The 272,483-nt window shown below is 43.6% G+C and overlaps 1 protein-coding gene across 1 annotated transcript; it reads left to right on the top strand.

Annotated features, from left to right (window-relative positions):
- Positions 1-70,820: 70,820 nt before the first annotated feature.
- Positions 70,821-235,619, top strand: pdhx (pyruvate dehydrogenase complex component X). The gene is made up of 11 exons (XM_055649760.1): positions 70,821-70,998; positions 77,670-77,753; positions 94,097-94,197; positions 128,281-128,468; positions 128,897-128,995; positions 140,816-140,984; positions 158,273-158,420; positions 175,629-175,687; positions 185,212-185,370; positions 229,081-229,145; positions 235,292-235,619. The coding sequence occupies exons 1-11, from the start codon at positions 70,860-70,862 to the stop codon at positions 235,554-235,556; spliced, it is 1,476 nt and encodes a 491-aa protein (XP_055505735.1). The 5' UTR covers positions 70,821-70,859; the 3' UTR covers positions 235,557-235,619.
- Positions 235,620-272,483: the final 36,864 nt, after the last annotated feature.

The following is a 272,483-nucleotide window of genomic DNA, read 5'->3' as shown; positions in this document are numbered from 1 at the left end:
ATACAAAACCAGATTATAATGTGGACCTTGAGGAGGACTAAATGAAATTAAGGCAAATGGAATTTAATGTGGAAAAAATAAAAACAAATGCAGAATATTTTTAAAAGGCTGAGATTGATAAGTACTGGTGCTCAGAGGGACCTAGGTCATGTATACATAAATCACTCAAACTTAGCTTGCAGGTTTGGCAAGCAATTAGGAAAACAAATGCCTTTATAAAGAGAATTTGAATACAACTGCAGAGATCAATTATGTAGAGCAGTTAGAGTGCATTGGAATACAGTGTACAGATCTTCCTAGCTAATTATATAACGAGTAATCAGACTTCTGAAATAGTGAGGCAAGAAAAACGAGGAACACTAAACATGGTCATTTCAATAAAATGTTAAGATAGGTCTCAGTTAATGTAGTAACTTATTTATGATTCCCTGTTTTGCCAAATATAATTGGATAGCAGTGAAACGCAATCAAGTTTGAAAAAACAGTTCAGAATTTACTGCTTGAGTGCCGATCGATGTCTCATTGTCATAGAGCTGTGCAGCACAGAAACAGGCCCTTCAGCCCACTTTGTCCATGCTGACCAGTTTGACAGTTTGGTCCCATTTTGCCTGCATTTGTGCCATAGCACTCTGATTCCTTTGTATCCATATATCTATCCAAATGCCTTTTAAAAGTTATAATCTGCAGCTTCCTCTGGCAGCTCTTTTCAGATATTGACTACCCACTGAATGGAAAATCAAGACCAAACATGAATTCATACAGCAGCCTTCACAATATTCCAAACTCTCTTCACAGCCATTTAGAGTCATAGAGTTGTACAGCAAAGAATCAGGTCCTTTGGCCCAACTTATCCAGGCCAATCAAAATGTCCCATCTAAGCTAGTCCCATTTGTCCTCATTTGTCCCATACACTTAAACCTTTCCTATCCATGTACCTGTCTAAATGATTTCCAAACATAGTTATTGTACCTGCCTCAATTACTTCCTCCTGCTGTCTGTGCCATCCACGTATCACACTTTATGTAGAAAAGTTGTCCCTAAGGTTCCTACTAAATCCTTCTCCCCTCACCTTAAAACAATGCCTTCTAGTTCTTGATTCCGCTTCCCAGGGATTGTATTCACAGTATCTATGTCCCTCGTGATTTTATATACCACTATAAGATCACCAAGGAATAAAGTCATAGCCTGCTCAAAATCTCCCTACAGTTAGGCCCTCAAGTCTGGACAATATCTTTTTAATCTTCTCTGCACTCTTTTCAGAGTAATAATATATTTCCTGTGGCAGGAGGACCAAAGCTGAACACACTACTCCAAGTACGGCCTCACCATGCCTTGTACAACTGTAACATAACGTCCCAATTTCTATACTCAATGCCCTGACTGATGAAGGCCAGCATACCAAAAGCATTCTTCACAATCTGATCCACCTATCTACTTTGCTCAAACATTATCGGTGCTTCAGTGTGGAAACATGTGGTAGAAATCTGTGCTGGGCATGCTCCTCTCGTGATCGGTGTTTTTGTTTGTGAGGTAAAGATTGTAGAACTGCCCGCTTCCTCTCCAGAGCAGGACTTGTGCAATTTCCAATGGGACGTCACCCAGTTTTGCTTGATTGCCGTCTCTCTGCAGCGAACTTCAGTGTGTCCCTCAGCATGTATACCCCACACCCAAGAATAAGCCAGGTGGAAGCTCCTTGCACCAGTTCGGGGCAGAACAAAGGGTGTCCTTCAGGAAATTGTTGGGCTTCAGCAGTGGTGAAACAGAAGATGGCTCAGGTGACTGCCACAGTGTAGGATTGAGATACTGACCACACCTGCGCCATGTACATCAACACCAAGACCACCTGATGGCCAGGATCGTGCTGCCATTGAGAGGGAGCGCCGCTCCCACAATCCCTCATTCTAGCTCACCTTGATTTATCCACTCAAGACAATCCTTGCCATGCAGACTGCATCCCCAGCACCTTCTGGTAGTCGTACCTGACGTTGAGGGGAACAGAGGATTGCTCAGGCCAGTGGACAAAGAACATGGTCTCATGCTTGCTTTGGGTAAATCAGCTGGCCCAATATAGACTTGATTGAGCTAGCAATGACTTTAAACATAATCTTATTATAAACATAGGTGTGTTGCCCATTGCTGATGTTCTCCCTCTCCCCATTTTGCCTACAGCTGAGACAATGATGGTCTTAGTCATGAATCATGACATGCTACCACATAGAAGCAGAGCAATAGGTCAGGGCCCATCCAGAGACTTCTGGGAGTTTCATTTGACGCAGGGGAATGGATTGACCATGCCAACTTCCCAGGGTTAGTTTTTGTCTAAATGTTCCGATATAGAGCATGGGAGATTCCAGGAGGTGTCACTGTCCGGTCTTTCTGTCGTACAGGCCAGCGCGGAAGGTTTAGAGATCCTCAGCCTGTCTGCTGTGATGACATTGCTGAGCAGACCGCCATCTTAATGCTGTGGGTCACAGGGCTCTCCCAATGCACCTTGTGGAAGAAGTAATGTGAGCACATCCCATCCTGCTCCACACAGCAGGCTCTTGGTTGAAGGATGGTCTTGGAGAATAAGGCAAAGAGTCAGACTTCCATGGAGTTCCCCCTCCACATTCACCACATCGTCTGTAGGTATTTCTGGTTGATATAATTCCTCCGATTCTCCCTTAGATTTTGAACACAATCGCCGATGAAGCTGTCCTCTTTAATTCGTTCCCACCATCCAGCCGACTCTAAAACAAGGAGAGGGCTCATTTCAAGAACAAGCCATCTGCACCATCAGTTAATGTGGGGTTATAGGGGAATTTGGCTGGGAGCAAGGCTAAACAATCACAGTGAATTAGTAGGATAATGGGATTGCTCAGTCCACCAGCATAAACTTGACGGGCTGAATGACATCCTTTCCTGTTGTAAGGAAGAGTGGACATTTGGGAGAGCAGCCAGTGGATCTTGTGGACAAGCTGGGCTCAGAGGCATCATGAGGAAAAAAAGGAGAGACAACCAGATCAAGACGAGGGATCAGTAACACTGTAGGGTCAGTCCTGACCTCGTCTAGAAAAGGCAGCATGCAAATCAGATATTTGCATATTTAAAAATAACATTCAATCATTCTTTGAGGATTCATATTTTGCAATGCAAATCTAGTATCTATAAAATGTGAAGAGGTCACACCAGGTTCTAAAATAATTAGCAATATGACAATATAGGCACAGTTACTTCTCTACAGGATGAATAATACTGTGGTCCATGATAATTAATGCTCAGTAATGTACCAGTTCCACTGCCTCTATGTCTGCAAGTCCATGGATACAGAACGGTTTGTGAGAATTTATTGCATCCTGTTCAGCTACTGAGAGCTGTGATGATGATTAAGTATGTTTGGATATCAGGTTGTTACTATAAATGCTTCTTCACCTTAGGACACTTTATCCGAAATAAAATTTGAGGGGATGCCACATTGTTGTAGGGTTTGACATGCTGGGTGTGCACAGTGTCACTCTTTGCACTCCTCGGTGACATCCATTGACATCCAGTGTCTTGGTCTCAAACAGATCATTGGACACTGCTGGGGTCCTCTTGAGTGGGTGGATATCAGCCAAACATGACTGCACATTTCTCGCAGCCTAACCAATCCTGCTAAAGACTGAAGAGACAGTCAACAGGCAAGTGCGTTCAGATATGGATAACTCAGATATACAGTAAGGTACATCCTAACCCTGCCGACGCCTGCATTGGACAACAATGAATCCTGCTTGCACAACAACCAACTCAATCACGCAACATCTAGTCATAGTAGAAGGACAGGGCATAAGAGATCAACACCGTAACAATGGATGTACAAGGAACTGCAGGTGCTGGTTTATCAAAAACAACAGCAGAAAGGTTCCAACACAAAACTTCACCTATCCATGTTCTCCAGTGATACTGCCTGGCCCATTGAGATACTCCAGCACTTTGGGTCTGGTACTTGTCTAGTGTTTTTATGGAAATCTGATTCTGGACACCCAGAGATCCAATTTCACTATCTATAAGAGATTTGTTTCCAGCCAATCCTGTAGGAATCGAGTTCTCCACAGTCCCAATCATGTGTGATTACCATATTTTCACAGTCTCATTGCAAACTCATTACAGGCAGGTCACATGGATTTATTGGCAAGCAATCTCCCAGGAATCTGTTTCCTCATAGTCTCATAGAGATCCAGTTTCCGTGTCCGTTTCACTGCGATCTCATTCCTGAAAGTCAATTCCATGAAAATCTGATTCCATCGGAATTTCAAGATCTTAAGCAAGATTCTGTGATCTCTTGATTTGTCGTCTTTCCTGCACGATCCTGCAAATGGTCTTGGACGGTTAGCTTAAGCAGCCTCATCATGTTCCTTAAGCAGCAGAGTGGTCACCATCCTCCGAGGCCAACATTGACCTCCTGGAGGGTTCTGGAGGGGGGAGGGGGAGGGGAAGAGGAACAACCAGATCAGCTGAATCAACCCCAGTTACCAATGTGGTGAAAGACGCCAGATAACCCTCACATCCACACCGACCCCAAGCACAACAGGAAGGTGCTGCAATCAGTGAGGTGGGGAGTTAGGACTAACATCTCAGATTCGGTGGGAAAAAAATAACCCAGTTTATCTTCTTACTGATATCTCTGACCCCTGGCAGATAACACATAAGTGCCCAGTAGGTGATTTTGTTTAATACCCAATTCAACCAAATAGCACCCCACAGGTGAAAACTGCTGACTGGTCTTGAGGAAACTACCAGGACCTTGCACTATCAGGATGTGGAAGAAACTCAGATTGCATTAAAAAAAAACAAATTAGCAGATGCTGATCTTGTAAATGTGGTTGTAATTAAATTCACCCTTGATAACGGTTATCAGAAGATTTGTCATGTAAAGCATTTCCAGTGATTAAATAAAGGCTCCAGGATGAAATCGAAATTTGCATGCGATACATTTAACACTCCTCTCATCTCAGCCTCACAGCATCAACTTTGTTTGTGCTACACACCAAGAGTTGCCTTTGAGTCTGGAAAAGTTACTGGCCTTTGGAGATGACTGAGGATTCCAGGATTCTTGAATTCAGGATCAAAAAACCTGTCTTTACTCTACATCAGAATGGTGCAAATCATTTTTGTATTTAATTGCCCGTAAGAGAATATAATTGAAGTACAGGTTTGTATGTTAATTGGCTTCTGTAAATTGTAAATTGTCCCTAGTGTGTAGGATAGTGCTAGTGTACGGGGATTGTGATCAGCGCGGACTCGACGAGCAGAAGGGCCTGTTTCCGTGTTGTATGTCTGGAGATTATATTATTCGGCTTTGGTGGGGACCAATTGGACAGGCTAGAGAGATTTTTTTCTTGTCTGTTAACTCCATATATGTGTACATCTGTCAGCACGTGATAGAAACTATGTTTTCAGTTATTTTAAATTAAAACTACTGCTGACAATGATTATTTTTTGTTTAAGACAAAATAGCATGGAGAAGGAGGAGATTGGGGTTTTTCATGTGAGCACCATTTTCTGAATGTGAGCAAGGAGGAAAATGACTCGGTGTCATTTAAATGCCACAAGGAAGGGAGAAAATTAAATTATGTTGGGCTCAAACCGGAATGACTTGAAAATTCCAGCCTTAAACTGGCCAATAGCTGAAAACTAGTTACGAAACACAGGTGAGTCAAAGTTACATCAAATGAAATGGCAGGTCATTCATCCGAACAAGTCCACGCTAGCTACCAACAGTGTTGCAGCACTCCAGCACCCTTTAGTTTACGTCCTCTGCTCTAACTAATCTAACCATTAGATGGCCACTACATTTATATTGATCGGAAGCCAATTATCCATTGGCTGAGTTTGAATAGTAGACTGAGAGACTTCAGCATATTGCCCAATACATCGTGATCATTAAAAAATGTCGAAAAGCACCCACCGTAAAACTCCAATCATCCGGCAAGCTCGGACTATCCCGGACTATTGGATGCCATTTCAATTTATACCCAAACACACTTTGAATTCACTCTTTTCCCCCCCGATATTACATAGTAATGTAATAAATGTCCCTGTGAACCCGTTCATTTTGAAGGGAGCATAGGGTGCTATGAGTCTAAAGAGAACATACGAAACAGGGCTTTTGTGAATTTATAGAGAGTGTGGGAAATGGGACTGGTGAATTTAAAGAGAGTACAGTAACCAGGACTTTGGAGAGTGTATAGGAGTGTGGGAAACAGGACCTTGGTGACTTTAAAGGGAATCTTGGATACAGTGCCTCGTGAGTTTAAAGGGAGTGTGAGAAACAGTCAAGGTGAGTTAGTTTAGTTTAGAGATATAGCGTGGAAACAGGCCCTTCGGCCCACCAAGTCTGAGCCAACCAGTAATCCCTGTACTATCCTACATAGACTTTTTACAATCTTTGCTGAAGCAAATTAAACTACAGACCCATACATCGTTGGAGTGTGGGAGGAAACCGGAACACTTGGGGAAAACCCTAGCAGTCATGGGAAGAACGTTCAAACTCTGTACAGACAGCACCCATAGTAGCAGGAATGATGATGGATCAGCAATGACAGGAATTTCTGGGCATAATCCGGAAGACGCAGGATCATTTCATTCCAACAAGGCAGAAAGATTCCAAGGGGAGTAGGAGGCAACCGTGGCTGACAAGAGAAGTTAGGGATAGAATAAAACTGAACGAAAAGATGTATAACACAGCAAAGAGTAGCCGGAAGCCAGAGGATTGGGAAACTTTCATAGGACAACAGAAGGAAATAAAACGGGCAATACGGGCTGAAAAGATGAAGTACGAGAGAAAGCTGGCCAGGAATGTAAAGAAGAACAGTAAAAGCTTCTTTAAATATGTTAAGGGAAAAAGAATAGCAAAATCAAATGTGGGTCCCTTGAAGGCAGACACAGGTGAAATTATTATGGGGAACAAGGAAATGGCAGGAGAGTTGAACAGGTACTTTGGATCTGTCTTCACTAGGGAAGATACAAACAATCTCCCAGAAGTACGGGAGGACAGAGGAGCTAAGGAGGTCGAGGAACTGAAATACATTTTCATTTGGTGAGAAATAGTATTGGGTAGGCTAATGGGACTGAAGGATGATAAATCCCCTGGGCCTGATGGTCTGCATTCCAGGGTCCTCAGGGAGGTGGCTCTAGAAATAGTGGATGCATTGGTGATCATTTTCCAATGTTCACTAGATTCATGATCAGTTCCTGTGGATTGGAGGATAGCTAATGCTATCCCACTTTTCAAGAAAGGAGCGAGAGAGAAAACGGGGAATTACAGACCAGTTGCTGGAGTCAATTATTAAAGAGGTAATAATGGGGCATTTGGATAGCAGTAAAAGGATTAGTCCAAGTTAGCATGGATTTATGAAAGGAAAATCATGCTTAATTAATCTTCTGGAATTTTTTGAGGATGTGACAAGTAAAATTGATGAAGGGGAGCCAGTGGATGTAGTGTATCTAGACTTTCAGAAAGTCTTTGATAAGGTCCCGCATGGGAGACTGGTGACTAAAATTAGAGCACATGGTATTGGGGGTAGGGTGTTGACATAGATAGAAAATTGGTTGGCAGACAGGAAGCAAAGAGTAGGAGTGAACGGGTCCTTTTCAGAATGGCAGGCAGTGGCGAGTGGAGTGTCGCAAGGCTCGGTGTTGGGGCCGCAACTGTTTACTATATATATTAATGATTTGGAAGAGGGAATTAGGAGCAACACTAGCAAGTTTGCGGGTGCCACAAAGCTGGGTGGCAGTGTAAACTGTGAAGAGGATGTTAGGAGGTTGCAGTGTGACCTGGACAGATTGAGTGAGTGGGCAGATGCGTGGCAGATGCAGTATAATATAGATAAATGTGAGGCTATCCACTTTGGTGGCAAAAACAAGGGGCAGATTATTATCTCAATGGGGTTAGGTTAGGTAAGCGGGAGGTACAGCGAGACCTGGGTGTCCTTGTACACCGGTCACTGAAAGATGGCATGCAGGTACAGCAGGCAGTGAAGAAAGCTAATGGTAGCTAATGGTCTTCATAACAAGAGGATTTCAGTATAGGAGTAGAGAGGTTCTTCTGCAGTTGTATAGGGCTCTGGTAAGACCACAGCTGGAGTATTACGTACAGTTTTGGTCTCCTAATTTGAGGAAGGACATCCTTGTGACTGTGGCAGTGCAGCATAGGTTCACGAGATTGATCCCTGGGATGGCGGGACTGTCATATGAGGAAAGATTGAAAAGAGTAGGCTTGTATTCACTGGAGTTTAGAGGGAATAGGGGGATCTTATAGAAACATATAAAATTACTAGACTAAGTTTGATCCGTTAGGTCCCAGCATCACACGGGAGGGCTGGTCCCCCAACACAATATTCCACTTCTCCACCAATTCTAATATTGGTGGCCAATGGGGGTGGGCTTTCTGGAGCGCAAGTATGGGTGTTGTGGGCTGAAGGGATTAGTTTCCAAAGAACAAAGGACAAAGGATATTTATTGTCACGTACACCAAATGATGTAGTGAAAATTCAGGGGGCTAGTATGGACATTGTGGGCCGAATGGATTCTTGGGCTGGCGGCTCAGTCACTCCAGCCTGTTGTGCTAGCAGCTTACTCACTCACAGCTGGTGGGCTGGGAGTTGACTCACGGCTATTCCTTGAAATTTCAGCCTCAGGCAACTTTAATTGGGCAACTTTAATTAGACAAGGCAACTTTAATTAGACAAGGCAACTTTAATTAGACAAGGCAACTTTAATTAGGAAAGGCAACTTTAATTAGGAAAGGCAACTTTAATTAGACAAGGCAACTTTAATTAGACAAGGCAACTTTAATTAGGCAAGGCAACTTTAATTGGGCAAGGCAACTTTAATTAGGCAAGGCAACTTTAATTAGGCAAGGCAACTTTAATTAGGCGACACAGTTTTAGCATTTTTTAGCATTTCCAAACCAAAGGCAACACAGCTTTAGCATTTCCAAACTATATTTTCAAACCACATTAAGTGCACTGACAGGTCATTAAAACCACTCACAGTTTAGTAGACATGTTTTTGGTTTTAATTTTATTATTTTTTAGCTGTGTATATGTGGGGGGGTGAGGGGGAAAACTGTTTAATCTCTTCCCTGTACGCGGACCCGACTTTTCCCTGTCGGGTCTCCAGCGTCGTTGGGCCTAACATCATGGAGCCGGCGGCAGCATCCATTTCAGCCTCAGGCAACTTTAATTGGGCAATCTTGAGGAGGAGGAGCCATCTTGGGGTACGGCTGCTAGCCAGCAGCCGTCCGTTTTAATTCGTTTTTGCAAAAGTTTTTAGTGAGTCCTGTTTTTTGTCCGTAGGGGATATGGACTTTTTAATGTGGGGGTAGGGGTTAATTTTACTTCTAGGTCCCTACCAGGTCGGTGAGACAGCTTGTTCTCCAGGCTGCCCGCCGACCCGTCCTCGTGGCCTGCCAGCGGGCTTGGACGCCGTTTCCAGGCGGGGACCGCCCAGCACCTCTGCCTCGGTGGCGGCACAGCGCTGGAGCGCTATCGCGGAGCGGAGCGGGCGATGCCTTGCCTGGGTCGCCGCGCTGGATCAACGCGCTGGAGCTCTGGTGAGCTGAGACCGCTGAGTTGAACACCTCCGGGCTGCGGGTCTGCGGAGCGGAGTGGGCGGCGCCGACTTTAACATCGGGAGCCTGGGAGCTCCAAACCGGCGCGGCCTTGTCGGCTTCGGAAGCCGCGGTCTCCAGCTAGATAGCGGCCGTTCCAGGTGGCCCAGCTGCTGAGAGGACTCTCCCGACGCCGGGGCAACACCACCCGGCCGGAACGGCCAGGAACATCGGGCCTCCGTAGAGGCAATTGCGGTGGCCTCAATAGGCCTGACTTTGGGGTGAACTTGGGATGGGGACTGGACATTGTGCCTTCCCCCACAGTGGTATCCATTGTGGGAGGATGATTCTTTGTGTGTAAGGTAATCCTTTTAGTCTTTGCCCAAGATGGCTGCCGTGAAGGGAGAATGGATGCTGGCGCGCTTTAGCTGCCGCTGCTCTCTCTTCACATTGTGTTTTTGATTTTTGTTTTTGGTCTGAATTCTGTTTTTAATTTGTGTTTCTGTGATGTCTTTATTATTTATTTTATTCTGATTATATGTTTATATTTCCTGTTAATCTATGTGAGGTGTCCAACAAATCAAATTTATTATTATTATTATTATCCAACCGTAATCAACATGAGGGCTCCAGTCACAGAGCCTGCGGTTCGCCATCACGGAGCTGGCCGACTTCGGAGTGGGAAGAGCTATGGTGGCGCACAGCTGCGACCCGACCTCGGAGCTTCGGAGGCTCCGGCCGCAGGCCCGGTGGACAGGAACATCGGGAGCTCGCAGGTCCCTGGTGGGAGACCACTTTTCGGAGCTCCCGCAACAGCAACTTCTACCACCGGAATCGCAGGGTTTAAATGACTCGGAGCGGGCCCTAACATTGCCCGGCTCAGCTTAAACAGCCGCGGGACTTACCATCGCCCGCCGGGGGCTTTAACATCAGGAGCCCCAGTCGCCTTGACGCTGCAGTTGGACTGCTGGACCGCGGGAAAAGAACAAAGGGAAGAGATAAGACATTTGCCTTCCATCACAGTGAGGAGGTGTAGGAGATTCACTGTGATATATGTTTGTGTAAATTGTGTTAAGTGTGTGTCTTGGTGTTTTTTTGTATTGTCATGATTGCAGGAATTAAATTTCATTCAAACCTTGTCATCTGTTTGTATGACAATAAAAGGCATTCAATTCTATTCTATTCTATTCTATTCTATTCTATTCTATTCTATTCTATTCTAATGCTTTAATTGTGGCCGTCAGTGGGGGAGGATTATTTCATTGAATCTTCTTTTACTCTTTGGTATTTTAAATACGTTTATTTTAAGATTAAAATTAAAATAATAAAAGACGAACAAAAAACATTTACATAAAATTAAAATAAAAGGATTTGTTCTACAAAGTTTGGATTCATTCAAAAGGCCGCACTTAATGCCCCAGAAGGCCGCATGTTCCCCACCCCTGGTCTAGAAAATGGATAGTGTTAAGATAAAAGGTGAGCAGCAGTATTAAAGGGGACGACATGTACGAGGTGAGAATTATGTGGATTCATGGAGGAATATGCACGAAAAATAGCCCCACCGGCCCACTGAGTCCACACCGGCCATCAGCCATGAATTTGCACTAATCCTACACTTATCCCATCTTATTCTTCCCACATTCCCATCAATTCCCTCCAGATATCACACTCACCTTCACATCAGGGATAATTTACAGTGGCCAATCCTACCAGCCCACGCTCATAAGGGTGTGAGAAATGAACCTGTGCGACTGGAGTGCCTTTACTTGCTGTATAACTGTACTGAAGCATTTGGCCCATCGAATCCAGACTCCATGTAATCCCAACCCCCTGTGCTCTCCCCGCAACTCCCTGCAACTTTCCTTCCAGGGGAAGTATGGCGAGTTACAGGTACAATAGAAATATTGCTTGCAGCTACCTCGTAAATGCTCCATATATATTATACAACATTTTTCACAATCAAAGAGGTTGATAGCTAATTTTAAATTACAGTTATTGGAAGTGACAAGGAGACGTTTTATTATCTCTGCAGTTCTGAATTGAACAAGTCAATTATTTCAATCAAAGTAAAGCTTTAAACATTTAACTAATGCATTCTATCACTCCTTTTCTATTGTTGCAATTCTCCTTGATCTCACTATCCATATATATTTTTTCTGCTTCACAGACCCTCTATTGTATTATTTGCAATACTTTTGTTAAGTTGCGTTGATCATAGAAGAGATAGAGCACAAGAACAGGTCCAGCCCACAATGTCTATTGTGTTGGGAAGCTAAGGAGAGGCTTAATAGAGGCATTTCAAATGAGGTATGAGTGGAGTAAATAGAACAAACATATTTCCCACAGCAAATGATCAAAAGCCAGTGGTCATTGATTGGAAATAATTGGTAGAAGGATTCGGGGATAGAGGAGATTTCATTTTTAACCAGAGGGCGAGAAGTGTCTGCTCCCCACTGGTGGAATCGGACGCCTTTACTACATGCACATATGAAGAGCCTTGCCCTGCTGGGCTGGGACGTGGCTGGTATTTTGGCCGGTATGGACATAATGGACCAAATGTCCTCCATTTGAAAGGTTAAGAGAATTGCAAATTAAAATATAACAGAATTAGAAAGGTCCATGCCACATATCCATCATACACTGATTTCAAATTGATCCTTAAATATATACATCAGATTGTCTCTCTTCCAGCGGGTTGCCTTGCTAGATTGGTTCACTATCTAATCTTTTGTAATTAACATTTTATTAAATGCGATTAAGAAACTGTCAGTTCGGGAAATGCACTGCAACTTCAGACGCTCCCTTTGATCCCAACCATGAATCACACTCTTGTTTGGGGATCATATCAAATTCAAGCTGCTTTTCTCAAGTTTTTGTTTCCCCTACGGCAACCGTGTCAGAAGCAAATTATTGGGGAATGAAAGACAGTTTCAACTCGCTGTTGATGAAACTTAATCTCTCATTTTTTAGGTCAAAAGGGTTGCGGTTTGGTTCAGTTGACATTTTTGGATTTACTTGTGCATTCATTCCAATCCAGATTGTGTTTATCCTTGAAGGTCAGGCATGACTTTTCCATAGTTACCTGCAGAATCCAGCCAAACACCATCAAGAGCATCAAGCGAATGCTCATCATGTCACCAGGAGTGAAAGTGACCATTTCACACACGGAAAATTACGACCCTTGGACTCAGACCTGAAAACAGATGAATGCCAACAATGCACACAATCCAGTCAACCATTCCCTTCCAGAGCTTGAATTTGGAAATCAACCAACATGTAACAATGGTTTGCAGGACAACGTGATCCAGTTCTAAAAGGGCTGGATTGAGACGTGATGCAGATGAGAAAATGAAATATTGCTCCACTCTCTCTTAGATTTGGATCACGTTCACGTTCTTCTCCATGGTCCCCAGCAACATGTTTAGTTTAGTTTAAAGATACACCGCAGACACAGGCCCCTTGGTCCACCGAGTCCGCACCGACCAGTGATCCCTGCACACGAACTCTATCCTACACACACACTAGGGATCATTTACAATTTTACCGAAGCCAATTAATCTACAAACTGTACGTCTTTGGTGTGTGGGAGGAAACCGGAGCACCTGGAGAAAACCCACGCAGGTCAAAGGGAGAACGTACAAACTCTGTACCAACAAAAACCACAGTCAGGATCGAACCCGGGTCTCTGGCGCTGTAAGGCAGCAACTCTACCGCTGCGCCACCATGCCGCCCATGGCACGTGCTTCCTCTCATCACACCCCATCGAGATCTGGAGCAGGTTATCTTACAGCTTCTTTAAATTCAAGTCACCTGTGAAATTGTAGAAATGCTGGGAGGGGTTAATAGCAACTTGCAGCACTGGACTGTTCTGGAGGAAATCATATGTTAACACAATTCCATAATTAAACACTGACCACCCACACCAACACCACCTACTCTCAAACCACCATGCAGCAATACTCATACAATTCTCACTCCGAGTTGCTTAACTGGTGGTGTTCAGAGAAACTGAGAATAGACAATAGACAATAGGTGCAGGAGTAGGCCATTCAGCCCTTCGAGCCAGCACTGCCGTTCAATGTGATCATGGCTGATCATCCCCAATCAGTACCCCGTTCCTGCCTTCTCCCCCATATCCCTTGACTATATTATTTTTAAGAGCCCTATCTAGCTCTCTCGTGAAAGTATCCAGAGAACCTGCCTCCACCTGAGGCAGAGAATTCCACAGACTCACAACTCAAAAAGTGTTTCCTCGTCTCCGTTCTAAATGGATTTACCCCTTATTATTAAACTGTGGTCCCAGGTTCTGGACTCCCCCAATATCGGGAACATGTTTCCTGCCTCTAGCGTGTCCAAACCCTTAACAATCTTATATGTTTCAATAAGATCCACTCTCACCCTTCTAAACTCCAGAGTATACAAGCCCAGCTGTTCCATTCTCTCAGCATATGACAGTCCCGCCGTCCCAGGAATCAGGGCTGCCAACATTGGGTGAGAGTTGAGAGTGAGAAATTGCGAGGGAGCGTAGCGACAGGGGGGGGGGGGGGGGGGGGGGGGGGGGGGGGGGGGGAGGGGGTTGTGGGAGGGTGTGTTCCCCATCCCATAGTAGGCTCCGGAGGCGGCACCAATGCCCCCACTCACCCAGTCCGCTCCTGGCTCCGGGCCGGGGTTAAAACTCCATGGGCTGTGGACAGAGCGGCCAACGGACATAGAGCCGCCGGAGGTGAGGGTGGGAGGTGTGTGCCGTGCCTCAGGGAGGATGGAGGAGGGGGATTCAGCCCGTGTGCCGTAGGTTGCCGAACCCTGTCCTAGATGTTTGGCCTTATTGTGGTTCCCCCCCACAACCGATTTACAACCGATTCACCTGGTTAGTTCTATCTCCGGCTGCTTCATGTTGTCAGCGTCTACACATCCAACCGAGAAAGAAGAGAAGAGAAGAGATACGACGTCACTCACAGCCGCCAACTGATGCGCTTCCACAGACTGCACAGTTTGTTATGATGTGGCGCAAAGAGACAAACAGTGCAGGGACTGAAGACAGCGCGAGAATTCTGTCATCAGCATGAGAATTGGCTGAAATGCGTGACTCTCACGCTCAAAGCGTGAGAGTTGGCAGCCCTGTCTAAGGCCAGGACGTGACAACAGACGTACAGGGAGACACATTCACAAAGGAAAACACACACACACACACACACACACACACACACACACACACACACACACACACACACACACACACACACACACACACACACACACACACACACACACACACACACACACAGGGAGACCGACACACACACACACACACACACACACACACACACACACACACACACAGGGAGGAGACCGACACACACACACACACACACACACACACACACACACACACACACACACACACACACACACACGGAGACAGACACACACACACACACACACACACACGCACAGGGAGACACAGACACACACACACACACACACACACACACACACACACCGACAGACCGACAGACAGACAGACAGACACACAGACAGACACACAGACAGACAGACAGACAGACACAGACAGACAGACAGACAGACAGACAGACACAGACAGACAGACAGACAGACAGACAGACACACAGACAGACAGACAGACAGACAAACACACACACACACACACACACACACATGGGGAGACACACACAGAGACATGCACACACACAGGGAGACACACACGGGAAGGCACGCACACACGCACACGAGGAGACACACACAGGGAGACAGACACACACACCTTTCCCCCCCCTCCCTCTCTTTCCTCAGCCACCCTCTTTTTCCTCGCGCTACCTCTTTCTCTCCTTTCTCCTTCCCTTCCTTCATCCCCTTTCTACATTCCCTCCCCCTGTCTCTCTTTGCCTCCATCCCTCACTTTTTTTCTTTCCCTCTCTCTCTCTCTTTCTCCCCTCCCTCTCCCCTCCTTCTCTTTCCACGGCCGCCCAATGGGGAGTCTAGCGGGCATGGTGTAGCGTGGATTGGCGGCGTTGGCGCTGCCGTGTGATTTGAAGGGCAGAAGGGAGGGAGGGAGCGAGGTTGCCGTGACAGCCGGCAGCGCAACGCTCGTAGACGGCGCACAAAAGCGCTGACACCCGCTGCCCGGGACCGACGCGCTTCCCCAATCCGTGCAGATCGCTGTCATGTGGCGCAAAGAGACAAACCGTGCAGCAAAGATCCTATAGCTCCACTACAGCTCCGCTATAGGATCTTTGCTGTGCAGGGACTGAAGACAGAGACTGAAGACAGAGTGTGAGAATTCAGTCATCAGCATGACGGCGTGAGAATTGGCTGAAATGCGTGAGTGTCACGCTCAAAGCGTGAGAGTTGGCAGCCCTGCAGGAATTAACCTTGTAAACCTATGCTGAACTCCCCCAATAGCAAGAATGTCCTTCCTCAAGTTAGGGGATAGGACATAGGAAAGTTGGTGGCAACATTCTCAATGCCTACACAACATCTACAGCCCTACCTATGACTTTACATGTAACAGCATCACCCTCCCCCGTTAGAAATGTATCTAATTATTCTGGTTCAAATTACTCTGGTTCAGCCTCAGGGAAATGACAAATCATTTTACATTATCCACTTAGATTAAACATTGACTTACTTCCTCCTCTCCTGCTAAATGTCTCCTGCATTTTGTCACCTCCTTCACTACTTGCTGATTGGAAGGCAGTGTTTGAATCATCTTAAGTTTCTGGGACAACCTTCCACATTAATAGATGGGCCTCATGTTCGAGCCTGCATTGACTCTGGAAGTGCCAGGTCTCCTCCTGCACCTTTCCTGGGACATGTGCTGTGTTCAACTCCTCCCCTGCCCCTGCAGCACAGCAGAAGGATAAAACCATTACTTCCAAAAGGGGATAAGGCCATCAGGCAAGGTGGCTTAACGTCAGTGGTGGGAAACTAAAGAGCAATTATTGAACACAAATAATTTTTAATTTGGAAAAAGATGGGCTAATAAAACTGAAATTCAGCACAAGTGTGTAAAAGATAAACTGCTTTGTTAATTTGATCAAGTTCCTTCATGAAGTAAAGTTGATGAGGGAAGTATAGGTGATCCACTTATGGATTTTAAAAAAATTAAATGGTGCACAATATACATAAGGAGAGTGATTAAGTGGTTAAGTGAGAGAAATGAACAATCGTTTTGAAAACAAGTGGGAAGTGGGTAGCACTGTCCCCACTGGATGGCCCTGGTGTAACTTCCATGTCTGATGTATACAAGGTGTAAAAAGCAACCATTTGCCCTCGGCACAAAACTCAGGAATGGAGAAACAATGAATAAGGGCGGCAGACTTGAGAAGGACAGGGACATGGTATGGACAAAGGTTCTGCTCACTACGTAGCAGCTGAAGCCGAATAGAGAAGACTTACATCACCCTGGCCACAGTTTACTTTAGGTGCCACCAAAAAATAACAGTACAGGAGACTGAGAACGATTACCTCCAGGTCAAGATCTGCTTCCTCTCCTCAAACATTAGGCACTTGATGCACAACCTTTACCACAGCCCCACCTCACCATCAAACCACTGCTGACTTTGCATTCCTCTGGTTGCTCCAGGTATTTTGTTTTTTGCACTATCATGGTCTAGTTCATTTAGAATAACTTATCATTTATTTTTGTTGTTGTTGCATCAAATGTGGCTGCATAGTAGCAAATAGGATTTGTTCCGGTTCACATCTATTGCATATGTCAAATAAGCACTCGAGTCAACAATTCTTAGCTTCATTAGCTCAAAGTCTTTGTGTCGCGCAATCTATCTATTTCATTATGTGTCTGGCTGTGATTTGGTTGCCGCTGCCAACTATGCAGGTGAATTCTGCAGGTTCACCGAATCATGACCACAGAAATGTCTCCTCATCTCATTACTAAATACCTCACCCCATATCCTAATGCCCCTGTCCAACTTAGGAAACCTGAACGGAAACCTCTGGAGACTTTGCGCCCCACCCAAGGTTTCCGTGCGGTTCCCAGAGGTTGCAGGTGGTTGCAGGGAGTGGAAGCAAGTAGGGAGACTGACAAAAACCTCCGGGAACCGCACGGAAACCTTGGGTGGGGCGCAAAGTCTCCAGAGGTTTCCGTTCAGGTTTCCTAAGTGAGACAGGGGTATAAAACTACGAGTCCTGGTATTAGGCTCCCATGCCAGGGGAGAGACCCTCCCCACATGCAGCCCGTCGAGTCCTGTCACAATTCTGTACTTTTCAATAAATCTCCTCTTGTCTTTCTAAACATGACTTATTGAAGACTGCTTGACCAAATCTCACCTCGCACAACAGTACCGTCATCCCTGGAATCAGCCTAGTAAATATTTGTTACACTCTATTTGTAGTAAGTATATTCTTTCTGAAATAAGGAGATCAAAACTGCATACACAATACTCCAGGTGTGGTCTTACCATGATCCTGCATCACCTTGGAAAGATATCCACACTCTTGTACTAAAGCTCCCTTGCAGTGAAGGCCACCATATCATCTGCCATCTTCACTGCTGGTGACGCCCAGCAAGTTTACTTTCAATGTGTCGGAAAGAACTGCAGATGCCGGTTAACACCAAAGATAGACACAAAATGCTGGAGTAACTCAGCTGGTCAGGCAGCATCTCTGGAGAGAAGGAATGAGTGACATTTTGGTTCAAGACCCTTCTTCATGGGTGATCCATCACAAGCTCATCCAGAGATCCGTGCATTGTAGATGCTATTGTCTCAGCTCAACAAACTCAGCATAAGCTAGAAACCTTAAAAATATCTTTGGTTCAGTTCACCGGACAAGGTCAAGTCCCCATGTCCAGTCAAGTTGTTCCAGTACAGCTGCAACAATGGGATCTACCAAACAAAGTGGGTGGGTCCTCCTAGATAATGGAGACCTAACCCACTCTGATCAGCCCACTCTCATTGATCAGGGAAGTGAAAGCATGTGTTGTTGAGAATGCTCTCATATAGCAGTTACTCACCAACAACTGTCTAACCACTGCTCTGCCTGTGGACCACTCAAGATCAGACCACTTTATATTCTTTGGTCTAATATTCATAAAGCAGCCAAACTCCAGAAGTAAGGTGAAGGTGACTGCCATTGACGTTGTTGTGTTAGCAAGCAAGGAGGGATCCTGCCTGCACCAGGTTTTGAGTAAACAGTGAAAGTAGCCCGGTAGGGGTAGAGCAAACCATCTCTACAATCAACAGAGTAGATCCAGTCCCACACAAGACCAACATCAACATGAATGGTGGTGGATGATTAAACAATTCACAGGTGGCATTCTCCATCCTCAATAATCATGAATTCGGATTTGAAGTGTCAGGTGGATAAAAATTCTCACCCATCTTCTACGCTTTACACCATGTGCACTGGATGCAGCATTGAACACAGAAGGTGAAAAAGGCACATGGGATACATTTCTTTATTCACTAAGATGTGGAATATAAAAGTCCAGGGGTTCAGCTCACAGTATGCAACATCAGTGAAGCATCAGCTTGTGTATCGCTTAGAGTTCCAGTCACTACAATGCAAGAGGTATGGCTTGTAGAAGAGAGGGTTTAGAGGTGATTTATGAAGATTGTGTCAGGACTGGAAATTTGCAGCTGTAGCATTTGGATAAACTGTAAGCAAAATAATATGAACAAGCTGGGGATGCTTTAAACATAGAAACATAAAAATAGAACATGCAGCACAGGAACAGGCCCTTCAGCCCACAATGTCTGCACTGAACATGATGCCAAACTGGTCACATTTGCCAGTCACATTTGCTGGCATGTAATCCATACTGCTCCTTTCTCAGCATCCATCTGCCTATCGAAAGGCATCTAAAATGCCTCTACCACCCCAGGCACTCAACATCATCTGTGTAAAACATTTGCCCCACACATTTCCTATAAACTTTGCCCCTTAGCAACATTTTGTTAGCAAGAGGAGACTAAGCGGATATTTAAATGAGATGCATAAAATAATGAGGGGTTTAGTTAAAATAAGAAGGAACTATTTCTGGCAGAACAGGGATAAGAAACAGAGTGTGTGGATTAAGGTAACAAGTCAGAGACTTAGAGGGAAAAGGAAAATAAACTATCCCATCTGATCCCACCAGGGATCTGAAAGCCCCTGAAAATGTGATACCACACTTAAATAGTACTGGGCATGTACTTGGAGAGACTAATTGGTAGGGGTATTGACCAAGATATCAGACACGGTTGTTTCTTCACTGCTGAGACAAGACCTCAAAAGTTTCTGCTGAGCAATGAGAACACTTCTGCCGTGAGTGTCTGGGAAGATAGTTTCCCCACCTTCTATGGTTTCCAAATAAAGTGCGCCATTGCCACCATTGCTTGTACCTGCAGAATGATCACATTCAAAACCATAGCGGGGTTGGGGGGGGGGGGGGGGGGGGGGGGGGGGGGACGGGGGGGGGACGGGGGGGGGGGGGGGGGGGGGGGGGGGGGGGGGGGGGGGGGGGGACCTCTGCTTTGGTCCAACCTGCATGTGTGAAATTATACTGATATATTATTTGTCGGACTTGATGTTGTCGTGTTTTCTGGATTTGCCTCTCAGCTTGCGTCTTGTGAAATATGGATAAGCTGGTGTTGTTATCTTTGAACAGAGAAGGCTGAGGGGTGATGCGTTTGAGGTACATAAACAAAATGAGGGGTTGAGTCAGAGTAAGTAGGATGGAACCACTTTAACATGAGCACAATCAAAAGTCTGCCCCACCTGCAGCAACTCAAATCTCAGTCACTCATCTCTCCCAGGTTCATTGACCTAGGCTGCCCCGTTGTTTGGCAACCTCGTAATTTTGTAACTCTTACCCTCACTGAAAAATCTCTCCGTAGCTTACCCCTCCCTACTGGAACCTGGTAATGTGATCGCTATGTTTTTCCTGAACCTGACAATGTGAACACTGTGCTTTCTCTAACAACCCCTGTACCTTGTCTGAACTCCAGAACCTCCCTGACAATGATGGATGTAATTATATGTTACAAATCAAAAAAAACTGTATTTCTCTATATTAGATAAGATAAAATTACACAATTCTCGGCACACTGTTGGGTGTGTCTTGACCGAGGCACCAAGAGGAATGATGGCTCTATCCATTTATATTACCGAAAGAGAGGGTGCGGAAGAGGTTTACCTGAATGCCTCCTAGATTAGAGAGTATTAAATATTAAATATTAGAGGGTATTAAATATAAGGGGAAGTTTAGCAAACTTTATTTTCTTTGGAGCATTAGAGAATGAGGGAGCCCTGATAAAATGATTTATAAGTGGCATAGATGGGGTAGACAGTCCGAATGTATTTCTAAAGTGGAAATTCCAAAGGTGAGAAGACATACTATAGCTTTAATTTCAGAGGAGGAAAGTTTAAAGGAGATGTGCGGGGCCAGTTTTTTTTCTACGCACTGCCAAGGGTGATGGTGGCGGTGGTAATCTGATAGCGGTGATAGAGACTTTTAGATTAGGCACATGAATAAAGGCATAACAATCACATACATGCAGAAGAAATTGGTTTAACAACATCATGTTGTACTGTTCTGTGTTCTAAATAGAAGCAGCCCAATTTACTCATTTTCTGAAGTGTATTGGTAAGTCACTCAGCTTTATCAAACCAGTACTGAAAGGTGTGCCTACCGTCATCTTTCAACAAATGCAGGTGTTGCCAGTGATCATTATTACTCGGGTAAAAAAATACATCAGAAGTTTGTATATACATTATTCTAGAGTCTAGACCCTTACTTTCCACCATAATTTAACTGGTTACCAATTGCACTAAATGACACCAATTTAATCCTGGCCTCTCCTGTGGAACCCCCATCATTTTTGACTTCCTGTTAAAAGTAACTCTCCAAAATGCTGTCCACTTATAGAGGAGGATCATCTGGCACAAGAAGATGGCAAGCACTCATTTTATTTTTCTGTCTGCTGACCTTATGTTATATCAACCTACAGCTTTGGATGATGTTATCTACTTCATTCGCTTTGAGATTTTTGAGACAAGATCTTTGCTGGAAAGACCTGCATTTATTGAAACTTGCAAACTGCGCTTGAAAAGGCGGTGGTGAGCCACCTTTGGTTATGACCAACTGAATGGCTTGCTCGGCCTTTTCAGGAGGCATTTAAGATTTTACCACTTGTTGTGGCTTTGCAGATCCCGAGGGACATTAGCAATCACATGGCTTTTTATAAATGTCTGGTAATTTCATTGTCAATGTTACTAATCCTAGTTTTTTTTAATATTTCATTGCTGGATCTTAATCTCACCACAGTTGCCATAGTGAGATTTGAATTCATGTCTCAAGATAGTTAGTTCAGGTCTCTGGATTTCTAGTTGGATAATTTAACTACCTACCCAAATTGAAGCATTTGCCTTTCCACAAAGGTATGCTTTCTCCTGGATCTATTGATGCAAAAGAATTGGAAAATACAGTAAAATTATCCGCTTCGACCCCAAACATTGCATTGACAGGAAGCTGCTAAATATGTGTCACCAGGACCACAGCCAAATTCAGCAAAGTCATGTTGCCCAGAAAGATGCCACTCCGCTTTTTTCCTAACAGGAAGGTTCCATGCACAGAGGATGGTAAGCATCTGCAACTCATTACATGAAAGGCTAGCAGGGTCAGAAACCTTAATCACATTAAGGTTAAGGACAAAGAACAGCTCCTTCCCCATGGTTATCAGACTACTGAATGAACCACTGATAAGGATGTGTTCCTGATTTTCTATTTTACTTTGCTACAACTCTCATACTCTTTATCTACACTTTCTCTTTAGCTGTCGCACTACATTCTGCACTCTGTTTCATTGAACGTGGAACATTGAAAAGTATCGCACAAGAGTAGGCATTTTTGCCACAATGTCTGTGCCAAATATGATGCTAAGTTAAACTAATCTCATCTGCCTGCACGTGATCCATTCCTTGCACATCCATGTGCCCACCTAAAAGGTTTTAAATGCCAGTACCACCCATCCCGATCAGCATGCTCTTGGCACCCACCACCCTCTGTGCAAAAACTTGTCCCTCATTTCCCTTTTATCCCCCTCACTCCCGTCCCCTCCAACCTGTTTCACTTGTATCCTTCTCTCATCACCTGCTTCACCCACTGAGTTCTTCCTACATTTGGTGCTTTGAACTTAAATTTTAGGGTTGGATCTTTCTGATTAGGTTTCTGCCCTACCTTTGAACCAAACCTCTAATGACATCTTTAATATTGTGTTAAGGTGATCCACCCCACCTCAGTGTTCACAGGCTGTCTACAGCTTATGAAATGAGATCCCCTTTCAATGTCTCTCCTGTTGTCCACTTTGGTAGGACCACACTCTCCTCATTCCATTACTTCGCCGACAGTCATAGCTACAACTTATTTTCTTCTTCTATCCACAAGTCTTCTTTTATCTTAGACACTTTTATCGCATTAAGATCCAGCACAAAAGCGATTAAACACACTTATGGGGTGGCACGGTGGTGCAGCGGTAGAGTTGCTGCCTTCCAGCGACCGAGACCAGATGTTGTCTATACAGTTTGTACGCTCCCCCTGTGACCTCATGAGTTTCCTCCCACACACTCCTCTCAATTTGTAGGTTGATTGGCTTTGGTAAAATTTACAAATTGTCCCTAGTCTACAGGGTGATCGCTGGTCAGTGCAAACTCGGTGGGCTGAAGGGCCTGTTTCCATGCTGTATTTCTAGTCCAAAGTCTAAACCAGGAACTGCAGGTGCAGGTTTACACAAAAAGGACATAAAAAGCTGGAGTAGCCCAGCAGATCAGGCAGCACCTCTGAAGTACATAGATAGGAGTTATAGAATCAGGGTTTTACATATTTTGTTGTGCTGCTGCAAGTAAGAATTTAATTATTCTATCTGGGGTATATGACAATAAAACACTCTTGATTCTTGACTTATTTTAGCCCATTAATTTATTTGAGGAGTAACATAGAAATCTTCATGAATTACTCACTTGAGCATCCTCATAATTGGCTCCTCAATATTGGATCCTCAATTCAATGAAATTTTGAAATCAAAAAAGCAGTTCCATCCTTCCCATTTATGTGGTTGCATAACATTTTATGATTTTGTTGGTTAACCTTGATTGATAGCTATGTTTTGTTTTGAATTTATTCCATTTGTTTTACTTAAGTTCTTTTATGAGGTAATTAAATCTACAAAACTGACATTTCTTTATTTTTTCCTACGGTCTGCAAAAATGTGACAAATATATAATGTGGCCCTCATGCTGAAAAGTGTGGAGGCCCCTGCTCTAGAGAAAGCAATCCATGTTTGTCCAACCTCTCCTTATAGCTAATGTCCTCTAATCCAGGCAGCATTTTGGTAACTTGCACTCTCTCCAAATCCTCCTCACCCTTCCTGAAATGGGGCAATCAGAACTGTATGCAATACTCCAAATGCAGCCTAACCAAAGTCCTATTAAGCTGCATCATGGCTTCCTGGCTCTTCTACGCAGACTCCTAAAAGCCCTGTCCCACTGTACGAGTTCATTCAAGAGCTCTGCCGAGTTAAAAAAAAAATCAAACTCATAGTAAGCACGCAGAATGAACGTAGCGGGTTCGTCGGAGCTCGGGGACATCTCTTAGCGGCTCGTAATGCAGGTACTCAGGAACAGCGGCAGCATCGGGAAGACTCGTGAAGATTTTTCAACATGTTGAAAAATGTCCACGAGAGCCCCGATTACCTACGAGCGGCCATTACCGTAAATCTCTGAGTTCGAATCAGGGCAAACTCGGGTGAACTTGAATGAACTTGGACAGTGGGACAGGGCTTTTAATGAATGCAAGCATGCCTTCATTATTGCCCTATCTATTTGTGTTACTACTTCAAGGGAGTTATGAACTTGGACCCCAAGATCCTTCTGTTCATTAATGCTGTTAAGGATCTCTCTATTAACTGAATACTTTCCCCTTACATTTGTCCTCACACTTCTTCGGATTAAACTCCATCTGCCATTTCTCCACCCATTTCTACGCTGACCTATACACCGTGTATTCTTTAACAACCTTCTTCACAGGCCCAAATTCCAGCAATCTTAGTGACATCTACAAACTTACTGACCAACCCATCTACATTTTTGACCAAATAATTTATATATATCACAAACAACTGAGATCTAAATGCAGATCCCTGCAGGACTGCACTGGTCACAGACCTCCAGCCTGAATAACACCTTTCCACCACAAGCCTCTGTCTTCTATCAGTAAGTCAGTTCTGAAGCCATACAACCAAGTCACCATGATTCTCATACATCTTAATCTTCCGAATCAGTCTACCATGGGAGACTTTATCAAATGCCCATCTAAAATCCATGTAAACAACCTGCATCGTCATACCCTCAATGATCACCTTTCTCACCTCCTCCAAAAAGTTGATAAAGTTAGTAAGGCATGCTCTGTCATGTGCAAAGCCATGTTGACTATCCCTTTCTCTTCCAACTGGGAAATCTTATTCTGAAAAATCTTCTCCAATAACTTTCCTACCACTGACATGAGACACCGACCTATAATTCCCCTGATTTCTCTTTACTTGCTTTCTTAAACAATGGAACAAAATGACTCTCCAGTCCTCTGGGAAGTTGCCTTTTTGCTAGAGAAGATGCAAATATCTTCATCAAGGCTCCTGCAATCTCCTTTCTTAATAACCTGGGATAGATCCCATCACACCTTGAGGTTGTGTTCATGTTAATGCATCCATGTTGATGCTCCAACAATATCTAATTTGTGATTTTAATATGCACTTGCAAATTAGTATTTGCCACACTGATCTAACAGTCCCCCATATCCTTTACCATGGTGAATACAGATGCAACATACTCATTTAGTACCTCACCTATATCCTCTGACTCCAAGCACAAATTCACTCTATATCCTGAGTGGTCCAATCTTCTACCTGGTTACCATCTTGTTTTTAAAGTTTGTATAAAAAGCCTTGGTATTCTCTTTAATCCAACTCACTATTGCCATTCCAAGACCCCATTTGGCACTTCTAGGTTCATTCTGTTTCAATTGATTATCATTGAGATGTTTCTACAACATTATTGGAGTCCACCAGTGGTAACTTAAATTGATTGGACATGATTTGGAAAGGCACACACCTGTCTATATAAGGTTCCACAGTTGACAGTGCATGTCGGAGCAAAAGCTAAGCCATGAAAAATAATTGTCCATAGACCTCCGAGACAGGATTGTGTCAAGACACAGATCTGGGGATGGGTATAAAACAATTTCTGCAGCATTGCAGGTCCCGAAGAGCACAGTGGCCTCCGTCATTCTTAAATGGATGAACATTGGAACCACCAGGACTCTTCATAGAGCTGGCTGCCCGGCCAAATTGAGCAATCGGGGGAGAAGGGCCTTGGTCAGGGAGGTGACCAAAACCCGATGGTCACTGACAGTGCTGCAGAGTTCCTCTGTGTAGGTGGGAGAACCTTCCAGAAGGGCAACTATACCTGCAGCACTCCACCAATCAGGCCATTATGTTAGTGGCCAGACAGAAGCCACTCCTCGGTAAAAGGCACATGACGGCCTGCTTGGAGTTTGCCAAAAGGCATGAGAAACAAGATTCTCTGGTCTGATGAAACCAAGATGCCAAGCATCACGTCTGGAGGAAACTAGTCACCGCTCATCACCTGGCCAATACCATACCTACAGTGAAGCATGGTGGTAGCAGCATCATGCTGTGGGGATGTTTTTCAGCGGCAGGAGCTGGGAGACTAGTCAAGATTGAGGGAAGGATGAACGGAGCAAAGGACAGAGAGACAGGTCTGAATATTTATGTAAATGTGATGTTTCAGTTATTTCTTTTTAATTCCTTTGCACAAATGTTTCTAAACCACTGCTTGCTTCGCTTTTTTACGGGGTCTGTGGACGGCGGCACCGGGAGCCCACGGCTATGGGGCTTTGTCGGGTGTAGATTGATGGTTTGGAGCGTGGCTTGGAATGGCCGCGGGGAATGCGAAAATAACACCAATTTGTGCGATCGCACCACCCAGCGTGGCTTTAAATGGCCGCGGGAAATCGCCATCGCCAGGCTGTAACGGGGGGGGGAACAAAATGTGGCCTCCATCACAGCTATGTGATGGATGTTTATGTTTATGGGTGAATTATATGTTGTGTCTTTTCTGTAATGCAGAAACATGTATAGTGTTACAGGTACAGAGAAGGTGCACAGCAAAATCAAAGTACAAGGGCCGTAACAAGGTAGATTGGGAATACATCCTTAGTTTAAGAGATGGCAATTCGAGTCTGGCAACAACAGGGAAGAAGTTGTTCTTGAATCTGGTGATACAAACAAGTCATATTATTCCAATTATGTTTAACATTTTCAGACTGTGGAGGATAAGGACTAATTTACAATCAGGTATTATATCCGAAGGAGCTGGAGGTGGAACAAATATGTAAAATCTATCAGGAGCATTTGAAAGTGAGTGAGGGACAGAAGATTGATAAAAGGACGGAGAGAGCAAAGGAGGGGGCAAGAGATCCAAAGGATTTTCACTGATGCACAATACATGTTAGAGCCAATTCGAGCGAGAATCTCATACAAGGTGTAGCTCAGAGTGCAACAGAGCAAGGAAGAGATGCTGCCAAAGGTGCCTCAACAAGAGAATCTGCAAAGGAAGAAGCAGTGCTAGTAATACATTTGTGAAATGACAAGGGCTCAATATAATGGAGGTCACTGTGAAAAATCAAAGAGAGAAGGCGGGAGAGTGGAAGCAAGCTCAACTGGAAGCAATGGGAAGCTGTAGTGAGGTGGACACAACTGAGAGAGCAGAGAGCAGACAGCCACTGCAGGCTTCAAGGAAAAAGCCGTAACTATCATCTTTGCTAAATTTCACTACTTCAAACAGGATGTAGGCTGCTTCATTAATGTGGTATGTGGTTACAACCTGTATGCCACTACCTACAGTGATTTGTTGCAATCACTCACCCTTCAGTGAGGCTAAATTAGGCATCGTAAAAAGTGCAATGTCCTACAAATGATCAAAATGGCGAATCTTACAGAAAGGCGGACTTTCTTTAGGGCAAGCAATTATTAAAAGTACTAGATGGGAAAATTCCACACACAATGAGACAGACATTTCAGCCAAGAGACAACAATTCTGGCAGTAGAGCATTCCTTCAGTGCTAGACAAATATGTAGGACAAGAGCAATAAAGTTTCAACACCCATTGAAAATTAGTGAAAGATCAAGTTGGCCATATTAAAGTTAGGTGCTCACTGGGTGAATCAGTCATTACCTAACCCTGTGGTGGGAGCGCGGCATCATTTTATCTCCCTTGATTAAACTCCTTACAACACAGTCATGACATTCCGACTGCCACATACTGTAGCTTAATGAAAATGGGTGGTGAGTTCTGCTGTTATCAAGGGCAGTCCCTTTGTAGTTTTACACAGTAATTATGTTCATACCAAGATGCATCAAGACTTTTACAATATTTCTTTATGTGGATGGAAACTGACTAGAGTGAAGCTTTAGAGGCAAGACTACCAGCCTTTTTACTTTTCCAAAGGCATTGATGATATTTTCATTCTCTACAAGTCTTGGTGGGATTACAATTTGTTCTTCTGCAAGGTGGGATTACAATTCAGTTTACAATAACACTGGATACGTGTATGAATTGAGATGACTAATAATACATTGAGGGACAATTTGTTGAAACTGGATAGGAGTAGTAAAATGGAACAGTCTAGGACACTGGCCTGAGGAATAGTGCGGTAATGGATACCAGAGGTGGGTAAAAGGGTGGGGGGGTGTGGGGGAGAGAAGGCATTGGTTAAGGAGCACAGTTCAACTTGAGTTGGGGTTAAATGCAAAATTTGCATGCTCCAGAGAAAACTGACAGTTTGTGTCTTGCCATTGAGTTTGTTAAAGTGGAGAACATTCTGAATAACCCCAAATGTCAGGCAATCTTACACAAAAGTGATGGCTATTAAATGGGGTCAGAACAGTCGAGCAATTTGTCATAAACACTTGAGAAAATAATGGGCAGGAAAGACTATTCATGATAACTAGGATTAAATATTGTAACTTTTTAACTTCTAGGAAGCACAGTTGATGGAGCCCGCTGCCTCCCAGCTCCAGTGATCTGCGTTCAATCCAGATCTCCGGTGCTGTCTGTGTGGAGTATGCACATTCTTCCTGTGTCCATGTGGGTTTCCTTTTGATGTTATGGTTTCCTCCCACATTCCCAAAGGCATGCGGGTCGGTAAGTTTACTCACCACAGTAAATCGCCCCTGGTGTGTAGGTGGGTGACAGAACCTGACATGACTGTGGAACGGACAGAGTATGGGATTGATGTAGGATTAGTGTAAATGAGTGGTTGATGGTTAGCATGGTCTTGGTGAACCTGAAGTGTCTGTTTCTGCACTATATGTCTTGGCCAATGACATTTATTATGGCTTGACTGCTGAATCACTTAATATTTTTTTTGAAGATGTAAATAAATAGAAAATCTCAGAGATGGTAAAGCAAAGAGAAATCTGTATAAATCCTTATCAAATTCCCAAAGCAAGGACAAAAAAAAAAACTGTTCAGGGAGTACACGGCCACATGCACACTATCTGTTAACTACCTTTGATATGATGCTATCTATGCACCCGTCTAGAACAAGCCCAAATAGATTTTGAAAACTTATAGCCAACACCCAGTGGCACAGCTGATGGAGCTGTTGCCCCACAGCTCCAGAGACAGAGGTTATTCCTGACTTTAGTTGCTGGTTGTGTGGAGTTTGCATGTTCTCCCTGTGGCTACATGTGTTTCTATCGGGTTCCACCGGTTTGCTCCCACATCCCAGACTAGCCGGTTGGTGAATTAATTGGCCGCTGTGGGTAATTGACCTCCTGGTGTGCAGGTGAATGCTAGCGTAAAAGGGTGATTGATAGATTGCCAGGATTCAATGGGCTGAAAGGGCTGATTTTGTGCTGTAATACTCAATGACATTGCACCAGCCTGTATCACGTTCTGATATCTCACGTCCCTCTGGAAAACAACGTGTGGCTAAAATTGGATCAATGTCTTCCTTCTACCTGTTTCCATGTGCTCTATCCTAATCTGGTAAACCGGAATAGCCTTCAGTGGGTAGAAGATCCAGCCTTGACATTCTTTTCAAAATTTGTAATATCTCCATGTCTGTTGTTCTCTGGAATAATTAATTCTGTGTCAGAAATTGATGAACCTTAAGAATCAACTGCATTCGAATACTTCCCCAAGGCCATTATGTTATCGTAAATATGAGGCATCCAAAATATAGGGCAATATTTAACATGCAGTCTAACCAATGATTTGCACATAAAAAGGATACAACCATTGATTAATACTGAATGGATGAATAGAATGTAAACGCTTTGCTTTAGCTCCCACTCTATTGGTCATTGGCGGCTCTTCAGTATCAGGACATGATTGCACCTAGATCATTTATTAATTTGCACAACATATTCATTCCCAGAAGCTGAAATATATACTCTATTAAATTCTTACCAGCCTTAGTGATGTTAAATTTACCTAGGATATAACATTTCCATTGTGATTTGTGCAAGTGAAACAATCCAAGTTTATCTGACTTCTCCTGATAGCTAATATACTCCAACCTAAGCAATATCTTGCTGGACCTCTTCTGAGCCCACTCCAAAGCCTCCTCATCCTCCCTGTAGTGTGGCGACCAGAACTGCACACAAAGTTCTCAGTCTGAAGAAAGATATCGACCCAAAATGTTACACATTCCTTTTCTCAAGAGATGCAGCCTGACCCGCTGAGTTATTCCAACATTTGTTGTCTATCTTTGAGTGTAAAACAGCATCTGCAATTCCTTTCTACACAAAGCTGAAAGTGTGGCTTATCCATAGTTTTATACAGCTACAACATGACTTCTTGATGTTTTACACTCAATGCTCTGACCAATATGCAAGCATGGCATTCACTTTCTTTACTACCCTGTCAGCAAGAAAGCATGCTGACCAACTCGGGACAAGTAATTGTGGTGCCAAAGGAGATGGTGGGTGAGGGATGGATCAATGGTCATTGAAGTACCGCAGTAAGGTCGAGGATGTCAAGAAGTGAGAAGATACTGTTCTCAATTCCGAATTGGCATTATTTGCAACTTTGATCAATGATATCTATGACAAAACAGCAGAGATTTTAACACAAGTAAATTGTAGGGTGCAGTTCCATTGGCTACAGACAGTAATGTAAATTGACAGTTAGTTTGGTTACTGGAGCTGACCCATTGTCCATGAGTTGTGTAGTGGGATATGGCTCCGTGGGCTGGTTCCTAGCTGTGGTAGTGGGTCAGAGTTTGTGGACCACCCACAGCTCCCTGGCCTCATCACCCCACAAATCCAGAATGGAGGCGAGTTACCCTTGATCCCGAGGGCATTCAGTGAAGAAGAATTCCACTGCTGCAGGTATTGAGCAGGTTTTCTCCAGCAACTGACTCTGCCGTTATGTAGAATCTGAAGGATGCCTATGGCTTGTGGTGAATGCGCAGACACACCTGAGACAATTTTGGACAAAAATACTGGAGAAACTCAGCGGGTGCGGCAGCATCTATGGAGCGAAGGAAATGGGCAACGTTCCGGGAAGGGTTTCAGCCCGAAACGTTGCCTATTTCCTTCGCTCCATAGATGCTGCCGCACCCGCTGAGTTTCTCCAGTATTTTTGTCTACCTTCGATTTTTCAAGCATCTGCAGTTCCTTCTTGAACACTTGAGACAATTGTGGAACTGGCTGGAGATCTGATCGTTCTTCTGCTACCACCACCAGCATCATCCATAGAATTAAATCAGAGCCTTGCTGCCATCAGCTGGCAATGGGTGAACACTGCAATCATTTCATTAAATACCCAACACCTATTTTATTTCAAATGATTAAACATGTTTTATTAATCTCAAGGGTTACAAGAGGGATAAGCTGTGGATCATCACAGTGCAGCAGTGTTCAATAGTTGTATTTTGATGTTGCAGTTGAATTTCCACTCAAGCTGCAGTGTCAGATTCATGAAGCCAACAACAGAGAAAATGCTCATTTTAATTTAGGTTTATTATTGTCACGTGTACCAAGGTACACTGAAAAGTTTATGTTTGCATGCTGTCGCATCGAATCAGGTAATACTATACATTAATAAAATCAAGCCAAACACAAGAACCAAAGGTAGAGCCAAAGGAAAAATACTAAAGTGCAGAACATAGTAAAGGGCCTGTCCCACGAGCATGCGACTCCATGCGGCAAGCGCAACCAAAAGGGCCTGTCCCACGAGCATGCGACTCCATGCGGCACGCGTGACCTAACATGGTCGCTTGAGCCGTACGGCTCGCGGGGCCGGTCCCACTTCGATCGCTGGAGCCATATGGAATTGTGCGGAGCTGGTCCCGACATCGCGCGGGGCTCCGAAAAACTAACCGTGTTCAAAAATTCCGCGCGGCAACGGCCTGCCGGCCCGCAGCCGCCTCGACGCACTGCCTCAACGCCGTACGTCACGCGCGAACTTCCAGCGGACTTCGCTCGAACTTCATGTTACTCACTCGACCTCCGCGCGGCCCCCGCTTCTGGTTTGGTCGCGCTTGCCGCATGCAGTCGCATGGTTGTGGGACAGGCCCTTTTAGGTCGCGCTAGCCGCATGGAGTCGCATGCTCGTGGGACTGGCCCTTTACTCAGTATTGTGGCATAACAGTCCCAGAGAAAAAGTCCAATGTCCGTAATGAGGTTGGATGGAAAATTAGGACTTGTGGAAGGGCCTGGGAAAGAAGAGGGGAATAAGCTGTTCCTGAGTCTGATGGTATGCACATGACCAGGGTGGGAAAGGTTCTTGATTATGTTGGCAGCTTACCCGAGGTACATCTCTCTACAATTTCTTGCGGCCTTGGACAAAGCTTTCTCAAACCAAGCCGTGTGTGCAACCGCATAATATGCTTTCGATTCTGCATCTGTAGAAGTTTGTAAGAGTCGCTGGAGACATATCAAATGTCCTCAGCCTCCTGAAGGAGTGAAGTATTGGTCTGGTTTTTCGGTTGTTGCTTCAGCGTGGTTGGTCCAGGATAAATTGTTGGTAATATTTCTGCCTAAGAACTTTAAGCTCACAACCATTTCCATTTTAGCACCATTGATACTGATTGGGGCATGTACTCTACCACATTTCCTGAAGTCAATAATTAGCTCCCTCATCTTGCCAACATTATGGGAGCGTTTGTTGTCCTGACACCATGTTAGTAAGCTCTCTATCCCCTTCCTATAGTCTGCCAACATTGTTCAAAATCAATATAAAAGTGATTTATTGCAACCTTTGTTACTGATTCCTATCTTTCAAAATTGAACTTGCAATAATTGATAAATACAATAACTGAATGTTATAAGGTTGGGGTGGATGCTTCTTATAAGAGATTTACACCAGAGAACACTTTTGGCACACTCTGTAACTATATCTTCAACTTGCTCATCAGCAGACAACAATCAGTATGAAATGGCAAAATATTTCCTCCTCAATAATCACCCTCACGGGAGCAGTTCAGGGTTGTGTGCTCAGTCCCCTACTCTATCCATTCTATACCTATGACTGTGTAGCCAGACACAGTTCCAAAGCTAGCTTTAAATTCACCTTCATTGTCGGACAAATAACAGGTGAGGCAGAGGTTCACTTGCACCTCCTCCATCTCATCTACTTTATCTGCTGTTCCAGGTGTCAACTCCTGTATATCGGCGAGACCAAGCGCAGGCTCGGAGATCGTTTCACTGAACACCTCACTCAGTCCGCCTTAACCTACCTGATCTTCCGGTTGCTCAGCACGTTAACTTCCCCTCCCATTCTCAATCTGACCTTTCTGTCCTGGGCCTCCTCCATTGTCAGAGTGAGACCCAGCACAAATTGGAGGAACAGCACCTCATATTTCGCTTGGGCAGCTTACACCCTAGCGGTATGAGCATTGACTTCTCTAACTTCAAGTAGCCCTTGCTTTCCCTCTCTCTCCATCCCCTCCCCCCTCCCAGTTCTCCTTCAAGTCTAACTGTCTCTGACTACATTTTATCTCTGTACCGCGCACTCTCCTGACATCAGTATGAAGAAGGGTCTCGACCCGAAACGTCGCCCATTCCTTCTCTCCAGAGATGCCTCCTGTCCCGCTGAGTTACCTCAGCAATTTGTGTCTATTGTCCAGTCCATCATGTGTATTGACCGCCCCACCAATGAATGGACCTTTCGGAGATACTGCCTCAAAAAGGCAGCAAATATCATCAAAGACCCACACTGCCCAGGCCATGGTCTCAATTTGCTCCTACTGTCAGGAAGGGCGTCCAGGAGTTTGAAAACCATGACCTCCAGGTTTAAGAAGACCTTCTCGGCAACTTGAACACAACACAACACTGACCTCAGCAACCAGAGCCTCTATGGACTGTGCCTTTTGTTGCAGTACAGACTTGGTTTTGCATTATTATAGCTACCTAATATTACTGTTATTCATTTATTGAATTACTTAGATTATTACATTTTATTCGTGTGTATTGTGTTCACATGCCTGTTAAGCTGTTGCAAGTAAGAATTTCATAGTTTCATTGTCAGTATATACAACAAACTCTTGACTTGACTCTAATATAGGCTATTCAGAATATTCCGTTTTGACTATAGACTATTCGGAATAAATATGAAACTTACAATTTTTTTTTGTTTCTGATGTTAGTGATTATGAGACCATAGCCCGTGACTGCATAAAATACCCTGCATTTGTACTAGTAGAGTATTCTTACAGGCTATAGTTCGGCCTGGCTTCCACAATTTTTCAGTTTGGGACGGCACGGTGGCGCAGAGGTAGAGTAGCTGTCTTACAGCAGCAGAGACCCGGGTTCGATCCTGACTACAGGTGCTGTCTGTACGGAGTTTGTACGTTCTTCCCGTGACTTTGTGGGTTTTCTCCAGGTGCTCCAGTTTCCTCCCGCACTTCAAAGACGTACAGGTTTGTAGGTTTAAGAAGGAACTGCAGATGCTGGAAAATCGAAGATAGACAAAAATGCTGGAGGAACTCAGCGGGTGAGGCAGCATCTATGGAGCAAAGGAAATAGGCAATGTTTCGGGTCAATACCCTTCTTCAGACTCATGTGAGGGTGGGGGCGGGGGAGGGGGAAGAAGAAAGGAAGAGATGGAGCCAGTGGGCTGTAGGAGAACTGAGAACGGGAGGAGAAAGTAGGAACTACCTGAAATTAGAGAACTCAATGTTCATACCGCTGGGGTGCAAACTGCCCAAGCGAAATATGAGGTGCTGCTCCTCCAATTTACGGTGGTCCTCACTCTGGCCATGGAGGAGGCCCAGGACAGAGGGGTCGGATTCGGAATGGGAGGGGGAGTTGAAGTGCTGAGCCATCGGGAGATCAGGTTGGTTAAGGCGAACCGAACGGAGGTGTTCGGCAAAACGATTGGCAAGCCTACTCTTGGTCTCACCGATGTAGAGCAGCTGACATCTAGAGCAGTGGATAGATGAGGTTGGAGGAGGTGCAGGTGAACCTCTGCCGCACCTGGAAAGACTGCTTGGGTCCTTGAATGGAGTAAAGGGGGGGTGGGGTGGAGGTAAAGCAACAAGTGTATAATTTCTTGCGGTTGCAAGGGAAAGTGACTGGAGAGGGGTTGGTGCGGGTGGGAAGGAGTGAATTGACCAGGGAGTTCCGGAGGGAGCGGTCTCTTCGGAAAGCAGACAAGAGAAGACAGGGGAAGATGTGGCAAGTGGTGGTATCACGTTGGAGGTGGCAAAAATGTCGGAGGATTATTTGTTGTCTGTGATGGCTGGTAGGGTGGAAGGTGAGGACAAGGGGGGACTCTGCCCTTGTTGCGAGTGGGGGGATGGGAAGTGAGAGCAGATTCACGGGGTATAGAAGAGACCCTGGTGAGAGCCTCTTCTATAGTAGAAGAGGGGAACCCTCCCGTTCTCTGAAGAATGAGGACATCTCCGATGACCTGGTGTGGAACACCTCATCGTGGGTGCAGATGCGGCATTGCCGGAGGAATTGGGAGTAGGCGATAGAGTCCTTACAAGTAGGGTGGGAAGAAGTGTAGTCCAGATAGCCATCCCATTCCTTCTATCCAGCGATGCTGCCTGTCCCGCTAAGTTACTCTAGCTTTCTGTGTCTATCTCCATCTTATTATTTGATATCCTGCCCACAATGGTGGTGTCGTCCGTGAATTTGAAAATTGAGTTGGATTTGTACTTAGCTGCACAGTCATTTGTGCATAAGGAGTAAAGCAAGGGGCTGAGACAGGTCATTACAGGGCACTAGTGTTGAGGATTTTCATTTGGATGATTTGTCAGCTATCCTTACTCTTTTTAAGTTGAGAATCCAATTGCAGAGATGAGTGCAAACTCCAAGTTCCACGCGTTTGGAAATGAGCTTGGATGAGATAATGGTTTTGAATTAAAAGGAGTTGATGCTGGGACTGTAACTATTCATGACATGTTTTAGTTCTGCCCTCTTTTGATCTGGTGTACATTTATAATTGTTCGCACTACATTTTGGTTGGGATATGAAGTTGAAAGCACTTCTAAGAAGGTGCGCAATACAATTATTACCAGGGCTCTTCTTAGAATTAAGAAGAGAGACTGTATAATCTAAGTTTGTATTATCTGGAAATTGGAAGATGGTTCATTCAGTCTTTTAGGATTTTTAATGGAATTTATCGGGACGTTAAAAACACTTACTTTGGTGGTTGAAAAATCTGGAACTTTGAAACCAGATACACAGGAGAGAAGTTAGGAAATACTTCATCGAGCAAAGACTAGTAAAAGTCTAGCGATCTCGCCCATAAAAAGAAATGTGTAGAACAAATTACCAGCTCAAGTAATGATCTGTGAAGAATATATATCCATGAATAATTAGGTCCGTATCCACTCTGTCAATTATATTTCATTTGCAAGAAGAAAAAGGTTTATAAAGAGAGTTGTCAATTGGATTGTCTTTCACTCTTTGGGAGTGAAGGACCAGACATGGCAGTTTTTTTAAATGTCACCAATAAACACATCATCAGGCTGAAAGAGTGAAATGCAAAAGTGTGGAATTAGAAACACATTGTAAAGAAACATTAATCCAAACAAAGAGCAGTGAGATTTTAATTCTAACCCACTGGTAGTTGCCAGTCTGGAGGATCTGAATAATTGATGGCAATGTACGGGCTATATGTTATGGTTACCAGGTTTTCCCGTAGAGTTAAATATATATTTTAAACAATATATGCAACAATAGCTATTAACTTCAGACAGTTACAGAGCAGAAAAATATTGAATGGAATATACGCTTATGTATGACATAACAAAATGAGATCAGTATCTTGGGAAAGACACAAAGAGAGAAAACGATTCCGTCAGATTAAGTTTTGACTTTCAAATACCAATGCAGAATAATTTAGCACAAAGTCTTTAGATTTGGACTGACAATCTTTTTATATGATCTGAAGTTGCTCCACACTAATCACCAGCTCAGCACCAGATCAGTGCCCTACACTTGAAGGTGAGATTCATCCAACCCACACAGTGTCAAGAGCCTAAATTTAAAATCCTCGGTTTAGTAAACTAGACAGTATCATAAAACACCACCCTGCCATTAACAGATAATAGGTCTCATTGTGGACAAAGAAAATGATTTTTAAACACATTTCAATGCTTGATTATTATAGATTTGAATGGGCATGCATCAGTTCAGGTTTTTCAGTGGTGATCTTGATGAGTACTCATCAGTACCATTTTTAAATTGGACAAATATTTCCCGTAATCACATGTCTAGTTAATTGCACAAATCAGGGCATTGAAATCCAAGCTGCCCTGGTTTTTCAGATGGTTCACTCTAATAGTATTGCCTTGAGACTTGGCAGTGAATACAGTTTTAATAATCCGTCAAGGTTTAATTACAACTGAACAGATTCCCCTACACTGTAAACTAATCTCTACAGTATCGAGTCTCATTACTAATTTTAATTATTGTTGGTGTTTAAATAAAATTATAGTCAACATTTTTCTGCCTTTTATCTCTCCCATATCTTTCTTTCCTACTTTTTAATGTGCCTTTAATACATGATTTGGTATTCAATTAGCTATTTTGGCACTTTTCTTTTCAGACTTTGTGTTGCTCATTGAACATTCTTTGATCACGTTGGTTGCAGCAATGTTTTCTTTTCGTTCACACCGTCCACAGATCCCGGAACAAAGAGGGATACTTTGAAGTTGCATTCTGATGGCAGCAAGTTCTGCAGAGAAAGGCTGGGCAGAAGAATGGCTGGCAGTGTTTGATCATTAGTGACTCCAAACTACAGCCAAGTAAGGCACTCCTCTTTCAGTAATTCCCTGCAGCATTTTGTCTCAATTTCACAGAATTTAAATAGTCCTACCGAAACATTAACACTAGCCACAAATTATGATATTCCCAAAATATCATGAATCATTAGATTGGATGGAAACAATGTGACGGGTGAGACGATGGTTGATAAAATAAAATAAATGCTAAAATGTCTCTCTCTTTTAAAACGGTATTAAGGGAGCCGATTGTGAGAGGTACCTGACTCTAAAGACATATTTTCTTTCATAAAGGTGCCTAGATTTCAAATGTAATCACTAGAGCCAGGATGTTTAGGCGCTAAAAAACTCTGCAATAGGCAGGCAAAAAGGCATAATAAAATTGCAAAAAAGGCAAGAAAAAGGCACATTGACAAAAAAACGCATAAAACGGCATGTATTTCCACCCCCAAAATATGGTTAAAAATGATAATATACAGTTATTCTACATTAAATGACAAAAGTTGCCTGGTTGCATTCATTACAAGCAATTTTTTCAAATTATCTGGTGTTAATTATGCCACATCTCAAACAGAATATGCTTCAGTTGTGAAAAAATTAATTCTATCTCAGCTGAGGTCACTGGTGCATGAGGAGACAAGCTTGGGTATTTCGCTTGTATATCTTGTGCATTACAACCCTTTGCGATACTTCAGCATTGACTTCTTCTAGATGTTTGTTAGCTAAAATGTCTTCTCTCTCATTCCCCCTTTCCAGCTCTCCTTCATAGTCAGGAATTCTACGCATATCTTCAGTTACTTTTTGAAAACCTGCCCCCACCCACTAATGTTTTCCCACATTTCTCAAGGGAAGTGATAGCTTGTCGAAGTTTGACAAATCGGAAGCAATAAACACTCTCCATAGATGCTGCTTTTTCTGCATGATTTCTCCTGACGATTTTGATGTAGCTATGATTTTTCCAAACAGTTGCAGTTCAAATTCTTTTATGATTTTTGAAAGCAGCATAGAACCAGCGGGCAGCAAAGGCCATGTAATGAATGAGTCAAAACGGGCTGTGGCGTAGCGGAATTTCAGGCCCCATTTCCTTGAAATTTTCTTGAAGATTTTCTTGATGTTGGAAACAGGCGTTAACATTTGGAAATTAATATGTATGTGCTTGACAATGTCTATGACGTCCTTGAGCTAAGCATGTCAAAGCGCAACATTTTGGGGGAAGTAAAACTTTAAGAGCACGAGCAGCTTTTTTCATGTTCGGAGCTGCATCAGTCACAAACAGAAGAACATTCTCGTGTTTTATATCTTCTGGCCAAAGAACAGCAAGTGAAGATGTAAACAACTGAGTAATAGTTGAGCTGTTTGACTTCTCCAATGCTTCCAATCTCAACAAATACTCCTTTGATGGTTGGCCTGCCTCCACTAAAGCACCGATGACCACATTGGCAACAACATCTCCTCACAACATCACCTCAGCGTCTATTGAGAACATAGGATGTTGCATGCAACTTCAACTCTAATTTTTGCCTTCCATCACAATGTTGAAGTTGATGGTCAACATATTTGTGGTGGTGTTAACTATGACTCGCTTGGTATATGTCCTTTGTGTATTTCTCTAAAATATGTATGAGAGATTTGACAACAAATTTCCAAATGTCACATTTCAATGACATCAAATAAAGCCTTCCAAGATCCAAGAAATCACGGTAAAACTAGAGAAATTGCGACTGGAGCCAGTAGCAATGTTAAATGTTTTGAGGAGACAAGCTTGGGTAGTTTGCTTGTGTCCCCTATACCCCAGCGATAACAATGAGTTTGAATTTGATGTTAAATAGCCCTTGTCTTCTCCCTCTCAAGTATTTCCAGCTATATGGCCATAGTCCATACTGGAAATCTGCCTCTTGTTCCTTTATTTTCCCAACTCCCCCACCCCCCAAAAAAGCCCACATCTGGATGATCAAGGCCCATTTCGAACAGACACATCGCCTATTCCTTTTCCATAGATGCTAAGTGTCACCTGCTGATTTTCTCCAATAATTCACAATATACCATGATTTTTTATATCTGCAGTTCATTTAAATAGATCTTGGAGAAGGCTGAATGGAAGGAAGCGGCATGAATGAATGAAATTGCTGGCGCCCCCTGTTTGCCCCGGTGGTTAAATGTTCTTTCTAGTGGGTACTATGTGGAACGCGTTAATTTATTAATGTTAATGTGTTAACGTAGAAAACGTCCCTCAAATGACAGCGGCAGCGAATACGACTTCGGATTTGGCCGTGGGCCCAGTAAACGACATCGTCGCTATAGCTCGCAGGTCACAGATTAGTGACCTGTTTTTCTGGAGCTCCCGCAGCAACAGCTTCTTCAGCGGGACTGGAGGGCGGCAGCTTCGACCACCCCGGGCCACGGAGATTGAACCGGCCTGTTCGCGAAGCACGGTTGAGCCGCGGGACTAAAGCACCATCACCCGGTGGGGGTCACAACATCGGAGGCCTGGATCGCCTCAGCGCAGAGGGTGAACCTTTTGGGACCGAGTCAAAGACTTAAGATTTTTGCGTTTCCATCACTAGCTGAGGTGTCTGGTGAGTACAGCCTAGTAAAAATCGCGTTTAAACCCGCCCCCTGTGTGTTTTGTTACCAAATTCGCCGTATGACTGCTGTGGGCAGAACACAATGGCGATTCAGACCGAAAGGTTTAAGTAACATACCTGACTTTGAGCAAATTGGCAAAAAAAAGGCTGATTTATGCACTCGATCGTGAAAAAGGCATTATCCTGGTGAAATCATCAAAAAAGGCATGAAAAGGCACGTATGGCATTTATGGCAAAGTAATCATGCTTGAATAATGTCATCGTCGATTTATTCTTGTAAATTTTGTGCATTCGAACAGTGGAGGAGACATCCAAGACACCTCACACACCCTACAATTCTTCGATAACTTCCAATTTCTAGGCCTCCATTGCCTCATCTTAACCACAGATGTCCAGTCCTTCGACACTTCCAACCCCCACCAGGAACGTCTCAAGGCCATTAGGTTCCACTGAACAGAGACCCAATCAGTTTCCCTCTACTAATACACAGAACCTGCCTTCATCCTCAACACTTCTCGTTTGACTCCTCTCACTTTCTTTAAGTTAAAGGTGTAGCCAAGGGCATTTGCATAGGTCCCAGCTTTGCATGCCTTTTGATGGTTATGTTGAACAGTCCTTGTTCCAAACATATACTGAGACCATCCCCCCAACTCTTTCTCTGCTACATTGACATTTGCATTAGGACTGCCTCTACCACCCATGCAGAACTTGATGATTTCATTAACATTACCACTTGCTTCCCTCAAGTTTACTTGGACTATCTCTGACATAATGCATTTTGTTGTCTCTGTACTGTACACTGACAATGACAATTAAAATTGAATCTGAATCTGAATCTGACATCTCTCACCCCTATCTTGATCTCTCTGTCTCCATCACAGGGGACAGATTGAAGTCTACTACAAACCCACCAACTCCCACAGTTAGCTGGACTACACCTCTGCCCACCTTACCTCTTGCAAGGACGCTATATCCTACTCTCAATTCCTTCATCCACCAAGTTGAGTCTTTCCATTCAAGAACATATGTCTTAAGGACACTGAGAGTGGTGAATCTCTGGAACTCTCTGCCACAGAGGGTAGTTGAGGCCAGTTCATTGGCTATATTTAAGAGGGAGTTAGATGTGGCCCTTGTGGCTAAGGGGATTAGGGGGTATGGAGAGAAGGCAGGTACGGGATACTGAGTTGGATGATCAGCCATGATCATATTGAATGGCGGTGCAGGCTCGAAGGGCCGAATGGCCTACTCCTGCACCTAATTTCTATGTTTCTATGTTTCTATGGAGCTTAACATCTGTGGTCAGAAAGTTACCAGTGAGTATTCTGAAGGATAGAATATACATGCATTTAGATGTACAGGACTGATTAGGGATAGTCAACATGGTTTTGTACTTGGGAGGTCATGTCTCACGAATCTGATTGAGTTTTTTGAGGATGTGACCAAAAAGGTTGATGACGGCAGAGCTGTAGATGTTGTAAACATGCTTTCAGTAAGGCATTCAACACAGTTCTGCATGGTAAGCTGCTCTGGAAGGTTAGATATCATGGGATTTAAGCAAAGATAGCTGAATCGCAAATTGTTTCATGGAAGGAAGCAGAAGGTGATGGTGGATGATTGTTTTTCGGACTGGAGGCCTGTGACTAGTGGAGAGCCTCAGGATTCGGTGCTGAGCTCTTTCCCCTTCATCGTCTATATCCGTGATTTGGATGAGAACATACATGACCAGAAGTTTCCAGATTATATAAATCGGAGCGGAGGGGAGGGGCGTGTGTGTGGGCGGGGGATATGTGTGGGTGGGGGGGGGGGGGGGGGGGTTGTTGTGGGGGAGGGGGTTTGTGGGGGGGCAGGGGGGGAGAGAACTCAGAGAAAAGATGGGGGAAGAGCCATGGGGGAGAGTGCGGTATTACGGGCAAGGGGGGCAGGAGCCAGCAAGGGGGACCAGAGGAGAAGGGGTTGGGGGTGCGATGGGGACTCACAGTGGGCGCTGGTCGCTTTGCTGGTCGTTCGTCCTCCGCGCTGGCTGGGCTGGGTCAGGCCAGGCCATCCAGAGCCTCCCGCAGCTGCCGTAAAGATGCGGGAGGGAGGAGAGCTTGGGGTGTGTGGGGGGGGGGAGGGTTATGAGGGGTGTGTGGAAGGGAGAGGTGTGTGGGAGGGAGGGTTTGTGTGTGTCTGGGGGGGGGGGGGTGTTGGGGGGTGTGGGGGGGGAGGAGTGTGGGTAAAGGGGGGAGAGAGCTCGGAGAAAAGACGGGGAAGAGCCATGGGGGAGTGTGCGTTATTACGGGGGAGGAGGGCAGGAGCGCAGGAGCCAGCGAGCGGGACCAGAGCGGAAGGACTTGGGGGTACGATGGGGACTCGCAGCTGGCGCTGGTCGCTTCGCTGGTCTCCTCCTCACGGCTCGCGGACTCAATCAGCACGGCTCATGTACTCAATCAGCATGGCTTGCGGACTCAGCCCCCCCCCCCCCCCCCCCCCCCCCCGGGATTTATTCTCCTCGCCCCGTCCGGTAATTAACAGCGGGTGCCAGAAGGGGCGTTACCTTCACGGTGAGAAGACCTATCTGTTGATCTTACAATTTTTAATTCATTTGTACTTTTGTAATTTTCCACCGATCGGAACAAAATGGTGCGCTTGGAGCAGAGGAGAACGGTGAGTAAGGTGGCAAAAAATCCTAGTGATATAGGATACTGTTTTTGCGATGAGAGATTTAGTAATAGTATAGATCATCATACAGATTATGCATGCTGCACATTCCTTATGTAGTCCAGTCCAGATCTTCATCCCTACCCGCCCATAAGCAGCCTGCGTGTCTTGTACTCTCTCTCTCTCTCTTAGATTAGATGTACGCCATGGAGACGAAAGCACAAGGTGTTTCCTCTGTTGGATTACAAATAAAAAACTATGAGCTCTAAACTCTATGTGTGAGTCTGATCATTTCAACATGGTGTTAGATGTGGGAAACGAACCGACGCCTCCAGTTGGAGAACTTACAGCTAGAGTCTTCCCATCCCACACCAGCCTCTCTGACAAACGAGGACATGTTGCCTGCTATCGAGAGACAGAATATAAACATACAATCCTTGTCGGATTCGTCTCGTAAACATCAAGATCCCATGACTACAGATATCAGTATAGAACAGTTGGATCCAGTTCAAATCCATTGGACTGAAGTTGGATTGAAGTGTCATCACCTGCTGTCATTCTACCTGTCCCCAGCTGAGCTCTAAACTCTATGTGAGTCTGATCATTTCAACACTTCTGCTGATTTGTCCGAGCAAAAGAAGGCGACATCATCCATATATAGGGAGGTTTTGAACTGAGTGCCCCAACTGCCTAGCCATGTCACCTGTCCTATACTCTTATCCTTCCTGATGGATTCAGCAAACTGTTCTATACAGCATAAAAATTAGACAGGGGAGAGTGGACAACCCTGAATAACTCCAGACCTGATGGGGAAGCCATCCATTTCTCGTCCATTGATTTGGACTGCACTACAGATATCAGTTTAGAGCAGTTGGATCCAGTTCAAATCCATTCGACTGAAGTGGATTGATGTGTCATCTCGTGCTGTCGTTCTACCTGTTCCCAGAAGAGCCTGACACTGATGCAAAGCATTATGCCTTTCAGTCGGACATTGCTGTACCACCTGTTCTTCGTTGAAAAGTTCTTACAGACCAACACCTTTTGACCACGTGCATCAGGCAGTGGTCAGCATGGAGAATCGTGCAGGCACAGCAAGCCAAGTGTGGCATCTTGTGGCATCGTTCCCTGAGCAGGCTGCCCAGTTTGTCTGGTGAAATGCTACACCTGAACTCACCAACAAGCACCAGGATCTTGCTTGGCTGAAGGTGAGAGGGACCCTCTCAGTCACATTCTTCCTGCACCTTCGGTGCACGCTGCCCTCGGGATGGCTGCTACGGGGAGGAGACGGATGTCCACCTCATTGCAGAGTGTAGATCACACACAGATTGGGTTACTGCATTAAACCACAGAGCTTTGAAGTCTTCACGTAGTCACTCACGTGACTTCAAAATGAAATAGAAAGATTAAACGAGAACTTACCGTTTGAAGTTTAATCTTTATTTTATGAGAAGTTGAAGTGAGGGAATACGTGCCCTCCACTCCCAACTCTACTTCTCATAAAGATCATTCGGTAATTCTAAGGTCATTAATCTTTCTATAGCTTAAGTTCAGCAACTAGTCTGTGGTTTCATACAGCTGCTCTGAAGATTGATGCGCATGCGGGCTGGCAGGCTCTTCACGTATTCCCTCACCAACTTCTCATAAAATAAAGATCAAACTTCAAACGATAAGTTCTCGTTTATTCTTTATATTTATCCACATTAAACTGCATTTGCCATGCATCTGCCCACTCACCCAACCTGTCCAAGTCACCCTTCATCCTCATAGCATCCTCCTCACAGTTCACACTGCCACTCAGCTTTATGGCATCTGTAAATTTGCTAATGTTACTTTTAATCCCTTCTAAATCATTAATGTATATTGTAAATAGCTGCAGTCCCAGCACCGAGCCTTGCGGTACCCCACTAGTCACTGCCTACCATTCTGAAAGGGACCCGTTAATCCCTACTCTTTGTTTCCTGTCTGCCTATTTACTGACTGCCAACCAACGTTCTATTCATTTCAGTACCATACCCCCAATAACATGTGTTGTAATTTTGCCCACTAATCTCCTGTGGGACCTTATCAAAGGCTTTCTGAAAGTCCAGGTACATTACATCCACTGGCTCTCCCTTGTCTATTTTCCTAGTTACATCCTCAAAAAATTCCAGAAAATTAGTCAAGCATGATTTCCCCTTTGTAAATCCATGCTGACTCAGACTGATCCTGTTACTGCTATCCAAATGTGCCGCTATTTCATCTTTTATAATTGACTCCAGCATCTTCCCCACCACCGATGTCAGGTTAACTGGTCGATAACTCTGTGTTTTCTCTCTCCCTCTATTCTTAAAAAGTGGGATAACATTAGCTATCCTCCAATCCACAGGAACTGATCCTGAATCTATAGAACATTGGAAAATGACCATTGTGTTTGGTTGTACACTCTCTGATACCTTACCATAACAAATTGAATCATCTCCTACAGTAAACACCAAGAGAGTGATATAAATGTCATATCTGAGAAGGTAAAGATCAAAATAAATTTAGAGGTAGACACAAAATGCTGGAGTAGCTCAGCAGGTGAGGCAGCATCTATGGAGAGAAGGAATTGGTGACGTTTTGGGTCGAGACTCTTCTTCAGAATGATGTCAGGGGAGGGGGCGGGGCAAGGAAAGAATGTAGGCGGAGGCAGTAAGACTAGTGGGAGAACTGAGAAGGTGGAGGGGATGCAGCGAGAAAGCAAGGGCTACCTGAAGTTTTAGAAGTCAACGTTCTTACTGTTGGGGTGCAAACTACACAAGCGAAGTATGAGGTGCTCTTCCTCCATTTTGTGCTGGGCCTCACTCTGACAATGGACAATGGAAGATCAGATTGGGAAGGGGAGTTGAAGTGCTGGGCCACCGAGAGATCAGCTTGGTTACGACGGACTGAGCGGAGGTGTTCAGCGAAATGTTCGCCGAGCCTGCGCTTGATCTCGCCCATATAGAGAAATTGGCACCTGGAACAGTGGATGCAGTAGATAAGGTTGGAGAATGTGCAAGTTAACCTCTGCCTCACCTGGAAAGACTGTTTGGGTCCTTGGATGGAGTTGAGGGGGGAGGTAAAAGGACAGGTGTTGCATCTCCTGCAGTTGTAGGGGAAAATACCTGGGGAGGGGGTGGTTTGGGTGGGAAGGGACGAGTTGACCAGGGAGTTACGGAGGTAACGGTCTCTGTGGAAAGCAAAAAGGGGTGGAGATGTGAAGATGTGGTTAGTAGTGGGATCCCTTTGGAGGTGGCGAAAATGTTGTATGCGACAGCTGATAGGGTGTAAGGTGAAGACAAGGGGGACTCTGCCCTTGTTATGAGTGGGGGGAGGGGGAGTAAGAGCAGAGCTGCGGGATATCGAGGAGAACCTAGTAAGAGCCTCATCTATAATGGAAGAAGGGAACCCCCGTTCCCTAAAGAATGAGGACATCTCCAATACCCTAGCATGGAAAACCTTATTGTGGGAGCAGATGCGGTGTAGACAGAGGAATTGGGAGTAGGGGAGAAAGTCTTTACAAGAAGCAGGGTGGGAAGAAGTGTAATCAAGATAGCTATGGGAGTCAGTCGGTTTGTAGTAGATACCGGTCAATAGTCTGTTTCCTGTGTTGGAGACGGTGAGATCTAGAAATGATAGGGGGATGTCGGAGATGGTCCAAGTGAATTTTGAGTGCAGGAAGGAAATTTGTGGTGAAGTTGATGAAATCAGTGAGTTCTGCATGGGTGCAGGAGGTAGCACCAATGCAGTCGTCAAGGTAGTAGAGGTAGAATTCGAGGATAGGGCAAGTGTATGCCTGGAATAGGGATTGTTCGACGTACCCTACAAAGACGCAGGCATAGCTCGGGCCCATAGCTACGCCTTGGATCTGGAGGAAGTGGGAGGAGTTGAAGGAGAAGGTGTTGCAGGTAAGGACCAGCTCCGCTAGGTGGAGGGGAGTATTGGGAGACGGAAATTGGCTGGTACTGCGGTCGAGGAAGAAACTGAGGTCTTTAAAACCCTCCTGGTGGGGGATGGAGGTGTAGAGTGACTGGACATCCATAGTAAAGATGAGGGAGTGGGGGCCTGGAAAACGGAAGTCATTGAAGAGACGAAGAGCTTGTGAGGTGTCTTGGACATGGGTAGGGAGGGATTAGACCAGGGGGGATAGGATGGTGTAGAGGTATGTGGAAATTAATTTGGTGGGGCATGAACAAGCAGAAACAATGGGTCTGCCAGGACAGTTCTGTTTGTGAATTTTGGGGAGAAAATAAAATCGGGCTATGCAGGGCTGGGGAACGATAAGGTTGTAGGCTTTAGGGGGCAGAGAGCCAAAAGTGATGAAGTCAGTAATTGTGTTTGAGATTAAGGCCTGGTGCTTGTCTGTGGGGTCACGGTCCAAGGATATGTAGGAGGTGTCTGAGAGTTGTCGCCTGGCCTCAGTCCAGTAGAGGTCAGCTCGTCAGACTACCACGGCACCTTCCTTGTCGGCGGGTTTGATTACCAAGTCGGGGTTGCTGCAGAGTGAGTGGAGGTCTATACGTTCAGGGCGGGAGAGGTTAGAGTAGGTAAGGGGAGTGGAAAATTTGAGGCGGTTGATGTCCCGCTGGCAGTTGGAAATGAAAAGGTCTAAAGAGGGTAGAGGTCCAACTGGGGGAGTCCAAGAGGAGGGGGTACGTTGGAGATGGAAGAAGGGGTCATCACTGGGTGGTGAGGACACCTTCCCATGGAAACAGGCATGGAGACGGAGGCGATGGAAGAAGAGTTCTACATCGTGGCGGACCCGGAACTCGTTGAGGTGGGGGCGGAGGGGAACAAAGGTGAGGCCTTTGCTGAGGACAGACTGTTCCATATCAGAAAGGGGGAGGTCAGGGGCAATGGTGAACACATGGCAAGGATGAGGGTTGGGGTCGAAGGAAGGCAGGTGAGTGGAAGGAGGCCGAGGTGATGTCTGGTGGATGTTCAGAGAGTAGGGGGACATGAGGATTATTGTATGGGTGGGGAGTAGCTGGTGTCAACTGGCGGGAAGGGGAAGGGGAAGACCCAGTGGAACTCCCATCGAGGGGGGGGGGGGGGGGGGGGGGGATCGCAGTAGGACCTAGCACAGTCAAACTACGTGGTGTGGGAGTGCATTGTGGAGACTGTGGGCCCGGTGCTGAGAAATTTAGAAGTTGTCAAATCAAATGCCAATGGAGAATAGTGACATGCAGCGCTAGAATGCAAAATGAATATCATCTTACTCAGAAAGAGTTCAAATGATGATTTTATATGGCTTTGCAGCTGCTTATTTTTTTAGTATGATAAAAATTCACGAAATTGTAACAGCAGTCCTGGGGTTATGTGTAAAAGTTGTCGAGGCACTTGTAATCATGTTACCCACCTCTTCACTCTGAAAACTAAATAAGGTATTTTCGTTGGCATCCTGGAAACATTTTGGTCTAAAAAAAACCTTTCTAATTATTGTTCACATGCAAAAGTCATGTCGCACTGGGTATGGAGTTATTCAGAGGTTCTGACATGGAAATTCCAGATGTGAAAAAGCCTCGATGTGCTTGGTTGGATATCCACAGGATCATGATATGACCCAGATTGTTGTTAAAAAATACATAATGCAATTGAATTTCTAGGCCATAGTCAGTATTGTCATGACCTGTTTGAGGATTGATAAGCATATTAATGATGTAAAATTTACAGAGCTTCTCCAACTGAACTTGTCAGGTTTATGTGGCTTGCCCCTTCACAAACGATTGTGCTGTGAGATCTTTATGATTGCAGCTTACATTTTTAAATTACAAAATGGTAAACTGATAAATTGCAGTGATGTTATATAAAGGCTCCCTGAACACTCTGGCAATATTACGTCCAAATTGCATCTTCAGCAAAGGCTCATTAAGACTTTTTTTAATAATGTTAGATAATATAACACCTGTGACCATACAATCATTCATGGAGAGGTGCATTTCAATGCAACCTTGAACTAATGGTGTTCTGCAAACCCAATTAATCTTTACTACACTGAACTAATAAAAATTGGAAATAGTCATAAAACATACATTTAAAAGGCTGAGTTTTAAATGAATAAGCAGAAACACAATACCGTATGTGTAATTCAAACTGGCCAGATCACATCTAATTTATTGACAATAAAAGAGTTTGGATTAAAAGTAGGATTGCATTGAGTCACACTGCTATGTAATAGTCTCTATTAAGGTTGGCAGTAGATACATTTATAGATCTCCTTTATAGGAGATTAAGGAGATCAGCCCAGTTTATGAATTAAATCCTTCACATGAGCTGCTTCAAGAGCAGGCATTTATGTGGAACTATACTGTAATTATGGTCACAACCTGTATCTATGAATGAGGAATGAGTGTTGGCTACAACCAATGTTCCCTGAATGAAGAGCACCCTGACCCATAAATGTACATGGAAATAAAGAAGAAATGAAGTAGTGGATTTGGAAATTATGTTTATTCCCAACGTCCATCTCCCTCCAGCAACTTCATTTATCACGCAAGCTTCCAGCACCTAGTTTCTTGTGTCAGAAATTACAAAGTTGGACAAGTTTATATTTTAGGCAATAGCATGGTTCATTCTTTATGATCAGCCATGATCATATTGAATGGCGGTGCAGGCTCGAAGGGCCGAATGGCCTACTCCTGCACCTAATTTCTATGTTTTTCTTTCTATTCTAAATGTTGGGTAAGGAATGGCGAGTTGAACAGTCTCATTTTATCCTGCGTGATGCTGCAGTGTGATATGTCATTACAATATGTCAGCTTTGTTGCTTTGGGATTTTTTGATCCACATATCTAATGGTTCCATTCAGTGATCCAATTTAACTGCACCATGATTGAATGGTGGAGTAGATTTGAGGGACCGAATGGCCTAATTCTGTTCCTATAACTTATGAACACTGTAAACATGATAGGGCTGGAAATATTTAGCAGAGAATCATTGGCGAAGCACTCTTTGCAATCAACTTCATAAGCTGTATGAGCAGAATTAGGCCCATCAAGTCTACTCCACCATTTAATCGTGGCTGATCTATCTTTCCCTCTCAACCCCAATCTCCTGCCTATTCCCATTAACCTATGACACGTCCTAATCAAGAATCTATCAATCTCCACCTTAAAAAAAATCCATTGACCTGGCCTTCACACCCGTCTGTGGCAATGGATTCCACAGATTCACCATCCTCTGGCTAAAGAAATTCTTCCTCATCTCCTTTTCCAAAATTGTCCTTTTATTGAAGCAAAAGCCTCTGGTCCTACAGAGCCTTATCTCTGACGTATCAGAGATGAGGTCAGAGAAACAACTGGAGGTGAGATGGTGCACATCTGGCCTCAGCACTAATGCCCTGAGCAACACATTAGCCAAGGATAGCTTTCATAGTTTCATATTTTTTATGATATAGGTGACCACTCAGTCAATTAAGTCTCTACTAGGTTAGTTTAGTTTAGTTTAGAGATACAGTGCGGAAAAAGGGCCTTCAGCCTACCGGGTCCGCACCAACCAACGATCCCTGCACATTAACACTGCACTAGTGTTCACACTAGGGACAATTTACACATACATCAAGCCAATTAAACTACGAACCTGTACGTCTTTGGAATGTGGGAGGAAACCAAAAATCTCAGAGAAAACCCACACAGGTCATGAGGAGAACGTAAAACTCCTTACAGCTAGCACCCATATTCAGGATCGAATCCGGGTCTCGGCTGCTGCAAGGCTGCAACTCTTCTGCTGTGCCACCATGCCACCCTCAAAAGAATACCTTCAGTTCCATTGCCAATGTTATTTCCCAGTGACCTATTCTCTCTCTCACATACTCCACCCTGAATCTTTTACCAGCTAGCCATACTGAGGGCAATTTTTAATGACCAATCAACCTACCAATCTGCACATCCTTGGGATGTGGGAGAAAATTGGGGCACCCGGAGGAAATCTGCATGGTAAATTGGGAGAACATGCAAACTCCACATGAATAGTGTTGTTGGAAAATTTTGAGGCAGATGTGCAGTTTATAATCTGTCTAACCTTAAATGCAATATACTGGGGATGCATGATGGGGAAAAAATGGCCAACATTGGAACCTAAGAATGTTAGTGAGGCAATTAATAGATTTAGCATGGTGCTTACATTCTACAGCACAGCTAGATTAGTTAAAATAAACATTGGGGGTTGTAAACAGCTCAGGGTAATAAAACTAATCAGAGGTCCTGACACCTAAGGTATCTATGTTATACAAATGGGAAGAGTGGTATAATAAGTAACAAGACTGCATGGATGAACTACAACAATTGTTCATCCCAGTTTGGCAACATAATGAATAATAAATGATGAAGCATACAAATTAGCTAGAAAAAGCAACCTACCAGAGGACTGGGAGAAATTCAGCAGAGGAGGACAACGGGCTTAATTAGGAAAGGGAAAATAGATTATGAAAGAAAACTGGCAGGAAACATAAAAACTGACTGCAAGGGTTTTTATAGATATGTGAAGAGAAAAAGATTAGTTAAAACAAATGTAGGTCCCTTGCAGTCAGAAACAGGTGAATTGATCATGGGGAACAAGGACATGGAAAACCAATTGAATAACTACTTTGGTTCTGTCCTCACTAAGGAAGACATAAATAATCTGCCGGAAATAGCAGGGGACCAGGGGTCAAATGAGATGGAGGAACTGAGTGAAATCCAGGTTAATCGGGAAGTGATGTTAGGTAAATTGAATGGATTAAAGGCCGATAAATCCCCAGGGCCAGATAGGCTGCATCCCAGAGTACTTAAGGAAGTAGCCCCAGAAATAGTGGATGCATTAGTGTTAATTTTTCAAAACTCTTTAGATTCTGGAGTAGTTCCTGAGGATTGGAGGGTAGCTAATGTAACCCCACTTTTTAAAAAGGGAGGGAGAGAGAAAACGGGGAATTACGGACCAGTTAGTCTAACATCGGTAGTGGGGAAAATGCTAGAGTCAGTTATTAAAGATGGGATAACAGCACATTTGGATAGTGGTGAAATCATTGGACAAAGTCAGCATGGATTTATGAAAGGTAAATCATGTCTGACAAATCTTATAGAATTTTTCGAGGATGTAACTAGTACAGTGGATAAGGGAGAACCAGAGAACCTTCTGGACTTTCAGAAGGCTTTCGACAAGGTCCCACATAAGAGATTATACAAACTTAAAGCACACGATATTGGGGGTTCAGTATTGATGTGGATAGAGAACTGGCTGGCAGGAAGCAAAGAGTAGGAGTAAACGGGTCCTTTTCACAATGGCAGGCAGTGACTAGTGGGGTACCGCAAGGCTCAGTGCTGGGACCCCAGCTATTTACAATATATATTAATGATCTGGATGAGGAAATTGAATGCAACATCTCCAAGTTTGCGGATGACACGAAGCTGGGGGGCAGTGTTAGCTGTGAGGAGGATGCTAGGAGGCTGCAAGGTTACTTGGATAGGTTGGGTGAGTGGGCAAATGCATGGCAGATGCAGTATAATGTGGATAAATGAGAGGTTATCCACTTTGGTGGCAAAAACTGGAAAGTAGACTATTATATGAATGGTGGTCGATTAGGAAAAGGGGAGATGCAACGAGACCTGGGTGTCATGGTACACCAGTCATTGAAAGTAGGCATGCAGGATCTGCAGGCAGTGAAGAAAGCGAATGGTATGTTTGCATTCATAGCAAAAGGATTTGAGTATAGGAGCAGGGAGGTTCTACTGCAGTTGTACATGGCCTTGGTGAGACCACACCTTGAGTATTGTGTACAGTTTTGGTCTCCAAATCTGAGGAAAGACATTCTTGCCATAGAGGGAGTACAGAGAAGGTTCACCAGACTGATTCCTGGGATGGCAGGACTTTCATATGAAGAAAGACTGGATAGACTTGGCTCGTACTCGCTAGAATTTAGAAGATTGAGGTGGGATCTTATAGAAACTTACAAAATTCTTAAGGGGTTGAAAAGGCTAGTTGCAGGAAGATTGTTCCCGATGTTGGGGAAGTCCAGAACAAGGGGTCACAGTTTAAGGATAAGGGGGAAGTCTTTTAGGACCAAGATGAGAAAAACATTTTTCTGTGGAATTCTCTGGCACAGAAGGTAGTTGAGACCAGTTAATTGGCTATATTTAAGAGGGAGTTAGATTTGGCCCTTGTGGCTAAAGGGATCAGGGGGTATGGAGAGAAGGCAGGTACAGGATACCGAGTTGGATGATCAGCCATGATCATATTGAATGGCAGTGCAGGCTCGAAGGGCCGAATGGCCTACTCCTCCTGCACCTATTTTCTATGTTTCTATGTCTATGTTTCTATAAGGGTACATAAGGTTAATGATAACTCTGGAGAAAGACAAAGATGAAAGGTTACAGAGACATTGATCAATGATGACTTATTTCAAAAATATTGAATTCACAATTGACCATTGTGCCGTGAGAATATAAAAATTCTGTCGGTACTGTGAATCTTTGAAACACTTTGGGTTCTCTCAGAGTGCTTTTCTCAATGCGCACTGTTAAGGCCTTCAATAAACCAAATTGTTCGAGAGACTCACCACTGATCTATGAGATGTTTTATTTTGTGTCTGTGTCTGTCTAAGCTGAGCCTCAAGTAAAGCCAGATTCAGCGTACTGGTATAACACAAAATTCCTCCCTACAGGTAATGCTTGAGGTCAGCATTGTACCCCAATCTCTAGAGTTGTGAGGCAGCAACACCAACTATTGCACCATCAAGTTATTTGAAAAAATGTGAGCTAATATATTTACTTTAAAATGTGGGATTTGATTGATTTAAAGTGGCCTAAGGTGTTAATGAAGTTTAATTTCTTGAACTTTTACATTATTTAAGTTCTTCTAAGCAGTCTTGGTCTCAGATGAGAGCCAATTAAAAGCAATTCATAGGCAGTTATCTGTTAAGAATTTATCAGAGATGTCCAGGGACAGGACTGGAGCCCAATACCAGAAGCCTAGTCACTGTTCAAAGCATGGACACGGCGGTGAGTCTTTCAAGTCGGGTCAAATTGTTTGTGACCATTCCTTTCTCCTGATGGCATCCATTTTGTCAAGTTTCAGAGTACTTTCTGCTGGTGTCTAGCATTAAAATAATTTTTCTATTGTGTACAAAGAAAAGGCAAATGGTGGTTTATACCGAAGATAGACACAAAGTGCTGGAGTAGCTCAGCGGGTCAGGCAGCATCTCTGGAGAAAAGGGATGGATGATGTTCAGTTTGGGACTTTTCTTCAGAAAATGTTTCTATTCTAGTATTTCCATAAATGAATAAATAAATCACATTGATTTTATAGTTATGTACTCAAAAGATTCATAGAGTTACACAGCATAGAAAATGGCCTTTCTTGATGGGTAGAGTGCATGTCTCTATTTTAATACGAAGCTGCTTTTTGACCAGGAAAGTAATAATTGGTTTGATTAGAGCTGCTTTTATGCCCTGAACCAATCATTCAGTTTCAGGAGAACTAGATGGACGTTGAAGTCTTGACTGTCAGCAAGCTTTTTGATCCTGCTAGGTTTTTGAATCAGTTTACTGCCAAGATTGATGTGTTATGCTCTCTTCCATGTGCTGGGGATGCTAAAAACGTCACCGAAATGACAAGCTGAATTGGCATTTCTGTTGAATAAACTTCTGTTTCTCCACTGCCGCTACTGGACATGGAAAATTTCCAGCTGTTCCCATTTTACATCTCATGAGACTAAGAGGGGATAAACATATAGGAAGGAAATTATAGGAAAAAAGAAGAGATCCTGGGTAAGGTAGGAATGTATTCAACCATAAGCGGCACTAATACTTGCAGTTATTTCTAAACCACTGATTAACTTGCATAGATTATTTTTTTATTTAGGGTGATGAGGTATCATCACACCATTCAGTCAAGTCACATGTATGGCAAAGTGATTCTCGCACGGCATAATGTGCTTATTAACCATTTCTATACTGGTGATAGTTATACTGATGCGGCATTTAGTCACGTTGACATATTGGGCAGCAAAGTGATACCGCAGGGTACAATAGTGACTTCTGGTGCTGCCTGTGCGGTGTTTGCATGTTCCCACAGTGCATAGTTTTGTGCACTATGCACAGGATAGTGGATATCCTCAGAGGGATATGTGGATCTCACATATGTGGATGTCCTCTGGATGCTTCAGTTTCCTCATTTATCCTAAAAATGTGTTGGCTATTAGGTTAATTGGCCATTGTAAATTGTCCTTAGTGCATGGATGAGTGGTAGAATCTAGGTGGAAGGGAACTAAATGTTGCCAGGACTCAGGAGCCTGAATTATAGAGATAGGTTAGATAAGGTCTTTATCCCAGGAAAAATGAATCAAAAATTAGAGGGCATAGGTTTAAGGTGAGACGGGAAAGATTTAAACTTCTTCTTCTTCTTGCATATGGCGTGCACAGCCTAATGTTGTAAGACAACTTGTTCTGTTTGATCTTCTGGTTGTGCACGCCAGGTTGATTGCATTCGTCGTAACAGGGTGGACCATGTGAAAGTTGCAATCTCCCACCCCATTTAAACTTCTTCACAGTGGGAGATGCATATATGGAATGTGGTGATTGAGGCAGGTAAAATAAGATCAGGCATTTTTAGAGTACATCAATAGGAAGGACAGTGGGATATCAATCAAATGCAGACAAATTGTACTAGTTTAAATGGGCATTTTGGTTGGAATGGATTAATTGGACTGAGGGACCTGTTTCCTTGCTGTATTACTCTATGACTGTATGATGGGAATGTGTGAAGTATAAAATAGGATTAATGTAGGATTGTGAGAATCACTGTTAGCATAAATATAAATTTGTATAAATCGTGTTGGTCGGCAGGGGCTTGGTGGGCCAAGGGGCCTTTTTTTTTGCTGTGTGATTCTGTGAGTTACTTCTCACACAATAAAATAGTTCCGGTGTGCAAATGACATTTGTAACATAAATCATAACATATGAAATGAAGGAACATCATCAGACTGCACAATTATCTAGTTTACATGTAATAAAGTCTGTGGAGTCCTTTTACTCCATTATCCATATGTAAGAACTATTTGAATGCCCTCGTCTTTTTTTCTAAGAAATCTGAACCAAGGAAAACGCGAACATTGTCTGAGACGTTATTGTCGTTAAGGCCACATTTAGGAAGCCCGCTTTTGTTATCATGTTTAAATGGATGAGATCCTTTACCAGCCATAATATCTGATAATAATTCTGGTGATGGAAAATACATAATCTTCACATACTGAGATTAAAATAATATAGGTGCTAGAAAATGAAGTTAGACACAGAGAATGCTGGAAATGCTCAGCTGGTCAACAAAGAAATCCTCTAACAACCAAGTTAATTTGCATACAATCATGTTAAAGCAGTGGTAACAGACACCCTTCACACGCTAAGCCATCATTCTGATTGTGATATTCTAAAAGGCAGGAGATGCAAAATAAAGAAAATAATTAAATATAAGCATGCAAATGAGCACAAAGTCCTTCTCTCTGCAACCGCTCACCATTATGGAGTGTGCAAATTGGGGGCTAGGAAGCTTGCAGTTAGAGGCTGATGGAGTGATGATATTGGGGGTATGGAGGCTTTGACGTTAACTCTACTTCTCCAACTATTAACACCACCTGATCTTCTGAATACTTCCAGCATTTTGTGTTGTATTTCAGATTTCCGGCATCTGCAAATCTGCTTTTGGATTATAAATGGTTCAGACCCAAGAACAAGTTACTTCATGAAATTTAATCAAGAAAATAGATGTGCAACTGGCAACATTTGTAAACCAGAGTACACAATTCATTTCCAATTTCCCACATTTATAAAGGTGCTTGGTGAAACCACAACTGGGGCATAGTGTTCAGTTTATTTTGCTTAGCTTATAAAAGGATGTACTTGCCAAAGAAAGGGTTAAATGTTAATTCACCTGAAATGGTTAGTGAGGTGTAGGTTGAGATTGTGTTTTCTCCTGTATGTATTGCATGCTCCAATCTAAATTTGTGCATCCATATGGCTTATTTTAGGGCCTGGGGGATGCTTTTCATATAGCGCTTGGAAAGTCAGAAAATGCTGATTTCCCCGAGTGAAGCACTTCACTTGAAACTGGATGAGTACAGGTAATGTAACATTACTTAATGGTAGCTTTCTGCAGGTGCAGAAACAATATATTTGCTGATCCTGATGCTGGGTCGCAACCTGAAATGTCGACTCGCACATTTAGCCTTCACAGATGCTGCTCGACATGCTGCGTTCTTCCAGTGATCTCTTTTCTGTTCGATTCCAGCATCTGCAGTCTCTTTCGCCTTCATATTTACCATAGTGCTCAAATAAGGTGTACATAATAAATGGGAACAAATTAATTAGGACCAGGACTAGGTCTTCTGGCCCTTCAAGCCTGCTCCACCATTCATTGGGTTCATGGTTGATCTTCTACCTCAGTGCCATCTTCCTGCAGGTCTCGTGGTTTCCCTAATGTCAAAAATTCTAATGATTTCTGTTTTGAATAAACTCAATTACTAAGTTCTACAGCACTCTCAGGAACAAGTGTTCAAAGATTCACCTTCCTGTGAGAAATGTCACATCTCAGCATAAAATGGCCTCTCTTATGATCGTGACACTAATCCCTGATTCCAGTCTTCTAAGCCAAGGGAAATTACTTCTCTACATCCACTCTGTCAAACCTGAAAATAATTTTGATAGTTTCAACGAGACTACTGTCAATCTCTTAAACTCTAGAGGACACACACGTTGTCTACTCAATCACGACCATGACCCTTCCTCCCCACTTCCCAGAAACCAGTCTGGTGAATCATGTCACCTCCTTTAATGCAAGATAAAGAGAACAAAACTGTACACAATATACCAGGTGCAGGCTCACCAAGACTCTATATATGTCGCAAAATTTAGTGATGGATTTTATTGACTGTGTCGTATAAATATTGCTTGCTGCTCATAAATTTTGTGTGATCTTTCCAACTGTGGCTTGCAGTAATCTGAAAGCTGTAACTGAATGTGTGCTCTAGGTATTTCCGCCACTTGCCTGAAAGAACCGTGAGCAACTGAGCTGTTCGTAACCACTCCAACACAGAACCAAGAAAAATTAGCCTTGTTGTTATTCCTATCACAGAATCAAGATCAATGAAAACTCAAGTGAATCGGAGACTAATTGAGAACCTGAACTGAGAATGTAAACATGATGCGGCAGTGATTTTTACTGTTATTGTGAGATTCTGAAAGCTGCCATTTGAAATATAATAATTTGTTCACAAATGAATGTTGTGAGAAGCCTGATAATACAATCCATTACATTTTAAGACGCAGAAAAGCAAAATATAAACACTAGATGGTGCTCATAGACTGTGACTGACCTAGCACAGAGTGTAATGATTCCAATCAACTCCATCATGTGCCATTGCTGTCACACAATACATCGAAGATAATTCCTGGTAAAGCAGAAATACACTTATACTATCAGGTAAGTAGTAAAACTTGTGAATTAGGAATAATACATCAAACAGTCAAGTATGTAGGTGCATCAAGAAAGAAAGCAATAATTCCCATTGATGCTGTGCTGGTGAAGCACATTACTTCTAATTAGTCTGAAGAAGGGTCTCGACCCGAAACGTCACCCATTCTTTCTCTCCAGAGATGCTGCCTGTCCCGCAGAGTTACATCAGCTTTTTGCGTCCATCTTCGGTTTAAAACAGCATCTGCAGTTCCTTCCTACACATTACTTAAGCTGGATCCCGGTAAAAATCAGGATTGCTAATGATTGCTTTTAATTGGCCTCCATAATTAAAACATTTATGATATGTTTGCTAAACTTCAAAGTTGAGGTTTGCGAATTAGTCTGTGTAGCTCTGCTTTTGTCCGGATTCCAGCATCTACAATCTCTTTTAGCTGCTTTTGTCCATTTGGAAAGCGTAAAAAATTCTACAGGAAGATATTCCGAAGAGCCAGCTTGTTCGTGTCTGAATACACCACAAATATTGTTACAGAAAGTAATTTCCACTCTAGAATCTGGGGTGCCTTGATGGGCATGTGGGGAGAATAAAATTGGATTATTTTAGAATTAGTGTTCAATGGATGCTTGAACGACAAAGAAGATCAAAAGGGTCTGTTTCTGTACCGAAATTCTGACTAAATGGAATAAAAAAAATTGGCCACTATTAGATATTGCATTAATATTTTTTAAAGAGTTCCGAGGATGACAAGTTTGTTGCATGGGGAGAGAATAAGCAGACTCAGACATAGTCTCTGGAGTTTAGAAGAATAAGAGCTGAAAGTTTAGTTTAGATATACAGTGCAGAAACAGGCCCTTTCGGCCCACCGGGACACGCTGACTAGCGATTCCCGCACATTAACATTATCCTATACCCGCTAGAGACAATTTTTTTACATTTACCAAGCCAATTAACCTAATACCTGTACGCCTTTGGAATGTGGGAGGAAACCGAAGTTCTCGGAGAATACCCACGCAGGTCACGGGGAGAACGTACAAACGCCGTACAGACAGCAACCGTAGTCAGGATCGAACCTGGGTCTCTGGCGCTGCATTCACTTTTTAGCAGCAACTATACCGCTGTGCCACCGTGAAACATATAAAATCCTTGTGCTCCTAAACAAGCATGAATGATGTTTCCCCTCGCTGAGGAGACCAGAACCAGCCTCAAAATTTTCTGAAAGTATTAGAGAAAACATACCATCAATTCTCCGCTCACATTAAAGAAATTAATTCACCACAATTGAGTTAGCTTCACTCAATTTCACCCCATCTGTGATACACAGAGGGATTGCCTCTTTCAGCACTGCTGTTAGTGGGTGCCAAGGAATGATGCTTAATTCATGTTGTGCCTTTGCAGGTTGCTAGACTATTGATACACAAGCAAGCAGTGCAATCCTGTGGTAATCATACATCAACATGCATTTAAGTGCAAGTCAGTGGATTGAGATAGACAATAGACAGGAGTAAGCCTTTCGTCCCAGCACCGCCATTCAATATGATCATGACTGATTATCCACAATCAGTACCCCATTCCTGCCTTCTCCCTCTATCCTGACAGCTATCTTTAAGAGCCCTATCTAGCTCTCTCTAGAAACTATCCAGAGAACCGACCTCCACCGCCCTCTGAGACAGATAATTCCTCAGACTCACAACTCTCTGTGTGAAAAAGTATTTCTTCATCTCCGTTCTAAATGGCTTACCCCTCATTCTAAAACTGTGGCCTCTGGTTCTGGACTCACCCAACATCGGGAACATGTTTCCTGCCTCGTCCAAACCCGTAATAATCTTATATGTTTCAATAAGAAACCCTCTCTTCCTAAATTCCAGAGTATACAAGCCCAACCGCTCCATTCTCTCAGCATATGACAGTCCCGCCATCCCGGGAATTAACCTTGTGAACCTACGCTGCACTCCCTCAATAGCAAGAATGTCCTTCCTCAAATTTGGAGACCAAAACTGCACACAATAATCTAGGTGTGGTCTCACAAGGGCCCTGTACAAACTGCAGAAGGACCTCTTTGCTCCTATACTCAACTGTTATAAGGGCCAACATGCCATTTGCTTTCTTCACTGCATGCTGCACCTGCATACTTACTTTCATTGACTGATGAACTAAAACCCCGAGATCCCATTCTACTTCTGCTTTTCCCAATTTGACACCATTCAGATAATAATCTGCCTTCCTGTTCTTGCCACCAAAGTGGATAAACTCACATCCTTGGCATCAGCTCCACCTACATCAACCGACTCCAACTGGTCCAGAGCGCAGCCGCCCGACTCATCACCCACACCAAATCCTGGCATCACATCACTCCAGTCCTCAAACAACTTCACTGGCTTCCCATCTCCCACCGGATCACCTACAAAATCCTGGTCCTCACCTACAAAGCCCTCCACCATCTGGCCCCCCCATATCTCACTGACCTCATCTCCCCCTACCAACCCTCACGGTCCCTCAGATCCACATCAGCCGTTCTCCTCTCCATCCACAAATCCAACCTCCGCAGTTTTGGGGACAGAGCCTTCTCCAGGGCAGCTTCCAGGCTCTGGAACTCCCTCCCCCAACTGATCCGCAATTCCGTGTCCCTCACCATCTTCCAGTCCCGCCTCAAGACCCATCTCTTCACCTCTGCCTATCCTTAGCCCCACGTCCCCCTCCCTTTTCATCTGTGCTTGAATTGCCTCATTGTGTTTTGAATTGAATTCTGTCTTTAATTTGTGTACTAGTCATGTCTCTACCATTTATTTCATTCCGCTTACATGTTTTTCCTCTACTTGCTAAATTTTTGTAAGGTGTCCTTGAGACTCTTGAAAGGCGCCCATAAATAAAATGTATTATTATTATTTATCCACATTAAACTGCATCTGTCCACTCACCCAACCTGTCCAAGTCACCCTGCATTCTCATAGCATCCTCCTCACAGTTCACACTGCCACCTAGCTTTGTGTCATCTGCAAATTTGCTAATGTTACTTGTAATCCATTTATCTAAATCATTAATATATTGTAAATAGCTGTGGTCCCAGCACTGAGCCTTGCAGTACCCCACTAGTCACTGTCTGCCATTCTGAAAGGGACCCGTTAATCCCTACTCTTTGTTTCCTGTCTGCCAATCAATTTTCTATCCATGTCAACACTTTACCCCCAATACCATGTGTCCTCATTTTGCCCACTAATCTCCTATGTGGGAGGCTTATCGAATGCTTTCTGAAAGTGCAGGTACACTACATCCACTGGCTCTCCCTTGTCCATTTTCCTAGTTACATCCCCAAAAAATTCCAGAAGATTAGTCAAGCATGATTTCCCCTTCATAAATCCATGCTGACTCGGACCGATCCTGTTACTGCTATCCAAATGTGCAGCTATTTAATCTTTTATGATTGACTGCAGCATCTTCCCCACCACCGATGTCAGGCTAACTGGTCTAATAATTCCCTGTTTTCTATCTCCCGCCTTTCTTAAAAAGTGGGATAACATTAGCTACCCTCCAATCCACAGGAACTGATCCTCAATCTATAGAACATTAGACAATGATCACCAATGAGTTCACGATTTCTAGAGCCACTTCCTTAAGTGCCGTGGGATGCAGACCATCAGGCCCTGGGGATTTATCAGATTCGGGGCAATCTTCCTGGTGAGACTCAAGGCCATTAAAAGCTGCTTTAATAACCATGCAAGATCTTTGATAACACCATGGATTCTTTGTTCATTTGTTCAATAGTCTTCTTCAAGCTGCAAGTAAAGATAAATTTGCATGATGTGTAAATTTGATAACTTGAGAAGTTACGATTTCTGGATTATTTTTCCTGTTAGTGGGATATTAGTACAATGTCTTAGGTTACAGATATGGTTCAATAACTAACTGTTAATAATTAATTATAGGAAGGAATAATTTGATATCAGGCCACAAAACAATCTTCAAAAAGGAAATCGAAAGAAAATTCATGCCCTTTTCATCCTTATCACATACATTTTGGTTCTTTGCCTGCTGAGTTACCCCAGTACTGTGTATCTTTTTCTGTTAAATAGGCACCTGCAGTTCCTTGTATCTCCAAAGAACTTTGGAACAGTCGCAAGAAAGTTGCTCATAACAAATAAATAACAAAACAAATAAGCTCTGGAATGTGAAGTTAGGACACGTTGAAGAAGTACTATGGCCAATGTGGCCATCTAGGGCATGGTTAGATATACATTAAGCATCTGGCCTGCAATAATGAAGAAAGATCATAAATTGTTTATCCGCAAAAAAATAGCTTGGACTCATGTGGGGATAAGGGCCAAATTTCCATGAAAAGAATAAGCTATGGAATCAGTATTCTGTCGTTAATAGAAATACATAAATGGGTGAAGAGACAGAAGAGAGTATAGATGTTGTATTTTGGAGCAAAAAAACCCCCAAACTGTTGAATGAACTTAGCAGGTCATTTATGTGGCATCTGGAATGACGGTGGGTTCGGCAGTGACCACACTGCCACACGCAGTACGGTGAACTTGCATATATTTTATTATTAACAGTGGTAAGAAACTCCAGGAAACACATGGAGGCGCTGCCCCTCACCATCAGGGCACAAGCTGGTTGTAGCTGGTGATCCCGGGTATTTACCCGGCAGCTCAGTCCTGGTCGTCAAATGAGGCGGATTGACGATCTCGGGCTTCTCCCTGTTGTTCACCCTCGCTTCAAGAGAAGGTGTTGCCGGTCTCAGGCTTGTTCTGGCAGCTCAGGTTTGGGGCTACTGGCATTCCTTGGATTATTCTGGCCGCTCAGTCCTTGCCAGCGTGTGTGACACTCCATCATTGTTTATGGGCAGTAAGAGGCACTTGTATCTCAGACTTGCACTGACCACTCAGTCTTACCCTCAGCAGATAGGGCTTCTTCTTGGCAGCTCAGTCTTTACCATACACAGTGGTGCTGGTGGTCTCGGGTGTGTTTCAGTGGCTCTGCCTTCCTCAAACCTGCAACAGGGGGGCACAGCTAGTAGGGAGGCACCCCACTTTCTCTCCCTTCCTCCTTCCTTGCTTACTTCCACTTCCTCTTTTTTTCTCACCCTCTGCCTTCTCTCCCGACTAGAAAGCCTGGGTTTTATCGGGACTAAGCTGACACGGTTCAAGTGGCTGACTAATATCAGCTGATTGGACCCGGCTGTAACCAACTGTTGGCATCTCCTGGCCTGTCAGCCACTGATAGGGATTAGAGTGGCATCCGAGGGAAGGGGGCGCTATCAAAATTAACTTTTGTAGAGACAAAGGGATAGTCAACATGTTGACTATCATAACAGCACGTCTGATCCATTTATGTTCGTTCCAGATCATATTATTATCACTTCATAATAAAAGTGTTGAATGGAAATTCTCTCACCAATACAGCTGCTTCTAACATATAATCAGGACCATTTTTGTTTCTGTGATAACTGCATAAAAAGGCAAGACCTTTTGAATTCCAGTGAATTTACCTGATCTCTGTACTTACATAATCATCCAGCTCTTGACTCAAGGAGAGATAAGATCATTCACAACAGGTAAAGAATGTAAGTTGGAATCTCCTATACGCTCGCTGGCCAATGTAATGTATAAGTGATCATTCATGGAACGCTAAACTCATAACTAATCTGCTTTATCTGGTATCATAGACAAGTGCAATTCCCAAGCAGTTAGAAATCTCTATTTGAACAGCACAACTGTAAAAATAAATTCATAGATCATAGAAAACAACACAGGCTCTTCAGCCCAGTGTCCATGCTGAGCATGATGCTGTTAAACGTATCTCCTCTGGCAGCACGCTATCTGTATCACTCAATTCTCTGCATATCTAATTTGCCCCTCTGAAAGCCTCTTAATTGCCATTTTCTAATCTGCCTCCACCACCAGCCCTGGCTGTGCTTTCCAGGCAATCACAACTGTTTGTAGGAAAAACTTGCCCCGCACTTCTCTTTTAAACTTTGCCCCTCTCACCTTAAGGGCTCACCTCTCACCAGAGGGAAAAGGATCTGACTGTCTACCTTAGCATTGCCTCATAATTATACTTCTATCAGGTTTCCCCACAACCTCTGACAATAGAGAAAACAATCCAAGATTGTCCAACCTCTCCTTGTAGGTACTACCATCTAATTCAGGCAACACACAGGTAAACCTCTTCTGCTCTTTCTCCAAAATCTCAAAATTCATCCTGTAATAGGACAAACACAGCTACACACAATACTCCACATGTGGCCTAAACAAAGTCTTACAAAGCTGCAACAGGTTAACTGATACTTAATGCCCCGACCAATGAAAGCAAGTATACTACGTGCTTTCTTTACTACTTGTGTTGACATTTCCAGGGAACTATGGAATCTATACTTGAATCTCTGAATGCAAGTATTCATAATACCTGCCACATTTATGGCATAAACTGTGATGGAGCCATTTTGACATATTTTAAAATAGCTGTGAGATTAACTGAACAAAAACACAGATGTACAATTGCTGATATTATTCTTAGAGCAACTAATTTCCCCTCTCTGTTCAAGAACATGATGTTTGGTTTAATTGTACCCTGCGTCCTGCCCCTGTGTTTCACACTCACTTTAGGAATCTCACAACTGTCATTCATAATGCTAATTTTTTTGAAGGGAACATGTCTTAGCTGTAGGTCAATTACTATGTGTCATTATGTAAAAACACTGCTTTCAATTATCTTCTTTGATTATTACAGCAATTACAGCTCTCTATGTAGAGTGCTGAGATACAAATAAAAATCGATCAAAGAACTAGGAACATCTGTAAGTCAGGCTGTGCAGATGGGGCAACTATTTGTATTCGCAAACAATAGCCATGACTTAAATCAACATAATTCATGCATCAAAAAGCAATAATCATCATCTTAATAACAATGATCCAGAAATTTTTTTTATGAATCTGACAAATGACTGCATTTTGAAAATATCTTTGTTTTGCATTCTGCTTGATAAACTTCTGGATGTTGTTTTGTATCTGGAAAACCGAAGTTGGGAAGCTCAGCCTAGTGCCTTCTTATGGTGACCCTGGATTTGCCACTCGCCTGATGTTTCCTAACTTCCCTCTACAAAGTGCACATCGAGAAAAAAACACATATTCTCCTGAAGTCGTTAGAACATGATGAAACGCCACAAAAGTCGAAGTTTTGTCAACTTGCACTTTTAACTTCTCTCCTGAATGCTTTGACTTCACTGTCAGATTTTTTTCTCTAATTTTCCCTGTTGGAAAAGAGTTTCTCCATTTTCTTCCCATAGACTAAAAATGGCAAATCAAAAATAACATACAATATCTCTTCATAATTTGATCTTGATACACCATCATGCTCGGTGAGCAAAAAGCTGCTCCTCAGTTCCCTTTTCAATCTTTCCCCACCTCAAACCTATGCCCTCTAGTTTCAAACTCTCCTATCCTGAGTAAAAGGCAGTGGCTATTCACGTTATCTATGTATCTCATGATTTTATAAACCTCTGCATGATCACCTCTCAGCATCCAATGATCCAGAAAAAAACTATCCAGACTGTCCACATACTTAAAAACCTCCAGACCCAGTAATATGCTCACAAATTTTCTTTGCACCCTTTCCAACATTATATATATATTTAGCAAAATATTACATGACAAGTCAGTGAATATCTGGAGACATAGAACCAATATGTCAAGTCGACAAAAAATAAAACCCGAATTGTTGAGTATTTCCACCATTTTCCAGTTTACTATAAAGAAGTTGTGTTGTTCTTTTGCCAAGGCCCTAGGCGTGTTTGCACCACATCCTGCCTTTCAGCTCTCGGCATGGCAAAAGCCAACAAAAATTACATTTTTACTTGCTGCGGATTTAGAGGCCCTTTAATACAATAACACACAAGTATACAATAATCCATAATAAATTAATAATCAGGAATATCAGGTAATTGACAATAATGACGTAAATCTAGTATGTAGTGCACGCAAGACATAGTAGGTTATAATTGCTGAGGTAGTGGTTAGCATTGCGCAGTGTTCAAAAGTCTTATAGTTGCTGGGAAGAAGCTGATCTTGAAACTGGAGGTCAAGGTTTTCAGGCTCCTGTACCCTCTTCCCAGTGGTAGTAGTAAGATGAGAGAATGGCCTGGGTGATGCAGGTTTGTGATTATATCAGCTGTCTTTTTCATCAGCACCTCCTGTGGGCCATTTTGATGGTAGGAAGTTTAGTATCTGTGATGGACCGGGCAATGTCCATTTCCCCACCTCTCCCTACCCCCACTCCTGTGGCATAACCTCCTATCTCCCCTACTTCTTGACCTCTGACCCCCATTCCCGGGCACACTTCCACAGCTCCCCTGCCCCTACTCCTGACCTCAAATTCTTTCCCTCTCCTGCAACCCGCTCCTCTACTTCCATCACCCCTAGCCAATCCATCCCCCAGCCTCAACTTCCTCTCCAACTGCAGACTCACCTTTCCCTGCACCCCCCTCACACTTACTCTCCCATCCCAACTTTCACATTCCTACCCCTTACTCTACGTCCACGTTCTCCCAGTTCATCACTCTCATCTGCCCCTATCCAACCACCCCCCCCCCCCGGCATTGTGTGCTCACCTCACCCTAACCCTACCCTTTACTCCTACCCCCCTTCCACTCACCCGACCCCATCCTTCCATTTCCCCACCTTCCCTGAGTCACATATCCTATTCCCCAACCTCTTGTCACCTTCCCCTGAGAATACCAGTGGTCAGACTGCCTCCTCCAACCCGATCTACTGCATCCACTGTTCCAGTGAAATACCAGCGGGTAGACTGCCTCCTCCAACTCCTATATATCGGCGAGACCAAGTGCAGGCTTGGCGATCGTTTCGCTGACCATCTCTGATCAGTCCACCTCGGCCTACCCAATCTCTTCTTCTTCTTCTTTGGAGTTTTACGGCAGCCGGCATCCGCAATGTTGCTTTGCTGCCACCTTCTGGCTTCATTCCACAGTACTCATGTCTTTATATTAGATCCTTTTTATAAGCCCAGAGGCCCTCAAGAAATCAAACAACAACTTTATTCCTTTTCCTTTCCCTCCGCACTCTAGAATGTTCTTTACTGATATTTCTGTCAATCCAATTTTCCTAATTTCAATGATCATAAATCCTCTTTCTGTCATATCTCCTACATGCAACTAGGGCATGCCGAACTGTTTCTGGTTGATGGCATTCCTCACACAGCCCAGTAGGGTGTTTTCCCAATATTTTTAATGTGCTGTTCAGGTGAGTGTGTCCTATCCTCAATCTTGTTAATACTACCTGTTCCCCCCTCTTCTTGCTGTAATGCCCACTCTGTTTTGTAGCGAATAGAGGTGTCTCCCCTTTGTCTCCTGTTCCCAGTATTGTTGCCATTCCTGATTTATTTTCTTCCACACAATGTGTTTTCCGTCAGATTTGGATTGTTGTAAGTTTACCTCTATGTTTCTTTTTTTTATTTACAGCCTCCTTTGCCAATTTATTCACCTTTTCATTCCCTAGAACACCAATGTGTGCTGGGACCCACAACAAAGTCATGTCACTGCCCTTCCTTGTCACTTGGCTTAATAGTAGCAGGATTTCATAAACTAAGTCAGGCCGCCTATGGGGTGCACCAGACCCAATACTCTGGATTGCAGATAATGAGTCGCTACATATTACTACTTTACATGGTTGCACCTGTTCCATCCACCGAACTGTCATCAAAATAGCGTACAGTTCCACTGTATATACTGTCAAATAGTTGTTTGTTCTTTTGTAAAGCTCAACATTCATCCCCTGGACTACCACAGCCGCCCCTGTTGTTTCAGCTACTGGATCCTTTGATCCATCTGTGAAAATTAAGAGGTGTTCCCAGTATCTATTATCTATATGGCTATGATATTCTGTCTTTAGGTCTGAATTTTTGTTCCTCCTTTTTGCCTCCCATATCTCCAGATCAACTTTTGGGATGTTTAGTAACCATATTGGCACAGATGGCCATAATACTGCAGGGCAGAACTCTTTGTCCTCTACTCCCATGTCCCTTGCCACAACTCCTCCAACCCAGCAGAAGCTTCCAGACTGAGCCACCCCTCTCTCCCAGCACTCCTGTACTACCTGTTTTGTTGGGTGGTTCTCTCCATGACCCTTAAGGCTTAGCCAGTAATAGCCATTAGTTGTCTGCGGCGCAGTCTCAACGGCATCTCCCCAGTTTCCACCTGTAGTGCACATACAGGTGACGTCCGCACACCTCCTATACAGACTCTTAGAGCTTCTGCTTGGACTTTGTCCAACTCGGACCTACCCAATCTCTTCTTCTTCTTCTTCTTCTATGTAGTTTTTTTTGGCGGTTGGCAAACAACCTACCCAATCTCACGGTTGCTAAGCACTTTAAGTCCCCCTCCCATTCCCACATTGACCTTTCTGGCCAGAGACTCCCAATGAGTGAAGCTCAAATCAAATTGGAGGAACAGCACTTCATATTTCGCTTTGGCAGCTTACCACCCAGTGGTATAAAATTATCTAACTTACATTAGGTATGTTACAAAACCTACCTGAATCGTGGCTGAGCATCTGCCCCACCCCTTGTGTGTGATTTTGGCGCTGTTTAGAGGGGGCGGGTTTAAAACGCGATTTTTACTAGGCTGTTCCAATCGAAAATGTTCAGCCTAGTAAATCATTAACGGAAAATCGCTGAAAGACCCCGTCGCAAAAGGTATTATTAGTTTTTATGGCCTTGTATAATATTTATAGTACAGGTAGTTTAAAAATCACTCTCTCACTCCGCAACCTCTCGCAGCCCCAGGGTTTTATAAAGCAAACAATTAAAGGTATGTACCTTATTTTTACATTAAATGGGGCATGTATATAACCCTGTTATTAAAGTTTTCTATAGCGAGTAGTTCATTTTGGGCTCTTTATATCCCGCAGTATTTTTCTGGGCACTTGAGGGCACAAATCCAGCGCGATGTGAACGTTCTAAACCAGCGCGTTCACAGGAATCCACTAGAAAGCCGATTTAAATTGACTTTAATTTACAGCAATTGAACACTAAATTCCTTCCATTTGGCCTATAAATTGATGTAAATGAGATTTAAAAATCATGTTTTATTGTGAATTATTTGTGAATATTATTTGGACACTTGGGCTATTTAAAAATGTTAATCATTTATTAAGAAATGGATAGATGTTTAGATCTAGTAAGTGAAGTTTGAAATTAGCTACAATTGGGTAACTAACTAATTATATGCTTTAATTTCAGGTCATCCAAGTAAGATTATTTTATATTTGTTTCAGAATGCTTCAATCTATGATAACTGAAAATTTCATTCAGTTCTCTTAATTTTTAAGAAGGTTATGTGCTTTTGACTGTCCACAATCACAGCTTTTTTGTTATGTCCATAGAAAATCAATAGGGAACAAGATGCTAATTTCCGAGTATGAAAATGGCCATAACTTTTTTATTACTTGAGATATGAAAGTGAATTAGGTGTCAAATTAAACTTATTGTTATGCTTTATCTGATGGGATAAATTGCAGACTTGATTTTTTTAATCTCAAAATTTTGTAACATTGCTACTTACATTCCCCTCTCTTTCTGTCCCTCCCCCTGACATCAGTCTGAAGTATCTTCCTCTCCCCTGACATCAGTCTGAAGAAGGGTCTCGACCCGAAACATCACCAATTCCTTCTCTCCAGAGATGCTGCCGGCCCGCTGAGTTACTCCTGCACTTTGTGTCTTCCTTCGGTTTAAACCAGCATCTGCAGTTCCTTCCTACACACCTCCACCACTCTAGTTCTGAGACGTTTTACTGTATGTCCGTCTGCTTAATTTTACTGATTGTATCGTCCTTGTCACCTTTCCCTGAGCCAACAAATCTACATTTACTTATCAGCGTCTGCTTTGATCTGTTTTCACACCTTACCCATCCATATCTTTAGTTTCCCTCTCCCCTGAATCTCAGTTTAAAGAAGGGTCTCGACCCGAAACATCACCCGTTCATTCTCTCCAGAGATGCTGCCTGCCCCGCTGAGTTACTCCAGCATGTTGTGTCTATCCGCGGAAACTCCTAGGTCAGTAAATCCCTGGGGCTCGGGCCTGGGACGCGGTCATGGCCGACGTCAGTTAAGAGAGAAAGGGCGAGGGAGGGGACTCACGGTACCAGTCACATCCCGGAGCCGGAACACCGGCGACGTTTCTAAGTTACTGTAGAGTGTGAGCAGAGCTCCCTTCACCTGCACTGAGCGACAATCCACCGACACGGAGCGAGGAGAGGAGAGCGTCCGTCCCGCCCCTCCCCTCACGGTGCCTCCCTCCGGGCCCGGCCAGTACGCGTGCGCAGTGGGTGCGGTTGCCATGGCGCTGTCCGGCATGGCGGCCTCCTTCCTCGGGCCGCTGCGTGCCCTTCGCGTCTCCTTGTCGCCCCGGCACCCGGCCATCGCCGCCGCACGTCTGGCCGGCTGCAGGTACTTGGGGATCAGTCACCGGCTGCTGGGTGAGTGACAGCCGTCCGCGTCTCCGGCACAGAGGGTGCCGGGCCCGCCTGAGCGCCAAGGGCGGTGGGGACACAGACAGGCCCCGCCGGGGATAAGGGTCCCGGGCTGGAGGAACAGGGTCCCTAGGGTTTGGGAGGCGGCATGCGATGAAGGCTGGGAACCTGGAGCATCCCTGGAGTCTCCTTGTTGTACCCAATGCCCTCCATAATGGTTGGGACAAAGACCCATCATTTATTTATTTGCCTCTGTACTTCACAATTGAGATGTGTAATAGAAAACAATCACACGTGGTTAAACTGCACATTGTCAGATTTTAATAAAGGCCATTTTTATACATTTTGGTTTCACCATGTAGAAATTACAGCAGTGTTTATGCATAGTCCCCCCCCCCCCCATTTCAGGGCACCTAATGTTTGGGACACAGCAATGTCATGTAAATGAAAGTAGTCATGTTTAGTGTTTTATTGCATATCCTTTGCATGCAATGACTGCTTGAAGTTTGTGATGCATGGACATCACCAGTTGCTGGGTGTCTTCTCTGATGATGCTCTGCCAGGCCTTTATTGCAGCCATCTTTAGCTTATGCTTGTTTTGGGGGCTAGTCCCTTTCAGTTTTTTCTTCAGCATATAAAAGGCATGCTCAATTGGGTTCAGATCCTGTGATTGACTTGGCCACTCAAGAATTGACAATTTTTTAGCTTTGAAAAACTCCTTTGTTGCTTTAGCACAGGGGTCGGCAACCTTATTCTGCATAGGGGCCGGGACTCGTGTCTGTGAGCGGATGGCGAGCCACATCTATCACGTGAACACCATCCCGCCCCGGATGGCAGGCATCAGATCACGTGTTCACAGAAGGTAGACAAAAATGCTGGAGAAACTCAGCGGGTGAGGCAGCCTCATGCAATCCTTGCATGTCTGACCTGCTGAGTTTCTCCAGCATTTTTGTCTACCTTCGATTTTTCCAGCATCTGCAGTTCTTTCTTAAACGTGTTCACAGAAGGTGCGCGGCCGTGCCGGCAGCTTTGCGCAGGATGCTGTACAGCCAGAGCTTGGCCGCGCACGAGGAGGCACTGGGCGGGCCAGGTGATTACCCGGGGGGGGGAAATCCACCTGCGGGTTGGATGATTTGGGGTTACGTGCCGCATTCGGCCCGGGAGCCGTAGGTTGCCGACCCCTGCTTTAGCAGTATGTTTGGCATCAATGTCTTGCCGTAGAATGAACTGCCGGCCAATGAGTTTTGAGGCATTTGTTTGAAATTGAGCAGATAGGATGTGTCTATACACCTGAGAATTCATTATGTTACTACCATCAGCAGTTGTATCATCAATAAAGATAAGTGAGCCAGTACCTTCTGCAGCCATACATGCCCAGGTCATAACATCCCACCACCTTGTTTCACAGATGAGGTGGTATGCTTTGGATCTTGGGCAGTTCCTTCTCTCCTCCATAATTTGCTCTTGCCATCACTCTGATATGTTATTCTTCGTCTCATCTGTCCACAAGTCCTTTTTCCAGAACAGTGGTTGCTCTTTTAAGTACTTCTTGACAAACTGTAACCTGGCTATCCTATTTTTGGAACTAACCTGTGGTTTGCATCTTGCAGTGTAGCCTCTGTATTTCTGTTCATGAAGTCTTCTGTGGACAGTGGTCGTTGACAAATCCACACCTGACTCCTAAAAGCCCTGTCCCACCGTACGAGTTACGCCTAAGGTTCCCCAAGGTTCCCGATGCAAGATATTCCCTCCTGACCCGCTGAGTTCCTTCAGCACTTTGTGTTTGCTCAACATTCTAGCATCAGTAGTTTCTTGTGTGACTAGTTTAGCATCAGATTAGATTGCCCATGTGTTGTTGGAAAATGTTTGCGTGTTGATTGTAACAACCACATATAACATTGTTAAAAATAAAGCTCACATCTTTGTGAAATAGCAATTAGTGATTGCCATCTGTATACAATAGTAAAATTATATGATCCCTGAAAACCATGGGAATTAAATAGGTTAAGGCACAAAAGGAAATGAAATGTAACAGTCTGTTTTGCCCACCGTGGATATGTGAAAGCATTCCATTCATCCTTATTATAACTATAAGTGTGTGTGTGCTCGTGTGTGCGCGTGTATTTATTTGTTTGTGATCACATCTACTTGAAAAAAACAATGCGCGAACGGGGGAACATTTTTACATATTCCTGTAGTTTTATCCCATGGAGTCCAAAATTGTCTTATCTGAAAAATTCATGCTTTATTTCTCGAGTTATTTATGAAAATGTTCACAAATCTGAAATGTCTTTAAAAATAAAACCGAGCGGCTTTGGATGATGACATCACAATGGGTCTGCGTGCTGCGGCCTCTGCGTAATGCGTCTGCGCTGTGAGTGATGTCACCCCCCGCGAGCTGCCGACCCCCCTGCAAGCTGCCACCCTGCTCCACCCTGCCTCTTCCCCCTTCCTCTTTCTTCTCCTTTCTTTAACCCCACTCCTCTCTCCCCCCTATCACACTCTCTCCCCCCTGCTCTCGCCCCCACTCCCCCTGTACCCCCCTCTCTCTCCGGGATGGAGCAGCCAGCCATCTGCCCAGTAGCTACCCGCCAACCACCACTTCCTCCGGTTGCGCCTGTGCCGAAGGACACCGTGACTGACTGGCTGGTGGGCAGACCGGCAGAAAGCGCTGAGGTGGCGGCCGCTCGCATCCACCTGAGCTACTTCCGTCCCCGGCCACAATGCGGTGGCTCCTTGCCCGGAGCGCTGCGGCAGCGGTGAGTGAGTGGCTGGCATGACCCCTGACCCCATCCTTCTCAACGCTCCCGCCCTCCCTGCAACTTTACCACTGGCAGCCCAGCCAATTTGCGCAGCCCTGGCCGTGCTGACCCGAGCCAGACTCCCCACACGCTGAGAAAGGAACTCTTCCCCCACCCGCGCTGTCCTTTTACAACCGCTACCCACTTTACAGCCGATTCCCATCAGCTGCCAGTAATGAGGGATAGACTTGGCTATCCCTCAGTACAGCAACATCGTTCTTGATGTTGCTGTACTGAGGGACAGCCAAGTCTATCTTTCTTAGCTATCAACCTAACCTTCAGCCTCCAAGACGCAGGTAAATTTTCGTGCCTTATATTTGGGTAAAAAATAGCGTCTTCATTGCCGGGAAATACGGTACCTCCTTAATGCAAGTATAGGAGAGCTCTCAGCACCTAGTCTTTCCTCCAGTCACCTTTCCATCACCTATGGAAACTTTTATTACTGTTTATCAATATCAACATGAAGACCAAAGTTGTGTTAATGAAAGTCAAAGAAGCCATTATGAGACTGAGACACAAGAATAAAACCTCCTCTGGTAACTTGTTCCATATACCCACCACCTGTGTGAAAAAGGGTGCCTGTTGGATTTCCGTTAAATCTTTCCCTTCTCATCTTAAGGATATATCCTCTGGTTCTTGAATTGCCCTACCCTGGGTAAAAGACTCATTCACTTTATCTATTCCCCTCATAATTTTATACACTCCATAAGGTCACCTCTCAGCCTCCCACCATGCCAAGAAACCTCTCCCGATAGCTCAGCCCCTCGCTTCCTGGCAACATCCTCGTAAATGTTCTATGTATTATTTCCAGCATAATGACATCCTTCAGCAGGGTGATCAAAATTGAACACAATATTCCAATTGCAATCTCATCAGCAGTTGCACATCTGCAATATAATATCTCAACTTCTATACAATACCCTTACTGATGAATGCCAATGTATCAAAAGCCTGTGCCACCCTATCTACCTATGATGCCACCTTCGGGGAACTATATACCTGCACTCCTACATCCCTCTGCTCTCTTACACTCACCAGGCCCCTACCATTTTCCATGAAGGTCCTGCCCTGGTTTGACTTCCCAAAATGCAACACTTATCTGCATTAAACTCTATTAGTCGTTCCTCAGCCCACTTGCACAGCTGATCAAGATCCTGCTGTAATTTTTAATAACCATCTTCACTACGAAAGCACTCTCTTTAGTGTCATCTATAAACGTCCTAATCATGCCTTGTAAATTATGACCCAAACAATTGATATAAACTGCAAACAGCAATGTGCCCAGGACCAACCCATGAGGCACATGACTAGTCATAGGTCTCCAGCCCGAAAAACAGCCTTCCACTGAGGATATATTATACAATAAAATTGCTCAAATGATAAGTTCTTAAGGAACTTGTGTTAAGTTGCAAGAGAAGAGCTTGGAGTTGGGGCTTTCAGAAATACATGTCTTCACAAAGAAATAACGAACGAAGAGCACACACATGAGAACAGATGGCTTATCATAACATGGAAATGTTGATCTTTAGTTATTGCTGTGAAGCAATAATCATGCTGTCAGAAGTTGTATTTGGTTTAGGTTGGCATTTATAATGGAGGTTGTTAATGGGATCTTTCTCTATGACATGGGCACCATCCTTCTTCTTTTGTGACACATCTTCCGAGCTCGGCTGTGTCATGAAGGCGATTTATGGTAGCGGGTTGTAGGAACCAACGGTAGATACTAGTCTGCGAGATGGTTTGTGCTGTTTAAATGTATTTATGTTGGGATAAGAGATAAGGCATAGGTGATGGTTGTGTGACCTTTGCAAAAGGATTTCTTATGGTTATTGGAAACTGAGAAAGTAACTCTGTTTTGATAATCTTTCATTTGTTGTGTGAATTGATTTTAGTGAAGAGGCCTTACATTCCTTTCCTCCAGATATAGAAGAGGGAGGATGTAATACAAAATGAAATTAGACCCGAGCTTGGGAAGAAGCAATCAAGTGTGACAATTAATGGCCTTTATGTGTCTGTAGTTGGGAATTGTGTGGATTAGAACTTTGTCTTTACCACTTTGTAAGAATGAGGCAAAACATATTTAATCTTTGTAATCCATAAGTAATTGTATTTTAACTATGTGGTTGTAAGGAAATTAATTGTGAAGTGTATTATGTTTAATTACGATTGTAAGTATTAGACTTTGTTTAAATCGGAAGTTTTAGAAATAACTTTCTTTTCCAAAAGTGAAAATATGTTTTGTGAGTATGTGTTGTGTGATTGCTGTATTATGTGCATATTCTGAGAAGTATTCTCTGAGAATTAGTTTTATATCTGTGGTTTTACTTTATTGAAATAAAATGATTTTGAGCAAAGAGGTTGAAGAAACCACAGAGGGGAAGAAGGTTGTAAAGGGGCCGGAAAAGGGAAAATCATGTGACTATACGTGTTGTCAATCAATGGAAAGGATTTAGTTAATTGGTTAATGCAAATAAGTCAAATGTATGGTAAACCATAATGATTGGTTAATAGTTTGCTACTCCTTTTGTACCATCCTTGTCTTTTACCTATATAATGTGTTACATTTATGCCAAAGTCAGTAGTTCATTCGACCTGCTCCAGAGTTTCTAACTCTGTTGGAAGGTTTAAAGAATTATCCAGCGCTGTCAGAATAAAGAATTGATTTTAGCAGCAATGGTTTGACTCAAGTTTTCTTGAATTAGACTGGCAAAATAACTCATTTTAACACCACCATCACTTTCTGCTTTCTCCCTTGAAGCCTATTCTCTATCTGGTTGGCTAGCTCATCCTGGATACCATGTGATCCAACATTCCAGAGCAGCCTACCATGTGGAACCTTATCAAATGCCTTGCTGAACTCCATAAAGACAACGTCTATGTCTTTGCCCTCATCAACCTTTTTGGTTACTTCAAAACACTTGATCAGATGCGTTAGACACTACCTTCCACATACAAAACCATGCTATATCCTTAATCAGCTACTGCTATCCAAATGCATATCTTATCCCTCAGATACCTCTCCAGTAATTTGCCTACCACAGCTGTTAGACACACCAATCTATAGTTCTCAGGCATTTTTGTGCAGCTCTTCTTAAATAGATGCACATTACCTAGTCTTCAGTCTTCCAGTATCTCACCTGTGTCTATTGATTCTTAATTTATCTAAGCCAGGGCTCCTGAAATTTCTTGTGTAAGAAAGAACTGCAAATGCCAGTCTATACCTAAGATAGACAAAAAGAACTGGAGTAACTCAGTGGGTCAGGCAACATCTCTGGAGAAAAGGAATAGGTGATGTTTCAGTCTGAAGAAGGGTCTCACTCAACCCGAAACATCACCTGTTCCTTTTCTCCAGAGATGCTGCCTGGACCACTGAGTTACACCAGCTTTCTGTGTCTATCTTCCTGAAATTCTTCTCTTGCTTTCCACATTATCCTTGGATTTATCTGATCAGGCCCGGGAGATATATCTTACTTTTTTTTACCTAGTTATTCTTCAAATCCATGTGGAGGACTTCAGCTTCAGCAGATGTTAGATAATTGTTGGCAAATAAAGACATGTTTTGAGGTAGGATGGATAAACAATATTTTACTGAAACTCAAGCTTTGAATCCTTTATTTGTCATTCAGACCTTTCGGTCTGAACGAAATGTTGGAAACAAATAAAGGATTCAATACTGAAACTCAAGCTGACAATTATAACACTGTTTAGAGTATCTAAACTGTATGAAAAGGGTACTCCGCGCTGTATTTTTTTTTCAACTCTACTCTGCTTATGTATGTTGACAACTGTTTGAGCTATTCATCAGTTTTTCGGGGCTAAATAAGCCTCTTCATGAAAACAAACCTTGTGGTTAATTTGTCTCTTTGTCTCTCATAGGTGTTGCTGCACTCCAAGTGCTCATGCCTGCACTATCGCCAACAATGGAAAAGGGGAACATTGTAAAATGGATGAAAAAGGAAGGTGAGACATACACTGACATCATAATAATAATAATAATAATAATATCTTCTATTATCATTGCACATCAGTGCAACGGGATTTGGTATGCAGCTTCCAACCGATGTAAAAAATAAATAAATAAATAAATAAACTGTGCGACGTGACCATCTGAGGGAGACAGTCCAGGTGGGATGGGGGGGCACTCAGCAGGGCCAGTACAGAGCCACTATAGCTCTGGGAATGAAGCTGTTTCTGGGTCTGGAGGTTTGGGTGTAGAAGGCCTTGTAACGTCTGCCGGAGGGAAGTAGTTCGAACAGTCCATTACAAGGATGTGAGGAGTCTTTATGGATGCTGACGGCCTTCCTGAGGCACCGTGTGTGGTAGATGCCCTCCAAGACTGGTAGCTGTGTCTCAATAATCCTCTGCGCTCTGTGGACGACGCGCTAAAGAGCTCTCCTCTCCGCCTCCGCGCAGCTGAGATACCATACGTATCTTTTAAATAGAAAAGCAAACTCTTTGAAGATTGACACAGAATTTGTGCATCGGGGCATCCTTCCCAGAATGAAGGAGGCTGAGGTGTGATCTTATAGAGGTTTAAAAAATCATGTGGGGCAGAGATGAGGTGGTTGGTTACAGTCCTTTTCCGTGGGTAGTGAAGTCTACAACTAGAGGGTATAGCTGTTGCAATGGCTGCCTCGCCAATAGTCTGTCTGTCCCTTCCTTCTTTGTTGTTTTTTTTTAGGATGTGTTAAATATATGTTTTTAGTGTTCTTTAGCTTGTTTTATGTGGGGGGTGGTAGAGGGGGTTGGGGGAAACTTTTTTCTAATCTCTTACCTCGACGGAGATGCAATTTTATTTTCTTCCGTATATTGTATCTCCGTCCGCTCTGCGGCCTAACCTCGAGGAGTTGCCGGCCTTTGCTGGAGACTGACATTGGGAGCGCCACAGCGGGAGCCTGCGGGACTTTAACATCGTGGAGCTTGCAATCCCTTTGCCAGAGGTTAACCTCTGAGCTACAACCACGGGAACCTGCAGACTTTAACATCCTGGAGCTTGTGGTCTCTGGTTAGAGACTGACTTCGGGATCTCCAAGCCGCAGGAGCTTCGATCACCCTGACGCGGTAGGTCTGATTGCCCCAACGCGGTAGGTTCGATCGCCCCGGCGACGGCTTCATCCGCCGGTCACGGGTGCTTTGATCGCCCCGACGGAATGACGGAAGAAGATTAGATTTCTAAATACAAGAAAAATGAGGGAAGAAGATTAGACTTTATTGCCTTCCATCACAATGAGGAATATGGGGAATCTGCTGTGGTGGATGTTTATGTTAACTTTTATGTAGTTGTCTTGTTGCTTTTTTAGTATTGCTGTATGGTAATTCGCATATCACTGTACCTTAATTGGGATACGTGACAATGAAAGACCTTTATTTCATGCGGACTGAAGGGGAAAGGTGTAAAGCAGACCTGAGGGGAATGTTTTTCAGAGGGTGCCGGGTGTATGGAACGATCTACCAGAGGAAATGGCAGGAGCAGAAACTATTACAATGTTTAGAAGACGTATGGACATGTAAATGGATAAGATAGGTTTAGAAGGATATTGGCCAAAATCGGTAGGCTCAGTAGGCACCTTGGTCGGTGTAGTTGATTTGGGCTACACAACTAGGTTCCATGTTGCCTAACTCTGACTCTTCTTCCTTGCTTTCACCCCATCATGCATTTGGCAGGTTATTGGTCTACTGGTCTATGGCTATAATGTATGCAAGTCCACATGAAATATCACACCGTAACAATTTACATTTTAAATATTTAAGCACAGATATAGGCTCCTTAATTCTTATCAAGCTGCAGACAAGCTTCATCTTGTTCTGCATCAACTAACTTTTCATCTTCCTTTAACTTCGTGCATCATACAGTGCATTCAGAAAGTATTCAGACCCCTTCACTTTTTCCACATTTTGTTATGTTAGTCTTATTTTAAAATTTGATTTTTTTTACCATCAATCTATACACAATACCCCATAATGAAGAAGTGAAAACGGGTGTTAGAAATTTTTGCAAAGTAATTAAAAAGAAATAACTGAACTATCACATTTTCATAAGTATTCAGACCCTTTGCTATGACACTCAAAATTGAGCTTAGGTTCATCCAGATTCCATTGATTATCCTTGATGTTTCTCCAACTTTATTGGAGTCCACCAGTGGTAAATTAAATTGATTGGACATGATTTGGAAAGGCACACACCTGTCTATACAAGGTCCCACAGATGACAGTGCATGTCAGAGGAAAAACCAAGCCAGGAAGACGAAGGAATTGTCCGTAGACCTCCGAAACAGGATTGTGTCGAGACACAGATCTGGGGAAGGGTATAAAACAATTTCTGCAGCATTGCAGATCCCGAGGAGCACAGTGGCCTCCGTCATTCTTAAATGGAAGAACATTGGAACCACCAGGACTCTTCATAGAGCTGGCTGCCCGGCCAAACTGAGCAATCGGGGGAGAAGGGCTTTGATCAGGGAGGTGACCAAGAACCCGATGGTCACTCAGAAAGAGCTCCAGAGTTCCTCCATGGAGATGGGAGAATCTTCCAGAAGGACAACTATATCTGCAGCACTCCACCATTCAGGCCTTTATTGGAGAATGACCAGACGGAAGCATCTCCTCAGTAAAAGGCACATGACAGCCCACTTGGAGTTTGCCAAAGGGCACCTAAACAAGATTCTCTGGTCTGATGAAACCAAGATTGAACCCTTTGGCCTGAATGCCAAGCATCACGCCTGGAGGAAACCAGGCACCTCTCATCACCTGGCCAATACCATATCAACGGTGAAGCAGTTGGTGGCAGTATCATGCTGTGGGGAAGTTTTTCAGAGCAGGAACTGGGGGACAAGACAGGATTGAGTGAAGGATGAACGGAACAAAGTACAGAGAGATCCTTGATGAAAACCTGCTCCAGAGCATTCTGAACCTCAGACTGGGGCAGAGGTTCACCTTCCAACAGGACAACGACCGTAAGCACATAGCCAAGACAATGCAAGAGTGGCTTTGTGACAAGTCTGTGAATGTACTTTGTGTGGTCCAGCCAGAGCCTGGACATGAACCCGATGGAACATCTCTAGAGGGACCTGAAATAAGCTGTGCATCGATGCTCCCCATCAAACCTGGCAGGGCTTGGGAGGATCTGCAGAGAAGAATGGGAGCAATTACCCAAATACAGGTGCCAAGCATATAGCGTCATACCCAAGAAGACGAGGCTGTAATCGTTGCCAAAGGTGCCTCAACAAAGTACTGAGTAAAGAGTCTGAATACTTATGTAAATGTGCTATTTCAGTTATTTCTTTTTAATTACTTTGCAAAAATTTCTAAACACCTGTTTTCGCTTTTTTATTGTGTATAGATTGATTATTTAAAAAAAAAAAGAATTTAATCCATGTTAGAATAAGGCTGTAATGTAACAAAATGTGGAAAAAGTGAAGGGGTCTGAATAATTTCTGAATGCACTGTATATTTAGCAATGAGTGTTTGTTCATACAATTTTGAGAAAGCCATGATAACATGTTAAAGCATTCCCAACATAAGACATGCACGTTCTTTTCAACTTGGGTCTTATTGATGCAAATTAGCATAATATTAAGCAGAAATGTATTGTCCTCTAAAGGCATACAGAGAAGGTTATCGATGGTGCAGGCTGATGGGTATCTTCCCTGGGTGTTTGTACGTTTCCAATATATGAGTCTGAGCTCCTCAGTGCCATCACATGTGCTGTTGTGTACATGTTGAATTATTATGCACAAAGCTTTGTGCAGAGTTTAGGATGAGCAGAATGTTTGTATTGAAATTGCCCAATCTGAAGGTGGGAAATGTTTAGGAGTTGTAGAGGTCATAGTAGAAGATATAGAGTTAAAATGCCAGGTAGGTTTTATACAAGATGCTGAGAATACCAATAACTACAAACTGTAGCCAGGGAAGGGAGTGGATTGGAAGCGAGGGAATAGGTTCTGTGGTTGAAACATTGACTTTGCCTTTGTCAATAATTCACTTGAAAGTAAAACTTGAAAGCAGTAAGCCGGTGCACATAACTCCAGACAAGCAATGGTAGACTTTCAAAGGTGAATTAAAGATTTATTAATGGTCGTGTCAGGTATTTCTGTGAAGAAATGCTCACATTTTGGATAGATTTACATATGCTAACCTGTTGTGTGATGCATTTAGTATGTCATGCTGCTTGCGTGGCATTCTTTGGAGGCTTCTTAAAAGAGTGAATTCTAACTTTTTTTTTGTATAATGTTCTAAGCTAACTTTGTTCTGGAGTCATGTGATGGGATGTGTTCTTTTTTTGTTGTGGACTTATTACTTTGTTGGCAGATGTCAGGAAACATGAGTTGGGTTTGATTGGTGAGGATGTGATCGTACTCTGAAGGACTGTAACAGAATGAGTTGATGAAGGAGGTGCAATGTTTTGTAAATAATGGTGTTAATTTATCTACAACTACCTGGCAGTTTCATTGTCATATGATGGGTGTTATGGAAAGAAAGACTTGTTAGCAGCACATGCCAAAACATTTTACAGAGAGTAAAATACTCTCAAGAAGCTAACTCCCTCTCAGCTGACATTGGAAAAGTAGCAGCCTTTTTTCAAACAGGAAGGTGTGATTTTGAGCAGACAGTGGTGTTAATTAAGGAATAAATCAGAACTTCCCAGCCTTTTCTCTAAAATATAATAACATCGGACACCTATACAGAGGATTTTGGTTATAGCAGACCGTGATTCCCATTGTACCACCTCCCCACTTCCGCCTGTTACCCAATGAACTCTGCGGCTCACCTGTCTGTGATTACCACTTGTTTAATCCTCCCCCCAACACTGTGTTGCTTCCCTACCGGTGTTGGGTTAAACTTTACCCCCTTCACTCGGTTATAGCGGACAATCAGCAGCAACGGACACAATCTTCCTCCCCCGTGGTCCTTTATTGCGCGGATTTACTGTATTGCATAAAGATGGTTTTGTGGCGGCTCCTAAGGGTCGTGCCATTATACTGCCGAACACCTCGGCACAGGAGTGGTGCAGTCCGGAGGCGGCCCTCAGCCGGAGGGTTTAAAAGGCAGGGTTTTGGTGCCATCTTCCTCTGGTTTCGTCTTCCCTTCAACTGGGAGGAATACAATAAGGGTGCTTCTCAAACACTGGACTTCGTGCCTCCTTTTGAGACCCACGCACCACAGTTTGCATTTGCCCATGTCCAGCCAAGAACTTAACTTGACATATCTGAAAATGGTACATTTGTGAGTGCAGCCGTCTCCAGTTATTACATAGACTTGTAAGGATAATTTTTTTTATTTGTCATGTTTGTGTATCTGAAGTGAGACTTGGCATTACCTCCTGACTTGCAGAGGGTGCCAGCAGCTGTTCATTATTATTGGCATGCTGAGCACTTGTGTTGCCCGACTGGCAGAGGCTCCTCCTGACTAGAGGAGCCTATTCTTATTAATGCCCCAACATAGTTCATTGTTTAAATATGATAAACAGATTCAGATTAATTTGTCATGAATACTAAGGTGCCATGAAATTCCTTGTTCACTGTAGAGTAAACAATGTGTATTCAGTAATGATAAATATAACAATAAATACAATGACAAATGCAAAAGAAAAGAATGATGCAAAGTTTGTAGTGTAATCTGAAGGGGGTGAGTGAGGTGATTGGTTCAGGAGTCTGATAGCAAAGTGAAGAAGCTGTTCTGTTCATAGGGGCAAAATTAGGCAATTCAGCCCAACAAGTCTACTCCATCATTCAATCATGGCTGATCTATCTTTCCCTCTCAACCACATTCTCCTGCCTTCTCCCCCTAATCAAGAACCTGTCAATCTCCACTTTAAAAATAACCAAAGACTTGGCCTCCACAGATGTTTGTGGCAGTGAATTCAAATATAAGATTTGGAATCGGCTAAGTTTAAAGTAATTGTGGCAACTGGGACCCCAATAAATGGAAATGGAGGATGGCACACATCACCTGTTGAACCAGGTGCCTAACCGTTGGGATTCTGAATAGTCGGATAGCAGTTTATCAAAGTTTTACTGTATATGTTTTACATTCACATTTTTCATACATGAAATCATTCATCTCAATTAATATTTACAATATCTGGCAATTATAATTATTATTAAAAGACATGCAGCATTAACTGTTTCCAAGGATTGTCTGTTTTCTCTCCATGTGCAGTTTGGTTTATTAATCCATCAACAATGACAGGAAATTGGTGTGTATGTGAAGATTTATCACACCCCAGAGTTCATAAACTTGATTGATGTGCCTGGAATATTTAAGGATTTAGCTCACGTACACTTCACAATGTTCAACCTGTGGAGAACATTTATTATCATTCAAAGTTGTAAATAACTTTGCAAAGAATCTGAATTGAATTAAAACAATTATCGAAAACTTTTGCACTCAAATTTACTTGGACCATCTTCGACGCTCCATCCCCTTCCTCACAGTCTCTATCACAGGAAATAAATGATTGACTAATGTCTTATTACAAACCCACTGACTCCTACAACAATCTCGACTATACTTCTTCTCACTCTGCTTCCTGCAAAACTCTATCCCCCTACTCCCAATTCCTCTGCACCCAAGATGAGGTTTTCCATACCATGACATCTGAGATGTCCTCATTCTTAAGGGAACAAGGGTCCCCCTCTCCCTCATAGATGAGGCCCTCACTCGTGTCTCCTCGGTACCCCACAGCTCTGCCCTTGCTCCCCCTCCCCTAGTCGCAACAGGGAAAGCGTCCCCCCTAGTCCTTACCTTTCACCCCATCAGCCGTCGCATGTAACACATAATCCTCTGAAATTTCCGCCACTTCCAACGGGATCCCACCACTAGCCACATTTTCCAATCTCCATCCCTTTCCGCCTTCCACAGAGACCGTTTGCTCCGCAACTCCCTGGTTAACTCTGCCCTTCACACCCAAACCACCACATCCCACGTACCTTCCCCTGCAACTGCAGAAGATGCAACACCTGTCGCTATACCTCCTCCCTCGACTCTGTCCAAGGACCCCGACAGTCCTTTCAAGTTAGGCAGAGGATCACCTGCACCTCCTCCAACCTCATCTACAGCATCCGTTGTTCAAGATGTGGACTCTTATACATCGGCGAGACCAAATGTACTCTGGGCGATTGCTTCACGGAACACCTTCGCTCAGCCCACCTGAACCTACCTGATCTCCCGGTTGCCGGACACTTTAATTCTCCTACCCATTCCTACACAGACATTTCTGTCCAAGGTCTCCTCCATTGTCAGTGAGGCTAAATGCGAATTGGAGGAACAGCATCTCATATTTCGTTTGGGCAACTTACAGCCCAATGGTATTGAATATTGCCCCCCCTCATGGCCTTCCGGCTTTAGACCTTTTTATTCAAAACTGCTGGCGGGCCATCAACCGCCTCAACTTCTCCACTCCCCTGTCTCACTCCAATCTCTCCCCCCTGAACGTACAGCCATCGACTCACTCCGCAACCACCCAGACTGGGTTATCAAACCCGCCGACAAGGGAGGTGCCGTGGTAGTCTGGCGCATCGATCTCTACAAAGCTGAGGCCACGCGCCAACTCTCGAACACCTCCTCCTACTTACCCCTGGACCATGACCCCACAGACGAGCACCAGGCCACTATCTATAGCACCATCACTAACTTCATCCACTCCGGCTCACTGCCCTGCCAAGCCTCCAACCTCATCGTTCCCCAGCCTCGCACGGCCCGATTTTACCTTCTCCCCAAAATCCACAAACCTGACTGTCCTGGTAGACCCATTGTTTCTGCCTGTTCGTGTCCTACCAAACTTATTTCCTCATGCCTTGACTCCATCCTACCCCCCCCCCCCTCCCCAGGTCAGCACCCTCCCTACCTATGTTCAAGACACCTCAGACCCACTCCGTCATCTCCGGGCATTCCATTCTCTAGGCCCGCATCCCCTCGTCTTCACCATGGACATCCAGTCACTCTACACCTCCATCCCCCACCAGGAGCGTCTCCAAGCCCTCCGGTTCTTCCTCGACCGGAGAACCAACCAATCCCCGTCTACAGATACTCTCCTCCGCCTAACGGAGCGGGTCCTTACCCTTAATAACTTTTCATTTGACGATTCCCATTTCCTCCAAATACAAGGCATAGCTATGGGCACGCGCATGGGCGCCAGCTATGCCTGCCTCTTTGTAGGGTACGTCAAACAATCCTTGTTCGAGACGTACCAGGACCCAATCCCCGACATGTACCTCAGCTACATCGACGACTACATTGGTGCTACCTCCTGCACCCACACACAACTGGCTGACTTCATCCGCATCACCACTAACTTCCATCCGGCACTCAAATACACCTGGACCATTTCCGACACTTCCCTACCATTTCTTGACCTCACTATCTCCATCGCAGGTGATAGACTTCTGACCGCCATCCATTATAAACCCACTGACTCCCATGGCTATCTAGACTACACTTCTTCCCACCCTGCTTCCTGTAAGGACTACATCCCCTATTCCCAATTCCTCCGTCTACGTCGCATCTGCTCCCAGGATGAGGTGTTCCACACCAGGGCATTGGAAACGTCCTCATTCTTCAGGGAATGGGAGTTCCCCTCTTCTACTATAGATGAGGCTCTCACCAGGGTCTCTTCAATACCTCGTAACACTGCTCTCTCTCCCCATCCACGCCACTCGTAACAAGGGCAGTCCCCCTAGTCCTCACTTTCCACCCCACTTGCTGTCACATACAACAAATAGTCCTCCGTCATTTTCGCCACCTCCAACGTGACCCCACCACTCGCCACATCTTCCCAACTCCCCCCCCCCCCCCCCCCCCCCCCGTCTGCTTTCCGCAAAGACCGCTCCCTCTGTAACTCCGTGGTCAATTCTTCCCTTCCCTCCCGCACCACCCCCTCCCCGGGCACTTTCCCTTGCAACCGCAAGAGATGCTACACTTGCCGCTTTATCTTCCCCCCTCGACTCCATTCAAGGACCCAAGCTGTCGTTCCAGGTGCGGCAGAGGTTCACCTGCATCTCCCCCAGCCTCATCTATTGCATCCGCTGCTCTAGATGTCAGCTGATCTACATCGGTGAGACCAAGCATAGGCTTAGCTATCGTTTCGCCAAACTCCTCCGCTCGGTCCGCATTAACCAACCTGATCTCCCTGTGGCTCAGCACTTCAACTCCCCCTCTCATTCCGAATCCGACCTTTCTGTCCTGGGCCTCCTCCATGGCCAGAGTGAGCACCACCGGAAATTGGAGGAGCAGCACCTCATATTCCGCTTGGGCAGTTTGCACCCTAGCAGCATAAACATTGACCTCCAATTTCCAGTAGCCCTTGCTGTCTCCTCCCCTTCTCAGCTCTTCCTCAGCCCTCGGGCTCCTCCTCTTCCTTTCTCCTTTCTTCTCCCCCCCCCACCCTACATCAGTCTGAAGAAGGGTTTTGGCCCGAAACATTGCCTATTTCCTTCGCTCCATAAATGCTGCTGCACCCGCTGAGTTTCTCCAGCACTTTTGTCTACCTTTGATTTCTCTCACTTCAGGTAGCCCTGGCATTCCCCTCTCTCTCTCTATCCCTTCCCCACCCATCGCACCAGCTTCTCATTTTCACCCTACAAACTGCTAACAATGGCCTGTTTCATTTATCATCTTTACTTTTTTGCATATCTTTTATTCATTGCTCTTAGTCTCTCCACATCATCATCTATATCTCTCGTTTCCCTTATCCTGAACCAGTCTGAAGAAGGGTCTCGAACCGAAACGTCACCTATTCCTTGTCTCCAGAGATGCTGCCTGTCCTGCTGAGTTACTCCAGCTTTTTGTGTCTATCTTCTAATAATTGCTGGAATTGGAATGACTGATTAATAAGTAATAAGTATCTGGTCAGAAGGATTACATTCTGCAGTTTGACCACTGTTGGGTCTTGTTTTACAATGCTGTTTGGGTGTGAATTGATGTCCTGTCGTTCTAACTACATTTGTTCGCCACCACTCAAAATAGATGAGCAATTTGGGAAAAGGGCTAATTTATCCTGACATTTAGCCCGCATAAATTACTGCACTTAGTACTAAAGCATTGAGGAAGCATTGTAAGCTAATTGCCTTACCAAGTAGTAAATTGCTATGCTTGTACCTTTTTATTAGAGTCCTAGAGTCATACAGTGTGGAAACATGCCCTTCGTCCCAACTTGTCTATGCTAACCAAGATGTCCCAATTAAGCTGGTTCTATTTACCTGCATTTGGCTTATAACCCTCTGAACATTTCCTATCCATGTACCTGTCCAAACGTCTTTTAAATATCTTTATTGTACCTGCCTCACTAATCTCTCTGGCAGCTCGTTCCATATGCCCACCACCCTCTGTATAGAAAAAGTTGCCCCTTGGGTTGCTATTAAATCTTTCCCCTTTCATCTTATATCTATGTCTTCTAGTTCTTGATTCCCGTAGCCTGGGAAAAATACACTTGCACATTCACCAAATCTATTCCCCTCGTGATTTTATATGTGTCTATAACATCCCTCAGCCTACTGCACTCCAAGGAATGAGGGATAATATTATAGAGGCAATCTAGTCTGCCCAACCTCTTGTTATAGTTCAGGTCTTTGAGTTCTGGTAACATCCTTTTAAACCCTCACTGCAGTCTTTCTAGTTTCCTGGCATCATGGGTGACCAAAACTGTACACAATACTACAAATGCGGCTACACCAGTGTCTTGCACAAATGTAATGGAACGCCCCAACTTCCAGATTTATTTTCCTAACTGATGAAAGCCAACGAGCTAAGAGTCTTTATCATCACCCCATCTGCTTGCATTGCCACTTTCAGGGATTTATATGTGTGTGCTCCAACACCCACTGCTCGACAACACTGTTGACGGCCCTGCCATTCACTGTGCAAGTCCTGCCCTGGTTTGACTTCCTAAAATGTAACTTCACACTTAACTGAATTAAACTGCATTCACCATTCCGAAGCCCACTTGCCAGCTGATCAACATCACACTGTAATTTTTGATGGACATCTTCACTGTCTATGATATCAGCTATTATTCTTATTGTTATTGTAACTGTTTCTGTAAATCTTTTTATGTTGCAATGTGATACAGGTCATTTCCTGGGCATCATGCAGGTCACATTTTAATCAATTGAAGAGTAATAGGATTTACAAAATGTGCAGAATTGCAGGATTGTAAGGACGGTCATTTCTATTTGTACATATGCTATACTAATTCTGGGCAATCACTCATATGTTAATATTGCAGTTTGATCAGATTATGGGAAATGCAGTTTTGGGACTATATAATTTTAGATTTTTCCTGGTTAGCGCTTGAATCCTTTCGTACGTATACTCTAATGACCTATATTAGATATTTATTTCCTTCAAAAAAAATCATCTATCTTTCAGTCAGTAGAGGGCAATACAAGCACATTTTAAAAGGTCCAGTGGTTAGCAATTATTTCATTGTTTTCGGCATAGCATTTTAAGTCTGGTGTGATAACACACCCTCCTGCAATCACAATCTACTCACTGAATCTACAGTGCTTCAAAGTGACAACTAAGATAAAATCCTTTGTGGAGTTTGGAAAGAGCATGCAATTAACAAAAAGGAATCCAAACTTCATATATAGATATATAAATAGCAAGAGGAGATGTGGGGGGGGGGGCAATTAGTGGGGTAAATAGGTGATCAAAGCATAACTAGAATACTGGATGAGTAATATCAATCTTTACCAACTCGATGCTGCCAAAATATACTGGGATTAATTAATCAAAATTAATGATAAGGTTGTGCTGAGAGAGATTGCGACACCTGAAGTAAACAGGTCACAATAAAATAGGGATAGATCGTAGATTGCTTTGGGAATTGAGGATGGAGATTACAAAATGGCTTGCCATGAATTCTCAATCCTTTCCAGATACCGTGTTATAGAAAAGATGCCTAAGCTGGAAAGACTGCAGAGATGATTTACAAGGATATTGCCTGGACTCAAGGGTCTAGGCTATATGGAGAAGTTGGACAGGCTAGCTCTTTATTCCTTGGAGCACAGGAAACTGAGAGCTACCTCTTGCATCATAGTAATTAGATGATTCCTTCCATAATTCAAATTATAAGAGTAAGTGTTAAGAAACATAAACAATGCCAACTGAGACATGCATAGATAGACACAAAATGCTGGAGTAACGCAGCAGGACAGGCAGCATCTCTGGAGAGAAAGAATGGGTGACATTTCGGGTCAAGACCCTTCTTCAGACTGATGTCAGGGGAGTGGGCGAGACAGAGATAGAAAGTAGTCTGACAGTAAGACTGGTGGGAGAACTGGGAAGGGGGAGGGGATGGAGAGAGAGAGGGGAAGCAAGGGCTATTTGAAGTTAGAGAAGTCAATGATCATACCGCTGGGGTGTCAGCTACCCAAGCGAAATATGCAAAATACCCAAGACATGCATAGTATCTTTTTGCTTATTGATTGTTCTTTTTCAGTGAATTATCATGGAGCTTAAACCATGTTTAAACTCCACAAGGACAACTTCTTCATCAAACTTCACTGAAGTATATTCCATATCAATGTAATATAAATAATGTAGTGTATTCTCACTCCAGTAAAAGTTACGTAGTTCATTCACACTGCAGAATGAGTTACACAGAACAATCACACTCCAGAATTAGATGTGTAGAACTATATTATCACCTCTTTGAATTACACGATTCATTAAGGCACATCCTGATAGAGAACTTGGCAATTCTTTCAGAGTTTTGCATCTGACGTAGCTGTGAGAATGTTTCCCAAGTATTCTTATAGGAATATACTAAAGTTGATGTGGTATTTGTGCTTTGTCCTGGGTTTCTGCCTCCCACCGTGCATTCAAGCTGCATAGTCATTTGTTTGTACTGTATTTCTAGTGCAATCACAACATTTCTCCTTCTGAATTAAGCACTCTGAAGTTATCATTTAAGCTGCTCGGATAATAAAAACTATGTTTTCTATTTTTTTATCAGACCTAGTATGAAGAGTCATAAAACAGAACGGAAACAATCACTTCAGCACAACTCGTACATACCAACCAATCTGCTTAATTGAGCTGGTTCATCTGCCTGCGTGTAGCCCATATCCCTCCAAACCTTTCCTAACCATGTATCTGACCCAAATGTCTTTTAAATATTGTTATTGTACCTGTCTCTGCCACTTTCTCTGACAGTTCAATCCACGTACATGCTACCCAATCTGAGCTGAAGGACACCAGGCAGGTCGGGGCAGTTAATCATTAAATCTCCTGGCTTGTTTTCAGGAACAAGAGGACAAAACAAAGATCTTTATGGAAAAAGTTATCATTTTTAAGACTCTGCCTCGCAGACTACACCACAAAATAATTTTCTTTTGCCTGATGCAATGGCATTAAAATCTGAGCCTCCAATCCCAGTTTGTAACAAAGAATATAGTCTTCAGATTTTCCTAACTTTATTGTATGCAGGAGACTGAATCAAGCCTTTCCTTCGTGGTGAAGCACACCGCTGAGCTCACTGTTAGAGGCACCTTATCTAGAGAGATCATACTTGAGTGATGTTGTACCCCCAGCAGTGGAGCCCAGTGCTGGGGAATTCAAAATGTGGCGAGTCAGTCAGCAGTCTTCCAACGTGACGCACTGCTATCTGCCTTTGGTTACCACCATAACTGCCAGGTGGTGAATCAGCCCATAACTGGTCTCATTATATGACCTCCATGTTGCATCACCATAATTTGTATAAATAATAAATAAGCAGGTGACGACGATGCACTTAATGTTTTTTTCCCCTCGGTTGCCTGCAGCAATGTCGAGATTAATTATTAATTCCTGTAGACTCCATGAGAAAGCCCAAGGGTTGGCAATCTAAATAGGAACATGTTCTGTAACAGCAAGTAACCTCGGAGTGCTTCATTTTTTCTTGCTGTTAATTGGGCTATTTTTACATGGCGCTTAGCCATTCCAAAATGGCTAAAACAGCCATGAGAGCAAATTTATGGTTTTGATATGAAACAAGATTAAAGTGAACCAAGCTGTGCTTCTTAAGTCACTGAAATAACCAATTATAAAGGACACCTCCTATGTATGTATTTCAGGAGTGGGAAGTATTTGTCATGATTAAACATTCCCGCAACTACACCAACATTTTCACTCAAAATAATATGAATTGGGAATGTTCACTGCTTTTGCTGATTTATATCTGGAGACATTCCATGACACAACACTGATGGCATTGCAGGTCTGCAGATACTCTTGAGTATACACATCCAGTAATATGGACTAAAAGATGATCCAAGTGCAAATAATATTATGGCGTCAGTCAGTCATGAGAAAAATGTGCAAACTCCCCTTACCCCAGTCGCAACTGGGACAGAGTCCCCTAGTCTTCACCTTTCACCCATCAGCCTTTGCATCAGCACATAATCCTCTGACATTTTTGCTGCCTCCAATGGGATCCCACCACTAGTCGCATCTTCCCATCTCCACCCCTTTCTGCAGAGACCGTTCCCTCTGCAAATCCTTGATTCACACACCCCTTCCCACTTAAACCATCCTCTACCCAGATACTTCCCCCTGCAACCACAGGAGATGCAACACCTGTCCATTTGCTTCCTCCCTCAACTCCATCCAGGGACCCCGACAGTCCTATGTGATCTCCCGGTTTTTAACATCCCGGCCAAACATTTTACCTCCCCTTCCCATTCCCACACTGATCTTTTTTAAATTGGGCTTCCTTCACTGTCGAAATGAGGCCACATGCAAATTTGAGGAACAGCACTTCATATTTTGCTTAGGCAGCTTACAACCCAGCAGTATGAGTTTTGATTTCTCTAATTTCAAGTAAGCCCATGCATTCCCTCTCTCTCCGTCCCTCCCCCATTCTAGTCGTCTTGCTAGTTTCACTGTTTGTATCCCTTCGTTATCAGCTCCTCCACAGCAAACAATGAACCATTGTGGGCTCCTTGGCAATCGGTGCCGGTGCTGATTTGTTCTTTATCTTTTCATACCTCTAATTTCCCTCTCCCCTGACTCCCAATCTGAAGAAGGGTCTTGACCTGAAATATCACATATTCCTTTTTTGCAGAGATGCTACCTGACTTGCTGAGTTTCTACAGCAATTTGTGGCCATACAGCCAACACCAGGATCACTGGATATGATGCTATTAGCTGTGCCCAAGTGCTGCCCTATTATGAATCAAGAATTTAAACTGTCAATGGCAGAAAATGGTTCAGAATAATATGAACCAGGATATTTTCAATTAAGTACTGTGATTATGTTAAGAATCTGAAGTTTCACTCATATGCACCTTTACAGTCAATGTGCTATACTTATGTACTGGGAAAGATTCAGGAATATACAATGCATGCTGTTACAGATCTCGTTATCCACAAAATTTACTGAAGATGATAATACAGAGCTTCCTGAGGTGAATCTGGAAAGAAGTTTTAATCTTTTTTTGTCCTTCATGAACTGGGGTGATGCTGCTGAAATACTTTTATTTAACCTCCACCTACATTGGAGCCATGACAAAGTGCAAGAATCTATTTAAATGATCATTAGTAGCAAGTCTCCAACATAATATTGTGTTGGCTAATGTTGCACAAAAGTGAAGAGATCCTCTGCAGAGCTATTATTTTTAGTGTCATGCAGGGTGAGAAAGAGGAAGACCTCCACAATCTCATGTCCAGTAACATTCATTGAGAACTTTGTTTCAGTTAGTTTCTTACCCTCAGCCAAGTGCACTTTTATAACTGATTATAATGGTTGAACAAACAAATTGTGTCTTGAACAACGCAAGAGGTATGAATGGTTTAAATGTGACATACACACGGCATGCAGCCATGAGAACAAAATTATGGAACTGGCACCATCTGCAAATTTCCCTCCATTACACAAGCCATCCATACATGGAAATGTGTTGTTGCTCTAAATCCAGAAACCTCTTATCCTGTACCAGTCTGATCTTTCTCATAAAGAAATAAAAGAGAAAGTTGCCATCTACAAAAAGGTGTTAAATCAAAGCTGCTTTTCCCATTTCAACTAAATGGTCCCATGGTACTAGTCTTTAACAAAGATTCTATAGGATCTTTGGTCTTTAATGTGTTGGTCAACATTTGTCCTGAACCAATTAAACCACAGAAAGTTATTGCAACCTGCAGGAACAAATCTTATGCAAATTGTCTCTTTTGTTTCCTTGTGTAATGTGATTATTTCAAAAAAATTGTTCATTTACTGATAAATACTTTGGTTATTTTGAGGATGTGAAAATTAATATGTAAATGGAAGTTTATTCTTTCCATGTTCAACCACAGTTCATGTTTCTGATTTTAATATTTTCTTGTCCCAGGTGAAACAGTTCATGTTGGTGACGTATTGTGTGAAATTGAAACAGACAAAGCCGTTGTCTCCTTTGACTCGAGCGATGATGGTGTTTTAGCAAAAATCCTGGTAAGAAGAATAATTTTAGATCAAGAAAGCCATTATGAAGAAAATTGAATAATACTGTTTAATGTATGCTATGTTGCAGAAGGAAAGAGGAAAGATGGTTGTAAAATCTAACGGGTGGAATTATTTTGTACGGCCAGGGGATCCCTCGGTTACTGGTAAAAGGACTGAAATGAGCAAATCTTAACTTTGTGGAGATGATCACCAGTTGACAGCTACAAATTGATCATGGCCAGTACTAAGCAATGTTAGAAAAAATAATTCTGTTTTCATGAATGTAAAACATTTTTTTTCTCTTGGCTACTGTAGTAGAAATGTTCTGTTGCTGAAAATTTTGACATAGAATGGTGTATAATGAATGTTTCTGTAGTATAGTTTATTTGTTTCCAGTTTCCTATCCAGGTAACATTTTGCCTGCACTTTAAATTGAGCTATAAATAGATCCAAACGCTTGATATTGTATTAGGGTGGTTAGGTGCGCCGCGGTAAAGTTGCTGACTTGCAGCGTTAGGGACCCGGGTTTGCTTCTAACCCCAGGTTGTTGTCTGTACAGAGTTTGTACGTTCTTCCTCTGACCATGTGGTTTTCCTTCGGGTGCTCCGGTTTCCTCCCACATTCCAAAGACGTGCAGGTTTCCAAGTTAATTGGCTTCTGTAAATTGTCCCTTGTGTGTAGGATAGAACTAGTGTATGGGTGATTGTTGATTGACACAGACTTGATGGGCCGAAGGGCCTGTTTTGGTGCTGTATTTCTAAATTCTAAACGTATACCGCTATATGCAAGAACCGTTTCTTCTCTGCTCTCATCAGCCTCTTAAGCAGATCTTTCCTATGATAATAATGTATTTCCATCTCCCAATCTTTTTTTTTAATCTCATTTTGGCTCATGCACTTTTTCTGTAGCTGCAACACAATATTCTACACTCAGTTTCCTTTCTTACAATGCTTGGTTGTAGAAGATAATAGTATCTACCGCTGAACTTCACTTGAGTGGTATAGACTAGTGAGTAATTCTCTCGTGTTCTCAACTAAATTATGCATAAGGACTCGTAAAATATATCTTCCAGGAAGCTAATTCTTAAATCGAGCAAATCTGTCTGAATAGTTGTAACATAATTGCTCTGAGAGTAAAATACATTCTCTGAGCTTCTCCAGTCAGTGCACATACAATTCTAGTTTGACAATCTATTGAAGTATTAAAGAATTGTATGTTGTTGGAAGTGTCATCCTTCAAATGAAACATCAAATCAAATCCTTGTCTGTTGTCTCAGCATGGTGTAAAATATCCCATGCCACTATTTTGAAGAATCGCAATAAAGTTATCCCCAGTGAATTGACCTATTTAAATCCCACAATCATCTCTATCTCTCTATAACTAAAAGTCTTCATCTTGTTTGTGCCCACGATGTGTCTGTGTGTGTGTCAATCTGGTTAATTCCTATCTTCTTCCAAACGCTAGGCCACAGCCTTCCCATTTTCGCACATTCTACTCACATTTTTCCCGTGGTGGCGATAAACATCTTCCCGTCGCATTTCCACCTATATTTCCGAAGTTATTAATTGTTGAAATTTTAAAAACAGCCCGATTTCTTCAAACTCACCCATTTTGTAAAATAAAATCCGGGTGACGTCACAATGCACTCGCAAGGCAGGATGGGCCACTCCGGGAGGGAGGGCCACTCCAGTGCTCCCTCTCCCCCATAAGGAAAGTCCTGTAAGAGGTCGAGGCGTAACCAGACTGCATTTTGTAGATAGTGCACTTTGCATCCATGATGTGCCGGTGGTGAATGGTGTAAGTACCTAGGGTGGTTGTGTGTTGCCAATTATTGTTCCTTTGACTGGATGGGGTGTTGAGCAGCTTGAGTATTATTGGAGCTGTACTACACAGGCAAGCAGGGATTATTCCATCACCCTGACTTGCACCTTGCATATGGATGAGAGGCTTTAAGGGTAAGGAGACACCACTGGATACTTGCTTGTTCAACCCTAAAACATTGTCCATTCTTCTTTTCTGGTATAATTTGTTTTAATCCTCTGACAAGCACAATACTAGCTTACTAATCAACCCATCTATCATTTCACCCAAGTCATTTAAATGACATAAAACAAACAACCGAATTCCAGCATTGATCCCTGCGAAAGCCACTGTTCACAGACCTCCAGCCTGAATAGCAGCATTCCACCACTACCTTCTGTATTCAATAGGTAAGCCAGTTCTGAAATCAAAAACTATCAAGTCACCCTTGGCCCCATGTATCTTTATTTTTTCGATCAGCCTACCTTGTTAATTTGTTTTACAACTATGGCATTCTTCCAATCTGTAAGTTACCTGGATTGTTAAATTGATTAGTTTTGATTGATTTTCTTGCAAAATTGATATATGTAAACACCAAACAAATATTGCATAGAAACGACCACTGAATATTACACCATGTTCTGACTCAAAATCAAATTGTAAAACCATTTAACGCGATTGAGTTTCTTGAGGTGGAGGGAAAATTGAATAATCTTGATGGGTGCTGATGATTTAATAATGTCAGAATTTTGTGCTTTGTAGCATGTTGTTACTTTGAATAATAAAAACGCTTGATTATATATCCGAGGTGGGATTGAGGGTGACCTTGGAACATGATGGACACTTGGCAGATTGTACGACCAAAAGTACATTGCAGTACAAGTGATCAGAATTTAAGTAAATGAATGTGATCCTGGTGTTTGATGGTCAACGTGCCACAATGCCAAACTGCTGAAAAATACCACAAATATTGTAGTGGTTGGGTAAGGTTAAAAGCTGGATCGAGCAACATTCTTAAACTAGGATTAAATGTTAAATTTGCATATGGAATGAAAGACAGACAGTGAAGTGTTTTGGTTGCAGTAACGTAAATAAAATGAATGGTTTGGGTGCAGGGAAGTGGATAAATGTCTGAAATGGCTATGATGCCATGAATCAAGCATTACTTACATTTGATTTTTCAGACGTGATCCCTTTTCGAGCATAATTTTCAACTTCATTTTCATTTACCTGAATGCTTGGCTTGAAACCCTGCAGTTCATGGGATTTGATTTTATCTCTGAGTGACTTTTCCAGAAGTACAATATTCACATAATTACGAGCCAGTTGGGAAATTAGAGTGACCAGCTGCTGTTAAGTGTGATGATTGGATGGCTCTGAGGAAATTGTAAAGCAATAATTTAATCAATTAAGTTATTGAAGCTCTTTTCCCCTTTATTGAATTAATTTATAACTTCTGTCTAGTAGTACCTAAATTGAGCATTATCAGGGAGAATATTAGTACTTTTATAAGACCTTGCTGTTATCTTTTTTTCTGTAAGTTCAATTGCTGCTTAATCAGATTAGGGAAGGGGTGAAATGTTTTGAATTTCCTTTCTTTCCAAGAAGGTGCAGTGTATTTTACCTCATAAATTAGAAGTGAAGGTGTGTGTGGTACGTGTGGTGCAAATTATAACATTGTTTTGCCATCTGTGTGACAACTTATCCGGCTAAGTAGTACAATGCCATGCCGACAAATGATCGCCCAGTCTTTCAGCGTTGCGCTGTGCTGCGCCGCGCCTGCAGCTCTGGCCGGTCTCTGGTAGGAAAGGCCGCGCCAAAAGGCCGTGCCAAACTTTGGCGGCTTTTTAAATATTGACATTAAAACATACATTTAGACACACTAAAAGTGACCATAAGAGGCCATATGGTGGCACCACCCGATGGATTACGTGGATCTGGGTGTTTACAGGGAAGACAAATTTAGATTAAATTTGATGAGGAATTTGAAATCATACATTTGGAAGAAAGAGCATGGGGATGTAAGAAAGGATAAATTACACTTTTAGAGGATCTGCCAATTAATAGGGCCAAATATATTTTGAAAGTAGCAGGGCATATTGAAAGACTAATTAGTCACCTATATGGGATTTTGAATATCATAACTGGTGTGGCATTACCAGGATCTTTATAAGATATATGAGAGGCCAAGTCTGGACAGTTGTGTACAAAACAGTGCACATTACTTTAGGAATTTTTAGTAGGTCATAGTGTCAAAGTTTGTTTCTTAAAAAGCAGATAGTAACAAAATTGTTAAAGGTAAACCATGGCAATCTTTAATTGATTCGTCAGACGGGAGTGGCAAGATCTACAATAAGCACAAACGTTGCTCAATGCTTCTCGGGCTCCACTCACAGAACAAAGGAAAGTTAGCACAATTATACATTTTTCTTATCAGTAAAACACTCCTACCAAGTCTGAATATGGCATGGCTGAAAGATTCTATCGCCTTTCAGAATATAGGAACAGCTGGGTCCAAATCAAGCTCATCCAATAACAAGTTATTACTTATCTCTGGAGCGTCTGCTATTTTTTTCAGTCTTGGCTTCTTTATGGCCTTGAAAGAAACACATGTTATTACTGTAGGATTCCATCTTCATTTCTTTAATAAAAAGACAACCTGTCCTCCATATTGTGTTCAATATAATTAGCAACGTCATTCAGAGTCCAGAACCAGGGGCCACAGTTTAAGAATAAGGAGTAAGCCATTTAGAACGGAGACAAGGAAACACTTTTTCCCCCACAGAGAGTAGTGAGTCTGTGGAATTCTCTGCCTCAGAGGGCGGTGGAGGCAGGTTCTCTGGATGCTTTCAAGAGAGAGCTAGATAGGGGTCTTAAAAATAGTGGTGAGGGGATATTTGGAGAAGGCAGGAACGAGGAACTGATTGGGGATGATCAGCCATAATCATATTGAATGGCGGTGCTGGCTCGAAGGACACACGCACACACACACACACACACACACACACACACACACACACACACACACACACACACACACACACACACACACACACACACACACACACACACACACACACACACACCACACCCCCCCCCCCCCCCCCCCCCTCTCTCTCACACCTCGCCCCCCCATTTACTCCAGCACCTATTGTTTAATGACTTGGCACCGAGCCATTCTTTTGTTCTACGACCATGCTTTTGTAGAAGAACAACTCCATTTTAGATTTGACGTTTCGGGTTGAGATCCTTCTGCAGACTGCATCTGCAGTTCTTTCCTACACATTTTGTACAAATCCATAACAGTTTTCTCTAGCAGATTGTTCAAGAACACAAATTTTCGATGATAGATGGAAAGCAGGGGGCGACGTTTATTTTTGCAGATAGTGGTTATATCCTTGTGCCTATTCAATTCCTCTTTTTAATAACCCTAAAATGCTATTCTTATCATAAGGCTTTTTAAAGAGGAATTGGATAGGCACTTGAGGGAAATTAGTTGAAAAGTACCAGGAAAGGGTGGCGGAATAGGACCATGTCGTTGTTCTGCGAGTTACTGGCATGAATTTAATGGGCTCATTGGGCTTCTGTGCTGTAATGTTTCCACAATAGAAAGCTTGTGAATTTGCTGGATGAGGGACAACAACAATCCTGGTTGTGAATATTTTCCCACGAGATTTCTGCTAGTTAAAACTATGAGCTACTAAATCCAACAATTTAGCTCTCGTACCCAGTATTGGTTTTGAAAAGTTTACAATCTCAAGTTTTCCATTATTGTGTAGAAACCAAGAAATATAGAACTAAATCTAACAATCAAATTATGTAATTTATTATTGCATTCAGATCTTTTCCTTGTAAGTACTGGGGGAGTTCTAATCCCTTTGTTTTTTTGTGTGTTCATGCTGGGTGAACAAGATGTTCAAATTTGGATAAATACAATTTCAAAAGTAAAAGTTGTCAGAGAAATTAAAAAAATAAATTTTGCATAAATTCTTTTTCAGCAAGAAAATCAGTTAGAATTAAAGTCATACACATTTGTTTTGTACAATTTTCCTACGTTATACAATATATTTTTTTGCAACATACGGAGAGATTATTTTCAGTGCTTTTTAAAGTAATTATAACCTGTTTTTGAAAATAATTAATATAATCTCAATAATCCCTGGAGCATGTTTCTAGCTATAAAAGCTAGATATGTGGAACTTGAAGTGCTGTTGACAACATAATTTTCCTTTGTTGACAAAACCCATGATTTACGATCAGCCCTCTTCCACAACATATCATTTTTATTGTTATCATCTTCTTGTCATCATTTTTATTGTTATCATCTTCTTACATTGGTTCAATGACTCTCCTGTTTCTTTTCAATAATTATTTTCTGACACACATTTATTGCCTCGTCTGAAACAGCTCCACTTTCAGAATTCAAGGTCCAAATTTTAAGGCTTTTGCATTTTATTGGCAAATGTAATTTGATGCTTGTAGAGATACACATTCACATATGTCACCTTTGTTATTACTTACTTATATTTATCAGACATCCTGTTATCCAAGTGCCGAACAGGCAATACGGTGCATTGGTCTTTATCCATATTCAGTTTTCCTTTGCGGAATCAATAGGCCAAAATTAGCTGAATGACTACCAGTGAAACTGTAGGATTAGATTAATTATTGTCACATGTGCTGAGATATAGTGAAAAGCTTTGTTTTACATGCTATCTAATCAAATCAGATAATACTATGCATAAATTTAATCGGGCCAAACTCGAGTGCAATAAGCAGAGTAAAGGAAAATATACAGAGTGCAGAATATAGTTATCATTATTGCACATTCCTTTCAGAAACAAAGTGCCTCTGGGAAAAGGCTTTGAGTATCAGCTGCTTACCCGAGTTAGTGTGAAGTGTGGATGCAGCCTGTGATGGGGAGTCTGGTTTGCATGATGGACGGGGCTATAACTCAAACTCTGCAATGTCTTGCAGTCTTAAGCAGAGCTACTCCTAAACCAAGCTGTGATGCAATACAACGGTATGCTTTCTATATTGCATGTGTAGAAATTTGGAAAAGTCATTGGAAATGCATGCCAAATTTCAACAGTCTCAGTACAGATACAATGAAAATCTTGCTTAAAACAGCATCACAGGCACATAGAGTTGGGCAACACACAAAAACATAAAATATACATATATTGCACAAATTATTTTGTAATTATTATTAAAGTTTCTCACCAGTCTCTGCTAATTTACTTTTATCAAATGAAGAAAATTATTTCCAAAAGAAATGTTATAACAATATTAAAGGGAATCTCATGATACCATCAATCCCGGAGCAACAAACTTACGGGGCTGTCCCACTTGGGTGACCTAATCTGTGAGTTAAGAAGAGTGTCTTCGGCCTTCAAGATCGAAGGCACTCGCCTGGAAAACCTCGAGCTGGATCGACCGTCCGCGTTGAAACCGGTCCGTCTTCCTAGGTCCTGAAAACTCCAATGAGCCAATTAAAATGCCCGCTCAGCGAAGGAGATTGCCTACGGCTGCCCTCGACTGCCTGTAACTAAATAGCGACCCCACTCCACTGCACGACGAGTTAAAAAGAACCATTCCGATCAAATTTTACTCGCGGAAAATGTTTCAACATGCTGAAAAATTTTCCACGACCTCGCTGAGGCCACGAGTATTTGGGAACTTCTCTCGAGCACGAAGGACAGTTCCAGCGACCTCATAGGACCTCCTAGGACCACGTGTCGATCATGCTGTGATTTTGAAGTGTGAAGACACTCTTCTAAACTTGCAAATTAGGTCGCAAGAGTGGGACAGCCCCTTAAGATTTGGCGGCTGCGTAGAAAAGAACTGCAGGTGCCAGTATGTACCAAAGATAGACACAAAGTAATTCAGCAGGTCAGGCAAAATCTCTTGAGAAAAAGGATGGATGATGTTTGCGTTCGGATCCTTCTTCAGACTATTAGGCTAGATTTGGAGGCTGGTGTGTTCCATATCTTTTCACATTTTTTAAATATTGAAAGAAGCTATCACAGTTCTGTGCACCTTCGGGGGATGAAGGTTCATTTCTAATGTAATTTGTACTCCGAATTTAAACTTAATATATTATTTAATAGTCTGAGTTTTGACTAGTAGCTAAAGTCAATGAAAGTGTCTTCTCTCAAATTCACTTTCATATACCCTGATCTGAGATACATTGACTAGGACATACAAAATATTAGCTATTAGGGTCTTTAGCTACTAGTCAAAACTCAGACTATTGAATAATAGACACTTTCATTTACTTCGAGACCCTTCTTCAGACTGGTTCAGGATAAGGGAAACGAGAGATATGGATGGTGATGAGGAGAGATAAAGAACAATGAATGAAAGATATGCAAAAAAGTAACGATGATAAAGGAAACAGGCCATTATAAGCTGTTTGAGGGGTGAAAATAAGAAGCTAGTATGATTTGGGTGGGGAGGAATAGAGAGATAGGGAATGCCGGGACTACCTGAAGTGAGAGAAATCAATATTCATACCACTGAGCTACAAGCTGCCCAAGCAAAATATGAGAAGCTGTTCTTCCAATTTGCATTTAGCCTCACTCTGACAATGGAGGAGACCGAGGGCAGAAAGGTCTTTGTAGGAATGGGAAGGCGAATTAAAATGTCTGGCAACCGGGAGATAAGGTTGGTTCAGGCAGGCTGAGCGAAGGTGCGCTGTGAAACGATCGCCGAGGCTGCATTTGGTCTAACCGATGTATAAGACTCTACATCTTGAACAATGGATACATTAGATGAGGTTGGAGGAGGTGCAAGCGAACCTCTGCCTAACCTGAACGGACTGTCGGGTTCCCTAGACAGAGTCGCGGGAGGAGGTATAGCGACAGGTGTTGCGGTTGCAGGGGAAGATGTTTCACCCTACAAACAGCTTACAATGGTCTTTCCTATATAATCCTTACTTTTTTGCATATCTTTCATTCAATATATCTCTCCACATCACCATCTATATCTCTCATTTCCCTTATCCCTAACCAGTCTGAACAAGGGTCTCGACATGAAACGTCACCCATTCCTTCTCTCCAGAAATGCTACCTGTCCCGCTGAGTTACTCCAGCTTTTTGTGTAAATTAATATTAATTATTCTACTCGGTAAATTAATGTACAATTACAACATCACACTCTCTAAAATTCTACCTGGAAGAATATTGACTCAATATTTATTCAATTTCTGCATTTAATCAAATCAAACGTACATTGATTTTGGTTCATAATCATTATCATCATAATAGTACTTTATTACCCAAGTATGTTTTGCAACTTCCAGGCAACTTTTATCTGGCTTTGCTTGGCCATTCATCAAATTTTCCATCCATCCTCCCAAGGGATTTGTTCTGTTTGGTACTACATTGGAGATTCAGGGTTTGATAATTGATTGGATTTTTTCAGTGGATCTCCCAATTCATTTTATTCCCCAAAATAGCTGTGCACAGACCATTGGTAAAGGACATCTCAGCCATCAGAATGTTAGTTAATGATACCCAAGATAAGATAATTATACTTCATTTCCCCTAATCACCAGGATGATGGCTGAAAATTAGCTTTCTCCGTCTCAACAGTTCCAATATGTGGCCATAATATAGATTTTAAACTTTGGTAAACTTTAATTTCAAAAGAATATTTGAGCATATAATTCAAAATCCTGTGCATGAAACAAATGTCTGAAACCCTTCTTTCACATTTCCACATTCTGTATTTGGATTACAGTTATAATAACATGCTGTTCCATTTGCAACATATATATTCAGGTGCATGCATTTTATAATTACATTAAGAAAGTCTATTTTTTTAATTCTTGATTTAAAATCAATCTTGATGCTTAAAATCTTAATGACTTTTAATACAGTGTGTATAAAATCACATGTGCATTTCCCAGATGAACTCGAGCTGTGAAGTACTGCATAGGAGGTGTCAAATGACATTTATTTTTAGACGCAACCGTGATTGGAGAAACATGCATGCTTATTTATGCAACCAGAACACAGTATGTGCACGAGTTTATTTATGGAGATACCTGAGGGAAATAAACATATTCATGTGCACTATTTATTTCAACTGCTCACAGTCATTGGCAGAACCTTCAGCTGTCAAGCATGTACAATCCGGAAGATATCATCTTCTCATTTTTCAACATTTCTTGCCTCCTTAAAAACTTACCTCTTTGCTAATACCTTTGTCATCCTGTCCATAACTCTTCTTGCTCATGGTCTGCAGTTCCACTGTTGAATTCCAGAAAAGCACAATTGTTTTCCGAAGTTAATGATGTCATGCAATGCCAGGTACTGTTGAATTTACAAAGGAAATGCAAGTCGCAGTGAGCTTGGTTATATGCCATGGGAAGGACACATCTGATTCATGTCATTTTAGATAGATTAATTCCTTTTGTTGATGAATTTAGGTTTCTCGTAATTATTCTATGTATAGCCGCCACAGAAATGAGTCAAATAATATTTAATGTTTTGAACTAACGCTTGCATTTACTGCCAGCACTACATTCTTAAATTGTTCTCTCATTATGAATTATCGCCTCTGGCAACTCTGTAGCAGAAGATTATTGCATCTCTGGAGATGCCCATTGATACCATTTCTTCAGGCTTCATGTTGGAGTTATGACAGATGGTTAAGGATACCCTTCCAAAACCCTCCCCATCGTTTAAGCATATTTTGCAATTTTCTCTGACATTTAGCTAGCTGTAAAATGTAAAGTAACGGAGATGCTAGTCGCTGTGTTTTGCTAATATACTGAGGGTTTTTTTTTCATTCTGATATGTTCAAAGTGTGCTATATTGGCACTACATAATCCCTTGATTTATCCACCTTTAATTTGCACATTTTTGGCTTTAATGCCATTGACTCTTTTCTGCATGTCTTTTATTTACAAAACTAATTTCAATGGGTATTTCAACACAACACAACACAACACAACACAACACAACACAACACAACACAACACAACACATGCCCATTTCAGCACAATGGGTATCACACCCCTCTCTATGCATAGGAATATATAGTATCTAGATATCCATGATGCATTTTGTTCAGCCTTTAGCTGAAATGTTCTGCCACTGGGAGAATACCTCACCTTTTCTTCTTCATTACCTATAACATTTTTTAAACCCAAATATTCCGTGAGAAAGTAACTATATGATAAAATGTGATCAACGTAGAATTGGAATGATGTCAATGGCAGATGATTAACAATATAAAAATATTTTAAATCAATTTCAAATACATTGCCTAATAATGTTGTAACTATTAAAAAGTTCTATGAATCCATGTGCCAGAGGCAGGAGGACATGTTGAGGATTCATAAAGTGGTGTAATAATGTAAGTTGCTAACAGCAGATCTCACATGGGAGGTGTTCTTCAACTCTAATCAGTGCTTAAAATATCCATCATTAGAATTCCATGACTGCTAATTGCTGCCTTCGTTTTACATCATTAACATTGCATGAATTATGCTGAGAAATACTGTTCAATTAAATAGCTGTAGTGTGGAGCCTCGTTATTTTGATTACAGCACAATTGGGTTCTGCAGTGCTGTGGTGTGTAAAGCATTATGAGTTCGGCACGGACTAGTAAATGGACCAGGAACGCCCAATTCGCTGGTGGGATTTGGGCCTTACACACCATCATGTTATTGCCATGTCTGAAAATACATGGGAAAGAATAAACAGATAATATTTGTGTGGGTGTGTATGTGAGACAGTCCTGGGATGGATAAGAGTAGGTCATTTTCTTGAAGTACTTCAAAATAATGGATTCAGTCAGGGTGGAGAGGCATAAACTTCAATATTTTTAAAGATTGTCATTGCACAGAGAGGGGTCGTTCAGCCCATAATCTTTTCTCTAGCTTTTTGAAAAGCCAGTCCAATACTCAGCCAGAAGTGCAGAGCGGCTGTTTGACTTTGGCTTCTTACTGATATCTTCACCATGAGTGTGATGGAATTCTTCCCTTTTGAGGAGATGAATGCAGATCTGCCAACACTTAAGAACCTTGTCACCATCCAGGGCAAAGCATTTGGCATGTTTGGTATCCTATTTGCCAACCTAAATGCTCCTCACACCAACGTTAAATGCTCCAATAGCATCTCCCAAACCCACAACCAGCAGAAGCCTCGGAATGCCAGCATCTGCAAGTTTCCATCCAAGCAACTCACCATCCCGATTTGGAAATTGCCAATCCTCCCTCATGACAAGAATTAAATCCTTTCATGAGGAACTCCCAACCCAACGAACTGTGGGATATTCATTATCAGAACAACTGCAGCAAGAGTAAAATGTGAGCAAATGAAGCAAAGTGGGGAAGTAGAGGTAGAGTTAGCAAAAAAAATCCATATTCTTGCTAAATTTCTATAATAATTTCCTCCAATATCCATCCATCTCCAACTTAGTGAACTGTGTTTTCAAGTGTTAATTTTAAAATTTAAGAGAAGATATTTTTCAAAATAACATACTGATTCTTGCGTAACTCTCCCTGTTTACTGCAATTATCAATGTGGAATTCAGATCCTTTCCCCCCCCAAGATTAATTCCAATCTTATGAACATAAACAATCAATAGTTTAACTGATAAAATAGGACATGAAAGAAAGAAAAAATGGGCACAGCAGATGCATTCAAACAACTAACTAAATTACACTTTATATTCCTTTAGCTACCTTGCTTTTTCTACAGATAACTAATAAACTAAATAGAACTAATAAATTACATAGAACTAATAAACTAAATAGAACTAAAGAAAATTAATTATCACATAAACAAAACCTTAATATTGCTCTTGAAGGATCAATTTTTTTTAAATGGACTTACACGTGCCTTGTGGATTATTTTAAGGAAAATGAGAACATTTAAATGAGTTTTGCCCTTAACTTAGAAAATTCTCAACTTATAACTTTGGAATGAGCAGAATCATCTTATTTTTTCCCTGACTGTAATGATGATTTAACACTTGTCCAATCAAGTTTATGGTTCCTTCTTATTTAATAGTTGTCAAACATGAAGAAATTAAATTGAACTGTGCTTTATTGAATGTTTGAATTACTGCTAATCAATACAGCTATTCATTTCAATTTAGACTGCATGAAACACGATTAAAATTTTAACCGTAGCTAAATGTAATCTTTTTTAAAGCTCAGTTGATTTAAAACCAGGCACTTTTTAACTTTGAATTGCAACTTCAAAGACGCAACTTGTCTTTAATTCCCCACAGATGCAATTAACATATAAACAAAAAATAGGTGCAGTAGTAGGCCATTCGGCCCTTCGTGCCTGCACCGCCATTCAATATGAATATGGCTGAAGCTTAATGGCAGAATTAAAGCTTAATCTTCAGTCAATACTTCAAACTTCTTTCCAATGGGTCATCAAAAATTTTAAAAAGCCAAGCCTACCACTTAGTACAATTGAGAAATGCCGATCTATATTATAGGTTTGGAGCTCTATGGTTTGCCAGCTTCTAAGGAATATCTGAAGTTACAAACTCATGAAATGTTCATATTTTTAAAATTGGTTCAAAACAAAAAACTCACGAAAATAAACGTGTATGTTCAGAAATGAGCACGTCCAACAAGAGAGAAAAGAATAGAAATATTTACGAGCCTTCAGCTTTGGACATAAGTGACTAACACTGAACACAAATCAGAGACATACAATATACCATTCTTAAAGGATTGTTACAGGCTAGATGCAGGTAAATGGTTCCAGATGTTGGGGGAGTCCAGAACCAGGGGTCACAGTTTAAGAATAAAGGGTAGACCATTTGGGACAAAGATGAGGAAAAGAAAATTCACCCAGAGAGTTGTGAATCTGTGTAATTCTTTGGCACAGAAGGTAGTGGAGGCAATTCGTTGGATGTTTTCGTCTTCTTCTTCTTCTGTCGTATGTCTTTTCGACCTGCAGCTCCGTGGAGACGAGCCAGGCCAACGTGTCATAGTCCAGGTCAATCAGACCTCGTTCACCATTCGAGGCCGGTGTTTGGGGCAACTGGTGACTATGTGCTCCACTGTCTGTGTTGGGTCCCCACACTCGCAGGAGGCGCTGTCCACGAGGCCCCACCTCTTCATCGCTACTCCATAGCATCCGATGCCTGTCCTCAAGTGGTTGAGGGTTGTCCACTGCTTTCGGGGCAGGTCATGACCAGGGACACCCATGGGGTCATTGATGTACTGGTGTAGCCTAGATGGTTCTGCTGACTTCCACTGGTCTCTCCATCTCGTCTTGACCCAGGCGGCCTTAGAAGAGTCAGCCGGTGTTGTGCAGAGCAGCTCCTGGGCTTGCGTGGCAAAGGGGTGCCGTGACTTGAGGCGCACTCGTCGTGATTTCTCTGTGACGATCTGATGGAGGAGGTGGGATTCACTGCCCCGTGCCTTTCGAGAGAGGGCCAGCGTGGCTGCTTCTCGTCTGATGTTGGCTGGGGCGATGCCAGTGAGGACGGGCAGTTGGTTTACTGACGTGGCTCGTAGGCATCCGGAGACAGTCCGCAGGGTGTTGTTGAGGGCAGCATCTAGCTTCTTGGTGTGAGGGCTACGGCACCAATCCGGGGCGCAGTACTCGGCGGCTGAGAACATCAGGGCCACTGTGAACATGCGCAGTGTCTTCATCGTGGCTCCCCATGTGGTGCCGGCTAGGCGGCATATCAGTGCGGCACGGGCGCTTGTCTTTGCCTTGGCACCTTCCAGGTGTTGTTTGAATGACAACGTTCTGTCGAGCTTCACACCGAGGTACGTGGGGACGGGCGGGGACCGTAACCGGGCGTAACCATGACGTTCATCTCGCGCGTCGCTTTCCTGTTGTTGAGGTGGAACATTGAAGATGTTGTCTTACCCATGCTGAGCTTGAGGCGCCAGTTCCTCAGGTATGAAGACAGGATGTTCATGTCTTCAGAGAGGCCCTCTTCTGCTGCTTCCCAAGATAGCTTACTGAGTAGGATGGCCAGGTCATCAGCATAGCCATACTTCTTTGACTGGGTTGCAGGCAGGTCATGGATGTAGATGTTGAACAGCATTGATGCCAGCACTGAGCCCTGAGGGACGCCGTTCTTAAGTTTCCTCACCCTGCTGCATTGCCCGTTGCTGGTGTGTAGCCTGAAGCTGCGGTTGCTCAGCATCTCCATGATGAAGCTCACCATGTGCTTGTCTGGGATGGTTTCCAGAAGCTTCATGTGTAGTCCAGGTAGCCAGACAGTATCATATGCAGCTGTGAGGTCCAAGAAGACAGCGCCAGCCTTCTCCCCTGCCTGGAAGCTGTCCGCTATGTCTTGGCACAGGAGGGTCACCTGGTCCGCCGTTGACCAACCTCTTCGGAAGCCAGCCTGTTCTTAAGGCAGCTGGGGGTCAGTCACTGGATTGAGACGTGTGTGGAGGAGACGTGCCAGGAGCTTGTATGGAACACACAGCAGTGAGATGGGTCGGTATCCCTTGGAGTCATCGCTAGGCTTATTTGGCTTCGGCAGAGCGATCACCTTGGCACGGCGCCAGATCTTTGGCTGCCTCAAGCAGCGGAAACACGTGGAGAGGAAGGAGCACAGTCAGTCATTTGCCTTCTTGCCTTGGTGTTTTATGTATGCCGTCGGTGGATGCCGTCGGTGCCTGGTGCCTTGCCGGTTTTCGGCCATCGGATGGCCTGCTCGATTTCTTGTGTTGTGAAATCATGGGATAGATTGGAGTCACAGCTCGGGGCCCTGTGTAGCTCATGGATTCTCGCCGATGTTGCTCTGGTGAAGTCCCAGTCTGCGTTGGGGAAGCGGCCATTGCTCAGCAGTAGCGATGTTTTTAAGAGAGAGTGAAGTGCCTGTCCCACTTATGTGTCCTTGGCACGCAAATACGCGACTGTCCCGCGAAGGTCGGGCGTGATTACATGCGTACGCACAGCCGTCTGGAGCGTGTGACGTCATTTGAAGATGGACACAAAGCTGGAGTAACCTAGCGGGACCGGCAACATCTCTGGAGAGAAGGAATGGGTGACGTTTCGTGTCGAGACTCTTCTTCCGTCTGAAAAGAAGGGCCTTGACCCAAAACGTCACCCATTGCTTCTCTCCAGAGACGCTGACGGTCCCGCTGAGTTACTCCTGCATTTTGTGTCTATCTTCAATTTTCTGAGAGTAGAAGTGGGGGCGGATCCGGACCGCAACGGCCGTGAGCCCCAGGCCAAGTTCGGCTATCATTTGCCATTGAAGGTGGGACGTTGTGTCGCGCCAGGGTCTTGGGCCTGTCCCACTTTGGCTGTCAGTTCCGCGACAGGCCGTTGGCGCGCGAAGATTTTGTTCACTACAAAAATTTCGGAGCCCCGCGCGATGTGCGCACAACTACATACCCCTCCGCGCTTCACAGAGTACTGATTTTAGATGATCAGTCATGATCATATTGAATGGCGGTGCTGGCTCGAAGGGCCGAATGACCTACTTCTGCACCTATTTTCTATGTGTCTATGAGACACTTTTTAGCGAGACCCCTTCAAACTTGAAATGGTCCTGCAAACATTTGGACACACAGAATCATGATTTCTACCATTACATCATTTGCTTCAGTGATGCTAGCATTTTAAAGACCAATGCAGGTCAATAGACAATAGGTGCAGCAGTAGGCCATTCGGCCCTTCGAGCCAGCACCGCCATTTAATGTGATCATGACTGATCATCCCCAATCAGTACACCGTTCCTGCCTTCTCCCCATATCCCCTGACTCGGCTATTTTTAAGAGCCCTATCTAGCTCTCTCTTGAAAGCATCCAGAGAACCTGCCTCTGAGGCAGAGAATTCCACAGACTTACAACTTACAAATTCGGTTAAACCATTCCTTAATCTGTCATGGATGCGATTGCCATCGCCCTCGCTGTATCTGAACTGGAGCCACTTATAATGCTTCTTCTTCTTATCGAGTCCACACTCAAGATTAGTTGTTCAGCCAGAGCTGAACACAGCTCTCGGCATCTGCATGCAATGGTGTATGTCTTGTCGCTTCTTGTGCGCGGTGGTGGAAAGATTGGTGGAAACAGGGCCACAACATGAATGTTCTTTCCTTGACCCCACATAATGCTTCTGCAGCCCAATATCTCATAGGTTTACCATTTTTATGTTATTAAAAGAACAGTGGGATGGCTTAATGGCTTCCTTAAGGACCCTCCCACTTGTGCTTTAGCTTTAATTTAATGGCCACATTTTCAGTCCTAATATTTCAAGATATGAAAAATGCGTTAAACAGTTTGCAAAACTATTATACCCTGTTTCTGGATAAATATCAATGTACCCAGTAAATATGTCCTGGAGACAGAACAGACAGCAGATGCTGGAATCTGGAGCAAAATAAACTTCTGGAGGAATAGTGAAGGCAAGCTGCATGTGTGGAGGCAAAGTGATAGCTGAGGCTTCAGGTCAATACTCTGCATCGTGACTGAGAATGGAGAGAAGAGGTAACCAACATAAAGAGGTGAATGGATGGACTTGCAGGCGAAAGGCAGAACCAGGTCAGGAGGGGATGATGTGTAGGTGGTGCCTGGTGGGAGTGGTGACAGGAGCTGCTGAGTGATAGGTGGAGACAGGCAAGGAAAGAGAAAAAACTAAGCAAATGGAGCCGAGTGGGTAAGTGGACATTAGAGACTAAGGCTGGAAAGTGATAAGTGGAAACACGAGGATGCAGATACAAAATCTAATAAAAGGAAATGGATATAAGAGGGCAGATGGGTCCAGTTAGAGCTGGGAGAAGGTGCAGTGTGTGGAGGATGGGCAGATGGAACCAGATGGGGGAAGGAAATTATCCTACAAATACTGCTTGGGTCTCTTGTCAGTGGTAAGCAAAGATCCTATAGCAATAAGAGTGCTATAAGATCTTTGGTGGTAAGGGAGGAGCTGCTGGAACAAGTGTTGCACTTCCTACATGGGGAAGTACCATGGACTGGAAGGGGTAGGCGGATAGGGATGAGTGCGCCAGGGCATCGCGGAGAGTGTTGTACCTGCAGAAAGGGTGGGGAGGGGAAGATGTGACTGGTGGCGGGATCCCGCTGTAGTGGCAGAAATAACAAAGAAAGATGCGCTGGATACAAATACAGTATAAAGGTCAGGACCGAGGGAGCTCTGCCTCTGTGCTGTTTTAGCGAGGGTGAGTAAGAGCAGACGCCCTGGAAATAGAGAGAAAGCGAGTGAGGGCTCCATTATTTGGGAATTGTACATTTTTCTAGCTTTTAATCTGACTCAAGGAACATCTTGGTCCCCACAACAAATCACTGTGAATATAGGTGCACGGTTTGTAAACCCAACATATTTGAGTTTAAAGATGAAAGTTGCAATCTGTTCCTCGAGATTACGCAGGGGTAGAGTTGTTGCCTTACTGCACCTGAGACCTGGGTTCGATCCTGAGCTCGGGGCTGTCTGTACAGAGCCTATACATTCTGCCTGTAACTGCATGGCTTTCCTCCGGGTGCTCCAGTTTCCTTCCACACTCCAGACATGCAGATTTGTAGGTTAATTTGCTTCTGTAAATTGTCCCCATGGTGTGGGATAAAACTAGTGTATGGGTAAATGCCGGTCTGTGCATAGTCAGTGGGCAGAAGTGCCTCCCTCCCTTGCCCCTTTTTTCCTTTGCTTTTTTTTTTTAGGAATTTACACTTATGTGAGCCATCTTATCCCCTGACAAGAATACCTTTATGTTTTTACTCATTATCAACCTTATATCACCTTCCTCAAATCAAGTCACCTCTCATGTGTAGGAAAAAACTGCAAATACTGGTTTAAATCGGGGAAAGACATAAAATGCTGGAGTAACTCAGCGGGACAGAAGGAATTGGCGACATTTCGGGTCGAGACCCCTCTTCAGCATTTTGTGTCTATCTTCGAAGTCAGCAAACATCTTCCTCTTCTTAGGCTGTTCTATCCTTGATTTGGAACTGTATTTAAGGTCCCATTCCAATTTTCAATTTTTGTGAGCATCGCATTGTTTTACTATGTTCTACGAGCTCATTTTGCAGGTTTTAGACCCATCCTTGCTTCATTGACCATCGCAGATAGCATCGTTTTTTGACGTAATTTACCATTATGCTTTACTTCCCCACTGTGTACCTTGTTCATCCTGAGTTTACACGTACTTACCTTTCCAATTCTTGAGAACAGTGTTCCATAACAATGTATACCTTTAAATAGTCTTATATTTAAAATAGTACACTATTTGATTTCAAAGTGTTAAATGAGTAGAATAGCAGATAAAGCATCGCTTTGATACGATGATGCTTCACGTTGTTTTATTTTCTTCAGGGTGTATACTTGGCTGCTGCTTTCTAAGCTGCTGATATTTACAAGCTTAGGATTTTTTAAATAGCATTCTATTTCCTCTTTTTGTACTTGTTCACTTTCAACTGGCATGTGCTATGGCTTATAAGATGTTTGGCTTTTAAACACAATTTGATGGCACATTCTGCAACTCGCAGGTTTCAGCAGGTTCTGCTGGCGTGTCGCGAAGCCCAGCTAAAATTCAGACTGACACTTGCCCCATCTGTCACACGCACAACTACGTAAATGCTGGAGATGAAGGAAGTGAGTTTTAGCAGGAAATACCAGGTCCTTCACAGACTTGACGATGTGTGAATTCACGAGCGCCAACTTAAGGGGCTGTCCCACTTGGGCGCCCTAATACAAGAGTTCTGGCGAATTTGCCCTCGACTCATAGTCGCAGCATGGTCGACACGAGGTTGTAGGAGGTCTTTGTAACTCTCCTTCATGCTCGAGAGTAGTCCCCGTGTACTCGAGGCCTCAGCTAGGTCTCGGCGTATCATTCAACATGTTGAAAAATGCCCGCGAGTAAAAAAAGGTCGCCATGGAAAAAAATCAATACGTTTTTTACTCGTAGGTTTAGTCGTTGTAGGTCGTAGTAGGTCGGCATGTTGTTCAGTCATAGGTAATCAAGGTAGTCGAAGGTATTCTTCATCATAGTCGAAGGAGATCAAAGGAGGTTGTCTTCACTCTCCACTATTCGGTGTCCCAATTTTCCAGAAGTTAGTCGTAGCTAGTCGAAGCTAGTCTTCAACATAGTCGAAGGAGGTCTTCTACATAGTCGAAGGAGGTCTTCAACGTGACATTTTTTCAAACTCTCCTAAACTCTTCTAAACTCACCAGTTAGGTCGCACAAGTGGGACAGCCCCCTTACTTTAAGTCCTGCCTCGGCTGTGAAACTTAGTGTTTAAAACCAATGGAGGGTCTGCTTGCAGAATCCAATTGATTTGTCAAGTTTGACGCCCCTTTGTTCATTCAAATCTCATAAGCCACGAGATGGAGAGCAATTGTAGAGGAGGCCGCTATCCACTTCAAATGACTTCAGGCTGCTTTGCCCTGCTTTCACCACATTATCGTAGACATCTGCAGCAAAGCCCAAGTTACAGAGTGGAGTAGCACAGGATCAGCATCTCTTATTGCTGTTGTAGATGCCATGAGATTCATCCTGCCACACACTCTTTTGCTGTTAGATATTTATTTTAGTAAAATGATTGCTTTGTTACATACCACTTATCTCTAAATTATACCTTGGTGTATTTTCCTAACAGGATAGTTAAACTTTCTTCATGCAACTTTCCTTGTTTCAACACGCATGCTTTTCTTTTAACAAGTTCCTTAATATACAAATAACATCTCAAATTTCACAGATTTCTCTCTCACCAACTCATTTCAACGACCGCATCCTAATCTCAAGTCTTGCCTCCAGTTCACTGCTCATTTTTCTTCCTGCTTTGCAAGTAACAGACAACAGCCAACTTTAGATTTTGTTTTTCCTTGTGGACCTTATATTACAGTTGTAAGCATCGCTGATACAACATGTTTTGATTCTTGGTTTGAATTCCCCTTCAATCGTATTTTCTTGCATGTCACCCTGGACATGTCACCACTACAGTTGCACTGTACTTTCAGTAGTTCAACTATACATTCCCTGCAAAGTATTTAATGTTTGTAAAATGTGGCCTTCCAGAGAAGCTCATTGTATCGATTAATAAAAACAAAGAAAGAAAATGTCTAGTTCCAGGATCATGCTCTCAAACCAGTAATAATTATTGCCATCTGGAAATGACCAATGGAAAGTATGCTAGGATGACCTTGGGACACATGCTCTTATCTCTATCTATAGTGAAATATTGCTTATCTGATGCTGAGCAAATTATGACATGTAGGTAATGACTAGTACACGCTATGTCCTTCCTTCTCCTTGCCAGATTACCTTCTTTGAACACAGTCAGTTCCTGGGTGATTTTATTTCCTTGTGGAATCGGTGGAGATGGTTGCAGCACTAACAATCTATTAGTTTTTAAAATATGAAGACATAACACCGAACATCAGAAACAAATATCTTGGACTATTTCATTTAAGCAGGATTATAAATAGAATTTTTATCACAGATTGCAGAAAGGCAAGATTCCACTTGCTACGAGGAATAGTGGAGCAATTTGTTGAAAGGCTCCCTGGGGTTTTAACCACTGAATAATTCCGCTGCTGAATTGCACTCTGTTCAGACGGTTTTCTGCCACAGAAGTCGTGCTGAGAATCCTGAATAACGTCAGAGAGTGTAGGAGGTGTAGGCTGTTGGCAAACAAGGCTGAGATGCAATGAATGTGGGTGGAATGGTAGATTTTTACCAGCGTCTGCTTCAGTGAGCAGATATCTGGGGGGGGGGGGGGGGGGGGGGGGGGGGGGGGGGGGGGAGGTGAGCTTTCATCAGTAGATCCAATAAATCCCTTGATGTGTAGTTTAATACTGAAGAGAATAAATTACAGTTAATCCATTTTATAAAATGCTTATCAACTCCAACTACACCACGAAGATTAAAAGCAGTGCCGAGATGTTTCATGTCAGGAAAAACAACAGCTGGCTTCTTTTCTCTGTAAAAAAAAGGTGGGTTGGGAATGATCTAGCATGTCTTCAAATGGTGAAGGTGTTTGGCAGGGTAAAATATACAGATATTGCCAACAGCACTACTTCACACATTCAGCCACCATAGCCTACTCTCACTGCATTCCCAGCACTTGTAAAGACATTGAAAGGCAGCACAGAACCTATCCAGCATAACTGGGCACCATAAAGAGGTGTGCAAAATTGAAATGCATAGGTGGTAAAACGTTTCCCCTTCGCAGAGGTGTCTAAGACCAGAGAACATGGATTTGAGATGAAGAATAGAGAGATCAAGTCGTCACATTTATTTATATAGCACATTTAAAAAAACAACTCTCGTTGGCCAAAGTGCTTTACATTTGTTATAAGAATAGTATAAACAAACAAACTACATACATATATACATGTATAGATGGAGGAGATTTGAGGAAGATTTTTGTTATCTTGACTGCTTGCAATCTGAAAGCACTGTATGAGTGTGTCAGAAAGACAATTTATCCTGCAATATTTAAGAACATCTAGATGAGAAATTGATTTGCATAGTCGTAATGGGCTATGGACCGTGTGCTGGTGTGTGAGATTTGTGCAGATGGGTAGTTTAGTTTAGTTTAGAGAACTAAAACAGGCCCGCAGAGTTCCCGCCAATCCCCGTACTATCTTACACACTAAAGCCAATTTACAATTTTTACCAAAGCCAATTAACCTACAAACCTGTATGTTCTTGGAATGTGGGAGGAAACCGGAGCACCCGGGGAAACCCCACACGGTCACAGGGAGAACAGACAAACACTGTACAGATAGCACCCGTAGTCAGGATCAAACCCGGGTTTAGTTTAGAGATACAGCATGGAAACGGGCCCTTCTGCCCACCGAGTCCACGTCGACCAGCGCCGGGACAATTTACACTTATACCAAGCCAATTAACCTACAAACCAGTACGTCTTTGGAGTGCAGGAGGAAACTAAAGATCTCGGAGAAAACCCACGCGGAGAACGTACATACTCTGTATAGATAGCACCCTTAGTCGGGATCGAACCCAGGTCTCTAGCGTTGCAAGCGCTGTAAAGCAGCAACTCTACCGCTGTGCCACCGTGCCGCCCCGGGTCTCTGGTGCTGTAGGCAGGAACTCTACTGCTGTGCCACCCTGATTGATAATTTCCTAGACATGATGGGACAAAGACCTGTATGGCTCTTCAATTCTTTGGGTGATGCTAAATAACCTAATCTAATCTCACATTCCTGTGCGTACCGTGTGGGTAGAAAATTACACATTCAGCTCTTATTTGTTTACCAATTTCATTTTTTGTAATGAAAGTCAAAGAAATGCAAATGCTGAAAATCTGAATTAAAACTGTTAAGTGCAAGAGATACAAGTATCAACTGTTGAAAGAGATATTGATAAGGTTCCACATGGATGGCTGCTCTGTAAGGTTAGATTGCATGCCAACTGGATAGAGAATAAAAGACCAGTCCCACTTACGTGTCCTTGGCACGCAAATTACGCGACCTTGTGGTCGCGTTGAGGCGCACGGGCATCATATGGCCATGTGAGGCTGGTCCCACTGAGAAGCGGGGAGGGGTATGTAGTTGTGCGTGATATCGCGCGGTGCTCGATTTCTGTAGCGAACAAAATCTTCGTGCGCCAACGGCCTGTCGCGGAACTGACGGCCAAAGTGGGACAGGCCCAAGACCCCGGCATGACGCAACGTCTCACCTTTAACAACAGCAGAAGCAGGCAAACGATCGCCGAACTCGACCTGGGACTTACGGCCGTTGCGGTCTGGATCCGCCCCCACTCCTACTCCCAGAGCGGGGCTAAGAAAATTGAAGATGGACTCAAAATGCTGAAGTAACTCAGCGGGACTGGCAGCGTCTCTGGAGAGAAGCAATCGGTGACATTTTAGACTGAAGAAGAGTCTCAACACGAAACATCACCCATTGCTTCTCTCCAGAGATGTTGCCGGCTCGCTGAGTTACTCCTGCATTTTGCGTCCATATTCAAATTACGTCATGCGCTCCAGGGCTGTGCAGTCGAATGAAGTCGCGTGTGACCTTCGCGGGACTGTTGCGCCTCAACGCGACCACGTAATTAGCGTGCCAAAGACACGTAAGTGGGACAGGCCCTTTAGCTTCATGGGAGGAAGCGTGATGGTGGAAGGTTGCTTTTCGGCTTGATTAATGGTGCACCTCAGGGATAGCTGCTGGCACCAATGTCGTTTGTGGCTTTTACCAATGATTTGGAGAGAATGTAAGAGGCATAATTAATGTTTGCAGATGACACAAGAGGGGGTGGTATCATTGATAGCGAAGATGCTTATCTCAAATCACAGCAGGATATTGATTAGAAGGGCAGGTGGGCTTAGGAATGGTTAATTGAGCTTAATGCAGATACAGTGCCTTCCATAATATTTGGGACAAAGACCCATCATTTATTTATTTGCCTCTGTACTCCACAATTTGAGATTTGTAAAATCACATGTGGTTAAAGTGCACATTGTCAGATTTTTATTAAAGGCCATTTTTATACATTTTGGTTTCACCATGTAGAAATTACAGCTGTGTTTATACCAAGTCCCCCCATTTCAGGGCACCATAATGTTTGGGACACTTGGCTTCCCAGGTGTTTGTAATTGCTCAGGTATGTTTAATTGCCTCCTTAAAGCAGGTATAAGAGTGCTCTCAGCACCTTGTCTTTCCTCCAGACTTTCCATCACCTTTGATAACTTTTATTGCTGTTTATCAACATGAGGACCAAAGTTGTGCCAATGAAGGTCAAAGAAGCCATTATGAGACTGACAAACAAGAATAAAACTGTTAAAGACGTCAGCCAAGCCTTAGGCTTTCCAAACCCAACTGTTTGGAACATCATTAAGAAGAAAGAGAGCACTGGTGAGCTTTCTAATCGCAAAGGGACTGGCAGGCCAAGGAAGACCTCCACAGCTGATGACAGAAGAATTCTCTCTATAAATCCCCAAACATCTATCCGACAGATCAGAAACACTCTTCAGGAGTGAGGTGTAGATTTGTCAATGACCACTGTCGGCAGAAGACTTCATGAACAGAAATACAGAGCCTATACTGCAAGATGCAAACCACTGGTTAGCCGCAAAAATAGGATGGCCAGGTTACAGTTTGCCAAGAAGTACTTAAAAGAGCAACGACAGTACTGGAAAAAGGTCTTCTGGACAGATAAGACGATGATGAACATATCGGACCGATTGCAAGAGCAAAGTATGGAGGAGAGACGGAACTGCCCAAGATCTAAAGTATACCTGATCTGAGAAACACGGTGGTGAGGGTGTTATGGCCTGGGCATGCAGGCTTTTATATTATGCTTTCAATGTATATCACAGGCTCATTGGGGTGCAATAGGAGAACAGTGAGTGAACTGGGGGAAATCATAGCGCTATCGCAAACTGTTTTTGCACAATTAGACTGACCTCCAAACTGGAAGATAACAAGATCAGAGTTTTAGTTATATACTAGACCAAGGGGGGGGCCCATTGGGTCCCGTCCCCTCAATGCGTGGATAGGGCGGTTACCCCATAACCGCCCTATCCACTGACGCATAGCCCCCAACTCACAGGTGCTTCTAGAGAGGGAGGGGTAGAGAGTGAGGGCAGAGAGAGAGAGGCAGAGACCGAGGGAGAGGGGGTGGAGAGGAGGGGGTGTAGGGGGTGGGGGGGAGAGGGGGGGAGGAGGGAGGGGAGAGAGAGGGGGGTGAGAGGGGAGACGGGGGGGGGGGAGGGGGGAGAGGGGGGAGATGGGGGGGAAGGGAGGGGAAGGAGGGGGGGGAGGGGAGGGAGTAGGGTGGGGGAAGGGGTGGAGGGGAGGGAGGGATGGTGGGGGAGGTTGAGAAGAGGAGGGGGAGAAATTGGAGGGGGCAGAGAGAGAGAGAGAGAGAGGAGGGGGGGGAGAGAGAGGGAGGGAGAGGGGGGGGAGAGAGAGAGAGGAGAGAGAGGGAGGGAGGGAGGGAGAGGGGGGGGGGGGAGAGGGGAGAGAGAGGGAGGGGGAGACAGAGGGAGAGGGGGCGAGAGAGCTCGGGAAAGAGAGGAATGGAGCGGGGCAGCAGCTCGCGGGGTCCCGAGCAAGGCCCGGAGTGATCTGAGGACTGTCAAAAGCAGCGGAGGGCCGGCCGATCGTGGCTTCCGCGAGGGGAAGCCCACCCACCAGCGTGACAGACGATCGGGCGGGGGAGACGGAGAGAGGTCGTCCCCTGTGACTCGCGGCTCATAGACAAGTGTGGCCAGCAGGCTGCGCGTTGAACCCTCTGCACAGCTAGCCACGAGGAGCAGAGGGATTGTGACGTCAACCAGTTCGCTTCAGTTCTTTAGATTTTTAATAGGTCGGATTGGGAACAATTTTAGTAAAAAAACTCAGGAAATAATCAATCAAATTTTCAGATGAGGGGGGTTTTTGAGATTATGAGGTAAATCTCTACCAGAATATGTAAAAATTTCACCGTTACCGCTTCGGGTTTTCGGGGAAATCAAAGAAAAAGTTCAAGTAAACAAACCCATAAGTAAACATCCAAGATCAGAGTTTTATAATAATAAGACAAACAGACAGAGACAGACGGACAGAGACAGACAGAGACAGACAGACAGTGGAGGGATTAGAGAATTAACTGAGACTTTGGAATGGGGGACCAGAATGAAGCCTCTGGTGCAGGAGCAATTGCAAGTCAGTGAACACTATGGTGAAGGGTTAACAGTGGTTGATGTGAATTAGTATAGGGATATTAAATTTTTCAAGTAAGCTTGTGCCCGTGCAGACTATAAAAGACTGATGTAAATACACTTGGTAATGTAGAGAAAGGAAATGTGGGCTAGGGACTGTTGGTATATACAGAACTTTCTTCTTAGAAAAAAATAATAAGTGATAAAAACAGGCACCTAAATTTCTCTTCAGTATTCCTGTAGAGAAAATTTAGTAGGTTCTTGGCTAATAATCCACTTTACTTGGCCGTACTTCAGCAGAATCCATTTGTCATAATGCCCATGTACCACAGGACTGTGATAAAACTGATAATGTTCTTAATTTTCTATTCTATTGTTGACAGTATAGTTTACTATTCATTACAAAGTGTTACCCCATTTACTCATGGTGATCTCCTGATTTCAGCTGGATCATTGTGGGATAAGCACTAAACAAAGTTAAGCTTCTTTCTTCCTTACAATTTGAAAAAAAAGTATTGGGTACAGTAGAGTAATTACTCTCTTTCAAGGACATTAACATGGCTTTTGGCACAACACGTCTACACCAACTAAACTTGTCCTATTTCCCTGCTTGTGACCCATATTGTAAATTGCACTCGTGAATCTGTTATTATTTCAAACATGAAAGTTGTGGGGTTGCCACAAAATCCAACTCTCGTGGAGAAGGGAAACCAGTCTCCTCCGTGTCTTCAGTATCACACCTGTTCTATAAAAGATCCATTCTTAAAATTACTAGAACGAGAATTGCATAAATGCAGCTTTGCCTGTTTCATGCCTGTTTGTGTGTATATATATATTCAATGGTATATGGTCACAATGATCTGTTCTGTATTTATTTATGCCTACTATATTCTGTTGTGCTGAAGCAAAGCAAGAATTTCATTGTCCTATCTGGGGCACATGCCAATAAACTCTCTTGAATCTTGAATCATCCAAATCCCAAGGACATATTTTCCTTTTAAAAAAGGCTTTGGATACCAGTGTCTGTCTGATTAAGAGGAGAGCAGAACTTTGGAGTATGCAATATCAGGTTTCCACATAAAAAGTTTCTGGAACGTTAAAGTATATCTTATATCGGCCAGCAAAGTAGGTTGACATTCAGCTTGTCTGGGCTGTGAAAGAACTCTCCCATTTATCCCACTCTTCGTGATTTAGGTTTGGCAAGGTCTGTACCAAATTATTTCCAGCAAACATTGTCAAACCAGATCACCATATTAACACATCTGATAAAGTGGCATTGTTTAAAATCTAATGCTAACTTGGCGGCAATTGTTAAATACTCAACAATATCAACTAATTACCCTGTAGTTGTTCATTTAAATCAGATTGAATTGCTGAATGAATGGTTAGACTGACTGCAATAAACAAATTCAAAATTTATTATTTTTAATCTGCATTTTATATAAATTCTTATCTGCGCCCAATAATTTCTTGGACGAGCTGTGGGACGAGCTGTTGTCATATCTAAGCTAATAGTAAAAATTGAAAATGTTGAAAGTAATGGGGCAGCTTCATTAGCATCTGGAAAGAGAAACACGTATTACCATCTTTCCTTATAGATTTTTTAGATTTATTAATAAGTAGCCCACACTCAAAGCTTAACTGAATTTTGTCCGTTAGTTGGAGTATTTTTATCTTTACATGCAGAATGGTATCAGGATAGAACATCAGTGAACCATTTTACTTCAAAAGGGCAGTTGATTGAATGCTTCAAGTGAATATTTAACCAAACATGTTTTTAAACTCTGGGCATGTATCTGTATTCAAGCACAGAAATGTACTTCCCTGAAGCTTGATATGACTGGGCAAGGTTTAGTTGGCAAAGTTACCTATTATTTCACAGCTTTCTTTCCAAGCTTCAAAAACTCAGCAGCAATGATCATGAATACTGTTGTTGTTCACTGGATGATATTTCGAAATGCCATGGCAAAATGGTGAATAACAGTCGTCACGGCAGTTTGTGAGTGCAGGAGACAGCTCAGAGAGCTTTAAGTGGGAATGAAGGACCAGCTTTTCTTCAGAAAAATAAATGAGTAATTTATGTTTGACAAGTGTTGAGCATTGTGTTCTGTATTCCACAATGGCTAACTCGCTCCTAGTTAATCAGTGTAGTCAACTGAGCCAGTTATAAAAAAAAAATCACACCACTCCAGCTCACCCGGCAACCGACCTGCAGCGCCCACCTCCAACAGCAGGGCAGAACTCGGCTCACTTCAACTCCGGCTCCCCAGGCCGTGGGAGCAGAAGCAAAGCAATTGTGGCAAGGAATGCCCACGGGATTGAGAACAACAGTGACAACTGGGAGGAGAGCTGGCAGGAGCTGAAGGAATAGAGAACTAGAGTGCAAGCCAACTAAAGTAGTAGTTAGTGTTGCAAGTGAATACTGACTGCAATGAAAGTTCACCATCAACCTCTCAATTAATGCAGAACTCCCACTAAGAGCAGAGTCCATACAAATAGATTAAACATAAACGCTGACAATTTTGTTCCGTTTCCTTACTCCCATTTCTACTGTCTGCTCTCCTAACTCTTGCAACCTATATTTTGGCAGAAGATAAATTACGTGCCAGTTTCTGCCGAATGAAAATGCTGAGCGTCTAAGTTCCTTTTTAATCTTATCATGTAATTTAAATGTTATGTGTAGGAAGGAACTGCAGATGCTGGTTTAAACCGAAGATAGACACAAAATGCTGGAGTAACTCAGCGGGAATGGCAGCATCTCTGGAAAGAAGGAATGGGTGACTTTCTGGGTCGAGACCCATCTCTGGAGAGAAGGAATGGGTGACATTTCAGGTCAAGACCCTTCTCTCTGGAAAGAAGGAATGTTTGACGTTAAGGGTCTCGACCCAAAACGTCTCCCATTCCTTCTCTCTAAAGATGCTGCCTGGCCCGCTGAGTTACTCCAGCATTCTGAGTCTGTCTTTATTTATATATTTTACTTATATATGTGTGTGTGTGTGAGTGTTTGTGTATATAATTCAGACTACTAAATTGGTAATGTGATGATTATTATTTCATTTACTGAAGAAAATTGAAGTTAATCTATTTAGTAGATTTTTAACCTTTTATTTAATCATAAATTTTATTTTTAACATGAATTATCCACTGACACTTTTAAGATGATTGCACAACTGGCCCACCAAACTGACTGACTGTGTGTCATTTGTAAAAGTGTGATTGTTTTACCGAGCGCTCCATGTTGAAATTGAAACTATGGCAGAATCAGTAGATATTTGTAGAATGCGGTGAGCAACAAGGTGAATGACTCGACATGCCAAGCATCACTGACATGAGGAAAATGGAGAAAATCCAGAGCAATTCCAACAAATGTTGTCCTATGAGATTCATCATCTCTAATCGGGAACATAAGGTGTCAGTGTTCCTTTATTTTTCCACCTGCCAATTTGCAGGATTTCCATTTTGCTAAAATAAAGCAGCCTTCAGGGTAATTTTTGCTCCATTCTGCCAAGAAGTGTTTTAATTTGTTGATTTTAAAACAAGGTGCAGAAAAGGTGCGTGCTGACAAAGTAAACAGGTGGGCTCTATGAGTAATTGACTGAAACAGAGCAGCAGCAATTTTGATCACTATTAATTGAAATTTGGTATTGATGAGATGAAAGCTTATCTGACCTGCAGAGGAATTTAGAGTGGGAGCTGTTAGACACAGTTGTCGTGGTCCTTGTTGATACCAATAACGTAGGTAAAACAAGGAAAGAGGTTCTGCTAATGAAATTTGGGCAGCTAGGAACTAAATTAGAAAGCAAAACCAAAAGGTAATAACCTCTGGTTTGCTACGTGAGCCATGAGCAAATTGGCATAGGGTCGATAGGATTCAAAAATTAAACACTCACTCAAACATTGGTGTGGGAATTTGTGGGACATTGGCATCAGTATTGGGGAAGGAAGGAGTTGTTCTGATGGGATCATGCAGGGTCCAGTGTCCTGGCAAATCATATGACTAGGGTTGTAGACAGGGCTTTAAACTAAATAGTGGGTAGGTGAGTTCAACAGATTGGAAAAGTATGAATAAAGTTGAATGGAAGGACCGCATAGAAGAGGTTACCAAAGGAATTTTAAAAAGGGATAAGAGTCCAACAGCAGGCAACATGGGGACCATTTTGAGAAGTATGAGATCCCTGGCAATGTTCCTTAAATTGAGCAGGTTCTGGTCTCCAATTGGAGGCGTGGGTTTGCATCCCACTTCTGACACCATGTAATGAGTGGAGTTGTACACACATCAAATACAACACATATTTATTAAAGTCCATTTACAGCAGTGGTCTGCAGAACGTTACAGTACCTTACAGCTACTCAGACTGAATTACGTAAGCAAGCTCTTGGTAATATAAATTGCATATTAGGCAGAGCACCTACTGACAAGCACTAAAATTGGTTAGTAGGAAATAACCAATCCACAGCTCCTAAGAAAAAAACTCATTTGGACTATGTTTTTTAACCTCTTATTTCAATGTCAAAATTGTGTTTTTTTCACACTTTGCCCTCTTTCTTGTGGCCCTCTTCCATCATCCTATGTCATCCAGAAAGCAAATCCAGATTTTCGTGTGCAGCACTGGAAGCGTGATGATGGGGATGAAGCATTCAAACAGTGTACAAAAAAAGAACTGGCTCGTGTGTCTCGTGTGGAGTCATCCTGCAAAGTACAAGAAACACACTGTGTTGATTGGCACATTTCATGTCATTTGTGCATACTTCAAAATGCTTGGAAAGAAAATGGAAGGATTTGGACCAGGATGTCCTCATGGAATCGGGACTCATATCTACTGGTTCTATGAAAGGTGTTATGACAGGGAAGAACTCCAACAGAAGTCTGCACTGCCACAAGACGATGGTGGAGGACATGGAGAGGCTCCTTCATGAATTCCTGCCTATAGCTGGAAAAGATGCAGTGCAGCCCGGTATACCAGAGGAATCAAAGGACATCTTTCAAGAGCTAATCCAATCACCAACAAAGCAGGCACTTGCTGAAGTCATGGCCAATGCAGATCTCAACACATTGATGGAGTCATATGAGAGCTTCAAAGCTGATGTTCGAAAAGGATCTCTCGGGAAGACTGCACAATTTTGGTTGCCGTACGTGGATTCTGTGTGGATTGCTCTCTCATTGATTAGGACTGTGAAAGAGAACAACTTTCCGTTGTACTTGCACTGTCTGTTTCTTATGCCCGATCTCTTCTTCACTTTTGGTGCTCACAATTACTCCCGCTATCTGACCTGTGTTCTTGGCAAACATCGAAGAATCACATCCCGATGCCCTCGAAAGGGGTGCCATCACTGTCGCTAGGTCATTCATACCAGGAAACTGATGTGCTGTTGACAAAACGATTGAGGGGACGATCATGCAGCATGGCAAATCTCGAGGTGGTGGTAGTGGTGATGAGCTCTCTGGCACCTTGGAGAATCACAGTGCTTATCAGAGATGGGTTCGAACTTCAACAGAAAGGGCACACTTTCTCTCTGCAACTCTCAGCCTAGCAGACATGACCTGGTACCAATCGTGGAAGCAAACACAGAGATCAACAACCAACTGAGATAAGGAAAAGTGAGGCATGTGTAAAGAAAGCCATTGGTGCTGTAAAGAGCTTCCTGAATCCTTTTGACATAAATGACAAGACTGGGTTGTATGAACTCTCTTCTGGTGCACGTGTTCCGGCTGAAGTTGAGAAAGATGTCATAAAGGTACTTACCACAGAAGTTCATCAGAGAGCGACTTGAGAAAAGCAGAATTCTCCAAGCCCATCAAGAATCTGAAGCTCAAAATTATGGCAGAAATAACGAAAAGAGTGAAGCTCTAAACATCTGAACGAAAGGTTATAGAGTACAAGCAACAAGGAGATATTGCTTTTCACAAAGTTCTGGCAGTCAACTCAATCTACGGGAGATTATGAAGTACTCTCTGACCCCTGTACCCTACTCCATTGGTACATCATACAACTTCTTTGCAAAGATTGATAAATCCAAGGGCCTACACTACCTATTGAAAGATGTAGACAACTCACAACCTCCAGCCAGTAACAAGACATTGATAGTGGAAGATGGCAATGCTGCATTCTACTATCTCAAAGAGATTCCTGCAAACTACAAAGAGATTTTCATCAAAATCGCCAATGCATTGTCATCTAATGATGTAGTCTTCAGTACCAATATGTACAAACCAGATTCAGTGAAGCCAAGTGAACAGACACGGCGTGGGTGTGCGGAGAAGAGAATAATCAAAGGAGGAAAGACCAAAAAAAACAAGAGATTGGAAGCAGTTCTTGACCAATGATGAGAACAAGAAACAGCTCATTGAACTTATTCTTGATGTGTGGAGGAGCATGACATGGCAAAGAGGCTACATGGAAGGAAGGTGATCTTCATTAAGGAAGGAGAGGCCACACTTCTTACTTCTCAGAATGGGAAAGAGACACTGCAGTCTGAGATTCAATCCCTGAAGTCAAACTAAGAGGAAACATACTCGCAAGTCATCCTATACTGCAACTATGGCAAAGAGCAAGGATATGACCACGTACAAGTCAAAATCCCAGACAGCGATATATTTTTCATATTGCTTCACTATGCAAACAGCATTCAAGACACCACAGTGTTCTTTCACACAGGGAGAGGCAATAGGCAAAGGCTAATAGATGTCACCCATTTTGCAAAGCAGTCCTCCTCAGAATACTGTTCAGCATTACCTGGACTGCATGCGTTCTTAGGTTGTAACTGAACAAGTGCTTTCAAAGGAATCGGCAAAGTGAAGCCAAACAAACTGATGCAACAGCGTAACAAATTTGTGAAACCTCGGACAGATCTTGATGATTTTCATAGAGTTGAAGATGATATGGTCCTAAATTTAGTGGATTTTTTATGTATCTTTACTACTAAGAAACACACTCGATTGCAAATCCAAATTCACAGACCCCAAGAAAGAGGGCAAAGTGTGAAAAAACACAATTTTGACATATTGAAATAAGGGTTAAAAAAATCCATTACAAATGAGTTTGTTTCTTGGGAACATAATTTTTCCCTCGCGTTTTTGATCTGGGTATGATTGGATTTGGGTATAAGGAGCATTTGAAGGCTCTGGGCATGTACTCGCTGAAGTTTTGAAGGATGAGGGGAAGATCTCATTGAAACCTACCAGATAATGAAAGACCTTGGCAAAATGGACATGGAAAGGATGTTTTCAGTAATGGGAGAGTCTAGAACGAGAGGGCACATCCTCCGAATAAAAGGATGTACCTTCAGAATGGAGATAAGGAGGAATTCCTTTAGCTTTAGGTTGGTGAATCTGTGGAATTTGTTGCCACAAGTGGCTGTAGAGACCATCGCTGGGTATTTTTAAAACGGAGTTAGATAGGTTCTTGATTAATAAGAATGGCAAAGGTTATAGGAAGAAGACAGGAGAAAGAGGTTGAGAGGGAAAAATAAATCAGCCATGATTGAATGCTGCATCTGGCTCGATGGGCTGAATGGCCTAATTCTTCTATGTCAGTGATTTTATGGAACTTGAGGGAAATTTGGCCGAAATGTGGGGCTTATATTTATGACCATTTGGATTCTCCAAACGCATGGGCTTAAACCAGGCCATGGGTATCATGCGACAAGTGGAATTTCACTCTTGACTGTAACTGATAATGAATCTTTCTGTATAAAAAAATATATCTGTATCTCTCCAGGTGGAGGACGGCACCAAAGATGTAACATTAGGATCCTTAATTGCTTTACTGGTGGCTGAAGGTGAAGACTGGACACAAGTTGAAATTCCCACTCCAGTACATACTTCATCACCTGCTCAAACTGCAGCAGCAGCAGCAGTTCCGACACCGTTTTCCAGCAAAGCACAGTATTCAGCTGGCAAAGGCGAGTAAGTATGCAGAAACCCAGACAATATTATACTGTTATTATAATATGTTATAACTTGCATAAAACTACTTTCCTTTTGACAGATTTTTGAGACTTTACTGGCACAAAATATTGAAGAATTATCATTCTTGTAAATTAGGAATTGTATCAAATTATGCACAGCAAACTCTCTCAAATAAGAACGTGAAAATGGCCTGTGAATTATATATTAGTGAGTTAGCTAAGACATGAAGAGATAAATATTGACCAGGTGGAGGGCTCACCAGTTCATCTGTGCAATAGATCCATTCACACAACCCTAAAGCGCATCTCAGTTTAATTTCTCTCCCAAAAATGTACTCCATTCAATATAGCTATTCTGCAGTTCAATCCTAGAATGTTAGCCATGATTATCGTGACAATTTGTCGTCTTTCCCTTTATCTCTCAAGTGTCCGTTTAAGTCCAGCTGCTCGTCAGATCGTCCAAACCCATGGGCTTGAACCAAGCACCACGCCGCCAACCGGACCACGGGGAATCTTCACGAAAGAGTAAGTACAAATGAATTATCAGTTTAATATGTGAATTGTTGGTTTTTTGATAACCTGGTTGTGCCCCGCCCTCAGCCTGCGCATAAACCTGTGTTACGGTGAAGGGTAAACTGTGCTTGATGAATGGAGGAAGCCAGTTGAATATGTACTGCAGTAAGAGTTTAAGTGTTCAAAAGTTATAATTCAAAATAAATAACTTGTGCATATTTGCCTGTGAAAGAAAGATAGGCCAAGAAACTGATACTCAAATTTGAATTAAAATAATTATTCTGAGGTATTGCTCCTGTGTATGAGTTTCAATAGTAATTTTGCGATAGGCCATTTGTAAAATTGAAACGCTGTTTATAAAAATAATAGTAAGAAAATGAATAATACTTTTTTATGCACTTTATGATTCTTGTCAAGCATAACATTTGTACTTGCCCACCAAGTTTGAGTGCCTTTAGTTGTTACTTTTTATAGATTTTTTTAGTGTCCTCATTACAGCATGAATAGAGGAGTCAGGGTCATCTTACCAGAGGAAGGGCAGAAGTGGTCAGGGGTGATGTTAGGAGTCATGTATCTATTACCTACTGCAGGAGTAACTCCAGCCTGGCCTTTTAAGCTTAGTCTACTCTCATGGAAGAATGTCATTGTTATTCAGATAATGATATTGTGAGCTACTTAATTTCTGGTCCATTGAACGCAGCAATAGCTGATATATCCCACTTTTCAGCATCTGCAGCTCACTGCTGCATACAGGCTGGTGCAGATGTGCTTAATCCAAGTAAAGAGGAAGTCATCTCCGCAAGTGGATCTGACGTGCTTTCTGAACTATAAAATTGCTTCCTAAGCATGCAGCTGGTGCTGATAGTCAATAAAATATCCTTAACTTTATATCTGACTCTGGCATATTGCAACTCTGTTGTAGTTCGCTATATTTAATCTTCACTTCAAAATAGAAATAAAGGCTCTCCCTTTTATTGTAGGAAGGAACTGCAGATGCTGGTTTTACCGAAGATAGACACTAAATGCTGGAGTAACTCAGCAGGACAGGCAGCATCACTGGATAGAAGGAATGGGTGACATTTCGGATCGAGACCCTTCTTCAGACTGAGTCCGGGGTAGAGGGAGAAACAGAGATAAGGAAGTGTAAGGTGTGAAAACGAGACAAAGGGGATGAAGTTCAAAGAAAATGTAGAATAGATCATTGTTACCTTAGAGAAGGTAACAACAAGCAAACAGATAAAATGTAAAAGAGGACAGTCAGACTATTCGGAGAACTGGGAAGGGTGGAGGGATGGAGAGGGCGGGAAGGCAAGGGTTACATGAAGTTAGAGTAGTTAATATTCATACCGCTGGGTTGTAAGCTGCCCAAGCGAAATATGAGGTGTTGTTCCTCCAATTTGCGCTGGGCCTCACTCTGACAATGGAGGAGGCCCAGGACAGAAAGGTCAGTGTGGGAATGAGTTAAAGTGTTTAGCAACCGGGAGATCAGGTAGGTTTCAGCGGATCAGCGAAACGATCGCCGAGCCTGTGCTTGGTCACGCTCTCCCTTTTATCCTTGGCTCATATTTCCAGTCTAGGCTCTTGGCTGTGCTGGGAAACAAGATAACATTTCTAGCCACAAATCTTGTAGGAACTTCAGGAAAAGTCCATGAATGTCCTCAATAGAAGATCCTACTGACTGGATGCACTGTGTGGGAGGTTATAAAGAATATTCTGTTGTACTGCAGCAAGTAAGAATTTCATTCTAAGGTGACAATAAACCACTTGACTCTTGAATAACATCTGCCCCATGCTCTATAGCCTGGCTACCTTGAGGATACGTCATTTGACTGATGCACAGCAGCTGGAAGGGGAGAATGAGGCTGGGCACAGTTTACAATGTTAGAACGTGTTATAACTCTGTAATCCACTGTGAGGCTCCACACCACTTGCTTCAGTCATAGGGAGAAAAGCAGTTCATATCTGAATGTAGCAAGGTTTTCCCACCAATATGGACTAGGAATTTTAAATGTCGGATTAACGTCTTACTAATCAGAACCTTGGTTTGAGACTATTCAATTTATGTGGCACTGGGATCTTTACCCAATGAAGGCGCAAAATGGAAGGTTGCAGACCCGAAACATTGACTATTTCTCTTTCCACGGATGCTGCTTGACCTACCAAAGTTTTCCGAGAGTTTATATTCCACCCCCTGAGGCTTTCTTAGCATGTGCAATTCCCTGTGGAGCTTTTACCGTGATTTTGAGGCTCACTTCAGTAAAACCTGTTTCTGTGTCTGTGTTTCTGTTGCTATTGGCAATATCTCTAAGTTGTATAATAATTTCCAGGGATCCTGTGTCAACTTTCTCTTTAGCAGTTTCAAGCAGAATATCTGTTAGTTAACTTTATCAGATGTTCAAACCTCTTGAAATCAGTCATTCTAATGATTACGATACACAGCAGATGACACCTCTGAATTGCAGGAGTTCTGGTATGATGTAAGTGGATGAGGTAAATGTCTTTGGGAAAAATTGGCGCTTGTCCTCCATGCAGTACTACTGTGGCGCACTTTGTCTGGGTGTATGAACATCTGTCCCAGTTTGCCTAGTGGGCGTGCAGTCCCAGATAGAAACTATTGCTAAGTTGGAGAGGAAATTGTGCAATTGGGCAGTGGGCCAAGACTCAAGGTGCTGTATTGTTCAGGTAAATCTTTGTATGTATAGCAAGACCGTAGGACTGACAAAAGGGAAGCCCAGATGGATTTAAGACAGAGATAGAATGGATCAAATGGACAAGGGGGGGGGCATATAATGAGGGAACAATTACAACTTTACAAGGTTTTAACAAGCTAAACCGGATAAATTATATTTTCAAAGACAAGATGGGAGATGGAGATGGCATGAACAATTGAAAATCTACCATATTACGCCACCTAGTGCTAAGAACCCACATTACATCGTTGGAGAACTGTTCATTAAGACAATTTCTCCTTAAGTTATAGGCTGCCTATTTCAGGCAAGAGTTCACTTATCCGCCAGGCTGTGGCAACAGGTCTCCTGACACCTCTCTTCAGCATCACCCAACACTGTGAGGACCCAAATTAGGAAACAATCTTATTTAACCAAGTAAGACTCATTAAAGTCTTCAATACTCCTAATATTTTTTTAAAAGGCAGGTTTTTTGGGATTGAACATTTTCATGATGTTTCACCTGAAGAAAGATATAAGAATAAGAAAAAAACAGGGCTATTTAGTATTGAAAAGCGTGACACATATACAATAACGTTGACGTAGTATTAATGCTGTCACAGCATTGTGTCAGTTCCGAGCACTGACAGGTGGTGAACCAGAGAACTGGGGTCTCTCAGTTGTCAGGGGCATCGCTTGGCATTTCTGTTCAGATCAAATTAGGCTTCAACAGGCAGCTGGGAACCAATATCTCATTAGGAGGGTCCGTGGACCATGCTGGAAGCAGCATGAACCAAGGACATGCAACTGGCAAGTTTGGTCGCATTGCTATTCTTCAATGATCCAGCTCTGAACAGTTAGGCAGCTACTATCTCGAATGCAGCTTTAATAATCAATACTTTGCAATTTTGACCTTACACTTGCAGCAACAGGAACAAAGTCAAATCTGATTCCCATGAAATCAATAAATTCTTAATACATGCAAACTCTTTTAATGCACAAATAGGCAATTATTGTTAACATATAATTTTAATATATTTTATATGTATTATTTTTGTCATGTGACTATGAAGCATACATGTATTAGAAGGTGTAAGTAATGAGCCAGGAGAATGGACTGATGAGATTGCTCTCTGAAGAGCCAGCACGGGTGCAATAGTGTCTACGTACAGTAATGAATAAGCATAAACATGTGTGTATACATTGTGAAGGATTGTGCATGTAAAATTTCTTTGAACTGTAAAGGAGATTTATAAGGTCGTTTTTTTTTCACCCAGAGGGTGGTAGGTGTCTGGAACTGGCTGCCTGGGAAGATGGTAGAGGAAGATACAATGGGGACATTTAAGAGGCATTTAGACATAAAGTGGCAGGCAACAGAGTGGTACGGTTCATGTGCAGGCAGATGGGATTAGTTTAAATTAACATTGTGGTCAGTGCGAAAATGGTGGAGATCTGTTTCAGTCCTTTTCTACATTCTAAATTCAGTGGTTTCCTTCAGTTTGTTCAAGAAAACCTTAATACAGAATGTTAACTTTAAAAAAAAAATTCTGAATACCCACCATCCAATGCATTTCTGAGAGGGATTAACATCCGTCCACAGACATCTCTGATCTGCAGAATCCTGGGCTCATCCCTGGTTATTGAATGCTTCTGGGCATTTTCCTTGAGTGACAGTTATTCTGCTACAACATCTGAATATCTAAATGTCTGCATTGGGTTTTTTCTTTTCTTAGCTCGATGCTAAACACAATCTTATGCCAATTATTTATAATTTGGGTTCAAGTCTCAGCTGTCAGTGAGAGCTGAAGCAAATTCTGTTTCATTCTGAAATGACAGCTTGCACAAGCCTGCAGGTGGTGTTAAAGGGGAGACAGATTTTCCAGGCCTTTGGTTGACAGGATTTTCTTTCTACTCCCTATGAATATGTTTATTGAAACTTGTTTGATTAATGTTTTCAGGAAATCACAAAAATTAGAAATGCCTAATTTCAAATCAACTAGAAACAGAAAATGTAGAATTGTTCCTAAGTTTTCTTTTAAAGAATGCAAAGCATTTGTTTTTTAAATTTAATAGTGCTCTTGCTACCTCAGGGTGCATATGACATGCTAGTTTACTTGAGTGTTTTCACTCTTAATTCACTCACCGCTAACTGACTCTGGTCAATGCATTAATTAGCATTAAGCTGTCAGTCTCTGCCATTGAGCAATGATAAATTAATGGGATAATTTACTCTGTAGCCCAGCAATGACCTGCAAGTGTCCCTAGGGCAACCTGGAGTCAGCACGTAAGGGCTATACCTGACCTCAAGGGCCCTGATGACGACTTTCAGAAAAGGGAATGTTCGTGTTCAAGGTTGACTTGTTATTTGCACGATGGGTGTGATAATCAATAGATGAGAATTACTGAGGGTGAACATAGCCAGGTAAACCTGCAATTAAAGTAGTTTGCTTCATTTTATGTTTGAGGGCTTGTAAAACCCAGATGTGAATAGTGAAACAGCTGCAGCTAATAATAATACCAGCAATCCATTATTGACCACTGAAGGTAGCTATGACTGTATGACATCTCCCAGGTGAGTTCTGGACCCCTGAGGCTTGTACTGATTACCATCCACAGTTGTCATTGACACATGCTGCAGATTTCCAAGACAGTCAGGCAAGAGAAAACAGAGACAGTTGAATGCAGACATCACACTATTATCTGTCTCCCTCCTTTTATAAGTAATTCAGCTGCAGAAGGATCCAGTTCATTCATTCAGCAACTTTTCAAGGCTCAGGAGTTTGACCATTCCCATGTTAAATAATAAGAAGGTTACACAAAAAAGCTGGAGAAACTCAGCGGGTGCAGCAGCATCTATGGAGCGAAGGAAATAGGCAACGTTTCGGGCCGAAACCCTTCTTCAGACTGAAGAAGGGTTTCGGCCCGAAACGTTGCCTATTTCCTTCGCTCCATAGATGCTGCTGCACCCGCTGAGTTTCTCCAGCTTTTTTGTGTAACCTTCGATTCTCCAGCATCTGCAGTTCCTTCTTAAACATTAAATAATAAGAAGATCACTCCAGGTGATTATCTACTAATTGAGTGAAGATCTAAGTCTGTTCCACCATTCAACTAGATTGTGGTAACCTGTATTTTATCAGTTAACTCCTTACTTCCATAACCCTCAATATCCTTGCTAAAGCTAAACCTACAAACTGCCCATGATCCACAGCCTTTCTATTTTGCAGAGGTGAATTTTGGATGGTCTTCTCTTCTTCTTGCGTATGGCGTGCACAGCCTAAAGTTGTAGGACAACTTGTTCTATTTGATCTTATTTGATTGTGCACGCCAGGTTGATTGCATTCATCGAAACAGGGCGGACCATGTGAAGGTGGCAATCTTCCACCCCATTTTGGATGGTGAAAGACACTCATCTACTGTGTTTTGCAAAAAAAGTACTAAGTCTGGACAGTTTACATGCATCTTCCTCAAACTCAAAGTGTAGTGTAAACTCAAATGTGATTATCTGAAAAATGAGGTTACCGTTTTTTATAGTTGGAATCATTGAACACAAAAATTGGTTCTTCAGCCCACTAGCACTATCCAACACACTAGGGACAATTAATTATTTTTATAGATGCCAATTATGCTACAAACCTGTGCGTCTTTGCCGTATGAGATGTAACTAGAGCACCCTGGGAAAATACACGCGGTCACGAGGTGAACGTACAAACTCTAGACTGACAGCACCCGTAGTCAGGATCTAACTCAGGTCCCAGGCACTATAAGGCACTAACGCTATGCCACCCTGCTGCCCTATTCGTCAATATTTTTTGTGGGGCCTAGCAATTACAATGTAGGTCCAACCTTTATTTAACTTCTTAAACTGCATCACCTCACAAATGTTGGAATTAGTGCAGTTTTTAGTTTCACAATAATGTAACACTCATATTACTCGATAAAGGTATTGAAATCAGAAATAGATATCAAAATGCTTGAATCCTGCTGCATTGCTTTTATGATAAATATAGTACCATAGCAAGCTGTCCTTTCAGGGTTACGAAAGTCTTTTGCCATATATGATAGTTCAGTCGCCCATATCTTTTTCTTCAATTGAGCACAATTACATAGAAACTGATCATTGCTGCATGCCCTCTGGACTTAAGCCATTATTTAAAAAAAATCTACCAGCCTAATCACTGGAATGTTCATACTGTAGTAAATTATTCAGATCCATATTGAGGATCATTTTGGTAACAAAGTCAGGACCCAGTAATTGAGTGGGTCAATAGAAGGGAAAGGGATAGCTAAAATAAGATATTTGTTGTTGGTATTTAATGTATTCTAGTTTTCAGAATACCTGTGTAAATCTAATTAAATATGGCTTTGAATGCTCTTACTGTCTGTGTGAAAAATCAAACCCAGTATGTGATATGACTAGGAATGGCTCCATAATTCTTAAAAAAACCCCACACAAAGTGTCTGAGTAACTCAGCAGGTCGGAATCCTTCTTAAGATTGATTGTGGGGGGGGGGGGGGGGGGGGGGGGGAGGATGGGGCGAAGGAAAGAGAAGGAAAGCTGTTAGGGAGGAGGTGCAGGAGGGGGTGGGGTTTGATAGGGAGATAGTGGGCAAAGGCCATAGATGAAAAGACAGATAGATAGCTAGCTCTTTGGAATATGCTTTCCCTTCTATCGACCCACCCAATTACCAGATTCTTGAATTTGTTACCAAATCATATTGGCCCTCTAATATGGATCTGAATAAATTACTACAGTACAAATGTGCGCAACAAAAGGATTAAAGAGGTGCAAATTGTGAAGCTAGAGGAAGGAATGTAGGTGGAGGGGAGAAATAGTTACGAGTCCAGGTGGGGCACAGGGGAGAGGGAGGGGTTGGGGCGGGAGGGGGGTAGGGCCGGAGGGTTTCCTCCTCCCCTTTGTGCCTCACCTATTTCTCCCCTCCCTTTCCACCTACATTCCTTCCTCTCTCTTCACAATTTGCAACTCTTCATCTTTTGTCTTTTCATCTCTAGCCTTAATCCACCATCTGCCTATCAAAAATCCCCCTCACTTGCATCAATCTGTTACTTGTCCGCATTTGTCCTGCCCTCCTCTCTTCTAATTTTCTTCCTCCCCCCCCCCCCCCCCCAAACAATCACTTTGAAGAAGGATTAGCGACCGAAAACATCACATATCCGTATTTTTCAGAGATGCTGCCTGATCTGCTGAGTTACTTCAGCAGTTTTTGTCTTTTTTGTAAACCAGCATGTGCAGTTCCTAGTATCCATAGTTCCTTGTTTTAAGTTTTTTAAAGCATTGAATGTGAAGCTTGTCACTCGCATTGAAATAATTATTTCACCACCACCATTCAAATTGGTATTGAAGAATCAAAGTAGAGTTTGATTTTTACATAAAATTTCCACTTCAGCCTTGAGCTAACACGTTGATGGACACTACAGTTTAGTCCCAGTAGGATGTGCGACTTAACATGTCTTAACATAGCAAATTTGTTACATGAAAATGTGTGAAGTGGGCACATGTGCGCATGTGCGGAGCTCTTCTAGTGTGTGCGCATACGCAGGACATTTCTAGAGTGTGCGCATACGCAGGGCATTTCTAGAGTGTGCGCATGTGCAAAGTATTTCGGGCGGGAAAAGCCTGCGGAATCAGCCATATTTGCCAGACGTTTCTGAGTTTGTGTATTGCAGAAATAAGTTGCTTAAAGCTTAAATAAAGTTAAGTTAATTACGAGTAGTGAAAGTTTCATTTATCTCACAACAATGTGCCAAAAGCAATTTAACTGCATCAGGCTATTATCACAGCGATTTAAATAACTAGAGATCCAATGAGACCATCAGTAAGGTATTGCTCGAGAAGAGGTACCCATTCCAGTTGGACTTTGTATTGTAAAATGAGGGAAACTGAACTGTGATGTTCCAATTTCATCAGCAGATGGCACTGCAGTCACCTTCAGATTTCCCACTTCACAAATTTACAGCATGTCATTCTCCTAGTGAGTTTAATAACACCATTAAAACTGAATCTTTCCGCTTGTACAATCAATCATCTTACTGAATTAAAAATACGATGGGTAATTAACGACCTACTTTCGATAACAGTGGAGTTTTTTTGTTTTCAATCTGTTCACTACTTACATACAAGCGATAACCTCTACAGGAAACAAATCTCAGCTGGTGGTCAGATGACTGCTTAATCCTTGACCCTGAAGTGAGTCTAATCCATGGATCATTACTGCAACGTTAAAAGCTTCCCTTGAACCTTTTTCTTTTCATGTGCATAGAAGGGACAATTTTTTTTTAAAGGGGTTTTAATTAAATCTATGGTACAGCACATTTTTAATCGATGGCATAAAAATACCAAGAAAGATTAATGGATTTAAACATTCACATGAATAGCAAAAATCATTTCATCTGCAGGTAAAGCTTTGTCCCCTGTGGAAAGATGGACATCTTGTTATGAGTCGTAATTCTTTTGTTGTGGCTTCCTTATTTTCCATGCTCCATTCTGTTAAAACGAATGTTTGGACCTTATATATTTAATTATTCCACACCTTTGGAAGAAAAATATCCAAAATGTCATACTATGTCATGTAAAATGACATCAAAATGTCATGAAAATGATTTGATAGCACATAAACAAATGATTTTCACTGTATCTCAGTACATGTGACAATAGTAAACTAAATTAATCTCTACATTATCCAATTAGCTTTTGCTGTGCATTAAGCAAAAATAGCTATGGTTGTGGAATATCTTTCCTTTTGCCTACTCTTGAATCTACTACTAGTCAGTTCTCTGTTTTATGTATAAACAAGTGGTCAGCAGAATGTCAACCTGCCCTTAGATACTGAGAAAACCGACTATTTAAGACATTTTCTTTTCTTGGATTTTTTTTCCTTTCTTTGCCATTCATGTAACAGGTGCATTTTGCTTTGAGTTGGGTGAGAAAAGGCTCTTTTCCAAGACGAGAACTAGAATTTGTGATTCACTGATGCAAGCGGGGCAGCATCTAAAGGGCGTTGTAACTGGGCATCCCAACTAATCAGAACAGACATTTTAATTAACAAAACTGTGTAAATACCTCTCAAGAGTTTTGTTCTCTGTCAAAATTAAACATCTTCTGAATGGTGGAAGAATTAATTTACTTAACTATTTCTAAAATTTTAGACCAGAGCAAGAATAAACAGCCTCTAGCAGGCAAGGTTGATTTGCTTTTGATATCTAAATGCAATAAAAATAATGTTTTGTTATCTCATTATTTAAGTAATATAAAATAATAAAATGATTCTTCTAATCAGCAGTAATTATATTGGCAGATTTTGCTTTAACTAACCTAAGTATGGAACTGCCCACTTGAGGCATGGGGAGAAATTGTGGGGACCTCAGTTGGGTAACTTGTGTACACTGGATGCTTCAGTGAAACAACAGTAACATTTAATTATGTATATTTGTAGGAGTACACTGAAGATAGACACAAAATGCTAGAGTAACTCAACAGGACAGGCAGCATTTCTGGATAGTAAGAAGGGTCGCTATTTCTTCTATCTAAAGATGCTGTCTGTCCCGCTGAGTTACGACTTAAGAAGGGTCTCGACCCAAACCGTCACCCATTCCTTCTATCCAGAGATGCTGCCTGTCCCTCTGAGTTACTCCAGCATTTTGTATCTAACATTTAATGATTGCAGCCACCTAATGTCATTGTTCATCACAACTTACTGACGCTACTCCCAGCTCCCCAAGAGCCTTTCACAGGCACCACTATCGACAACCACTTGCAGCCAGCCAGCATCCTGACCCATCCCCTCCCTTCCGTTACTTTACCCGTCCCTACCTCCAGCCCCTTATTCCCTCCTTCACATTTGTCCCTATATTCCCCTCTATCACTCTAGCTGTCTCTCCCAAACTCCTGCACAGTTTTTCTTCTAATAATTCTACTTGAATCATGCTTCCATAATTCCACTTCAGACCTTGTTTGCTCAAGGTTAATGTCCATAAAAACAGCTGTTAACAATTGAAAGCTGAATAGTCTTTTTAAAGAAAACTTCATGCTTCGTACGAAGGATGTTGTATTTTTAAAGCCAGATAATTCAGGAAATGTTTTCTTCGTTTTTAATTAAATGTTATGATTTTTGAGAAGAACCGTGAAGTTTCTGAGCCAAGCAGATTGGATGACCTCAATTAACCTGTACATTTCAGTCAAAAGCCTGTTGGCTGATACTAGTTTAGAACATGGAAAGCCTGTATGTTTAAACCTGGTACACATCGCCGATGATATGTGCGCCATGACATGGGCAATAATGAATGTGTAATCTCGCATTAATTAATTGTGCCCCTAATTTAAAGGTGTAGCGAACCTTGATTGACATTGGTGACGTTATTTTAGCTCGTACTATGCTATTGCATTTTAATAGTGCTGACCCTTTGCCAAAGTGTAGTCATCTTTGATAAGCAAGCTGTGGCTGTGGTTTTCCTGTGGATGGCTGTGCTTGTGCCACAGGCAGACAGGGCACAGTTGCAATTGCACTGTGCCATCTGCCATTGACCATGATCTGAGGCAAGTTTATGACATCTGAGTTGGAGGAATATTGAAAATGTTGATTGATTCTTTCATAATGAACTCCAAAAAGATGTAGTTAGTTCCATTACATGAAAAAAAATGAAAGTAAACTATTTTTTCACACTTGCAATGTATATTGTTTTGATCCTAAAGAGGAAAAGTATATCTATAATATAAATACTGCAAAGATTTAGTCTGGGTGATAAGAAATGTCAACATAATCTTTCACTCAAGAAATACCTTCAACTTGACAAAGTTGTAATAAGAGAGAGAGAGAGATAGATGTGAAGGTAACAAACAGAATTCTGTAAAGCATGATCAAAAGATTGTCGTTACTTTGAGTTTCAGAAGCATTTTTAAACGAGAGTGAAGTTAGGGAAATGAGAAGCAACTCCTTTTTGTTCTGCTTGGAGCTGCCTGAATGAGCGCAGATTTCCTGCCTATCTGACAGCTTCCAAATTCAGCCTTGTAAACCAAGTTTTCACCAACTCAGCTTTGATGCTGAGTACTAGAAATAATTGTAATCATCTTTGATAAAACATGTGTGGACCATCTTATCACTTTTTAAAATGTTATTTGCTTTGTATGACAGAGTATCTTGGTGTGTTATAGGGATGCCCTGAATATGTTGAAACATATAGGAACCGCGACAACACCAAGAGCACCAAGCACTGCCCCTGTGCAGCCATCTTTGAAGGTGCCTCAAGCAGTTTTGGGTGCCCCTCTGTACGCCAGACCATCCACTCCACCAATCTCCATCCCGGGACAGCCATTAGCTCCGGTGAGATATTGCAAATCAAATTTGATAGAATGGAGACAAATATTTTATGTATGTATATATTATTTAATCATATAAAAATGTGCTTTGCTATTTGCTTTGATGCTGAAAAATATAGATAAACTTAACAGGCGAAATATAAGAGAGACAAGGGACTGTCGATGCTGAAATCTGCAGCAACACACAAACGTAGCGAGTCGAGCAACATCTATAAGAGGGTCCAATTGTTGACATTTTGAGTCAGGACCCTGGATCAAGACTGAGAGTGGAGAGGGATGATAGCCAGTATAAAGTTGAAAGGGGGGAGGGATGAGATGGAGCCTAGTAGGGTCTTGTGGAGGGGTGATGACAGACAAATGGAGTTGGATTGATGCTCGGTGGAGGCACACATAAGTAAAGACAGTTGGAGCAGGTGGGGGGGGAGGAGGGGGAGGGCAAAGATGGAGACAGCTGCTAGAGACAAGCAGGAATGCCAAGCCCACCAGTGCTAGAATCTGATACATAAAGAAGGTGATAATAGAAGCCATTTGGGGAGAGGCCGGAGGGCATATTGAACCACAACCAGATGGGGAAGGGGGTTGAGGATATTGCTCAGGATGAAAGCTGTACATAGTGGGCAGATGGAATCAGGAGGGGGTGAGCGATGAAAATGGGTGGTGGTGTGTGGGAAAGGGACACAATTGAGAGGGTGGGAGTGATATCAAAAAGCAAATCTTTTCTCATGGTAGGGAAATACTAAAAAAAGAAGGCATACATTTAAGGTGAAGTATTAAAATAAATCTGAGAGGAAGGTTTTCTTCACATATCATGGTTGATATCTGGATCTTGCTGCCAAAGGAAGTGGTGGAATTAAATGCAATAAGTTTGTTTAATAATCATTTAGACAGCCCTCGAAGAGGCAAGGGATAGAAGGATAAGAAGCAGGTTAATAGGATTAGTGTAGAGGGTATATAGGTCGGCGTGGGCCGAAGGGCCTGTTTCTGTGCTGTACAAATCAACGACTATGACTAAAATAACTAATCATCATCAAGTGTGTGTATATATACACAGTCATGTTCAAGCCCTGCATGGATTTTAAAAACAAGAAACAAGATTAAAGTTATGTTCCTTTACTGTTGATATAGATGGCAATAATTTATCTTTTAAGAAGGAAAATCTATTTAAACTCGCATCTATGGATTTCCAATTCAGTCTGCTCTGATAAATATTTGACAGTTTTACCTAAAAAATGTTATTTTTGGATCAGGCTATATTTTGATTAAATTCTTGTAATTCCCGTAGATAAAAGTATCAGTGGACTTTGAAATTACAAAAGCACCGTTTTGTTTATAGAAAAATAATATAACTAAAACTGATTGTACTTTAGACATTACTCTAATCTATGCATTGCTGTTATTATGCAAAATTAAATACGTGATTGTCTATATTTAGTTTAAGGACAGACTTATTATTATATAACACATCTCCTGCCCTCAGAATCGCCCAGAGCTATGTACCTGTTTCTATGTACCTATGTACTTCCTAAGGATTGACACTTCTGTAATATTTTGCCATGGCAGTCACTTTTCCCAAAAGAAAGTAGTAATATTGAACTTTTTTTCAATGGTATTGATTGAATTATAAATATTATCCATGCTCCCCTCTTTAAACTAAACAATGTCACATAAATAAGAAAGCAGACTGGACCACAAATTCCTCCACTCCTTCCAGAGAAGCTCCACCTCCAACAGGGCATCAGTTAGTTATGTAGAGTGCTGCAACCAGCCAAGGTTGGCATCCATAATAAATTTGTTGATCTGTATATCTTTGCTTGGTTTCAGGTAGTACCTATTACAGTTAATATTGGAATTGTAATCAAAGATGAAAATATTTAAAATATCAATTATATTAGTTTAAACAGTGTAAAATTTGTGTTCCAATCAAAGCAGTAAAGGGAAAGAGATTTGTCTGAACTTTTGGAATCTATGGTTGTGTAGAAATCAGGAGATAAGAAAATGAGGAGAAACTAGTAATTAGTCTCTTAAATTTCCTACATCTATATGATCTTCCTAAATCACAATACCTTAAATCTATATCTCTATACTTATAAAACTCTGATCTTGGATGTGTGTGTATTGTGCGATGTTCGTGTGCGTTTCACATCTCGAAAAAACTACACGCTAACAGTGACATTTTTACATATTCCGTTAGAGATTTACACCATGATGTCAAAAATCGCCTTATCTGAAAAATCCATGCGTTATTTCTCGAGTTATTTATGACAATGTTCAAAAATGTAAAATAACTTAGAAAATAAACGAGATGGTCTCGCTGATGACATCACAATGGATCTGACTGCCTGCCACTGCGAGTGATGTCACCCCTGTTCTGTCTTCTGTACTTCTTGGCTTCTTAACTTTTACTTCTTTAAATTAGTCACTTAGCGTTTTTAAACTGCTGCTAAGGTCGTGCTGCGCGCTCCACTGGGCTCCTTGAAGTTCTAGATCATGGCGGTGGCGGTGGGAAGGTTGCCGTGTTGGCCATTACTCCCTCTGAGAGAGGCCGTCTATGGAGACCTGCAATTCCTCTGTCGATCGCAGGGACTCAGGGAATCGTGACGCCTTTTCCTCGCTGGTGATCCCGATCCCACCTGGCGATGTCTGGCCATCAAGAGGGACGACCTCCTCTACATCTCCCCCGCCCGATCGTCTGTCACGTGGGTGGGTGGGCTTCCCCTCGCGGAATCCACAATCGGACGGCCCTCCGCTGCTTTTGACCGTCCTCACATCGCTCCGGGCCTCGCTTGTGTCCACACTGGTCGCAGCCTTGCTCGAGCCCGGTGCCTGGTGGGGAGGCTGCTGCTCTACGACCTGGGTAGGTGCTGCCTCTACCCCCTCCCCCTCCCCCGGGCAGAGAAAGAGAGGGAGAGGGGGTGGAGGGAGGATGGAGAGGGGGGGGAGGGGGAGGGGAGAGGGAAGGGGGGCCTCGCTCGGGGCGCCCCCCCTCTCTGCCCCCCTCCCCCTCACTCTCTGCCCCCCCCCCTCCCTCTCTAGGGAGTGGTGAATCTTGGGACCTATGGGTGAGTGGTGGAGTATTGCGTTCGGGAACCAGCCCTCCCCTGTGACGCCGCGCGCCCCACCCCCTCAATCTCTACCCCCCTCCCTCTCCCTCTTTACCCCCCCCCCCCCCCTCTCCTTCTACCCCCCTCTCTCTCTACCCCCTCCCCTTCTCTCTCCACCCCCCCCCCCCCCCCCCCTCCCCAGCCCGCCTGCATAGTTGCGGGCAATGCTGGAGTGGGTAGGATGGGGGATGGGGTAAAAGGTGCGAGTGAATAATATTAATATAATATCAAGGGGGAGGCTAGTGTGTGTGTGACGCCGAAGGTCGACCCCCACCCCCCCCAAACCACCCCCGCTATGAGGGGATGAGACCCAACGGGTCCCACTTGGTCTAGTGATCTATAAATTCTCTGGAATGTGCGTTGAACATGCCAGCATCCATTCTTATCATTGGCTCGTAGCAGCAATATTCTAAAATGCACGATACTGCGATTTCATGAACAATTGAAAATACCTTGCACTGGACCTCACAGCATGCATGTCATGTGCATAGACGATTCTGCAAAAAAAATGTCCCTGCAGTAAAACAGTAATACCATGGTTTTCCAAAGGAAATGATACGTGGCATACATATATTACAAATGTCAAAGATGTCTAAGCCTGTTTCTTCAATCTAATGCAGTGCAGAATTTGATTATGTAATGAAACGGGAATAGTGATCTGGTTGTAAGGGAGGATCCCTTCAAAAGGTTCCCTTCAGGAACCGGAAAAAGGAGGGTCAAGCGGTGATTCTGGCCATAAAACAAAGTTAACTTTGAAGGAATGAGGAAGGAATTGACTACAACAGGGAGAGGTAAATCATTTGTGAATCTGCAATCTGATGGCTGAGTCTGGGAAATAATTAAAGACAGTTGAAAGATGAGTTATTCCTAAATAAATTCAATCAGCCATTACAAGAATGTATAAGATCGCCATCAATTGTAAAGGAGCAAATTAGAAAGTATGAAGCAGAGAATGTCAAATTAATGAAGACAATAAATAAAAGTATGAAGTTGATGTCAGTTGTTGCAGGAAATCCAAGTGTCTTGAAAATAAATGTATTAAACTTTTAATGAAACAATTTCATTGTTCCAAAAATTAACCAGACCAATGGAATGCTGACCATTGTATTTAGAAGATACTAGTTCCTGGTTAAACCATGTCTTAATTTAACATTTTTATGGTGCAACAGTAGAGTTGCTGCCTTACAGCGCCAGAGATCCAGGCTCAACCCTGACTGGTTGCACTTTCTCCCTGTGACCGTGTGGGTTTTCTCCGGGTGCTCCGATTTCCTCCCACATTCCAATGACGTGCAGGTTTGTAGGTCAAATGGCTTATGTAAATTGTCCTTAGCGTGTAGGATAGTGCTAGTGTGTGGGGTCAGTGCAATCGCTGGTCGGCGCAGACTGGGTGAGCCGAAGCACCTGTTTCCACACTATATCTAAAGTCTAAATCTTTGTTTTCATATCCTTCCATGACTTTAAGGTCTTTATCTCTATAATCCCCTTCAGCCCTACAACCTTCTCACCTTGTGTAGACCTTTATTTTAAACACTAGTGTGAAGACTAATACAAAATAGTTATTCAATGGATGCTCTTTCACAAATGCAAACAACTGTGCCTTTAATTGCCAAAACTCTAAATTCTCCATTTCCTTCTCTAAACCTTTGCTTTCCTTCCCTCAGATATTCTTTACAATCATATTTCTGTCCGAGATTTATCCTCTCATGCGTCTTATAATCGAATCACATTAAGATCCCTATGAAGTAGCATGTTAATGTGATTAAAGATATTATATAAGCGATGGTAGACACAAAATGCTGGAGTAACTCAGCGGGGCTGGCAGCATCTCTGGATAGAAGGAATGGGTGATGTTTTGGGTCGAGACCCTTCATCAGGCCGTTGTTATTGTTGTCAGATTGTTGTTATTGAAGTTGGTAAATGCAGTAACCATTATTTTATGAAAATTAGCAATTGTGGCGAATCATTGGAAAGTGACAAAAGTTTCATCTCTTGTTCATCCAGTTTTTAATTTCACTTGTGGATTAACATCTGGTGTTCATTTATGATCAATTTTGAACAGTATATACAAAAGTAAGGAACTAGCATCTGTTGGCTAATATTTTGAATTAGTCTTCAGAATAGATGGTTGTATAATATACCTAATGTGCAAAGGCAGGATCACAACTTCACAAATAAGGTAACTTTGCTGCATGAAGTTGTGGCACTAAAAAACAAATGGTATTGGTTTTACAAATGTGAAAACAACAAGGCAAGAAACAATTGAGGTTCAGTGTAGGTAAGTGTAAGGCCATCCGCTTCAACCAAAAAGCATCAGTGGTGTCCAATGACAGTAGGAATCAACATGGACAGAAATCTGTCTGAAATCTAGACGGCAGTAGAAAAAACTAATTTAAAAGGTGATGTGATGTTAACTTTTATATATGGACAAACAGAATAGAAAGAGAAGGAAGTTCTTCCAAATAGGCATGAGATTTCTCTGCAGATTTCCGCGGATTTTGACATTCGGTTTAAAAAAAATCCGGCCCGGACTTACCATCGCGGACCCTGGGATCTTTTGCCGAGGATCGCCAGTGTTGGAGCTCTGACCGTGGGGCCTGTGGACTTTAACACTGTGAAGCAGCGGTCTCCGGTAAGAAGTGGCCGACTCGGGAGCTCCATGCCGCAGAGTGTTCCGATCCGTCCCGACGCCGGAGTTTCCATCATCCCGACGAGAGGGCTTGAACAGCGGACCGTCGGCAACGTCCACGTTCAAAAGCCCCGACCACGGGTGAACAAAGGAGGAAGATGACTGAACTTTATTGCCTTCCATCACAGTGCGGAATGTTGATTCCACTGTGGTGGATGCTTATGTTAAACTTTATTTTATGTGCTGTGTGTATTTTTGCTTTTTGCTCTTCATTCATGGCTGTATGCACTGTATTCATGGCTGTATGGTAACTAAAATTTCACTGCACCTTAATTGGTACACGTGACAATTAAATTGAATCTTGAATCGTTCCGTGAGACAGTGAGCCGCTGCGCCGATGGTTGAGTACGTGGAAATCCGCGTAGTCTATTTTAGCGGAAAGCATGTACGCGGTAGCGGGCTGACCGTTTTTGCGTGCACATATCTACGGCTAGCGCTCAGTTCCACACATGTAGAGTAGCGGTTTTCCTCTGTCCCTTAGGCCTACTGTACTGGGGTGTTGGGGCGGGGCCGCACAGATTTACGTACACGCACACAACGCTCACACTGCATTCAAGACTCTGTATGTCATAGACACTACAATGTTCTTTTTTTTACCTGATTCTATCAGGTAAAATGGGTTATTAAAAAAATTACAGTATAAATTAAGGGTATAAACAAGCAAGGAAATTGTGTCATTTCAAGGTATAATTATCAAATAATCATCAAAAATTCCCAGTGTAAAGGATACTTCTCTCTAAGAGAAAACAAGCAAGGAACAGGTATCATGTTTCAAGTAGGTGTGGGCGTCATGTAAAATATTTTCAATATGGCTCAAGCAACGAGTTGGTTTCATTTTAAGGGAAACATATAAAATTATAAAAGGGCTGGACAAGTTAGATGCAGGAAAAATGTTCCCAATGTTGGGCGAGTCCAGAACCAGGGTCCACAGTCTTAGAATAAAGGGGAGGCCATTTAAGACTGAGGTGAGAAAAAACGTTTTCACCCAGAGAGTTGTGAATTTGTGGAATTCCCTGCCACAGAAGGCAGTGGAGGCCAAATCACTGGATGGATTTAAGAGAGAGTTAGATAGAGCTCTAGGGGCTAGTGGAATCAAGGGGTATGGGGAGACACGGGTTATTGATTGGGGACGATCAGCCATGATCACAATGAATGGTGGTGCTGGTTCAAAGGGCCGAATGGCCTCCTCCTGCACCTATTTTCTATGTTTCTATGATTATCACAAATTTTCTGTATAAATTAAGAAATGACAAGCAAGTAAAATGTGTTATTTTAAGGTACAATTAAAAAAAATACAGTATAAATTAAAGGTAAACAGGCAAGAAGACGGTGTCATTTCAAGGTACAATTATCAAAAAAAAATCTGCATATTCTGCCCCTGGACCCACATCTCTCTTCCTCTTTTTTTCAGTTTTTCCTGTTTCATGCCTGCTATATAGGTCATCAGCTTTAATTCCAAATAACATCTACATATTTGATAATTGAGAAATTTTTATTTTTCTTCTTTAAAGGTTCTTGTGTTGTAGAAACAGAGAGAGCTTTACCATGTTTTGCTAGATGTCAGCAGATCTATATCGGTGAGACCAAGCGGAGGTTGGGCGATCGTTTCGCCGAGCACCTCCGCTCGGTCCGCAATAACAAGCTGACCTCCCGGTGGCTCAGCACTTCAACTCCCCCTCCCCACTCCGTTTCCGATCCTGGGTCTCCTCCATGCAGCGAGCAGCACCGGAAATTGGAGGAACAGCACCTCATATTCCGTTTTGGGAGTCTACACCCCGGGGGCATGAACATCTACTTCTCCCAATTCTGTTAGTCCTTGCTGTCTCCTCCCCTTCCTCATCTCCCCTGCTGTCTCCTCCCATCCCCCAGCCTTCTGGCTACTCCTCCTTTTCCCTTTCCTGTCCCCACCCACCCCCGCCCCCGATCAGTCTGAAGAAGGGTTTCGGCCCGAAACGTTGCCTATTTCCTTCGCTCCATAGATGCTGCTGCACCCGCTGAGTTTCTCCAGCTTTTTTGTGTAACCATGTTTTGATAGTCTTGCAGCCAAATACCTAGCTGATACTAATTGACAAGGCTCATGTTGTGCACTTAGTTTTGATATGAAAGTGGTGGGTTCTAATAAAACAGAATCCAACAAGGAGGTAAAGAAGCTATGTTTGGTTGATTAACCCTCAATAATATTAAGCTTCCCCCGCATCCCCAAATGTCCGAACCATCAGTGATACCCTAGAATACTTGACCCACATCCGAGACAGAGACATGATTCATTTGACAGGGGAATGGCAGTGAAATCTAAGCATTACATTTTGAGGATGTAAAGCAGTGAAAGGAAGACTGCTGTCAATCTGGTCATTATAAATATAGTCATAACAAGTATAACACAGAACTATTTGAACACCCTTTAGGGCATTTGATACCAATTTGAAGCCATATGTGAAGAATATTGTACAGCCATGGAATGGATGAGGAATAACATAATCCAGTCATGAACCAGAACAAAGAAACTAAATCATCATTTGAGTTATGTTCCCTGGAAATAGGGAAAGTTTTGGGAGAGATCTAATTGATGTTTGAAGGAAAAATAGGGACTCAGAACAGTATTCCCTCTGGGAACGTGTAGCAGTGTAGTGGCCTAGATGAGGTCAGGAAAAGGCCAGACGCCAGGCAGGTTCAGAAGTCATTTAATGAATCATGGCAAACACCCAGAACGTCCGCGAGCAGCACCCAGGAAACCCCGTGGGCAGACAATCGTCCCTGTCCCTCAAGAGCCGAGAGGGGTAACCCAAGGAGTGGCCTAACCCTCAGGGACCGCCACAGCAGTATGGCATAATCTCATTACATTACAAAACAGTTTAAAGATCCTGTCATAGAGATTGGGTACTACATTTTATGTAGTTACTAAATAAAATCTTACTTGTTAGTACATTTTTGCAGGTTGCCAACACAATAAATAACAACACTGACCTTTATGATACAATAAATTAGAAGAAAAAAGGCATGAAAACTGGTTGGGAGGGCAAGGAACAGATAAGTTATAGTTGCAGATCAGGACAGAAAGATTCCAGAGTTAATTATCATATGCGCCGGGTAGGGAACTGCAGCTTTGCATGAATATTAACGCAACTACACACAAATAAACAGACAATAATCAATTCAATTAAAAGTGATCAATAATACTTGGCAACCTGACCATCCCAGTGCAAACTGAAGCATGAGCAGCCTAGACAAATTGTTCCTGAGGTAAGTGTGTGGCTAGTGTTTACAAATACACAGGACTAGATGTTAAAAGTCCAAAGTGCCAAATATCAATTCACTCCCGATGGTGATGGGAGCCTTCTGCACTCACCTATGCTCCGATGTTGAAAAAGGCTAGGCAGACACGTCATTGGAGTTATCAAGTGGGCACCTACTTTCATCGACGTTTCGCTGATTGAACCCACGACGCCTCCAGTAGGCTCAGCGGTGCATTCTGGTGTCCCAGAACCACCCCCCTCTGCATCTGTCTAGTCGGTTATTTGGGAGACCAAATGGGGTCTTTCCTCTTCAGCCTGGCTTCTGCCACCCGTGATGTTTCTTTGATGTGGTTCTAGAGCGTGTTGGTTGATGAGAAGAAATTGTTCTTGAACTGGAGGTCATGGTTCACAGGCTCCTGTATCTTCTTCCTGATGATAGGAACGAGGTGAGAGGGTGGCCAGGATGGTGTGCTCCTTTGATATTAGCTGCCTTTTTGAGGCAGTGCTTCCAATATATTTTTTCATGGTAGGGAAGCCAATATCTGCGATCGACTAGGCAATGTTCTCCACTTTCCGTTTCTTGGGCATTAATGGCAAAGCTTTCGGTAAGTTTTTGAGGGCATGGATATGTGGTATAAAGGAGAATGAACTGAAAGGTCAGGGACAGGAATGTGTGAATTACAAATATCAATGAGCAGCAAAAAATATATGCGCACATCAGTGTGAAATGGAAGAAGGATGATGGAGGTTTCTGAGAGAATGGAATGAAACCAAGATGATTTGACGGACTAAGAACCCTGAAATTGATTGATAAAGTAATGGGTGCCACACATAACCTAGCATGATTTAGTGTGTAAGAAGTAACTGCAGATTAAACCTCCAGGTTTAAACCGAAGATAAACACAAAAAGCTGGACTAGCTCTTCTGAAGAAGGGTCTTGACCCTAACGACACTCATTCCTTCTCCCGAGAGATGCTGCCTGTCTTGCTGAGATACTCCAGCTTTATGTGTCTAGCATGATTTAGTTTGGCATTCTTGGTTAATTTGCTTGAAATCCCAAAAATATATATACTGTTTACTCGAGATATTTTTAATTCAATGTATTGGAAATAATTGGGAACCTTTTAGTTTTTTGAAATTTGTCTCTTGAATATGTTGCAAGTTATTATTATTTATGAATATTAATGTTTGTGTGTTGAGATGGTTGCCAGGAGAATTAGAGTGTATTTGAACTAAGTACTCCTGGGAAAGACACCAAATGCAGGAGTAACGCAGCGAATCAGGCAGCATCCCTTGAGAACATGAATAGCTGATGGTTTGGATCAGGGCTCTTCTGAAGATTTTGTGTCTTTCCTTGGTAAACCAGCATCTGCAATTCCTTGTTGTGACTTAAAATGCTCCTTTGAATTGGGCTGCAAGTGAACAAAATAGAACCAATGTTTAAGAAAGAACTGCAGCTGCTGAAAAAATGGAAGGTAGACAAAAATGCTGGAGAAACTCAGCGGGTGAGGCAGCATCTATGGAGCGAAGGAATAGAGCCAATTATCTTTTCATGTGACATGCTTGTAAATCAGATGTCAGATCATCTACATTACTGGGATAGGTACAGACCCCCTATTGAGTAAACCAAATCCTTACTCAATGAACCGTAAGAGCAAATCAAAGATTCACAGATACTTTAAGTTATGGAAATGAGTGCTGCTTAAAAATATTTAGTTTTGTACCATAGATGAATCATTTTAGAACTTTGAAGTGTAGTGTGGGTTGCATGGATGTTTATATAAAATAAGACCCATATAACCTCTGAATGTATCGTCCAGACATTGAGTAGGCCACAAAGGCCCAGCAGTGCATAAAATTTAGCATACAAGTCTCATCATTGTATTTTTTCTTGGTTAAACTATCACTCTTTAGGAAGCATTTGGCAAAGCATATCAGGTTAGGGTCAAACTCCGGAAGAGCAATTGTGCCATTGTGGTTACAATCCTTTGAAGAAAAAGTGATGTAATACTAAATTGTAGTGTAGTTGACATCATTGTATTGTGCGTCTGTAAACAACTGCGAAAGCTGCGGGCAGTACTCATAGAAATTATATAGGCTCACAGTTCCTTTGTGTAATTATGGAATGTTTCCTAAAGTATCCCGACGGGTGTACTTTCCACTCCCTTTAATTTTTAGTTTATAATGATCTAGTGCAAATGTAATTTTGTCTTTATACCCATCAGTCACTCTACCAGCAAGTTTTGCAGGCAAACATGAAGCACCTACCCTCTAATATCTACACAAGATGGACACAAAAAGCTGGAGTAACTCAGAAGGATAGGCAGCATCTCTGGAGAGAAGGAATGGGTAACGTTTCAGGTCAAGACCCTTCTTCAGACTAGTCAGAGGAAAGGGAAAGGAGAGATATAGACGATGATGTAGAGAGATAAAGAACAATGAATGAAAGATATGCAAAAAAGGTAACGATGAAAAAGGAAACAGGCCATTGTTAGCTATTTGTTGGGTGAAAATGAGAAGCTGGTGCGACTTGGGTGGGGGAGGGATAGAGAGAGAGGGAATGCCTCTTACTTTAAGTTAGAGAAATCAAGAATCATTTTGCTGGACTGCAAGCTGCCCAAGTGAAATATGAGATGCTGTTCCTCCAATTTGCCTCACTCTGACAAAGGAGGAGACCTAGGTCAGAAAGGTCAGTGTGGGAATGGGAAGGAGAATTAAGTATTTGGCAACCGGGAGTCCAGGCGGACTGAGAAAAGCTGTTCAGCGAAAGGATTGCCCAGGCTATGTTTGGTCACGCTGATGTATAAGAGTCCACATCTTGAACAACGGATACAGTAGATGAGGTTGGAGGAGGTGCAAGTGAACCTCTGCCTAACCTGAAAGGACTGTCGGGGTCCCTGGACAGTCAAGGGAGGAGGTATAGTGACAGGTGTTGCATCTTCTGTAGTTGCATGGAAAGGTACCTGGAGAAAGGGTGGTTTGGGTGGAAGGATGAATTAACCAGGGAGAGGATGGTCCCTACACAATATCTACACAACCTAAGTACAAATGTCTAAGACATTTGTAATTGTTACATCTGAATGATTCAAACAAACATGCCAGGAATTAAAAAGCATTAGACGTTTTTTTTCTTGCTGAAATTACTTTGAAAAGTCCTTTGGAATTATTGGTATTGGTTTATTATTGTCACATGTACTGACATTCAGTGAAAAGTTTTTGTTGGTGTGCAAAGCAGTCAAATCATGTTCCACATGAGAACAATCAAGCCATTTACAAGCAGAACACATAGTACAAAGAGAAAAATACCAAAGTGTAGAATATAATATTACTGCACAGTTGCAGAGAAAAAGTCCACCGTCTGTATTGAGGTAGATTGGAAGATTGAGACTACACCATAACTGATGGGAGGACCGTTCAGCAGTCTGATAACAGAGGGTTAAATCTGGCGGTACAAACATTCACGTTTTTGCACTTTTTCCCTGGGGAGAGAGTGAATGATTGTCATGATTATGTTGGCAGCGTGAACTGTGGATGAAGTCGGTGGCAGGGTGATTGGCCTGTGTGATTGATTGGGCTGCATCCGCAACTCTCTGCAATTTCTTATAGTCTTGGGCAGAGCTGTTGCCAAACCAACCTGTGGGGTATCCCAATTGAATGCTTTCTACAGTGCATCTGTGGAAATATTTTTTTGGAGACATGCCAAGTTTCCTTAGTATTTTGATGAAGTATCCACAACACTACCTGCCCCTCCACCTATCTTCGTATCGTCTGCAAACCTGGCCAGAAAGCCATCAATTCCATCATCCAGATCATTAACATGTAACATGAAAAGTAGCAGGCCCTCCACCGACCCCTGTTGATAACCAATAGTCACCGGCAGCAAACCAGAAAAGGCCCCCTTTATTCCCACTACGGCAGTTTTGCCTGCGACAGATCTGTAAACACTGCATAGCAACAATTGATTGGATTTGTAAGTGAGAGTTTATCGTTGTTAGAACTAGTGCAGAGAAATTGTACACATGACTCTGCTGTTGAAATAACTTTATCTCTCTCTTCATCAGCGAACCTATTTACAGATTTTTCTTTCAAAGACCAGACTAGTTTTACTACAACTTTCATCAAAATAATTTCAGATTGCATTAATGAAATACTCCGTAAAAACAGAAGCTATAAAATTTGAAGCATATCTGCAAAATTGACATACTACCCAATCTATATTAAGCAATATAGGAGTTCTATGTCAAGGATTTGCATACACTGACAGATGCAACAGGATGAAAAACTTTCCCTATAAAGAACAGCATTCGGCGTATAATGAATGATAATATTAATGCATTCAGGAATTGCCTGAAATCAAGACAGCAAAGGCTGAAGCAATTAATCAGCTCATCCTCTTGATACTCTTAAACCACACTTGAAAATTGTATTACTTAGAAAAGCAATTTTATGTCTTTTTATATCTACTACCACCGTGACCGTGAAAAAGAGCATTGTGCCTCGAATGTTTTATTTTCTCAGTGACTTATCGTTGCCTATTCATCGCCAAATTATGATTCTAACATTCCTTAAAATTTGTATGTGACTATTACTGCCACAAATAGTTTATGTTTCATGTTCCCAAAGTATGCTGTTGCAAAATTTTACTGGACTAAAGAACACAGCTAATTCACAATATCTATTGCGACCATAAAACATTGCACACACTGTGGTTGGGCAGTACTTCATTGGTCAAGAATAACATGCTTTACTTTACTATGTGTAAAATTAGCCTTGTTGATTGGAAATAAATTGTACTTCATTGTGCAGCCGATGTTTTTAATTGTACAGTTAATAGGACATAGGAATAGGACATTCTTGCTATTGAGGGAGTTTAGCGTAGGTTCACCAGGTTAATTCCCAGGATGGTAGGACTGACATATGATGAAAGAAGGGATCGACTGGTCTTATATTCACTGGAATTTAGGATGAGAAGGGATCTTACAGAAACAAGGGATTGGACAGGCTAGGATTGGACAGGCTAGATTGTACCGATGTTGGGGGATTCCAGAACCAGGGGTCACAGTTTAAGAATAAGGGAAAGGCCATTTAGGACTGAGATGAGGAAAAACATTTTCACCTAGAGAGTTGTGAATCTGTGGAATTCTCTGCCACAGAAGTCAAGTCGAGTCACATTTATTTATATAGCACATTTAAAAAACAACTCTCGTTGGCCAAAGTGCTTTACATTTGTTATAAGAATAGCACAACAAAACAGACTACATACATATATACATGTAGCCCTCACTCAGAGGACGTCTGGAAAGGCTTGGGAGTATAGATAAGTCTTTAGTCTTGACTTAAAAGAGTCAATGGAGGGGGCAGTTCTGATGGGAAAGGGGATGCTATTCCACAGCCTAGGTGCTGCAACTGCAAAGGCGCTGTCGCCCCTGAGCTTATGCCTAGACCGTGGGATATTCAGCAACCCCAAGTCGGCCGATCTGAGGGGCCTGGAGGTAGAGTGGTGGGTGAGAAGACTTTTTATGTAGGTGGGGGCAAGCCCATTGAGGGCTTTGTAGACATGGAGGACAGAAGGCAGTGGAGGCAGGAACGGGGTACTGATTTTGGATGATCACCATGATAATTTTAAATGGCGGTGCTGGCTCGAAGGGCCGAATGGCCTACTCCTGCGTCTATTTTTTATGTTTCTATATCCTAACCGCAAATACAATTCCTAAGTTTCTGAAAAGGCAGAGGATGTTTCAATGTGGATTTGGCTGGCAATGCTGAATTTTATTGCCCTTCTCTACTTTACTGCATCAAATGCCATTGCCGGAGGGCATTGGGAATAACATGGGGCAGGAGTTGTGACTAGGCCTGACTGTGTGGGTGAGCTGATTGTCTGCTGACTGGCAAGCACTGTGATATACAAAATATGCATCGGAATGAAAGTACAAAATAATATTTATCCATTACATTTACTGAACTGATATATTGTGTGCCTTTTACCTTCTGATTGACGCTCTGTGATTTAAAAACTACCAGATATATATTTTTGAAAGTGGCATGTAAAAATACATATCAAAAACATACATTTGACACTGTTTTGTTAAGGTTCTTCAATAACCCATTGACTTGAGTTTATCTGAACATAAAATTCCTTCTGACCAGCGTAGTTATGTTTGAAGGTTGCTTTTCCTTGCAGCCTGACTAAATAAAATGAAATACCTCTAATGTCATTTGAGGTTTTTGTTTTATTTATTTTTCATTTCTCCATATCCCCATGTTATTTAGGGAAATCATACAGTTGAGTGGTTCGGTAAATATTCATTGCCTAAGGTAGTCTGACTCGGGGGAAAGGAGAAGGAATCAGTGGTTGCTGGCTGTGGACTTCATTACTGTAGAGAAATCTCTTGGCTGGGCAGAGCCATGCAGCCAAACAAAGAAAGGAGTGATAGCAGCTTCTATCACATCCAAGTGATGAGCTATTCCTTGGGAACTGGACAGTCTGTCACCACTTGGAATGATGGCCCCATTCACTGGGACTGCTGGGGTACTGTCCTGAGGGAGGAGGCGGCCGCTCCAGACTTTCCAAGCCTCTGAGGAGTGTTCACCCGACGCCGGAGTTCCAGCTTCACGGCACGAGGGCCTGAAAGCATCGGACTGGCTGCAAGGCCACAAATGGGCCCCGACCTTGGGTGGTCACAGAGGAAGAGGACTAAACTTTCTGGTGCCTTTCCCCACAGTGGAAAATGTTGATTCTGTTGTGGGGGGACGTTTGAGTTGAACTCTACAATGTGTTGTGTCAATTTTTCTTTTTTTAATCTTTTTCTATGGATGTATGGAAACACTATTTATTTTATGTAAAGCACTTTGGTTTCAACGCGAGTTGATTTAAAACCTGCTATATAAATAAAACTTACTTACTTACTTATATCCCAGCACTGAGCACCCACATTGCATTGCCTTATAACCCAACCTCCCTCCACAAGCACTACTGGCAGTTTCCCCTCACCCAGAAATGGCTGATTTGTTGAGAGCAGGGAAGGGGTTTGCTCCAGGAGGGTTGACATTCATGCCAGGTCCCTTGCACTGCAGTAAGACATTTGTCTGTGGATAATGCTACAATGATGCCTTATTAATGCTGATTCTATTCATTTGTGGGAACCATGAGTGCTAAGCCATGTATATGTGAGTTGATGTAGTTCTGAATATGGGGATGTACTTTCAGGTCCAGCAGTGCACATTACTGAGCCAAACCCCAGCGCCAAATATGTAGGAGAGAAATGCAGATGCTGGTTTACACCGAAGATAGACACAAAGCCAAAAAAATTATAATTTGAGAATCTGTTGGCTGCCTTCCTTCTGTCACACCATTTGTTCCACTATGACCCCCCCCTTGTGCAGTCTCCTGCTGGGAGCTGGACTCCTTGCACCTCAGTGCAACTGAGTTACCTCGGATTATCAGCACTGGCAGCCGACTGACTCTCTGAGCCACTTTGCCAACTGCTAAGTCTCTGCACCCTCTCCACACTCGCAGCCTGTCATAGCTGTCAGTGTCATCGAGCCAGTGACATTCACAAACATATCGTAATCCCTGGGATAAGTTTGAGAATAAATAAAATTGCTGCTGCAAAATATTAAAATGCTTGAAAGCACATTTTTATTCTGATATGGAAATTTAAAACACAATATCCTCAATTTTGTTTAGTAAATATAATTTTTCTCCTTTTATCGGATTTATTTATTTTTGTTTGAATGACCACTGCAATGCTGGCACTGGGTGCAGATGGGGAAGTGGGAAACTTGCAGGAAAACATGTTGGTCCTTTCACTCCATGAGGAGCCCACAGTGGCAACTGCTGTTGGCTTAAGCTACTGCCAACACTGGCAATTGTGACATTTGTGGGGATATCTGGGTAAGTCCCAGCATAAGTGGTGGCATTGCACCCCTGAGTCTAAACCCTCCTAGACATGAACACATTCGCTGCATTATTGGAGGTGGAATCCAATGAAAGAGAAATGACACATACTTGTGCAGAATAATGTGCAAGGTTAAAGATCATATTTGAGAGATCAAGAACACTAGATATTTCATCAACCTTCATTCTCAGTCAACGTCATCTAATCAGACGTCCTCATAGCTTTTGATCCTAATTTAAGTGAAATTGCACCTCCTGAACTGCAATGTCTATACCTTTGATATAACCTGCTGATCATTGCACTCTCTGTTAATATTAAACAAGCAAATTTGATTATTTGTTATTTAATAACTGACACCGTTCCATTGTTTCTAGGGCACATTTACAGACATTCCTGCTAGTAATGTTCGGCAAGTCATTGCACGAAGACTAACAGAGTCCAAGTCTACCATCCCCCATTCGTACGCCAGTATTGACTGTAACATCGAAGAAGTCTTGAAGACAAAGACGCAGCTAGCCCAAGGTTTGTATTGTTATTAGGTTTACAATGCTTTCGGTTTGTTTTCCTATGTCCCTCCACCGATATTTATATTGTAAACTTTAAACCTAAGAAAGCATCTGGTAAATGCTGTAACTTGCAAATAAAATAAATTAGATCAAGGTATATGTGAAAAGAAGTATTACAGTTGAGCTGAAAAATTGGTCCTCAGACAGGATGATACATTGAGCTGACCTAAAGACCTTTCAAGTCCCCAGCCACAGGTTTGTATGCACACCGTACCCATTATCCACCACAAGATCATTACACACAGCAGACAGCCACAAACAAGCTTAGAACCTGCAGGAAGCACTGACTCTATAGAGTTCATCTGTAGACCTCTGGTGATTTTCTTACTTAACTGGACTTAAGAGGGTTCCCAGTTATAAATTGAAAGTGGGGATAATCATATTGGGTCAAGACCCTACTTTAGGATCTGAAGACGGGTCTCGACCTGAAAAGTTAACTATCCATGTTCTCCAGAGATGCTGCCTAACCTGCTGAGTTACTCCAGCACTTTGTGTACTTTTGCGCATTAACCAGCATCTACAGTTCTGTTTCTGCATCTGTAAATGGGCTTGTCCACACTGGACTTAAACGGCACAGAAAAATCTCTTGCTACTTTTTAACCAATTCCTTGATCAGAATTTCAATTATACCTGGTGTCTTGGTCATAAATACTGTAACACTCTTGACTTGCCGTTGCAAGTGCATCATCCAACCGTATTGAATAATGAGGAAGAAGAAACAACTTTTCTACTAGGCTGCGATCAACCTCATCAAACAAAATAGATGACAGCCGAGAACAAAACTCAATTTTTAATGATTTCTTGCTTCTTGCAGACATGATGCGGTTACCTCTTTGTATATCTTTCTTCTGTTCTCATTGTTTTTGATTCTGACTTCAGAATTGGTGGGAACAGTTTCTCTTAACTTCACTTCCCCAGTGACTGCAGAGAAGCATTTTCTCATGTGAGCAATCTCCTCGAATGGATTTAGGATGATCTGATCACTAATAGACAAATGGTTGCATAAACCTTTGATATATCGTGGAGTTTCATTGATCCTCGTAACAGTGTTAACTAGGAATCATTTCACACCTAATGCAAGGATATCTGCCTCTGTTCCACTCATTATGCTCTCCATTCACGGCATAGAGGATATATTTCTGGCACAACAGTTCAGCTGTCATAATGATTATCATGTTTGTGGTCAGAAATGTTGTTTGCAGTTAAAGTCATGCTTGATAGCATGTGATTTCTGTTGATTTGAGCACCCCCCACTCCCCTTCCTCATTTGGAGGGCAAACCTTGTTTTCATTATATCTGTTCACTAGCTCAACCAACCGTACAACGCATCCTCAGTGTTGAATATCATCTTCAGTCGGCGTCTACAGTGTTGTTGAGATCATAGGGCGTGTACTCTAGCATTGCATTAAAGTTAATATCTTTGTACCTTGTAAATTAAATAAAGTAACTAATGCTTTCAGGTAGCAATTTCACTGCAAACTAGAACAAATAATTTGGCGGAATGCAAGATCTGCATACCACATTATCTTTCTTACCCAGTTGACAAAATATCACCTCAATGGCATTTGGATAGTCTGGATAGGGAAAAATAAAGTGTTTCCATTTCCCCTCAGACACAAAAAGCACAAGAGAAGATGATGTAACTTTGTTCAGATTGTAGCACATTTAAAATAGCTCTTTCATCTGTAGATTCCTTTTCGTTGGTTTCATGCCTTGGAGATTAGTTCCAACACAAAGCACACATTTATTTTGCAGATAAAGGAACTTTATGATTTAAATTGATTCTATTAAGTTAATTTATTATTTTATACACAAGAGCACAATTAAGTTCTTTCATATGAAGCCCACAAAACAAACAGTATACATATAACAATAAATCGGCAACACAGTGGCGCAGCGGTAGAGTTGCCTTACAGCACCAGAGACCAGGGTTCAATCTTGATTACAGGTGCTTGTTTGTACGTTCTCCACATGGCCCTCCGTCGGTTTTCTCTAATATCTCCGGTTTCCTCGCACACTCCAAAGACGTACAGGTTTGTAGGCTAATGGGATTGGTACAATTGGAAACTGCCCCTAGTGTGTGTAGGATAGTGTTAGTGTGCAGAGGGATAACTGGTCGGTGTAGACTCGGTGGGACTAAGGGCCTGTTTCCACGCTGTATCTCTAAACTAAAATAAAGTACAACAATAAATATAATGACAAATGCAAAACAGCAGAATGGTGCAAGATTGGTTCAAAGGTTCATTTATACACCATACACCAATTAGTGTAATGACATTCAAATTGCCATTGCAGCACACTAATAAGAATCCAGCATAACATTATAAAGAAATTTAACATTAAACATAAAAATACTAGTGCAGATCTGAGAATATTAAAGTACAATAATAGAATATCCGATTGAGGTAGGATGAAGAAGAGTAGCACCAGAATGTGGTGTGAAATAGATGATTGGTTCAGGAGTCCGAGAGCAGTGGGGGCAGAAAATGTTCTTCAAATTAGACATCCAAACCTTCAAACTCCTGTATCTTCTTTCAGAAGATAGAAGAGAAAGAAGGGAATGACCAGAGTGGCAGGCATCCTGACAGTACTTCCAGTCTTCCAGATGCAGCACACTATAACTGGATGGAAGGATGTAACGGGTCCTTGATGGGCTTTCTATAGTGCATCTGTGAGAAATTCAAGCAAATCCTCATGACATGCAGAATCTTCTCATATGCTGAAGAAAGTAAATATGCTGATGTGCTTCAACTTTCCAAAGTAACTATTTTAATCATGGCTAACATAGAAACACAATGAGTAAAAACAAAGGGCTGCAGGAACTCAGCAGGTCACGCAGCATCGATGGAGGGAAATGGACAGACAACATTTACGTTGCGATTCTCCTTCAGACTGATTGTGTTGTACTGAATTATACATCAAGTTCACTGAGGATTGGGTTCATACCATGCAGTAGTCACACTGTTATTCATTTCTTTCTGATATTTCACTTAAAAACAAAGCATTTGCTGAAAATTTAATCCATTTAAATAATCTTCCCTCCCCATCTCTTGGTCACGTGGGTAAGGAACTAAAAAGACTGATCTCAGATTTGCTTCCTTGTCTGAAACATAATCATCTCCAGTTTACTTCAGGGCACAGCTACCACTTACCACTGGAGCTTCAGGTACATCGAATGAGCACACACAATGCATGCAATCTTAAACAGTAGAAAGAAAAAATCTGGAGATTATGAAAATATAAAACAAAATCAAAATTTGCTGGGAATACTCATCATATTAAGCAGCCTCTGTGGAGTGTTCAAATAGAATTTAATAGTAGTTAACATCTCGGGTCCCCCAACATGTTGATCATGGGAGTGCCTATTGTTCTACCCCGCAGAGACTGAACACCAGCTCCCTGACACCTCTCTGTATCTGCTCCTGGATGCCAGACCATTGTCTCCCGATACATTGATAACCTCATTTCCTCAGGTAATGATCTCCCCAGAGCCTCTATCTTCATACTTTCACAATCATAAATAGCCACTATCGGACAAAACTTAAGTAAAAAACAAACTGCTGAGAGAACTCAGCTGGATAGGCAACATCTGTGGAGGGAAATGGACAGGCGACATTTCGTATCGAGATCTCCGTCAATCTGATGAATTCTATGGACCCAAAACTTAGTCTGTCCATTTTTCTCCAGAGATGTTGTCTGACCCATTGAGCTGTTCCAGCATTTAGTTTTTGGCTTGATTCTGGTATCTGCAATCGCTTCACTCCATCAAATGCAACTTCTTGCTCCGTCCTCTCACTACAACTCTCCCGTTTGCTCTTTGATTTTCACCAAATTTTCTCGCAGCACCTTATATAACCGGAAGTAATACAGCTCATTATACAGTCCTGGTAACAAGGTGCTTACAGTTGCCCCCAATAAACCATTTACACTCATCCTATTACCCTTTCACACATTCCTCCTCCACCTTCCTGCCTATTCAAAACCCCCTTGCATCCTTATCCCAGCTCTATTGAAGGATCACAGATTATTGATGCTTTCCCTTTCCACAGATGCTGCCTGGCCCGCTGAATCGTTCAAACATTGCATGTTTTTGTTTCGGATTTTGAGCATCTATAATTTGTTTTACTTTGTGTTTTTTGTATCAGGCTGGCCTGCTCTGATGTAAGAATGCCAATCTGTAATCTTAACTCCATGCTTCTCTACAGATGTTCCTTAAGCTTCTAAATACTTCCAGCATTCTCTTTTATTTCGGATTTTAGCAACTGCTCCCTTTATTGCACAGCACCACCTTTTTTTTCCTCTCTACTTGATATAATTCCTTCTATTTCCATCACCTCCATGTAGACCAGCTGCAACTGCCAATCCTTCACACCTTCTCCCAGAAGACATTACCACCATTTGGGTAATTCAATACTTGTTAATCCTCACATCCTCATAAAGTTTGGGAATAGGTTGAGAGTGTTTCAGCCCCAAGGTATCTAGTCATTTGCTTTACCAGATAAAATTGCGTGCAGATATTCCCTTTGTTCTTTTCACCCCTCCTCCTTCTCTCCAACTTAAATTGGTAATGGGAAAGGTCATGGACTTGAAATGTTAACTCTGTTTCACTCTCCACACTTTGACCTGTTCCAGCATGTTTGATTTTTTTTTCTATTCTCTAATTGAAGCAGCTCCTCCCCAACCAACCAATCCACCCTCAAATATGCAAAAATGAAACGTTTTGTTATGCCGTTCCTTCAAAACATTTTATGCTTGTGAGTTGTATCTTTTACTTTCCAAATACAAGTCTGCAATTTTTGGACATGCAATATTTACCAGTACTCTGCACAGACCATTATGCCTGCGTAAACAAAATGGTGGTATGTCTCTTGTGTCACCATTATGTCTGTGTTTGCCCATTTTATAATTCAACATTAAGCTATCAGAAAGGAAAGTAGCATTGGACTGAGGTAGTACATATATGATCATAAAGGTGGAGGATCGTAAAGGTGGAAATGGCCCAAAGCCAGTTCTTACACCTTCCCACTTGAACACATTTCAATTCCCTACTGAAGTTCACGTTAAGAACATGCTAGTTGAAGTGTTCTAATAGGATTTAATGGTAGACTTTTTGGCTTCTTGTACTGAGGTTTCAGATAAGCTGCTTTGTTTAATGTCCTGTAACAAGCATGGAGATATAACACTGAGAACAGCTTGACCTCTCTGGTGAATAATTTTTAGTTATTTGCTTTCTAATTCCAACATGGAATTTTACACAACTATTTGAAAACTTGCATTTATATCACATCTTGGATATAGGAAAACACCCCAAGACCTCGGAGAGATATCACAAGAGTCATGATTAGAAGATGGTTGTTTAAAAATCCATGTTAAGATGTAGTTGTAGGCAGGAAAAGGCAGACAATTTAACAATTTAACACTAATCACAGGAGGCCTGGTCCCCCAACACAACCCATTCCCCAACGCAATATTACAACACTCACCCGTTCCCCCAATGCATTATTCCACCACTCACCCACAGCCCCTAACTGTGCAGGCGCGCGTGACGGGTGACGGGTTCCCGTTGTGACGCCCCTGTCCCCCCCCCCCCCCCCCCCCACAAAGGTCTCTTGCCCTTTCAACCCCCACGCACTCACTCCCTTCCCCCGGCCACTCTTAGCTGCTCTCCGGCGGCGCATCCATTCCCATCCAATGGGTTCTCATTGTGACGTAGAACACGCAGGTGTTACTGCGCAGGCGCAGATGACGGGAGGGGGGGGGGGTGTGGGCGGGGGGGGGGAGGGGGGGGCTTGTGGGCGGGGGAAGAGAGCTCGGAGAAAATACGAGGGTTGTGGGGGGTATCACGGGGGAGGGGTGCAGCAGCCAGCGAGAGGGGCCAGAGGGGAAGGGGCTGGAGCAGGCTCACAGCAGTCGCTGGACCGCTGGTCGCTGGTCGTTCTCCGCCGAGATCAGATTCTCCGCTTTCCATTTGGTGACATTTCCCGTACCGGGCCGGGCCGTTTCCAGTCCCTCCGAAAATTGTGAAAGCCTCCGCCGGCCATCCACCGCTCCAGTAATAAAGACGCGATGGCGCAGGAAGGGGCGGACCGTCCCGCGGAGTCACAGGAGAAAAGATAGTTTTTAAGATTTTTAAACCTCGCTAAAGTTTACATTAGACCACCGATCGGAACAAAACTTGGTGCAATCGCAGCGCAGGAGAACGGTGAGTAAGCTGGCAAAAAATCGTAGTGCTATCGCGTAATGTTTTTGCGCAAATAGAATGGCCGTGCAATCGGAAGATAACAAGATCAGAGCTTTAGTTTTGTGTAGATGTACCGAAACGGAACAATGAAATTCTTACTTGTTGCAGGATTTTGAAATCTTTCAAAAATCCCTCGTTTGATTTTGATATTGCCAGCTGCCGATGAAAAATTGTGCATCTGTGAAAGCTCATTACTATAACCAAATTCTCACCACCTACTTTTCAATCTTGTTACGAGCACTAAATTGTATCTAGAGGGAAGCTCACCTATTGCTTGTCTCCTGCTCGTATCGTTATATAACCAGCAAATAAGGGATGTCGTGCCTTTTGATTTCTCATGTTTTCTGAAGAAGTCGCATTGTGTGAAGCAAAGACTAAACTCCATAAGCATGAGACTGATTCCCACTTCATGTATGCTGCTTTCCAGTATAGCTAAGGCGTTTTAAAGTGTCTGATTATAGTCTGGATTCACCCTTCATCTATCGGGCACGGGGTTCAGTTTAAAGGCAACTATGATCTGTTTTAATACACTGTTTATTAGAAATAGGTTGGGGGTTGGTAGCGTGTGCCACAAAGTCACAGACAAACCTCTGAATTGAGTTTGGGCTGAGAATGCAATCATATGCTCATGTCCTATCATCAGTGCCCTCAGGTCATTTTGTTTCATCTCTGGTACACCGCAGAGTCATCTAATGCAAGTCTTGCTGAAACCTCATTATCCAGGCGCTTATTTCTGGAGCAGCCTGCTCTTGTTGAATGCTGTTCAGACAAGAGCTGAACAGAGAGGTTTTTGAGCAAACGTTTGGCTCTTCTTGACGTGTGAAAATAAATAGACTTTTCCTTTGTCAGACAATTTAATGCTTCCTTTTTAATCAATAACCACGTATTTGCGATAACCTCTTTTTTCTGACGCACATACTTAATAAGCAGCTCAGGTTCTAGGGTAAGAGACTATTATTTGTCCCAGGAGACTATTATTTGAGTTCAAATAGAGAATTAATTGAAGATTCACAGTAAAAAAAATGCAGTGATTCCACTGTTAAATTGTTTTAAAGTCCTGGTTTCTGATGGTATTTTTAAGTGCTTCTATTTACTGCAACAGATAGTTTTCTATCCTGTGGTTGAACCTGAACCAAGCCGAAGAAAATCCACATATCCAATGGAATTTTTTTGACCGCCTACATCATACACCATAAAATTACGTGTGACCTCCCTCATACATTTAGATTATGCCTAATGTTGTGCGTCACCTACCATTAGACTGGGCGCGGCCCATATACATCATGAGATTCAATGTGACCTGGTACCGCACACACATTTAAATTCTGTGTAATCCCCAAAGCCCTCTCGTTATTAGTCTGTGTGTGACTTTTGAATCTCAAATTCCAAAAACCATGTGTTATTTTGTACCTCGCGCAGTATTAAACTGTGTGTGGCGGAAGAAATCTGATAGTCACAGGGCTGCCAACATTGGGTGAGAGTTGGGAGTGAGAAATTGCGAGAGACCAAGCCCGAGGGAGCGTAGCGACCCGGTTTGGGGGGGGGTTGGAGGGTGTACCCCTCCCATTGGTACGGAACATTTGCATTTTTCAGCTTGAAATTGTGTAATATGGTGCATACTGTAGCGAGTCTTTTAACTTACACTTGAATGCAATATATATGCTTTAAATTGGATTGGAGCGTTTTTGAAAGGGGGGAGGCTGTGCGATCACTGATCACTGGCCTTGGGGGTACCCAGTGAAGGAATGGAGCAACCGAGTGGGGAGGGGGTGTGGAAGAAGGGTGTGTCCCCTCCCAGGGTAGGAACCTTTTGAAATTTGATGTATTAAAATCATGTTTTAGTGCATTGTAGAAGTATGATTTCAATGTTTTTTGTATTAAGTATTTTTAAGAGGTAACATTTTAAGGGGTAACTTTATCCACACAAAGGGTGATGGGTGTATGGAACAAGCTGCCTGAGGAGGTAGTTGAGGCAGGGACCATCCCAACATTTAAAAAAAGTTAGACTGATACATGGATAGGACAGGTTTGGAGGTATGGACCAAAAGCAGGTGGCGTAGCTGGGACATGTTGGGGGGTGTGGGTAAGTTGCACCGAAGGGCCTTTTTTCACACTGTATCACTCTATGACTACATTATACCTCCACCATGCATGAATGCTTCAGAATCAAGTGATCGAGTTTTATTGCCATATATTCAAGCATAGAAACATAGAAAATAGGTGCAGGAATAGGCAATCGGCCCTTCGAGCCAGCACTGCCATTCAATATGATCATGGCTATTCATCTAAAATCAGTACCTCTTTCCTGTTTTTTCCCCATATCCCTTGATGTCGTTAGCCCCAAGAACTGAATGTAACTCTCTCTTGAAAACATCCAGTGAATTGGCCTGCACTGCCTTCTGTGGTAGAGAATTCCACAGATTCACAACTCTCTGTGTGAAGAAAGTTTGTTCTCATCTCAGTCCTAACTGCCCCCCCCCCCCCCCCCCTTTATTCTTAAACTGTGACCCATGGTTCTGAACGCCCCCAACATCGGGAGCATTTTTCCTGCAGTTACAGTAAGTGAAAATCTAGCAGGCAAGCAGGATGCTTTCACCAACCACCCCCATTTGAAGTCCACTTACTTCCACCGTATCTACCCAGTGCTTGGTACTTACTTCCAGCAGCCACTGGTTGTCCTCCAGGATGCACCGAGCCGCAGCTTGATCAATGCCGGTCACCTGGGCAAATTCGGCACAGAGACTCTCACGCAGTTGATATGAGTTTTGAAATTTTCGTTGATCACAGAATTTCTCACAACAGCGAGAGAAATTTGTGATCAGCGTGAGAATTTGGTGAAATGCCTGATTCTCACGCTCAATGCATGGGAGTTGGTGGCCCTGCCTCTATCCCCCTCTCCCTCTCCTCTCTCTCTCCTCTCTCTCTCTCCCCCCTCTCTTTCTCTCTCCTCTCTCTCTCCCTCCTCTCCCCCTCCCCCTCTCTCTCTCTATCCCTCTCTCTCTCTCTCTCTCTCTCTCTCTCTCTCTCTCTCTCTCCCCCCCCTCTCTCTCTCTCTCTCTCTCTCTCTCCCCCTCTCCCTCTCTCTCTCCCCCTCTCCATCTCTCTCTCTCTCCCACTCCCTCTCTCTCCGGCTCTCTCTCTCTCTCTCTCTATCCCTCTCTCCCCCCTCACTCTCTCTTTCTCCCCCGCCTCTATCTCTCCCTCTCTACACACACTCTCCCCCTCTCTCTCTCTCTCTCTCTCTCTCTCTCTCTCTTCACCCCCTCATCTCTATCTCCCTCTCTCCCCCATTTCTTTCTCCCTCCCACCTCACTCTCCCCCTGGCTCTCTCACCCCTCTCTCTTCTCCTCTCTCTATCTCCTCTTTCTCTTTGCCCGCCCCCATCTCTCTCTCTCTTTCCCCCTCTCTCCCACTCTCTTTTTACCACCCCTCTCTCTTTCCCCTCCCATTCTCTCCTACCCTCTCCACCCCCCCTCTCTCTTCCCTCTTTCTTCCCTCTCACCCCCCTCTCTTCCCCCCTCTCCCATCTCACTCTCCCCCCTCTCCCTCTTCTCTCTCTCCATTCACCCCCCTCCCCTCTGTCTCACCCCCTCTCTCTCCTCTCACCCCCCTCTCTCTCCCCCTGTCTCCCTGTCTCCTTCCCCTCTCTCTCTCCACCTCCCTTTGATAGTCGGTCCCTTCGGCACAGAGACTCTCGCGGCAGCGGCACAACGCTTCCGACGGCTTCGCGGCCCGGGACACTCGCACTGTCTGGAATGCTCCATGGCCAGCCCTGCAAACACTCGCCAGCGCCGCAAACACTCGCCAGTCCCGGCTCCCCGCTGCTGGTTCTGCTCCCATCCCTCCCTCAGCCCCGGATCTCCAACACCATGACAACTGCATGGAGATCCCAACGCCATGCAGTTTATCCGAGTTTTGAAATTTTTGTTGATCTCAAAATTTCTCACCACTGAGCGTGAGAAATTTAGGATCAGCGTGAGGGCGTGAGAGTTTGCTTGACGGCGTGATTCTCACGCTCAAAGCGTGAGAGTTGGCAGCCCTGTAGTCAGCAGCATCACGGAGAGTTTGTCTTTTATACTTTCTATTTACATTGTTTTCAAAGCCTTTGCATTCTATTTATTTAATACAAAGGCTTCTCATTGGACATTTGGAGAATGGGCCAGATAAAGTAAAGAAGATTCCCTGTTAAGGTTGGCGAGGAAGGAGAACGCTCTCGTAGCAACAATAAACAATTGATGGACTTTCTCTGAAGCACAGTGCAATCACAAAGTGCTGGAGGAACTCTGCAGATCAGGCAGCATCTGTGGAGTGAATGGACTAGCAACGTTTTGTGTCGAGACACTTCTGAAGAAGGCCCCAGCCTGAAATGTTTCTTATCCTTTTCCTCCACAAATGCTGCCTGACCCACCAATTTCCTCCAGCACTTTATGTTTTGTTCAAGATTCCAGCATCTGCAATCTCTTGTTTCTCCATGTAATCATACTCTTTTTGTTATTATTGGCCATATCCCTCTCTCTACCATCTCTTCCCTTTCTCAATCTATCCATCTTCACCACGGGATAGACATCTACCACAAATCCACTGACTCCCACAGATATCTTGACTGCACTACCTCCCACCCTGCATCTTTCAAGGACGCCATCCATTACTCTCAGTTTCTCCTCATCTTCCGTCTCTACCACATCTGCTGCTAGGCTGAGGCTTTCCAATCTAGGACATCCGAGATGTTCTCTTTCATTCACTAAACAGTTTCCCAACTGCTGCTGTAAATGAAGCCCTCACCCATGCCTTCTCTGTGTCCTGCAGTTCTGATCTCACTCCCCACCACCCATACGGAACAAGGATTGAGTTCCCCTTGTCCGTATCTTTTACCTCACCAGCCTACATGCAACACGTCATTCTCCGACATTTCCGCCATTTTCGATGTGATCCTACAACCAGTCTCATCTTCCCATTCCCACCCTCTCCGCTTTCCGTAGAGGCCAGTCCCTCTATAACATATGGTTTCACTTGCCCTTTCCCACCCATCCAGCCCCTCCACAGGTACTTCCCCCATAATATCGACAAGACCAAGTGTAGACGGGGCGACCCTTTTGTTGAACACTTGCGCTCTGTCAGCCAAGGCATGCTAGATTTCAAGGTTACTAACCATTTCCACAGTGATGCCACTGGTAGAGCAGCTGCCTCAACACGAGAGACCAGGTACAATCCTGACCCCGGCTGCTGTCTGTGTGGCATTTGCACGTTTCTTCGTTGACCATGTGGGTTTTGTCCAGTTTTCCTCCCACATCCCAAAGATGTGCAGATTTGTAAGTTAATCTGGAAAATGCGCCTCATGTGTAGAGAGTGGAAGAAAAAGCGGGAAAACATAGAACTAGTGTGAACAAGTGATCGATGGACAGGTGGACTCGATGGGCTGAAGGACCTGTTTCCGTGCTATCTTTCAATCAATCATTCAAATAAAACTCTCCCTCCCCTTCCCATACTGTCTTTTCTGTCGCTGGATGTCTCCAAGTGAGGCCACATGCAAACTGGAGGAACAGCACCTTATACTCAGCTTGGATTGCCTACTACCCAATGGAATGAACATTTAATTCTCCAACTTTCAAGTATTGACCCCTCTTTTCCTTCCCCACCCATTTCTCCCACTTTCTCTCACTCACCCCAAGTCACTCTGCTCCTTTGCCCATCTTCATGCACTCATCTCCCACCCCTTCCTGCCCTTTAGGATTTTGTTGGTGTATGTTTAAAGGATATTGATAGCCTTACTCTTTTCTCCTTACATAGGATATTTTAGACTACTGGTGATCTGTATGTGGTAACTTTTTAATCAAATGAATACAAGTACGTAATGTTATGCCATTGACTTCATGCATATAAATAGTTTTGTCTAAAATATTGTCCCTCATCCATGGTAAAGTTATGAATGCATTTCTTCTAAGTACATTATACTGGTAACTTTTGGTATAATGATACGGTGTGTGCCAGTTCTCTGAGCCTGGATAGTACAGCGTGTGAACCTGATTATTCAGGCCTGGGCTTGTTTATAGCAATTCGGTGAAAATGTGCAGGAATGTAGTGCATTGTCATCGGAAATAATTCTGATGTAAATTCATTGCACAATTCAATAGATTAACAGTAATTACAAAAAAGCCAAGTACTTGGAATAATCACTAAATCCCTGCAAGTTACAACATAGAAACAACATGTTATTTGACACATTATGTCTTCAATTATGTTCCTCTCCACTTAAGCATTTTAGTCTATTCCTGCTAACTTCCATAATATTAAACCTTTCCCTTTTTAATCAGATTTTAACAAAGCCTTGAAGTATTTCATGGGTTCTCCCTCGACAGAGAGTAAACTCATAATCTAGGTGTATTGAGATTCTCTTAATGCATTTATCTAAAATTATTTTATAGACAGTATATAGCCTATTGTATATACAGTATATAGTTTATTGTCATATGCACAAGTACAGTTTGGTACAGGTACAATGAAAAGCTTGCTTGCAACAGTATCACAGGCACTAGACAGAAAAAACACCACAAAAAAAAAAATTACACAAATAATAAGGAAAATCACATCTATCTATCTATACATAACTTAAGCTCTGATCCTGTGCTCTTCCAGTTTGCGCGGCTTTTCTATTTGTGCAAAAACGGTACGCGATAGTGCTACGATTTTTCGCCAGCTCACTCACCGTATCGTGCGTTGGGAATGCACCAAGTTTTGTTCCAATCAGTGGGATAATGTAAAAGTTAGCGAGGTTTAAAAATCTTAAAAACCGCGCCTGCGCAGATCGATCTTTTCTACTGCCAGTCGGTGCTGCGAAGATTGGTCTCTTCCCCTCTCACTCCCCGGGACAGTCCGCCCCTTCCTGCGGCATTGCGTCTTTACTGGAGCTGAGGGTGGCTGGTGGAGGTTTCCAACTGGACTTTCGGAGGGACCTGAAGCAGTCCCGCCCCAATTTACAGCCACGCCCCTAGCAGCCCCGCCCCAAGCAGCTTCTTCTTCTTCTTGCGTATTGTGTGCACAGTCTAAAGTTGTAGGACAGCTAGTTCTATTTGATCTTATTTGATTGTGCACGCTGGGTTGATTGCATTCGTCGAAACAGGACGGACCACGTAAAGGTTGCAATCTTCCACCCCGCCTCAAGCAGCAGCCCAGCCCCAAGCAGCCCAGCCCCAAGCAGCAGCCCCGCCCCAAGCAGCAGCCCCGCCCCAAGCAGCAGACCCACCCCAAGCAGCAGACCCGCCCCAAGCAGCAGTCCAGCGTGGGAGACCCAGCTCAGCCCGGAGTCGGAGACCCAGCCCAGAGTCCGAGATGTCGCCAAACGGAAAGCGGAGACCATGATCCCGGAGGAGGAGAACGACTAGCGCCCGCTGTGAGTCCCCATCGCACTGCCAATTCCAGCCACTACCCCTCTGGTCCCCCTCACTGGCTCCTCCCTCCCACTGTCTATTCCTAGCCCATATCACCTTGCATTATTTAATAGGCATTAGAGTTTGCCACACCCTCTGCTCTTATTTACATTATTCCCTATTTGTTTTGGCCTGCCTTATTTTGTCTTAAATGCATTTTAATTGTTAATTTAATCCATTTTCCTACACCTGTGTACTTACTCATTTATTTGATGTGCTGTGATTTTTTTTCATGTAATACACTTGATTTGTACCCAGCTGACTGGACTTTTCAACAGGTTAGATGTGTCAAGTCATCTCCAGCTGAATTATGGCCCATTGGAATAGTTGGCCCAGGTTGAGTTCTGAGCCCTTATAAGCAGGTCCTAGAAACATAGACATTTATTTGTTACTTTATCTCATTTTCCTGTAGTTCACAAGTTTCATAAAATAAGTATCAGCGGGATTTATCATTGATGTATGTACGAGATAAATTCTATTGTACTACACACTTGATATCTGCAGAGGTGAAGGAAAAATCGATTTAATCTTGTGTAACCAGAGGGGTCCTTGGTCTGTAAAGACAAAAGCTTGGGCACCTCTTTCTTATCACTCAACTTCATACTGCTTCCTGGCTGATTGCTCAGCTTAGACCTGATGGCACCTGGTGATGGAAACATAGAAACATAGTGTAGAAGGAGGCCATTTGACCCTTCGAGCCAGCACCGCCATTCATAGTGATCATGGCTGATCATCCACAATCAGCAACCCGTGCCTGCCTTCTCTCCATATCCCTTGATTCCACTAGCCCCTAGAGTATCTAACTCTCTTTTAAATTCATCCAGTGAATTGGCCTCTACTGGCTTCTGTGGCAGAGAACTCCACAAATTCACAATTCTCTGGGTGAAAACGTTTATTCTCATCTCAGTCTTAAATCATTAATATATATTTAAATAGTTGCGGCCCCAGCACCGAGCCTTGCTGCATTCCACTCGCCACTGCCTACCATTGTGACAGGGTTTATTCCTGTTTATTCCTGCTCTTTTATTCCTACTCTTTGTTTCCTGTCTGTCAACCAATTCTCTGTCCATGTCAATACCCTACCACCAATACCATGTGCTCTAATTTTGCCCACTAATCTCCTGTGTGGGACCTTATCAAAGGCTTTCTGAAATTCCAGATACACTACATCAACTGGCCCTCGTTCATCCATTTTACTTGTCACATCCATTGTGTTCTGTTTGATTTTGAACTGAGTTTTAAGCTTGAAATTCAGATTACTTGCTCAGCGTAAACTAGACAGCGCTTACATTGATGTATTCAGTCTGACTCTGAGCTCCAAGGTCAAAATTCAGATTGTTTATTTGGGCACGAGTCCTTATCGCCCAGTGACGACCCTCTTCTCCTGCCTCCAACATTCCTTCTCCTCTTGGACTCCCCCTGCCGGCCTTCTACCCTCTCCGGACCTTGTTGTTTCTAATTGCCAGCGAGACATCAACATCTCCTTACTCACTCAAGTCTCACACACTCTGAATGCAAAGCCCTCCAGTCACTTCACAACAATCCCGACATTAAACCTGCCGACAAGGAAGTGCCTTTCAAGTCTGGCAGCCTACTGTATTGAGGCCTCTGACCTCACACCAACCCTTTGACCATGACCCCATAGATGAACACAAGGCCATTATCTCCCAGACTGCCTCTGATTTCATCACCTCTGGCGATCTACCCCCTACAGCCACCAACTTTATGGTACCCCAACCCTGCATTACCCCCTTCTTCCCAAAATCCACACAGAGAACTGCTTTGGCAGACCCTGTTACTGTCTGCTCCTGACCACTGAACACATTCTACGTCCCTCGATTATATCCCATCCCCCTGAACCAATCGCTACCAATCCTACTTCAAAGACACCTCACAAGCCCTTGAACTCTTCAATAACTTTTAGTTTCCAGGCCCTCATGTACTCGTCTTTACTGGACGTAGAAATAATGGACGTCCAATATCTCTATACCTCCATCTCCCACCAGGAAGGTCTCAAGGCTCTCCGTTTCTTCCTTGAACAAGACCCAACCATTTCCCCTCTACTAACACTCTCCTCTGAATGACAGTTTTTTAAAACACTTGAATCCATTTTGCATGTGCGACCTTGAGATCAAATTTGCCTGTCCTCCATCCCACTCTGACTGACTTCACTGCTGAAGGCCTCCTACATATTTCTTTAAAAGCTCCATTAAGCCTCAGCAGTGGTAAATCATCTTCTGACTAGGCTAGGCACCTTTCAGCTTTCCAAATTTAGCATAATTAAACAATGTTAGATAATTAGCATTCACAGTTCTTCTGTAATTTCAGTCAATTTCCACTCCCCCCCCCCTCCCCACCCAAAGGTTAAATTTCCTTCATTATTTGTCACATTATCACCCACGTTCACAGCCCGGGCCATCACACACACCAGCCTCCCACGCCATCCCCTCCGTCACCCCACCATCACCAATCCCAATCGACTACAAACAAACATCACACTGCCTCAAGAAAATAGCCGACATAATTAGAGACCACTCGTACCCCGGTCATTCTCTCTGCTCCCCTCTTCTATTAGGCAGAGGACATAAAAGCACATACCATCAGATTTAAGGATGGCTTCTTCCCCACTGTTACCTTGAATAGACCTCTCGTATGCTGGGGATAAATTCCAAATCTTCCAACCTACTTAGTTGTGGTCCTTGCACTTTTTTGTGGCTGCACCTTGCAGTTGTAACTATCTATTTTATCTATTGTACTGATTAAGGGGTGATGTGTTTGGACAGCGCACAAAAGATTTTCACTATATCTCAGTACACATGATATTAATAAGCCAATACCAATAATAAACTAATACGTTCCCCTTGCATTTATTCCCTCCTGCTTTCCAACGATCACCGGCTTCCTTTTATTTGCTTCTTACTTCTCTTAATTGCTCTGCATCCAAAAAGGCCTTTCATCTCTGACTAATGCCACTTTGGATGAAAGGTCATTGACCTGAATCATTAACAACTCTCTCCACGGATAATGCTTGACTTGCTGAGGTTTCTAGCAGCCACAGTATTTTGCTTTTACAATACCTGGTAAAGAAACAGTTATTTTTGGTATATCCTGACCACCCAAAGGCAATTTGAATTATGGAATGTTTTTTTTAATTGGTTTTTGAAGCCTCTGGAAATACGTTTTTTCCCCACAAATATATATATTTTAATACTCTGCGATATAAATAGAATTTGTAAAGAATGCATGCCTTCATTCACTCTAGCATTGGCCACAGCTTGAGGCTCGATAATTGTATAAAATCTTTAGTACAGTAATGTCCTTGATTCTCAGAAAGCTGCACAAATGCCACATCTGCCAGGACACTATCTGCAGCAACAGAGGAGGGGTCTGTACAGATATTATCATTCCACTGTCCTTTTTCAAGCACTGCATTAATGAAAAGCTGCAGCTCTTTCGAAGTAAATCTCTCATTCTCATTGATGTCTTTTTTTTTTTCTAGATGACATCAAGGTCTCTGTGAATGATTTCATTATCAAGGCAGCTGCTGTCACACTGAAAGTAAGTGAGGTCTGAAAGAGAAATGATATAGTGCAAGGGATTTGCTTCACATCACAAACATCAGTATCAAAGTCTAGCTTGGACCTGCCTAGAATAAACTGAGGCCTTGGGTAGCTCTGTTGGTGAGGAATGAAATTCAGTCCCTTGCGAGGGGTGACATAGAATCAGGAGATGCAGAGTCAGTGTGGATAGAACTGAGTAATTGTAAGGGTAAAAAAACCCTAACGGGAGTTATCTACAGGCCCCAAAACAGTAGCCTGGATGTAGGGTGCAAGTTGAATCAAGAGTTTAAATTGGCATTTCGCAAAGGTAATGCTACAGTTGTTATGGGAAATTTCAACATGCAGGTGGACTAGGAAAATCAGGTTGGTACTGGACCCCAAGAAAGGGAGTTTGTGGAGTGCCTCCGAGATGGATTCTTAGAGCAGCGTGTATTAGAGCCTACCAGGGTGAAGGCAATTCTGGATTTAGTGTTGTGTAATGAACCGGATTTGATAAGGGACCTCGAGGTAAAGGAGCCATTAGGAATTAGTGACCATAATATAATGTTTTAATCTACAACTATAGAGGGAGAGGGGAAAATCGGAAGTGTCAGTATTACAGTTGAGCAAAGGGAGCTATTGAGGCATGAGGGAGGAGCTGGCCAAAGTTGACTGGAAAGATACCCTAGCAGGGATGAGAGTGGAACAAGAGTGGCAGATATTTCTGGGGATAATGCATAAGGTACAGGATCAGTTCATTCCAAAGAGGAAGAAGATTCTAAGGGGAGTAAGGGGCGACCGTGGCTGACAAGGGAAGTCAAGGACAGTATAAAAATAAAAGAGAAGAAGTATAACATAGCAAAGATGAGCGGGAATCCAGAGGATTGGGAAACTTTTAAAGAGGAACAGAAGCTAACTAAAAAGGCAATACGGGGAGAATAGTTGAGGTACGAAGTTAAGCTAGCCAAGAATATAAAGGAGGATAGTAAAAGCATCTTTAGGTATGTGAAGAGGAAAAAATAAGTTAATACCAAGGTTGGACCCTTGAAGACAGAAACAGGTGAATTTATTATGGGGAACAAGGAAATGTCAGACGAGTTGAACAGGTAATTTGGATCTGTCCTCACTAAGGAAAACACAAACAATCTCCTAGATGTACTCATGGCCAGAGGACCTAGGGTGACGGAGGAACTGAAGGAAATTCACATTAGGCAGGAAATAGTGTTGGGTTGACTGATGGCTGATAAATCCCAAGGGCCTGATGGTCTGCATCCTGGCGTACTTAAGGAAGTGGTTCTAGAAATCGTGGACGTATTGGTGAACATTTTCCAATGTTCTATAGATTCAGGATCAGTTCCTGTGGATTGGGGGGTAGCTAATGTTATCCCACTTTTTAAGAAATGCGGGAGAGAGAAAACAGGGAATTATAGACTAGTTAGCCTGACATCGGTGGTGGGGAAGATGCTGGAGTCAATTATAAAAGATGAAATAGCAGCAAATTTGGATAGCAATAACAGGATCGGTCCGAGTCAGCATGGATTTATGAAGGGGAAATCATGCTTCTGGAATTTTTTGAGGAAGTAACTAGGAAAATGGACAAGGGAGAGCCAGTGGATGTAGTGTACCTGGACTTTTAGAAAGCTTTTGATAAGGTCCCACAAAGGAGATTAGTGAGAAAAATTAGAGCACGTGGTATTGGGGGTAGGGTACTGACATGGATAGAAAATTGGTTGGCAGACAGGAAACAAAGAGTAGGGATTAACGGGTCCCTTTCAGAATGGCAGGCAGTGACTATTGGGGTACCGCAAGGCTTGGTGCTGGGACCGCAGCTATTTACAATATACATTAATGCTTTAGATGAAGATATTAAATATAACATTAGCAAATTTGCAGAAGGCACAAAGCTGGATGGCTGTGTGAACTGTGAGGAGGTTGCTATGAGGATGCAGGGTGACTTGGACAGGTTGGGTGAGTGGGCAGATGCATGGCAGATGCAGTTTACAGTGGATAACTGTGAGGTTATTCACGTTGGTGGCACAAACAGGAAGGCAGATTATTATATGAATGGTGCCAAGTTGGGAAAAGGGAAAGTACAACGAGATCTGGGGGTCCTTTTTCATCAGTCACTGAAAGCAAGCATGCATGTAAAGCAAGCAGTGAAGAAAGCTAAGGGATTGGACATGCTAGAGGCAGGAAACATGTTCCAAATGTTGGGGGAGTCCAGAACCAGGAGCCACAGTTTAATAAAAAGGGGTTGGCCATTTAGAATGGAGATGAGGAAAAACGTTTTCACCCAGAGTTGTGAATCTGTGGAATTCTCTGCCCCAGAAGGCAGTGGAGGCCAATTCTCTGGATGCTTTCAAGAGAGAGTTAGATAGTGCTCTTAAAGATAGCAGAATCAAAGGATATGGGGAGAAGGCAGGAACGGGGGGGTTCTGATTGTGGATGATCAGCCATAATCAAAATGAATGGCGGTGCTGGCTCGAAGGGCTGAATGGCCTACTCCTGCACTTATTGTCTATGGTCTATTGTACAAATACATCAGCATGAACCTAGGTTACTGGTACTGAGGCAATGACACTGTTGACTGTGCCACATCTGCCAGGAATAGCAGAGGCAGGATTAAACTACCAGTGCTCAATGAAGAATGTATCAAATCGTAGCTGAGCTTAAAAGGTGAAACCTGGGGAGGAAATGCTGTAAGCACAATGTTAGACACAAAATGCTGGAGTAACTCAGCGGGTGAGGCAGCATTTATGGAGAGAAGGAGTGGGTGGCTTTTCGGGTCGAAACCCTTCTTCAGACTCTGAATCAGACTCAAGCTCGGTCGACATCTACAGGTAGAACTGAGATGTCCAGTTCAAAAGTTCCGACGGAGGTCAACCTAGAAAGTTTAGGACTGAAGGCTTATGAGAGGAGGTTTACGAAAATGATCCCAGGAATTAGTGGGTTAACACATGATGAGCATTTGATGGCACTGGACCTGTACTAGCTGGAGTGTAGAAGGATGAGGGGCATCTCATTGAAACTTACCAAATAATGAAAGGCCTGGATAGAGTGGATGTGGAGAGGATGTTTCCACTAGTGGGAGAGTCATAGCCTCAAAATTAAAGGACGTTCCTTTAGGAAGGAGGTGAGGAGGAATTTCTTTAGTCAGAGGGTGGTGAATCTGTGGAATTCATTGCCACAGAAGGCAAGTCAATGGATATTTTCCAAGGCAGAGATGGATAGATTCTTGATTAGTACAGGTGTCAGGGATTATGGGGAGAAGGCAGGAGAATGGGGTTAGGAGGGAGAGGTAGATCGGCCATGATTGAATGAAATACACTTGATGGACCGAATGGCTGTAGGGGTTTTGCGTTTCCCTTTATTTCCCTTCAGGCCCAACTGCCCGAGTTATTCTCTCCCTTGTCGGAGGGTCAAACGGCCACCACTCCACTCGAGCGGTTTCCAAGAGAGAGAATACAACAAAAGGGATTCCCCTGGGTTCTAGACCTCGGAATTATGGTGGGATATGATAAAAGGTTGAATTGACCAGAGTGTGCCGATGAGAGAAAACAGGAACCAAGATGGACTCAAAGCAAGTCTAAAATTTACAGGCTTTATTAAACAATGAGAAATTGAATCTCACCAACACTACATAATACGTGGCTAAACTTATGCTTTAAACTAAGACTATGGACGGAAAACTATCGGGCACGTCGTAAAACTTACTTTACACAATTTTACTTGCAAGTACCCCCTTTCCACAATTTTACCCCCCTTTTATCTTCTCAACCTCTATCCTATTTCGGGAATTTCACCAGGTCACTGGGGTACTTACAGTTGGTCGACACAGGCCCACGAGCTGTCCAGCAGAGCAGAAAGAGAGAGTTAGAGTTGGGCTCACGAGCTGTCCAGCAGGGCAGAAAGAGAGAGTTACAGTTGGGCTCATGAGCTGTCCAGCAGGGCAGAAAGAGAGAGAGCGAGTTCTGGCTTGACTCCTGTTTTTATACCTGAGCTTACTTTGAAACCCCCAGGTGGTCCTCTGGATAAAAGGGTTCTTTTGATGATACCCAGTTTCGATCTGGCATGAACAATAGGCTTCCGATGATAAGGGGCTTGCTGATGTCATGATCCCTCAGCCTGATCGTTATCCCATCGCCTGGACGGGCTCCTATTGTCTCGATGGATGGGTCATCCAAGATGGTGATTGAGCTTGGGCTGGCCTGTTTACCACCGTCTGCTGAGGCTTGGTTCCTTCCTTTGTGTATCCAAGATAATCTCGTTATCTCCGTCTCAGCCTTTCCTCCCCACACCATTCGCACAGTTGTTTGATGCCCAATCTACAGGCCAGACAGATTTGTGGATTGGGGGTTTTTCCGTTGCAGCCAGCAAATTTGTCTTTTTAAAATGTCAATGTCCTTATCCGAGTTCTTCCATAATTTTGGAGGATTTGCCCCAATAACTTACGGGCCTAATTCTGCTCCTATCACTTAAGAACATGAACTTTACGCTGTCAGATGATGCCGGCCAGCTTGCTCTATGTTCTCAGCACTTTTTCCAATAAGCATGAGTTTCCTGAGCGTAACCATATCCATCTCCTCCAGAAATGACTTCACTTCCATCAGCCCTGAAAGGCACAACCTGCCAATCTAAGAAACAAATAAGCACTGTAGACTGTGTGGTACACAAAAATGCTGGAGAAACTCAGCGGGTGCAACAGCATCTATGGAGCGAAGGAAATAGGCGACGTTTTGGGCCGAAACCCTTCTTCAGACTGATGGGGGGTGGGGGGGAGAAGGAAGGAAAAAGGGAGGAGGAGGAGCCCGAGGGCGGGGGAATGGGAGGAGACAGCTCGAGGGTTAAGGAAGGGGAGGAGACAGCAAGGGCTAGCAAAATTGGGAGAATTCAACGTTCATGCCATCCGGACGCAAGCAACCCAGGCGGAATATGAGGTGGGGTTCCTCCAATTTCCGGTGTTGCTCACTCTGGCAATGGAGGAGACCCAGGACAGAGAGGTCGGATTGGGAATGGGAGGGGGAGTTGAAGTGCTGAGCCACCGGGAGTTCAGATTCAGATTCAATTTTAATTGTCATTGTCAGTGTACAGTACAGAGACAACGAAATGCATTTACAGAGACAACGAAATACATTGAGTTCAGGTAGGTTATTGCGGACTGAGCGGAAGTGTTCGGCGAAACGATTGCCCAACCTCCGCTTAGTCTCCCCGATGTAAATCAGCTGACATCTAGAGCAGCGGATGCAGTAGATGAGGTTGGAGGAGATACAGGTGAACCTTTGTCGCACCTGGAACGACTGCTTGGGCCCTTGAATGGAGTCGAGGGGGGAGGTGAAGGGACAGGTGTTGCATTTCTTGTGGTTGCAACGGAAAGTGCCCGGGGAGGGGGTGGTACGGGAGGGAAGGGAAGAATTGACAAGGGAGTTGCGGAGGGAGCAGTCTTTGCGGAAGGCAGACATAGGGGGAGATGGGAAGATGTGGCGAATGGTGGGGTCACGTTGGAGGTGGTGGAAATGGCAGAGGATTATGTGCTGTATTTGCCAGCTGGTGGGGTGAAAGGTGAGGACTAGGGGGACTCTGCCCTTGTTGCGAGTGCGGGGATGGGGAGAGAGAGCAGTGTTGCGGGGTATGGATGAGACCCTGGTGCGAGCCTCATCTATGGTGGCAGAGGGGAATCCCCGTTCCCTGAAGAACGAGGACATTTCCGATGCCCTGGTGTGGAACGTCTCATCCTGGGAACAGATGCGGCGTAGGCGGAGGAATTGGGAGTAGGGGATGGAGTCTTTACAGGGGGCATGGTGGGAAGACGTGTAGTCCAGATAGCCATGTGAGTCAGTTGGTTTGTAGTGTATGTCGGTCAGAAGTCTGTCCCCTGCGATGGAGATGGTGAGGTCAAGGAATGGTAGGGAAGTGTCGGAAATGGTCCAGGTGTATTGGAGTGCCGGATGGAAGTTGGTGGTGAAGTGGATGAAGTCAGTCAGTTGTGTGTGGGTGCAGGAGGTGGCCCCAAAGCAGTCGTCAATGTAACGGAGGTAGAGGTCGGGGATGGGGCCCTGGTACGTATTGAACAAGGATTGCTCAACGTACCCGACAAAGAAGCAGGCGTAGCTGGGGCCCATGCCTTGTGTTTGGAGGAAATGGGAGGAGTCAAACGTAAAGTTGTTGAGGGTGAGGACCGACTCCGCTAGGCGGAGGAGAGTGTCAGTGGCTGGGTATAGGTTGCTCCTCTGGTCGAGGAAGAACCGGAGGGCTTTGAGGCCATCCTGGTGGGGGATGGAGGTGTAGAGTGACTGGACATCCATGGTGAAGGTGAGGGGGTGAGGGCCTAGAGAGTGGAATGCGCGGAGGCGGAGGAGAGTGTCTGAGGTGTCTAGAACATAGATGGGAAGGGATTTGACCAAGGGGGATAGTATGGAGAAGGTATATGAAAATGAGTTTGGTGGGGCACGAACAAGCAGAGACAATGGGTCTGTCGGGAGAGCCGGGTTTGTGGATTTTGGGGAGAAGGTAAAAACGGGCCGTGCGGGGCTGGGGAATGATGAGGTTGGAAGCTTGGTCGGGCAGGGCGTGGGAATTGATGAAGTCGGTGATGGTGCTAGATATGGTGGCCTGGTGCTCGTCAGTTGGCGATCCGACACCTCCTCCTACTTACCCTTGGACCATGACCCCACTGACGAGCACCAGGCCACCATATATAGCACCATCACTGACTTCATCAATTCCTACGCCCTGCCCGACCAAGCTTCCAAGGGCAGAGTCCCCCTAGTCCTCACCTTTCACCCCACCAGCTGGCAAATACAACACATAATCCTCCGCCATTTCCGCCACCTCCAACGTGACCCCACCACTCGCCACATCTTCCCATCTCCCCCTATGTCTGCCTTCCGCAAAGACCGCTCCCTCCGCAACTCCCTTGTCAATTCTTTCCTTCCCTCCCGTACCACCCCCTCCCCGTGCACTTTCCGTTGCAACCGCAAGAAATGCAACACCTGTCCCTTCACCTCCCCCCTCGACTCCATTCAAGGACCCAAGCAGTCGTTCCAGGTGCGACAAAGGCTGATTTACATCGGGGAGACTAAGCGGAGGTTGGGCGATCGTTTCGCCGTACACCTCCGCTCAGTCCGCAATAACCTACCTGAACTCCCGGTGGCTCAGCACTTCAATTCCCCCTCCCATTCCCAATCCGACCTCTCTGTCCTGGGTCTCCTCCATTGCCAGAGTGAGCAACACCGGAAATTGGAGGAACAGCACCTCATATTCTGCCTGGGTTGCTTGCGTCCGGATGGCATGAATGTTGAATTCTCCCAATTTTGCTAGCCCTTGCTGTCTCCTCCCCTTCCTTAACCCTCGAGCTGTCTCCTCCCATCCCCCTGCCCTCGGGCTCCTCCTCCTCCCCCTTTTTTCCTTCCTTCTCCCCCCCACCCCCCATCAGTCTGAAGAAGGGTTTTGGCCCGAAACGTCGCCTATTTCCTTCACTCCATAGATGCTGCTGCACCTGCGTTTCTGAATTTTGTGTACCTTCGATCTTCCGGCATCTGCAGTTCCTTCTTGAACACTGTAGACTGTGTGTTTAACTGTGTGTTAAAGCCCAATACAAGTAAAAGCTGCAGCTGTGCCCTGAGGCAGATTCTACAAACTATTGAAATTGTTAGTGTAACTAATTCTACGTCTCCAAAGAAAGCAGATGGTTTTGGGCAGGTTGGATTTTACGATTCAATGCAACTCTTTCCTGCTTTCCTGTAAATATGCCATGTATAAAATGTCACTTTGTTAATCTTTAACTAGAAGTGACAAACATATAGAGAAACCTGTATAGATGCAAATGCTCGCCTGTTATGATAATGAGCCAAAAGCCTTTGTGTTCAAAGTGATCTATTTTTGTAACTGGCCTACTTATTAAGTGTTCTTCGATTACACTCAGGGATTGGAGTAGCTGGTAATATCTTGCTCATCAATGGACTGAAATGGGAATAGAGTGAGAGGAACAACCACTAAAGTGCAAATTCGGTCCAGTGTGGGAGAGAAATGCTAAGTAAGCTTGCATTTTAGAAATACTTTTAGAAATAAATTATCAGATTGTAGCCTAAATACGTTTTCACAGAATAGATATGGGACCAAAACGTGCAAGACTCCAGGAATCAGTGTCCATAATCCTTGCATGCTATGCTAACGTCACAGGATGCACAGGACTGATCCCACTGCCTCTCTGCATTCCTGGAATTGGAACTGAACCTTGACAGCGTGGTATAAATAGTTCTGGCTTGGTGGCACAGTGTAGAGGCGCCTTCCCCAAAATGCCCAGTCTGGCTGCATCTGTGATTTTAATGTCCCTGCCATTCAGAAACATTTAAAACTACTATACATTAAATTAATGGCTGAAAAAATATTAAGAACATCTAAACTTATCATAAACAAAAATATACAAACAATAATTAAACATATACAATGTCACTCGGTAAAGATTAAGTGATTGAAAAGAAGCTTCTTGCCATTTGCTCCAAGTCCGCCGGTATATTATCTCAATCTCCTGACTTGTCTGAAGTGGCTAAGAATCTAAGCAATGATTTCCCCTGTGTACTCGTGGGGTACATGGGAAGATTGAGCTCAGTTCTTGAGACTCCATGTGGAACCCAGCGATATAATTTTATTTAAAAGTAACAAAGTTAAATGTGGAACTATAATCATAAATTTAGATTGAACAATTACACAAATAAGAGTACGTCTGCTAAGGTAGATCGAGGCAATTAGGTTAAAAGATAAATACTAGCATATATTTCACATAATATATTTGAATGCTATCCAGTCAAATCATACAGACAATAGACAATAGGTGCAGGAGTAGGCCCTTCGGCCCTTCGAGCCAGCACCGCCATTCAATGTGATCATGGCTGATCATCCCCAATCAGTACCCCGTTCCTGCCTTCTCTCCATATACCCTGACTACGCTATTTTTTAAGAGCCCTATCTAACTCTCTTGAAAGCATCCAGAAAACATATATACATGAGTACAATTAAGCCATACACAAGTACAACAGGTAGTGGAAAGAGAAAATCACCAGGATACAGAATACAGTGTGACAATGACTTCCATTGACAGAACCTTCCATACTTTCACTGATATCTGTGTTTTACAGATGGATGTAGCATATATATTCACTCTAATGCATCCTCGTACAAGATCATCTAACTGCAAATCAAACATGGAAAACCAGGGCCTTTTGCAGTGAAGCAATGCAGATTCTGGTTGGAAATGTTTGAAAAATCCTGTAGGAATGGGAGAGGGTGGACAGCTGACTTGGCAGTAGTTAACTAGTCAGAAAGGAAGCCAAAAGATACACCAGATTGAATATAGAGGAGTATTAACATAAATTCATAGCTACAGAATCTGCCCTCAGTACCATCATGAAGAAATTGATTGAGGACAATCACCTCTGTTTTTAACAGAAGTATTCTGTCCTTGTCTGTGCAGCAGTTTTCTCTGACAGCTGTGTCTTTTTTGCCTCCTCCACCCCTCTATTTTCTCTCAATGAAATGCTTTTGAAGCAAATGCCAGATGTGAATTCCACCTGGAGCAGTGAGGGACCTCGTCAGCTCGGCTCCATTGACATCTCAGTGGCTGTTGCTACAGACCGTGGCCTTGTTACCCCAATCGTCCAAGATGCTGCCTCCAAGGGAATTGAAGAAATATCCATCATGGTCAAGGTAGGAACATGAACAAGTGTCAGAAAGCACAACATGATTAACCCTCCCACCACTACAAGTATGGCTGAGCTTTTAAAGCCTTTTAGATAGCAACTGAATATTTATATTCAAATGATAATTAATATATGCCATCCCGTGTTTTGTGAATTAAATAAATATAGTTTAATAGCATGCATAAGAAATTACTGGCATGCATATTACTGGACTTTAACGTTAGTATTACAGGGAATACGGACTCTCATAAATGCCAACAAGTCAGTCATAGGGCACAAAAACAGACCTTTCCGTTCATTCAATGTCCCTGCTGCCCATTGTACATCTACACTAATAACATTTACCCTCATTAGCCTTTTAATCCTTAAGGGCCTGTCCCACTTTGCGATTTTATGGGCGACGACGGCCGACAGTGACTGATGCCCGATGTCACCTGAAAACCGCCAAGATATGTCATTCACCCCACATCACCATGCGTCACCATTGGACAGGGCACGCGTCACCGTGCGTCAGCATAGGACAGCAGCCTGTGACGTCACAGCTGTCAAGTGGCGTCAATGTACATCTACCCGCGACACGATACGGCAAGATACGACAGGTTGCGTCATCTGGGGCGCGTGACGTCATTTGATTGACCAGCTTCCCTATAAAAGGGGACGCGCCGCGACGCATCATGACGCAAGACAACGTACGGGTGACGAGTGGTGATGCACGGTGACGCAAAATAAATGAGCATAGGCAATGACCATGCGTCACCCGTAGGTCATCGTGCGAAAGGGCGTAAGACACGCAGATGTCGTGCAAGGATTTTGAACATCACAACATTTTCAACATCACCAAATCCTGGGGCGGCAGGGAGACATCGCACGTTACTGTGCGTCACTTCATGCGTCACGCCGCGTCACCATGCGACAACCTCTTTTTAGGCTCTCGCCTAAAATGTCGCCCAAGTGGGACAGGCTCTTTAGTGTTTTAAGCGCTTGTTCACATGCTTCTTAAATCTCGTTGAGAGTAACTGCCACCATCACCTCCTTAGATAGCACATTCCAGGTTCCAACAACCCCTGTATATAGCCCCTCTATTCCCCTTTAAACTCTTGCCTCTCAATTTAAACCAATGCCCTCGATAGTGTGGAAGGTAGGAAAGATTTAATGACAAAGGAGCGATAGTGCAAGATGAAAGAAAGTACAAAAGTGGATACTGAATTCAAATGGTAGAGGTGTAAGAATGAGTAGCTGAACAATTGACTGAATTGATTAAAGAAAAACATCCAAAGGTTCATGTGAAATGCAAAGGTTGAAATACCAGATTACATTACATTTTTAAACTCTGTGTTAAGTCTGGAAGCCAGAACATAAGATGTTTCTTAAGCTTTTGTGATTTTATATTGAACACAAAAAGAGTCCAAGGCAGAGATTAGTGGGCTGAAGAATGAAAGAGACTGACAGGTGGATGTTCTGGTTCATCTTCCCGGACTGAATAGAAGTGATCCACAATAGTTGAATAAATTTTGGAGTGATATATTTGATATATTTACAAAGATTTTCAAGTCAAGAATAGAACCCAAAACGGAATGGATTATATTTGGAATAATAGGAGAAGATACCAATTTAAATAAAGATCAAAATGTTTTTTTTAATTATGGGTTAATAATTGGAAAGAAATTGATACTTAAATTTTGGAAAAATACAACCACACCAACTGTTAAAATGTGGATCAGGAATATGATGGACATAGCACGCCTTGAAGAAATGAGACTCCGACTAATAGATAAATATGACCAATTCTTAAGGAGTTGGTCTCCTTTCATCGACTTTTTGGAATCATGTGATGCAGCGGTACCGTAAGGATTGCTGATTTCAGTTCATGATGCGGATAGAGTTACATCTCCGAATACAGATTTGAAAAATTCTCTTTTAAGGGGCCTTCTCTTCTATTTCTACTTTCCACTTTCTCTCTTCCTTTTTTTATTTTTTATATACACACTTCACGTTTTTCTACTCTCTACCATCTATTTTTCCACTTTTTCCCCTTTCTATTGTTTTCTTTTTCTTGTCCTGCTTACTTCCTTCTTATAACATAAAACTAGAGGTTGTACATAGAATGGATTACGGTATTACATAGTTGGCACCTAAAATTAGGTGCCACTGTACTGTTTTGTGCTGTATTAACTTCTAATAAAATAAACAAAAAAAAAAAAAAAAAAAGAAGTGATCCACAATGCAGTCACCCAATGTCCATTTGGTTTCCCCATTGTAAAGGATACTTTATGGTGAGCACTAGATTCTGGTATTAAATTGGAGGACATGCAAATAAATCATGACTTCACCTGAAAAAAGTGTTGGAGATGCTGGAATGTAAAAAGGAAAGGGAAAAGGGACAGATGTTGTATGTCCTGCAGTTGAATTGAATACATTTTATTAGCCAAATATGTATACATACAATGAATTTGCCTTGGTGCTTTGCTCGCAAGTAACACGATATACAGTAGACAATTAAAAATAAAACGTTATAATTTATATATTTGAAGAATTAAATAAAATACCAGAGCAAAAGGAGGCTACAGACTTTTGGCTGTTGAGTAGCTCGTGGGGGAAAAAAGCTGTTTTAATGTCTGGCTGTGGTGGCATTGACAGTCCAGGAAGTGCTTCAAATCGTTTGTGGTCAAAGTAAGAGGGGTCAGAGATGATCTTATCCGCTGTCTTCCTGGCCTTTGCAGTGTACAGTTCGTCGATGGGGGGAAGGTTGCAGCCAACAACCTTCTCGGCTGATCGAACATAGAAACATAGAAACATAGAAAATAGGTGCAGGAGTAGGCCATTCGGCCCTTCGAGCCGGCACCGCCATTCAATATGATCATGGCTGAACATCCAACTCAGTATCCCGTACCTGCCTTCTCTCCATACCCTCTGATCCCCTTAGCCACAAGGGTCACATCTAACTCCCTCTTAAATATAGCCAATGAACTGGCCTCGACTACCCTCTGCGGCAGAGAGTTCCAGAGACTCACAACTCTCTGTGTGAAAAAAGTTCTTCTCATCTCGGTTTTAAAGGATTTCTTATCCTTAAGCTGTGACCCCTTGTCCTAGACTTCCCCAACATCGGGAGCAATCTTCCTGCATCTAGCCTGTTCAACCCCTTAAGAATTTTGTAAGTTTCTATAAGATCCCCTCTCAATCTCCTAAATTCTAGAGAGTATAAACCAAGTCTATCCAGTATTTCTTCATAAGACAGCCCAGACATCCCAGGAATCAGTCTGGTGAACCGTCTCTGCACTCCCTCTATGGCAATAATGTCCTTCCTCAGATTTGGAGACAAAACTGTCCAGGTGTGGTCTCACCGAGACCCTGTACAACTGCAGTAGAACCTCCCTGCTCCTATACTCAAATCCTTTTGCTATGAAAGCTAACATACCATTCGCTATCTTCACTGCCTGCTGCACCTGCATGCCTACTTTCAATGACTGGTGTACCATGACACCCAGGTCTCGCTGCATCTCCCCTTTTCCTAGTCGGCCACCATTTAGATGATAGTCTGCTTTCCAGTTTTTACCACCAATATGGATAACCTCACATTTATCCACATTATACTGCATCTGCCAAACATTTGCCCACTCACCCAGCCTATCCAAGTCACCTTGCAGTCTCCTAGCATCCTCCTCACAGCTAACATTGCCCCCCAGCTTAGTGTCATCAGCAAACTTAGAGATATTGCCTTCAATTCCCTCATCCAGATCATTAATATATATTGTAAATAGCTGGGGTCCCAGCACTGAGCCTTGCGGTACCCCACTAGTCACTGCCTGCCATTGTGAAAAGGACCCGTTTACCCCTACTCTTTGCTTCCTGTTTGCCAGTCAGTTCTCTATCCACATCAATACTGAACCCCCAATGCCGTGTACTTTAAGTTTGTATACTAATCTGTTATGTGGGACCTTGTCGAAAGCCTTCTGGAAGGCCAGATACACCACATCCACTGGTTCTCTCCCAATCCACGCTACTAGTTTACATCCTCGAAAAATTCTATAAGATTCGTCAGACATGATTTACCTTTCGTAAATCCATGCTGACTTTGTCCAATGATTTCACCACTTTCCAAATGTGCTGCTATCCCATCTTTAATAACTGACTCTAGCAGTTTCCCCACTACCGATGTTAGACTAACTGGTCTGTAATTCCCCCGTTTTCTCTCTCCCTCCCTTCTTAAAAGTGGGGTTACGTTTGCTACCGCCAATCCTCATCCTCAGGAACTACTCCAGAATCTAAAGAGTTTTGAAAGATTATTACTAATGCATCCACTATTTCTGGAGCTACTTCCTTAAGTACTCTGGGATGCAGCCTATCTGGCCCTGGGGATTTATCGGCCTTTAATCCATTCAATTTACCCAACACCACTTCCCACCTAACCTGGATTTCAATCAATTCCTCCAACTCCTTTAACCCGCGGTCCCCTGCTATTTCCGGAAAATTATTTATGTCTTCCTTAGTGAAGACGGAACCAAAGTAGTTATTCAATTGGTCCGCCATATCCTTGTTCCCCATGATCAACTCACCTGTTTCTGACTGCAAGGGACCTACATTTGTTTTAACTAATCTCTTTCTTTTCACATATCTATAAAAACTTTTGCAGTCAGTTTTTATGTTCCCTGCCAGTTTTGTTTCATAATCTATTTTTCCTTTCCTAATTAAGCCCTTTGTCCTCCTCTGCTGGTCTCTGAATTTCTCCAAGTCCTCCGGTATGCTGCTTTTTCTGACTAATTTGTACGCATACGCTGCAGCTGCGCTGCAGCTTCCGGATGTTGTGCTTGGTGGCTGAGCCAAACCAGACCATGATGGAGAAGGCGAGGATAGACTATATGATGGCAGTATAAAACTGGACCATCATTGCCTGTGGTAGATTGTGTTTTCTCAGCTGCCGCAGGAAGTACATCCTCTGTTGGGCCTTTATGATGGTGGCCTCCCATTTAAGGTCCCTGGATATTATGGCTCCAAGGAACTTAAATGACTCCACAGATGTGACTGTAGTGTTGTTGCTGGTGAGTATGGGGAGGGGAGGGGAGGGGAGGAAGAGCTCTCCTAAAGTCTACAATCAATGCCACCGTCTTAAAAGCATTGAGCTCCAGGTTGTTGCGATGGCACCAGTTGCATGCAAAGGTACCATAATGGGAGTGAGAGTGCCCCAAGCAGAAATACAAGTGAATGGCACCTTGTTGGTGATTAAAGAAATTAGAAGCAATCTATCAATTTTTTAGGCTGCTGGATTAAAATTTTAGCCTTTACAGCAGGGCTGCCAACATCGGGTGAGAGTTGGGAGTGAGAAATTGCGAAGGAGCTTAGCGACCGAGTGGGGTGTGTGGCGGGGGGCACGGAGCTTTCGCATTTTTCAGTTTGAAATTGTGCAATCTGGTGTAACTTTTAAGTTACACTTGAATGCAATATTTATGCTTTAAATTGGATTGCTTTGAATAGGGTTAGGCTAAATTACATTCCTAATTACATTCCACAGTAGAGCCAGGCTCTGATCAACAGGTGCAGCACATGAATGATCTAGTTTATTCACGTATGGAATTCAGATTATAATCAAACACTTGGCCCAATTTGACCAACCTGGGTCTCACTGCACACCTGGTACTGCTCCTGACCCTGACTCCAGTTGCATACCTTCTCTCATTCCTGACCCTGAGTCCAGCCTTAGACCTGGCCCCCTATTCTACCCTGTTCATAGCTGCTTACCTGCTTAGGTTCCCAGTGCTGAACACTCCCATTGTCCCAGCTTTGATTGCACACCAAGTACTATTCCAGACCTTGACTCTGGATGCACACTTGGCCTTGCTCCTAGCCCCTCTGCACTGAAAATATATCTGGCCCACACATAAAGCCCCATATCTGATCCCCTGGACTTAACCTAACGTTCAAGTTCACAGGTGCTTATCTAATACGGTAATCTTTTATGGGGCACTTCACAGACCAAATTTTGTATAAAATTTGCTCCATCCATTGGCTTCCTTGTTATCAAACCTGCTAGTTACTTTGCCAAAGAAGTCATCAATTGGTTGAACACAATTTCTCATCCATAAAATTATACTCACTCAGCTGTATTCTGTTACCATTTCCTTCAATTTCATAACAAACTGTCCAGGTCATTTTCATCCCCAATATTTTCAGTATTTTGCTGTCTTCCTCTCAGCTGGGACTTTTCCGAAATGCAAAGTCTAATAACTATATATTTAAGCAATATTATTCTATTAAACGTGTTAATATGAGAGCACATAATCTTTTCTGTAGTATTCATAACACAACAATGATAAAAAAGATATTTGTTTTGATTGCACCTACCAACATGCATACATTATTATATTACAGTTAATATGTACCGAGAGCAAATTTTTGTTCCAATGCTCCCCATTGCCAATTACTTTTACATTGAAGTGATTGAAATCCAAGTGATGTTTAAAATGGCATCAGAAAAATAAAACCGCCATAATAGATAATATTCATTACATGGTTGGTTGGAGTCAGTATCAGCACAATTACTATATTTTACTTCGGAGTCACGTGAGTGACTACGTGAAGAACCCCGCCAGGACGCATGCGTGTCATATCGCTACATGCATTGCAAAACAGTCAGGCGGGGTGGAACGACGTTCCCCCGCAGCGGCAGTTTTAAAAGCCGGAACCTACAGGTAAGAGATAATCTGCGGTCTTTTGTGTTGTTCCCATACTGATTTACAGGTGGGGAGTCAATGGACAAGTCCAAGAAAACAACGAGGGCTGCGACAAAGATGGCGGGGGAGGACCGCGGAGTTGCGGGCAGCCAGCAGCGGCCAGCGGCACATGAATCACCCGTAATGGGAACAGCTGTGCCCGACTTCGCCTCCGCACCGGCCAGATCCACTCCGCGGCCGGGCGGTAAGGCAAAACAAAAAACCAACAAAGTCGTTGACTCAGATGAGTCCGACTTAGATCAGCCGCGAGCGGCCAGCGACCATGAGCGCTGGAGCCGGATGGAGCGGTATGTGGAGCAGTTGCTCCAACGTGACAGGCTCCGAGAGATGGAGTCTAGTCACTGTGGGCACTATTTTAAACCCACAGCAGCACCTCTTGTAGGGCTGCACAGTGCATCTCCCTCGTCAGAGGGGAGTACCATGGGTCAGTTCTGGGCTGATCCTGAAGAGGGGTTTGCAGAAGAGAAATCAAGTGTGCAAGGGGTGCAGGAACGTGAAAATCTACTGGACATGGTGTCCAACTTCATACAGCCAGACCAGACTGGCCAAAACCTGGAACAAAAACTAGCTGCCAGTATAGATTATATGTCATTTAACCAGCTACAGGAACAGGCTGTTTTGGACACCACGGCAAGACACTTGGCACCGGGTAACTGTATATCCCTGAATGTTCCTGTTGTAAATAATTGCATATGGAAACATATCGGAGCAGGAGTTAGAGGCATGGATGTCAAACTCCAAAAGGTACTAAAGCTCCTAACAGCGGGAATAACAGCTTTCGCCCGCACAGTAGATGAGAAGTACATGTCGCAGGACCAACAGGATGCACTGGCACTGCTTTGCAACACACAATATGAGTGCCATCCGACCTGCTCAAAATTCGCAGGTCTGTGCAAACCTGGAAACGTAAAACCACCAATTTTACTATTTGGAGGTAACCTATCGAAGTAAGTCAAGGAGCTCGATGAGGAGGCAAAAACCCTGGGGCTCATAAAAGCGACTTCATCAAAAACCTACTACGGCCATAAACAGCACCCTTACGCACCCACCAGTAGAACAAGACAAACTGGTGAAAGCTCAAATACACCGAACATGAGTCTTTTTTAGGCCATGGCCCAGACCAGCCTTTTTGGAAGATACGTAAACCTCCAACACCAACCCAACCACAAACCCAGACACCGGCGCCTCAACATCAACGAAGGATTTACAAAAAGAAGTAAACCTGCCACTGGTAACTATGGAGGTAGGTGGGTCTGGTTCCCTACAAATTGCAGGGAGCATGGAGGTTGGGGGGAGATTACACTTCTTTCTGGATGTATGGAGTATGTTCACTGCCGACACATAAGTGGCTGCATTTGTGTATAAATTATATGGTATATCCCTGGATACTGCTTAAAATATAAAAGCAGTATCCAGGGATATACCATATAATTTATACACAAATGCAGCCCTCCAGTTCAGCATGTTCCGAAGCGAATGTTCGTACTTTCAGGTAAAGAAAAATCAGAAGCGTATGCTGAACTGGAGCGGCTTTACGCAAAAGAGGTAATTGAAAAATCCCAACACGAATCACTAGAATTCATGTCCAATATCTTTACCAAAAACAAAAAAGATGGTGGTTGTCGCATCATCATAGATTTGACCAAATTGAATACATTTGTACAATATATTCATTTTAAAATGGAAACCTTTGTTACTGCAAAACAATTGATTTCCAAAGGTTACTTCATGGCTAGCATTGATTTAAAAGATGCTTACTATTCAGTGCCTATACGAGGTGACCACAGATGTTACTTAAAATTCAACTGGATGGGACAGCTCTGGCAGTATAGAGCGCTGCCAAATGGGTTAACATCAGCCCCCAGGCTGTTCACAAACATTTTGAAACCAGCCCTAGCGTTTCTACGGAAACGAAAACACTTGGTCATGGCATATCTAGATGACATACTTATTATGGGCAAAACTTTGGAATTGGCCAAACAAACCGTTACAGCCACAAAACAGTTATTTGAAAAGCTGGGGTTTATTATCCATCCAGTTAAATCTAAATTAACGCCTTCCACTACTATGGACTATTTGGAGTTCACCATTGACTCAGTTCACATGTCGGTGACTTTGCCAAAGGGAAAGGCTATAGACTTAATAGAGGCTTGCAATAACCTCATTGACATCAGTAAACCGTCCATCAGATTGGTAGCAAAAGTAATTGGCAAAATGGTGGCTGCTTTTCCAGCCACACAATTCGGACCTTTACATTACCAAAATTTACAGAGAGCAAAAATACGAGCACTCAAAATTAATGCTGGTCATTTTGACAGACCAATGAAGCTACCAATCAAAGCTATAATGGAACTAAAATGGTGGAAAGATAACATTCGGCTTTGTTTCAATCCAATCATTATCAGCAACCCTTCTATGGTGCTACAAACTGATGCCAGTGCACTTGGTTGGGGTGCCACCAATTCCATCTCCAGCTGTGGAGGTAGATGGACTGCACAGGAGGCATCATTATTACAAACACTGGGCATAAACTACCTGGAAATGTTGGGTGCATTCCATGGCCTAAAGTCATATTGTTCTGGGTCACCAGCATGTTAGACTACAGATTGACAATACCACCGTGATAGCATATATCAACCACATGGGTGGAAACAAATCGACATCATGTGACAATCTGGCTAATACAATTTGGCAATGGTGTATCCAGAGACATATTTGGATATCAGCTATTTACCTACCAGGTAAACTAAATTCAGTGGCAGACACCAGGTCACGCAAATTTAATGAAAACACCGAAAGGATGTTGAATAAAAAAGTATTTGCTGATATTACAGCACGGTATGGAACACCAGATATCGATCCATTCGCATCCAGACTTAATCACCAGTTATCAAACTATGTTTCGTGGGAACCAGACCCTGGGGCAGCGGCGACAGATGCATTTTCGCTGCATTGGGGGAAATTGTTTATTTATGCATTCCCTCCTTTCTGCCTCATCAGTCGGGTATTAAGGAAAATACAGCAAGACTCTGCGTCTGGTATTTTGGTAGTACCCGATTGGCCTACTCAACCATGGTTCCCTGTGATACTCAACATGGTATTAGAACCATGTATCACCATCCCGAATAGACCAGATTTATTGGTTCATCCCGTAACAAGGAATAGCCACCCATGTCATAACTATATGAATTTATTAATTTGTAGAGTCTAAAAATATCTCTACTACAGCTGGGACTGACGGACCGAACAGTGAACATAATTTCGGCGGGCCACAGGCAGTCCACCAAAAAACAGTATCTGGTCTATATCAAGAAATGGGAGATGTATTGTCACAGAAACAGCATCACCTACAGATCAATGAACATCCCGTCTGTTCTGGAATTCCTGGCAGGCCTCCATTATGATGAGGGGCTCAGTTATAGTGCCATCAACTGCGCCAGAAGTGCCCTATCAACTTATCTACGGCAAGGAACAGAGCGTCATTCTGTTGGGACTCACCCCCTGGTAACAAAACTTATGAGAGGAATTTTTAATACCAATCCCCCAAGAACCAGGTACTCCCAAATATGGGATGTGAGTATTGTCCTGACGATGCTAAGGAATTGGTCTCCAGCAACAGCTCTGTCCCTACATAGACTGACACTGAAAACAGTCATGCTAATGGCTTTGGTCACGGCACAAAGGGTACAGTTGTTACATAAATTAAGACTGGACAACATGACTTCTTCATCTGGAAATATTACGTTTCATATTTATGAATTAGTTAAGCAGAACAGACAGGGATCAGCAGGCCTCAATATAGAATTTAGGTCTTACCCAATAGATGATCGTCTCTGTATAGTAAGACATTTGTTGTTATACATGGAGAACACGAAAATCATCAGAGGCAATGAGAAGGCACTTTTAATCAGCCACAAGCAACCACACAAAAAATGGCTGAAAAAGGTTCTAACACAGGCTGGGGTGGATACTAATATTTTTAAATCTCATTCCACCAGGGCTGCATCTACATTGGCAGCTATGCAGTTGGATGTACCAATGGACCAAATCCTCAAGACAGCAGGATGGTCAGGGGAAAAAAACATTCCAACTATTTTATCATAAACCAGTCATTAAACCTGGAAAGTTTGCAGAAACAATTTTAAGTTCTGTAATTTAATTTACCCCATAAATAGGAGCTATAATTTGGTGTTAATAAATTTTCCATGGATTTCAATGTCGGATTCATGTCTAAATTATGTTGACACAATTCCTCCCACAGTCATTAAGGCAGATGTGATGCATGGACTCGTTTCCACGGCATGAAATCACAGAGCTTTGAAATCTTCACGTAGTCACTCACGTGACTCCGAAGTAAAATAGTAAGATTAAACGAGAACTTACCAGTTCGAAGTTTGATCGTTATTTTATGAGGAGTACGTTGAGGGAATACGTGCCCTCCGCTCCCACCCTTGATCATATACTCAACTGGTATTTTCTTCTCTAATCTTACTATGTTCAGTCATTACAGTTATCTGTGATTTCACACCGCTGCTTTGAAGAATGACACGCATGCGTCCTGGCGGGGTTCTTCACGTATTCCCTCAACGTACTCCTCATAAAATGACGATCAAACTTTGAACTGGTAAGTTCTCGTTTAATCTTACTATTAAACTTTGATTCTTCAGATATCCTGTTTCAAGCTAAAACTAAAGACAAATAATAACCTCCTCACACATTACCCTGCAAGTATCTATGTCACTCCTTTAAAATATGCCCCTTATTTGAACAAGCTCTTAAACATCCCATCTGAATCAGTTTCCATCTGATTACACTCCTTGAGGATGTTCATCTATGTGTTTAATTAATAAAACAACAAGATTGGGGACATTTCTATTCAACCTGTCAAAGGAATGGGGGGGGGGGGGGGGGGGGGTTAGAAATAGTCAGTGAGGTAAACAAACATAATAGTTGAGTGGCAAATGACAATAGTGCTACCTTCCCAATATTTAACTGAAGGAAATAATTACACTTATCCCATCCCCCTTGATATTCGGGACTAATAAATTGAGGTTTTGTCAACTAATTACAAATCAGGCTAATTACAAATCAATAACATTAGCCAACTCCGAAACACGAAGCGCTGAGCATTGGGATCCAGACAACTGGCCTCAGTTCCCCGCTCACATTTGGCAGTGTTGTCTGTCTGAACCAGGGACCACGGAGCCCTTTTGAAAGTGGGGAGGCTGAGAGATCACTGATCACTGGCCGTGGCGAGGTTGGTGGGTGTATGGAACAAGCTGTCAGAGAAGGTAGTTGAGGCAGGGACCATCCCAACATTTAAGAAACAGTTGAACTGATACATGGGTAGGACAGGTTTGGAGGGACATGACCAAAAGCAGGTAGTGTAGCTGGGACATGTTGGTGGGCGTGGGCAAGTTGCGCCGAAGGGCAAGTTGCGCTGAAGGGCCTGTTTTCACAACTCTCTGCGTGAAGAAAGTTTGTCCTCATCTCCGTCCTAATTGTCCTACCCTTTATTCTTAAACTGTGACCCCTGGTTCTGAACTCCCCCAACATCGGGACCATTTTTCCTGCAGTTACAGTAAGTGAAAATCTAGCAGGCAAGCAGGATGCTTTCTCCAACCACCTCCATTTGAAGGCCATTATCTTCCACGGCTTCTACTCAGTGCTTGGTACTTCCAGCAGCCCCTGATTATCCTCCAGGGTGCACCGAGCCGCAGCCTGATCCATGCCGGTCACCAAGGCAAATTCGGCGCAGAGTTTCTCACGGCAGCGGCGCAACGCTTCTGATGCCTCCAATAGCTCGGGACTCTTGAACTGAGCCTGCTCCATGGCCGGAGCTGCAGCAAGCTACTCGCCAGCCCGACAAATACTCGCCAGCCCAGCAAACACTCACCAGCCCCGGCTCCCCTTCCGCATCTGTCCCCGCCGCTGCATCTGCTTCCATCCCTCCCTCGGCCCCGGCTCTCCAACACCCACGGCCCATGCAGTTGATGAGTTTAGAAATTTTAGTTGATCACAGAATTTCTCACGACAGATCATGAGAAATTTGTGATCAGCGTGAGAGCATGAGAATTTGTCAAAATGCGTGATTCTCCCGCTCAATGCGTGAGAGTTGGCAGCCCTGCTTTAGAGATACAGACTCACCAAGTCCATGTTGACCAGAAATCACCACGTGCACTACACACTCAGGTCAATTTGCAATTTTATCGAAGTCAATTTACCTACAAACCTCTGAGAGGAAACCGGAGCACCTGGAGAAAACCCACGCAGACACTCGGAGAACATCCAAACTGTACAAACAGCCACAGTCGTCCGGATTGAGCCCGGGTCCCTGGCACTGTAAGGCAGTAACTCTACCACGGTGCGGAAGTTGAAGGCAAGTTGATGTCTTCCTTGTTCAGGGCTGGAAGGGGAGGGATGGAATGGAGAAGTGTGAAAGGTGGAATGGACCATGGTAGGTCTGCAATGTCGCCGGCCAGTTTGTGCTAACCTCAAAATAATACAGGGAACTTGCTGCCTGAGGCACTCTCATTTCATTCCAACTTCTGTCCATTTCATTACAAAAATCGGGTAGACTTATTAACTTAGGTTATCTTACATAAAGTAATTTGATTTGTTGTTCCTTAAAGGAAATGAAAAGAATAACAAAATTCAAGTTGGTAACAGAATACGGTAATAGAATAAGGGGACGCACATTATACAAATTTACAATGTGACCTCCATGGAAACCATATTATTGTCTTTTTTTTAAGAATAATAAAGGTAATTTATAAAATGCCTTCATCTTCACAAATAATGTGTGTTATTGGCCTATTCTTTGGCAATTACAACATTGAACTCGACGATCTTTCCAATGGTACTAAAGTCACTGGTTACTTTGCAAAAACTATTGGAAGGTGCAATTAATTAAAGGTTCTACTTCCACACAGACGTCATCTATCACATAATCGTAGCAGGATGTTGTCTACTTTGGGTCAATTCTTCTCAAGTGCTGTGTTTTAAATTTTAAAACTGCTGGTCATTTCCATAACCGAGTACGTGCTTGTAAAATACATGAAGTGAGAAGGTGCTACCCACAGCCCATCTCATTTCAGTGCTGTGTGGCCATACTCTGACATTTAACTGCTGGAAAGTGTCAAGATGTTACTGGCAAGCATGTATGTGATCTGTGGTAGGTCTGCAATGTCGCCGGCCAGTTTGTGCTAACCTCAAAATAGTATACACCAATCAGATGCTAACAAATAACACTAATCTCCGCATCCTGTCTACTCTAGGTTATTTACCAAAGAAAAATAATTAAATAAGGTTGGTAGCAGATTGCAGACGTAGTTCTATTCCCAACCAGTAACTCCTCAACTTCTTCCCTGGGAAAATAAACACAAAGCAAAACTAATCACACCAGTGAAATACCTTGCCTCGGAATGTGAACTAAAATAACATCCGTGAGTAGGGCACTGAATGAGTTTGCAGAGGTGAGTGGTTTGGAGCCAGATATGCTGACTTTTTTTAAAACCTCCTCTTGCTGCACCTAGTCAGTGGGATCAGACAGGACCCTACTCCAGGTAAATCTGTACTGTCAATTAATGCTCTCACATGCACAAAATGAATAGAGGGGATTTGCTGAAACCTTTGGGGGTTCAGATATTAATGGTGAGGAAGGTGGTGGGACGACAAAGAATGATGTGGCTCCAGAATGGAGTAACCTAGGATGGTGAGCTCCAGACACATTGGGAGAAGGAAGCAAGAGGCTGTAAAACAGGCATACGAGGGCCATAATCAATATAGGAGAAAACTGCAGGCACAAAAACAAACAATGCTAGAGACACTCAGCACGTAAAGCAGCATCTTGGCAAGAAAAGCAAGGGTGACATGCCCTGTGAACAGACCCAGTTCAGCATGAGCATGAGTTGGTGATTCCTTGAGCCCGCTCTGTCTCTGTGCCTGGCTTGATGGAATAACCCAAGGTCTTGCACAAGTGACAAGATAAAGCAGCAAGACAGCTCTGTGTGGCCCAGAAATCTGCTAGGTTGTTATTCTGTCCAATTAAACAAGAACATTAGGGGTATCCATTAATCATATTAAACATGGACTATTAATCATTGACCATGTACCTTCATGAACAACAATTTTAAATAAAAAAGCTAAAACAAGTACTGTTGAGGAAAATGGAAGGAAATATAGATGAGCTGAGAGAGGGGGCATTAACATCACAGATGGAGACAATGTAGATAGAAGCAATGCTTTCTGAGAGATAAAAACAGAAATGCTGGGTGTTTTTTAAATGGTAACTAGACCAAGTGCAGACCCGTTGGGTCTGTTCCCCCAACGTGTGGGTTGTGGGGGTGGGAGGCGGCATGCAGCGTCACACACACTAACTATCCCCCCCCCCGCACTCACGCTAATTACCCCCCTTGATATTATATTAACATTATTAATTTGCTCCTTTTACTCCATAACCACCCTAACTACTGATGCATAGCCCCCAACTGGCAGTCACATCTAGAGAGGGGGGCTGGGAGGGGGCGAGGGTAGAGAGTGATGGCAGAGAGAGACGGGGCAGAGACAGAGAGAAAGGGGAGGAGAGAGAGAGGGTGAGAGTGAGGGGGAGGGGAGAGGGGGTGCTGAGAGGGGGGTGAGGGGGGAGAGGTGGGGGGCAGGGGGTTTGGGGGAGGGAGGGTAGAGGGTGTGGAGGGAGAGGGGAGTTTAGGGGAGGGAGGGGTGGGGGAGGGGATGGAGGGGAGCAGTGGAGGAGAGAGAGAGGGGTGTGGAGGGGAGGAGGGTTTAGGGGAGGGAGGGGGGGAGGGGGAGGAGAGGGAGGGTGGAGGGAATGGGGTAGAGGGTGTGTGGAGGGGAGGGGGGAGGGGGGAGGGAGGGGGGGGGAGGGGAGGGAGGGGGGAGAAAAAGAGGGGGGAGAGAGAGAGGAGAGGGGAGAGAGAGAGAGGGGGGGGGGGAGAGAGAGGAGGGAGAGGGAGAGAGAGAGAGGAGAGGGGGGAGAGGAGAGGGGGGGAGAGAGGAGAGGGGGGAAGAGAGGGGGGAAGAGGAGAGGGGGGAAGGGAGGGGGAGGAGAGGGAGGGGAGAGGAGAGAGAGGGGGTAGAGGAGAGGGGGTAGAGGAGAGGGGGGAGAGGGGAGGGAGAGGAGAGAGGGGAGAGAGGTGAGGGGGGGAGAGGAGAGAGGGGAGGGGAGGGGCGAGGAGAGGGAGAGATGGGGAGAGAGGAGAGGGGAGAGAGGATGGGAGAGAGAGAGAGAGAAAGGGAGAGAGACGGGGGAGAGAGAGGGAAAGAAAGAGGGATAGGGGAGAGAGAGAGAGAGAAAGAATGCCTTTTTACTCAACCCAAACCCCCCAAACAACCATTTGCAGGCAGTGCTTTTTTTCCTCAAACTAACCATAACCATATTTTCATTTTCAAACCAAATTAATGGTACTTACTCACAGCTGTGTAGACATTTGTTCAGTCATTCAGAGCTCAGACCTCCATGTTGTAGAGACTGATTGGGGCACATCACTTCCTGGTTTTATAGTCCCTCCCCCCTGCCGCCAGCGGGGGCAGCAGAGAGAATGGGGAATTTTGTAAAATCATTAATATCTCTGTCATTTTTCATCAACGGGAAAAATCCTCGGCACACATACGGCGGAGGGGGGCTCTGAGCAAGGTGGCCACAAAATGATGGTCGTAGGTGGCGGCGTTCTCTCGGATATCGCAGCATAGAATGCCAAAACCGGTCAAGAACAGACTTTTAGTAATATATAGATAGATGATTTGGGAAAGGTCAATGTTTAAAAGGACTTGGGTGTCCTTGTATGCAAGTCATTGAAAATCATTGTGCAGCTGCAGAAGGATTTAGGAAACAAAATGGTATGTCGGCCTTTATTGCAAGAGGTTTTGAGTACAAGAGCAGGGTCTTGGTGAGACTTTACCAGCAATAATTCTATACAATTCTGGTGTCTTTACCCTAAAGGTGTTTAGCAAAGGCTCACCTGAAAGCATCCTGAGATGGTGTGTCTGTCCTATGAGCAGAGATTGGTTAGTCTCGGCCTTGTGGTGAAGAATGAGAGGTGACCTCACTGAAACATATAAAGGTCTTGTAGCACTCAATGGGGTGGATATGGAAAGGATGTTTCCCTGGCTGAGGACACAATAGACAATAGGTGCAGGAGTAGGCCATTCGGCCCTTTGAGACAGCACCGCCATTCAATGTGACCATGGCTGATCATCCCCAATCAGTACCCCGTTCCTGCCTTCTCCCCATATCCCCTAACTCCGCTATCTTTAAGTGCCCTATCTAGCTCCCTCTTGAAAGTAACCAGAGAACCGGCCTCCACCGCCCTCTGAGGCAGAGAATTCCACAGACTTACAACTCTCTGTGTGAAAGAGTGTTTCCTCATCTCCGTTCTAAATGGCTTACCCCTTATACTTAAACTGGGGCCCTTGGTTCGGGACTCCACAAACATCGAGAACATGTTTCCTGCCTCTAGCGTGTCCAAACCCTTAATAATCTTAAATGTTTCAATTAGAATCCCACTCATCCTAAATTCCAGAGTATACAAGCCCAGCCGCTCCATTCTCTCAGCATAGAACAGTCCCACCATCCCGGGAATTAACCTTGTGAACCTACGCTGATCTCGCTCAATAGCAAGAATATCTTTCCTCAAATTAGGGAACCAAAACTGCACACAATACTCCAGGTGTGGTCTCACTAGGGCACTGTACAACTGCAGAAGGACCTCTTTGCTCCTGTACTCAGGAGTTTCAAAAGGAGTTTCATAACAAGAAACTCCTCTTGTTATGAACGCCAACATGCCATTTGCTTTCTTCACTGCCTGCTGTACCTGCAAGCTTACTTTCATTGACTGATGAACAAGGACCCCCAGATCCCGTTGTACTTCCCCTTTTCCCAGCTTGACACCATTTAGATAATAATCTGTCTTCCTGTTTTTGCTACCAACGTGGATAACCTCACATTTATCCACATTAAACTGCATCTGCCATGGATCTGTCCACTCACCCAACCTGTCCAACTCACCCTACATTCTCATAGCATCCTCCTCACAGTTCACACTGCCACCCAGCTTTGTGTCATCTGCAATCTAAAGCAAGAGTTACAGTTTCAAAGTAAGTGATGGGTCATTTAGGACTGCAGTGAACTTTCTTCACTCATGGTGGTGAATCTTCAGAACTCTCTGACCTGGAGGGTAGAGGAGGTTCAGTCATTGAGTTCATTTAAAACTGAACATTTCTGAACATTAGAGGAATTGGGGGATATGGGTGTAGGGCAGAAAATGGTGCTTGATGTAGAACAATAATGAAAGTGTTGAAGGGGAAAGCTCCCAAAATAATTTAGGTATCCTTTCTCCCAGAAAACTATTGTAAACTTACATTAGCAGCAGCTGTGATTTTAACTTCACCATTTCCACATTTGTTCCAACTGATCAAACTATTTCTTTCAGGATAGGTTTGCACACCAGTAAAGTTCACCTAAAGTTGGTGTTGACTGATCAGAGGCCCTGTGTAGTCACCTGAGAGGCTGGTCGTTTAGATTAAAGTGTGTGTCAGAACTCCCACTATGTTACTGAGCATGACCACACAGCGCAAGAATACTAAACTTTTACAAGCAACAACCTGCATTTTAAGCAATGCTGGCTGCCAAGAAACATCAGAACACACACAAAAAAACAGATGGTGGCCTGTTTTTCATGCTGGAAACAGCACTGAATACGCTAGATATCAAAAAAGTTGTTTTTTTTAACATATTATTATCATTCTTCCCTTTTCCAGCATCACCTCTCTTAGCTCTTTCCCCCTTCACATTCCTGTGTCCCTCACCAACCCTGTCCGACGTTTCACCCTCACTCTCAACTCTTCCTCTATGGGCTCATTTGTCCTCTCTGTTCCTGAGTCATCGTTCCAAAGATGCGTCAAAGGAGCCTCGGCAGCTGCTTCATTTAAAAGGACTCGTTCTGCTTTGTTTCTGCCTGTTTGCTTCTTCATTTCCACTGGCATCGCTACCCCACCTCACCATCCAAGGCATCACACTTAACAAAACCCAAAATTGGGCATAATTCACCACATCGACAGATATTAGTTCATGCTTGGACATGAGCTTACCCAGAATGCACGAGAGCTCTTTGATTGCCAGCAAAGAAATGTCCTCTTTTGAAAGAATATGTTGAGAGAGAGGATCCTTCCACATAATGTGTAAAAGATAGAAATATATGTAAAACCCCAAAACCCCCACCTCGTTCTTGTTTGAACCACAAGTACTCTGAACGTCAAACTGACAGTCCAGTCCTTCTCTTAGCTTTAGCCAGGTTTCCATAATGGCTATAACATCCCGATCTCATGTGCCTATCCACACTGGGTTCATCTGCCTTATCTGTCAGGCTTCTAGCATTGAAATAAATTTAATTTAATCCAACTGTGTTTGCTCTTCCCTTGCCGTGCTCCTGCCTATCCTGTCTACTGAATTGCTCTCATTGACTCTGTACGGGGTTCCAGGCTCCCAACTGCCTCACTATTGCATTGGAACCTGATTCCAGCCAATCTAATTTAATCCCTCCCGAGTAGCATTGCAAATTATTTATGTTCTTCCCTCATCACCTCTAATCTTTCGAGTAATTCAAATATGTTTTTTGGCTCATCTGCTAAAATTAATTCCGTAAAAGTTCCTTAAAATGTTTTTACACACAGTCTCTCCTCAGCCTTCCCAGTTACAAAAAAATCGATCTTATCTTATCCAATCTTTCCTCACAGTCCTGACGGCTTATTGTAAATCTCATCTGCACCCTCTGTAGTGGAATTGCATTGTCCCTGTAATATTATGTCTAGCGCTGCACCCAGTACTCAAGCTAATGGTCTATCAACTATTATATACAAGTCAGCACAACCTCCCTGCTTTTATATTTCTATGCTTCAGCTCAAAGCATCCCACATGCCTTCTTAACTATCTTAATGACCTACACTCAAAACATTAAAGATTGTGCACATTTCCTCCTTGGCCCCTTTGTTGTTCTGTACTATTTAATCTTTCCTCATTTATCATATTTTCCTTTGCTTTGTTGCCTTACACACGCATTATCTCACACTTGGAATAAATTCTACCTTTCTACCCAATTGATCAGGACATATATATATATCTTCCTGTAGCCAGCCAACAGCGGGCGCACAAAATTACGATGGGTTCATTTACCATCCCTCCTTCCTATGGCAAGCCACCTGTTTCAGAATGCATGACTGAGGTTAATACCTCCTACATGGGCTACACTGACAGCTTTCAACCTGTTTTTTAACAATTTTGTGCTGTGCTGTGCTGTGCTGCCTTATGGAGTCTGGTTTTATGAATGGCTTAAATCTTGTCAGATGCAGTAGTTCTCATTGATTTCGTCATTGGATCTTTACAAACATCATAATTTATTTAGTGAAGCTACCACAACACAGCTTGAAACATGAACAATGAAGCTTCCATCTTGGAGATAGGCACAAAATGCTGGAGCAGCTCAGTGGGTCAATCAGCATCTCCGGAGAAAATGGATAGGTGATGTATCTGGTCGGGACCCTTCTTTAGGCTGATGATAGTGGGGAGAGCGGGGGAAAAACTGGAAGCATAGAAAAAAACAGGACAAATCGGGGCCGGCAACAGATGACATCAAACAATGAGTTTCCATGATCAGCTGCCTGTTAACTGATTAACTAGGTCCAAGGTTCACAACCTGGCTGTTGGCTAGAGACAGGTGCGAGCCCAAGAGGGATACATGGTTGTGAACTGTGGAACAGGCAACCTATCAGGGAACCTCCTTGCCTGACATATGTTGCCGACCCGGATTTGTCCTGTTTTTTTCTTTGCTTCCAGTTTTACCCCTGCTCTCCCTACTACAATCAGTCTGAAGTAGGGTCCAGAGTCAAAACGTCACCAATCTCTTTTCTCCAGAGATGCTGCCTGACCCGCTGCGTTACTCCAGCATTTTACGTCTACCTTTGGTATAAACCAGCATCTGTAGTTCCTTTTTATTTACATTAAGCTTATATGTTGGTTCAGTGATGCTTATTTAGGCAGTGATCGAACCACACAGTCCAGGAATTCTCAATGCTGAAGTGTCGTGCTTGGTGTGAGCTGAGAAATCTGTGACTGCAGTTGAGGTCTCATTAAGCCTATGCCTCTGGTTCTTGATTCCTCTACTCTGGACAAGAGACTCTGTGCATCTATCCAATCTATTCCTCTCATGATTTTGTACACCTCTATAAGATCACCCCTCATCCTCCTGCGCTCCAGGGAATAGATTCCCAGCCTGCTCAACCTCTCCCTATAGCTCAGACCTTCGAGTCCTGGCAACATGCTTGTAAATCTTCTCTGCACCCTTTCCAACTTGACACTTGGTACTAACGATTGCTTTGTTTCTTTAATCTTGCCACATTGCCCAGGATGTTCCCATCTCCTTCTGATGATCCATCCCCAGGTTTGCTCACTCACCTTTTGCCAGCCCCACTCTCATTACCCAGTTTCATTCCCCTCCCTCACATGGTTCCATCAGACTTACACATCCCACTTACACATTTAACCTACTGGGTCTCATATCCCCTCCCCCAACTATTTCCACCAGCCCATCGTCCCTCCCTCACCTAGTTCCACTTATCACCATCTTATTTATCAGATTCCAGCAGGGTGTCTTCACTTTTCATCTTGCAAACTCTACACCACAGCCCTCTCCTCCTCCATTTGCCCACAAACCCCTTTGTCAAGTGGTTCCACCTATAACCTACTAATCTCTCCCATCACCCTCCATCGACCCCACTTCTATATATAGGCTATCTTCCCTCTGAGGCAGAGATCATTAAGCCCTGCACAGAGTCCTCGGGATGTCAATCCATTTGTCTACCTCTACAGAAGTCTGAACTGCTGAAAAGCAGCTTGTCTGTTAGTTTATGTCTTTTGATTTCGTATTAGTTTAGAGACACAGCATGGAAATTGGCCTTTCGGCCCACTGTGTCCACACTGACCATCGATCACCCATTCACACTAGTTCCATGTTATCCCACTTTCCCTTCCACTTCCTACAGATTAGGGGAAAATTTACAAAGACCAGTTAACCAACAAACCCATCTTTTGGATGTGGGAGAAACATAGAAATTAGGTGCAGGAGTAGGCCATTCGGCCCTTCGAGCCTGCACCGCCAAACCATGGCTGATCATCCAACTCAGTATCCCGTACCTGCCTTCTCTCCATACCCCTGAGCCACAAGGGCCACATCTAACAAACCCCTCTTAAATATAGCCAATGAACTGGCCTCAACTACCCTCTGTGGCAGAGAGTTCCAGAAACCACTCTCTGTGTGAAAAAAGTTCTTCTCATCTCGGTTTTAAAGGATTTCCCCCTTATCCTTAAGCTGTGACCCCTTGTCCTGGACTTCCCTAACATCGGGAACAATCTTCCTGCATCTAGCCTGTCCAACCCCTTAAGAATTTTGTAAGTTTCTATAAGATCCCCTCTCAATCTCCTAAATTCTAGAGAGTATAAACCAATTTTATGGTTAAAGGAAACTGGAGCATCCGGAAGAAACCCATGCAGTCACTGGGAGAATGTACAAACCCCTCACAGACAGCACAAGGTCTGTTTTTTTAAGACAGCAGCTGTACCAGCTGTGCCCCGTTTCCTTTAGTGAGGCATGCTCTGTGCAGGGTTTAGTGACCTCTGCCTCAGTGGCTCTGGGATTGGTAGAGGAGAAAGTATAATTGTCCGATGGTTTCTTCTGCAAAAGGAACAGAAGGACAGAATGCATTTACTTCCTTTAAACCCTCCCTCATTTTTACATTGTTTTTTCTGTATTCTTTGTTCCTAATTTTTTCTCCCCTCCTATGATTTCCACCACGTCTTCTCCTGGTGATCATGAATTCCCGTTTATCGTAATTTATTACCAATGGGTTTTCCCTTACAATGCTGTCTGCTGCTCCCCTACCAGTATGGCCAGGAGTAACTATAGATTTTCCTAATCACATTCTCCACGGGCATGCAGGGAAATTGACCAGAGAAACTATTGACAGGACTTATAATTCAACAATGAATACAGGATTCTGAATGTCAGCCAGGGTTTCTTGTTAAGTGACCTTCGCTGGAAAGTATGCTTGTGTGTACATTGGGTTAAGACAAGATCAGACTCAGCTGTGATGATTCTCAGAGCTGACTAGTCTGCCAAGTTTCATTGTCTAAACTTACCCTCAGCCAATTTCAGGAGGTGGTGACAGATAACCGACTTCCTTGGAATTATCTTGTTGTATGAATATTTGGGTTATAAAAGGGAAAAAAAATGATGAAAGAGGAAGGTTATTGTTTTCCAATGGAACATGATGGGTTGTTGCCCAGCCTCCCAGTCAGTCAGTCCGCACCCAAGTCAATGAGTGGGATTCAGTCAAAGTTTTATAAGGCAGGCTGACAAGGAGATTATTTTAATATTTAAATTGTCTCTGCTACTTCTGCATCCAGGATAGTAATGCGTGTCTGAACATATTTCTAGATATTACAGAAATCAAAAGATATTGATTGAAGTAAAAGATATTGATTGAAGTAAAAGATTGGCCATGATGTTATGAATGGCAAAGCATGCAAAAGAGGCCTAATGGCGAAGTCCTGCTTCTACAATCTACCTTGTGATTTTGGATCGGATACAAGGTCCTGACTAAAAACGTCACAATCCCTGTTCTCCAGAAATGCTGCCTGACATGCTGAGTTACTCCAGCACTTAGTGTCCTTTTTTTGTTTAACCAGCAACTGCAGTTCCTTGTTTCTCCTTTTGATCATTTAATAATAATAATAATAATAATAAATTTTATTTCTGGGCGCCTTTCAAGAGTCTCAAGGACACCTTACAAAAATTTAGCAGGTAGAGGAAAAACATGTAAGGGGAATGAAATAAATAGTAGAGACATGACTAGTACACAAAGTAAAGACAGAATACAATTCAAAACGCAATATGAGGCAATTAATGCACAGATGAAAAGGGAGGGGGACGTGGGGCTAAGGATAGGCAGAGGTGAAGAGATGGGTCTTGAGGTGGGACTGGAAGATGGTGAGGGACACGGAATTGCGGATCAGTTGGGGGAGGGAGTTCCAGAGCCTGGGAGCTGCCCTGGAGAAGGCTCTGTCCCCAAAACTGCGGAGGTTGGACTTGTGGATGGAGAGGAGACCGGCTGATGTGGATCTGAGGGACCGTGAGGGTTGGTAGGGGGAGAGGAGGTCAGTGAGATATGGGGGGGGCAGATTGTGGAGGGCTTTGTAGGTGAGGATCAGGATTTTGTAGGTGATCCGGTGGGAGATGGGAAGCTAGTGAAGTTGTTTGAGGACTCGAGTGATGTGATGCCAGGATTTGGTGTGGGTGATGAGTCGGGCAGCTGCGTTCTGGACCAATTGGAGTCGGTTGATGTAGGTGGAGCTGATGCCAAGGAGAAGTGAGTTGCAATAGTCCAGTCGGGAGGAGATGAAGGCATGGATGAGTCTTTCAGCAGCGGGAGGTGTGAGAGAGGGTCTGAGTTTGGCGATGTTGCAGAGATGAAAGAAGGAGGTTTTAATGACATGGCGGATGTGAGGCTCAAGGGAGAGGGTGGAATCAAAGATCACGCCAAGGTTGCGGGCCTGGGGAGATGGGGAGACAGTGGTGCCGTCGATGGTGAGAGTGGGGTTATTGATTTTGCTGAGTGTGGCTTTGCCTGGAGCCTATGAGGAGGAATTCTGTCTTATCGCTGTTGAGTTTGAGGAAATTATGTTGCATCCAGGTTTTTATAGCTGACAAACAGGAGTTGATATGGGAGAGGGGGGGTTGTGGGGGGATTTGGTGCCGAGGTAGATCTGGGTGTCATCGGCGTAGCAGTGGAAGTCCAAGTTGAAGTGGCGGAGTATCTGACCAAGGGGGAGGATGTAGATGATGAAGAGGAGGGGGCCGAGTATGGAGCCTTGGGGAACGTCTTGAGTGACTGTGGCTGCAGCAGAGGTGTGGTTGTGGAGACAGATGAAGTGGGATCTGTTGGATAGGTAGGAACGGAGCCAGCTGAGTGCAGAGCCTTCAATGCCGAGGTCTTTGAGTCTGGTGAGCAGGATGTTGTGGTTCACTGTATCGAAGGCTGCGCTCAGGTCGAGGAGGATGAGGATGTTGAGGGAACCAGTGTCAGCAGAGGTGAGGAGGTCGTTGAGGACTTTGAGGAGAGCAGTTTCTGTGCTATGGAGGGGGCGAAAGCCAGATTGGAGGGGTTCAAGTAGGTTATACGCAAGGAGGTGGGAATGAAGTTGCGACGCAACGATACGCTCCAGGGTTTTTGAAAGAAAGGGGAGGTTTGAGATTGGGCGATAGTTAATGAGAGAGGAGGGATCAAGACCAGGTTTCTTTAAGATTGGTGTGACAGCAGCAGTTTTGAAAGCGGAGGGGACAATTCCTTGGGACAATGAGGAGTTGAAGAGATTAGTGAGGTAGGGGCAGAGAACGGGGAGGCAGGACTTCAGCAGGGGAGTGGGGAGAGGGTCGAGGGAGCAGGTAGTGGGTTTGGAAGAGCTGATGAGTTTGGAGATTTCAATAGGGGTGACCAGGTCAAACTGGGAGAGGAAGCAGTCTGGAGGAGGGGTAAGGAGGTCAGTGGAGATGTTGAAAGGAGGGGCCTTGGTAGGTGGTGGAGTAGATGCTGGGGAGTCGGGTACAGGGGATAAAGATTGATAGATGGTGCTGATTTTATCAGCGAAAAAGTGGAGGAATGAGTTGCAGAGATCCGGAGTAGAGGTAGGGAGAGTGTTGGCTCGAGGCTTGAGGAGGTTGCCCACTGTGGAGAAGAGGGTTCTGTGGTTTAGGCAGGGTTCAGTGAATATGGAGGGGAGGTAGGCAGATTTTGCAGCTATGAGGGCATCTTTGTAATCAGTTAGGTGGAGTTTGTAAGCTTCAAGGTGGACTGTGAGAGATGACTTATTTGCGAGTCGTTCAAGTCGGTGACCAGTCTGTTTCAGTTTGCGAAGTGCAGGTGTGTACCAGGGTGAAGATGTGTTGAAAGTTACGGTTCTTGTTTTGAGGGGGGCCATAGTGTTAAGGGAGGTAGACGAGGTGGAGTTGAGATGGTTTGTGAGATCATCAGGTGAGATGGGGGCTGAGTCCAGGGGGAGAGTGGTGGAGAGGAGGTCAGAGAGATGGTGGGGATCAATGGATTTTAGATTACGGAAGGTGATTTCTCGGAGGAAGCGGGGGCGAGGTGTCGGAGAAGGGATGGTGAACCGTATAAGCTTATGATCAGAGAGGGGGAAGAGGCATGGATGGAGGTCGAGTACCGGTTGATTTGTGGAGCAGACCAGGTCAAGGATGTGACCTTTGTCATGGGTGGGAAAGGTGACGTGCTGAGTGAGAGAGAAGTTGTCAAGTAAAAAGGCGAATTCAGATGCGAGCTTGCAGGTGGGGGAGTCCATGTGAATATTTAAGTCACCAAGTAGCAGCAGACATGGGGAGAGGGATGAGGCAAGTGTGAGGAGTTCAGTGAAGTCAGATAGGAAGGAGGGGTTTGGTTTAGGTGGCCGGTAAATGAGGATGACTGTCATGGAGGAAAGGGCTTTGAAGGCGAGGAATTCAAATGATGCTACTGGGGGGAAGGTGAGTTCAGTGATCCGAAAATTCTGGTTGAAAATAACAGCGAGGCCACCTCCATGGCGGGAGGGGCGGGGTTTGGAAATGTAATTAAATCCAGGTGGGGATGTTTGATTGAGGGAGAAGAAGACATTGGGTTGTTGCCAGGTCTCAGTGAGCAGAAGGAAGTCCAGAGTGTTGTCAAGGATTAGTTCATGGAGGGCAAGGGCTTTGTTGTTGAGCGACCTGGTGTTGAGGAGGGCAAAGTTGGCATTATGAGAGGGTGGAGGGATGGGGGCAGGCTGGAGAGATCTGAGGTTGTCCCGTTGACAGTGCGTGCGGTCAGCTGGGGTGGGGGGTGACGCAGTTGAGGGGGGGTAGAGTGTGGTAGTGAGCAGATGGATGGAATGGAGCAATCATTTTACATTAATTAACACCTTAAAAAACATGCATACAATTATTTCCTTTTCTATTAAATTGTAACTTATTCTAGTGCACATTTATAGCTTTTTCCTAACTCGTTTTGTGCATTCCTTGCAACCTACTTGTTTCGGTGTCGTCCATAGTGGTCACTTTACAAGGAATCTCAGGCGCAGATCATTTGTGAATATACTTTATGTGACAATTGACTGTTACTTTCTCGCTCTAATGTGAATTTATAAATTCATCCCCCAGGTCTTAAACATCCTGAAATTTGAGTTTAATTAAATAACCTGTTGGTGTGGACTTTGGCCAAAGATCATTGCAAACTTTTTAAAACAGCACCAACCTCAGACCTCTGTTAACAATTGAATTGAATTGATTACTTTATTGTCACATGTGACAAGTCACAGTCAAATTCTTGCAATTTGTCACCATATTATTCTTAATAGTAAAACAAATTTCTTTATTGTTCTTCCCTTTCTTAATTTCTGTGAAAGTTGTGTTTACTGAACATTGACACCTGATGCAACTGGCCTTGACTGGTAATCAGAGACATTGACAGTACAAATGGAAAAAAGTCAGCATCTCTGGAGAAAATGATAGGTGACGTTTTGGGTCAGGACCCTTCTTCACACCGTGCGGGGGCGAAGAACTGGTAGCAAGAAAAAGGCAGGATAAAAGTCCTGGGTTTTTTCTCATGCTACCAGTTCTTCACCCTACCCCGCCCCCCACAATCATCCTGAAGAAGGCTCCCCATCCGAAAAGTCACCTATCCTTTCTCTTCAGAGATGCTGACTGACCCGCTGAGTTACGCAAGCATTTTGTGTCTATCTTTAATATAAACCTGCATCTGCAGTTCCTTATTATTATACATAGAGACAGTTGTGTCTGTGCCAGCTGATAAGGAATGTTTGAGGCTAATACCAGGTAAGGAAGTACCTGTACTTTAATTTTTTTAACAGCTACATTCATACCAATGACATTGCTGATTTAACCCGTTTGTGCTTTGTCAGTGGGTCATACCACACTTACATTCTGATTAATCCCACCTATCATGTCTTGCTGGTTATGGCACGATAAATGCCTGTTTAATTTTTAAAGGTGATGACTGATGAGGATTTCAGGAGAGAATCCTTGACTCTCATGTTTTGGATCATCACCACTCTTAGAAATATAGCATGGAAACAGGCACGTCAGCCCATCAACTCCAAGCCGACCATTGATCATTCATTCACACCAGTTCCATGTTATCCCACTTTTTCATCTGATCGCTACACACCAGAGGAAATGTACACAGTGCCTCGAGCTGTTGAATAAAACAGTGTTGAAAGACCCGAGTGCAGGACTTGGTCATTCAAGCATTATGCTCGGCCGGATGAGTTGGCATAATTCACTCAGCCAATCTCCAAAACACTACAAACCAGCACAGCAAGAGGTTACTAGCAGCACGGAAGAAATGTTTCAAAGATCTTTTCAAATTCCCTTTCAAAAAATATATAACATCCTCACCAACTAAAAATATCTCCTGACCATGTCCGAGTAAAAGGGAGAAGAGAAGTTCAAGTTCAGGTGTTCAAGTGAGTTTATTGTCATGTGTCCCAGATAGGACAATGAAATTCTTGCTTTGCTTCAGCACACAGAACATAGTAGGCATTTACTACAAAACGGATCAATGTGTCCATATACTATAATATAAATATATACACAAACTTGAGTATCACTGGAAACTTCAAGTCTCTTCACCCAGAGGGTGTTGAGGTTCAGTGAAAATGACCAGAATAGAGCACCACATGCCAAATTACCCACCTGCCCAGCTCATCAGCCACCGCATTATCCACCAAACTAGAGTGGAAGAAAGTCATCCTCAACCCTCAACCCTAAAAAGTAGACTAGGGTTTTAGTGTATTCTCAATATTACATGTTGAGTTAAAACAAGCCAAAAATGTAATATTATCCATATATCATAGGCAGCTGCCTACATTGGGCTGATACCATGCTGAAATCCTGCTGGGGTTACATCCTGAATGAGGGCTAGTCACGTGGTCAGCCCTTGCAATTACTGAAGATATAATTTTCATTTCACTAATTTATTTTTGCCAGACTAATCCATTTAAAAATAGATTAAGGCAGTCCCTTGTCAGTTTTTTGTGGTATAGCCTGCAGATAGATTCCAGTTACACTGGTTAAGGGGACCAGTGGATCACTGTGGATGATTAGCTGAATGTTGCATTATAGCCCGTGGCTGTTATATTCGAGTTGTAGGACTCATGCAATCAAGAGTCAAGAGTGTGTAATTGTCATATGCAGCGGGACTGGAACGATGAGATCCTTACGTGAAATTAACAAGCACACTGTTGCAACAACAGAACAAATAATTATACAAAGTACCATAGAACAATCTCAGTTATACTAGGTAACCAGACCATAATAATGCAAGCCGGAAAGTACATAGTGCAAACTTGTACAAAGTCCATAGTATTTGATGCTGAGGTAGGGTTGTGGTTGGGGTTGTGCATTGTAGTTTGCACTATGTACTTTCCGACTTTCAGACTGCAGTTGAACTGAAGTTTAACTGTTCACATCAACACCAAAACTACATGTACCTACAGACCATAGACAGAAAGTTCTGCAAATAACAAGGCGAGAATGTGTTGTTTTTAGTACGCTTTAGGGATAGACATTGGCCAGGGGGCTGGAAATAATTCAGTGGATAAGTGGATAAGTGGAGTGGATAAGTCTCCAGGTCCTGACAGGATATTCCCTAGGACATTGAGGGAAGTTAGTGTAGAAATAGCCGGGGCTATGACAGAAATATTTCAAATGTCATTAGAAACGGGAATAGTCCCCGAGGATTGGCGTACTGCGCATGTTGTTCCATTGTTTAAAAAGGGTTCTAAGAGTAAACCTAGCAATTATAGACCTGTTAGTTTGACTTCAGTGGTGGGCAAATTAATGGAAAAGATACTTAGAGATAATATATATAAGCATCTAGATAAACAGGGTCTGATTAGGAACAGTCAACATGGATTTGTGCCTGGAAGGTCATGTTTGACTAATCTTCTTGAATTTTTTGAAGAGGTTACTAGGGAAATTGACGAGGGTAAAGCAGTGGATGTTGTCTATATGGACTTTAGTAAGGCCTTTGACAAGGTTCCTCATGGAAGGTTGGTTAAGAAGGTTCAACTGTTGGGTATAAATGCAGGAATAGCAAGATGGATTCAACAGTGGCTGAATGGGAGAAGCCAGAGGGTAATGGTGGATGGCTGTTTATCGGGTTGGAGGCAGGTGACTAGTGGGGTGCCTCAGGGATCTGTGTTGGGTCCTTTGTTGTTTGTCATGTACATCAATGATCTGGATGAAGGTGTGGTAAATTGGATTAGTAAGTATGCAGATGATACCAAGATAGGGGATGTTGTGGATAATGAAGAGGATTTCCAAAGTCTACAGAGTGATTTAGGCCATTTGGAAAAATGGGCTGAAAGATGGCAGATGGAGTTTAATGCTGATAAATGTGAGGTGCTACACCTTGGCAGGACAAATCAAAATAGGACGTACATGGTAAATGGTAGGGAATTGAAGAATACAGTTGAACAGAGGGATCTGGGTATAACCGTGCATAGTTCCTTGAAGGTGGAATCTCATATAGATAGGGTGGTAAAGAAAGCTTTTGGTATGCTAGCCTTTATAAATCAGAGCATTGAGTATAGAAGCTGGGATGTAATGTTAAAATTGTACAAGGCATTGGTGAGACCAAATCTGGAGTATGGTGTACAATTTTGGTCGCCCAATTATAGGAAGGATGTCAACAAAATAGAGAGAGTACAGAGGAGATTTACTAGAATGTTGCCTGGTTTTCAACAACTAAGTTACAGAGATAGGTTGAATAAGTTAGGTCTTTATTCTCTGGAGCGCAGAAGGTTAAGGGGGGACCTGATAGAGGTCTTTAAAATGATGAGAGGGATAGACAGAGTTGATGTGGACAAGCTTTTCCCTTTGAGCATAGGGAAGATTCAAACAAGAGGACATGACTTCAGAATTAAGGGACAGAAGTTTAGGGGTAATATGAGGGGGAACTTCTTTACGCAGAGAGTGGTAGCGGTGTGGAATGAGCTCCCAGTGGAAGTGGTGGAGGCAGGTTCATTGGTATCATTTAAAAATAAATTGGATAGGCATATGGATGAGAAGGGAATGGAGGGTTATGGTATGAGTGCAGGCAGGTGGGACTAAGGGGAAAAAAATTTGTTCGGCATGTAGGGACTTGTAGGGCCGAGATGGCCTGTTTCCGTGCTGTAATTGTTATATGGTTATAATTCCTCAATCCTCCTTCAAAATAATGTAAAGGGATCTTTACATGGCCAGCAGTAAAGATGGGGCCTCCAATTAATATCTTCTGTGACGTACATATGGCAGTGCAGCACCCCTCCAGCATGGCAACACCAGTCTAGTCTTTTTGTCCAAGTACCTGAAAAGCGATCTGAATTCACAACCATCTGACTCGGAGTCAGGCTTGCTGGCAACCTCCACAGGGGATTGTAACCCGAGGTCAGGGTAGCAGTTTTTATTCCCTCAGTGTCACACTTTTTTTTGGAATGACATCTCCCTCTCCCCATCCTGCCTCCAACACAGCTAGAAGCAATTGCAGTTTATCCTGCTACCTTCTTGCCCCACAGATATGTAAAGGAAAATTACCAGAGAAATTATTAATAGGAATTTTAACTTAACGGTGAACCAATTATTCCTAACGCCAATCAGGGTTCCTTGTTCAGTGACTTTTTCTGGAAAGTATGCCTAATGGGCCTGTCCCACTTTGGCGACTTTTTAGGCGACTGCAGGAGACCATGCAGTCGTCACATGTTCGTGGGTGGTTGCCAGGGAGTAGCCTTCATGGTCTTGAGGAGTTCCCGCATTCTGGGAACTAGTCGCGGCTTCATTATGGTCACCGTGAATTTTCAACATGTTTTCAACATGAATTTTTCAACATTTTGAAAAATTAGCGGCGACTATAAAGAAGCTGCCATGGAGAATAGCGAGAATTCTCGTGCCGTAGTTGGGTCACCAGGAGGTCCTAGTGAGTTGCCAGGAGGTCAAATGTTTTCAGAGGTTCTCGTAGGTTGTAGCCGATGCTGAATTTCATTGACTCATTGGGAGAAAAAAAAGGTAAGCACTAGTTTTCTGAACCAAGGATAACCGACCAGAAATGTTAAATGTCCGCCGAGCTTCACAGCCGTGTATCTCTGGCTTCTTAGAAGTTGTCTCCATTCCTTCTCCCTCCTTCTCCCCCCTCCCCCCCCCCCCCCCCCCCCCCCCCCCCCCACTTTTAAAAATGACTTACTGTACACTGTGCTTTAACCGTCTTTTTACAGCACCAACCTTCCTGTTCATTGTGGTGTGTGTCTGGTTCATCTTGTCTTTGCACCATGTGCATTTTTTAGACAGCGCTCCCCTTGCTTGCCCTGTCCCCCGCCTGCATAACGGGCTGGTGAAGGAAGCGATGTGTGTGTGTGTGTGTGTGTGTTCCACTCTGATAGTCACCGTTCCAGTTGCTGGTTTTTCAGGCGACTGCCGGCAACTTGACAGTCGCCGGCAGTCTGCTGAAAAATCGCCTAAGTGGGACAGGCCCATTAGTTTGGACTTAGAGTGGTTCTCTGCATTTTAAATTCTAAGGAAATGAATATGAGTCATGATTCCACACAAAGACTTTGTGATATATTTCACAACACTGTTTAAATGTTTAAAGTAGTATTGAACTGCGACCTTTCATTGACACCAACACTTCTCTTTAACTGATTAACTAAATCTATGACCAGAACCTTCGAGGCAATCGTCTCAATGTGATACCTCAATGCAGAGCCAGGTTCTGGAAAGGTCTTTAATTATCAGAAAGCGCCTTTTTTTAAATAGAAAAGTCAACAGCTCTGAAATGCCATCCAAGAACACACAAAGTTCCGAATTAATCCACCAGAAAATAATCTGTTAAGAATGCTGTCTCCATGGTAACGGCGATTAGTTTAGATTCAAGAACTAGGGGGATTGGCAGTCAGGGATAAGATTTCTGAAAAAATTGACACAGACTGTTAAGAGTGTTGAGGGAAACCTGACCAAACCACCAAAATTGTAACAACCTCAGTCTGAGTTATAAAAATCATATTGGTTAAAGACACATGAATTGGCATTGAGAGCAAAATCCTCACACTGAAATATTCTGAATGCTTGGGTTATAATTTTGTTAAGTTTGGAGTGTTTCTATTCCATCTCCAATCTTGATGAAGTTGCAAAGAAGGAGGGGGTTTTTTCCTGGATATAAAGACTTTCTGAATTTGTTCATTGAGAGGAGTCATGTGACTGATTTTGAGCTTGATCTGAGTGAATGTGGGTGTGGGCTGAGAGGCAACCGGTGGAGTTTAGCTGGTTTTGTGGGCGAGTTGCTTGCTCTTTGGCATGACTAGGAAGTTGTTCCTGTCAAGCTGCAGCCAGACTCAAGGCTGTTGGTCTCAATCCATAGGTATCTGAAGCCAGGTTAAGGCATTGCACAGTGCAGCTCTTTGGTGCAATACATTAGACTCAAGGTTCACAAAATCTGTCCGCAAGCGGTGGCTTGCATTAGTTGATCATGCTCTCCTTGCTGGGTTGGGAGCTTGTTTTAGCTGATGTATTGCTGCATTAACACAGCCGACAATCAGTCATAGGTGAGATGATAAGCCAGGTTGTGAAGAAATATTCTGTTGGTTCAGGTGAATGATAAAGATCCCTCGAAACCAAATGAAAAAGTGCAAGTAGGATTTTACTTATCCTGGCTTCGTCATGCCACCAGAATACAGGATAATCATTGGTTTAGCATCATGCTGGCCTCTTTGCCTGTGCATTCAATATACAATAAAAACAGAATATGCTGGGAAAACTCAGCAAGTGATGCAACACCTGTAGAGAACAAACAGTCAAAGTTTCATGTCAATGATTTTCCACTGATGTTGCTGTATATTTCCAGAGTTTTCACTTCAGATTTACATCATCTGCATTTTTGTTCCTTTGACTTACCAAAAGATAAAGATGTACTGTGCTAGATCACTTGACGTGGCAAGGTTCCTGTCATCTGAGTGTAGTTGTTTGTTTTATTTTTAAATGCAAGAATTGCTGTGTTACATTCTGCTTGGTCAGTGTGAGAACTCCCCAACAGGGAATGAACAGCCATTCATTAGGGTTTTGCAGAGAAACCAATACATTGTAACCTAATGTAAAATCCTAGTTCACCCCTCACCAAAGCAGCTGTACAAACTCAAATTAATATTCTGGAACTTGGAAGAGCAACAAGAATTAGTTTTGGCTTTGGTGGCCATGAAATCTAAAAGTTTGCTGTTGCAACCAATCTGTTTCAGTATGTCCCTTGGTGGGGAAGTCCCTTGGTGGCTAACCTTACTAGCTGACCAGCATGTTATGCCAGACCACCCCTTGAGGTTGACTCTTTAAGTACCCGAGGAAGTGACACAGTAAGTTGCCCAATATTACCGTTACTACTACGCTCGAACAGAGAAAAAATACGAACGGGCCACCCAACATTAACTCAGGCACAAAACCTCAACACGGCAATGTAATTCCCAGTCCTTACAAAGTCAACCTCACAATGTCAGCGCATTGGTGGAGCGATAGAGTTGCTGCCTAACAGCGCTAGAGACCCGGGTTCAATCCTAACTACGGGTGTTGTTTGTACGGAGTTTGTATATTCTCACTGTGACCGCATGCATTTGTCTGGTTGCTCTGATTTCCTCACACATTCCAAAAATGGTAGGCTAATTAACTGATTAGGCTGGTAGGGTAATTAACCTCTGTAAATCGTCCCTCGTGTGTAGGATGGAACAAGCGTACGTGTGCAGAATGATTGTTGGTTGGTGCAGACTCAGCGGGCTGAAGGACCCATTTCCATTCTGTATCTCTAATGCTAAAGCTAGCCATCTGTGGCTTGGTGTCCAAATTGGAAGAGTTGTCCCATGTACTGGTTAAGTAGCAGCCTGGCATACTCATTGAGTCTTATCTTAGGGACCAGGTAACAACAGTCTTCTACAATAATAACTTGATTTCCAGAGGGTGAGGTGAGAATGACTGCCTTTAAAATGAAACAGCAATTGACCAAATGGCATTAGGGATATCTGGTAAAACCAAATTGAATGGGTTTCAAAGGGAACATGTTCCTTTTGGAATCATGTCTTGCACATAGGAAGATGGTTGTGTTTGGTGGATGTCAGCACAATGTGATGGTAAAGCCAACCATTTTCAGCTTCTTATCAATGACCTACCTTCCACCAAAAGGGCCAGAAGTGAGGATATTCTTTGAGTTTGACACAATGTTCAATTCTATTTGCAGTGCCTAAGCAAATAGCGCAGCCTATGGCTGCATACTGCAAAACCTAAACAACACCAGGCTTGGGCTGATAAGTATCAAGTAACATTTTGACAAGCCACCTAGTTCCACACAGCCGCCTATCCTCGGCATTACTGTCATTAAATCCCCCACTTCCTTGGAATGTCAGGTTGCTACTTAACCAGTACATGGGACAACTCTTCCAATTTGGACACCAAGCCCCAGATGGTTAATTTTAGCGTTAGAGATTCAGGATGGAAACAGGTCCTTCAGTCACTGATGCTATGAGAGCAGATCAAAGGCTTGGAATCCTGCAACAGGTGACTCTCCAACTGATAGTTCATCATGTGCAATGCTCGTTAGGAACCTGATGAAATAGTCTCCACCTACCTGGATGCGTGCAATTCTAACACTTCTCAACAGGGCAAAGCAGCAGATTTTCTGGACGGAAGACAAAAGATGCTGCAGATGCTGGGACTGGATGGCTCTCAAGTCGACACATTTACATCCATCGTCTGCCTCCCCAGATGCTGCTTGACCCACTGAGTTTTTCCAGCATACTAATGTTCCAAAGCAATGGATCTTATTTTTTATTTAATGCTCCAACACATTTTCAGTTCACTGTTTGTTGGACGTTCGCCAGTGATATAATGAATAATTAATCAGTATTATAAAGAATCAGGTAAATTTAAGGAGTGAAAATATGAAAGAAATTGCATTGATTAGAACTCTGAAAGAAATGCAAAACATACTGGAGATTTAAAGGGAGCACAAACACCAGGTTGTTGGAAGGTGGAAAATGGGACACTACTGAGTGATGAGAGTGTGGAAAACAAGACCCCAGTGAGAGGAAAAAGGAACAAAGCAAGCAGTACTTGGTGAGTCAGATATCAAACCATTTGAGCTTCCAAATAATCACTTGTTGGATTATCGAGTTTTCATGACAAAGAATTGGCACTCAACTCCTTAACCCTCGGGGTTTCAATTCAGTTAATGATTCTTAATTCATCCAGTTGAAAGAGTAAGTGTTTGGGCTCAGTCTAGTCTTATTTTAATTGACATCAGTTGGCCTGCACTGTGCCAATAACAAAACATACTGAGCAAGTGACGAAAGAATGGGGATTTAATGTGCCAATAGATAATCTTGTAGCTCTAAACCCAGCGTGTGAATTAGTTCATTCATAGTTTGTAGCAGGCATACTGCTGCATAGAACATAGAATAGTACAGCACAAGAACAGGCTCTTCGGCCCACTGTCTGTGCCGAACATGATGGCAAGATTAACTCTTATCTGTTTGCACATAATCCATATCCCTCCATTCCCTACTATCTATATATCTTTCCAAAAATCTCATATCTACTGTACCTCAACCACCACCAGGCACACATCGCCCTCTTTATAAAAAAATGTACCCCGCACATCTTCTTTAAACTTTACCCCTCCCATCTTAAAGTTATGCCCTCTAGTATTTGATTATTCCATCCTGGGAAAAAGGTTCTAAATGTCTACCCTTTCTATGCCTCTCATAATTTGATATACATTAATCAGGTCTCTAGCATTTCAGAGAAAAGGGCGGCATGGTAACACAGCGGGAAAGTTGCTACCGTATAACGCCAGAGACACGGGTTCGATCCTGACTACGGATACTGTTTTTACGGACTTTGTACATTCTCCCTGTAACTACCTGGGTTTTCTACAGGTGCTAATTGTCCCCAGTATGTAGGATTTCTAATTGTCCCTAGCATGTAAGTTAGTGTATGGCTGAACATAGGTCAGCACTGACTCGGTGCGTCGAAGGGCCTGGTTCCATGTTGTATCTCTAAACTGCAAAGCAATCCAACTCTATCCAACCTCTCCCTGTAGCTAACACCCCCTAATACATGTATCATTCTGGTAAACCTCCTGTGCACCCTTTACAAAGTAGCCACATACTTCCTGTAATGGGGCGATCAGAACTGCACGCAATACTTTAGATATGGCTTAACTGAAGTTCTACTTAGCTGCATCATGACTTCCTGACACTTATACTCAATACTTCAACCTATGCCGGTAAGGATACCATACGCTTTCTCCCAAGGAGTTATGCATTTTGACCATAATTAAGGCTCATGTCATTAATTGTTAATTTTCCCCTTCCGGAAGTGGCGGCGCTGTTAACAGCTGCGGCTCGCCTGCAGTCCGTCTGTTTTTACTTTATTCTGTTGTTTTTTTTTGTCTTGTTTTGGTTGTTTTAGTTTGTTGGGTTGTGTTGGGGGGGGGTGGGGGGGTTGAAACATGTTCTCTGTCTCTTCCTTCGGGGGAATGCGACTTTTTCGTGTCGTATCCCCCTTCTCTGCCTCCGTCTGCGCTGAGGCCCTAATGGCGGAGCTGGTAGCCTCCAGCCTGCGACTGACCCCGAGGCTCCGGAGGCAGAGCCAGCCAGGACTCACCAACGAGAGGCTGGCCGTCTTCGGGGCTGAGGCAGCGGTGGCCTGACTTGATGGTGCGGCGTTCTGACTTTCGGCGGCGGCCTGCAGCTGATGCAGCAGGGCTCGGAGCTGAGACTGCGGGACCCGGAGCTGGGGCAGCGGCCTAGAGCCCGGAGCTGGGGTGGCGGCCCGGAGCGGAGACTGCGGGACCCGGAGCTGGGACGGCGGCCTGGAGCTGGGGCGGCTGCCCGGAGCTGATGCTGTGGCGGGCCGTCTCGGAGCAGAGACCGCGTTCCGGATTTCGGTGGCGGCGACATCACCACGGAGGTCCGCTGGACTGGAGGGCGGCATTTCCGGCCTGGATCGATCACCTCAGCGCAGAGGGAGAACAAGGAGGGAAGAGACGGAGACTAAGACTTTGCCTCCATCACAGTGAGGATGTGCTTGGTGAACTCACTGTGGTGGATGTTTAATTTGTGTTTATTGTATGTTTTGTTTTTATTGGTTCTGTGTATGACTGCAGGCAACATAATTTCGTTCAGACCGTAACGTCTGAATGACAATAAAGGAATCTAATCTAATATTCAACCTCCCGAAGTGCAACACCTCACACTTGCTCAGATTAAGCTCCATCTGCCGTTTCTCGGTCCATTTTTGTAACTATATCCCGCTGTATACTTTGACTGGAACATGCTGGTTCTGAACTTTGATCAAGTTAGCCTTTAAATTACATATCAGTTGTGGATTTAGCCAATAACAACTGCTCCCTGTGTACCGTCCCCAAGCTCCTGTCTAATAAAGTTAGAGCAGTTGTAATCTGCCTTACTGAAATACAGTACCTTCCCAGCCTTCTCCTTATTCAAAACAATCTTAAAACGTATGGAAGGTAGACAAAAATGCTGGAGAAACAGCATTTTTGTCTACCTTTGATTTCCCAGCATCTGCAGTTCCTTCTTAAACATTAAAACGTATGGAGTTGTGATCATTATCCCCAAAATGCTCTTTCACTCTAACACCTTTCTTATTTATAAGGTCTACCCATATTGCCTCAGCAGATAAACCTTCCAATATATCCTCTATGAGTGCTTCTTTTGCCTTCTCAATTACGTCTGAAGAATCAAAACCCGGGAATGTTTAGCAGCCAGTCACGTCCCTCTTGCAGCCACGTTTCTGCATTGGCCACTACATGATAATCCCAAGCACCGATCCAGGTTCTGTTCACCTGTTTTCCCCACAATACTCCTGGCATTGAAATAAAGGCACCTCAGCCCATCAGCATCACCGTATTCCTTCACCTCGCCATTCCCGTTCTTCCGTTGTTACTTACTGGTCCTAATCTCCACCTTCCCATCACTCCTTACAGTCTCTGAGCTACTACTCTGTTCACATGTCACTCCCCCACCCCCTCTTCCCCGGCCTGTCTAGTGTAAGCCCTCTCAAGTAGCACTATTTCAGTTGGAAATTGCTGCCGTGTTTTTTTGTAATTTTGAAAAGGAAAGACTTGATGAAGGCAATGGCCAGTATTCATTGGCTGTGGATAGTAGAAGAGGGAATAACATTTGTATTTGAGGGAGATTAAAGCATCTTTCCTCTGCAAATTAATAAAACAGCATCTAAAGGTCAACTGGCATTGTGATAAAGGAGCTGTTCGAGCTCTTTAAATGATGTATGTCTGCAGTATATTACAGAGCAGCAATCAGCATTACCCTTACCCTTATTAATTGAGTCTTTAATAAGCTGTAGTGCTTCTTCAAAAACAGCTTTAACATTTGGAAGGAGGAGGCAAGGCATGTGCAGCAGAACCATAAGTACAACTCGAGTTGTTGGAGCCCAACGATAGGCCTTTTGAAAGTTAGAGAGTAGATGGTGAAAATTGGTGGATGGTAAACAATAATCACCTCCCACATTGCAGTGGAAAACATCAAAGAAAGATTAGGCAGCTTAGTGCGACCATGGGAATTACAAGTAAGATACGTGATACAGAGAACCCTCTATTCACAGTGTGAGTGAAGTTGGAGAGTTGGCAGTGGCACAGGTCTCTAGATATGGGCTGATGCCTTTGAAGGGCCTTTAGCACCAGGGAACGTATGTGGTGAATCCCAGAACACAGCTCAGATCAGGAAAAGGACATTCTGCAAATTAATTTAATCTACTCGTGTATTTCCAACTGTACAAGGGATGGGAATCACACATGTAGATTGAACTACTTTGCTGAGAGAGAACAGTAAATACAATCTACCTAATCAGTTGTCTTAGAAAGAAAAGAGGTGAATGATCCGAATCATGCACCCCTGGTCCGTAAGATGGCTGAAGGCTGAGATGACGGACGAGGTAATGGTTCCCAGGAAGGAAGATATAGTTCATATTGTGGAGAGCTGAAATGGAATGGCGGAAGGACATGGCATGGAAGCCGAGAACAGGGCCAACATGTCTGTGTGAGTGAGACAGCAAATGGAGTAGATTGGGGCCCCTCCCAAATTTAGCTGAAGGAGATGGTAAGGCATTTGATAAACTGCAATTGTGTGTATGGATTAAGGAAATTTAGATTGTAACAGGAAGAACATTAGGAAGAAAAATTGAGAACCAGTGGGCTTCCAGGGAAAGTTTGTTGGCGGGAAAGTATTTGGATGGATCATGTTTCAGTTCCTGCCCCTCCACCTCTCCACAGCACATTCCTGTTTTCAACTCATGCACATTACAGAAGTATACAGAACACAGTTATCAGACCTGCACTTCAAACCTCACTATGACCATGGAGTTACCATTGAAGCCATTGGATTCATAACTTAATGTCAATGGTCCAGTTGTATTTTGTATATGGCTCTTCAGCTCTGCACCAACGATAGCTGATGTATTTAACACCAGCCCCATTGATAATTCACCCAACATTAATTAGACCGTAAGCTCAACTAAGTTATTTTCATTGCTTTTTGTAATTTCATTGTATTTCACATAACAGAATTTGTTTTGTTTCTTTAATCTTTTTCTATTCTTTAAATTATTTTTTTGAATGTTTAAATCAATTGGCAGGTTCATCCTCGATTTATGACGGGGTTCCGTTCCTGAGAACTGTTGGTAACCCCAACAGTTCGCAAGGTGGAAATGTGGCTGCCTGCAACATCTCTATAATTATAAAATTATAATTATGATCTTGGATGTGGATTTATTTATTTGTGTGTTTTTCTGTGATTCACATCTCCACGAAAACACGACTAAGCTAACGGTGAAATGTTTACATATTCCGAGAGAGATTTACGCCATGATGTCAAAAATCGCCTTATCTGAAAAATTGATTTATTATTTCTTGAGTTATTTATTAAAATTGTTCACAAATCTGAAATATTTTTTAAAGTTAACGAGCTGATGACGTCACAATGGCTTTGCTCCTCGCGGCCCGCTGCGCACTGTTTTCCACGCTTGCACCTCAGCTCGGGTTTCCCGAGAGCTGCCGAGAGCTTTGGTCAAAGAACGCCCGCAGCCCACCCAGACTGTTTCGGCCCAACCTGCGCTCCTTGGGTTGACACTTGCTCTCCCGCTCGCGCCTCGGCTCGTGTCTCTCCCCCTTCCCTATCTCTCCCCTCCCCCCTCCTCTCTCTCTCTCTCCCCCTCTCCCTCCCCCACTCTCTCTCTCTCTCTACCCCCCTCTCCCTCCTCCCTCTCTCCTCTCCTCCCCCTCTCTCTCGCTCTCTCCTCCCTCTCTCTCCCCCTCCCGGGCCTCCCTGCCTCTCTCTCTCTCCCTCCTCTCCTTCCCCCCTCTCTCTCCCTCCCTCTCTCCCCCCCTCTCTCTCTCTCCCTCTCCCCTCTCTCCCTCCCCCCCCCCCCCCCCCTCGCCCTCCTCTCCTCTCCTCTCCTTCTCTCCCCCCCTCTCTCTCCCCCCCCCCCCCCCTCTCTTCACCCCCCCTCTCTCTTCCCCCCCCCTCTCTCCCCCCCACCTCTCTCCCCCCCCTTTCTCCCCCTCCCATCCCCCTCCCTTCTCCCCCTGCCCCCCTCACTCTCTACCTACCCCCCCCCTCTCTCTAGACGCGCCTGCAAGTTGGAGTAATGCCAGTGGATAGGGCAGGGATGCCAATTGGTCCCCCTTGGTCTAGTATTTAAATAAAAACATAGGCCAACCAATAGCAACAAGCAATTAAAGCGGGCATGTTTATTTCAATCATTCAAATATTATCATGAACCAAGTTCCCACACGGCAATAGATGTCTGCAGCCGCATCGCAGCTGGCAGATCCATCCCACCGGTCTCCCAAATGCTTGTTCTTATGCGCATGCTGCACATAACCTAGGTGTTCGTAACCTGTGAGTGACCAGTCAACAGTTTCTTAAATGCCACTGCTTTTCCTGTGCTGTGAAAAGCCATCAGCCCAATGTGGTCAACAGGGCCTCGGGACATGTTGTCCACTCATGGGACAGTTGCAAAACTGGGGTTTTTAATGGCCATGTGGCCACAAGTCGTTAGTGCAGCCACGGGTCGAGGATTGGGTGTGATCGAGGAGAGTGGGTCGGTGGATGTGAGGGAAGTGAGAAAGGTGGATCACAACACAGAATTGAGTAGAACTTGGAAACCCAGTCAACTGAACTTTCCACTTTGAAGAATCAATATACAGTCAGTGTGAATGTGAAACAGATGATTAAGGAAGTAATTGGAACAATGGCCTTAATTACAAATATGTATGAAAGTACGAAAGTCTTGCTGCAACTGTAGGGAGCACAGATGAAGCCAGTGTCCTGACCTGAACCACCTTCCCTTCTGCAGATGCTGCCTGATCCACTGCATTTCTCCAGTAGTCTGATTTTTACTGAACAGATGTGTACAGATTTTGTGTTCTTATTTTGGAAAGGATATCCATACATTGCATGCATTTAATAAAAAAGGTTCCAGATAATTGTGGTCGGTGGGGAGTGGAGGAGGGTGGGAGCAAACTGCGCGGTAGTTGTTACTTGAGTAATTTTATGTGGACCCATTCAGGAAAATTCATGATTCTAATTTTTATCTCCAGAATTTGATGTTTTTATTATAATACTTGAAATCAATGGGAGCCATAAATTATGTTAGACAAGGAAGACAAAAATGCTGGAGAAACTCAGCGGGTGAGGCAGCACCTATGGAGCGAAGAAAATGGGCAACGTTTCGGGTCGAGACCCTTCTTCAAGTTTGTTTTTCCTTGTCTGCTCCCCATTCATCATTATTCTCAGTCCTCCTTTGGCAATGTTGGAACCGAATGGTTGTCTTAAGGGGAACGTTTATGTGGGTTGGGATTCAGAAGAATGATCATATAAGCTTCTGAGGGGATAAATAGGGTACGGACTGAGGGAATGTTTCTATTTATGAGGTGAATTGACAACTAAGAGCAAAGTTTCAGAATATAGGGTTACATTCAGGTTGGAGATGCAGAGTTTTCTCAACAACGTTCAAGAGCCTTCAGAATTCTTTCCCACAGAGAGCTGTGGAAGCCGAAGGATGGAGTACATTCAATGTTTTTGGACCCTTGACGTATAGGGGATTATGTGAAAGTGGTAGGAGAGTGGGTTGAGACCCAGAACAGATTGATCATGACCTTAACTGCTTGTGGAATGAAGGAGACCTCTTTTTGTTCCAAGCTCTCTGCTCTTATGCTATTATTATTATTATTCCGGATGACTAAGGAAAATGAAAACCATTGACCCTGGTGGTCAATGTCCAGTTCAGTCTGCATCTTCGACAGCTAAACAGTGCACATATTTTTCACCAAAATCACTAATTGAGTTTATTTTCAATTCAGTTTTCTGACATTTAGAGATGGAAGCTCTCCTCGTTTTTTTTCTCCTTTGTTAGTTATGCCCCTGTCCCATTTAGGAAACCTGAACGGAAACCTCTGGAGACTTTGCGCCCCACCCAAGGTTTCCGTGCGGTTCCCGGAGGTTGCGGGTTGTTGCTGGAGGTTGCAGGTAGTGGAAGCAGGTAGGGAGACTGACAAAAACCTCCGGGAACCGCACGGAAACATTGGGTGGGGCACAATGTCTCCAGAGGTTTCCGTTCAGGTTTCCTAAGTGTGAAAGGGGCATTACTACATGACTGCTTTCAGTTTGTTAGTTGGCTGAGCAAATGGTCTTCACAAGAAGCTTGTGATGATACTGATGTTACATGGATGAACATTTTGCTCTTTGGTTGCTGTGGAATTCTTGCGGTAGCACATACTGTACTTTAGAAGTACCAGGAAGTGAACTGACAGCTGTGTTTATAATTTCCTTCCAGGTTCTTGCAAAGAAAGCAAAAGCAGGAAAATTGCTCCCCGAGGAGTATCAGGGAGGCTCATTCAGGTAAAATACAGTGATTCTGAATTTTATTTCCATCATTCTTTGTTGTGGTTGTGGAATTATAAAGTAATGGGAGTCATGCAGTGTGTGAAGTCAGGGCAAGTCCTTTAATTCTGCAATCCTGCTCTTTCACTTTTGTTCTTGTTCCTTTATTGGCTCGCTCACACTAAGTGTTGAGCCATTCTGCAAGTTTGTAGCGTTACCAGAATGACGCATACTTTGTATGTACTGCAAGTTGTCTGGGTGATTGGTGTTTGGTAATCCACCAGCAAAGGTGCCTTGCAAACCCTGATGCCAGCTGTATGCCAAAGTAACACAAATATCCAACTATATGTGGGCTACATAAGCAGTATAAAATGTAGTGCATGTTTTAACCTGTGTTGACTATTTACAGAAGCAAATTTCTAACTGTAAGTCCTTTAAACTCAAGCACTGGGGTCTTGTGCTAACATAGTTTTGACGTTGACACTTCTCAGTACATAAGGTAGTACAGAGATATTAACCTATTCTTGATATTGACTGGATGTAATATCAAAAGTGAATCGTAGCTCAAACCATTTGTAGAGTTCACATCACTTATCTACTGAAACAGATGAGACTCCAATGGATAGAGAGCATTCTCACTGCGAACAGAATGTACAGCCACAAATTAGATACAAGTGATATAAACCACAGCACTGAAACACTGGAATTTTCCATGCTGCATCACATTTGAAAATGTTATATAGTGGTCATCTCCCCAATCATGTTGGAATCTTGAGCTAAACACAAAGACGTGGAGAAACTCAGTGGGCCAGGCAGCATCTGTGGTGGAATGGATGAGGGACTTTTTGGCTTGACACCCTTCTTCAGACTTGAGACCCTCCTAGTTTGAAGAAGGATCCGACCCGAAATGTTGCCTGTCCATTCCCTCCATAGAAGCTGTCTACCCACAGCGTTCCTCCAGCACTAGGCGTTTTGCTCGAAATTAGAAAGTATAGTGGTCTCTACAGACATCCAGACGCAAACTTCCTGCGTGAAATTAGCAAGGTGGGTTGTTAAGGAGGACAATGACCATCTTTAAGATTGCAGTCAGAACCTGGATGGAAGCAGTTACTTCTGGCATGTGAAGAATTAGGTCAATGGGCTGCAGGAATGTTTACACCAGATTTGTGTTGGTATGCATTTGCCCAGTGATCTAAGTTAAGGGATGTAAATTGTTTTTTTCACATTCTTTGAACACCTCCCAATGTCTCACTGTCTATGCCTTGGCAAATTTGGTGAATCAGTCTATTGTGTCAGTGCACAGAGCTAATCTTATCCAAATCCTGAATATGAACGTACAGCATAGGAACAGGCCCTTCGGCCCACAAGATCTGTGCTGAACATGATTGCAAAGTAAATGATCTCATTATCTCATGTAAAAGACTTGCCGTGCACATCACCTTTAAACTTTGCCCCTCTCACGTTGAACTTTCTGCCTTCTCGTCTTTGACATTTCCACCATGGGGTGTCAAAAGGTTCTATCTATCCTAATAATGCTTCTCATAATTTTGTGTGATTCTATGAGGTCTCCCCTCACCCTCAGGTATTCCAGAGCTAACAATACAAGTTCAATCTCTCCTTATGGCTATTACCCTCTAATCCAGGCAGTATTCTGGCAAACCTCTTCTGCATCATTGCCAAATCTTCGACATCCTTCCTGTAAACGGTTGACCAGAACAGCATGCGATACTCCAAATACTGGCCTAACCAAAGTCCTATAAAACTGCATTGTGACTTCCTGACTCCTGTACTTAATGCCCCAATCAACGAGAGCAAGCATATATCTTCTTTACCACTCTATCTACTTGCGTTGCCGCTTTCAGGGAGCTATGGACTTGGACCCAAGATCCCACTATACATTAATGCTGTTAAGGGTCTTGCCATAAATTGTATACTTTCCCCCTACATTTGACCTCCCCAAAGTCCACCACCTCACATTGGCTCTAGTTAAAGCTGGCTCTGAGTCACAGCAGGGGAGGGTAACATCAGGCAGAGCCATAGTTGTAGGTGAATCTTTAGTTATGGTGCAGACAGGAGATTCAGTGGCAGCAGTCAAGACTCCAGGATGGTGTACTGTCTCCCTGGTACCAAGGTCCAGGGTGCCTCCAAGGTAAAGGAATGTGGTACTGCAATATTAGTATAGGGTGTTATGTAAAAGGCTAAAAAGCTGGACCTCCAGGGTAGTGATATCTGGATTGCTTCCAATGCCACGTGCTAGTGAGGGTAGGAACAGGAAAATAGAGGAGATTAATATGTGGCTGAGGAGTGCAAGGGACAGGGATTTAGATTTCTGGACCATGGTGATCTCTTCTGGGGCAGAGGTGACCTGTACAAGAGGGATGTGTTGCACCTTAACTGCACGGGAAACTTACAGAATGAAGAAAGGCATAGATAAAGTGGATGTGGAAATGGATGTTTCCACTGATGGGAGAGTCTATAGTCATAGCTTCAGAATTAAATGGTGCTCTTTTAAAAAGGTGAGGAGGAACTTCTTTAGTCAGAGGGTAATTAATCTGTGGAACTCATTGCCACAGAGGGCTGTGGAGGCTAAATCAGTGAATATTTTTAAGTCAGAGATAGACAAGTTCTTGATTAGAACGGGTGTCTAGAGTTATGGGAGAAGGCAGGAAAATGGGATTAGGTGGCAGAGATCAGCCATGATTGAATGGCGGTGTAGACTCGATAGTCAAATTAGTGGTTTCAGACAGGCCAAACAGCTGATTTATTTTAATTTCCATTTCACTTTCAAGCACAGGGCAGGCCAAACAGCTGGTTGCATTTTCATTTCCATTTCCATTTCCATTTCCATTACAGTTTCAAGCACAGGGCAGGCCAAACAGCTGATTGCATTTTCATTTCATTTCCTTTTCCATTGCAGTTTCAAGCACAGGGCAGGCCAAACAGCTCATTGCATTTCTTTTTCATTGCAGTTTCAAGCACAGGGCAGGCCAAACTGCTCATTGCATTTTCATTTCCATTTCCATTGTAGTTTCAAGCAAAGGGCAGGCCCAAAAGCTCATTGCAATTTCATTTCAATTTCCCTTTCCATTGCAGTTTCAAGCACTGGGCAGGCCAAACAGCTCATTGCAATTTCATTTCCATTTCCATTGCAGTTTCAAGCACAGGGCAGGCCAAACAGCTCATTGCATTTTCATTTCATTTCTATTTCCATTACAATTTCAAGCAAAAGGCAGGCAAAACAACTCATTTCATTTTCATTAAGGGCAAACAAATCATTTATTGCAAGTACATTGCAGACTCACAGTTCAGTTGATCCACAGCTTAGAATCACAGTTGTGGCCTCTCCCACGCGATCTTCCAGAGTGACTGGCATCCGGGGTTTTATAGGCCCCCCCCCCCCAACCCCCCCGGAAGGGGCGTTACCTTCATCATGGTGATTGACAGGCGAGAGGACCAATCAGCTGATCTCAAGATTTTTTAAACACTCATAACTTTTTTTTTTCCCATCGATCGGAAAAATGCTCTGGGCTGCCCCAGCAGAGGAGGACTGTGACTAAGATGGCCAAACATCATAGCGATTACAGGGTAGCGTTTTTTCTAAAATCAATATACAGCGCAGACAGGAAGTGGTCAAGATGAGACTTTTAGTATATAGATTAAGGGAAAAGTGTGACCAGAAAGAGAATGGGGCCCATCAGGAATCAAAGCCGTCAACTCTGTATGAACCTACAGGAGATTGGCACGGTCATCAATGTGTACTTCACTGTATTTACCGTGGAGAACGACATGATGACCGTGAAACATGGAGCAGTCAATGGATGGGGCTTGAGGGCAGTCAGCATTATGGTTGAGGGGTGCTGAAGGTTTTAACGCTTATGAAGGTAGAAAAAATCTCCCAGGCCTGATCAGATACATCTGAGGATACTTGGGAAGATAGAGGCGAAATTGCAGGCGCCCTGGCTGAGATTTATGAGTCATCATTGTATACGGGTGAGGTGCCAGAAGACTGGAGGGTGGCAAATGTTGGACCTCTATTGAAGAAGTGCAGGGAAACACCTGGGAATTACAGTGAGTCTGACATTTGTGGTTGGAAAATTACTAGAAAGTATTCTGAGGGATAAGATATACATGCATTTAGATGGACTGGGGCTAATTAGAGATAGTCAAAACATTGTATTCGGGAGATTACATCTCATGAATCTGATTGAGTTTTTTTAAAGATGTGACCGAAGAGGTTAATGAGGGCAGTTGTAGACCCTGTATGGACTTCAGCAAGGCATTTGACAAAGTTGCACATGGTAGGCTGTTCTGGAAGGTGGGATCCAAGGAGAGAAAGCCAACTGGATAGAAAATTGGCTTGATGGAAGAAAGCAGAGGATGATGGTGAAAGGTTGTTTCATGGACTTGAGGCCTGTGACTAGTGAAGTGCCTCAGGGTTCGGTGCAGAGCCCATTGCTGTTTGACATCTATATCAATGGTTTGGATGAGAAGGTACAAGGCATGATTAGTAAGTCTGCAGATGGAAGTGACATCACAAGTAGATAGGATGGACAAGAAGGCTTTCGGCACATTGCCTTCATCAGTCAGAGTATTGAGTATAGAGGTTGGGAGGTCACGTTACAGACATTTTCAGACATGAGACATATAGACATGAGCCCACATTTTCAGTATTGTATTCTGTTTTGGTCACCCAGTTAGAGGAAATAAATAAGCTCAAAAGGCTGCAGGATGTTGCCGGGGCTAAAGGGCCTGAGCTATAGGGAGAGGTTGAGCAGACTAGGACTTTATTCACAGGAGCACAGGAGGCTGAGGAGTGATCTTATAGAGGTGTATAAAATCATGAGAGAAATAGATAGGGTAAATGCACACATTATTACCCAGAGCAGGGGAATCAAGAAGCATAGATGTAAGGTGATGGGGGGGGGAGATATATTTAATAGGAACCCAAAGGACAACTTTATTACTCAAAGGATGATAGGTATATAGAACAAGTTGCCAGAGGAAGTAGTTGAGTCAGGTACTATCACAACATTTAAAAGGCATTTGGACATAGAAAATAGGTGCAGGAATAGTCCCTTCGAGCCAGCACAGTCATTCAATATGATCATTGCTGATCATCCAAATCAGTAACCCGTTCCTGTCTTTTCCACATATCCCTTGATTCCGTTAGCCCAAAGAGCTATATCTAACTATTAGCGTGATATGGGCCAAACACAGAGAGATGGGACTAGTGAAGATGAGGCATGATGGTTGTCGTTGGGCAAGTTTGGCTGAAGGGGCTTATTTCCACTCTGTATGACTCTATCTATGGCTCAAACTCCATCTACCATTTCCCATTTTTGTAGCTGTGTATTTTGACAGCTTTCTATACTGTGTAACACTAGCAATCTTGGCGTTGTCTGCAAACTTACTCACCAGCCAAGCCAACCTATCTACATTTCTGCTCAATCTTAGCTGCTTTCACAGATCTGCCTTTTGAACACCATGTTGAATACTAAAATATTATGACTGTTATTGAAAAAATGTTGGCAGGCCATTAAGAAGTAAAATTAAATCAGAACACAATTCTCTCTTGGAAAAATTAAACCCAAATGAATATCTAATATTGCAGATGGAGTTTTGCATAACTTGGCAATGTTAGGAACTTTGAAATGATAACAAACCCATCATCTGATGAAAGATCAAGTAATATTCTACGAACCACACACCACCAATTGGAACTAAGCATGCATTTGATTCTTGGCCAAATAGATGGAAAGGACTCACGGGAAATAATTGGTAATATATTATCGCCTTTTCCATTGACGGCTATACCTTCTTCCCTCACCGTCCGGAATAAATAAGAAACGAATAAAGCTGGGATTAGTGGAAAAAAGGTGAGAAAAAAAGCAGGTCATGTCTTCAGGGGCCATCATACTTGTTACATTTTGTTTATTTAATTATGGGGTGACATGGATGAGCACAATATTCAAACTCTTATTCGGCAGCAGTACTTCAGGGGAACAGAGCCAACAGATAGGTGACTCCCATGAGGCGGACAGGTAACTGAATCGGATAAGGAACTGCCAACAAGAATCTGCTGATGTGGTCAGGGGCAGGAACAGAGAGCACATGGCTTGGTGTCAGAAGTGCAGCAGAAATTAAACTGTCTGTTTTCCTTTCAGTATTTCCAATTTGGGAATGTTCGGCATCAACGAATTCATTGCGGTGATTAACCCCCCTCAGGCCTGTATCCTGGCCATTGGGCGACTGCGCCATGATCTGGCTGTCTCTGAAGACGATGATGGTAACCACAGCCTCTTCCGCAAGGAAATGATGATGGTCACTCTGTCCAGTGACAGCCGAGTCGTAGACGATGAACTTGCTTCTAAGTTTTTGGAGAACTTCAGGCTCAACCTGGAGAACCCAACCCGACTGGCTTTGTTCTAGCCTACCTCTTGCAAACTTCACCTTACCGGGGATTTGGCATGAAACAGAGAGGTATCACAGAACGCACAGCATAGAGAGTCTACAATGTTACAGGGAATGTAAATCTACCTAGGCGTTACAGGTATGCAAAGGCAAATAAAGCTTACACCTGTTATTTATTTCAGTGGATCGATATTTTTGTCTCTTCATTATCAACACTGCTTGACCAGGCATTTGTCTTCTGTTCAGGGGGAGATGCATGAGGCCAACAGGCAAAGGGAGAAGACTTATGAGTTCAGACATATTTGAAGTACAAAACTAGAAGTGAACAATTATGGCTCTTGGCTGACAAACCCTGCAATATGCCTTAAGGGCCTGTCCCGCTTGGGCGTCATTTGCATGTCACGCAGATGGTACGCAAAGATTTTGTACATCCCAAAATCCTGGGGGGACCGCGCGTCACTGCCTATGTCACCACGCACCATGCGTGGGTAATGTGCACCATGCGTGCATCACGAGCGCATCATGACGCGTGCGTTGTGATTCGTAAATGATGTCGCGCAAATGACCCCCAAGTGGGACAGGCCATTGACACTCTGGGGTCAGATGCATTGAAAGTGGGTATTATAGGGTTATAAGAAATAGCTGGAGTTGGACATCCAGCCTTTCAAATCTGCCCCACAATTCAATAATAAGATTCCGCTTCGACCTCAATGCCCTATCTTTATTTTCCTTGATTCCTTTAATATCCAGAAAAGATCACTTCCAAATGTAGTTTTTGAGAGAGAATGCCAAAGGTTTAGCAAACTATGCATGAGGAAATCCCTCCACTTTTCAATCCTAAACAGCTTGAGTCTCTCTTCAGCTATGTGATGGGATAGGCTGCATGTTCAACGTTTTTGAAATACTTCCTGCCAATGCAAAGTAACTCTCCATCAGGAGCTCAGCTGCAAAAAATCCTGAGTCACAAAGTGGTAGTTTTGTTTATACGTTTTTATCGGCTCCTTTTGCAGTTTGTTTCTCATAACATCTCTGCCACGTAGTGAAGTAAGAAACAAAGCTCTGAAAATAGTGCCCAGGGACTAGCCACAAGGTGACTTCGTCAATCATGCTCCAAACATTGTGAACAAATTATTGGTGGTACAGTGAATCACATTACTCTGTTGCCATGGTAATCCTAGAAGTAAAAGAGATGGGGGGTTCAAATTATAATGCATTTGTATTTGCTATTAAGGAACCAGGTTTATGGCAAATCCTGCTCTAAAGTGGCATATTACAGAAGCTGTAATTTACGTGAATTACTACTGGACCTTTTGTAGCTGTTTTATTAACTCATTAATTCTGGATTAGAAAGTGCAAGAGTATATCAATCATTCTAAAGCTAACATTAGCAGGAACTGACTAAATTTATGTATGCATATTTTAAAATAACGATTTATTCTGAGGTTGAGTCAGAGCAGGATGGCATTTTCTAAACTAAAGCAGAGATTGCACTAGGTTTTTAAACATAAGTGTAAGCAGGGAAGAAAATATATAAAGTTCAGTGAGTCAAGGAATAGTATTTCTGCAGCTTATGTTAAGTTGTATTGTACACAAAGTAAGTGTATATTGAATTTGCACATTATATGACATTGCACTATTACCTTCAGATACCATTTGTTCATATTCAGTAAAGCTGTTTGACTTCACCTGGCCCACAGTGTTGTGCATTGATAAGTGGTGCTGGGTGCACTGTACAGTGTTGACCTGCTGTGCAGTTCCAGGAGGCCAGCCAGATAAGTTAGTTGTACATCCTTTTTGGATGATGGCCCATATTCTTTTCAGTTCTCGTTCCATCTATTCGTCATTCCATCCTGACAAAACTCCAGAGCTTTATGTGAGCAGTGGGTAATTCAGAGAGGACGGATGCTGACTGTTTGCCAGGACTCTTCGCAACAATCAGAGATGCGTTTATATGAACAGGGAACGTTGTTTCCTCGAAGCCTGGGTACCATTGACTGACTGTGATAAACAGGGTAGTTATAGAGCAGACTAAACAGTGGCTGTTTACATCCTGTCCCACATATAATTTTATTTATTTCTGAGCATGAGATCGCAGCAAGTCCTCTATGAAAGCCACGAGTCTTGTACCACAGCTACAGCCCAAAGAAGACCATGGCCAGATCTGGCTGGTCAAGCTCCATGGTTTCCTCTCCTCTGCCAAGACCATATGCTATTTTAGGACCGTCCTGGAATGCAAACATGATTACTTCAAATTTAATTCACTTCACTGAAACCCATTCTGCTGCCTTCCCCCAACCTTACCACGGGAAAGTAAAGATGCCAGGAACAAGAAGTAGTCTGCTGTTTCCACCACCTCCCTGTGCATTGTTAAATTTAACACTGTATACCAACCTCTGAGCTCTTGCTTTTTTGTGCATCTCTCATTTCTCTCATGACCTTACATCTTGTCAACCTCCTAAACTCTCAATGCTATTTCCACTTAAATGAGCAACACTTGACTTACAAATTTGCGGAAAAGAAGCGTCTTTTGGGACAGGTTTATAGGTTCGAGAAATATTGATGTCCCGGAAAGACGATGCAATAACCATCTCCAACAAGAGAGAACAATGTTACCTACCCTTAACTACCATGGCATTTACCATCACTGAGTTCCCAATAACCAGAGTCACCACCAACCAGAGATTTAACTAGACAAGCCACTCAAGAACGTCAGAGTTTTTGGTTAATTTTTTTAAGTGAAAAGTAAAATGTTCACAATTTAAAATGTGAATAACTTGTAAAGTATAACATCACTCTGAACAAAGCTTGATAAAACACACCACAAGACAATGGTGAGCAAACTGTATCGTTTTGGCATAATTTCAGGATCACACTACGGACAGACACACACAGACACACAGATAGACAGACAGAATCACAGACATAATAACAAACAAGATGAGAGTTTTAGAGTTGCTATACTAGACCAAGTGCAGACCCTGTTGGGTTTGGTCTCCCCGTGACCACCGAACGTGCTTTAGACGTACAGGAGTACGGGGGGGGGGGTGCTGGTGAAGGAGCACAGACTCGGGGAGAAGGACCTGTTTCCACGCTGTATCTCTTAACTATCACTAAACTTAAAAGGTGGCACCATTGCCTTCATCGGTCACTGCTGCTGTGGGATCTGAAGTTGTCAAGTGCCGCTGACGGTAAAGTTAGTGAAAGCGGCGAAATGGAAACGAAAGAAAGACAGTGAAGCCTCGCATCCTCGGCACTTCGGAGACGCCGGCTCTGTCACGCTGGCTGTTCCCCCTAAAGCACCAGCGGTTGGGAAAAATGTCAGCGTTTTTGGAGCAGAGCCGGACGTGAGCAGCCGTTATGGTCGCTGGCCAGCAGGAGGCGACAAAATGAGTGAGTGGGGGGGTGGAGGATTTTATTAAAAAACGTGTACATAAATATGTCCAAATGTTTTGAGGAGCGCGTCAGTGAATGTAAAAGTGAATGAACTAGCGAAATGGAAAAAATGACGGAGATTCAGTGCGCGGTGCAGGCGGACCCAAAAAATCAAAGGCTGAATCTGACATACGCCCACACACACACACACACACACACACACTGTTTTAATAGTATATTGATAGATCAGGGCAGTGATAAGGTGAATAGCTGTTTTAATGTATATAGATAGATGAGGGCAGTGATAAGGTGAATAGCCATTGTTTTCTTCCCCGTTGTAGGGCAGTCTACAATTAGAGGGCGTAAATTCAAAGAGAGCCTCATAACCTACTCTTGACATTCAATAGCTTTGCCGCCACCAGGTTCTGAACTATCAACATGCTATCAGCATCACTGAAGGAAACTCAACTGGATAGAGCATGGCATCAAAGAACCCTGACTAATGTTAATTAGAACCCTGAGTCAATGTTAATGTAAGAGCTGGTGAGAGACTGAGCAAACTACGATAAGTACGTTCACATCCTGACACGTCAGGTGCGTTATAGAATACTCTCTGGTTGCCTGGGTGGAAGTAGCCCTCAAGAAGCTCAGCATCATGCAAGATAAAGTAACCCACTTGATTGGCACCCCATCTACCACCCTATGCATTCTCTTCCTCAATTATTGGTCAGAAGGAGGGATACAGCAAGGAAATGGCCCCCTCGGCCCATTCGTCCACAGCCACCATTAACCACCCATTTGCCCTAATCTTACATTAATCCCATTTTATTCCCTTCAATTCTCAATAAAGCTCCCTCGTCTCTACCACTCACCCACAAGCCAGGGGAAATTACAGTGACTGATTAACCTACCAGCACGCACATCTTTGGGATATAGGAGGAAACCAGAGTACATTGATGAAACCCACACAGTCACCAGAGAGATCATGCAAACTTCACAGAGACAGAAGGGCAGTATTCCTTGGGTCCCGACAGACAGAGGCAACACCCATAATTAAAGAAACAGGAAGTACTTTGTATGTGAAAATTCATCAGAAAGGATGCGGGCATAAGAAGGATGATGATCCCAGATATTTGGGGAACTGAGAAAAAAGCTTTCACGTACATGGATGAGGTCACTGTCTTCTACTCAGGTCCAAGGTCAGTTCACAGCTAAATCAGCACTTGTGACCAATGTGAGCAGCCATCAGAAGCCAGAGTCGACCAGAGGAAGAGTGAGGTTATGCTCTTCGTTAACTGTCCAGACAGGCCCTACATTCCCTTCATCACCACATCCGACTGTTGAAGAAGTTGGGTATCTAGTTTAGAGAGACCGAGGTGTGCAATAAAAATAGGCTGGAGCGCAGAGGCACAGCTCATTGAAAATTGGGACTGTGGAGGAAGCATTCCCTTTACACGACTGAAAAGAACTTTGTCATCAGTGTTGCTGCACGTGCCCAGGTATGACCCACCTACCCCCCACCACTCCTATGCTGCGGAAAACAGTCATCAGAGCCATGTTCCATTTCATCTAGGGATCCAAAGTGGAAAACCTGTCCAACGAACTACAATGAACAAGTCCCCAGACAACAGAGGAACAAGTATGTTCAACATCGACCTCATCCTGATGGCCACCTTTGTATGTGCTGCGTCAAGCTGTACGTAAACGTAAAGTACACAGACACCAAGTGTCACTACATGGCAAGATCTACCAGTGTTGTGAGGGATGGTCCTGGCCCCACTCTTGACATTGCTGCACCACTAGTCCTTCATGAAAAAGTTAGAACATTGTGTGAGAGAAGGACATGAAGGAACCTTCCACACAGACTGTCCAAACCATTTGCAGAATGCCTCATTACCAAAACTCACATACAAGCTTGGTTGGCAGTAGAGTGGTCCTCCCATTAGGTGTTCTGGCATAGTCAGAATTTCACTCCCAATGCACTTCCTTGGCATGGGTGCTATGCGATGGGATGAAATAAGAGATGAGAGAAATTGGGGGCGGAATTGAAAAGGATGCAAGGACCCTCGACAAAGTTAATCTGAGCAGCTGCGTAATAGAGGACTTTCTGTCCAACTGACTGATCCATACAGAGATAGACATCAAGTGCTGGTGGATGATCATCAATTTGGTGAAAGATGCTCTTTGGTCTGTCCAAAATGTGTTAGTCCACCAGTACAGCGAGATGTGTGCAAGGGAATGCTGCTGACTGGCAACGTTCTAGGCTGCAGGAGTACCTGCTGAGGTATGCACTGAAGATTAGTTCAGCCAATACAAACGTTTTGTGGGTAAGAACTGCAATCCAGGGTCCTTCTGCAGACAAATTGGCTAAGCCTTGGTAAGAGCCTCTCGAAACATGTATAGTTTGTATCACAGGCACAAAGACTCAGATAACACTCAAAACATAAATTATACATAAATTGGACATGTCATACAAGATAGTGATAAATGATGCATGTTACAGAAGACAGTATGCAACAATGTACTGTATATACAAACCCAATAATACTATGAATGCATAGTCCAAAGACATGGAATGTGTGTAGGCTCAGCACTGTTTTTGAATTTCTTATTTATATTTTTTGCTGTATAAAGTGTATTCTTAAAATATAAAACTTGCAGCAGCTGAGTTACTGGTGCCTTTCCTTCATGATCCAGTATTATTCGAGTAGCCTGAATGTTTGGTATTTCCAACACTTATCGGCTCTGCCTGAAGTGTTAAAGAAGGACATTCACCCAGCGAGGCTCTTTCACAATGTCCCGAAGTGATTCAAGACCGATTGACATCTGTTCCATGTGTAGTCACTGTTCTTGGCAGTGCGGCTCCCAATTGGGGCAGATCAAGCAGCAACGTGATCAGCAACAGATGAAGTTGAGGGCTGTGGTCAGGGGTAAACATTTTTCAGGACTGGAAGATCTACCTGATCTGTTTTGTAATCCAACTGTGGGAGCCTTTACACTGTCTGAGCAATGAGGCAACTCGTCAGACAAACATCTTATCTCAATCCAGCACTTCCAACTGCTCAGCACTCTCTCAGGACAGCAGTGGAACCCCAGCCTACAATTTACACTGCGTCTCTGAGGTGCAAGTTGCTCCAGCAAGCAAGCCCACAACCGGTACCCAGACACTGCCTGCAGAGAGCAGGTAAACAGGACAGCTACCAGTTCCTTTCATGTTTCACTGAAGAGGTTGTTTTATTAATTAGTTAATCTGTTAGGAACCACAATACCTTGATTGTCTCAATGGTTTTGTCAATTACACCTCTGGTCTCCTACACAGTGTTAATATTTAATTGAATAGAGGAAGTTCCAGCCTGGAGTCGTTCAGCAATAAGTGTAAGGTTAACTCAAAGAAGCAGATTTAGATGTTGAGGTAAGATGTTTCCTGAGATGGGCATTTGTCCTGTGAGCTGAGATTAAGTAGATTGGGCTCTCAAGAGTTTAGAAGAATGAAAGGTGATTTCATTGTGATGTTGATTATTCTTCTGGGACTTTGCAGAGTAGACAATGCAAATGGCCTACCGCTTATTGTGAGACTGCCTTCCTTGGCTCTGTACACTGCAGCCAGATCAGTTGGCCTTTCCACTGGCCGGGATGTCTCAAGACAGCAGTCCCAGTCACAAAATAAGGGATTGGATATTCAGGACAGAGAAGAAAGGAACCACCTTCACCCAAAGGGTAGTGAATTTATGGAGTTCTCTACCCAAGGGCGCCGAGGAGGCTTGGGCAACATGTATATTCAAGTAGGAGATTATTCAATTTTTTGATATGAATTTAGTGCAGTTAAGTAGAACAATCAACTATAATGTACTGAAACGACAGAGCAAAAATGAAGAACTGAATATCCTAATCCACCTCCCTGTTCATTCATGCGTATCTTGATATTCTGCTAATAATTGTCAATGGTAACTCCCCGTTGGTGTTAAAAAGCTGTCAATGCCCGTGGGGACATTAGAAACTGCAGATGTTGAGCAAAACATGAGCTGGAAGCCAGCACGTCTGACAGCATCTGTGGAGGGAAATGGACAGACAATATATCAAGTGAGAATGCATCTTCAGCTGATGGATTAGAGAGGAGGAAGAAGGTAAAAGTTGGTGGGGGTGGGACAGAACAGAGAGCAGAACTGCAGGGATTCCCCACAGCTGCAGTGAATGAAACTGATACCTGTTTCGCCCTGTTTCTACAGTTCTAATCTCACTCCCCCTCCAAAAGGATGGAACAATGATAGGATTCCCCTGGGCCTCATATTTCACTTGTGTTTCAAGTGTTAACTTCACAGGTGCCTCAACTAACACTGTGGTTCCCAGATTGGGCGGTACCTTGCTCGGAAGGGTGTGGGATTACCTAGGGGCGGGCACTGGAGGTGGGTGGAGCATTGGGCAAGAGAGGTGTTGGTATTTGACATGCTTACGGGGCAGTTCTGCCGTGCGCTCCACTCTCTGTGGAAGGAAACCAGAGCACACGGTGAAACCCACAGTCCCAGGGAAAACCCCATACAGCCAGCATCAGGGATCAGGAGTAAAGCCTGGTCACTGGAGCTCTGATGTAGCGGTTCTATTATCTGTGTCTATTGTGCTGCTCAAATATAAATCTGTGTTATCAAACATTTATGAACATTTTGGGCGGCACGACGGTGTAGCAGTAGAGTTGCTGCCTTTCAGCGCCAGAGACCCCGGTTCGATCCTGACTATGGGTACTGTCTTTATGGAGTTTCTACGTTTTCCCCGTTACCATGTGGGTTTTCTCTGGGTGCTCCAATTTCCTCCCACACTCCAAAGTTAATTGGTTAATGACAGGTTAATTGGCTTCGGTTAAGATCAAAAATTGTCCCCGGTGTGTAGAATAGTGCTAGTGTACGGGGATCGCTGGTCGGCACGGACTCAGTGGGCCGAAGGGCATGTTTCCGCGCTGTATCTCTAAACTAAACTAAATCAAATAGGAGTGAGTCAGAGTGGATTGGTTAAAAAAGAGATGATGCTTTTTGAAAAATTAGAAAGTTTCTCTCCAATTTCCATTCCTCTCCTGCATTGCAGATAGATACAAAAAACTCGAGTAAGTCAGCCTAGATTGCTGCAGACTGTTTATCCACAGGTTTGAAGATAATGCCCAGAGGTGGTGTGTTAAATCTCCTGACTCTCTGTCCTGCCCCCCTGGCTGAGTTGGGAGGCTTCCCCCTAGTCTCCATTTCTGCACTGGATTGCTGCACCCTGCTTGGAACTGTTCAGTCTGCAATTCAGTGCAAGGTCTTGATGGATACTGAGAATCAGCAAGGCAGGGCGATCGTGTGCTTTTCCAGTAATGCTCCACGGACAGTAGTGGACAGAATACACAACCTGCCCATGGTTCCTTTCCCATCTCTGTCTGCATAAAGTTCTCCAAAGCATATATTTTGACTTGGTTTATACTCTCTAGAATTTAGAAGATTGAGAGGGGATCTTATAGAAACTTACAAAATTCTTAAGGGGTTGGACAGGCTAGATGCAGGAAGATTGTTCCCGATGTTAGGGAAGTCCAGGACAAGGGGTCACAGCTTAAGGATAAAGGGGAAATCCTTTAAAACCGAGATGAGAAGAACTTTTTTTTTTCACACAGAGAGTGGTGAATCTCTGGAACTCTCTGCCACAGAGGGTAGTTGAGGCCAGTTCATTGGCTATATTTAAGAGGGAGTTAGATGTGGCCCTTGTGGCTAAGGGGATCAGGGGGTATGGAGAGAAGGCAGGTACGGGATACTGAGTTGGATGATCAGCCATGATCATATTGAATGGCGGTGCAGGCTCGAAGGGCCGAATGGCCTACTCCTGCACCTAATTTCTATGTTTCTATGTTTCTATGATTACACACCCTCACATTCTTAAACTTACACACAGCCAAAAGTCTCCGACGCACACAGTCACACACACACTCACTCACTCACTCACTATGTACACACACACACATACCCATATGTGCACAATAACTCGCACTTTCACTCACACATATACACCCATACGCAAATACATACTCAATTTCAATTACACACATTTTTACAGATATGCACATGGACATGCAAACATACTGCACAATATTGATTCTTTACTCAATCTACCTCCATTATAATAACCACATCTCACTTGTCCTTACAGTGAACTTTACCTCAGTAATGCACACATAATCCCTTGTCATAAAAATACAGCCAGCCTATGGTTCATGTCTAATTGTGGGGAAAATAGAACAATACTTCTTGGAGTTGTTTTCTCTTCATCAAGGGAGGATTTAGTGAAAAGTCGGGGGTGTTGCTTCCTGAAGGGAGTGGCAGGTGGAAAAGGCAGAGGGTGTGGGGGAAATCTGCTTACTCATACAAAAGGTAAGAGAGTCTAAAAGGCACTTCCTTATTTTAAAACAGTTATCTAAAAATATAACTTTCTGGGGTGAGGTGTTTGGCCAACTGACATGCTAAAAATAACAAGTGAAGCCTTTTGTGCAAGAAAGAACTGCAGATGCTGGTTTAAATCGAAGGTAGACACGAAATGCTGGAGTAATTCTGTGGGTGCGGCAGCATCTCTGAAGAGAAGGAATGGGCGACGTTTCGTGTCGAGACCCTTCTTCAGACTGATGTCAGGAGAGGGGGTGGGAAAAGATAGAATGTAAGCAGAGACAGTAAGACTGGTAGGAGAACTGGGAAGCGAGAGGGGATGGAGAGAGAAAGCAAAGGCTATCTGAAGTTAGAGAAATCAATGTTCATACCGCTGGGGTGTAAACTGCCCAAGCGAAATATGTGGTGCTGTTCCTCCAATTTGCACTTGGACTCACTCTGACAATGGAGGAGGCCCAGGTCAGATTGGGAATGGGAGGGGAGTTGAAGTGCAGAGCCACCGTCCATCCCCACAGTCATCCTTTATACTATTGGATATCCGGAGCAATCAAGCCTTCTTTACCACCCTGTGTTGTTACTTTCAGAGAGCAGTCCACGTAAAAGGATGTCCTTTATGTCCTTGGGTGGAGTCTTGACAATACCTGAGCAGTGTATCCTCACTGGAATTGCAAAAGATTAGTGTGAACGAGCAGGCCTTAAGACATAGGAGCAGAATGAAGCCATTTGGCCCATTGAGTCTACATCAATGCTGAGTGTGTTCTGCAGTCTGGGAGGGCACATTAGAACGTGCATGGATCTATCTACGGACCTTTCTCTCACATGTTGCATCCATATTAAGACATAGGAAAATGCAGATGTTGCACTCCCGAGCAAAACATAAACAGCTAGAACTCAACTGGCCTAGCAGTATCTAGAGAGGGAATGAACAGGTGATGTTTTGGGATGGGATCCTTCTTCAGACTGCTGGAGATGGGGGGGGGGGGGGGGGGAGCTGGAAAAGAGATGGTCAACAGGGCAAAGTTAGGCAAGTGATAGGTGGATACAGCTGAAGAGGGGGGCAGATGAGTGCAGAAGTGACAAAGGCTCAAGAGAAAAGGAGATAGCCAAGGATATTGTGGTGTGGAGGTTCCTCACACTTCCACACCTCAGATAGGGAGAGGAGGTGAAATGAAACCTCAGAGGGAGGGAATGGGAAAGAGGGGGAATAAATGGAAAAGAAGAGGAACAATAATTTATAATCATTTTCATTACAACTATGTCTTTGTCTCCCAAATTCTTAAAGAAACTGGTGCCATTGAGTCACTGAACACAAAAACAATCCCTTTGGCCCACCGAGTCATTGCTGACCATCAACCACCTAATTTACACTAATCTAATTTTCTTAATCTCTACACATTAATGCCCCTCTAGTCATCTACACACTAAATGTAATTTACAGTAGTCAATTAACCTACCCACCCACACGTCTTTGGTTTGTGGAGGAAACCAGAATACCCAGAGGAAACCCACATAGTCACAGACATGCAAACTCCATATAGACAGCAGCCAAGATCAGGATTGAAACAGGTCACTGGAGCTGTGAGTAAGCCCACGTGGACTGTGGCGCCCGGCGTGCAAAGAAACATAGAAACATAGAAAATAGGTGCAGGAAGAGGCCATTCGGCACCTTCGAGCCAGCACCGCCATTCATTGCGATCATGGCTGATCGTCCCCAATCAATAACCCGTGCCTGCCTTCTCCCCATATCCCTTGATTCCACTAGCCCCTAAGCTCTATCTAACTCTCTCTTAAATCCATCCAGTGATTTGGCCTCCATTGCCCTCAGTGGCAGGGAATTCCACAAATTCACAACTCTGGGTGAAAACGTTTTTTCTCACCTCAGTCTTAAATGGCCTTCCCTTTATTCTAAGTCGAGGCAGAGCCAACGGTGGAGGCAGAGCCCTCCTTTCTATCAACAGTGCTCCAATGTGAGAGAACAAACTCCTCAAAACAGCTCTGACAAAGAATAGGCTTCAAACATGAAAGTGGTCAGAACTGTCTGTTCCCTGAATGTTTAAATAGAAATATCCACACTATAAATCAGATCATTTTTAAGGAGCCATATTTTAATTCAATACTACAAGACTGAAATGACTGCACCAGTAGAATAATTTATCCCCAGTTTAATACAATTTATTTTCATTCAGTATTTGGCATACACAGATCTTTGACACTAAAATAATGTCAAACTAACCCTGAATTTTTTTAATCTCACACAGAGTTGTTACTTATCCAGTAAAAAATTAACAGCAGTGCCCCCTTGCAAAATATGAATTAAATAAAAAGTTCAAATGTTCAATGATCACATTTCACTTGGCAACTAAGGGAATGAAGTTACAACATAAATATGTTGTAAGGCTATGGAAAATATTAATCTTGAATATTCAAAATTTTAAACGACCTTCGAAAAAAATAGTCAAAGTAATTTTTGGACAGGAAGAGATGTGTAGGATATATTCGAAGAGAGGAGAAATGACCTAGTGCCCCAGAGTTGGGGCTTGGGGGAGTGTAGGAATTAGGATGTGATCAGACGTGTAAAGGTAGGATAGGTTGAATCCTTGCAAACACTCCAATTTGTGTTAATTCCAGGTGTCGACCAGGCAACTGGCCTGCTAAACACTTGTGCTCTGTCTACTCGGACAAGTTAGAGCTCCTGGTTGCTTGTCACTTCATCCCCTCCCCCCTTCCCATTCCCACTCCATCCACTCTGCCCTTACCCTCCTCCATTGCCACAGTGAGACCACACCCGCACTTTCTGCTTGGGAAACTTACAAGACCAGGGAATGGACACTGAATTCCCTAATCTCAGATAACCCACGTGCCTTCCCATCTGCCCAGCTCCCACCCCCTGCCCCTTCCCATATACCTCCCTTTCCTCTACCCCCCTCCCTCTAACTTTGTTCCCATCTTCCACCCCTGCTAGTCACCCACCCCTCCCTACTCTGGGTCACCCATCCCACCCTGTTCCATTCTATCCATCATCCCTCCAACTGGCTCCACATTTCACTCCTAAACTTCCTTTCTTATCAAATTCCACTATTTGCAACCTTTGTCACCTTCACTTATCACTTCCAGCCTCAGTTACTCTATCTAACCTTTCTCTCTGCCACCTGATTCATCTGCCAATTGACCGCTCCACCTGGATCCCTTTTACTTCCCCTCAACTCTTTCTACCAGCTATCTCCCCTCTACTCCATTAGTCTAAAGAAGGTTCCTGGCCCAAAACCTCATATGTCCATTTCCCTCCATAGATGTTGCCTGACCCCCGGAGTCCCTCCAGCACTATGTTTTGTTCTCGAGGTTCCAGCACCTGTAGTCTCTTGTGTCTCTGTGTTAATCCCATTGTGTTTTAGCAGTCAAACACATTGAGCAGACCAGTGAAGGACTACAGATTTCCTCCTGTGAGTTTTACAGCAATCCATTTATTACTCACAACAATTTTGTTTTTCAATTATAATGGATTTTAAATTCTGCAGCTGCTGTCTTGGGAATTGGACTTGTACCTCTGGATTGTTAGAGTCCATCTCATGATTATTTACAGCTGCTGCACTAACACATATCTCCGAACGTGGGGAGATAGTTGGCAGAAAGAGTTGAGGAGAAGATCAGTGAGAGGTAGCGGGCACTCTGGCAACTCCAGTATGGGCACTTGTCCCACTGGTGCTGAAGGCTGTATAGGTGAACGGCAAGCACACTCCAGCACACAACTTGTATCACTCACGATGCAATGCTGACTAAGGTGCAATGGTTACAGTTCTCTGCCAATTGTGTGTCTGACAGATACACATGGATCAGTAGTTTTAGTTTTAGAGGTACAACGTGGAAACAGGCCCTTCGGTCCACCGAGTCCATGCTAACCTGCGATCCCTGCACACTATCCGACACACTCGAGGGACAATTTACAATTTTACCAAGCCAATTAGTCTACAAACCTGTACGTCTTGGGAGTGTGGGAGCAACCGGAGCACCCGGAGAAAACCCACACAGGTCACGGGGAGAACATACAAACTCCATTCAGACAGCACCTATCATCAAGATTGAACCCAAGGCAGAAACTCTACAGCTGCACCACCGTACAGAAACAGGCCCTTCAGCCCAACTTGTCCTTGCTATCCAACTTACCTAACTGAGCTAGTTCCATTTGCCAGCATTTTACCCACATCCCTGTCTAAACGTGTTTTAAAATGTTGTAATTGCACTCACCTCTACCACTTCCTCTGGCAGCACATTCCATATACGCACCCCTCCCTCTGTGTGAATAAGTTACCCCTCCAGTTTCTTTTAAATCTTTCCCCTTTCACCTTGAATTTATGCCTTCCAGTTTTAGACTGGGGATAGGACTGTGGTTATTCACCTTATATACAAGGGGTCATAGTTTAAGGATAAGGGGGAAATCTTTTAGGACCGAGATGAGGAAAACTTTTTTCACACAGAGAGTGGTGAATCTCTGGAACTCTCTGCCGCAGAAGGTAGTTGAGGCCAGTTCATTGGCTATATTTAAGAGGGTTAGATGTGGCCCTTGTGGCTAAAGGGATCAGGGGGTATGGAGAGAAGGCAGGAACAGGATACTGAGTTGGATGATCAGCCATGATCATATTGAATGGCGGTGCAGACTCGAAGGGCCGAATGGCCTACTCCTGCACCTATTTTCTATGTTTCTATGTTTCTATACACACCTCATGATTTTATAAACTTCTGTAAGGTCACCCCTCAGCTTTCAATGCTACAGGAAAGAAATTGAACAGTAATCCTACTGAGTGGGATTTTGGTCCAGGCACTCAGATGCAGTGTATGCCTGATTTAATAAGAGAAAACCAAAAATGAAAATACAAATGACCATAGATGGTAAAGGCTAACCACTTCTTAGTGTTTCACATCAGTCAGATTCCTTCTGCACCTTCTGCAGAGAATAGAGTATATGGATCGCATGTAGGTAGAGGAGATTAGTTTAGTTACGTTTAGTTTAGAAATACTGCATGGAAACAGGCCCCTCGGTCTTTCTTGAGTCCACATATAGCAACAATCACCCGTTCACACTGGCTCCATGTTAGATCATTTCCACACCTAAACAGTCGGGGCAATTTACAGAAGCCACTCAACCTACAAACCTGCAAAATGTGGGAGAAAATCAGAACACCCGGAGAAAACAAACAGGGTGAACATACAAACTCCATACGAACAGTATCGGAAATCAAGATCGAACCCGGGTCTTTGTTGCAGTAAGGCAGCAACTCTACCACTGCGCCACTGTGACACAGTTACATGGCAGCATGTTCGGCTGGGATATTGTGGGTAAAAGGGCCTATTCCTTTGCTGTACTGTTCTATGTATGTTGAGTGTTCCTCAGTTATCTGAGCGAATGATCTCTCCTGGAGAGACAGTAAATCTGACTGGTGACAAAAGAGATGGAATGCTGGAATCTTGAGTAAAAAGCAATCTGCTGGAGGAACCCTATGGATAAGGCAGCATCTGTCGTAGAAATTGGACAGATAATGTTCTGGTCAGGACACTTCTTCAGACTGATGGAATAGATTTGAGAAATCTGGAAATGAGAGGTTGGGGTGGGGCAAAGCCTGATGTGATAGGTGGATACAGGTTTGGATGGATGGGATGATTGGAAGGTATATGGAGTAAATAAACAAAATTAAACTATGATCTTCATCCACAACAACAAGGTGGAAAGTACATTTACTGAAAAAATAGCACATCTCAGTCCAACGGCCATATTGGGCATCAGTGGGGAGAGGTGTTCCCGCTCTAACTCCAAAAACAAGTTCTTTTTTCTTAAATATAGAGATAGGAGCAGGAATCAGCCATTTGGCCCTCGAGTCTGCTCCACCATTCATCAAGGCCATTTCCCCACATCCTTTCGTTTTATTAATGTTCATAAACCTTATCATCACTTCTGGTTTGAATCTCGGTAATTGGGCCTCCGTGGCCATCCAGGGGATTGAGTTTCAAAGATTCCCCACCCTTTAAGTGGACTTTCCTCCTCGTCTCTCTAGGGAGCCTGATCTACTAAGTCTCTTCTCACGGGACAAACACCCATCTCAGAAAACATCTTACTCCATAATCTGCTTCTTTGACTGAGCCAAAGGTTTCACAGGCTTATTGCTGAATGACTCCAGACTGGAACTTCCTCTATTCAATTAAATATTAACACTGTGTCGGGGACCAGAGGTGTCATTGACAAAATCAATAAGGTGATCGAGACATTGTGGTTCCTAACAAATCAACTGATTAATAAAACAACCTCGTCGATGAAACATGAAAGGAACTGGTCATTGCCCTGTTCTTAGCAGATAGTGTCTGGTATTGGTTGTGGACTTGGATGTGAGATTCTGAGTCACAAGGTTGTTGACTCCAGAAACTGAAGGCTGGGTTTCACTGCAGTCCTGTGAGAGTGATAATGAGAGTGATTAGTTTCCTAGTTGGAAACACTGAGTCCGCACCAACCAGCGATTCCCGCTCATTAACACTATCCTACACACACTAGGTTCAAGGTTCACATTTATTTGTCACGTGTACAGTGAAATGACACCAGGGACAATTTATATTTGTACCAAGCCAATTAACCTACAAACCTACACGTCTTTGGAGCGTGGGAGGAAAGCGAAGATCTCAGCGAAAACTCCATACAGACAGCACCCGTAGTCAGGATCGAACCTGGGTCTCAGGTGCTGTAAGCGCTGTGAGGCAGCAGCTCTACCACTGCGCCACCGTGCCTACCCTATAAAATATGAGGTGCCGTTCTTCCAGTTTACGTGGGGACTCACTCTGGCAATGGACAAGACCCAGGAAAGAAAGGGGGGTGGGAGGAGGGGGTAGTTAAAAATGGGAGGCCTTTTTCAAATTCAAAATAAACTTTATTCCAAATAGAAAATCTGTACAATTGTGCAAAAAAAAAGTCTCGAGTGCAATCAAAGCAGTTTGTAGTTCATTTTAGTTGGAATATGTAGCTTTCGATAGCCTGATGGTTGTTGGGATGAAGCTGTTCTTGAACCTGGATGCTACAATTTTCAGGCTCCTGTATCTTCTTCCTGATGGAAGTGTCGCCAGGGTAGTGTGGGTGGGTGGTGTGGGTCCTTGATGATGCTGGCTGCCTTTTTGAGATGGCTCCTCCTGTAGATGGTGTGGAAGTCAGTGACTGTGAACATGGACTCAGTTGTATGCTGAATGATTCTCTAAAAAATATAATCTTCAACAGACTGACTAAGTACACAAGGCCATTTCAGTTCCTTTATCTTGATCCGCATTTGATTGGATCACTGCTGATATCAACATCAGTGACTTGTTTTTGCCCCTCAACCTGAATACAATTTCCTATTGAAAGCCCCAGAATGATTTTGGGATTTTGGGATCTCCGCTGAAGGTGTCTCAGTAACTTGAACTCCCAATAATTGGGTATAGGGCTTGGAGGGATACGGGGCAAATGCAGACAAGTGGAACTAGTGTACATGGGATATGTTGGTCAGTGTGGGCAAGTTGGACCGAAGGGCCTGTTTCCACACTGTATGACTCTGGGAGTCTATAATGAAAGAGGCTGCAGAAGTGACTGACACCGTGCTCTCATCTTGCTGTTGACATTGAGGCGAAGGAACAAGAGCCTGAGAACCAGTCCCTCCAGTTCAAGAACAGCTTCTTCCCATCAACCATATTGATCTTGAAACCTGAACCACAACCCTTAGTACCAAACCACTTTGTATCACATTGCCCTACTTTGACTTGCACTATTATGCCTGGCTACCTAATACAACTAATAATTTATTGTTTATTGTATATTTATTTGTTGTATTGTTGTGTCATGTGCCCGTAAAGCTGTAGCAAATTATTCTGGTCCCAAAGCAGTTGACATTTAAACACTCTTTACTCTTGATGCTCAAGTTTTCAAAGATGGCAAGAAGGATGGACTTGCGATCGAGCAAGTGCAGTGAAGGCTCACCAGGCTAATTCCTGGGATGGCTGATTTGTCCCGTGGGCAGAGATCTGGGACGTACTCTCCAGAGTAGAGAATAAGTAGAAGCAATTCCATTGAAATGGAGCCTGCTGGAGATGGTGCAGTGCAATTGTGGAGGTTTGGTGCATCTTAAGTAAAGATCACACAGCATCAAGTGACAGAGGCCCATGGTCTGTGGACTGAGTGGGTTAACATATGATGAGCGTTTGACGGCACTGAGCTTGAACTCGCTGGAGTTTAGAAGGTTGATTGGAAGACCTCGTTGAAACTTACAGAATAGTGAAATGCTTGGATAGAGTGGATGTGGAGAGAATGTTTCCACTGGTGGAATAGTCTAGGACTAGAGGTCATAGTCTCAGAATTAAAGGGCGTTCCTTTAGGAAGGAGATGAGGAGGAATTTCTTTAGTCAGGGGTGGTGAATTTGTGGAATTCATTGCCACAGAAGCCTGTGAAACCCAAGTCAATGGATATTTTTAAAGCAAAGATAGATAAATTCTTGATTAGTACGGATATCAGGGGTTTTGGGGAGAAGGCAGGAGAATGGGGTTAGTAGAGAGCAGGGGCGGAAAACCCGGGGGGGGCCAGAGGGGACACGTCCCCCCCATGATTTGAGAGGTGGGGGACATCCCCGTCAGGTTAACCTGCCTGGGCTTGCGGGAAATATGGCCAGCGCGGAGAAGCAGCACTGGTATCCCGTCAGTCCAGACAGGGCTGTTGGTTAACCCGGTGAGACAGGAAGTTGAGCTGCATTTAGCGCTGGATTGAGCCTCCGAAGCCTCGCGCGCGTGTGTGAGTGTGCACATGCGCGCGCGGCCGCCAAAAAACTGTGTCCCCCGTCCCCTCCATGTTTTGATAGTGAGTTCCGCTCTTGGTAGGGAGAGATAGATCAGCCCTGTTTGAATGGTGGAGTAGACTTGGTGGGCCGAGTGGCCTAATTGTGCTCCTATCACTTAGGACCTTATGACCTTATGGACTGTGCGTTGACGAGCTGTGTGGACTGGGTGGCTCGCTGTGACACTCTGCTCCACTCCGTCGCTGCCTCACTGCTCGCCAGAGCCCAGGTTCCACACAAGGCCACCCGCTCACTGCCACGGGGAGCCAAAATAGGTTGAAATAATTGTGCTTAGCAACGAGCAGTTCCCCTTTGCAATTTCAATATGAATCCAACTCTTGTTCATTTATCTGATAGAAAGGAAGCACTAAACAGCCATTTGTTTATTGACTGGAAACTATTCAGTCTTGTATATCATCCCCCCCACAGGAACAAAGTGCTGCCTCTCAGCTGCATGATAAAGCACAAATCTGACTTTGTGGCGATCACTGTAAATATTATACAGGGCTACTACATAAAACAAACACCACTTCCAGGATTTCCTTCATAAACAAGCCCCATTTATTTCTGCGGGTCAGATGCTGGCTATAGTCAGAACTGCCAGAGTTAGACCTTGCCCTGTGAGCTGTTACTTGGATGTCTGCTGTAATGTACCAGCTCTGTAGCGTTTATGTGGAGCACAGAAACAGGCCCTTCAGCCCACACTGTTCATGCTGACCATCAAGTACACAACACACAATTGTCCCCTTGATAAATAAATTATCTCTGTATGCTTCGTTGTCACCTTCACCAGCTAACAATTATCTATTTTACATTTTCCTTGATAGTCGTCCCCTTTGATGTTTCGTTTTCACATTTTATTTACATTCTATATCTCAGTGACTCCCTCTCCCCTGACTCTCAGTCTGAAGAAGGGTCTCGACCCAAAACGTTACCCATTCCTTCTATCCAGAGACACTGCCTGGCCCGCTGAGTTACTCCAGCATTTTGTGTCTATCTTCAATGTAAACCAGCATCTGCAGTTCCTTCCTATACACAACAATTTTTACTACATACCTTCCTTTCCAGCCATCATACTTTTGCTGACTGATAAGAGATATCGTCGCAGTCCCATCCCCCCATTCATGATCCCATGACCTATTCCCTCAAGTACCATCAAGTACCCATCTACACCAAACCCAGATTCCAACGCTTGGTCTTTGCTGCCTCGCTGATTCAAATGCTCGACTTTCCAAATTTTGTGAGAGTCCCCAGCTCCACTATCACTTGCCCTGACCCCTACAAACAAGGTGGTCTTGTTACCTTCAGTAGACATTTCACAGTGGTGGCAACTCAACATTCAATTCATCTTCTCTCCAAGCCCCTCACACACTTCACCCCCTCCCCAACGCACACGAGGACTGATGAGAAGTGACACAGCCCCTCACAGAAAGTTAAATGCTCTGTACCCATCCCATCCGCACTGATGTACACCTTGTAATCTAAACAACTCACATTGTTCACATCAGCATGTCGTCCTTATGGGAGATCTGGAAGCCATTCAGCCCATCGAAATTATGTGGGCTCACAGAGTTATCCCATGAATGAATGATTGAATGAATGAATGAATGAATGAATGAACGAACGAATTAATTAATGAATTAATGAATTAATGAATATGATTGAATGAATGAATGATTGAATGAATGAAATGACTACTTTATTGCCACATGTGACAAGTCACAGTGATATTCTTTGTTTTGCCTACCCAAGGTATGCAAAGAGTCACCACATAAAGAGTGCTAACAAAGTTAAAGTATCCCACGATGGGTCCTCCTTTGTTCTATCATTCGGTCACCCATGACCCCATGAGGTATTCCCTCTTTCATTCCCCTCAGCGCTACCCTGATTCTTCTGCCACCCTTGAGGCAATTTACAGCGGTCAATGACAGGGGGGAACGTGCAAACTCCACCCTGCCAACACCAGAGATCAGGATCAAACATAGGTTGCTGGAGCTGGGAGGCAACAGCTCTACCTGCTGCACCACTGTGCTACACGAATTGGAGAAGGTGTTCTTCAAGCTGTTTCGCCTGTTTTGCAGCCCCATCATGGGAGCAATAAAGGTTGGCAGCTCAATGCAGGTACAGACCTTTGTTCTTCTTTCCACATGTCATGCATTATATCTTACTCGGCTTCCAAACAATCTCTTCCCACAGCGACCTCTGGGAGTTTGGACAGTAATCATATAATGACCATATGCTTTCAGTGGAACACAAGACCAGAAAGTCCTTGACATCCAACCCATGGAGATTACAGTGCAGAAACATGCGCTGGGATTTATATAGTTATAAAATCATAGAGCACATTATTGGGCCCCTTCTGTACCTCATTCATGCTGGTACACAAAAGTGCTGGAGAAACTCAGCGGGTGCAGCAGCATCTATGGAGCGAAGGAAATAGGCAACGTTTCGGGCCAAAACCCTTCTTTGTCTTAAACACCTTGCTCATGCTGATCGTGAATAGATTGCATTAGGAATAGATCTCTCTATGTCTTTCCCTGCCCTTATCCTCTGTGTAGGAGCCTCATGACCCAGCAATGGCTCACTCCAGACACAAGGAACTGCAGATACTGCAATCTTGGGCAAAGCATGAAGTAGTGTAAGACCTCAGTGGGTCAGGCAACAACTGAGGAGGGATAGAGCAGGGAATGGTCTCAAGAAGGGTACCGACACAAAACATTACCTGCCCATTCCCTTCCCAGATGTTACCTGAACCATTGAATTCCTCCAGCAACTTGTGAACGACTCATTCCAGTTTCTCTGAGGAAAGTCTTTGACAATAGGCCAGCCTCCAGCAGCAATCCCCACTGCCTCTCCCAGTGGTACATAACCACAGGCCGCTGTAGAGTGGATCAATCCTGCAGAGTTACCAGAAGGAGCGTAGGACATGAAACCAACACGGAGATTTGACAAAGCCTTGGGAGACCATTATCTGGCCTGAGGGTCTTGACCTGAAACATCACGTATTCCATGTCTTCAGAGATGCTGCTGGACCTGCTGAGTTACTCCAGCTTTGACTGGAGTTGGGCGTTTCAATGCCAGCATGTGGAGGTGGGGATTCCGCCAGAGCCCAGCCTGTGAATGTGGAGCAGAACAACAGACAGCCAACCATGTCATCTCTGGGTGCCAGCTCTACCACCCACCAAATGGAGCTCAGGCCTGGCAGACATTGACGCAGAGACAACAACCTGGCTACTCAACACCCAGCTTGAGATCTAACTATTCCTTTGGTTTATGTTTCATTCGCAAGAAGAAGAAGACTCCAGCTTTTTGTGTCTATCTCCTCATTGCTTCTCTGAACTAGTATTGCCCAGCAACACGCTGGTCCTCTCAGTGAGCATTACCAGGGTCAGCATTAATCAGGGCATCCGGGCACCATTCCTTATCTCTTTCACATAGAAAACATAGAAAATAGGAGCAGGAGGAGGCCATTTGGCTTGCCATTCATTGTGATCATGGCTGATCATCCACAATCAGTAACCCGTGTCTGCCTTCTCCCCATATCCCTTGATTCCGCTAGCCCCTAGAGCTCTATCTAGTTCTCTATTAAATTCATCCAATGAATTGGCCTCTTCTCTGTGGCAGAGAATTCCACAAATTCACAACTATCTGCGTGAAAAAGTTTTTTCTCATCTCAGTTTTGAATGGCCTCTCCTTTATTTTTAGGCTGTGGCCCCTGGTTCTGGACTCCCCTAATATTCGGAAACATTTTCCTGCATCTAGCTTGTCCAATCCTTTTATCATTTTATATGTTTCTATAAGATCCCCTCTCATCCTAAATTCCAGTGAATGCAAGCTCAATCTTTCCAATCTTTCTTCATAAGACGGTCCCGCCATCCCGGGGATTAACCTCGTGAACCTACGCTGCACTGCCTCAATAGCATGGATGTCCTTCCTCAAATTAGGAGACCAAAACTGCACACAATACTCCAGATGTGGTCTCACCAGGGCCCTGTACAACTGCAGAAGGACCTCTTTCCTTCTATGCTCAAATCCTCGCGTTATGAAGGCCAACATGCCATTAGCTTTCTTCACTCCCTGCTGTACCTGCATATTTACTTTCAGTGACTGGTGTACAAGGACGCCCAAGTCTCGTTACACCTCCCCCTTTCCTAATCTGACACCATTGAGATAATAATCTGCCTCCTTGGCATTCGAACTCCGTGAATCTCCAATAACAGGATGTCGCTTTCCTGCAGAAAGAATGGGATGATTTAGTAACGTGTCATCATTGGGGACTCTGGTGTCAATAGTTTAGTGAGAACTTGGTGATGTGTTGAATCAAAGGCTCACCATTGTTCTGCAATCAATGCTAAACACCCAACTGATGGATGGAGGTGTCCTAAATACACAAGTTACTTTTGCAGTGAACAAAAGCAACAAGTCTCTTCTTTTTCTCCCTAGTTTATATTCAGCAGGCGAAGGTCCCTGGCAGGATTTGCAGGGCTGCAGTACGGTTAAAGAATATCTGTAAACAGAGACTGCAGGGAGAGGTAGGCACCTTTCCAAAGTGCTACAATCACATCGAAAGAGCTTTTGTCCTGCTCCAATATTTTATCGCAGCAGGAATATTGTGCACAGAATCCCTGACCTCGAGTTTCCATTTGCTAAAGTGGTCTCAATACCACAAGTTAGCCCAGTCCACCAAGAATGCTCCAGAAAATTCAAGTGCAGATTATGTCCAATTCACAGTGGGTCCGATGGAAAGACCCTTCAAACAAGGGAAGGGATATCACCCTGGGGGTCACACGAGTGGCCACAGTACTATGTGCAAAGAAAAAAAGAGATACTAACACTGCTAATAAGCACTAATAAGACCAGACTTATTGAATATTTAGACACCAAAAATCTGTAAAGAGTTTTGCACCGGTTTTGTTTTGTATATATATTTTATTCTGAATATAGTTTATCTTTGAAATTTTAAAAGACTCACAGCGGGTTCGAATGAACTTTTGAGATTGTTTTCTTTAAAATACATCACACCAAAAGCTGGGCTTAATCAGGATTTATATAAGTCAGAGGAAGTGGTGGAGATGGGCGTGCAGTAATATCATTATATGAAGTTCCTAGGGATATGGGTGGTGTGGTCATTATTGAAACTACAAAGAGATTTACACCGTGATATCATTGTATAATCTATAGTACCGGGGCCAAAGAAAGAGCGTTCACGTCGCGGCCCTGTGTTCACCAATTTTTCCACCACCATGCACAAGCAGAAGAAGCGACAAGACAGACACCATTGTATGCAGATGCCGAGAAGTGTGTTGAGCTCTGGCTGAACACCTAATCTTGAGTGTGGACTCGATAAGAAGATCTACAGTACTGTGGGATATGGATGATGCTGTCATTGTGAAACCTACCAGAGGATAGATTCCATGGTATTACTGTAGGTAATATATATTGATATTAATTAGATGACATTATATTATGCAATGACCCAGAAATTATTCACAATGATGCCCTTATATATACTATCGGGTGAGTCTGGCCGAAGGACCTGTTCCCTTGCTCTATAACTTGGTGACTCCACAAGATGATGATGAAGATAGTGGCGGAGGGAGCCAGCCTTTTGTAGGCAGCATGCAGGAGAACACTTGTATGCCATCTTGGAGAGTTCATGTGTAATGTTATGTATAATTTTCTTTGTTGTGTGTTGTCTGAGTCTATGTGCTGTGCTGCAAACAAGATTTTCATTGTATCTGTGGTAGGTAAGTTACCGGAGAGGATTCTGATGGATAAAATGTATATGCGTTTAGATATACAGGGGGTGATTAGGGATAGTCAGCTTGGTTTTGTACATGTGGGATGATGTCTTACAAATTTGATTGACTTTTTGGAAGAAATAACCAAAAAGGTAGATGTTATCTATATGGATTCTAGCAAGGCCTTTGATAAGGTTCCCTATGGTAGATTGCTCATGAAGGTTAGGTTGTATGAGATATAGGGAGGAGAGCTAGCTAACTGGATACAGAATTGGTATCATGGAATGAATCAGAGGATTATAGTGAAGGGTGTTTTTCCAACTGTAAGCCTATGATGAATGGTGTGCCTGAGGGATCGCAGCCGGGTGCATTGCTGTTTGTGGTTTATAGCAACAATTTGGCTGCGAAAGTACAAGGCATGGATTAGTGAGCTTGCTGGTTCCACTGAAGTGGATGGTATCATAGAGAGTGAAGATGTTTATCTAAAATAAAATAAACTAACTAACTAGCTAACAATGAAAATTATAGCAGGTTCTTGACTAGCAGGACAAGTCGGCTGAGGAATGGTTAATGGAGTTTAATACAAACAAGCGCGAGGTGTTGCACATTGGGAAGTCCAACCAGGGCAGGACCTTCACAGTGAATGATAGGACCCAGGGAAGCGTTGTGGAACAGAGGGATCAAAGAGAACAGGCACATAATTCCATGGAAGTTCCATCACAGATAGATAGGGTAGTCATGAAGGCTTTGGTACATTGGTCTTCAGCAGTTATTTTTTTACTGTATAGAAGTTGGGATGTTATCTTACAGTTGTACAATATATTGGTGAGGCCACACTGGAGCACTGTGTTCTGTTTTGGTCACTCTTCTTTAGACTTTAGCCTTTAGAGATACAGCACAGAAACAGGCCCTTTGGCCCACCAAGTCCGTGCACTTGCACCATCCTACACACAAGGCACAATTTACAATGTTACCAAAGCTAATTAACCTACAATCCTGTATGGCTTTGCTGTATGGAAGGAAACCGGAGCACCAAGAAAAAACTTACGCAGTCACAGTGAGAACGAACAAACTCTATACAGACAGCTCCCACAGTCAGGCTTGCATCCTAGTCTCTGGCACTGTAAGGCAGCAGCTCTACTGCTGATCCACTGTGCCGCCCTGTTTAGGAAGGATGTCATTAAATTGGACTGATTTCGGAGAAGATCTTCGAGGATTTAGCCGGGACTTGAGGGGCTGACGGGTAGAGAGAGGGTGTTTGAGCTAAAACTTCATTCCTTGGGTCGCAGGAGGCTGAGGGATAATCCTATAGAGATGTATAAAGTCATGAGGGTTATAGTTAGTTGCAATGCACAGTCTCTTACCTAGGGTAGGTGATATCACAAACAAGAGACCAAGACTCTAGGAATCTATTTGCAGCTCATTGTAGTTGTGCACATGACAAGATAGTCCTGACTCTAATATGCACTGTACTATTAGCCGGGGGTGCTGCATGATGGCTGCCTCTGCCTACAATGTGTTTGTTTTATTTTTGATTTGTTTGGGGTATGTTTTGGTAGATTTTTTTTGGTATTTTGTGTGGGGGAAGGGGGTTAGGATAAGGGGGGAACCATTTTTCAGTCACTTGTTGGCGAGGATGCAACTATTTTCCGAGTCGCGCCCTCACCCCCCTCCTCACGGCCTACCAACTGGACTGGCACGGGCTTTCCTGCCGGGGACCTGACCAGAGCTTCAGCAGCGGCGGCGCAGCGCTGGATAGATTGCAGAGCGGGCGATGCCTTACCTGGGATCGCCGTTTGAAGCTCCGGAGTGTTGGGCCTGCAGCATCAACATCGTGGAGTTGTAGTTTGTAGAGCCCTGGGACCCTTTGCCGAGGGCCGCCAGCGTTCAATATCCACCCAGCTCGGCCTGTGGACTCTGGGAGCCGCAAACTCCGGTAGCAAGTGGCCAATTCGGAGGTCCAAGTCGCTGAGTATGTTCTTCTGTTCCGACGTCGGAGTTCCATCGTCCCGGCGAGAGGGCCTGAACATCGGGCCGCCCATAGCGGCGACTGCAGGGGGCTCGGGTGGCCCCGTCCACGGGTGAACATCGGAGAACACCAACGAGGAGGTTGACTGAACTTTGGTGCCTTCCCTCACAGTGGGAAACTTTGGTACATATTTGTGATATGGATTATTGTGTTCTGTGTTTTTATTTTGTTTTATTCGTATGGCTGTATTGGAAAAAGCATTTTGTTGTCTAAGTACTTGTACTATGGACAATGACAATAAAGTGGAATCAAATCAAATCAAATTATTATATAAACAGCACGTTCAATGTGATCATTGCATGACCAAAGCAGCGATATAGATAGACAGTGATTTAATTATATTAACCACTGAATTACAAGCATATTATTATTCAGTAATTATATAATGATATAATTAGGCTTATCTTCTTGATGCTTAATTTTCTTGATGAATTAAGTGTACATATTACCATTGTAGTCTATATAATGATAATAAAATGCTTGTAATCCAATGATTAATACAGTGAAATGACTGTCTATATTCCTGGTGATCATACTGCATGACTGGCTCTCCTCTACTCTCCTCTCCACCACCTCGCCAAGCGCCATATCAACGCTAGGAATCGTGCTTCCCCGACCGATACATCAGGAATTGCACCTCTTTAACCAGGAGCCATGGCACCACTGCAAACTTGCGCTGCTAATATGATAAATCTTTTCCTCATATTTCCTTACAGATTAGAAGGAAGCCATTTCAGAGCAAATCCACCCCTTCGCCAACTTATTTCCCTGATGTCTATTCACTGTCACGTTTCCCATCAACTCTTCCCTGACTCTCCCATCATGTACTCACACTGGGGGCTCTTCACAGAGGGCAATTGAACTATTGGTACGTCTTTGGGATGTGGGAGGAAACCTGGGAAATCTCGTACAGCTGCAGGGAGATCATTCAAACTCCACATAGACAGCACCTGAGGTCAGGATTAAACCCAAGTCGCTGGAGCTACTGATGCGCTAGTGAGTGAGATTGTTGATACTGCAAGGGCAACATGACCACGTTGGTGCAGGTGTTAATATTGACCAAATTAAAGACACCATAAAATGGAGGATCCCTGCATCTGTCAGAATTGCTTACCTTTGTCAGTGGAAATTTACAGGCTGTGGATAGCGCCAACCAGTCTGAGCATCAGATTGATATGTAGGGGTGAAAGATCCAGGTGTTCTCCTCATTTCCCTATAATTGATAAAATGTATAAAAACTCTGCAAACAAACTTAAATGCATTGATGTGATTCGATTACTGCAAACAAATAATGTAAATAATGTTGCAAGACAGTTTCCCTGCTGTTTGTTGATTGGTCAAAGTGTTAATCCCTGGTAGGTTTTTTGAGTTCCAGGGTAAAGGTTGCATTATTCAGTTAAGTTAGCTTCCTTCCAGAAGCTTCTGTAGAAACAATGTATGGGGAGCCTCTGTTGCTGGTTTAGGGAACTGTCAATAATGTAATGATGTAATTAATATGTTTGATTGGATTGTAAAGAGACCACCCTTATGTAGATCGGCCCCTCGAGCTTCACGGATCTATAAAAGGTGTCTCCATCTTAGATCGGTGTCGATCTTCTGGAAGTCCGCTTGGGATTGTGTGACCTTTTGGAGTGTTTCTGCTTGCACGAGGCTGAAGGGCTTAGCCAGGCATAGACAAGGATCGAACCCGCGGTGGTTTCGGTATCGTATTGGGGAAATTGCTGTTCAATCTAAAGATAAAGATTAGTTGTTCCAGTGCTTGACTCAGTGGGTTTTGACAGAACTAGACTGGGGGGGTGGATAAGCTTGAGAAGAGCGTATTTACACAGGGGGAGCGGAGATTCCTGTTGAACCCTTGGTGACTGATACTGTGTTCCTCTGGTGGGACATCTCAAGTGAAGCACACATCTTCCCCTCAGAGAGAGCTGCTTTGCACCCATAGTGTACATTGCTTTGTGTCCACACTATCTGAAGCTACGGTCATGAAGGAAGGTAGAAACCCCAAGTTGACAAAGCCTCCTCTTTGGAAAGTGATTGATATGGCACAATATGAACCCGAATCACTAGGTCTGAGTGAAAGCAGTAGAATAGTCTTAGTTGATGATTCCCCCCAGAAAACTCTTCAAATGAGTCTGAATTCATTTAGTATAAATGCAGCGTCATAGACACCATTGCAATCAGTTACTTTGTGTTTCTGTTGCTTACATCGGTCTGGAAGAAAATGATGTAAGGGCTTCACCGGTGTAGCTCCTCACAGCAGGAGAGCAGACTCCAGATGGCGGACAGGGTCCAGAAATGCATCTGAGCAGACGTGCAAGCAAGTAGCAGATGGGAGGTCTTGGTTCAGGGTATTTCATGAGCCAGGCAGCAGTATCAGTGAGCTCTCCCCCGTCAGGAATCCTAGGTCAAATAGGCGTAAGGCATCTCTCCAAGGAAGATCCTGTGTCCTTGAGACCTCCTCAGCACGCTCTGTGTTTGCACTTCAGTCCTAACTGTTCCAGGACTCAGAAGCAAACATACAATCCTTGACTTTGTGTCAGACTCCAGACCGAGCTATTTACTTTTATAACAGCATTATTAACCAATGAAAGCTCCAACCATTCCAACAGTGGTGCAGACTAATTTATAACACCAAGCTACAAGGATCTCACCATTTTTGGTGGCACAGTGGTTGAGCCACTTCCTCACAGCACCGGAGAACTGGGTTCAATCCTGACCTCATGTGCTGCCTGAGTGAACCATCACAAAAGCATGTAGATTGGTCCGTTATTGTGAATGCTCCTCAAAGCTAGGCGAGTGGTAAAACCTGTGGACAGTTGTTAGGAATGCGGTGAGAATATAATGAGTAAGGGTGGGATTAAGTCAACAATGCATATTTAATTCCAGGCATGAACTCAGTGGACATGTAGTGTATGTCTCTACGATTGTATGATTAGAATCGCTAAGGCATGGAAGACTTCAAACAAATGCCAGTAAATGAATAAGTATCGATGGGCACTTGAAGGTCAACTTAAACATGGTGGGCCGAAGGACCTGCTTCTGCGCTGCATGAGTCTGGGACTATGCTTCTAAATTTGCGTCCTCACTCTAGCACTCTCTGTGTCCCCAGCACAGAGACAGGCCATTCAACCCATCATGTCCATGCTATCCACAAGGCACCCACCAATTCTTACCACACACAAGGTCTGCAGTCTTCTGTGCCTTGACGATTCAGGGTAGATTCTGGTAGATTCTGGGGGGTGTTAATGGGAATGTGAGAAGAATATAATTGGATTAGTGTTGGATCAGTGTTGAAAGATCGGCATGGACTTGGTGGGCTGAAGGGCCTGTTCCTGTGCAGTCTGTCTCTGGAACTATATTAACTAAACCTCCCAAGAATTGGCTGCTGGCCCTATGTATCAACATTTCCATTGGTTCCCTGTGGATGCGCTCCTACAATTCGGCCCTTATTTTTCCTTCCACCCCATCCCCTTTCACCTATTCCCCAGGCTTTATACTTCATATTTCCTTCTCTCACAAGTTCTTGTCTTTCATCTATGGCCTTTGTCTAACCATCTGCCAATCCAAATAAAAACCCTAACCTGCATCCGCCTATCATTTGCCTAGCTTTGTTCCCCCCCCCCCCCCCCCGCCACACATCCCCCAACACCCTTCCACCCCCACCCACCCCACACCCCTCTCACGTGTCTCTTCCAGCCTTTTACCCCCTACTAGTATCGGTGCTGCCCGTCCCATTGAATTCTCTGGCATTTTGTGTCTTTTTTTGTAAACTTACATCTGCAGTTCCTTGTGACATTAAATAGCTGATCTCTTTTACTTGCATACATCTTCAGAGCAGTGCGGACCAGTAATGCAGAAAGGGCAGAGGCAGGGGATGGGAGAGGGTGTCAGTGATATGTATCTTGCTTTGCCAAGCTGTGGAAGTTTGCTTCCATTTTGGAGGATTTGCAAAATGCAAGTCTAATTGAGAGGGAACTGCAAGGAGAGGAGGGAGCAAATGGCCACGATTAGGAGACATGCTTGGAGCCTTTAGCCCTCTCTGCCAAGCTATTGGCCCATTGGCTCTGTAGTTCCAACACTTCATGACCCAAAACATCACCTACTCATATTCTCAAGAGATGCTGCCTCACCCAGCTGAGTTACTCCAGCACTTTGTGACCTTTTGGGTATTAACCAGCATCTGCGGTTCTTGCTAATCAACATCAGTGACACCATCTCTTGCACTTTGCTGCACCATGCAGAGGACGGGTGCTGTTCACACCCTGGAAATTGAAATGTTTCCTCAGAAACTGTAGTGTCACTGAAGGGTCAGCTGCTGACTGTGTCAGAATCAGAACTGCATTTTCGAAGAACCGGATGGGAGAAATCTTGGCTTTAAAAGGGACCTGAGCAGTAACCTTTTCACACAGAGCGTGGTGTGTACATTGAATGAGATGCCAGAGGAAGTGATAAAGGTGGGTTTAATTATGTTAGTTAACAGAGACTTGTTTAGGTGCATGGATAGGATTGGTTTTGGGCAATCTGAATCAGGCACAGGTAAGTGGGACTTGCCCAGTCAGGCAACTTGGTCGCATAGACGTTGGGCCGTGGGGCTTGTCTCAATGCTGTATTTTCCTACGACTCAATCAGACTTCACGTGGGGCTGAGAGTCCCACATTTACTGCAGCTCTCTGTCTAAAGCTGGCGGCTATGATGTCATCATTACAGGAGCAATGAAGTTCTTTGGAGCATTTGGAAAATGATGTTATGGTGCTATGTAAACACAACTCTTGTCGTTCCTGAATCAGAGTGTTCTCATCATTTCCTGATATCACCCGGTGTGAATTGAAGCGGCTAAAATCTGGGCATTGGCGGTGAACTTTTCAGACGGTCTTGGCACGCCTGACTGGGAGAGGGGGTACTGTCCCTGGTACCTGATTGCTGAAGATAGACAAAAAATGCTGGAGTGACTCAGCGGGTCAGGCAGCATCTCCGGAGAAAAGGAATAGGCGACTTTTCGGGTCGAGACCCTTCTTCAGACTGAGAGTCAGGGAGGAGGGAAACGAGAGGTATGATAATGTACAGAACAAATCTGAGCCAGAACCAATGACGAAGGAAAGGCGGAGCCCACAATGGTCGATTGTTGGCTGTGGGAGAAGTGATAATGAAGGGATATATGGATGCGGTCTCCTCCTTCAATATGGGTGGAACATCCCCCCGATTCATAAAGTCGTAGAGTGGTACTGCGTGGACTCAGGACTTTTGGCCCACCTTATCCATGTTCACCTGTAGATACCATCTGGGCCAGATCACCTGGATTGATCTATGTTTGCAACATTTGGTCCGTAGCCCTCTGTGCCAAGGTGATTTAAGCCCCCATCTACATTCATATTTAAACTTGCAAAATGTTGTCAGTGTTTCAATCCGACCACTCTCTCAGGCAGTAGAGTACTCACTGCTCTCTGCAGGAAAATGTTCCTCTTCAGAGCTCCTGTAAATCTCTTCCCCCTTACCCTAAATGTGCGTCCACTAGTTTTTTCACCTCTGCTAAAGCAAAAGGTTTTCTGCAGCCATCGCTATCAATACCCAGTCCACTCTCCTCATTGGTTCCATGCTGGTCATTCCTGGCCATGCTGGCTTGAGCAGGTAGATCCGGCCACAGGGGGGGGGGGGGGGTTATCAGTGAGGGGGGGGGGGGTCAGACAGATTTTTACCTTGTGGTAGTTGGCTCACCATCTGGCCCAGACCCAGTCTGGCCACTGTCATTCGGAACCTGTCCAGCTCACCCAGTGACGGCACTGACAAGCTACACTTGTTGCTGGTTATTGTCCCCCATGCAAATACATATCCTTGCAAACAGCATTCAATGGGGAGGAGAACCACGAGAATGTTGTGAGTTGCTCTCAACAGGGCAGTGTTTGCCCATATTTGGTCCTGACCTTGAGGTTTTATGGGGTCTGCTGTGAGTAACAAGCATTGCCAAGGACACTCCTTGTTAGCCCACTACCTAACATTGAGACAGGACAGCCCGGGATGATCATAGGTTTAAGGAATGCTTCCTGAGCTGTAACAGTGCCACATTGTTGCATAAGTGTCCGTGGAACATCTCATCAATATTTAATATTGCCGCACGTGTGGCCACAATGCTCACGTCAAAGTAGCAGAACAATGAAAGGATTGTCTACTGTGAGAGTCACTGTAGGGAAGGAGCTATTCCTGAACCTGAACATTTCGTTGCCTCTGTACTGTACACTGACAGTAAATTGAATCATTTCATTTTTTTTTTTTTAACAGTTTTCAGGCTCCTTTATCTTCTACCCGATGGCAGGAATGCAATGAGAGTGCGGCCAGGGTGGTGTTGGTCTCTGATGATGCTGGCTGCCTTTTGAGGCAGCGACTCCTGAAGTCCCGTTGATGGTGGGGAGATCAGATCATGATGGACTGGGCAGTGTTCAACACTTTTTTGCAGTCTTCTGTGCTCCTGGGTGTTCAAATTGCCGAACCAGGCTGTGACGCAACTAGTCCAGATGCTCTTCACTGTACACCTGTAGAAGTTCAAGAGAGCCCTCTCTGACATATACACAGTCTAGTATAGTACAGGGTAAAGATTAAATGAGTGGTTGATGAACAGCACAAAGGTGGTGGGTGGAGAGTTTGCACGGTATATTTCTGCACTGTACAACCCTGCGACTCAAACTGGGGCCATGATTTAATATCTAATGGAAAACCTCCTGGATTAGAAATTGTGATGAGAGGAGTGGAGTTGTGCGATGGTCCGGAGGTTCGCAAGGCCGCAGCGGTGAGATAGAATCGTCAGTGGGGTGTAGTGGCCCTGGGATGGGACAGTTCACCTGACAGTTGGAGAGAGAGGGGAGGCCCATTACCCCATATCCACTGTCACCCTTTATCACAGCAGTGGGGAGTGGCATTTGGGGCAATGATGGGTGCAGGACGACACCCAAACACTGGGGGAAGGTCACACCTACAAAGTGCTGCCGAGTCTGACACCATTGAGAAGGATCCATCGCTGCCCCATGTGGCAGAATGGCTCAGGCAAGGACAGTCACTTTAAGCAGGGTTTGCATGTCCTCTACTTATAGGATAAGGCTCGCTTTGTCTGTTCAGGGCTCAGTAGCTGCCCAGGCACATGTGGATCAGCATTGCTGCAGTGATATTCGCCATCATCTAACGTCAATGGCATCAGCCAAGCATCTTCTCCACAACGAAGGCCCCACAGGTAGATAAGGTGGTCAAAAAGGCTTTTGGCACTTTGACCTTCAAAATCATGAGACCAGTGGGTCAGATAGATGCATGCAGTCTCTTGTCTAGAGTAGGGGAATCAAAAACTGGAGGAGATAGGTTTAAGGTGAGGGAGGGGGGGAACAATTTAATAAGAACCTGAAGGGTAATGCTTTGACACAGAGGGTGGTGGGTGTATGGAACAAGCTGCCAGAGGAGGAATTGAGGAAGGTGCTATCGCAACATTTAAGGAACATTTGGACAGGTACATGGATAGGACGGGTTTAGAGGGATATGGATCAAATGCAGGCAAGTGGGACTAGTGTAGATGGGGCATGTTGGTCGGTGTGGGCAATTTGGGCCAAAGGGCCTGTTTCCACACACCATGACTATGACTCTATGACTCTAAGGATTCACTCGGGATCAAAGCTCCATTCATAATCTCTCTGCATTCAGAGAGTCTGATTCGATCTAGGAATCAACTTTAAATTCACGCTCAGGCAAAACCAGTATGATTCATTCCTTCAATAGTTAAGCACCCACTCAGTATGATTCATGCTTTCAATAGTAAAACACTCCCTGGCCCAAGTAATGGACTTTCTTTTAAATTGTGCTGCTCCAAATTCCTGGACCATAGTTCTCTGGGTCAACAGCTTCACAGAGGCAAAGCGGACATCTTGGATTGCATGAAGTGTTCTGATGTTGGTCTCTGGTGGGGCAAAGGATGAAAATGCCTCGAAGATGACAGGTTCCAGGCTTGTGTTTGACCTTCAATCCCTGGCCGGGAGGCTTGTGTTTGACCTCCAGTCTGTGGCCGGGTTCAATGACCCCCCAGGGAAATGGAGGGGAGCATCCTCCAGTGTGTTGCTATGGTGGACGTGCTGCAGATGAACTAGATACAAAGTTATCTCACGGTACTGCAGCAGATGTGGTTAGGTGTGGGAACTCGTGTAGCTCAAAGTTGAGGTGTCCGACTGCTGATACAGGAGCACGTATAGAAACCTTCTGCAGAAATACCTTCAGTCAGTAACGCAAAAATGCCGTGGTGTACTTGAGCAAACATTGCACGGTACACTTTGTTATATTGGGTGCCCTGACAATTTGGAGATTCCAATTCTTTTAAGGAAACAATTTACACAAGGTTCACCCCAACCTTGGCCTCAATCCATTTGGAGCAGTAAGGTTGGACTAGTTCATTGTAGCCACGGTTTCTCACTTGTGGTTTACTTGTGTTAACATAGTGAATTATAAAGAAATGACAGGGCCGTCAAGGCTATTTGGGTCACAGTGTCGACTGCCACTCTCATTTTAATATCTGCAGCAAACTGGGTACACTTACAGTGGAGACAAGGAACTGTAGATGCTGGTTTACAAAAAAAAAAGACATAAAGTGCTGGAGTAACTCTGCGAGTCAGGCAGCATCCCTGGAGAGCATGGATAGGCAATGTTTTACTGTATGTCTTCAGACACAATTTATATTTGGTTTGGATTTTGGGTCCCCTTTCCGTTTCAGTTTAGTTTATTGTCACGGGTACTGAGGTACAGTGAAAAGCTATTGTGTGCTATCCAGTCAGCAGCAAGGCGATACTAGATGACAATCGAGCTATTTACAGTGTATAGATACACGATATGGGGAAAATGTTTAGTGCAAGGTAAAGCCAGCAAAGTCCGATAAAGGATAGTCCGAGGGTCACCAAAAAGGTAGATAATAGTTCAGCACTGCTCTCAGGTTGTGGTGGGATGATTCAGTTGCCTGATAACAGCTGGGAAGAAACTGTCCCTGAATCTGGTGGTAGGTTACAGAAACAGGTAATTAAAAATTATTTTTGTTCTTGTTCTTTTGTCAGAGCCATACGAAGTGGGAGATGAGCAGGTGACGTATACATATGGATGGAGCACACTTGATGGACCAGCTAATCTACACCAATATCTTTTCTTATCAATTTGTATTATATTAGCAAAGTATTTCATGCCGTCACAGAATTATGAGATGGAGTTTAGGAAGACTATTCACACTAATTGAAAGCAATATTTACTGTAGAATAAAATAGTATGACTATCAGACTTAAACCACACTGCACAATCCTCATCACAGCCCTCAGCAGCAAACTGTATTGGTTGCCCAATGCACTTTAGCTTGTACTGTTATGGTCAGATTACCAGATCATTTATTGTATTATTGTTTATTGTATAATACCATTAAACACTCTTCACTCTCTTAACTTGAGTATAATCTTGAGTAAGACAAGCAACTCTACTGCTGTGCCAACCTGTTGTCACTTTCTGTAGATACATTTGCCTGTTATGGTTATATAGCTCCTGGTTTAGTGGTTCGTTACACCCTGGATGTACTGTACATTGGGCACCAATCCTACCAAGGATCCCATTTTCATTATGTTATATAGGTGTTCACAGTTCAATTGTGATGCTACTTATTCAAAGGTGTTAAGCAGATGAGCTGGACACCTACCGAGTCGCTTCTGCCGAATGACACAGAATGCTGGAGTAACTCAACAGGTCAGGCAGCATCGCTGGGGAAAAGAAATAGGTAACATTTCTGGTCAGAACCCTTCTTCAAGCTGAAAGATAGAGGTGGGGGGGGGGGGGGGGAGGGGCCGGTGAACAAAGCAGGGCTGGCAAAAGATGAGCGAGCCTGGGTTAAAATGTGGTTGTAGAGCCAGAGAGCTGTAGGGAATCAGCGAGGGGGAGCAGTGAGGGAGAGGATGTCGCAGAATGAGTTGGAATATTTATAAATCCACGACTCAAGGAGCTCGATGGCACAGCTGGCAGAGTTACGTTTCACAGCTCCAGAGACCGGGGCTTCAATCCTGACCTCGGTTGTTGGCTGTGTGGAGCTTGTACACACTCTCCCTGTGACCACATGGATTACCCTATGTACTCCAGTTTGCCCCCACGTCCCAAATTGACCATTGTAAATGTCCCCGGCGAGCTGATGGAAATGTGGGGAGACCTAAGTGAGATTAGTGTAGGATTGGTGATGACATGCACATGTTGGGCCAAAGGACTTGTTTCATTGCTGTATGACATGTTCGGCTGAGAAATGAAGATAGACATTGCTGGAAACCTTCAGCATTGTCAGGTATCAGTTTCTGAATGAAGACTCTTTATCAGAACTGGCCTATGGACCTGAAACGTTGACTCTCTTTCTCTCTCTACAGATGCTGTCTGACCTGCTGAACGTTTTCAATGTCTTCAGTTTTCATTACAGATTTCCAGCATCTTCGGGTTCTTATATTTCATCAGCTCAACACAGGGTCTTAGGATAATCAAAAGTTTTTATTATGGTGAGTAGTGATAATATTTTCAGGAAAAATATATCACGTTTGACAAATCTGATACTGTT

The sequence above is a fragment of the Leucoraja erinacea genome, chromosome 18 (assembly GCF_028641065.1).
Source record: "Leucoraja erinacea ecotype New England chromosome 18, Leri_hhj_1, whole genome shotgun sequence".
Taxonomy (NCBI): domain Eukaryota; kingdom Metazoa; phylum Chordata; class Chondrichthyes; order Rajiformes; family Rajidae; genus Leucoraja; species Leucoraja erinaceus.
Note: the sequence above shows the minus strand (reverse complement) of the source record. Positions and strands in the feature narration are given on the sequence as shown.

What these genes read in the sequence shown, in the direction of transcription:
- pdhx (XM_055649760.1), top strand. Translation starts at nt 70,860, where the DNA reads ATGGCGCTGTCCGGCATGGCGGCCTCCTTCCTCGGGCCGCTGCGTGCC. An exon ending in CGGGGAATCTTCACGAAAGA is followed by an intron (nt 128,996 to 140,815) that starts GTAAGTACAAAT and finishes GGTGTGTTATAG; the next exon opens with GGATGCCCTGAATATGTTGA. An exon ending in CGGGACAGCCATTAGCTCCG is followed by an intron (nt 140,985 to 158,272) that starts GTGAGATATTGC and finishes CATTGTTTCTAG; the next exon opens with GGCACATTTACAGACATTCC.